The 265,248-nt window shown below is 38.1% G+C and overlaps 8 protein-coding genes and 3 long non-coding RNA genes across 13 annotated transcripts; 10 read left to right on the top strand and 1 right to left on the bottom strand.

Annotated features, from left to right (window-relative positions):
* Window positions 1-8,904: 8,904 nt before the first annotated feature.
* LOC141363073 (uncharacterized) lies at window positions 8,905-13,846 on the top strand. Its single transcript, XM_073865559.1, has 9 exons — window positions 8,905-9,073; window positions 9,352-9,429; window positions 9,741-10,088; window positions 10,162-10,425; window positions 10,508-10,825; window positions 11,005-11,223; window positions 12,385-12,482; window positions 12,590-12,637; window positions 12,725-13,846. The coding sequence occupies exons 2-8, from the start codon at window positions 9,384-9,386 to the stop codon at window positions 12,596-12,598; spliced, it is 1,302 nt and encodes a 433-aa protein (XP_073721660.1). The 5' UTR covers window positions 8,905-9,073; window positions 9,352-9,383; the 3' UTR covers window positions 12,599-12,637; window positions 12,725-13,846.
* Window positions 13,847-27,313: 13,467 nt separating this feature from the next.
* Window positions 27,314-53,466, top strand: LOC141363072 (uncharacterized). Its single transcript, XM_073865558.1, has 9 exons — window positions 27,314-27,895; window positions 49,516-49,593; window positions 49,919-50,266; window positions 50,340-50,573; window positions 50,710-51,033; window positions 51,230-51,439; window positions 51,902-52,022; window positions 52,121-52,184; window positions 53,446-53,466. Exons 2-9 carry the CDS (start codon window positions 49,548-49,550, stop codon window positions 53,464-53,466), a joined length of 1,368 nt encoding a protein of 455 aa, XP_073721659.1. The 5' UTR covers window positions 27,314-27,895; window positions 49,516-49,547.
* Window positions 53,467-62,182: 8,716 nt separating this feature from the next.
* On the top strand, window positions 62,183-94,673 carry LOC141363083 (uncharacterized). Its single transcript, XM_073865612.1, has 6 exons — window positions 62,183-62,378; window positions 92,446-92,523; window positions 93,109-93,456; window positions 93,530-93,739; window positions 93,876-94,205; window positions 94,388-94,673. The coding sequence occupies exons 2-6, from the start codon at window positions 92,478-92,480 to the stop codon at window positions 94,642-94,644; spliced, it is 1,191 nt and encodes a 396-aa protein (XP_073721713.1). The 5' UTR covers window positions 62,183-62,378; window positions 92,446-92,477; the 3' UTR covers window positions 94,645-94,673.
* On the top strand, window positions 65,625-78,384 carry LOC141363086 (uncharacterized). The gene is made up of 5 exons (XM_073865624.1): window positions 65,625-65,827; window positions 65,964-66,293; window positions 66,485-66,694; window positions 76,971-77,070; window positions 77,326-78,384. Coding segments are annotated over exons 1-5 (831 nt in total). The 5' UTR covers window positions 65,625-65,637; the 3' UTR covers window positions 77,327-78,384.
* Window positions 94,674-97,651: 2,978 nt separating the features above from the next.
* LOC129453664 (uncharacterized) lies at window positions 97,652-102,792 on the bottom strand. Its single transcript, XR_012368591.1, has 2 exons — window positions 101,000-102,792; window positions 97,652-100,930 (listed from the first exon to the last, which is right to left on the bottom strand). It is a non-coding gene; the product is annotated as an uncharacterized lncRNA (long non-coding RNA).
* A 12,553-nt stretch (window positions 102,793-115,345) lies between these two features.
* Window positions 115,346-224,558, top strand: LOC141363084 (sialoadhesin-like). Of its 2 annotated transcripts, none has more exons than XM_073865620.1 (7): window positions 115,346-115,494; window positions 116,413-116,490; window positions 116,822-117,169; window positions 117,243-117,452; window positions 117,589-117,906; window positions 118,097-118,306; window positions 224,248-224,558. In XM_073865620.1, exons 2-7 carry the CDS (start codon window positions 116,445-116,447, stop codon window positions 224,271-224,273), a joined length of 1,158 nt encoding a protein of 385 aa, XP_073721721.1. In that variant the 5' UTR covers window positions 115,346-115,494; window positions 116,413-116,444; the 3' UTR covers window positions 224,274-224,558. The 2 variants fall into 2 exon arrangements, with proteins under 2 accessions (XP_073721721.1, XP_073721720.1); XM_073865619.1 differs by lacking the exon at window positions 224,248-224,558 and adding an exon at window positions 119,948-120,474.
* On the top strand, window positions 152,613-153,996 carry LOC129452646 (uncharacterized). The gene is made up of 4 exons (XR_012368597.1): window positions 152,613-152,960; window positions 153,056-153,199; window positions 153,274-153,396; window positions 153,524-153,996. It is a non-coding gene; the product is annotated as an uncharacterized lncRNA (long non-coding RNA).
* Window positions 158,037-161,358, top strand: LOC129451037 (uncharacterized). The gene is made up of 3 exons (XR_012368592.1): window positions 158,037-158,582; window positions 160,955-161,105; window positions 161,215-161,358. It is a non-coding gene; the product is annotated as an uncharacterized lncRNA (long non-coding RNA).
* On the top strand, window positions 194,045-197,363 carry LOC141363088 (uncharacterized). The gene has a single exon (XM_073865626.1). The coding sequence runs from the start codon at window positions 194,286-194,288 to the stop codon at window positions 195,060-195,062; it is 777 nt and encodes a 258-aa protein (XP_073721727.1). The 5' UTR covers window positions 194,045-194,285; the 3' UTR covers window positions 195,063-197,363.
* A 3,326-nt stretch (window positions 224,559-227,884) lies between the features above and the next one.
* LOC129446150 (uncharacterized) lies at window positions 227,885-232,881 on the top strand. Its single transcript, XM_073865584.1, has 3 exons — window positions 227,885-231,670; window positions 231,809-231,924; window positions 232,050-232,881. Exon 1 carries the CDS (start codon window positions 227,893-227,895, stop codon window positions 229,300-229,302), a length of 1,410 nt encoding a protein of 469 aa, XP_073721685.1. The 5' UTR covers window positions 227,885-227,892; the 3' UTR covers window positions 229,303-231,670; window positions 231,809-231,924; window positions 232,050-232,881.
* Window positions 232,882-234,665: 1,784 nt separating this feature from the next.
* On the top strand, window positions 234,666-259,804 carry LOC141363078 (uncharacterized). Of its 2 annotated transcripts, XM_073865586.1 has the most exons (8): window positions 234,666-235,504; window positions 249,503-249,850; window positions 249,924-250,035; window positions 251,379-251,518; window positions 251,655-251,975; window positions 257,108-257,317; window positions 258,796-258,938; window positions 259,122-259,804. In XM_073865586.1, the coding sequence occupies exons 1-8, from the start codon at window positions 235,459-235,461 to the stop codon at window positions 259,140-259,142; spliced, it is 1,341 nt and encodes a 446-aa protein (XP_073721687.1). In that variant the 5' UTR covers window positions 234,666-235,458; the 3' UTR covers window positions 259,143-259,804. The 2 variants fall into 2 exon arrangements, with proteins under 2 accessions (XP_073721687.1, XP_073721686.1); XM_073865585.1 differs by lacking the exon at window positions 234,666-235,504 and having other exon boundaries at window positions 249,079-249,850.
* The last annotated feature ends 5,444 nt before the right edge of the window (window positions 259,805-265,248 follow it).

Here is a 265,248-nt window from a genome sequence, read left to right as displayed (position 1 = left end):
ATGATATCTATGGTTCTGATGGCTGTCTGCGAGATCTTGCGTATCACACGAGGAAGCTTCGGAGAAAGAAGAGGTAAGGAAATATAAAGTCAATAGGTCAATGTTTAAAACGCATAACGTTATTTTATTCACAAAGTGTTATGACAAAAAGCACGATGCCAATTCGTTTTTTTTTTTTTGTTAGTTGGGAATGTATCCTTTATAGTGGTTAATTTGCTAGTCCACGGGATGCCCCCGAAATTGGACTTCGTTAATATGAATATTAATCAAGTGATATGATATCTGTTGTTATCAACTTAACCACTTGGTTGTTTTTACTTTAGAAAAGCAACTAGTTATAAATGTAAGTGCTTTTTGGGCTACTTCGGTGGAAAAAGTGTTAATATCGTAGTTCAGTCAGTGTATACTGTATATCCGAGGGTCTTACAGGCGCCACAGACACCTATCAGCCTTTTGTAAGGAGGAGCAGCTCGATGAGTGCAGTCAGTTAATGCTGCTTGCTCTCTCTTAAATTCATGTTACTGATTAAGTGTTCAAACTTAGATGAGATGTTGGTGTTTTATGGCTCACGAATTCGCAATAACGGATACATTTAGCAATTCGTGTTAATGACATTAATCTGAACTTATTGATTACGTTATACAATGGGGGTCGAATCCGACATTAATCATGCGGAGGTTTTCACGACGGGGTAATGTGTATAAATGCAGTTATAAAGTTTAAAGGGACTACTAGATAGTCGACGTGACCTTAGTGTTTCCATGGCAATCGGTTAATCACATGTTACATTACGTTTATGCTCGAACCTGCGGTCCCTCGCGCTGTATCCATGATTTAAAGCGGTATGAAACACTTCCCTACTAAAAAATCCAGCAAAGACCAGCATAAGCTGGTAGCTGGTTTTAGCTGGTTTAAGGTGCAGGAGCTGGTTTAAGATGGTCCTCCTAGCCTGGAAAAGTGTTTAAGCTGGTGGGTCAGCTGGTCGTCCATCTGACCAGCTAAGTCCAGCTAGACCAGCTTAAAATGGGACCAAAACACAGCTAGACCAGCTTGCGACACCAGCAATACCAACTAAAACCATGCTGGGAGACCAGCTAAAACCAGTTCACCAGCTTATGCTGGTGTTAGCTGGATTTTTCAGTAGGGTTAACTCCTTTGTATGAAAAGGTGAAGTCGTGTAAGTTGGCATGTTCTATTCGAATTGAAATGAACTGTAATGGTGTAATTCTGCTCACTTCTCTTGTTGAATAATTAGCACGTTTTAATGGAAATGCTCTTGTTTTCAGTATATTTTATAACTCTTTTGTAATGTTTTTGTTATCAGAAACCTTCAATTTAGAAAAGTGATGGTGATCTTGTCAATGCTGAGATTTTCATGCATCAACAGCCACTACATAGTTCAGGTAATGTTGTGTTAACTCTGCTATTTTCCAGTAATTACTTAAATGCAGTATGCAAGTGTATGCATTCATGTTCTGATAAAGGTCATTTATAGAATTCATTTCCAATATTGCACTAATTTTACTAATTTTATATATTGTCAGGATTGAACAAGAAACAGACAGCAAGGGTTGTCAGGTCAGAAACAGAATGACACACAAACACAAGAAACTTCACAGGTGAGAAGTGAGAGTGGCTTTATAAAAACACCTGCTACTTGTTTCTCAGGACTGGTTTATCATTGTCATTAGGAAAATAATTTAGGATACAATGGTTACTTTTCAGCACAGCAATTAATTTCTTTTGTATGCCACTATACCTATTACAATATGTAGGCCTACATATTTCAAACCCTTTGTTTTCAGTATACAGAGACAAAAGTTAAAGGTGCTCTAAGCGAATTCACGCGTTTTAGACCATACATTTTTTTTGTTACATACAGCAAACATCTCCTCACTATCTGCTTGCTGCCTGTCCACCGCGATCTCTGTAGACAGCCCAGGCTCCACAAACTGCAATATAAACACAGTGGCCAAACCTACACCACAAAACAAAACAAAGTGTTCCAGCCAATAAACGACAAAAAGGATTTGGGGGTAGGGGTTGGGCGCGTTCATGAAAGCACGAAAGGGAGGGGGAGGAGTTAGCTATGCTCACATTCAAACATCAACAAAAAATAACGTCTCGCAGATTCGCTTAGAACGGCATTAATTCATAGTTCATAGTGGATGTTGATGCAAGTTTTAAAGAGGCTTCATCTTGACAGAAAAAAATGGGTCTTTGTGGTGGTGTACATAACAGCATTTATTTTTTCCTATCTTTATGTATTATGGCTTTAATCATAATTTTTTTTATTATTGCTATGTCCATGAGCTACCACCACCCTTGTAATGCACCACCAAGCTACCATTTAGTAATAAAAATCAGTAATTTACCATTTCTTTTTGTGAAGCGCCTCCCATAAAACCTTACAATGCATTTAATATTTGTTTTGTAATCGAATCAAATTCTACTAATCCTAATAATTAAGATACAGTGTATTGTATTTCACAATTTATTTTTTCTTTTTTAAAGGAGCTATGACTTGTTTTTTATTTTATTATGTGTTTTTAATTGTAGGCAGATCACCATTCAATTTGAAGAAGTGTGATAAAATGCACAGTGTGATAAAGTCGTGTGTCTTTCCAGATGCCCAAATTATTCCCCCTTAAAAGGTAATGAAGTAATAGTGTCATGACAAAAATGGAAACATTCTTAATTTCTTTAAAAGTTGTACTTTGGCCACAGTTTTCTTCTAACCAAAACATTACATTTATGTTTCTGTACTTATGAAATATGTTTTTCTTTTTCTGAACTTTATCAAATGCAATGGTCGCTAAGATGAGCCTGAAGAGGAGATTTGGGAAGATGATGTTTCATAAGTCTTTGTTTTGGCAGATCACCAGTGGTAAGTTTGTAAAACTTATATTAAAAATAGGATTAGAACATCTAATCAAGTTTTTGATCAGGTAGGGATGTCTGCTAACAAGATGCCTTGCTGGTTTGGGCGAGTTTGAAGTCCCACACAGACAGTCCAGAGGTTCTGAAGTGCACGTAGGAGTTTTCCTTTACTCAAAACATGTTCTGAGGGCAGAAAGAATATGATTGGTTCACAAAAACGACCGATCAAAATGCTCGTTACTGGTTTAAGCCCTCAGCGGAGCCTTCAAGGCAGCTTCTGCAGTGAAGCAGTTCGAGCTCACCGTTGGTAAGATGAGTAGCGCAGATATGGTAGTAATGAGAATGTTTCGAGCATTTAAGTGACGTGTTTTCACGTGTCCGTGGCACGACTTTCTTTTTCGTGCCAGTTTCACGTATTGGTTATTCAATTGTTTTTCCTATTTTCTTACCATTGTCGCTTGGGATTGGGGTTAGAACAACTTTCTGTTTCATAAAATGACATCCTCACCCTAACCCAACTCTAACCCCAAGCAAGAACAGTTTAAATTTCTGACAAATAAACGTATAAACCAACTTTATCCTAGCGCGAAAACAGTTTAAAAATCTGACGAAAACCACAAATCTAACCCCAATACGTGAAACTGGCACGAAAAAGAAAGTTGTGCCACGGACATGTGAAAACACGGAAACACATCACTTAAATGCTCGAAACATTTCAAGCTGATTTCAAAAACAGTCTCATTTCTATCTCACCATATCTGCGCTACTCATCTGACCAACGGTGAGCTCGAACTGCTTCACTGCAGAAGCTGCCTTGAAGGCTACGGTACTTCTGGCATCCATCTAAGCTTTCATTGTTAAGGGACTGCACAAGAGACTGTTAGATCTACACACAAAGCAACCAGTCAATATTTTTTGTTTTGTTATGCATCTCATTTGGGGGTGTTGAAAATATAAGGTCGATATCACTTAAGCATTCAGTATTGGATTCATTTGTAACCAAACGATCAGAAGCACCATTCACTTCCATAGTATTCTTTTATGTAAGTCAATGGTGCTTCTGGTCAGTTTGGTTACAGACATTCCTCAAAAAATCTTCGTGTTCATCAGGACCCTTTAATGTGTAGAAACATCTCAGCAACCATCAAGAAAAAATGGAGGCAACGGAGCTAAATTGCAGATGTTGTTGCAAAGGGTCTGAATATGTATAATGTAAATATGATATTTCAGTTTTTCTTTTTTCATACATTAGCAAAAGTTTCTAAAATTCAGTTTTTACTGAATTATTATTAATGTCTAAACAATTACAGTATCACGCAACAACATAAAAATAAAAAGTGAAAGGGGTCTGAATAATTTCTGAATGCACTGTAGATGATCGTGATTGAACCTCATTGTCATCTATGTAAACACAACAGCTTTCTTCCTTCATCAGATGGCTATGCAATGTTTCAAGTCAGACCATTAAAGAACACGGATCTTGCCCTGATGTGCATTAACAAAAAAAAGTGTACATGGGCTAAAATGCAGCATTTTTTAAAAATTTAATAACTTGTTTTTTTACCTCTTTAGATGCTGTCATCATATTTTAAGTACATCATGAGCCAGAATGGATGGATGGTGGTGGCCATAAAAAGACAACTACACCAACAACAAAATTCATATTTGCAGATTCAGATGAATAAAATGACTTTTAAACATGATTTTGTTTTTATTGGAAACCATTAGGAATTTCTGTAATGGTTTTATTGTTTTTTTCAGCAGGGTTGAAGGGCAATTTCCTATGCAGTAGCCTTGTAAAAATAGGCTATGCATTATATTATATGCCACGAGACAGCTTTCTGTAGGCTATGTCTTGACATAAGCTATATATGGTGATGCATATAGGGGCGGTTTCCCGGACAGGGATTAGACAAGTCCTAGACTAAGAGCTGTCCAAACTGAAAACAACTTGCACTGACATGTCTTACAATACATCAGTGCACTTTGTTTAGCCTCAAAATGCACACAAGTAATGTTTTTAGTAAGGCATGCTTGTTAAAACTAGTTATATTTCCTAATTAAACTAAGGCCAAGGCCTGGATTAAGCTAATCCCTGTCCGGGAAACCACTCCATAAAGTTTAAAAATCTATTTATGTGGAGAAATATAACCGCAATAGAAAGGTTTGTTTCTGTTGCTGTCAACGTTGTCTTTTGGACGTTTCATTAAAAAAAAATCAGTAAACTCAAAATCTGACGAGGGTTTGAAAGGACATGATGCTTCTGCGCAGCAACAGTACCATGGGATCTTATAATAATCATTACTTCATTTTCAGTCTATCGTCTGCTTTTCTTAGCAGCTCAGTCACGCGTCACCTCGCCATGATTTGGATCACCTGCATGGCGTTATGCGTGTCTCGCTGTGTTTGCACGATCACCCTTTGTTCGATTTAATCCCGCTCAGCTGATTCCACTTGATGACTTGTGATTAAGAGGCGCATTAAGCATTCAAATTGTCACATGTTGTGCATTGCAAAATTAGCAAACGCCAATGTAAAGTGTTTGCAGCCCCGTTTCAAACGAGGCATTGATCAATATTCTTGCGTGTGCTGGTTTCTCTCCGCGTTCTGTGCTGCTGGTGGGCGAGCCTCAAACTCTGATCAGCCCCCATCCAGGGCATTAAATGTTATTAATAGTGCATAATTTCACGCGTTTCCATATTAAAGTGTCCACTTCCAAGGGTCTGTCATCAGATCTGTTGATAACGTGCATTTTGATAATGATGTGTGCCAATACATTTTAGAAATCATGACCGGATGGCGATTTACTGGGTACAGTGCGTATGCTATGTATAGTGACCCTATATATACACAGTTATGGTGACACAAAATGATTTAAAACTTGAAATAAGGTTTTGGATATTGCACATCTCCAAGTCATTCACTCCATGTGCAACTTCATTCGCTTTGTCACACCACTAGGTGTCACTGTGGCCTCAAAGCTTCAGCACTGGCACTCAGAGATCGATTGCTAAGTCTGAGGTAAAACACGCCCCCCTCATTAGCATACAGACGAATAAAAGAAGAAATAAATAAATGTATAAATAAATAAATGTGGAAATAAATATATATAGAAATATATAAATGTATAAATAAATACGTGTAGACATAAATACATTTATACATAAATAAATGTGAAAATAAATAAAAGTAAAAATAAATAAATGTATAAATAAATGAATAAATAAATAAATAAATAATAGTGTGAAAAAAATACAATTATACATAAATAAAGAAATACAGGTATAAATACTCATTTATTTTTGCTTTTTTACATTTCCATGTATATATATTTCTTTATTTATTTCTGTATTTTTGTTTTTTTACATTTCCTTGTATATTTATTTATGTATTTATTTATTTATGAATATGGCAGAATTGGCTCTCCATAGTGGGCGCCATGTTTAGAGGCACCGACGACCGCTATGCCATTTAATTCTGGCCATGTTAAGCTAAAACTAGGTAAATTTGAAGAAAAACGGAAGATATCGAGAAGTTGAAAGAACAAGAGAAGGGACCCTATCGGGAGAAACTAAATGCTACTGCCAAAAAACTTTATTTGGACAAATAAACAACATAGATCCATATGATTTAGCAGCCCAAGACTGGATTACGGACCTCCGCTTACATATCTGGTCAATTACCTTGTTTTTGCAGGACTTTATTTACACTTTGCAGGAGTTTAAGAGCTATAAATCCCTTCAAGCTTATAGTAAAGTGACACTTCTTCTTTTGGAGTCTTATGGTTGGCAAACCAGCTATTTACTGACAATGTGTTAATACCTACGTACCTTAATGATTCTATAAAATAATTTCTCCGTTGTATTCTGCGCGATGAATCAACACATGTTCAAAAGATGGCACTTCTGTTTTGGCCAAGTTATTAAAACAAACAAAATGCTAAATATTTAGCTTATGTTGTTATTTAAAGAGTCACAAGCAGTGGGTTTGAGCAGTTGCATTTAATAAAAAATATGTGTTACAATCGTCAAAATTGTCTAAATATTTATTTTTATAACTCATGTGTTTAGGGTGATTAGAAATGAATGAATGAATCAATCAATAACTTACATTTGCAAGTTAGTTTGACAGTGTTAGCATAAAAACAAGACAATTTAAGTGGTTCTGCTTTTATTAATCACAAATTACTGAATGACTGAAAATGCAGCGAACACTCTCGCTGATGTAGGGATTTTTTTTGAAAAGTAAACGTTTTTCTCCTGATTACAGCATGCAAACCACGCGATCCGGCGTCTTTTCGTCAGCTCCTGCACCGGCTTCCTTTGTTTTTTCCACGAATAAAAGCTGGAAAAACGTATTCCGTTGTTCAGTTTCCTCCCTGAACGATCGCGTGACTTGCTTGATCGAGCAGTACTGACCAAACATATCGAAGTTTATTAAAATCTCGACAGAAAATACAAAAACAACCTCCAATACATTAACTCAAATACAGCGGGATAGGACGCGTGCCTGCAAAGATGGCGGATTACACATAATCCAACACAGCGTGACGTCAACTCCACATTCCCTATTCCCTACTATATGGGGAGGCTGCAGACCTGGAGCCGGTAGATCTACGCCCCTGGCAGTTTTGCGCCCCTGGCAGTTTTGCGCCCCTGTTGCTTCTCATGCGTTCAGTAGGGGGAGAGGGAAATACAACTACGATACTAGCCTATTTAAACAACCGTTTATGAGAACTATTGATTAATTTTACACATTTACACGAAAATTGTATAAACTTACAGTGTACACTGCAGCCTGCACACTACGGAAAAATCCATATAGTCCAGGTCTGGTCATCTTGGTTTTTATTATTGGAGATAAAAATAAGGATCATGGTTTAAATAATTTTGCATCATGATACGAGTCTATAGCGTGTTTTCCTGTGGCATTTGAAATCGATTGAACCCGGAAGCGGCGCATGATGACGTCACACTTAACTATTTATATTTATTTATAAACTGTTTTTATATACAAGAGACTGGCTGATATGATGTTGTGATTTTATATTAAGTTACATTTAGATATTAACCATATTTAGGCCATTAGACATAAAGTACTGTAATCATATGGATCCTAAATGCTGTACAATTCACAATAGGTCGTCATACAGCTACAAAACATGTCCTACATAGCATTTTATGAAGACAAACACAATGTAACTTTTCTAAAATTCCAAGGGTCATTTAAAAGAAAGAGACAATATTGTGGTTCACAAATTTTTTTATTAACACCATGACTTGGTTATTTCTTAATTACTCCTGTAGATGACTCTCCTATGGTTTGCCACTCTTTGAATGTTTTTTTATCCTGCTATCAAAGTGCTCTCGCTCACTAATAAAAATAAATAAAGCAAAGGTTGAATAGTGTTAGAAACAATGGTTACTTATAATTAATGGCAGTATATCGCATCAATCGTTTATAAATAATAAATGTATCATTATAATACAATCAACAACAATAACTTTAGCAGATTATTTAACATACCTCAATTCGTTTCGCTTCAAGAAGGTCTGCTGCTATCATACGGTCTGCTGTTTTGATATATGATACTAATATACAGCCTCCCCCTACTGGACGCACGAGGAACAACAGGGGCGTAAAACTGTCAGGGGCGTAGATCTACCGGCTCCAGGTCTGCAGCCTCCCCCTACTCATTCCCTACATTAGTTTATAAAATGAGTAAGTGTTTATATGCACAACATTTTGTCAATCCGACGAAATTTAATACAATTAAAGGTTACGACGATACAGTTTACATGCACCCTAAACATTGCAATCTGATTTAAATGTTCGTTTACATGTAATTATTTAGAATCCGAACCGAAAGTCTGCGCAAGCGCACAGCCAGGGTTGCCAGAGTCACGTTTCAAAACCATCCGACTGCACGTTCAAAACTAGCCCAAAAGCATCACAATGACTATTCACAGCCCAAATACCAATAACTTATCAACGAAATAATTTCATCTTTAACCCGCAGAAAATAACAACTGGTGGAAACAGTTTAAACAGTATCCCAAATCTAAACTCGAAAAAAAGCAGAGGACTTGGCAACGCTACGCTTGCGACAGCATCTCTCGTTGGAGTTCACGCTTTACTCTGTATAAAAGTCAAAACTGAGTTGGAATTGTTCTTAAGAAGTTTTCCGATATAGGTAATGAAAACACACTTTTCAAAAGGCACAACGCTATTTTATTGCTTTAAGTAGCCTAATGTTTTAAAATTATAAACAAACGCTGCAGAATTTAGTACAGCGTGTGACTCCATTAATGCGTTGTTGACGAGATTCATAAATATAATACGTGAACTTGGAGCGCAAATGTTCTGCCCATGTGCACAACGTATTTTTGCATCCGATTGAGAAAGTCACAGTCAAACTAACATTGTGTTTTTTATCAGCATTAAGAAAAGTTCTTCTTTAATGTTTTGTAGCTGGTATATGTGAGTTTCTACAAAGAGAAATCATGAACTTCAGACTGTCATCACTGATCCTGCTGTTACACATTCAAGGTATGAAACACAGTTTTGTGTTATGCTGAAATGCTTTAATTTATTATGTGTCAGATTTTAAACTAGTTTAGTCTAATTTAATTTACATTGCTGTACGCCAAAGGATGGATTCTCCGTTTGGATCACTTAAACACTTAAAGTGAGTTTGTATATTTAAAACTGAACTTAGAGATTTGTGTTTGAGAATAAAATTGATGAATGAGGGTTCATATCCTTACAGGACTGTCTGAATCTCTCATCTCGCTCTGTCATTTTAATGAAGTTAAATACAGATAAGCTAGAAATATTAATATGACGGTTTTGTTCTTCAGGGTTACTAACATTGGACAACTTTAATGTAACCTGTAATGAACTGAATATTTGTGCTGCGAGGGGAGAACTGGTAACAGTGTGGTGCGTTTACTCAAACATCAACATCAAAACTGGGTTCTGGTTCAGTCAGAAACAGAGAACAAACTGGAGAAACAAAGATGAACCTGAAGATTTGACTTTAGATTCAGATTACTCAGGACGAGTGAATCAGAGGATCATTAAAGATCGTTCGTATGTCATGATAACAGATGTGATAGAGAGAGACAGTGGAGAATATCAGCTCATGATCATTATGAAGGATGGAGTTAAACATCTCAGCTCAGTCACAGTCAATCTAACAGTCACAGGTACATTTACATTCTCATCAGTCCAGTTAAACTCTTTTTATTTCTCATCTAATGTAAGATTTTAATGATTTAGGTTTACAGGTGAAGATGAATCCTGAATCTACAGGACAGCGAGTAAAACTGAGCTGTGATTCTTCCTGCCCTTTAACATCTAAATATATTTACCACTGGTACAAGAATGGAGAACATTTAACATATAACCAAACCATATTTGTGTCATCCAGTGGAAACACTGACAGTTATTACTGCTCTGTGTCTTCTTCATCACCTTCTTCATCTGTGCGTGAGTCTGACATTTATAAAATATTTAAATTAAAATGGAAGATCAAACTTTGCAGTTTTCTTGTTGAATCATATACAGTATGAGTGTGTTTGTAATTGATTGTGAATGTTACAGCAGTATTTTGTGACTCTTTCAGGTCTTTCTAACAGTAGCTGTTGGGTTGTGACTTACACCTCTAGAAGAGTTTGTGCTTTAGTGGGATCAACAGTAGATATTCACTCTTCATACAAACATCCCACTGGATATACAGTAGAGGAAACATACTGGGAATTTCAAAACAGACACTTGGCTCTACATGAGGATCATCAGTTTTCTGGTCGTGTGGAGTATTTGGGAAACACACTGAGAATCAAAGACGTCAACATGAGTGACACTGGAGATTATCAGTTCAGGTTCATCACTAACACATCAGATGTAGTTTCTGGTTATCCTGGAGTCCTTCTTACTGTTAGAGGTAACTGCTCATAATAAACTCTCTGTGCAGCACTCATTATACTGAAGCATTATAGCTCGTGTAGGAGTCTGATATCAATACAACTGTGATAAGAGGTTTAGGTCATGCTTTACCAATTGAGCTATATCAAAAATATGAGGCCCAGCTTTGAAAATTCGTTTATGTGAACTCTGTTTTAGAAATTTCAGATACACAAGTGATAAGCAGTCCAGACCCTGTGATAGATGGAGAAAAAGTGATATTAAGCTGTTCAACCGGATGCACTCTGGATAACAAACATACTTACATCTGGTATAAGAATGGACAACAGGTAACAGATGGATTGACATTATTAAACAAGCTGTACCTGGACTCAATCAACAGTGAGGAGCTATATGAGTATTCCTGTACTGTAAGAGGTAACACAACATCTCATCATACATCTGACTTTACTGTTACACTGTAAAAAGTAAACAGTTGGATCAACTTAAAAATAACTTCAGTTGGTAACACCTAAAAAGATAAGTTGTTTCTTATTGTGAAATTCAAGTGAAATTTCAAGTTGAACAAAACTTGTTCAATCTACATTACTGAGCTGTGATTCCTCCTGCCCTTTGACATCTGAATATTAAAGGGAACAGATTGAGACACAGGGTATGACCTGAAGACAGGACCATGACAATGTATTGATCAACGCAACATGTTGCGTAAAGTTAAATATGTTTTACTGTGTAAACTTGACGTGAGAGCACTGCTGAGCTTAATATTGCAATACTCATGATGAATATCCATGTTTTAATGATCTAAAAATATTTTAATGATCTAATTCATGATTAATAATCTTGCCAAAAGCGTGTCATTGTTGCGGTTAAATAAAGTTTAAATAAAGATACGTGTGCTTGTGTTATGATTATTTAACATGTTCTTATGCACTGCGTCCTGTGAAGGACAACTCGCAGGTATCACACACCGGATGAATGTGCACATTAAATAGCGCAAGCTTAGTCAGACAGAGTCTACTTCAAAATGCTACATTTGCCAACGTCAGCCACGCACTGCCTCTTTGGCTATATCTAACAATTGTGCAATTAAAAGGGAGCACAAACACATGGATGAGGAGAGAAGGTAAAAAAGCCCTGGCCACAGACGCAGCGAGATGCTACAAAATTACAGAAATGTTCAAGCGAGCAGGTCTGTCAAAATTACAAGTACAAGCACACATCTTGGTTAGTTATTGCCTAATAAGTCAAATAAGTCACTGGCGCAGCTTCTGCAGGTTTCAAAGTCAGGTGCCGGTGTGCCGTGTTGTTTTGTGTACTATCATTACTGGGGAAACCCCTAAAAAAGAAGATGAGGAAACACAATCAAGGTGAAATTTGATTGTGGCACTGAACGACATAACGCATCACTCAGAACTTTTGTGTTATTTTGAAAATATGCACACAGCTGTCATGATGGTTATTTGCTGAGTAGCGCTGTGATAACGGCTGCAGTGAGACTGAAATCTGAGAATCACAGAAAAGTCAAATTCTGAATGTTCTGCCTTTTATTAATATAACTGAGTTTGTGTCTTTTTTTAGATGCAATAGACAAAACAAATGAAGCAGTGGACAGCTCAGTGTTTCTCTCTCTGTTGGTGTTTCTGCCTCAGTTTCTCATCATTGAAGCTCTGTATGTGGTAAGTAGACATAAGTAAAACTCAAAATTGCATAACATAGAGTGAATATTCTGATATGAATTCAGATTTCAAGAGTATGAATCTTAATACCATGGCTTTTTCATCAGCATGAATAAATTGAAATCATCTAAAAACAAGATGACTAACAAATAGAGGTGAGAAAATCTGTATATCTGTATGTTATATAAACTAATGGTCAGATTTTATAACATTATCTCTTTCTGTGTGTTTGTCATTGTTAGATGTTGCAGGTCTGTGAGTAGATCAGCTGTCTGTCCATCAGAACTACTGGAGTGATGTCACAACTCTCTTTATGACATCATCACCTAGCAACAGTCTCTCAGCAGTGACATCAGTGATGCAGTGATGTCATATACAGTGATATATTAATGACAGCTCAGTGTAAATAATCTAATGTTCAAATAGATGAATTATTCATTGAAGTATTGAGTTTATCATTCAACAGTCTTGTGTCAGTGTCAGATCAACTGTAACATCACAATACATAAATCCTGTAAAAACTTTGCTATAGTGCATCTTTATGTAGATGATACTGTGATCTACTTTCATCTTCACTATAAGTCAGGCTGTTATTGAACTCAATGCTGTTTTTAGTTAGGTTAGGATTTTATTACAGGGCTGTGCTTTAATCTTGTAGTTAAGAAAGCATTTGTTAAGTTTATTTTAAAAATGTTTTGGACTATAATGGCATTATTTACATGCATGTTGCTTTCACTGCATTTCACAGTTTAGACACTGACTGTGTATCATAGCTCTTTATGTTTTATAATTCATTGTCATTGTTGTATATTTTATAATACAGTCTTTGGTTTCATTAACTTTGAGGAGACTGCAGCATTGATTTATTTCTTTAAGCCGTATTGAGTTAACTTCTTTTTTGGGTAACCTACTTTCACTTACAAATAGTTGCTATGATTTTGTCTCTTCTAGATGTCGACTCTTCAGTGTATTTTGGTTTTATTCAGGACTCAGTAGAAAATGTTTTGTTTATTCTGCACTCTGGTCATGAATTAATCTTCAGAATATAACAACAGCTTGGTCATTTTTTTTATCATGGGAAAGTTTAAAGCACTTATATGATTTATGCTTAAAAATAAGTTTATCTTGTTTTAGGGTGTTTTATTGCTATTCTCAAGCTGGATTTTGTATAAATACATTTGCATGACATTTCAGTATTTACAAATAATATTAAAAGTCCTTTATATGAGTGAATTTTAACTTTTTTTCTCTATTTTTATTGTTTTTAATTTCATCTTCATGTAATAATGTGTATTCTGTGTAATGTTTCACGCAAAAAGAGTTGGGAGACTTTGTTAAATAAAGATTAAATAAAAGTACATATAAAAAGTTGATTTTGATTGGTCATTTACTGTTTTAACAAGATAGTCTTCTATACATTTGTTTCTGACAGTGTATGGATTATATTATTTCTGGGAAACATGAAGACATGATGCACTGCTGTAAATCTACCACATAAAGACTTCAAGTTTATTCCAGGAGAGGGCGACACACAACAGAGTCTAATGTACTACAACACACAAAACAATGGGTATACGGAAATCCTTCACTTTTCTAGTGGGTATATTTTTAAATTAAGTAGCAAAATAAATGTACCATATAATAATTTGCAAGGTAACACGTTAAGAAGGCATAGTGCCGAGTACAATATTTGTGTGTTCCTCTTTAAGAGCGTTCAGTCTGCCTCTGTGTCCCGCCCACTTCTGTGATTGACAGCCTACATGCTGCTGCTACTGCAGTTTCACTACAGATACAGCTTCTCAAACTGTCTTTTTAAACACATTGTGTATTTATTTATGTCAAACAATCTTGCAGGCACAATGTTAACCACTAAAGGAAGCTCTTTCTGTTGTCAAGGTTCATCTGTCCATGCAAGTGGGTATTTTTTCCAAGGCTATTTGATCAAAGAGAATGAAAAAATATTTTCTTTGTAATTTAAAGAAAACATGAATTCAAAACTAACTTCATATGCTGGCTATAACCTCTATTAAAGTAAACATGAAGATAAATGTAGTTACAATCTGTTGTTGCATCTTCTGCTATTCTAAAAATGTTTGTCAGTGTTTTAAACTGTATTAAGAAATGTCTAGGGCGGTGTCTGAAATAACTCCATACCTTCATTCACTATTCCCTACATTAGTTTATAAAATGAGTAAGTGTTTACATGCACAACATTTTGTCAATCCGACTAAATTTAATACGATTAAAGGTTACGACGATACAGTTTACATGCACCCTAAACATTGCAATCTGATTTAAATGTTCGTTTACATGTACATTATTTAGAATCCGAGCCGAAAGTCTGCGCAAGCGCACAGCCAGGGTTGCCAGAGTCACGTATCAAAACCATCGACTGGACGTTCAAAACTAGCCCAAAAGCATCACAATGACTATTCACAGCCCAAATACGTATAAACGAAATAATGTAATCTTTAACCCGCAGAAAATAACAACTGGTGGAAACAGTTTAAACAAATCCCAAATCTAAACTCGAAAAAAGCAGAGGACTTGGCAACGCTACGCTTGCGACAGCATCTCTCGTTGGAGTTCACGCTTTGTATACAAGTCAAAAAACTGAGTTGGAGTTGTTCTTAAGAAGTTTTCCGATATAGGTAATGAAAACACACTTTTCAAAAGTCACAACGCTATTTATTGCTTTAAGTAGCCTAATGTTTTAAAAGTATAAACAAAGGCTGCAGAATTTAGTACAGCGTGTGACTCCATTAATGCTGTTGTTGTTGCGTGTTTCTGTGACGAGATTCATAACTTACGTGAACTTGGAGCGCAAATGTTCTGCGCATGTGCACAGGGGCGCTGTAAAGGGGGGAAAAGTTAGGACGATTCTAAGGGCCCATGAATTTTTTGGGGCCCCAGCCAAGGACAGTGCCGCAAACGCAACCCCCCCTTTAAACTGAGCCCTCTTAGCTCCGCCCCGTCTTTACTCTGCGTTTTAGCGCCTTCTTTAATCCATGGACTCACAGTGTGGAGTGAACTTCACAAGAGAGCAAGGTGTGTGTATTTACTGCTATTTGCTATGATATCTGCATATGTGCGCTTCCTTACTATAAATGCAGTTTACACAATGTGACGCTGGAGCAATACAATGCAGTTTTCTTTCCACTGTAAAGTCTTCGCTCTGTTCACCTCAGTTTAAAAAAACACAAGGTGATTTACGTTCCCTGTTTTGTGTTATGATTCTAACGCGAAGTCAGCCCTTATGAGCTGTTTTAATTAACGTAGCCCGTATAAGCTAATTAACATAAACTAGAAATGCGATCGGTTACACACTTCAATGTTTTGTAACGCAATATGCCAAGGAAGGATTTTTATGCAGTCGAGAAACGAGTTGATTGTGATAAAACTGAAATGCAATGAAGGCTAAACTAGTCCAGCTAACTGTTATGTATATTAAAGCTTCTCACCTTGCAACAGCTTTAAGAAATCAATGGAAATCTATGTTGTAATCTGCTATAGTTGTCATTCATTTCATTTTAGAGTCCCATTGATTAATAAACAGTCTGAAGACTAATTTAAGAGCATAGCTGTTTCCTCGGTTTCAATGATCTGTTGTTATTTTTGCTTTAGTGTAGCTGCTGGTGTGTGAAACCTGTTACTTATCTTATAAATAATGCTAATAATTATAATACAAGTTTTGTTCAAGCGTTTTTGACCCAGTCTTATTTGAGGCATAGGGTAACTGTATAGAAAAGATGCATTGTTGTTGTTCGCCATTTTTAAATGTTACAATGTCATTGGTGTGTGTAACAGCTCAAGTATGTCACTGAGACTGCATGTGAAAATCAGACTAAAGCCTCAAATCTTATTGTGAGATAAAAAGCATCACAGTTTGATTTCAAGCATTAATTTCACTATGATTTCAATCGCTGACATGACATTACTCAGTCAATATTAAAGATATCAAGTTTATATTTTCACAAAATGTTCTTTACATTATGTAGGATGATTTTATGTGGAAAACAGTAAACCACAAATAACCAATTATCTTATTAATTGGATCACAATTATCTTTAATCTATGTTTAATAATGTTGCATTTTCTCTGATTATTTGATTACTGTATTTTTCAATTAAATTTACATTGCACATAATTATCTTAGCTGCAGACATTGTAAGTCTCTATAAATATTGTTAATTGTGGTCAAAACAATAGCAAAATAAATAGTTCTGTATTATTAAATTGCATGTTGTATGTTTGGTGCGAAATGGTGGGGGGCACTGGGGGCCGACCACCTATTCTTTCATAGGGCCCAAAATTGCTAACGGCGCCCCTGCATGTGCACAACGTATTTTTGCATCCGATTGAGAAAGTCACAGTCAAACTAACATTGTGTTTTTTATCAGCAATAAGAAAAGTTCTTCTTTAATGTTTTGTAGCTGGTATATGTGAGTTTCTACAAAGAGAAATCATGAACTTCAGACTCTCATCACTGATCCTGCTGTTACACATTCAAGGTATGAAACACAGTTTTGTTGTTGTACTGAAATACTTCAATTCATTATATATTTTTTAAAAGTATGTCAGATTTTAAACTAGTTTAATTTACCAAAGGCTGGATTCTCCATTTGGATCAGTCTCTAAAATGTTTAAAGTGAGTTTGTATATTTAAAACTGAACTTAGAGATTTGTGTTTGAGAACAAAATTGATGAATCTGAGTTCATATCCTTACAGGACTGTCTGAATCTCTCATCTCGCTCTGTAATTTTAATGAAGTTAAATACAGATAATCTACAAATATTATTAATGTTACGGTACGGTTTCTTCTTCAGGGTCCCTAACATTGGATAACTTTAATGTAACCTGTGATAAACTGAATATTTGTGGTGCGAGGGGAGAACTGGTGACAGTGAGGTGCGATTACTCAAACATCAACATCAAAACTGGGTTCTGGTTCAGTCAGAAACAGAGAACAAACTGGAGAAACAAAGATGAACCTGAAGATTTGACTTTAGATTCAGATTACTCAGGACGAGTGGATCAGATGATCACTTACCGCTACTCACGACTAACAATAAGAGATCTGAGAGAGAGAGACAGTGGAGAATATCAGCTCATGTTCATTATGAAGGATGGAGTTAAACATTTCAGCACAGTCACAGTCAATCTAACAGTTTCAGGTACATTTACATTCTCATCAGTCCAGTTAAACTCTTTTCATTTCTCATCTAATGTAAGATTTTGATTATTTAGTTTTACAGGTGAAGATGAATCCTGAATCTACAGGACAGCGAGTAAACCTGAGCTGTGATTCCTCCTGCCCTTTAACATCTGAATATGATTACCACTGGTACAAGAATGGAGAACATGTATCATTTGACCAAACCATATTTGTGTCATCCAATGAAAACACTGACAGTTATTACTGCACTGAGTCTGTTTCAGTTCCCTCTTCATCTGTGTGTGAGTCTGACATTTATAAAATATTTAAATTAAAATGGAAGAACAAACTTTGCAGTTTTCTTGTTGATTCATATACAGTATGAGTGTGTTTGTAATTGATTGTGAATGTTACAGCAGTATTTTGTGACTCTTTCAGGTCTTTCTAACAGTAGCTGTTGGGGTGTGACTTACACCTCTTCAAGAGTTTGTGCTTTAGTGGGATCAACAGTAGATATTAACTCTTCATACTCACATCCCACTGGATATACAGTAAATAAAACATACTGGAATTACTATCATTATCTTCGTTGGGAACTCAGTGATCTGCGTGAGGATCATCAGTTTGCTGGTCGTGTGGAGTATCTGGGAAACACACTGAGAATCAAAGACGTCAACACGAGTGATTCTGGATATTATTACTTCAACATCATCACTAACACATCAGATAAAGTTTCTGGTTTTCCTGGAGTCTATCTTACTGTTACAGGTAACTGCTCATAATAAACTCTCTGTAAAGCTGCTTTCACTGATCAGATTTGATGAATATATTTATGCTACTGTTTTAGGGTCCTTACAATTTTTTTATCTTTTGTTAAACGATGAGTAGATTACATTTTAAATATTCAAATATCAATGCTATCAATCATTTTAGTAAATCATCTGAAATGTCATCTCGTCTAAACGCTGTATGATGTTAATGTTGTGAATGTTACACTTGTTTTTGAGGTTGTCCATGTTGAAAATAATATAATGTGTTTTGTACTGCATATATGATGCTGCTGTATCTGAATGGCTTCATTAGTTGGACTATCCAGTTTACCAGCTTGCAAGAATGGTTGATCGGATGCTGGTAAATAGTGTAAATATGTTGGTCAAGCAGCCAGGCAAGCAGCAAACCAGCACTTACCAGTCTAATCCAGTATTAAAACTGAAGCTGGTATAAACTGGTTTTATGAGTTGTTACACGTTCTCTCTAAGTGTGCGATTTATGACAAACTTGCAAAGTTGATTAAGACTTTATGTTGATGTTGAGGACACTCATCACAGAAGTCTTCAGATTTAAAACAAATACACTAATCAACATTTGGCGTTGATCAAAAAAGTTAATCAAAGTTGTTTTTAGACAAAAAGGTTTTGATCCACTTCAAATGTTGACTGTATATTTATGTTGCACTCGTGTGTTTGACAGATGATTTTATTCAAAGCATTTTGAACTGCGTTCACATTATATATTTTATCTGTATGTGTGTGTTTGACTGCATTATCTTGCCATTGTTCACATCATACTGAATTGAGTGGAATCAAACATTTCAGGCCTAACTTTAAAAAGTAGTTTATGTGAACTCTGTCATATGAAATCTCAGGTACACAGGTGAGAAACAGTCCAGACCCTGTGATAGATGGAGAAAAAGTGATATTAAGCTGTTCAACTGAATGCACTCTGGATAACAAACATACTTACATCTGGTATAAGAATGGACAACAGGTAACAGATGGATTGACATTATTAAACAAGCTGTACCTGGACTCAATCAACAGTGAGGAGCTACAAGAGTATTCCTGTACTGTAAGAGGTAACACAACATCTCATCATACATCTGATGAAATTATATAAGAGAGAGTTTCAGTCCTTGATGCTGATTGGTTTATTCTCAGCTATGACATCATCACTGAGCTACTTTCACTGTGCAGCACTCATAGCTGATCATTAATATTGTAGCAGTTATAGTTTATATGTCAAACACTTCAGTATATCTCATAATGAAAGAAACATTTGTGTCATTATTATTTTCAATTTTTAAAAAATTTGTTTTATTAAAAGATTTTATTCATTTGTCTCTGTGACAGTCTGTAAGTCATGGGTTAAAGGTCATTGCTCTCTTCAGTTGTGATGATATTTATAATGTAGCACAGCCTCTCATACCTGCATTCAGGTGATCTACCTGATAGATTTACTGTATTGATTTTAACATCATGAGTCTTTGTAATGAAGATGAAGAGTAAAGATATGTTCTGAAGTTTCTGAGGTTTGTCTTTCTTCAGATTCAATGGACAGAAACAATGAAACAACTGACCGAAACAATGAAGAAATGGACAAAGCCACTGAAGCAGTAGTGTACAGTTCAGTGTTTGTCCCTCTGTTGGTGTTTCTGCCTCAGTTTCTCATTATAGGAGCTGTATGGATCTGGTAAGTAAAAATATCAAGTAAAACTTAAAACTGCATAACATACAGTGAATATTCTGATATGAATTCAGATTGTAAGAGTGAATTTTGACCCTACAGGTTTTTCATCAGAATGAATAAATTGAACTCATCTAAAAACAAAACTGATGACAAAGAAATAGAGGTGAGAAAATCTGTATATCTGTATGTTAAATAAACTAATGGTCAGATTTTATAACATGATCTCTTTCTGTGTGTTTGTCATTGTTAGATGTTGAAGGTCTGTGAGTAGATCAGCTGTCTGTCCATCAGAACTACTGGAGTGATGTCACAACTCTCTTTATGACATCATCACCTAGCAACAGTCTCTCAGCAGTGACATCAGTGATGCAGTGATGTCATATACAGTGACATATTAATGACAGTTCAGTGTAAATAATATAATGCTCAAATAGATGAATTATTCATTGAAGTATTGAGTTTATCATTCAACAGTCTTGTGTCATTGTCAGATCAACTGTAACATCATAATGCATAAATCCTGTAAAAACTTTGCTATAGTGCATCTTTATGTAGATGATACTGTGATCTACTTTCATCTTCACTATAAGTCAGGCTGTTATTGAACTCAATGCTGTTTTTAGTTAGGTTAGGATTTTATTACAGGGCTGGCTTTAATCTTGCAGTTAGGAAAGCATTTGTTTTTAAGGGTATTTTTTAGGTTATTAAGGCTTTTTTAGATAATCTTCTTTCACTTACAAATAGTTGCTATGATTTTGTCTCTTCTAGATGTCGACTCTTCAGTGTATTTAGGTTTCATTCAGGACTCAGTAGAAAATCTTTTGTTTATTCTGCACTCTGATCATGAATTCCTCTTCAGAATATAACAACAGCTTGATCTTTTTATTATCATGGGAAAGTTTAAAGGAATAGTCTACTCATTTTCAATATTAAAATATGTTATTACCTTAACTAAGAATTGTTGATACATCCCTCTATCATCTGTGTGTACTTCGACTCGCCTTTGTCGGACACTTTTTGGTACAAGCATACAACCTATCCAGTATTAATATTTAACCCCTCAACATGTGTTCTAGCCAGGTTGTCAGCTTAGTAAATGTTTTTTTGACCATTTTAACATTATATTCTTAAAAGTGGTAAAATCGGATCCCCCCCAAAGTGCTTCCATTTTCTATGTCCTACTGTAATTTTGGGCAAATGTGCAATATAATCCAATTTATGTGCAAGCATGATCATTAAAAAATAATAATCAATAAATACCACAAGAGTACCACACCACATTGGGCACTGTTGTGTCAGCCTAGCTGTGATTTGGCATGAGGCAGCAGATCCAGAGAAGATGATCACAGCAGAGTCAACAGTCTGAACCAAACTTTCTAATCATGATGGTAAATGGTAAATGGACTGCATTTATATAGCGCTTTTAACAGACCTATGGCCATCCAAAGCGCTTTACAATTAGCCTCACATTCACCCATTCACTCACACATTCATACACCGACGGCGGTGTCAGCCATGCAAGGCACCAGCCAGCTTGTCGGGAGCAGCTGGGGTTAGGTGTCTTGCTCAAGGACACCTCGACACTTGGTCCAGTGGAGCCGGGGATTGAACCACCAACCTTCCGGTTTGTAGACAACCTACATGAACCACTAGGCCACTGTCGCCCGATGATGATGAAAAAGTGGCAACGGCAGCTGGGATTGATGATTAATGTTGCCCACATACGGGCTGCACATGAAGAACAGTTTGTCTGCAAACCAGGGCTTTGAACAGGTTTTTTCCCAATTGGTTCGTTCTGAACAGAAGCAGTATTTTAACGTTTCCGGTTTTCGGTTCTACCCTAAAACTGACGTTCCTGAACCGGTTAGAGCAAAAAAAATGAAGTTCCCGAACAGGTTAATAACGTTCCATGTCAGCTGTGGGACATACAAATAAGTATGCTGATCATTAGGACATTAACCCTCTGGGGTCCGACCATTTTGGGACACTGTCAGAGGTTCTGACATGCTCTTACATTTGGTCTTTTTTCAGTTGCTTTAAACATATTAATGGCAAGTGTCTCATACCACTGCGTTCAGCACAAACTGGGCTAAAATATTATATGAGCTACATGTATGTACATGTTTGTATTTTTGAGAGAAAAATGTTTATGCGTGGTTTTTAAAAAAGCAAAATTTTTAAGTCACTGATATAAGTCCACAAAACCCATACTAAACATGTTTTAACAAGACTTTTCTAAACAGAATCTAATCGTCAAGAGTTTTCTCATTAAAATGATGTAAAAATCATTCTGCTTACTCATTCACATAAACCAGTATATTGATTTAGAAATTGTAAGACAGTTTTTGTTTAGAGGGGCCGTATGCGAGAAAGGATTGATTTACAGCTAGCAAACAAAGGCTCGCATAATGAGCTGCATAATGAGGCAGGAATGTTGGGAACTACAGTAAAGAATGTGAGGACAAATGTATACATGTTTGTTTGAGATTTATTAAGAAGTTAACAATATAATAAAAATAGAGATGAAGGTCAGTAGGACATTTTCAGTTTATTTAGAAACAAACTCAATTCAAAAACTTAACTTGTATAAGAAACTGATAAACAACAGAGCTGGTCATGTGGCTAATGTTACCATATAACTTTATGTCCAAAAAGTGTTTTTCCACTTCATAGTTTCCGTACTGATGAGAGGGATGCAGACCTGTAAGAGAGTTATGGACAGCTGTTAGCATAAATTGTCCACAGAAATATCCTTACATATATAACTGATGGGTAAATATCACTGATAGTACATTCATATAAACTATCATGTACACAAACTAAATTCAGAACATCTCAGATAAACATCTGCAGTGATTAGTTATATAAAAAGCTGTTTTCAGATGCCCATCCCCTTATCGTCTAGCTTCTGTTTTAAACGTGTTTCTGTAAGCGCGTATGAACTTTAAAAACACATCGCATGTGCGCGAGCTCGCGTCTCCGTGTAACGCAGCGCTCATAAAAACGGTGTCGCGTGTAAAGCGCAATGTATGGAATTACCTTGCATGTAAACAATATGGAATCATTTTACAGCAAATCCCGCAGTGCAGCATTACTCAAAGTTGCCATGAAGGATACGAAAGTGAATAACTGTGTCTAACACTGTACAACATGTAACAGATATCCGCCATTACGGGAGGTCACGCGTACTCGTTTGTAAATAAGCATGTAAACATGGAATCATATTACAGCACACACTTAAAAGATACAGCAGTTCAGGCTTACTGAAAGTTGCCATGAAGGATATAAGTGAATAACTGTGTTTAACACTGTGCAGCATGCAACAGTGAAATCCACCTTTACGTGAGATTGCGTCCTCGTTTGTAAATAAGCATGCAAACATGGAATCATATTACATCACACACTTAAAAGATACAGCAGTGCAGGCTTACTGAAAGTTGCCATGAAGGACATAAGTGAATAACTGTGTTTAACATTGTACAGCATACAACAGTGAAATCCGCCATTACGTGAGATCGCTTCCTCGTTTGTAAACAATGCAAAACTTTTTCAATCCGAAGCGTGCCGTCTGCTGATGCTTACTGTGCGTAGGCTGAACTGCACAAGCCATGAGCATATTACATGATAGCAAATATAAATAGTATAAATTAACTGTTACTTACTTCCAATATCCTCCTCCAGTGCGTCCTCCATTGTTCTTCTTAGGTAACGATAAAGATAAATGCTTCCTCAATGTCCAGACATAAATGAAGATCTTCCTCACGTGTGTATGTATAAAGTTTAAAATCCAGACAACTAGTTACTAACCCCTAACCCCAAAGAAGTGAGAGAACAGTTATGTTAGGATAGAATTATTAACTATAGTGATATGTCAATTAAATATAGTATGTGTTACAACCTGGTTCATTAATGAAGTCAAATAGCACCATAGACCACCATCTACAGTTCTACATTTCGGCTTGACATTAAAGTTGTATAACTTGTGCATCATTGCACTGTCTCTCCCTACAAGCTTTAAACTTGGCTTGACTCATTCCCATAGATAGGGGTACTGATAAATAGAACTTTTGGGATACTATGTTATGTTTCCAAGCTGATATTCACTTTGAAAACTGGTTCTCTTTAGGCGGAGATAGTTTTTTTCATGTTCTAGTTCTGTTTTCTCTTACATTGTACAATAAATGTTCATTCTGACACTTCAGCAGACATCCCATGAGTGTTTGCTTTCATTTGATACCATTTTTATGTATATGGGCCTTGTGGTTGTGGAGATTTTAACATTTATTGTTGGATTGTCGAGTTGAGCTGGAAACCAAAAAAATTGTCCTGAAATCGCTTGCACAAGTAAAAAAAATAATAATTCAGCTTGACAACCACCCTAATCTCTTACCTATAGGTGTCTTCTAACATAGGGTGACAGCTTGTACCAAAACATGTCCGCAAAAGTCTTAACGGAAGCCCTTTTCAGAATTGGCCCCCTGACTAAATGGGAGAGGGAGGGTGTTACTGCGCCGAGTCGAAGTACTCCCAAAAGTGCTATTACGCCATAAAATATAGTTCCTCTTTTAAATCCGCTTAGAAAAGCGCTACGTTTTATTTTGTACCACCAAACTTGCTCGTATAACTACTCGTCTTAAATAGGAAAAACGTTGATGTGTTTGGTCACTTCTAACTTTATCTCTAAATGGTACCATTGAATGAATGGGGCTAAGCTAAATGCTATCGAAGCGTCGCAGCGCGCTCCAGCGCTTACGTGCACGCACACAGATGATAGAGGGATGTATCAACAATTCTTAGTTAAGGTAATAACATAGTTTAATATTGAGAATGAGTAGACTATTCCTTTAAAGCACTTATTAAAAGTTTTAAGCTTATAAAGACGTTTATCTGTTATAAGAGTGTGTTATTGCTATTCTCAGGCTGGATTTTATATAACGTATTTAGTACAACCCAGTGCGGGTGTGAAAAAACACTTTAGTTAACTGAAATAAAAATTAAACATTTGTAAGAGAATTGGTGACCTGTAACTTTAGATTAAGACAAGTGCACTCATTTTATATGTAGTTTAGGATAGCAGGTAGAGTATTTATTTATAAGTTTCTATTATTTAATTCACATTTTAGTTTTGTAACATTATTTATAGCCCTTCTTGCTTTGTGGAAGCTCAACCAGCAGAGGTCACTCTATGCCCTTCTGTTTGAAGGGTGTGCAGAACTTCACCTGCCTTCCAGCTCCTCTTTCTATGACACTATAGCTGCTAAAAACTTTCAGTTTTTTTATTCTATTACATTGACTACGCCAAAAGATAAGATATTAGATACACAAATTACAAGATTCACTGTTTAGAGTTACGTGAAGTGCAGCATTGAGGACATCTGCTGTTACCCGCTGTGTAAATGCATCAAGAACAGCATATTTACGCATTCAATGACATTTAAACAAAAGTTTTTATTACAGGAAATATGTAATACATACACGCGTGAGATAATATGCATAAAGTTATAGTAAATGTAGCCTATATAGTTATAATGTGAACGTGCCTAAGACTTTTCTTAGTAAGAACTGAGAAACAAAATAGAAAAATGTAGCCAATTCCTAGTTTTCTTTTTTCATTTTATAAATGGAAATGATAAATGAAAATACAACTGGTTGATCGTTTTCCGTTTTTTCATTTTAAAACGGATATGGAATGGATGGGAGATACCCAGGGGCACGTTCAAGCTCACACAGGTGCGCAACGTTTTGCTGCGTTTTCCAGGTTGAACAACATGTTTCCTAGAAACGGTGTGCAACGGCGTGCAACAGGTTTTAGAAGCGTTTTCTCTTGTTTGGTGGGTGTGTCAGTGTTGAGATCTATAAATTGTATGCTCTCATTTGTATTTGTATATGTATTTGTATTTTTGTTTATTTTCTCTGTTTGGGACAGGCAACCCAGTCACACTGCGAGATGTCATGTGACCTAATTAATGACTGAGTGAAATCAGGTGTTTCTTTTGTTTTAATAAAAATGCGCCAGTCAGAACGACTGCATGGCTGATAGTGAAACGTATCTTCTTGTCTTATTTGAACGTATCTGTTAACAGGTTATGGGCCCAGAGCGGAGTTAAAGTAGAAACGTTTGAGTGTTAAGACGCCGGGTGAAAGTCGCGACGGATAGCGTGTACCTGATTCTTTTAACATGAAAAGAAGAGAAAAAGAAACCGCGACGAGCCGCTGGTCTCGATTAGTCTTTGACGGAGATGAGAAAAACTACGAGCTACGGGAGACAAAGTTTTTGGGTCATCTTTATTTACAAGGACTGAAAGAGACTATTTTAAGCGAGTCTTTTGAGGAAGACGAGGAAGATACGGCGAAAAACGCCGAAGCCTATGCAGAGCTAATACAGTTCCTGGATGACAAAAGTTTGTCGCTGGTTATGAGGGAAGCAGCAGACGATGGAAGAGCAGCATTGAAGATTCTTCGGGAATATTATGCTGGCAAAGGAAAGCCCAGAGTGATTAGCTTATACACAGAGCTAACGTCATTGCAAAAGTCGCCCAGTGAGTGTGTTACTGATTATGTCATCAGGGCTGAGACCGCAATCACCGCTTTGAGGAACGCAGGTGAGAATCTGAGTGATGGACTTTTAATAGCAATGGTTCTGAAAGGACTTCCAGAGACATTTAAGCCATTTGCCATTCATGTTAGCCAGAGAGATGATTAATTGAGTTTTGCAGAATTTAAGACGAGGCTTCGAAGTTATGAAGACATGGAAAATATGCGGACAACCGTATCCGAGGACAATGTTATGTAAGCTGGTGCGCAGCCTGGAAGAAAAACCGATTTTGTGGGTACAGCTGTTTGTGGTGCTGGTACAAACATTGTTTGTTTCAAGTGTGGTACAAGAGGCCACAAAGCAAGAACATGTCAGCTTAAACAGTGGTGCAGTCAGTGTAAAAGTAACAGTCACCGCGACGCAACGTGCAGACGGGGAAGGCAGCGGGACAATGCACAAAAAGTTTCCGCAGAGCCAAGTGACAAGGAGTATGCTTTTCGGGCTAGCGATGCTGAGATGCGGGTACAAACTACCAAGAGGAAAGGCCTAATGGTGGATGCAGGTGCAACTTCCCACATCATCACGGACATCGAGAAGTTTCAGAGGTTTGACAGAGGAGCAGTGTTCAAGCCAACACACATTGCTTGGAATTGGCTGACGGCACTCGGTGTAACGGGGTCGCAAAGCAAAGAGGAGACGCGGAGGTATATTTGATTGACTACACGGGACGACGCGTCAAAGCGATGCTGAGAAACGCGCTGTACATCCCAGCATATCCACAGGACATTTTCTCTGTTTGGGACAGGCAACCCAGTCACACTGCGAGATGTCATGTGACTTAATTAATGACTGAGTGAAATCATTACTAATGTCGGCCCAATCAGCGGCAAGATGTATAAAACCACGCCGTAGTAAAGAGACAGATCGCTCAATGGGTTCAAGTTGGAATGTTGTCTTTCATTCTGGACGGTAAGGTCAGTGACTGTAACATTGAGGGTATTTTACAGTATTAAACACACATTTAATGATTTCATCAGGCTTCAGATTTTAAAAAGAACACAAAGAATGGCCTCTCAGCTACCGTAGTTGCAACTCTTGCGTCATCACAACAGGGTGTTCACAGTTCAACACATCATCTGTTTCTGTTTAATAAACGTTGTGCAACGGGGATGAACCCAGCTCAGATTTTCCACTGACCCTGCAGGCACCATCTCGTGATCATCCACCATCTAGACTTTTGTTAAAGAGTTACTAAGGTAAAATTAAAACAGCTTTTATAATGTTTAGTTTGACAATTAAGCTGAAGTTGACAATTAAAATTTTCCTAAAGGTTTAGCTCACTGACCATTTACTGATAACTAGATATATTTGGGGAGGTTGCTAGTGCTAGATATTTTTTTTCACAATGGCTATGTTAACATGCACAAAAATTTGTAAATCTGACTAAATCTGTCGCATCGCTCAGCATTTGCATAAAATAGCCTGCTTGTCTATTTTGGCCCCGCCTTGCTCGCTCAGCGGCGAGCTCGTCGCTTGTCGCTGGCAAACGGCCACTTCCATTGAAAATGAATGGTAGCCTGTCGCTCTGTCTCTGTCGCTTGTAACTAATGTGACTGGGGGGTTACTCTGTATAAAAGTCAAAACTGAGTTGGAGTTGTTTTTAGGAAGTTTTCCGATATAGGTGATAAAAACACACTTTTCAAAAGTCACAACGCTATTTTATTGCTTTAAGTAGCCTAATGTTTTAAAAGTATAAACAAACGCTGCAGAATTTAGTACAGCGTGTGACTCCATTAATGCTGTTGTTGTTGCGTGTTTCTGTGACGAGATTCATAAATATAATACATCAACTTGGAGCGCAAATGTTCTGCGCATGTGCACAACGTATTTTTGCATCCGAGTGAAAAAGTCACAGTCAAACTAACATTGTGTTTTTATCAGCAATAAGAAAAGTTCTTGTTTAATGTTTTGTAGCTGGTATATGTGAGTTTCTACAAAGAGAAATCATGAACTTCAGACTCTCATCACTGATCCTGCTGTTACACAAGGTATGAAACACAGTTTTGTGTTATACTGAAATACTTCAATTTATTATATATTTGTTAAAAGTATGTCAGATTTTAAGCTAGTTCCCAGGGGCGGAGCGGGGGGGGGGGGGGGGTGTATTATGGGGCTCAAGCCCCGAATGTTTTGTCAAAAGCCCCGAATCTTTTCAGATCTGTAAAATGAATTCATCCAGGACGCTAGGTGGCGGCACTCAGCTTTAATTCTCCGGTCCCCCACTCAACTGAAAATGAATAAAAGATGCGTGTTGAAGGCAAAATAATATGCTGAATCTCCCCACAGTTAACGCATTTTCAAAGTGTCTTTATTATTACAGGGCCTTCTTTATTACTGTAAGTGTATATTTATAGTTATGTGATGTAAATACTGTTAAATAGTGTCAACTGATATATTATCTGCAAGGCTAACGTCTAACTTACTGTGGTGCTCTGGTCTAGTCTGCCTCATTGGTCATTTGTAAGGTTGTATTTAAAGTACATTTAATAACTTTAAAACATATACATTGTCGCATATATACTTTTTTATAGATGGATATACGATTTATATTTTTAAAGACGTCAGAAAAGAAGGTGAGAAAGTATATAGTTAGTTAGGTAGCTTATGTTTTGTCCATATGCATTTGAAATTCGCAATGATTTTACCTCAGAAATACATTGATAGACCGTTATAAAATGTGAATCCCCAATCTCTTACATTAAAATATCCTTATGTGTGATAACTGTCAGTGCAAATAGGAAGAGAGGAGGGTGGAAAGAGATCACAGACAGACAGATAGACAGAAAGAGAGAGAGAAACGCTTTCATAAGCTGGTGAGAAATTGTTCTGTCAATGAAGTCAAACATTGTTATTCTTATGTAGTTTTATAGTTACTGGATTAGCCTTCAGCAAACATGTTTGCCTATTTTTGGATAAGAGAAGTTAAAGTATCATTGTCAAAATTTGTTATGTTGCAGTTTCAAAATGACAATACCAGTGTTGGGTAAGTTACTCAAAAAAGTAATTAATTACTAGTTACTAATTACATCTTCAATCATGTAATTAAATTACTTTACAAATTACTCCAAAAAGTATTTAATTATTACTAATTACTTTCTAAATCCTATTTAGTACATGATACAACAACACATCCTCACTCCCAACTCGTAACATATTGACGCTTGGTCAGGAGCCCTTTGCGTCAATACTATACGCACAGGGTACCCCTTTAGCGTTATTTTTTGACGTCCTGGGTTTCCCAATGACTTCTATAGGAACGCCTGCGGCGTTGACATTTGACGTGTTAAGCACGGGTAAAATGAGAACAAAAATAGGAATAAAATAAGCATAAAAATAAAGAATTTGCTACAATAAATTAGTTATGGCAGGGATTGTCATACTGTTTTTAATGTGCTGCGATTATGTTTGGTTATTCAATGATTAATCATTGCAAACGCAATGCAATGCAATTAACATTTTACATTATATTTATTTAATTGTTTGTTTGTTTATTTATTTATTGGTTGGTTGGTTGGTTGGTTGGTTGGTTAGTTTATTGATAGATTTTTATTTTATTTTTTTTATTAATAAATCCAACAATTACTACCGCTGACGTCACTGTAAGGCGCGATCCATTGCGATTTTACACTTGGTAAGTAGAACAGACATCAATATAGACGGGAACAATCCTTAAATTTGCGTAGTAATAATCGTTCAATCACGGTAAAATTTTGTGTTTAGAACCTTTAGAAGTGTCTCACGGCATTTCGTGATTTGGTCACGAAATTTAATCTATTTATTCGTGGCAGGAACACGTTTATTTCGTTATTTTCGTAATTCCAGCACGTTTTTTAAACTAATGTATTTCAATTGGATGGATCTTTCGTGCATATAGCACGATTTTTTCTGCCAGTCGGGCTGCAGTAGGGAAGCTAAACATTTATTCACAAGATCTTATCAAGACTGCAATATATAAGAATAAATAGGAATCGGCAACAATTAACGATCTATGCCAGCGCAAGTCAATATTTATCTGGTCATTTTCAACTGGTTTTTAATGTTAAAAGTCCCTCGCAGTCAACAGCTGTTTCCGGTGAGTTCTCAACTGCAGGATCAATAGCATTCAGCAGTGAGTTTAACAACGCTCAAATGTGGGTAAAATAACATTCAGAGAGGAGTTTTATTAAAACAGCGTTCAACTGCATGTAAGACAACCTTTTAGAGGTGAGTTTAACAACGCTTCACGGCGCGTGAGATTAAGTATTTTAAGCGTTTTCTGATCATGTATTGCTTATTAGACGTGATGCATGCTGGGTGTTAAATAATTTTTATCAAATGATCGTTGATGTTAATAAATATAGATCTAAATATACATTTTACTTGTGTTCGATTAATTAATAAGTTGTTTAATTATTAATTTGTTTATTTAAAGTCCTGTAATAACTGTGACGTCATCGAATGAGACGAAGGTCCATGGCTGTTTCAACTCGGAAGTTGAGATGAAGGTAATTCTTACATTTACAGAGCAAAAAAATTTTAATCGTATCAATAAGTTGTGTTTGGAACATTATAATGTATACGGTAGCAATCTTAGGATGGTAAATAATAGAAGTCATTAAAAATAACTTCGTTGCACCACATATGCAGTAGGCTAATAGCAAAATAGCTATAATTCATTCTGTCGCAAATAAGGTAACTAATCATGCAAGATTCAGGGAAATGCAAGATTTCAGTAGTGATATGTTACCTATATTACACTAGCTCGCAACTATTAAGCCAATTTTAGCCAACATGATCAGACGAAGAACAGTGTTGCCAGATTGGTTTGTTTTCCAGCCCAGTAATTATTTAAAATCCACACAAAATTATACAATAAACGGTCAGATATGATCTATAATTAAACAATACAACTTAATTCATAACAGCACCTATTGTGGCTCATCATGTTTTAATATGAAATAATTAAAGCCAATTTTAGCCAACACGATCAGTATACATTATACAAGTTTAACTGTTTAAAATCAATGTCACATAGATTTGAGCTTAATTTTCAATTTTCCCACACAGATGAAAAGAATACTGATGTAAAATGTATGTGCACACACACGCACACACTTACATTTTACGTCTGTGTCTGTCTTGTTAAACTGTACTTGTCAGTCTTTCTGTAGTGCTCTCTGTCTTGAGTGTTTCTATATGTTTGTGTTTCTGCTCATCACCATGTCCATCCATTCAGAACTCCAAGAACATCTCTTGATCTTGGATAAGTTGGTTGATGGTCAAGAACTAAAGGATGAGCTCCAAAGTCTTGATGACTTTCTTGGTGAACTGCAAGAAAGGCAGCAGCACCAATAAAGACACCTGAGCCGAGGGTGCATTGGAGAAAAAGAGACATTGATGGAAATATTGTCTATGCAAGGCCAAGGTCAAGCAGGAATCAACAAAAGAAAGGTAAGCATTGTTTATATTTTAAATATATATTTTTATATATATATTCATATATTATATGTTATTTACATGTGAAACATAAACACACTGAATGTTATATTGCACACTGTAAACACAATCAAAGCTTCAAAACACAGTAAAAACAAGACATTTAAACAAAGAGCTTGCACCATTTCAGACTGGTAACTAGACTGTGCCGCTAGCCTTGGGACAAGTTGGAATTTTGTATGTATGTATACTTTATTGTATATTACAGATAAATGTTGCTTTGTGATGTTTTTATCCTCTAAAGCTGATCACATTCGGAACAATGATCCTCCCCATGCTCCTGACACTCATTGTGAGGTGGCCTTTGCTCCAGAGACTGTTGTTGTGTACTTCAATGTGTTTAAATTACAGAATATGACAGTGGGTTATAAGGTAAATACGTTTCTTTTCTTAAATTTGATAGAATGCTGGACCTTTTACACTCAAAGCCATTCCATGAAGTACAATTAAATGCTGTAAATATATGAACATAAAGGAAAATATAAAAGTATTGTTTTTGTATACTCTATACTATTTTAACAGAGTGTATTCACTGAACGATTTCTCAAGTAATGACGCATCACCTCCTGGAACCCCAAGAGATCCTCTTCAGGCTTCCTCAAACTGGAGCACACACAAATTCTCTTTTTAGAGAGGTGGAGGGCAGAGAGACCCTGTCTGCTGAACACGGCTGTGGCACAAGAAAATGTGGCAGCACATTTGCCAGAGTGTGGGAGAAGCCCAAGCTGTTATCCAGTGTTGTGACTGACGACCTCGTCCCTTCTTCTGTGCTGAATTTGACGTCATCATGTCCTCCATAGCAGAGATGCCATGACTGCTGGATTCTTCCAGCCATTGCCTCCAACAACTGCTGTGGTGGATAAGGCTCTTTCCCATTGTGGTAAGTTTTGTGTATGTACATATTGTTGTATATACAACATATATCATTTTCAGAATAGTTAAACTACAGTAAAATGCTACTATTTCAATTGTACCTTTTTGTCTCATTGTTTGGTGTTGAATTTATGTGGATACTCCGTTTCACTCAGCATTTTAAGCATATCTCATGTACTTTTTCAGCAATGTGCTACACCACCATTACAATCTTATATTACTCAGTAAAAAAAAAATGATCTTAATTGTCCTCCACTGATGTTTTTCAATGCGGCTTGTACCTGTGAAAATGTCTGACAAAATCTGTGGTTGTTCACCAGAGTCATTAAGTGTTGTGGTCACAATTAATGGTAAGAATCTGAAGAACTTTGTTTTGTTCTGTTATAGTAGAATCTTAAAAATCTTTTTATAATTGATTTTAACATTTTAGTAATGTATGAAGAGTAGAAAGTAATGTATAAATGGTAAAAAATACCTAAACAGAAATGGCTACTGGCCGGCAACCCTTCATTTTGCCACAATTTATGCAATAGATATCTTGTTTTCATTTGAAGAAATGAAGATGGCGGCACCAGGACTGTCCTGTCAAGCATTTTTAAGAATGCTGGATCAGCGAACTGTCTGCTTTGGTTGTGTGAGTATTTATCCTACAGTATTGATAATATATTAAAATTGTAGGTTGAAAAGCTGCTTGGTGCTAATGTATTTATTGCACATTATTAGCTGTTGATTTCCTTATTTTTAATAGACTGGCAAGATCTCAGCAGACAGTTTTCAGAAACGTTTTTTGGCTTTGCGATTCAAGGTGGACAATATATTCAAGTAAGAGACTTCATTTGCATGCACCGCAGATATGCTTGTTGTTTCAGTAGATGGAAACCACAAGTAATATAGTTTAAAGAATGCTGTTAGCTACTCCAAACTTTGTAACACAGTGTTTGTATTAAGAAGTAAATAGTAACACTTTACAATTATGTTGTATTAGTAAACATTAGTAAATGCATTAACTAACATAAACAAACAATTAACAGTATCGTTTTTCATCATGTATTAATTGTTAATAAAATTATTGTTAATGTTAGTTTATGTCAGTACAGTTATTAATGTTTGTTCATGGTGCATTAATTCATGTTAACAGTTACCTTTAATTTTATAAATGTATTGTAAATGCAGATATTAACATGAACAAAGATTAATAAATGCTGTAGAAGGATTGTTCATTGTTAGTTCATGTTAGCTAATGCATTAACTAATTGTTAACAAATACAATCTTACTGTATATAGTTACCTTACTTAGCTTTTTAATGTGCATCAAGTAAACCTAGACAATAAGTTATCATAAATTGTTTTGCCCCTTTTTTTTTAGATCTGAGGAACCGGACATCTTTGAAGGCATCTTCATAGCTAAGGATGAGGATATTACCAAACTTGTAAAATTGTAGATGATAATTACACTATAGGACTACAATATCCTCTTATTGAATAGTTTGTGTAGGAAAGTCTTATTTTCACCATTTTCCATATTGTAGGTCAGTGGAAGAGGTGTTTGTGGAGGGGAGTGGTCAGCAGCCAGAGAGACCTCCCAAAAACTGCAAGCAAGTTAGACGAGGAGGGATTGGAGTTGTGGTATGTTGGCACGGAGTGCTGCTCTGTGCTTTAAATATGTACAGGGTGGAGATTTTTGCCCATCCCCTATACCTGCAAGAAAAGATTGCCAGAAGACATATGACTTTTTTATGGATGTAACCTGCAAATATTGGCCCTACCTTCAAAGAGTTGCAAAAAACTGTTCAGAGCTCCAGCACTTTTTGAAAGGAACACACAGACTTTTTGGGATTTTAGCTTATTCATTGTATCCCCCAGAGTTAGATAAGTCCATACATACCCTTTTCATTTCTGTGCATGCTGTAACTCTGTCTGACGCACCCACCGCTAGCTTAGCTTAGCACAAAGACTGGAAGGAAATGGCTCCAGCTAGCATACTGCTCCCAATAAGTGACAAAATATCGCCAACGTTTTCCTATTTATATGTTGTGATATGTATAGTTACAGCGTGTACAAATAACAAGGTCATATGAGACACAGCGTTCTTTTAACCATATTCATACTGGGAACTATATTCTCAGAAGACGAAGCACTGCCGCATGGGCAGAGTGATTAGCTCAATCTGACTTTACATTCACACAGGGCGTAAGCGTTAACGCTTCCCATTCACTTTTAATGGGTGACGATGCTCACTGTAGAAGTTGAACATTTCTCAACTTTTCAAGCGGCAAAGTGTGCGTCAGCCAATCAGATTGTCTTATGCAAATATCCTAGGCAGAGCCAGCCAATTAAGTTTATGGTAGACCGGAGCATGTGTTGCGGCCACGGTGATTGTCTTGGCCACGTTTCAAACAAGCTTTTCGTCAAGTGTTAACGCTTCTGTCTCGTGTGAATGTATGGTGAGCGAACTCGCTGCTCCTCACCATGGGGCTTCTCAGGTGCTGCGAGCAATCACACCCCCCAAGTTCCTTTAACATGAAGTATTTCATGCCAAAGCCCATGATTTTAAATGTGAGGTAAGAAAACGTTGCTATGCAATAGAAAACTAATTGAACATCGGCAAACATCTGGATCTTTTTATTTATTTTAACCAGGTGAAATGGAGTATGGCATATCAGGATGGTTGTGGATTAACACTAGGAGAGGAGGTGGAACAGTGCAATGCCTTCCTCTCTAGGATTCCAGTGACCACAAAACACATTTCAAAAGCAGGTAAAACAACTGCACTAGCAGGTGTAATACTCCACTAGTTATATAATAAATAGCGGGAATATGTTGACATCATATTTTCTGTTTGCAGGACGCGCAGACATGCTGACTCTCATGGCCATGCACTGACATCAGCAAACGTTTAACAATTTAGCCATCTCAAATACTCGCCGATATCAGAAGGTAATGACGTCAGTAGAGTTTGTTTTAGATGTTTTAAATTGTGTGTTAGCAGTGTTTGAAGCTGTGCATTAAACATTTGTTTTTTGTTTCTTGCTATCTGTGATTGTCTAATTGATGACAAACAATGACTCTTCTGACCAGCAAACATTTTGTTGTCTTATAGGGGCAGCCCTAATAAATATACTGTACACAACAATGATGTCTGTTTATTAAGTTTCTGATTAAAGTTATTGTGTTCCTCTTTTAAGATTCGCCAAGCAAGAGACTGTTACCTACAAGTTTTGTCGGGAGCCGAGAACATCAACTTCTTGTACAGTGCTTCAGCTGATGAGTACGACAGTGACTTTGACTTTCTGGTGATGGTCTGTAATCCACAAGACTGTGATACCTTCCATTATTCTGGACAAAGATTTCTAACTGTCAATATAAAGCAATTAATAAAATCTACTTTTCATAACCTTATGTAGCCTCTTTATTCACATAATAGACATGTACTGTATACATGTACAATATGCTTCTACAACTAGTCAGTGGTGGAAATTAAGTGCAACAATTAAAGTGAGCGGGGCACAAACAAACATGGGATTGATTGTAACACAGTTACATATTTTTATACAGGGCCAGACAATCTGTGCTTCTGGTCTTTTTCTAACAGAACATGAATTTGTTTAATATATTGAACACAGAGTGTTTTGGAGGCATGGAAGTAAGTGTTTTATGGTTTTTCAATTTCTGAGTTGGGTGTGTAAGTCACCAAATCCAACCTTATATTATTTGAATCACTAAAACATTTTAGCAACTCCTAGTAACTGATAGCTGGGATTGAAAACATTTTTACACAGCGGGGTTAGTTGTAACAAAGTCAGGTATACAATGATAATTAAATGAAAACAATGTAAATACTATTAATCAAAGTGATAACTGTTAATACAATATCAGGGGAAATAACTCACAATTATAATTTTTGTCTTAATTGTGCGGCCCTTTTAAAAAAAATCTATTTGCATTGATGCATAATACAATTATGGTTAGATGAAGGATCATGGATGGATAGATATCCACACATTCATCTATTATAGGCATATATATAAACAACATCCACCTTTAGTATATAGACAGAATTGTATTTTATTATTTGTTTAAACTATTTTAGCAGGTGTTACATCAAACCCTCTGTTTGATAAAATAAACACCACCTATGGGGTAACAAGAGATGTGTGTGTTAAATGTGCAAAGAAATGATTAATCTAACTTTTAATATCTTTTAAATGATAAAGCCAAAAGTGCTTGGATGTCCCCAACTCTCAACCACTGTATTACATTAGAGATTTTAGGTATTTCTTCTCATCCGACTTTCTATTAATATTCCACTGCCATTAAGATTGGGAAAAACTTCACATGCGAAAGCTTATAAAATATTGATATAAACAAAATGCCTCGGAAGAAACTATTTGATTGGGAGAAATAAAGGAATTGACTAATTTGCTGATAATTTAAGTCATCTGCATGCAAAGTCATGTTCAAACATTTATTTTTTTTATAAATAAATATTTATAAAAGAGTTTTCAACTGTTCACAGCTTTTATCAAGGTATATATTTTTGGGTTGTGTGTTTGGGTTGAACTGTATGCTGTATAAAAATTTCATCCTGAAAATCATTATGATATGGACTCATTATTTTCAAAATTAGAATTAAATTTGCTTTCTGTATTATTTATTAAATGTATCTTTGTCACATGATGTTACAACAATTCCTATGTTAATGACATTATCAGCAAAAGTTAACACAATCAAGATATGAATTTGGAAAATGTGGGAAATAAAAATATTGTTCAGATAAAAATGTTACTCAGCACAGATTGTTATCCATGATGAAGAGGGTAGATCTGTGTAGGTTTTACTGTCCTCCCTCTCCCAGGGGCCCAGTAACAGCCCATGGAAATGTAAAAATAATGCAAATTTCAAATGGCTGTAAAGCAAAGTCTGATTAGTTTATTAAAGAGAAAAGTTGTTAGGACAACTTTTTTTGATATGTTTACTAAATAATGTTGAACAGAGATTCCTGACATGCACGGAAAGCTGTTAAAAAAGCATTTTAAAAAGTAATCACAATAAAATACCAAATTTCATTCTAACTCTTAAATATGCCATAGGGGTTTGTATGATGAACACATTTACATGCCATTTTGTTCATTAAAGATTGTATTTATTTAGTTTCATTACTAAACGTGTTTAAACTACATTGCCCATAAGCCATTGTCATTCTATCGATGGGACGGGGAAACATGGCGCTGTTAATTGTAGTTCATAGAAGGGTGTAGTACACTATAGGGTTAGGGTTGGGATCTCGATAAACGGGTAATCTCTTTTAACATAGCAATACCTAACAACAACTGACAGTATAACTAACGTCATAACCACAGCAAAACAAAGTTTGCAAAACGGATCACTTATTAATTTTGAATTATAGTTAGTCCAATCACAGCGTGTACTGCTAACGCCAATGAAACGTCACACATGTCTATATATGGTAATCACGTGCACGTCCTTCCTGGATGTAATGATCAGCACGGCTGTAAATCACTGTAGGTACGATTATGAATGTGTATATTTATTATACACGCACAAACACACACAACAAAAAGTTTTCTCAGTAATCTAAGCAAATAATTGGTTTCATTGATATAAACCTGAAGGTAAATAATATGATATAATTGTTGCAGATCTATATACTGTATATGAAATAAATAATACAATATTTCAAAATGTTTCACGTTTGTTTAGAAAATAAAATTAAGTTATTGTAGCATGCAGGCTGATATAAAAAAGATGCTTTTTGTATAGCCAAATATAAAATATGTTTGAATATGACTAAATTTTATTATTTTACTCTGAATAAATGTAAGTAAATAACAAATTTTTAATAACAATTATAAATGTTAAAGTTACTCTTATCTAATATTGTAATTGGACATTTCAATCAGGACTACAAAATTTAAGGGGGATTTAAATAGCTTTTTAAAATAGTTTTTGTGGTACTTATTCCTGGCTGGCATATCATAGTTCAAGTAGACTTACCTTTACTAAAACTGCACTCCAAAACTCTTTAAATATAAAGCCTTTGGGAATTTCATTATGACAAACAGCACTAACTCTCTACCTTATGATCTTGCATGGGACACCTCTTGTCTGCTGTGTAGTTCATGACAAATACAGAGTTTTTAAAATACAAAATTCAAAACATAAAAACAAAAAACACTAAAAGAGACTGAGTACTGTGCAAAAACTTTAATAAAGAACAGCAAGCAAAGACAATCAAAAACAATTGAAAGGTGCTTGATAATAAAAAGGTGTAGGCTGTCATGCTGAAAGCTGGTTGGGATGTGGGACTTGTGTTGGAATTCGCTGGCGGTCTCCCATGTGTCATCCCAGGTTTTGCCACTGTAATATCAAAGTGCAGATAATGTCATAAGAACACATAGTACAAATGTGAGGTACTTGTACTTAACTGGCATATTTTTCTCCACATTTTCTGGTGTCTGTTGTTAAAGTAGTAGTTACTTTTAATTAAAATATCCATACAGTTCTTTTATATTGAAAGCCATCACTGCTGAAAAAAAAACAGCATAGACAAGCATCATTTCCATGCTGGTCTATGCTGGTGGTCACCAGCAAACCAGCACCAAAACAAAACATATGTGGGTCTTGCTGGGATGCACCTCCAAATGTAGTGATGACTCCAAAAATGTGGTTGATAACTGAATTATTAAGTTGTCATTAGTGAGTTAAGGATATTATCCTATTTGTTAAGGTAACTAAGCTATTTTATATAAGTGGAGTAAGTTAAACAATTACTGCATGTTTTCATGTGTTCCAGATCTGGCAGTTCGGGATAGTGTCTGCATTTTGATCCTATTAATCACTCCTACTATTGTAATGCATTGGGTGGATGTCCTGCTAGGTTAATAAATAACAAAATGTATGATCAGAATAAATTGTAGTCAGCTGAGGCTTGGACCTGAAAAATGTTATTCCTTACGTCACAAGTTAACAAGCGAAGTACATTTTCATGAATGGAAACTGAAATTTAAAGCAACAAACAAAAATCTCTGATATTCCATGACTGACTTTCAATGTCTGTAAAAGACCTATAAAATTACATAATATTCCAGAAATTCCATGAACCGTGAGAACCCTGAGTGTATCCACTTCAATCACAAATTCCAAGATGTTAAAAGAATATTCTAAATAGATATAAGGTAGATCAATCTCTCATTTATCTACAAAATTCTGGAATAGTCTTTCAAGCATTCCACATTCCACACTAATCTGCATTGCAATGGAATAAACGTAACAAGATAATAAAACATAACTTACCACACAGAGCACGGTCACCAGTGAACTTCCAATTCAGCTTTCCCCTACACACACACACACACACACACACACACACACACACACACACACACACACACACACACACACACACACACACAGATTATTTTAACTCTTTAAGCAATTACTGGACATTATCTTTGAAAGGTCAGAATCAGTCACTGAGACAAGCAGCACTCAGCTTAATAAATAATATTTTACCTTATTTATCAACTGCCCAGTTATTTTATCGACAACCTGAAATGATGAAGAGAAAAAGTACATTTTAATAAGACATGAATGCCATGCTTTGTAACAATCACATGAGTCCCTATTTATGTCAAGTGATATACAGTTCTTTCCAGTAGTGTCAAATGAATTTGTGCTTGTTTTTGTCAATCAACCAAAATGTATTGGGTTGGTATTCCCAAAGACCTCCTAGCCTAAGTCAGGAATTTATATTGACCACAGCCCTTGGACAACGGCCTCTAAAACACTGTGAACTGGCTAACAATTACCTGGTTAGGTAAATGAATTCAATATACATGAAGATAGATTTGACTAGGAGCAAATTGTGGAGTAAGATGTAATAGGAAAAAAGTTACCCTTTATTCCAGGGTTCCCAAAATCTTACCCTGGAGGGCCGGAGCACTACAGAGTTTAGGTCCAGCCCTAATAAATTTTACCCACCTGTGATTTTCTAGTGATCATGAAGACCTTGATCAGGTGTGTTTGATCAGGGTTGGAGCTAAACTCTGCAGTGCTCCGGCCCTCCAGGGTTAGATTTGGGGAACCCTTTATGGTATAGTTTGAAGCCATGGTATAGTTTGAAAAGGCAAAGACGTGATAGTGAGCATGTCAGAGGAGGTGGGAAAGAAAGTGGAGGAAAATAGTTGTAAAAGTAATAGGAGCAAGAGAGGTTGGAGAGAGTCTAGAGGACAGAGGAACAAGATTTAATGCAAATACAGCCTCAGACTCCTTGTTGAGATTCTCCGGCCGTTCCATGACGATGCTCTCTGGCAGCTCCACGGCGAGGCTCTCCGGCAGGTCCTTTTTATCCCGTTTCCCAGTAAATACAATTGACTTGTATCCGACAGCCTCAAGTTTCCGCACCTGAAATGAAAAAGTAAATGAGCTGTAACCATAAAAGATTCTTTTATAAAACATATGACTTTTGAACTGTAACCTTATTTTCGAAGTTGTTTTTGAACAATTATTGTGTTTATTGTTCACTAGCACTATGAAAGGTTTTACTGGATGGATGTGTGGATAAAGATCATGAGTGCACGTGTGCCACATACATACACAACATATTATGTTTTGTAGAGATTTACTGTGTTTGTATCAGCTATTATGGCAACCCCTAACTGTAAAAATTATACCGGTCTTCCTGAATTTCATAATAAACATTAAAGTCAAAACAGCACACTCGTGTCCCTTGCAATACGATACCATAAAGATGGCGGCACAAACATTTACATCAAAAATAAGGTGGATACAATCAATGGTTAATTCCAGACTCATTCTCCCATTGACATTATAACTTTCTTAATACTTGACAGCGAACACAACTTATTGATACTCTTCAACACAATTTAGCTAAATATGGATTCTTCCATGTATGAAATAAGCCTATGTTTGTAAAAGCCAGACCATATTGGTTAGGGATGCACCGATACCAATACTGGTATCGGCCTCAATACCACATTTTCTAAAGTACTCGTTAAAAGTCCCCCCATACCATGGATCGATACCACGGTCTGAGAAATGTCTATGTTTGAGCAGCGTGTAAGGGGTTAATGCCTCTTGTGTTGTCCAAAGAGGCAGAGTTTACAACAAACTGTAAAACTAGTCCCTTGTTTTTTTGTTAAAGTATATGACTAAAGCTGTTACCTGTAAATTTAAATCATGTTTTTTTTTATTATTATTATTAAGTACTCGGTATCGGTATCAGCAAGTACTAAAATGCAAATACTCGTACTCATATTCCTAAAAAGTGGTATCGGTGCATCCCTAGTGCTAGTCTTATATTATGTGAAAAACATGCGCACTTCATTTGAAATATGAACACTTTCACTTACTGCAATACAGGCAGAATTAATTATACGCCCAGCATTTCTGCTTTTAAGGACAGATTTCCCCCACTGGCTATCCAGTGACCTGACTTTTTTTGGTGGACAAGCTTGCAAAGCAGACATGGAAAGTTTTCCTGCTTACCAGATATGGGCCTTGTCATGACTAAATATGCACAAATACAAACAGATAGACAAAGATGACCAGACAAAACAAATACAAAGGTAAACATACTAAAAGGACCTGATGAGAGAGAAAAAAACTTTTTAGATTAATACATATTACATTTTCACCAGTATTCTTCATCAGTCTGGTAAAACGGGAAGTTTTGCACCCATTTGGTTGGTTTTGGGTTGTAGGCTACTATGTGCAATAAAAAGGGTTTGGGCAGGTGGAATTTTTAAATTATTAGGGAGAGGACAGAAATGGAAAATAATTTTACAGTTGCAATGTAAATTGTAGGCTCCTATGTAATCTCTGAAAGAGCAATTAAATTATTCATAATTTCATATTAAAACATGATTCCCAATTGGTGCTGTTATGAATTAAGTTGTATTGTTTTATTATAGATCATATCTGACCGTTTATTGTATAATTTTGTGTGGATTTTAAATAATTACTGGGCTGGAAAACAAACCAATCTGGCAACACTGTTCTTCGTCTGATTATGTTGACTAAAATTGGCTTAATAGTTGCGATCTAGTGTAATATAGGTAACATATCACTACTGAAATCTTGCATTTCCCTGAATCTTGCATGATTAGTTACCTTATTTGCGACAGAATGAATTATAGCTATTTTGCTATTAGCCTACTGCATATGTGGTGCAACGAAGTTATTTTTAATGACTTCTATTATTTACCATCCTAAGATTGCTACCGTATACATTATAATGTTCCAAACACAACTTATTGTTACGATTAAAATTTTTTGCTCTGTAAATGTAAGAATTACCTTCATCTCAACTTCCGAGTTGAAACAGCCATGGACCTTCGTCTCATTCGATGACGTCACAGTTATTACAGGACTTTAAATAAACAAATTAATAATTAAACAACTTATTAATTAATCGAACACAAGTAAAATGTATATTTAGATCTATATTTATTAACATCAACGATCATTTGATAAAAATTATTTAACACCCAGCATGCATCACGTCTAATAAGCAATACATGATCAGAAAACGCTTAAAATACTTAATCTCACGCGCCGTGGAGCGTTGTTAAACTCACCTCTAAAAGGTTGTCTTACATGCAGTTGAACGCTGTTTTAATAAAACTCCTCTCTGAATGTTATTTTACCCACATTTGAGCGTTGTTAAACTCACTGCTGAATGCTATTGATCCTGCAGTTGAGAACTCACCGGAAACAGCTGTTGACTGCGAGGGACTTTTAACATTAAAAACCAGTTGAAAATGACCAGATAAATATTGACTTGCGCTGGCATAGATCGTTAATTGTTGACGATTCCTATTTATTCTTATATATTGCAGTCTTGATAAGATCTTGTGAATAAATGTTTAGCTTCCCTACTGCAGCCCGACTGGCAGAAAAAATCGTGCTATATGCACGAAAGATCCATCCAATTGAAATACATTAGTTTAAAAAACGTGCTGGAATTACGAAAATAACGAAATAAACGTGTTCCTGCCACGAATAAATAGATTAAATTTCGTGACCAAATCACGAAATGCCGTGAGACACTTCTAAAGGTTCTAAACACAAAATTTTACCGTGATTGAACGATTATTACTACGCAAATTTAAGGACTGTTCCCGTCTATATTGATGTCTGTTCTACTTACCAAGTGTAAAATCGCAATGGATCGCGCCTTACAGTGACGTCAGCGGTAGTAATTGTTGGATTTATTAATAAAAAAAATAAAATAAAAATCTATCAATAAACCAACCAACCAACCAATAAATAAATAAACAAACAAACAATTAAATAAATATAATGTAAAAATGTGTAAAATGTTAATTGCATTGCATTGCGTTTGCAATGATTAATCGAATAACCAAACATAATCGCAGCACATTAAAAACAGTATGACAATCCCTGCCATAACTAATTTATTGTAGCAAATTCTTTATTTTTATGCTTATTTTATTCCTATTTTTGTTCTCATTTTACCCGTGCTTAACACGTCAAATGTCAACGCCGCAGGCGTTCCTATAGAAGTCATTGGGAAACCCAGGACGTCAAAAAATAACGCTAAAGGGGTACCCTGTGCGTATAGTATTGACGCAAAGGGCTCCTGACCAAGCGTCAATATGTTACGAGTTGGGAGTGAGGATGTGTTGTCTAAAACATTAGGTAGTACATTTGCGACCCATTAAAAATTAGGGTCGCAACGGCAGTTCAAAAGGTCGCATATGCGACCATTTTGGTCGCAGTGTAGCTCCCTGCCTTGCATAGACAATATTTCCCATCAATGTCTCTTTTCTCTAATGCACCCTCGGCTCAGGTGTCTTCACTGGCGCTGCTGCTTCCTCTTCTTGCAGCTCACCAAGAGTGTCATCAGGACTTTGGAGCTCATCCTTCAGTTCTTGACCATCAACCAAGTTATCCAAGATCATGAGATGATATTGGAGCTCTGAATGGATGGACATGTTGATGGGCAGAAACACAAACAGACAGAAAGACTCACAACAAAGAGAACAACAGATAAAACAAATATAAATGTAAACAGAGAGTGCTACAGTGAGACTGACAAGTACAGTTTAACAAAACACATGTGACTATTAAAAGTGCCTTTGTTTTTGGTTTGTTTGTGGTGGTGGGGGTATAAAGAGTTTGAAGCTTGCAAATTTGAAGGACATAAACAGAAAATAAATAAATAACTAATAATACACACACGCACTCACACACACAAGTCAACATAATAACTTAGTTGCGAGCTAGTGTAATAAAGGTATATCACTACTGAAAATCTTGCATTTCCCTGTATCTTGCTGCAGGATTAACTTTTACACGACACAATTTATTGAATTAAGTTATCTAATTTTGATATTCCCTACCGGAAAAGCCAGCTAAGACCAGCATAAGCTGGTAGCTGGTTTAAGGTGGTTCAAGCTGGTCCTCCCAGCCTGGCAAACCTACAAGCTGGTGGATCAGCTGGTCAAGGTGACCAAAACACAGCTTGCTACACCAGCAATACCAGCTAAAACTAAGCTGGGAGACCAGCTAAAACCAGCTTATGCTGGTCTTAGTAGTTTTTAGCAGTAGAGTAGACATCAGACTGCCCCTTAACTTTCATACTCAAAGGTCAACTACGATAAAAAAAATGACGTTCGATGACGTCAGAGTTATTAAATTACAGGATTTTAAATAAACAAATTAATAATCATATAACACATAAATTAATCAAACACAATCGAAGTATAGTAAAATGTATATTTATATCTATATTTGTTAACATCAACGAGCCTCTGATAAAAATTATTTACCATCCAGCATGGTAATCAAAGCTAACAGTTAGATGAGCAGAAAACGCTTAAAATGCTACTCTCACGCGCCGTGGAGCGTTGTTAAAGTCACTTCTGAGTGTTGTTTTACCTGCAGATGATCGCTGTTTTAATAAAACTCCTCTCTGAATGTTGTTTTACCCGCATTTGAGCGTAAACTCACCGCTGAATGTTACTGAACCTGCAGCGTTCTTTAACTCACCGCAGACCGCGCTAGCTGATTTGAGATCAGACTGCGAGGGAATATTAACATTTAAAACCCAGTTGAATGGCCAGATAAATATGATCCGGGTCATAAAAGAACAGATCAATTGAGATTATGGGGGTCAATAAAATATATTTTTTGTACCAGGGTAATTGAAGCCGGGTGTCCACTGCTCACTAACTTGCTGTACGTTTCACCGAGTACATAAAACAATCACATGACTGAAACGTACATATCGTTACGTTCTGGCAAAACTTTATTATCTTTTGATATTATCTATTCGGATTAACAGTTACAACTCATAGCCTACTCGAGTCTCTGTACAAAAAACGAAAACATACAAATGCATTTTTATTATAAATTGTTCCGTTTGCGAGGCAATACCATAAGCCGGGTGTCCACTGCTCACTAACTTGCTGTACGTTTCACCCAAGCGTGCCGCACAAGCCCTGAAAAGTGAAGCCAAAACGTCTCGATCGCCCCCCAGTGACCGGTCCCAGTATAGGTCATAAAGCCCGCCTCCCCATGTTATTCAATGGGACTTGAGACCAACTAAAAAAATTAATTACACTTCAATTATCTTTTTTCCGAAGCTGGTTTCTGTCATTTACTGTAGTTTTTATCACGCTGTTGTAAATCCAAATGTTTGTTTTTAAAATAGGTTTGTGTTTAGTTAGTTATTTAATGATATAAAAACGGTGGTGTCACGTCATGATTGACAGCTGTGATATCGTGTGATATGCGCATTCTACGAGAGCGAGGGAGGGGTTTTGACTTCGTGCCTTCCCTTCCTGCTCACTACTGCGCATGACTGGTCCCGAAATCGCTATTGCGCAGACTCAAGACCCAAGATGTCAGCGCCATATCGGGCAACTGGCGGCTTCACTTTTCACCAATGGAAGAGAGCGAACAGGCGTCGTCCATCTTTTTTACAGTCTATGGTTTCACCGAGTACATAAAACAATCACCTGACTGAAACGTACATATCGTTACGTTCTGGCAAAACTTTATTATCTTTTGATATTATCTATTCGGATTAACAGTTACAACTCATAGCCTACTCGAGGCTCTGTACAAAAAACGAAAACATACAAATGCATTTTTATTATAAATTGTTCCGTTTGCGAGGCAATACCATAAGCCGGGTGTCCACTGCTCACTAACTTGCTGTACGTTTCACCGAGTACATAAAACAATCACCTGACTGAAACGTACATATCGTTACGTTCTGGCAAAACTTTATTATCTTTTGATATTATCTATTCGGATTAACAGTTACAACTCATAGCCTACTCGAGGCTCGGTAGTGAGACACGTAGACCCATGTAAAATATTTGGTCTGGCTGTTCAAGAATAGTTTGCCATATAACGTTAGTTTTGTGCGGTTTGGTACGTATTACGAAATCAACGCGATATCATTATTGTGCGATTCCCTGCCGTTTAATTTCATCAAAACACACAAAACGAAAACATACAAATGCATTTTTATTATAAATTGTTCCGTTTGCGAGGCAATACCATAGACTGTAAAAAAGATGGACGACGCCTGTTCGCTATCTTCCATTGGTGAAAAGTGAAGCCGCCAGTTGCCCGATATGGCGCTGACATCTTGGGTCTTGAGTCTGCGCAATAGCGATTTCGGGACCAGTCATGCGCAGTAGTGAGCAGGAAGTGAAGGCGCGAAGTCAAAACCCCGCCCTCGCTCTCGTAGAATGCGCATATCACACGATATCGCAGCTGTCAATCATGACGTGACACCACCGTTTTTATATCATTAAATAACTAACTAAACACAAACCTATTTTAAAAACAAACATTTGAATTTACATCAGCGTGATAAAAACTACAGTAAATGACCGAAACCAGCTTCGGAAACAAGATAATTGAAGTGTAATTAATTTTTTTGGTTGGTCTCAAGTCCCATTGAATAACATGGGGAGGCGGGCTTTATGACCTATACTGGGACCGGTCACTGGGGGGCGATCGAGACGTTTTGGCTTCACTTTTCAGGGCTTGTGCGGCACGCTTGGGCAATACCATACTCTTTCGGTAACTTACTTCGAGTAAGTGCGATGACCTCGAGGAAGTGCGATCCAGAAGATATGTGCTCTTGGCACCTCAAAAACATGGAAATAATTACTAATTGATGTCAAAATGAGTGTATGCTGACAAGTCTGAACATCCTTTATTAATATTGTCCCTTTTATAAACGTTAATAAACATGCATCTGATACGGGCCAAGTATGACTCGCTGTATACCACATAGCGCCTCTAGTGGACGTTTCACAGGGAAATGTACTTTCAGCTACGTATTTAAGGTTTTGCAAAAATGTAGGCAGAGTAACGTATTTCCAATGAGCCTGGGTTGCCACTAAAGGAAGCTCTTTGTGTTGTAAAGGTTCATCTGTCCATGCAAGTGGGTATTTTTTCCAAGGCTATTTGATTATAGAGAATGAAAATAATATTTTCTTTGTAATTTAAAGAAAACATGAATTCAAAACTAACTTCATAAGCTGGCTATAACCTCTACTACGGTAAACATGAAGGTAAATGTAGTCATCTGTTGTTGCATCTTCTGCTATTCTAAAAATGTCTGTCTGTGTTTTAAACTGTATTACGAAATGTTTAGGGCGGTGTCTGAAATAACTCCATACCTTCATTCCATATTCCCTACATTAGTTTATAAAATGAGTAAGTGTTTACATGCACAAAAGGTTACGACGATACAGTTTACATGCACCCTAAACATTGCAATCTTATTTAAATGTTCGTTTACATGTACATTATAGAATCCGAACCGAAAGTATGCGCAAGCGCACAGCTAGCGTTGCCAGACTCACGTTTCAAAACCATCCGACTGGACTTCCAAAACTAGCCCAAAAGCATCCCAATGAATATTCACAGCCCAAATACCAATAACTTATCAACTAAATCATTTAATCTTTAACCCGCAGAAAAAAAACAACTGGTGGAAATAGTTTAAACATTATCCCAAATCTAAACTCGAAAAAAGCAGAGGACTTGGCAACGCAACGCTCGCGACAGCATCTCTCGTTGGAGTTCACGCTTTACTCTGTATAAAAGTCAAAACTGAGTTGGAGTTGTTCTTAAGAAGTTTTCCGATATAGGTAATGAAAACACACTTTTCAAAAGTCACAACGCTATTTTATTGCAAGTAGTCTAATGTTTTAAAAGTAAACACAAACGCGGCAGAATTTAGTACAGCGCGTGACTCCATTAATGCTGTTGTTGTTGCGCGTTTCTGTGACGAGATTCATAAATATAATACGTGAACTTGGAGCGCAAATGTTCTGCGCATGTGCACAACGTATTTTTGAGAAAGTCACAGTCAAACTAACATTGTGTTTTTTATCAGCAATAAGAAAAGTTCTTGTTTAATGTTTTGTAGCTGGTATATGTGAGTTTCTACAAAGAGAAATCATGAACTTCAGACTCTCATCACTGATCCTGCTGTTACACATTCAAGGTATGAAACACAGTTTTGTTGTTGTACTGAAATACTTCAATTCATTATATATTTGTTAAAAGTATGTCAGATTTTAAACTAGTTTAGTCTAATTTAATTTACATCGCTGTACTCCAAAGACTGGATACTGTTTGGATCAGTCTCTAAAATGTGTAAAGTGAGTTTGTGTATTTAAAACCGAACTTAGAGATTTGTGTTTGAGAACAAAATTGATGAATCTGAGTTAATATCCTTACAGGACTGTCTGAATCTCTCATCTCACTCTGTAATTTTAATGAAGTTACATACAGTAAACTACATTTTAATGTTACGGTTTCTTCTTCAGGGTTCCTAACATTGGATAACTTTAATGTAAACTGTGATAAACTGAATATTTGTGCTGTGAGGGGGACACTGATGAGTGTGAGGTGCTTTTACTCAAACATCAACATCAAAACTGTGTTCTGGTTCAGTCAGAAACAGAGAACAAACTGGAGAAACAAAGATGAACCTGAAGATTTTACTTTAGATTCAGATTACTCAGGACGAGTTATTCAAGAGATCACTAAAGATTACTCAGAGCTCACAATAATAGATGTGAGAGAGAGAGACAGTGGACAATATCAGCTCATGTTCATTACGAAGGATGGAGTTAAACATCTCAGCTCAGTCACAGTCAGTCTAACAGTCACAGGTACATTTACATTCTCATCAGTCCAGTTAAACTCTTTTCATTTCTCATCTAATGTAAGATTTTGATTATTTAGTTTTACAGCTGAAGATGAATCCTGAATCTACAGGACAGCGAGTACAACTGAGATGTTATTCCTCCTGCCCTCCTGAATATGGTTACCGCTGGTACAAGAATGGAGAATATCTAACAAAATTGTTCAATAATCTAAAATATGTAATACAAGACCAAAGCATATTTGTGTCATCCAGAGAAAACACTGGCAATTATTACTGCTCTCAGCATTTTTCTGATCTCTCTCCATCTGTGTGTGAGTCTGACATTTATAAAATATTTAAATTAAAATGGAAGAATAAAATTGGTAATTTTCTTGTTGATTCATATACAGTATGAGTGTGTTTGTAATTGATTGTAAATGTTACAGCAGTATTTTGTGACTCTTTCAGGTCTTTCTAACAGTAGCTGTTGGGTTGTGACTTACAGCTCTAGAAGAGTTTGTGCTTTAGTGGGATCAACAGTAGATATTCACTCTTCATACTCACATCCCACTGGATATACAGTAGACAAAACATACTGGGATTACCATAAACTTGGTGAACTCAGAGATCTGCGTGAGGATCATAAGTTTTCTGGTCGTGTGGAGTATCTGGGAAACACACTGAGAATCAAACACGTCAACGTGAGTGACACTGGATATTATCAGTTCCGGATCATCACTAACACATCAGATGAAGTTATTGGTAATCCTGGAGTCACTCTTACTGTTACAGGTAACTGCTCATAATAAACTCTCTGTAGTGCAGCACTCATTATACTGAAGCATTATAGCTCGAGTAAGAGTTTGATATCAACACGTCTGTGATTAGGCCATAGATTTAGGCCATGCTTTACCAATCGAGCTAAATCAAAATACGAGGCCTAACTTTGAAAAGTAGTTGACATGAACTCTTTTATATGAAATCTCAGATACACGAGTGAGAAGCAGTCCAGACCCTGTGATAGATGGAGAAAAAGTGATATTAAGCTGTTCAACCAGATGCCCTCTTGATAGCAAACATACTTACATCTGGTATAAGAATGGACAACAGGTAACAGATGGATTGACATTATTAAACAAGCTGTACCTGGACTCAATCAACAGTGAGGAGCTACAAGAGTATTCATGTACTGTAAGAGGTAACACAACATCTCATCATACATCTGATGAAATTATATAAGAGAGAGTTTCAGTCCTTGATGCTGATTGGTTTATTCACAGCTATGACATCATCACTGAGCTACTTTCACTGTGCAGCACTCATAGCTGATCATTAATATTGTGTCAGTTATAGTTTATATGTCAAACACTTCAGTATATCTCATAATGAAAGAAACATTTGTGTCATTATTATTTTCATTTTATAGAAATTTGTTTTATTAAAAGATTTTATTCATTTGTCTCTGTGTCAGTCTGTAAGTCACGGGTTAAAGGTCATTGCTCTTCAGTTGTGATGATATTCATAATGTAGTACAGCCTCTCATACCTGCATTTAGGTGATCTATCTGATAGATTTATTGTATTGATTTTAACATCATGAGTCTTTGTAAGATAAAGAGTAAAGTTATGTTCTGAAGTTTCTGAGGTTTGTCTTTCTTCAGATTCAATGGACAAAACCACTAAAACAACTGACAGAAACAATGAAGAAATGTACAGTTCAGTGTTTGTCCTTCTGTTGGTATTTCTGCCTCAGTTTCTCATTATAGGAGCTGTATGGATCTGGTAAGTAAAAATATCAAGTAAAACTCAAAACTGCATAACATACAGTGAATATTCTGATATGAATTCAGATTGTAAGAGTGTGAATTTTGACCCTACAGGTTTTTCATCAGAATGAATAAATTGAACTCATCTAAAAACAAAACTGATGACAAACAAATAGAGGTGAGAAATCTGTATATCTGTATGTTAAATAAACTAATGCTCAGATTTTATAACATTATCTCTTTCTGTGTGTTTGTCATTGTTAGATGTTGCAGGTCTGTGAGTAGATCAGCTGTCTGTCCATCAGAACTACTGGAGTGATGTCACAACTCTCTTTATGACATCATCACCTAGCAACAGTCTCTCAGCAGTGACATCAGTGATGCAGTGATGTCATATACAGTGACATATTAATGACAGCTCAGTGTAAATAATCTAATGCTCAAATAGATGAATTATTCATTGAAGTATTGAGTTTATCATTCAACAGTCTTGTGTCAGTGTCAGATCAACTGTAACATCACAATACATAAATCCTGTAAAAACTTTGCTATAGTGCATCTTTATGTAGATGATACTGTGATCTACTTTCATCTTCACTATAAGTCAGGCTGTTATTCAACTCAATGCTGTTTTTAGTTAGGTTAGGATTTTATTACAGGGCTGTGCTTTAATCTTGCAGTTAGGAAGCATTTGTTCAGTTTATTTTGAAATGTTTTGTACTATGGGGACATTTTTTACATGCATGTTGCTTGTCTCTTCTAGATGTTGACTCTTCAGTGTATTTAGGTTTCATTCAGGACTCAGTAGAAAATCTTTTGCTTATTCTGCATTCTGGTCATGAATTAACCTTCAGAATATAACAACAGCTTGATCATTTTATTACCATGGGAAAGTTTAAAGCGCTTGTATATGATTTATGCTTATAAAGAAGTGTATCTGTTATAAGAATGTTATTACTATAGGCTTGACTTTGTGTACATACATTTACATGACATTTTAGTATTTACAAATAATATTAAGAGTCCTTTTTTTAGTGCATCTAAATTTTGTTCACTGTTGTTTTTTTTTATTGTACTTTTAATTTTGTCTTTATGAAAGGTATGGCTTCGCTGCTTGGTCTCTCACAGGTCGGGGACACACCTAATGATTTTTCACACAGATTATGAATGTAATTTGATCATAACGACTAATCATGCAAGTGTTTCCCGAGCGTTATGGGCATTCTTGGTTAAATAAAGATTAAATAAAATAGATATAAAAAAATCCTTGATTCTGATTGGTCAGTAACTGTTTTATAAATAAAAACATTTGACATTGTGCCATATTATTATTATATATGAATATAGTCACAGGTTGCAGCCCAACATCATCATCAACAGCACTCTTCAGCTGTGACTCTATTAACAGTGACACCTCTCATATATGTGTCTGTGTTCAGGTGATCTGTCTGATAGATTGACAGTATTGGATTCCTGATGATGTCTCCTAGAGGTAACATATTTAACGAGAACAGGATAGGACCTAGAACTGATCCATGCAGGATGCCGTATTTAACCGGGGCGTGATATGACTCTCCCTTATTTACATAAAACAAAGTTATAACTTACACTGAAAAAAATGATTCATTGAATTTAATCAATTTTTTTAAGGTAAGTGGTTGCAATCAATTTATTTAAGCTACATTTAAACAAAAAAGATTAGTAAAGTAAAATAAAATATAAAACTTTTGTTTAAATGTAGCTTAAATGAATTGATTGCAACCACTTACCTTAAAAAAATTGATTAAATTCAATGAATCATTTTTTTCAGTGTATAGCAGTTAGTTAGATACGATCTAGTCTCGCATAGCCAGACCTTCAATACTGAAGGTCTGGTGTTTTTTGCTGCTTTTTCTGGACAAAGCCCGCCCACGAGCTGTTTGACCAACATGTCAAACAACCAATCACAGTTTGTTTCATCTAGTGTCACGTTTCGGACTCCTCACAATAACGAGCCGGCTGGCAACAAGTCAGTTATTGAAATAACCAGCCGCAACCAAATAGTATCTAAATAAACAACATTACTCACCATAGGACAACGTTGAGCACTTCATCAACAGCCACACCAATGAGACGATCCTGTTAAACGTCTGTTTGAAGCATATCTCTCCACTTTTAAACACATACAAGCAATTCAGGAGAACCAAACTTTTAAACTCCACTAACTGCCTTAAAGAAAACTCTTGGACGTCTTTTAGAGAGTCTATGCTGCGAACTTTGCATATTTTTGAGAATCCAATGTTTAGCTGATCATGATAACTGCTCATTATTATCCACGTGAACACGACTGATTCTCTTCCTCAATGGAACGTCAGAGCTTTGTTTTCCAGGGACCGAAACTAATCGCGACACTCGCGTCTCCTGGAAATCCGTTTTTTTCCAACCAATCAAAGACGACTTTAACATTTTCACAGGGTTTCCAGAAAAGTGTACGAAAAACATCAGACGTTCAGCCAACAGTTTGTGGGCGTGACGTCTGAGGCTGAGACTAGATACGATCTAAACCATGCTAACGCCTGACCACTGATGCCAACATAGTTTTATAGTCTATTGAGTAAGATTGTCAAAGGCTGCACTAAGGTCTAGTAATATAAGAATTGAGATTTCACCACGATGGGATGTTAATAGGAGGTCATTTGAAACTAAGCAGTGCTGTCTCTGTGCTATAGTGGGGCCTGAATCCTGAATTTTTAATGCGTACTATTATTCACGTATTCTCATGCGTATTCTTATTATTCACTAAGAATACGCATAACTGGCATGCCACTACTTTTTTTTAACATTTCGAAAGAAAAGGTAGATTTGAGAATGGTCTAAAACTATTAAGATCTCCCTGGTCGAGGTGCATTTTTTTAATTAGCGGTCTAATAACTGCCAGTTTGAAAGCTGTTGGAACGTATCCTAGTTCTGGCGATGAGTTACAAATATTTAGTACTGGGTCTGACACTACAGGGAATACTATTTTATTAATTTTCTGGGAACAAGTTCTAATATACACGATGATGATTTTGATGATTTTATTAATTTTGACAGCTCTTCTTTCCATAATTTGTTAGTGAAGAAGTTAATGAATTTGTGACTATTATGTTGGAGTTTAATATCGGTTTCTGTTTGTTCTTTGTTTCTAGTCAATTACGCAAACTGTGCTAAAGAGGAAACGATATTATGAATTTCTTCAATAAGCTTGCTGAGATAGGCAGATCTGGTGTTTTTTATAGCCTGTCTGAAGTGTTGAACTCTAACTTTGTGCTTCTCCAATTTGGCTCCATTTTTCTAGCTACCTTTTTAACTCTTTCCTTGCCATTGACAACTTATCTCGTCAATCTGCAATACCGCTACTTATAAAACCCGAAAGTATCGCCCTAGGGAAAACAGCTGTATGTCCATCTTAGTTTCGAGGATTGCCCTGCATCTGATCTCTATTAAAAGTCCTTTAAAAAATGTAATAATGTCAGCTTTTTGCTCAAAATTTTGTGTTTTTGAAGAAACCTAACCATATTTGAGAGGTGATAAAAGAATGTTTTTTAAAGCAGAGGGTCTGTTCTTTCATTTAATATATTGTATGTTTATATATTTAAAGGACAAGTTCGGTATTTTACACTTAAAGCTTTGTTTTCAGATTGTTTATGATGAAATAGAATGGTTTTGACTGAAATTTGGACATTGACATTGACCCATAAAGTCTCACAATGGTTTGGTTATAAAAGTCCTTAATGTAATAAAGAACAAGAACAATGAAAAACATCATCATTTATACTGAAGAGTTTTTCCTCTGTGAGCAAACAAACACAAAATGTCTTGGTATTGCCAATAATGGTTGAACATCTCTTTTATTTCTTTCTATGTAGTCTAACATCATAATATTCAGATATTAAATTAATAATATAAAAGTTAATTTAAATGATGAGATCAGTATTTTAGGTGGTTCCAGAGTCCAAACAGCAAGTCCCGTTATACAAAACAGTATTAGTTTCACACATATTATTCATATTTAGGTCACTTACTAGCGCAGGAGAATTAACCACAGCCAGATTATAACCATAAAGCAGAGAGCTTCCCAATGACGAGAGCAACGCTACTGCCAACAGGGACAAGGTAAGATGCTGTTAAAAAAGTGACAAATAATCATTCAAACACTTAAAATAACATTCATTAAAGAGATTTTATCTAACAATTAAAAATATATTTTATTATCACCACACTAATCACTCCTATAGGGCTTTCTTTCTTGTACTAAACCAAATCTTTTTTTTTTGTGAACTGTGCCTTTATCTTCTTAAACTTTGAGAGGACATAAAGATTTCTGAATGAAAACTAAAAGGTTTGATGAAAAACATGACATATTCCTTTATATTTCTTATATTTAATATAACATGAAACAGTCTATTGCTGTTTAAAAGTCAAACCTCTCAAGAGAAAAGTATACATTAAACCTAAATTAAAGCTACATACCCTTGTACATGTCCTGTTAGGATCTTTCAAAACCTCCTCTGCCATTTGTAGGACTGAATGTACAAATAAAACTAAAACAGCAAGCGGGTGTTGTGTATTACATTAAACGTTTAGCTAGAAAAATCCCATTCCTGATTATTTGGGGAAGAAGGTGCGCTGTCTATGGTGGAGCTTTGCCCATTTAACACTGATGAGAGAGAGATCCTGACTTATGAAGAGTTTAAAATATTAAACGCACTGTCACATGCTAACACTCGCATGATTTAACACTTTATTCACATTATATCCACTTGAACGAATGCTTGAGTACTATTCAAGATATGAGTATTTGTTTGACGTTTAATTGATATAACATTTGGACAAGAATAAAGTAATATAATAAAATAATCAAGATTAAGGAAAAGTGAGTATCATTTATGAAACGAGAAAAAAAACTATTTTAATATTATTTTTAAGAGCTGCAAGTACCAGATGACTTTAATGTCCTAATATATAAAACCATGATGTACTTTCTGTTTCACATGACTGTAAGTCACATTCTGTATGTTAACATAATGAAAAAATGATCAATGCTGTATATACTGTATAGAGATGATAGAAATAAAGAACAAATGACTGATTTATATCATTGATTTAAACTCATGTGGGAGAAGATAAATGAACACTAATGTTTCTGTTTTCACATTTATTGTTTTATGACTGCAAACTCTTTTAAATCACTAAACCATTAGTTATGTGTATAACAGAACAATAAGTGCTCTTTATTCTGTCATCTTTGCATCATGATCAGGGAGATACTTTTAAATCGGTTCATGTTATGAGTAGAAATTAAGTAGAAATTAAGGGCAATAAATAGTCATATTCATTTTCAATGTACAAACATCAGTATTTAGAAAAAAGGGTCTTGAATATCACAGATGCATGTTTATACATTAATCTCAATGTGCATCAAGTACACTAAATAAACTGTTAGCATGTCATGTATGATTTGTTTTGTTTTATATTTGAAGAAAGTGATTTTAATAGAGAAAGACTGGAGTGAGTTGTGTCCATGTGCTGTTTTTAGGTTAAATAGTTTAGTTCATATGACTCTCAGTGTTGAGTAATGTCTGTAAAATCAGGCAGCTTTTGTAAAGAATCAATTGCTGTCTCACATGCTGGATTATTCATGCTAACAGAGTTCTTCTTTTAATTCAGTGGTTCTTAAACTTTTTCAGCGTGCGGCCCCCCTTGATTACGGCAAATTCCTTTGCGCCCCCCCAAAGAAAATTTATGACAAAAAAACAGTTCTAAAACTTAACATTTTAAATAAACAAAACATATTAAATTATACAAAGAAGTGCTGTTGGTTAGTAGCCTTATTTTTTAGATTTAATTACACAGAATTCAAGATAAAGTAATGTATTTTATAAAATGTCATAAAACTGGGGCCCCCCTGGCACCATCTTGCGGCCCCCCTGGGGGCCCCGGCCCCCAGTTTGAGAACCACTGCTTTAAATTACTTGCTTCACATTAAAGATGCTATTGGAAAATGCTATAAATGCATAAATTATGTGAGATTTGTTTGCCCCAAGCCTATTTTCAGCCCAACAGATAATAACAGAGTGATATAACACAAGTAAAAACGAAACAGAAATAGATATGCAGTAATCAGTATATTAAATCATTAATTTATTAAATCTCTCGAGGTAAAATTAAAGAGCCACACAGATCCAAAATCGAAACTAACCTTTATTGCAGTGTGTCGTGTAGCTGTCCATCAATGTAAACAACGTGTAAAGTAGTTGAACCAAAAAGTGCACGATTAATAAAGTTATTGGCTTCTAAAGCAGGGAGTCGACTCTGAATCGCTGAAACGAGTCGTTATAGGGAGCGAGTTTTCTTCCTGATATTATCCACGTCACACGAACTTATCCACGTCACATGAGATACTAATCTCCGCCTACAGCCTTGCCTGCGGGAGAAACGAAAACTATGACCCGCCCACAGCTAGTGTGTGTAAACATCAGCTCACGCTGTTTTCAGCTTTTGTTGTTTTCACTACCAAAGGAGACTTTTTCAAGGAGGGATATTCTAAACATGTCTGGCTGTGAAGAATCAGTGGTTAAAATTAATTTTTAACGGAGGGATTTAGACGTTTGGCAAGATGGTTCAGTACCCACTTTATTTGGAACAACATGCGTCTCCTAACCACAACCTGTAAGTATGATTATAGCTACATTCTTGCTTAAATGAGTGTAAAATGTCTATAGTCGTTTTTATTGCTTGGATTAATGATGAATGATATCGTTGTTTAAACTCTAACTTATATATTGTCAGAGCCACGATAGCAAGCAGTTTTGCTATGACCCGGTTAGTTTAGATAAATGCTTAAATGAGTGTAAAATGTTAGTTTCAATCGTCGTTTTTATTGTTTGGATTAATGATGAATGATGTGTATTGATGTTGACAATGTCTTCTCAGTAAATCATGTTAGCACGAGGTCAATAAATGTTGCACTGTTGTTGGTCTGTGCCACCGATCTGTGGTCTGTGAGACTGATCTGTGATCTGTGCATTGTGTGCAAAGACACTCTGTCAGTTCACCAATCAGAGCAGAGTAGGCTACTGAAAGGTGGGGTTTAGGCAGGCTGAGTCGTTGAATGGCTTCACACGAATCGTTTGGGGATCTCTGAGAAATGGGGTAATTTTAAATTTATATTTTGAGAAAATTACAGTGTTTTTTGACCTTGCATGCATTTAAACCTGTTGTCCGGGACTTATAAATAGTGATAGGATGCTTAAAATTGTTATGTTACTGGCACTTTAACTCCACTGAATGCTAGTTATTCCTTATTAAACAAAGAATGAAGAGAGTCTTTGAACTTCAGTCAATTCGTTTTTTCGTTTATAAACCAAAAACAGAAGTCACGTGGTCTATTCCTTTTGTGAAAGCGAAAATAAAATCGGTAACACTTTCAAAATAAAAGTCACTATAGTTAGGTGATTGTAGACTAAAACTGAACTATATATAATGTATTTAGTACAACTAAAGTAGCACTGGGTGTAAAAAAAACACTTTAGTTAACTGAAATAAAAATTAAACATTTGTAAGAGAATTGGTGACCTGTAACTTCAGATTAAGACAAGTGCACTCATTTTATATGTAGTTTAGGATAGCAGGTAGCCTATTTATTAATAAGTTTCTATTATTTAATTCACATTTTAGTTTTGTAACATTAGCCCTTCTTGCTATGTGGAAGCTGAACCAGCAGAGGTCACTCTATCCCCTTCTGTTTGAAGGGTGTGCAGAACTTCACCTGCCTTCCAGCTCCAGCACTATAGCTGCTAAAAACTCTCAGTTTTTTTATTCTATTACATTGACTACGCCAAAAGATAAGATATTAGATACACAAATTACTAGATTCACTGTTTAGAGTTACGTGAAGTGCAGCATTGAGGACATCTGCTGTTACCCGCTGTGTAAATACATCAAGAACAGCATATTTACACATTCAATGACATTTAAACAAAAGTTTTTATTACAGGAAATATGTAATATGACATTGAAGTAAATGATTGCGTGAGTACCGCACGCGTGAGATAATTAGCATAAAGTTATAGTAAATGTAGCCTATATAGTTATAATGTGAACGTGCCTAAAGACTTTTCTCAGTAAGAACTGAGAAACAAAATAGAAAAATGTAGCCAATTCCTAGTTTTCTTTTTTCATTTTATAAATGGAAATGATAAATGAAAATACAACTGGTTGATCGTTTTCCGTTTTTTCATTTTAAAACGGATATGGAATGGATGGGAGATACCCAGGGGCACGTTCAAGCTCACACAGGTGCGCAACGTTTTGCTGCGTTTTCCAGGTTGAACAACATGTTTCCTAGAAACGGTGTGCAACGGCGTGCAACAGGTTTTAGAAGCGTTTTCTCTTGTTTGGTGGGTGTGTCCGTGTTGAGATCTATAAATTGTATGCTCTCATTTGTATTTGTATTTTTGTTTATTTTCTCTGTTTGGGACAGGCAACCCAGTCACACTGCGAGATGTCATGTGACCTAATTAATGACTGAGTGAAATCAGGTGTTTCTTTTGTTTTAATAAAAATGCGCCAGTCAGAACGACTGCGTGGCTGATAGTGAAACGTAGGCTATCTTCTTGTCTTATTTGAACGTATCTGTTAACAGGTTATGGGCCCAGAGCGGAGTTAAAGTAGAAACGTTTGAGTGTTAAGACGCCGGGTAAAAGTCGCGACGGATAGCGTGTACCTGATTCTTTTAACATGAAAAGAAGAGAAAAAGAAACCGCGACGAGCCGCTGGTCTCGATTAGTCTTTGACGGAGATGAGAAAAACTACGAGCTATGGGAGACAAAGTTTTTGGGTCATCTTTATTTACAAGGACTGAAAGAGACTATTTTAAGCGAGTCTTTTGAGGAAGACGAGGAAGATACGGCGAAAAACGCCGAAGCCTATGCAGAGCTAATACAGTTCCTGGATGACAAAAGTTTGTCGCTGGTTATGAGGGAAGCAGCAGACGATGGAAGAGCAGCATTGAAGATTCTTCGGGAATATTATGCTGGCAAAGGAAAGCCCAGAGTGATTAGCTTATACACAGAGCTAACGTCATTGCAAAAGTCGCCCAGTGAGTGTGTTACTGATTATGTCATCAGGGCTGAGACCGCAATCACCGCTTTGAGGAACGCAGGTGTGAATCTGAGTGATGGACTTTTAATAGCAATGGTTCTGAAAGGACTTCCAGAGACATTTAAGCCATTTGCCATTCATGTTACCCAGAGAGATGATTAATTGAGTTTTGCAGAATTTAAGACGAGGCTTCGAAGTTATGAAGACATGGAAAATATGCGGACAACCGTATCCGAGGACAATGTTATGAAAGCTGGTGCGCAGCCTGGAAGAAAAAACGATTTTGTGGGTACAGCTGTTTGTGGTGCTGGTACAAACATTGTTTGTTACAAGTGTGGTACAAGAGGCCACAAAGCAAGAACATGTCAGCTTAAACAGTGGTGCAGTCAGTGTAAAAGTAACAGTCACCGCGACGCAACGTGCAGACGGGGAAGGCAGCGGGACAATGCACAAAAAGTTTCCGCAGAGCCAAGTGACAAGGAGTATGCTTTTCGGGCAAGCGACGCTGAGATGCGGGTACAAACTACCAAGAGGAAAGGCCTAATGGTGGATGCAGGTGCAACTTCCCACATCATCACGGACATCGAGAAGTTTCAGAGGTTTGACAGAGGAGCAGTTTTCAGGCCAACACACATTGCTTGGAATTGGCTGACGGCACTCGGTGTAACGGGGTCGCAAAGCAAAGAGGAGACGCGGAGGTATATTTGATTGACTACACGGGACGACGCGTCAAAGCGATGCTGAGAAACGCGCTGTACATCCCAGCATATGCACAGGACATTTTCTCTGTTTGGGACAGGCAACCCAGTCACACTGCGAGATGTCATGTGACTTAATTAATGACTGAGTGAAATCATTACTAATGTCGGCCCAATCAGTGGCAAGATGTATAAAACCACGCCGTAGTAAAGAGACAGATCGCTCAATGGGTTCAAGTTGGAATGTTGTCTTTCATTCTGGACGGTAAAGTCAGTGACTGTAACATTGAGGGTATTTTACAGTATTAAACACACATTTAATGATTTCATCAGGCTTCATATTTTAAAAAGAAGACAAAGAATGGCCTCTCAGCTACCGTAGTTGCAACTCTTGCGTCATCACAACAGGGTGTTCACAGTTCAACACATCATCTGTTTCTGTTTAATAAACGTTGTGCAACGGGGATGAACCCAGCTCAGATTTTCCACTGACCCTGCAGGCACCATCTCGTGATCATCCACCATCTAGACTTTTGTTAAAAGTTACTAAGGTAAAATTAAAACAGCTTTTATAATGTTTAGTTTGACAATTAAGCTGAAGTTGACAATTAAAATTTTCCTAAAGGTTTAGCTCACTGACCATTTACTGATAACTAGATATATTTGGGGAGGTTGCTAGTGCTAGATATTTTTTTTCACAATGGCTATGTTAACATGCACAAAAATTTGTAAATCTGACTAAATCTGTCGCATCGCTCAGCATTTGCATAAAATAGCCTGCTTGTCTATTTTGGCCCCGCCTTGCTCGCTCAGCGGCGAGCTCGTCGCTTGTCGCTGGCAAACGGCCACTTCCATTGAAAATGAATGGTAGCCTGTCGCTCTGTCTCTGTCGCTTGTAACTAATGTGACTGGGGGGTTACTCTGTATAAAAGTCAAAACTGAGTTGGAGTTGTTTTTAAGAAGTTTTCCGATATAGGTGATAAAAACACACTTTTCAAAAGTCACAACGCTATTTTATTGCTTTAAGCAGCCTAATGTTTTAAAATTATAAACAAACGCTGCAGAATTTAGTACAGCGCGTGACCCCATTAATGCTGTTGTTGTTGCGTGTTTCTGTGACGAGATTCATAAATATAATACATGAACTTGGAGCGCAAATGTTCTGCGCATGTGCACAACGTATTTTTGCATCCGATTGAGGAAGTCACAGTCAAACTAACATTGTGTTTTTTATCAATAAGAAAAGTTCTTGTTTAATGTTTTGTAGCTGATATATGTGAGTTTCTACAAAGAGAAATCATGAACTTCAGACTCTCATCACTGATCCTGCTGTTACACATTCAAGGTATGAAACACAGTTTTGTTATTATACTGAAATACTTCAATTTATTATATATTTGTTAAAAGTATGTCAGATTTTAAACTAGTTCCCAGGGGCGGAGCGGGGGGGTGGCTTATGGGGCTCAAGCCCCGAATGTTTTGTCAAAAGCCCCGAATCTTTTCAGATCTGTAAAATTAATTCATCCAGGACGCTAGGTGGCGGCACTCAGCTTTAATTCTCCGGTCCCCCACTTAACTGAAAATGAATAAAAGATGCGTGTTGAAGGCAAAATAATATGCTGAATCTCCCCACAGTTAACGCATTTTCAAAGTGTCTTTATTATTACAGTGCCTTCTTTATTACTGTAAGTGTATATTTATAGTTATGTGATGTAAATACTGTTAAATAGTGTCAACTGATATATTATCTGCAAGGCTAACGTCTAACTTACTGTGGTGCTCTGGTCTAGTCTGCCTCATTGGTCATTGGTAAGGTTGTATTTAAAGTACATTTAATAACTTTAAAAAACTTGCTCATTGTTGCATATATACTTTTTTATAGATGGATATACGATTTATATTTTTAAAGACGTCAGAAAAGAAGGTGAGAAAGTATATAGTTAGTTAGGTAGCTTATGTTTTGTCCATATGCATTTGAAATTCGCAATGATTTTACCTCAGAAATACATTGATAGACCGTTATAAAATGTGAATCCCCAATCTCTTAAATTAAAATATCCTTATGTGTGATAACTGTCAGTGCAAATAGGAAGAGAGGAGGGTGGAGAGAGATCACAGACAGACAGATAGACAGAAAGAGAGAGAAATGCTTTCATAAGCTGGTGAGAAATTGTTCTGTCAATGAAGTCAATTTTTTTATTCTTATGTAGCTTTATAGTTACTGGATTAGCCTTCAGCAAACATGTTTGCCTATTTTTGGATGAGAGAAGTTAAAGTATCATTGTCAAAATTTGTTATGTTGCAGTTTCAAAATGACAATACCAGTGTTGGGTAAGTTACTCAAAAAGTAATTAATTACTAGTAACTAATTACATCTTCAATCATGTAATTAAATTACTTTACAAATTACTCCAAAAAGTATGTAATTATTACTAATTACTTTCTAAATTCTATTTAGTACATGATACAAGGATACTGTAGGCTTGAAATGGCTTGAAGAAACAATATATAAAAGTACATCAATTATTCTGGTCCCACTTTAGGGTTCATTTCTCTCTATTAATTAACTATTAACTACTTTTGTCTCAATATACTCCAACTACTGCTTATTAATACTAAAGTAGTTGTTTATTTTAAGTATTTGTATAAATGGGGAGGGTTAAGGATGTAGAATAAGGTTTTGCAGAATCAGGCATTAATATGTGTTATTTAAGTAGGCCTACTAAAAAACAGTCAACATCTCAGTAATATTAATGCTAATAATCAACCAGTTAATAGTGAGAATTGTAAACTAAAACCATGTTTAATCCACTATTTATTATAGTATACATAATTGTTCTACAGTCCAAAGACAGTATTTAGTTACATCAGAAGTAACTGTTATTCGATTACAAGAAAAATAAGAGTAATCCCTTACATTACTTTTTCAAGTAATTAAATTACAGTAACAAATTACTTAGTAACTAGTTACACCCAACACTGGACAATACAGAGAACACTTAGATTAAAAAATAGTTTATAAAGCTGCCGTAAATGGAGAAAAAATATCAACAGGGGACCAAGCTTTGAAACCCCTAGATTTGGGCTAAGCCCCCAATGTCTACAATGTCTGGCTCTGCCCCTGGTTTAGTCTAATTTAATTTACATCGCTGTGCTCCAAAGGCTGGATTCTCCATTTGGATCAGTCTCTAAAATGTTTAAAGTGAGTTTGTATATTTAAAACTGAACTTAGAGATTTGTGTTTGAGAACAAAACTGATGAATCTGAGTTCATATCCTTACAGGACTGTCTGAATCTCTCATCTCACTCTGTCATTTTAATGACGTTACATACAGTAAACTACAAATATTAATAATGTTATGGTTTCTTTTCAGGGTTCCTAACATTGGATAACTTTAATGTAACCTGTGATGAACTGAATATTTGTGCTGTTAGGGGGACACTAATGAGTGTGAACTGCGATTACTCAAACATCAACATCAAAACTGTGTTCTGGTTCAGTCAGAAACAGAGAACAAACTGGAGAAACAAAGATGAACCTGAAGATTTGACTTTAGATTCAGATTACTCAGGATGAATTGGTCAGTGGATAACTGAAGATTACTCACGACTCTCAATAGATGATCTGAGAGAGAGAGACAGTGGAGAATATCAGCTCATGTTCATTATGAAGGATGGAGTTAAACATCTCAGCTCAGTCACAGTCAATCTAACAGTTTCAGGTACATTTACATTCTCATCAGTCCAGTTAAACTCTTTTTCATTTCTCATCTAATGTAAGGTTTTGATTATTTAGTTTTACAGGTAAAGATGAATCCTGAAGGACAGCGAGTAAAACTGAGCTGTGATTCCTCCTGCCCAAAAACATCAGAATATAATTACCTCTGGTACAAGAATGGACAACATTTAACAAATAACCAAAACATATTTGTATCATCCAGTGAAAACACTGACAGTTATTACTGCACTAATTATAAAATGGAGCCCTCTTCATCTGTGTGTGAGTCTGACATTTATAAAATATTTAAATAAAAATGGAAGAACAAACGTTGCAGTTTTCTTGTTGATTCATATACAGTATGAGTGTGTTTGTAATTGATTGTGAATGTTACAGCAGTATTTTGTGACTCTTTCAGGTCTTTCTAACAGTGGATGTTGGGGTGTGACTTACACCTCTACAGAAGTTTGTGCTTTAGTGGGATCAACAGTAGATATTCACTCTTCATACTCACATCCCACTGGATATACAGTAGACAAAACATACTGGGATTATCATAATTTTCTTCGTGGGGATTTCAGAGATCTGCGTGAGGCTGATAAGTTTGCTGGTCGTGTGGAGTTTGTGGGAAACACACTGAAAATCAAAGACGTCAACCCAAGTGACACTGGATTATATCAGTTCAGGTTCATCACTAACACATCAGATGAAGTTTCTTGTTCTTCTGGAGTCTATCTTATTGTTACAGGTAACTGCTCATAATAAACTCTCTGTGCAGCACTCATTATACTGAAGCATTATAGCTGATATCGCTGGAGTCTGATATCAACACGACTGTGATAAGAGGTTTAGGTAATGCTTTACCAAATGAGCTGAATCAAAAATATGAGGCCCAACTTTGAAAGTAATTGACGTGAACTCTGTTTTATGAAATCTCAGATACACGAGTGATAAGCAGCCCAGACCCTGTGATAGATGGAGAAAAAGTGATATTAAGCTGTTTAACCAAATGCACTCTGGATAACAAACATACTTACATCTGGTATAAGAATGGACAACAGGTAACAGATGGATTGACATTATTAAACAAGCTGTACCTGGACTCAATCAACAGTGAGGAGCTACAAGAGTATTCCTGTACTGTAAGAGGTAACACAACATCTCATCATACATCTGATGAAATTATATAAGATACAGTTTCAGTCCTTGATGCTGATTAGTTTATTTTCAGCTATTACATCATCACTGACAGGCCCGGTACTAGGCTTGCTGGACTGGGGGGGGGCAGTCAGGATTTTTGGGTGGGCAGCCATTTCTCGACTAAAATGATTCATACGCTAAAATTATGGATGTTTCAATCCAATATTACTTTGCATGTCTTATAATAAAAGGCAATTTATATGTAATTTTGCACGTTTAAATTTTAAAAGTAGATGCAATTAGATTAATGATTTATAATGTTATAATGATTACACTAGTTTGACACATTTAGTCACAGTTAATGAAATCAGACAAGCAGGTGATATAAATATAAAGCTGTACATATAGCTATATTTTATTAATGTTTACACTGCATTTAATCTATTATTTCACTTATAGATAAATTAAAGCCATTCTTATACCTGTGGTGTGATCAAGAATAATGTTGTATGCCTGTACACTAGGGGGCAGTAGAGGAGCTTCCTAGGACTATAGATCGGGTTGGTGTGTAATAAAGAAAGTGTGTATGCCATGTCATTGTGCGCTGCTGCTTCTTTATAAGATATACAAAGAACCCAAACACGACAATACCTACCCTACCCAACATATACCTTTATTCTAAATAAACACTTGTTAGGAACTTTATTTCCACTTCTCAAACATTTTCTTCATTTAAAATAATGTATTTTCAATGTGATATATGTGATAAGCTGTATTGTCATTAATTCCTGACCCTATTATACATGCTTCTGCAGCAACCTCAAATATCACAACAAAGCACAATGCTTAAAATAATATATTGTTGCATCATGTAAGCAATTTGACATGCATGAAGGTTATCCTGTTTGCCTATAACAGCACCAGACAAAAGCACAAGGCCTAAAATACTGTAAGTGTGATTTGCGACGAGACCCAAGATAAATCACACTGCTTTGTTCATAACACAGCAAATTAGATATTATAATACAACGCAACATTATAAAATACAACGTTTTACCTTACGATGACCTTGCGGAGTGAAAGCTCCTCCTGAACATAAATGTCTGTATATTAAAAAAAAAAGTCTGTAGATTTTTGCGTGTGAATTTTTTCTCAAACGCGAGCTGAATGAGCTGATGAATGACGATGACAAAACCGCTAAAATTTGTTTTTTAAAACTGCACGCGATGCATGGCAGGGGCGTCCTCTTCCCTGAGGCAGGCCTAAACCTGGCCGCATACCACATGGCTTTGCTGCAGGGTCTTCAGCTGGGGACCACCACTCATTAACGTTTCACCCCTTGACCCAGTATGTCTCCTGGTGGCGGGGCGGTGACCAGGGACGTCTCCCTGACACCCCCTGCAGCAAAGCCTAATTGACTCCCCAAGCCTTGTCTCATCGTCTCAGTCAGAGCCAGTGGCTTGCTTTCTCTGCTTCCTCAGAGAGCTCCTTAGTGGATCTACTCAGTATGGTTCCTCGTTGTCCCAGGTCCCTGAGCAGGCATGATGTTGATCTGCCCACAAAGCCTCTGACTCCCACTTCCACCGGGTACAACCTCACACTCCATCCGCTTTCTCTACACTCCGCGACCAAGTCTGTGTACTTTGCCTTCTTTCTCTCATATACAGCTTCCAGTCCCTCCTCCCATGGCACTGTCAGCTCGATCAGTATCACTGACTTTACAGCTACAGACCACAGCACCACATCTGGTCTTAATTTGGTGCTGCATATCTCCTGTGGCAAATGGAGATGCCTTCCCAGATCTACTTCCATCTTCCACTCCGCTGGTATGCCTTGCGGATTCACCCTGCCTGAGGAAGTGGATCCTGGATCGGCTCTGTGTTGGACTTTGCTGGTTTGCCTCCTGCCAACATTTCTCCAGCACCTCTGCCAACTTCCTGAGCACTTGGTTGTGCCGCCATCTAAGCCGACCTTGTATCAGCGCTGTTTTACAGCCTGATAGAACATGCTGGAGTGAGGCGTTGATAGTCCCACAGAGATCGCAGGATTGTTCTGTTCCAAGCCATTGATGGAGGTTTTTTGGGCACGGGAGGGTGTTGTATGTTGCCCTGATGAGGAAACTGAGCCGAGCCTGTGGCAGTTTCCAGAACTCTGCCCAGCTGATTGCTCGGCTCGCGATGCCCTCCCACGTTGTCCATCGCCCCTGCTGCCCCTTCCTCTCCTTCCTACTTGCCTTGGACCATAGAATTGGTGGCTCGCTCCATCCAAGGCCTGCTTGCCCTGTCTGGACCATGCCCACAATTTGCTGATGTTGTAATCTTCCAATCACCTTCTGCACCTCCTCCTTCGCCCTCCATTTCCTTCCAGTCTCAACTCTGGCATTTGCATCAGCCACTGTCCTGTCGGTGGAGTCCCTTAATTCCATCACCAGCCTTGCCTTCTCCTGCCTATAGCCCAAGGTAATGGATTTTAAGGGTAACTGAAGTGCATTACATCCATACAGACCAGCAGCCGAAAAGCATTGTGGTAGGCCGAGCCATTTGCGGATGAAGGAATTGGCTTTTGCCTCCATCCGGCTTACTGCTGATGAGGTAACTTCACACAGCTTCAGAGGCCACATCACTCTTGGGTACAGGGTGAAGTGATAACACCACACCTTGTACTTTCCAAGTAACTGGCTAGCGTCGATCCTAGACAGGCCTTCAAGCAGCTGCTGAAGGATGATTTTCCCCATATCTTTGTCCCCATATCTTTGTCTGTAATATCACTACGCCTGCTGCAGCCATGTTAAAGCAGCAAATTTCTTGATTATTACTCCAGAATGAGAGTATAGTCCTAGCCATATCTGCCTAGAAAATCACAACTTTTAATTTAACTACAGAAGAGTCAAGTTTTAAATAGGAAAAATATTGAAAGTCTTTGGATATTTTTGTCTAAATTATGCTAAAAGTGGTCCTGCCGGACCCGGAGATTAGCTGAATGGTTTCCAAGAGGTAAAAATCAAATGTTTAACTCTAAAGTGGAGTGTTCCATTAAGTCTGAGAGGTTTTGCATGTTGTTGATGAGTCGCTTAAACAGCAACATCACAGGATATTAAGTGAACAGTGTCTCAATGTCAAGTGAGCTTGAGCCCTTATACCAGTTCCCGAACTTGCATACACGATATACTGATTCACGATCTCAGGAGCTAGGGAACAGATTGAGACCCAGGGTATGACCCGAAGACAGGACCATGACAATGCATTGACCAACACAATAGGTTGCTTAAAGTTAAATATGTTTTACTGTGCAAACTTGATGTGAGAGCACTGCTGAGCTTAAAGGAATAGTCTACTCATTTTCAATATTAAAATATGTTATTACCTTAACTAAGAATTGTTGATACATCCCTCTATCAAAGGAACTATATTTTATGGCGTAATAGCACTTTTGGGAGTACTTCGACTCGCCTGAAAAGTCCGCTCCCCTTCTCCCTCTCATAATGGGAGAGGGAGGGTGTTACTGCGCCGAGTCGAAATACTCCCAAAAGTGCTATTACGCCATAAAATGTAGCTCCTCTTTTAAATCTGCTTAGAAAAGCGCTACGTTTTTTTTTACCACCAAACTTGCTCGTATAACTACCCGTCTTAAATAGGAAAAACGTTGATGTGTTTGGTCACTTCTAACTTTATCTCTAAATGGTACCATTGAATGAATGGGGCTATCGAAGCGTCGCAGCGCGCTCCAGCGCTTACGTGCACGCACACAGATGATAGAGGGATGTATCAACAATTCTTAGTTAAGGTAATAATATATTTTAATATTAAAAATGAGTAGACTATTCCTTTAATATTGCAATAGTCATAATGAATATCCAGGGCTCTATTTTAATGATCTAAAAATATTTTAATGATCTAATTCATAGATATGTAAAAACGCTTTATTGTCTCGCCCACGCTGCTGGTCAATTGAGTGGAACGTCCGCATTTGGCGGCCATCTTACTACAGGCAGCTCGCTCACTCGTAGCATTGAGTTTTAATGGTGCAGGTACTTTTAAAAGACCATAACTTGCTCAATCTTCTACCGATTTTCAAATGGTTTGGTTTGTTATAAACGTCAAAGGTGTACCTCTGCATACTTATAAAAAAAAAACATGAAACATGTTAAAGCATCCAGAATTATAGCCATGTTAATAACGTTTGAAAGAAACCAAACCGTTTGAAAATTGGCAGAGAATTGAGCAAGTTATGGTCTTTTAAAAGTACCTGCACCATTAAAACAAATGCTACAAGCGAGCTCCCCGTGGTAAGATGATGACATTAGAGACTCCGCCGTAACTAGGGATGCACCGATACCACTTTTTCCATCTCCGATCCGATTCCGATACCCGAATTCTGAGTATCGGCCGATTCCGATACCTGCCGATCCGATACTACTGTATTTTTCTTGAGCAATTTAAATTACACACAGACACACACAGACACACACACACACACACACTATATAAATGTGTATAGTGCTTTCTGCTAAATCTAGCATAATATAATTATATTATATATAATTATAATTTTAAAGTAAAAAACAATAATTTAAAATGATTTACAAGTTACAAGAACATTAGTAATTATATTTACCATGGCAGTGTTTAGGAGAAAATAAAATAGGCACGTTTGATCAAATAAGTATGCTAAATATATTTTCCTTAATTGCGCAAAAAAAAGTCACAGTAAAAAAGTTTTAGTGTGCAGATGGTTATTTTGGGAATTATGCACTTAACCGGACCTTTTATGCACATTTCGGGTGCAGAATTGATGCGCCTGAATCATATTGAGTGCGCATTTTGCGCAATACTGTGCTTCCTGGGTGCAGCATTGATGCTCTAGAAGCGTCCTCACACTCACATGGGAATCCTCGGCTCGCACCGCAATGGAAAGTTAACATTCATAACTATTAAAACAAAGAGATTAGAGGCATCGTGTGCTCAGCACTTAATGAATTGCATCCATCCAACAGCTTACTGAGAATTTATAAAATCAGATCTTTAAAACAGACTACAGTTATTGAGTGTTCGTGTGTTGAATGACGCGTTTCATCCGTCCGCTTCACCTGTGAATCCTCAGCACATAGTGAATTGCATCCATCCAACAGCTTACTGAGACTTTATAAAATCAGATCTTTAATAAAGCCTAACGTTGCAGTTATCTTGTGTGTGTGTGTGTGTGTGTGTTGAATGACGCGTTTTCATCCATCCGCTTCTCATCAGTGGATTAACTCAGTTTGCATGCAAGTTATAGTGTTTCTGTGAACATTAATATCTTTAAATGTGCGTTTGTTCCTTCACATGAAGCTATTGAGTGTAAGATGACTTTGATTATAGTACATAAAAACGTTTATGGTGCTTTTATAAAACTTTGTCGTTTTAATCGCTTGTCAGTGACAACCATGCGTAACGCGCAGTATCGGAACTGGATCGGTCCTGTTAGTCCGATATCCGATCCAGCAAAAAAGGCCGGATCGGCCCCGATACCGATCCAGAATATCGGATCGGTGCATCCCTAGCCGTAACACATCTAGCCTTTATACATATAGGCTAGATGTGTTACGGAAAGTAGGGACACAAGTCGGATCTGGGCCATTTTGAGGTATTCTTAAGTTATTCTTCTGAAAGTGCAGTTTCTAAGCTTTCCAACGATGTGTAACACATGGAAATCTGATACGATTTGGAGAAGTTGTGGCCATTTGAACATAGGAACTCAAAAACACTCAAACCGAGAAAATCGAGACGAAAGGGACTCTACTTTCCAGCTAAGCCATGCCCCCTGTAAAGCCGTTTTGAGATACAGATTTTCTAGCATCATATGTAGTATTTTGTGACAGAAGTCTGGATGACAACATCCAAAAATAAGCAGGACTTTTTACCTTTGTGTAGATCACAAGTGAAATCCAATCGGTTTCAGATGTGTGAATCATCCAATGAACATTTTGTCCACAAATGGGTATAATCCGTGAAATATAGATTTATATAGTCTATTGTTTACATCAGATTTCACATGAACGTCTGGTAATACAATATAATATACAATCTGACGACTGTTTACATCGTAACATGTAAGGGTATATGAGTTTACATTCCGGTAATTTACGTTCCGTTAAACACATGAACCCGCCTTCAAAGTTTGTATTTAAAATAGGGAGGTAGTATAATAGATAATCCAAACAGCGCCGTTGAAACCGTGAAGTCCTTTAGGGATGTAACCAATCGCTCACTCGTTCCTCCATCAGCCAATGACTTCATGGAAAAAATTGATAGACAAAACATGTAGCCAATTATATAATGAATTCAACGATCTCTGTGCAACTTGTGTGTTTGACTTCATGCTGCGCTGCAAGAACTGACAGAGAGATGACGTCAAAGTACCGCGAGAGCGAGTCGAAATTAAACTACTTTGTAAGATTTCTTGAAGAGCTCTCGCGGTATTTTGACGTCATCCGACTGCGGCCCCGCATAAAGTCAGGCTGACGAATGACGCGGCTGTCTGTTATTTGTTCCGTCCCAGCTTCTTTTATTTTTGTTTTGTGCGCCTGAGCTTCGTTTACAGTCTGGGGAGATGCACGCTATAAGTTTGAAAAAAAAAAACTTGGCAAACATGTCTGAGGAACAGGGCAGCTGCGTCACTGGCCCTGTCCCAAATGGCGCACTTCATGTGGACTTTCGGTCTCGTGGCCTTAAATTGCGCGTTCTCGCTTAGTCCACGAGTCCGTAGGGTGTCCCATCTGTCATTTTTACGCTTTGAAGTGTGCTCATCAGCGCCTCCTTTGCCCCCTTGATGCGGTCTTCAGCGAAGCCCGCACTGCAGCAGGCTTCGCGCACTTTACCAACCCAGAAGTCCTTGCGAAAGAGCAATCAGACCAATCAGACGACAGAAGGGAGGAGCTCACACTGACGGGCACTGACTACCTATTTCCGGTGTGACGCTCGAGTCTGTCCCAAAATAGACTCCGTTGCACCCATGTGGACTCGCATTAAGGGTCCCTAAAGTCTGGACTACGTGATGTCATCAAAGTGTGGACTCTTAGGAGGACCACAAGTCCGGAGTGTGCCATTTGGGACAGGACCACTACAGTAACGTGACTTCACGCTCGAGCCGGAAGAGACATGACGATGCTGAATAAAGTCGTAATTCTTTCTATTTTTGGACCAAAATGTATGTTCGATGCTTCAACACATTCAAGCTGACCCACCGATGACACATGGACTACTTTGATGATGTTTTTATTACCTTTCTGGACATTGAAAACGTACATAGATTTTCAATGGAGGAGACATAAAGCTCTCGGACTAAATCTAACGTTAAAACATCTTAAACTTTGTTAGGAAGATGAACGAAGGTCTTCCGAGTTTAGAACGACATGTGGGTGAGTCATTAATAGGCTTGCCGCGATAGTCGGTGAAACGGTGATAACCGGTGCTTCAGCCTCTCACCGGTTAGATCACTTGCCCACCGAGACACCGTCTTTCACCGTCGTTTTGATATTTTCGTGTAATTTAATCATTTAGTTTCTTTAGAGAGAGCAAACTGAATGTGTCTGGTGCCTGAATTCAGCGGAGCTGAACGCGCGTCACGTCACAGACCAGCAGGTGTCAGATTTCATTTATTCCTGTCAGAGTTCGCGAGGCGAGCTGACTGACCAGACGAAGGCAGAAGCCGCGTGCTTACTCGTTTTTGTTATAATATACATATATGATGTTTAATATAAGCGAGATCGTTTTGTTGTTGTGTTTATCATCAATAAAAATAATAAACCCATCATTCAAGCAGCGCTTTATGGAGAAGTAGCTGGTTGCTCTGCTTGGGACTGGCTGGTTCTTTGAGAATTACCAGCGCACCTTGACTCAAGCACTTAAATAAACCAACTGTTGCACTCGCGTTGCATGCAAATTCATAAGCAATTTAACGCAGCGTACGCAAGCACTGCATTTAAACAGTTGCGTACTTCAAAAGTGAAAATGTGCACATCTGCATGCGCATTTATAAGCCCCTCCCACACGGTGACACCGGTATCACCGGGTTTGTGACGCGCTGATTAACCGGTGGGAAAATTACGTCACCGCGGCAACCCTAGTCATTAATTACATTATTTTCATTTTTGGGCGAACTATCCTTATTTAGTAGTCACGCTGTTCCCTTTGGGGGCGGAGGCGAGAACACAAGCTTATACAGTATGTATATACACACAGACAATGACGCCCCCCGCTGCACGCTAAAATCTCCGTAAAAAAAGCCAATTTCAACCGCAAAATGTGTAAGTGGCCACTAGAGGTCACTAAGTTTATTTTTCCATTGAATGTCAATCACATTACCGGGTTGAGACTGTGAACCCCGGAATCTGAAAAGCTTGTGTTTTTCTTGCCCGTCTCTTGGGGAATTAGGATATGTCCTTTGATTATAAAGTAAGTCAGCGATTGTTGCAAGCAGCATTATACTCAAGATTTGCAGTTGCACCCCTTGGTGAGCGGAATGAGCTAGGTGTGTAGTTTGTGTTATGTTTATGAAACTTTATCTTTGTTTGTGTCGTTGTCTGTTTGCAAGCTGTTCGCGTGGTCTGAAGCGCTTCATGTGTTAACACAATGTTTATATTTTGTGCCTTTTTATTTCTATGTCTTAAATGTAATTTAAAATACTGTGATAAACTTATAAGTATAAAAATCAATGTTAACAGATCTCAACTAACAGAATCGGCAATAAAATGAAAATCACAAATTTTGAAAAAAAAACACGTTTCTCGTTTTCTCGAAACTTGTGCTGCCGACTTGTGTTACTGGTTTCTGTGACGGGTCACATATTTTAATGAACTTATTATTGATTAATGATCTTGCCTTAAGCGCACAGTCTAAAAGGCGTCTCCAAATCCAATTTTGCTAATTTCACGACTGGAAAAATGGTTTATGCACCAAGCACACAGTATAAAAGGGTTGTTCCTATTCCGGTAATGAGTAATGGGTGTGTTTTAGGCGTAACGTGCAATAAACCAGTGAGAGTCTCAGCTCTCATCCCCTTTAAAAGCCAGTTGCGCTGGCGCCATGCCGATTTCCTATTTTGATGACGGAATTATAAACTGAAAAACTAAAAGGCAGAAGAAGACCACCAGTTTAACATTGATGTAAAAAATTGTGTTGTTTTTATTTGTATTGAATTTATATTTTTGGTATTAAAACCTTTAAAAGACATTTACTTTCATGTGTTTAACATGTCGTGTATAAATGCGATCCATTCATTCATTCATCAATAAACAGCTTTCCCATCATTGTTGCTGTTAAATAAATGTTATAATAAAGATACGGTGCGCATGTGTTATGATTATTTAACATGTTCTTATGCACCACGTCCGTGTAGAACAACTCGCAGGTATCACACACCAGATGTGCACGTTAAATAGCGCAAGCTTAGTCAGACAGAGTCTACTTAAAAATGCTATATTTCCAAACGACAGCCACGCACTGCCTCTTTGGCTATATCTAACAATTTTGCAATTAAAATGGAGCAGAGATGAGAAGAGAATGGATAAAATAGCCCTGGCCACAAATGCAGCAAGATGCTACAAAATTACAGAAATGTTCAAGCAAGCAGGTCTGTCAAAATTACAAGTACAAGAACACATCTTGGTTAGTTATTGCCTAATAAGTCAAATAAGTCACTGGCGCAGCTTCTGCAGGTTTCAAAGTCAGGTGTCGGTGTGCCGTGTTGTTTTGTGTACCATCATTACTGGGGAAGAAAAGGAAACACAATCAGGTGGAATTATTATTTTTGAACGCAAACTGTACTTTATGGGGCGGTTTCCCAGACCAGAATTAGCTTAATCCAGGACTAGGCCTTAGTTTAATTAGGAAATATAACTAGTTTTAACAAACATGCCTTACTAAAAACATTACCTGTGTGCATTTTGAGGTAAAACAAAGGGCACTGATGTATTTTAAGATATGTAAGTGATGAAAGTTGTTTTCAATTTGGAGAGCTCTTAAAAGTGTTTAAGTCTAGGACTAGTCTAATCCCTGTCTGGGAAACTGCCCCTAAATGTATTAACACAACCAAAAGTGAAAGTGTTTTAGCGCTGCCAGTGGCACTGAACAGCATAGCGAATCACTCAGAACTTTTGTGTTATTTTGAAAATATGTACACAGCTGTCATGATGGTTATTTACTGAGTAGCGCTGTGATAACGGCTGCAGTGAGACTGAAATCTGAGAATCACAGAAAAGTCAAATTCTGAATGTTCTGCCTTTTCTGAATATAACTGATTTTTTCAGATCCAATGGACAAAACAAATGAAGCAGTGGACAGCTCAGTGTTTCTCTCTCTGTTGGTGTTTCTGCCTCAGTTTCTCATCATTGAAGCTCTGTGGATGTGGTAAGAAAACATATCAAGTAAAACTCAAAACTGCATAACATACAGTGAATATTCTGATATGAATTCAGATTTCAAGTGTATGAATGTTGATACCACAGCTTTTTCATCAGCATGAGTAAACTGAGTTCATCTAAAAACAAAACTGATGAAAAAAACCAAAAAGAGATGTGAAATACTTTATAATTTTCTGTAATACAATAAACTAACGGTCAGATTTTATAACATGATCTCTTTCTGTGTGTTTGTCATTGTTAGATGTTGCAGGTCTGTGAGTAGATCAGCTGTCTGTCCATCAGAACTACTGGAGTGATGTCACAACTCTCTTTATGACATCATCACCTAGCAACAGTCTCTCAGCAGTGACATCAGTGATGCAGTGATGTCATATACAGTGACATATTAATGACAGTTCAGTGTAAATAATCTAATGCTGAAATAGATGAATTATTCATTGAAGTATTGAGTTTATCATTCAACAGTCTTGTGTCAGTGTCAGATCAACTGTAACATCACAATGAATAAATCCTGTAAAAACTTTGCTATAGTGCATCTTTATGTAGATGATACTTTGATCTACTTTCATCTTCACTATAAGTCAGGCTGTTATTAAACTCAATTATGTTTTTAGTTAGGTTAGGATTTTTTACAGGGATATTACATAATGGGAAAGTTTAAAGCACTTATACTTAAAAAGAAGTTTATCTGTTTTTAGGGTGTTTTATTGCTATTCTCAAGCTGGATTTTGTATAAATACATTTACATAACATTTCAGTGTTTACAAATAGTTTTGAAAGTCGTTTATATTAGTGAACTTTGTTCTCTATTTTTATTGTTTTATGTAATTTCATCTTTGTGTAATAATGTGTCTTCTCTGCAAGGTCTCCCTCAAAAAGAGTTGAGAGACTTAGTTAAATAAAGATGAAATAAAAGTACACATAAAACGTTAATTTTGATTGGTCATTTACTGTTTTAACAGGAGAGTTTATTTAATCATAAAAGTGCTGTCATCATTTCCTCACCCTCATGTTGATCTAAACCTTCTTTATTCTGTTGAACACATGAGGGTTTTTAATGATAAAACCACACAGTTGACAGCAGAGGTGGACAATAACTTATTGGTGGACAGAAACATAAATTTATTTGAGTCTGTACACAAGAGAAAAAAGTCACTGAGTAAAAAAGTAGTAATGTGAGTAAGATATTTTTTTTTCTTTTCTATAACGTGATTGTTTTTTAGCAGGAGACAAACAGTCTATCAGTAATATTCTTGTAGGGTCATGTGTCATGAAGTTTTGATTTTTTTTAACCAACTGACTTCATTCACAACAAAATGGATGAAGGTCGATCCTGAGTGCAGTGATCGCATCCATGGCCGTACTCAGAGATGGGCATAAATACATTGAAATGTATTTCAAATACAAATACAAAATACTGTGTCGAAAAATGTATTTAAATACAAATACAAAATACTGTGAGGAAAAATGTATTTAAATACAAATACAGTATTTTGTATTTTGAAAATACACAAAATACATGTGAAATTGGCGATTCAGTGCAAGTATCCCTATTAGGCTAAAATCTATCTGGGTCTATTTCTGAATGCCAAAAAGCATTTAGATGTGTGCAATTGCTTAGAAACTTTCATTTTATTTTACGTACCTCTTGCTTTCTCCTGCCCTGTAGGAAATAAAAAACTAGAAAAAAAACTGGTAACACTTTACTTGAAGGGGTGTGCATAAGACTGACATGACAGCTTCATAATCATAACATGACACGTGTCATGAACATGAAGATGATTTTATGCACATTTATGACAACTGCCATTAAGTGTCATTTACTCAATTATGTATTTTTTAATGCAAAGATGACATTGTTTAAAATATCTTTGTTATGACAACTTGACACATAAACCAATACAACACAACTTGTTATAAATCATAAACAATAATTATCAAACTTAAGAAACTACCTTTGTGGGTTAACATTACATTAAACTGGGATTTAAATGTCATTAAGTGTTAATACTATGTCAAATAAACATTATGAACTGAAGAATATTCATGATGCTGTTATAAAACTATTTAACAGAGTATTAACACTTAATGACATTTTAATGACAAATTAAATTTGTATCACTGGTAAAAAGTGGTCAGTTATGTTGTCTTGGTTAATGTCAAGTTGTCATGACAAGTTATGATGTATGGTTTAATGTCAAGTTGTCATAACAAAGACATCTCAAACAATGTCATCTTTGCAATAAAAATGACATAATTGAACAAATGACACTTAATGACAGTCATAAACGTCCATAAAATCTCCTTCATATTCATGACACGTGTCATGTCATGATTATGAATGTGTCATGTCAGCCTTATGAACACACCTTCAAGTAAAGTGATGTTTTATAAAAACTTCATAAAAACTTTTTCATGTGTCGTCGACCCACAACCTAAACAGTTTATATGTGAAGAAATCCACAAATTTACTTCTCACGAGACGAGTGTTTGACAAATTATTCGGCAAACTACTTCCTCTCATCGCTGCTTTTTGATGGTTTTGAGAACAATTACTCACGAGTCGCCCTCTGTCATTTACAGAATTATACAACGGAGAGCACGTCAAGCATAAAAGTCTTGTAGGTTTACTGAGGAACCTGCAGGTTCAGCAGGTTCATGCCATAGAGTAGAGCCATGCAAATTGCAAAAGTGTAAACAAGACTTCAACTGCACAAAGCTAAAAAGAAATCAGCAACTGTGTGCTGATTCCACCACTTGCCACGTCACGTGTGAAAGGGCCTCTATAGTAAAGCACCACCGTTTATCAATATTTTACTATGTTCTTACCTCAACTTAGATGAATGAATACATGCCTATCTTTTTTCAATATGTGCACTTAATCTTTGCACAGCGTGTCATGAATGTGTAAGCATTTAGCCTAGTCCCATTTATTCCTTAGGATCCAAACAGTGATGAATTTAGAAGCCACCAAACACTTCCATGTTTTCCCCATTCAAAGACTGTTACATGAGTAGTTACACGAGTAAGTATGGTGGCACAAAATAAAGTGTGATTTTTTAAAGGCGGAGTCCACGATGTTTGAAAGCCAATGTTGATATTTGAAATCACCTAAACAAACACGCCCCTACCCCAATAGAATCTGGACCTTCTGTTGATAGACCCGCCCCACACACATACGCAACCCGGCAAGGATGTCGGTTAGTAGACACACTTCTTACTGCTGATTGGCTACAAGTGTGTTTTGGTAGTCGGCCCGTCTCCTTTTCCAAAGCGTTTTTCAAACATCGTGGACTCCGTCTTTAAGTGAATAAAAAATGAGAACTATATTGTATGGCGGAAGAGCACTTAGTTTGCAGCACTTCAACCTCTGGCGCAGTAACATCATTACTCCTGTGAAGATGTTACTGTGCACTGAGGTCGAAATGCTGCAAACTAAGTGCTCTTCCTCCATGCATTGAAAATAGATAGTTATGTTTTAATTTGTCTAAGTTGAGGTAAGAACATAGTAAAATATTGAAAAATGGTGGTTTTCCTTTAAGTGTAGGCCTATTTGTCAGTGTTCCACACTCTGTCTAAGTCGTGCAACGTGCAAGTGCAAGTGCAACTGCAACTGCAACGTGCAACTGAATGCCAACATGCAAGTGTGAATTTGAATTTCCTTTCGCGACAGTTATAATAACACAAATCACATCACACCCAATAATTCAATCGCCCTTGCTTTTTTCCAACTCCAACATTTCAATTATTGCCCACTAAAAGCTGCACAGATATATTTGCTTACCTGAACACTGGTGTCTGGTCTGAACTAGTTGATGCATGAAAACAGCACCCTGACTGGTTGACTGGCTCAAAGTATTTTGAGTATTTTAAAAATACAAAAATACTCATCTTAAATGTATTTAAATAAAAATTACATTTCATTTTTTTCAAAGGCTTTAAAATACAAAATTCAAAATACTATTTTGTATTTCAAATACGTATTTTAAATACATGTATTTGAAATACTGCCCATCCCTGGCCGTACTTAAAGAGTATGAAGTATGAATAATGGTCAAGTGAATGATTTTTGTATGTATTTGCTCACCTATTTCAGGCAAAATCAACATCAATAAGCAGAGGATTCACACATTACAATAAAGAAAATATTAAGATGCAGTAATTTTTTGAAACATCACAGTAACCGTGTGCATTGCTGCGTCCGAAACAGCCTACTACTTACTATATAGTACGCGAAAAGCAGTAGGCGAGGCGAGTAGTATGTCCGAATACATAGTATTCGAAAAACAGTATGCGAAAAGTACCCGGATGACCTACTACTTCCGGCTAGATTTTGCAGTGTGCATACGATGGACGCTTCACTATCCCATGATGCCCCGGGAGAGGAGTTATCCAACGAAGAAGACGAGGCATGCGGTTGTTTTCGCGCTGAAATGACATGACGTGATGACGACGTATATCACGTGATGTAGCAACATGGCGGATGTAGTACGTCCGAATCTCATTCATACTACCAGGATTCATACTATACAGTACCTACTGTTTTAACGCTAAGTAAGTAGGTACTTCATCTAATTCAGTACCTACTATACAGTATGCGGTTTCGGACGCAGCCCATGTCTGTGTTTAGTTGACTTCTTCATTTAGGTTAGATGTAATCAGTTCACCCAATACAGCCGAGTCAACTGCCTCTAGTGGACAAAAACAACACTGCACCAAATATACAAGAGTCTCTCTGTGGTGTACAGATCAAAATGATTTCCAAAGTGAATTCACTAAATAACACAAAAGAAAGTCATGTTTAATTTAAAGGGGCCACATCAACTTGAAAATTCTGTCTACATTGTTGAACTTTCACAGTTTATTAAAATAATGTTCCCAAAACTCAAAAGTTTTTAAAGACCCCATTTAGGTACAGATATGTGGTGTCAGTATGAACCTCGAGGTATTAATATGAACTCTTTATGTGCACAGGTGTACTTTTTAAAAGGGTACCGCCCCAGTGACATCTAGAGATCATTTATGTAGCCGGGTTAAGAGTACCTTTGTTTAAAATAAAGGAAAACAAAACAGTGGCTTAACATTAAACTGGGGTCCTTTTATTCCTGACCACACTCAAAAGGAGTGCAGCATTAAAGGGATAGTTCACCCAAAATTGAAAATTCTGTCATCATTTACTCACCCTCATGTTGTTACAAACCTGTAAAATTTACTTTGTTCTGATGAGTACAAAGGAAGATATTTTGAGAAATGTTTGTAACCAAACCGTTCGTGGACCCCATTCACTTACATTGTAGGAAAAATAATACTATGGAAGTAAATGGGGTTCACAAACGGTTTGGTTACAAACATTTCTCAAAATATCTTCCTTTGTTTATAAGAAAAATGAAATTGATACAGGTTTGTAACAACATGAGGGTGAGTAAATGATGACAGAATTTTAAATTTTGGGTGAACTATCCCTTTAAGTATTTTCTTGCTTTCTTTTAGTGTTGGTTTTGACAATTTTTAAAGTGGACAAAAAACATATAACACTGAAATAACACAGGTTACTTCAATTGGCATAACACAGAAATAAAATAAAATAAAACATTAAATTGTTTCTTTGGCTGTAATACTCCGTAATGCACACAAGCCCCTTAGTTACACAAGAAAACACTACTTTTCACTTAAGCAAACAACGGTAGTGGCCCAATTGTGCTCTGAAAGATAATACAAATACAAAAAGATACATATAGGGCCAATTAGAATTCACTTATCACTCACATTACATAATAACACAAGCAGCATTTAGTATTTTAACCCCAATCAAACAAAAGCACAATTATCACATGAATAGCAAGTATAAACACATTCAACACGCATCCATTACATTTTAAGAAATCAAAGACACATCAGCAAAGAAAATAATAAACAAAACTTACTTTGCAACAGTCTCCTTTAGCTCACGTGACATACAGGTTTGCGTTTGAACTCACATTTAACCTCTCCCCTCTAATACAACAAAGAGAGAGAGTTTCCAAACCCTTAGTACAACACTTTATTAAACATTAGCTGCATTAGAAATTACAAATGTATCACAGTATCATAATACAGCACTTACGCTCAATATGAGAAATCTCCAACCAGCACAAACAACGTGACGAAAACCGCTCGCTCGAGGAGATCAAAACACAGCACAAACCAACAACACGAAGCCATCCACTGATCAATCTTTAAAAGATGCAATCATTACACACTCACAAGTTGATATTTTATGTTTTGTCCTCAGTTTATAAACTTTATCAACGCTTTCTCACCGCATGGAGCTTTGTTTACTTTCTAGTCTCTCGCGCTCTGCGCTCAAGCTCACGTGCTCATCGTATATTCGTGCTACAACACTTTTTTTATTAAAACACATTACTGGTCATTATTTATTTACACAAGCAAGAACGCTGTTTTAAGTGCATTAAATTAATGGTTTATCACATGCTTTGTTTTATTTAAGTGCAATTAAATTATTTTACCCGGTTATACTTATAACATTTGTTTCTGACAGTGTATGGATTATATTATTACTGGGAAACATGAAGACATGATGCACTGCTGTAAATCTACCACATAAAGACTTCAAGTTTATTCCAGGAGAGGGCGACACACAACAGAGTCTAATGTACTACAACATACACAAAACAATGAGTCCTCAGAAACAGAGAAAGACTCTTAGAGTTTAGATTGACAGAAATTGTGAAAGAAGGAAACTAACTTGAAATTTAATTGTAAGTTATGTCAATATTAATTGACATTCTTGTAAATTTTACACCTATTTACTGTATATCACTCAGTATAATACTGCAAAATATTTATAAAGTAAATAACTGTAATTCACATTGCATTATGGGAATTTTCTGTGACATCAAACATCATATACAGTAATTTAAATGACCAAGCCAGCTATAACAATCACATCATGATAGATCTGCAGGAGAATGAGATTACATTTTTAGACAAGTGCAGGATGATAAACATCAATGTTTGGTTTGCAGGTTCATTTGGCTCTACACAGACCGCTTAGTGATGTCAAATTACAAAAGTGATTCAAAGGAAACTTCTCCGTGTGATTTCTTGAATCGCTTTACATCTAATGTCACAAAACGGTGTTACGCATCCTCACTCTTTTTAAAGTGGGTATGTGTCTCCAGTGCGCTCCCTTGCATTCATTTCTAAAGAGGAATAATCATAACTCCTCTAATTTTTACCGGATTTTCACACGGTTTGAGTTGTTATAAGCGGCAGAGATTTAGTTATGATACAGGACGCTGTCACACATACTTTGTATTATGCTCTTTAAGTATGGCATATTGACAGAGGCAGACACTACTTAAGTGTTTTACTTTCTAGGTAAAAGTATTTTCAAGTATCTGTATTTTATCAGTGTTTTTCTTTGGAAAACTTATATTCCAAAGCATATTATCATAATTTTTACTACACTACATTTCATAATTTCAAGTTTTGGTTTATATTTAAGTACATTAAACATCTACTTTTTAACTTTTACTTAAAAAGTACTTTAGAACACAATTTTAATGTAATTTTTACGTAATTATGTATGTTATGTATTAGGTATTAAATTAATTTTAATATGAATGAATTGAGAATGAATTGGCTGTGAGAATTTTCAATCCAAATAGCGGCCGCGCTACTGAAGCGCCATCTAGTGGCTGTTGCTAAAAACGAATCAGAGTTTCCCCTTTTGTTCCTTCTATACTCTTTGCAGAGCTTTGACGACTCTGTCACAACAAAACCCTCCCGTTTTATAGCAACTTCCCATTACCTCCTCATGCCTGTATCACTGGGAAACCTTCAAATGTCAAGAAAAAACAGCGAGAGATCATGAGAGAGAGTACCAGTTCCTGCTGAACATTGACATAATATTATAAATAATAACGTAAAATAACCAAAATGATTGTTCAATCTTACTTGTGAAATGTAATCCCATGTGATCTGGAATCAATATTGCGCCGGTTATTGCAACTGTAAACTACAAAAAATACGGCCATAGTATGGCTTTCTTTCCGTTAACTCCCATTGACTCTGGTGCTAGCGTACAGTGAGGAGACCCATCCAATATGGCGCCGACGCTTGATGCGTTCCAGCTTGTCTTCTTCTTCTTCTTCCTCCTTTGAATTTACGGCAGCATAGACGCATCACCGGCGTATTACTGCCCTCCTCAGGTCATTAAGGGACTCGGTTAAGCCTTTAAATCCTTGCGTACAGTCCAGTCTTGCGCAGAAACTTTATAAAAATCTTTATGGACTCATAATCCTTTGGGTTAAGAATAGTCTGTACAGATATATTAGAGATTCCACACTCCAATAACTCTGAAATCATGTGACGTCTTGCTGTATAATGGATGGAACACTCCATTATTACATGATTTACAGTTTCTTCTTGTCCACATCTACATCTGCCATCTGGATGTTTCCCAACCCTTGCTAACCCAAAGTTTAATGTACAATGGCCCAACCTTAATCTAGTCAAAATGACACTATCTTTCCTTTCTAATGTTCTACTTACATTACATCCTACTATTGGCTGAACAGAATAATAATGTCTGCCTTTATATCCCTCATTCCATTCTTTTTGCCATAATTTTATTGTTCTTTCTTGGATAATACTTTTACATTCTACCCTACCGAACATAACCTCCAACTCCACTTCACTTCTATTTACTGCACTTCTTGCCATTTCATCTGCCTCTTCATTTCCCTTAACCCCAATGTGAGCAGGTACTCCCCATTTTATTAACTCTATTAAGTGTTACTAAGATTTCTACAACTAGATCTGCCCTGACTTCACTTTTTCTTCCCTTTAATGCCATTAAAGCAGCACTTGAGTCTGAACAAATTATTCTTTTCCCCGATCCATTTTCCTCCACCCACTCCAAGGCCAATAAAATAGCCACCAACTCTGCAGTAATGGCTGACATATTATCTGTTAGCCTCTTTCCATTCATTACTTTCAGCTGAGGGATACTTATTCCTATTGCTGTTCTCTTACTTCTTAAATTCATTGAACCATCCGTAAATATCTGCACATACTCGGGCCAGCTCTCCTTTAAATGCTTAAATCCACAGGGTTACCTTCATATTCCTTTATTTGCTCTAAAATACTTAGGTCCACTTTAGGAACTGGCAGTAACCATGGAGGTACTGGAGGCCAAATAATTACTGGTGCGATCATGATATCGTTCACTCCTGCATTCTGAGCTTCCTTACCTATTGACGTCTTCCTACTCTCCTTTTTTATTTCCATCCCTTTCCTGAAGTTCCCAGTGCTCCTCTAATAAAATCCTAGCTGGGTTAACACAATTATAACTTCTTAACTTTGTCCAATAAAACAGGAATAATTTATTCCGTCGGAGCTCTAGTGTAGTCTCCCCCATTTCAATTAACAAAGCATTAAGTGGCGTAGATCTCATTGCTCCTCCACAAATTCTCAGTGCTTTTGCTTGTACTACATCCAATTTCTTTAAAACAGATTCTGATGCTGATCTATATACCATACACCCATAATCAATATTAGCTCTAATTATTCCCCTAAAAATCATCATTAAACACTCTCTACTTGCACCCCAGTCCATTCCCACTAAACATCTTAAGGTATTAATAACCCTCTCACACTTTTTCACTGTATTATTTATGTGCTCTTTCCAAGTCATTCTTTCCTCAAACCAAACACCTAAGAACTTAAATGATTTAACTTTTTCTATTGGATTATTATAAATACTTAAAGTCTTATCTAAAATTTTCCTCTTTAGACCAAACACAACATATTTTGATTTTGATACTGAAATTCTAAAACCCCATTCATCTGCCCATGCCTCTACTTTATTAATTGCTTGCTGCATTTGTTTATAATTCAAATTCCGCCCTCTTTTCCAAACAGCTGCATCGTCAGCAAATAATGCCATTCCAAAACCTCTATTTAACTTACTAAAAATATCGTTAATCATTACATTAAATAACACTGGGCTAATAACACTTCCCTGAGGGGTTCCATTTTCCACACTTTCCTTTCTGGACATAGACCCGTCTACTTTCACCTGAATGGTACGCTCCTTCAGAAAATCTTTAATCCAATTTAACATCCTACCTCTTACCCCAGCATCATATAACTTTATCATTAAGCCCTCTTTCCATACTGTATCATAGGCTTTTTCAATGTCTAAAAACACACTCATGACAACTTCCTTATTCGCCATAGCTCTTCTAATATCTAAGTCCAACACTAATACAGAGTCCATAATAGACCTTCCCGCTCTAAAACCACTTTGGTACGGAACAAAGAATTCCTGTTTCTCATACTAACCGATCTGTAACCATACGTTCCATAATCTTGCATAAAACAGCTGTAAGAGCAATTGGGCGATATGATTTAGGATCATCTACCTTTTTCCACGGTTTTAATATTGGAACAATCGTTGCATGTTTCCATTCCCTCGGCAAAATACTACATTCCCATACTACATTAACTAATTCCAACACTTCCTCTAACACGACATCATCCAAATGAAGAAATATTTGATATCCTATTCTATCTCTACCAGGCGTTGTATTTTTCCCCCTAGCGATTGCTTGTTTTAATTCTTCCAATGAAAAATATGCATTCACCACCCTCATGTTATCTTTATTATATTCAAGTTTATACTTCTCATTTTTTAATTTCTTTTCTCTTTCCTTTTTACTAATTGGGGTAATGCTTTCTGAACTATGCACCTCCTTAAAAGACTTAACTAACAGATCAGCTTTCTCCTTATTTTTAACTGCTTCCTGTCCCTCAAATTTTAACACCGGAATTTTATTAGTCCGATACTCTCCTGTCATCCTATGCACCAGTGCCCATAACCTCCTACTATTTGTTTCAGGTCCTAAAGTACCAGAAAAACTTACGCCAGCTTTCCCTCTTTGCCTCTTTTATAACTCTTCTAGCCTTAGCCCTTAATCTCTTATAATCTATTGCGTATTCTTCCATTGGACACTTCCTTACCTTTCGATATGCCTTATTTCGAGCTAACACTGCTTGAGTACATTTCTCATTCCACCAAGGCACAATTTGCCGTTCTTTTGGACAATCATACTTTGGAATAAACTCTTCTGCTACCTGAATCAACAGAATCATTCCACTTGTCTATATCATCTTTAACCACATTATTAATCTCTTCCTGAGCTCTTATATTAAATTCTTCCCATCTAGCCTTAGAATAATTATATTTTTCTGACCTGTATTCCTGCTCTTTTACCAATTTCCTCCCAAATCTACTTAAAACTGGGACATGATCACTCCCAATCGTATATCGGTCCATTATATCCCACTCTGCTCTCATGGCTAACTCTGGAGAAGCAAACGTTAAATCTAAACAGGAACTACCCCCTTGATTAACCTGAAATCTAGTAGGTCTACCATCATTTAACACCACCAACCCATGTTTATCCAAAAATTCTTCTAAAATTACCCCATTTCTATCCCGAAATCTACTGCCCCATAAATCACTGTGCGCGTTAAAATCTCCCACCCATATTACTGGTAGCTCAACCTTATCCATTATTCCTTCTAATTTTTCCTCCTCTAACATTAAGCCTGGATTGTAATAATTAATTACAGTGATTTTCCCCCGATCTGACCAAATTACACCCACTACACATTCAAGTTCAGAATTTATCTCAATTCTTCTATGTTGTAAATCTAATTTTATAAAAGTAGCACACCCACCTCCTGCTCGATTACCTCTGTCAGCTCTTAAAATTTCATAACCTGGAATAACAAAATCCAGGTTTGGTCTAAGCCATGTCTCCTGTACACATATCACATCTGGTCGCTCTACAAAAGCATCAACAAATCTCTTAAATTCCTGCCCATTGGCTACTAAACTCCTAGCATTCCATTGCAATATATAAAACATATTTAATACTTAACCCATTTCGTCCTCTGATGACTCACGTCTTTCCCCAGATTTACCTTTCTCTCGAATGAAAGGAGCTTGCTGGCTTCCTGTTAATCCTCCATGCATATACTTATACAGCGTTTCTGGATGTATATCTTTGATCCCAAGAAATCTATCCGCCACCGCAACTACTTCCCTTGCAACATCTGATTTATTCTTAGCTCTCTCTATAATCCTCCACACAGCTTCTGAAAAAAAAGCTAAAAATTCTGTCTTTCCGATAACGATGTCATCATCGGGCGTTTTCTCCCACATCTGTTGTTGTTTTTCCGGGCCTACTTCATGACCAGCACTTGTTCTCTCAATTCTTTTTAACGCTTCTGCATATGACAACTTATTCTCGTCCCCCATCTTCTGTACTGCTTCAGCTTTTGCATGGACTGGGCATCCCCTAAATGCAGCTACATGACAACCCCCACAATTACAGCATTTGATCTGACTTTTACATTCTTTAAAATCATGATCTTCGCTACATTTCCCACACCTACGTTTACCCTTGCAAGCCACTGCTACGTGCCCGAATCTCTGGCAGTTAAAGCATCTTAATGGTGGTCTTTCATACTTCTTAACTCTAAAGCATAAGTAGCCTAACATAACTTTCTCTGGTAGTGTTTCTTCCATGAATGTCAACATTACTGCAGAGCTTTCCCGCCCATGATCTCTTTGTTTTTTCCCCAACCGTCTTGCTTTGATCACTTTCCCTCCTTTTAAGTTACTTTTTAGATCTTCCTCAGAAATTTCATATGAGACATTAAAAATAACTCCTATTGACTCATTATTTCCAGGAATAAATCCTTCTACACCCTTTCCATTTAGGTTCTTTACTTTACAGGCTTTCTTTTGCTGCTCAGAAGATTTACAAATGATCATTAACATTCCGTTTGCCATTGTCTTAGCATGTCTGATATCACCTATCTCTTGATTTATAGCGCTAGATAACTTCAAAGGGCTAATCGATCCAAAACTCCCTTTTCCATCTCTTACTTTAAAAATCACTTTAAATTCTTCATCTCCTTGAATGTTCTCCATCTTCCTACTCTTAACTTGTCTATCTATATCACTATCTGTAGAATTTCCGACTTCCTGAGGGATTTTACGATCTCTTTTCCCTTTTTTACCCTTCATTTTCATCCATTCCCCTCCAACTTTCTCAACCCCCCCCCCAGATCCATCCAACATAGGCTGAATGTCAGATTATTCACCCGAAAGTGAAATATAGTTCATTCAGTTTCAATCAAAAACCTGCTGTTCTGGCGGAAAACAAACTGCTTCTCAGATGCGAGAGTCACTTCCGCATTTACGTCTGTCGTCTTAGAACACGCCGTTCCAGCACGTCATGAGGTGTCTACGTATATAATGTCTATGGCTGCTACTACTACTGCAGCTTCACTACAGATACAGCTTCTCAAACTGTCTTTTTAAGCACATTGTGTATTTATTTATGTCAAACAATCTTGTAGGCACAACATTAACCACTAAAGGAAGATATTTGTGTTGTCAAGGTTCATCTGTCCATGCAAGTGGGTATTTTTTTCCAAGGCTATTTGATTATAGAATGAAAATAATATTTTCTCTGTAATTTACAGAAAACATAAATTTAAAACTAACTTCATAAGCTGGCTATAACCTCTACTAACGTAAACATGAAGGTAAATGTAGTCACAATCTGTTGTTGCATCTGCTATTCTAAAAAGTTTGATGTTTGTCTGTGTTTTAAACTGTATTAAGAAATGTCTAGGGCGGTGTATGAAATAACTCCCTATACAATTCATTCACTATTCCCTACATTAGTTTATAAAATGAGTGTTTACAAAATTTTGTCAATCCGACGACGTTTAACACGATTAAAGGTTACGACGATACAGTGTACATGCACCCTAAACATTGCAATCTGATTTAAATGTTCGTTTACATTATTTAAAATCCGAACGGAAAGTCTGCGCAAGCGCACAGCCAGGGTTGCCAGACTCACGTTTCAAAGCGATCCGACTGGACGTTCGAAACTAGCCCAAAAGCATCCCAATGACTATTCACAGCCCAAAAACCAATAACTTATCAACGAAATCATTAAATCTTTAACCCGCAGAAAAACAACAACTGGTGGAAACAGTTTAAACAGTATCCCAAATCTAAACTCGAAAAAAGCAGAGGACTTGGCAACGCTACGCTCGCGACAGCATCCAGTGTTGCCAACTTGGCGACTTTGTCGCTAGATTTAGCGACTTTTCAGACCCCTTTAGCGACTTATTTTTAAAAAAGCGACTAGCGACAAATCTAGCGACTTTTTCTGGCGTTGTTGGAGACTTTTTACGTGACATTCACTCTTCTCAATGAGCAGCTACCGCTGCTTCGGTCGGCTCCACCCCCGACCCAAAGCATTCACAGGCGGTCTAGTCCTCGCGCAGCAGATCAGAGTCTCTCCCAGTTGCAGTCAGGGCAGGAGAAGTGGTTATCTATCCGCGTCGAGACGGCATAATCGTGCATGCGGGGAGCAGGCGGATCCCGCGATGGCTTACATTAATGGCGAGATGTAAATGTAAAATGGTCTTTGAATAAAATGAATCACTGTACATAAAATAAATGTACTTGAGGGAGCTGAGCAGCAGCACATTTAGAACAAACTATACGGAGCTGATGCGTTAATGGGCTATTTAGCTACAAAACAACGTTTCCATCATTTATCAGTGTATGTTTTGAAACTGGACTGTTTGGCCATATAAACATGAACATACACACATTTCGTTTTATGAGAACATAAGCAGATAAACAAACGAGAAAACATTTTCAAGCATTCATGTGTATTAAAATAACATTTTTGACAGTTCAGAGAGAAAGAGAAACGTGAAATAATGTAGTAAGCCAATGTAGTAAGAATGCAAATGCGACGTGATGACGTCACTGTTATGCAAATGACGCAATTACGTAATCTAGCGACATTTAGCGACTTTCCAAGCAAGCTTTAGCTACTTTCCATTGAAAATAGTTGGCAACACTGACAGCATCTCTCGTTGGAGTTCACGCTTTTATACTCTGTATAAAAGTCAAAACTGAGTTGGAATTGTTCTTAAGAAGTTTTCCGATATAGGTAATGAAAACACACTTTTCAAAAGTCACAACGCTATTTTATTGCTTTAAGTAGCCTAATGTTTTAAAATTATAAACAAACGCTGCAGAATTTAGTACAGCGTGTGACTCCATTAATGCTGTTGTTGTTGCGTGTTTCTGTGACGAGATTCATAAATATAATACGTGAACTTGGAGCGCAAATGTTTTGCGCATGTGCACGACGTATTTTTGCATCCGATTGAGAAAGTCACAGTCGAACTAACATTGTGTTTTTATCAGCAATAAGAAAAGTTCTTCTTTAATGTTTTGTAGCTGGTATATGTGAGTTTCTACAAAGAGAAATCATGAACTTCAGACTCTCATCACTGATCCTGCTCTTACACATTCAAGGTATGAAACACAGTTTTGTTATTATACTGAAATACTTCAATTCATTATATATTTGTTAAAAGTATGTCAGATTTTAAACTAGTTTAGTCTCATTTAATTTACATCGCTGTACTCCAAAGGCTGGATTCTCCATTTGGATCAGTCTCTAAAATGTTTAAAGTGAGTTTGTGTATTTAAAACTGAACTTAGAGATTTGTGTTTGAGAACAAAATTGATGAATCTGAGTTAATATCCTTACAGGACTGTCTGAATCTCTCATCTTGCTTTGTAATTTTAATGAAGTTAAATACAGATAATCTACAAATGAAGAGTTTCGTTGCAAAACGAGATAAATCCATTTTTTTACAAAAACATGTTTATTATTATGTTATCATGTTATTATTTTGTTTTATGGTGCTACTTAGCTGTATTTTTTAAGTCATGAAGGTTTAAATCCAAACAAACCAGCTGCAGTTGAATTGAAATTAATTGGAATGCACAACCAAAAAACGAGATTTCTGAACAATTAAAAAAACGGTGGTTATCTCATTTTGCAACAAAACTCTTCAAATATTATTAATGTTACGGTTACGGTTACTTCTTCAGGGTCCCTAACATTGGATAACTTTAATGTAACCTGTGATAAACTATATATTTGTGATGCGAGGCGGACATGGATGAGTGTGAGGTGCTTTTACTCAAACATCAACATCAAAACTGGGTTCTGGTTCAGTCAGAAACAGAGAACAAACTGGAGAAACAAAGATGAACCTGAAGATTTGACTTTAGATTCAGATTACTCAGGACGAGTGGATCAGATGATCACTGAAGATCACTCATATCTCACAATAAGAGATCTGAGAGAGAGAGACAGTGGAGAATATCAGCTCATGTTCATTATGAAGGATGGAGTTAAACATCTCAGCTCAGTCACAGTCAATCTAACAGTAACAGGTACATTTACATTCTCATCAGTCCAGTTAAACTCTTTTCATTTCTCATCTAATGTAAGGTTTTGATTATTTAGGTGTACAGGTAAAGATGACTCCTGAATCTACAGGACAGCGAGTAAAACTGAGCTGTGATTCCTCCTGCCCAAAAACATCTGAAAATGATTACTTCTGGTACAAGAATGGACAACATTCAACATATAACCAAAACATATTTGTGTCATCCAGTGGAAACACTAACAGTTATTTCTGCTCTGTGTCTTTTTCATCACCCTCTTCATCTGTGTGTGAGTTTGACATTTATAAAATATTTAAATTAAAATGGAAGAACAAATTTAGCAGTTTTCTTGTTGATTCATATACAGTATGAGTGTGTTTGTAATTGATTGTGAATGTTACAGCAGTATTTTGTGACTCTTTCAGGTCTTTCTAACAGTAGCTGTTGGGGTGTGACTTACACCTCTAGAACAGTTTGTGCTTTAGTGGGATCAACAGTAAATATTCACTCTTCATACTCACATCCCACTGGATATACAGTAGAGAAAACATACTGGCATTATTATAATTTTCTTCATGGGGAACTTGGAGATCTGCGTGAGGTTCATCAGTTTGCTGGTCGTGTGAAGTTTGTGGGAAACACACTGAGAATCAAAGACGTCAACACGAGTGATTCTGGAGATTATCAGTTCAGGTTCATCACTAACACATCAGATGTAGTTTCTGGTTCTCCTGGAGTCACTCTTACTGTTACAGGTAACTGCTCATAATAAACTCTCTGTAGTGCAGCACTCATTATACTGAAGCATTATAGCTCGTGTAGGAGTCTGATATCAACACGACTGTGATTAGAGGTTTTTTTGAATTAAGCAAAATCAAAAATATGAGGCCCAGCTTTGAAAATTAGTTTATGTGAACTCTGTTATATGAAATTTCAGATACACAAGTGAGAAGCAGCCCAGACCCTGTGATAGATGGAGAAAAAGTGATATTAGGCTGTTCAACTTATTGCACTCTGGATAACAAACATACTTACATCTGGTATAAGAATGGACAACAGGTAACAGATGGATTGAGATTATTAAACAAGCTGTACCTGGACTCAATCAACAGTGAGGAGCTACAAGAGTATTCCTGTACTGTAAGAGGTAACACAACATCTCATCATACATCTGACTTTACTGTTACAATGTAAAAAGTAAACAGTTGAATCAACTTAAAAATAACTTCAGTTGGTAACACCTAAAAAGATAAGTTGTTTCTTATTGTGAAATTCAAGTGAAATTTCAAGTTGAACAAAACTTGTTCAATCTACATTACTGAGCTGTGATTCCTCCTGCCCTTTGACATCTGAATATTAAAGGGAACAGATTGAGACACAGGGTATCATCACCTGAAGACAGGACCATGACAATGTATTGATCAACGCAACATGTTGCGTAAAGTTAAATATGTTTTACTGTGTAAACTTGACGTGAGAGCACTGCTGAGCTTAATATTGCAATACTCATGATGAATATCCATGTTTTAATGATCTAAAAATATTTTAATGATCTAATTAATGATTAATGATCTTGCCTAAAGCATATAGTCTAAAAGGCGTGTCATTGTCGCGGTTAAATAAAGGTTAAAATAAAGATACGTGTGCTTGTATTATGATTATTTAACATGTTCTTATGCACTGCGTCCTGTGAAGGACAACTCGCAGGTATCACACACCGGATGCATGTGCACATTAAATAGCGCAAGCTTAGTCAGACAGAGTCTACTTCAAAATGCTACATTTCAAAAGTCAGCCACGCACTGCCTCTTTGGTTATATCTAACAATTGTGCAATTAAAAGGGAGCACAAACACATGAATGAGGAGAGAAGGTAAAAAAGCCCTGGCCACAAACGCAGCGAGATGCTACAAAATTACAGAAATGTTCAAGCGAGCAGGTCTGTCAAAATTACAAGTACAAGCACACATCTTGGTTAGTTATTGCCTAATAAGTCAAATAAGTCACTGGCGCAGCTTCTGCAGGTTTCAAAGTCAGGTGCCGGTGTGCCGTGTTGTTTTGTGTACCATCATTACTGGGGAATAAAAGGAAACACAATCAAGGTGAAATTTGATTGTGGCACTGAACGGCATAGCGCATCACTCAGAACTTTTGTGTTATTTTGAAAATATGTACACAGCTGTCATGATGGTTATTTGCTGAGTAGCGCTGTGATAACGGCTGCAGTGAGACTGAAATCTGAGAATCACAGAAAAGTCAAATTCTGAATGTTCTGCCTTTTCTGAATATAACTGAGTTTGTGTCTTTTTTTAGATACAATAGACAAAACAAATGAAGCAGTGGACAGCTCAGTGTTTCTCTCTCTGTTGGTGTTTCTGCCTCAGTTTCTCATCATTGAAGCTCTGTGGATGTGGTAAGAAAAAATAACAACTAAAACTCAATTAAGCAATACACTGCAAAAAATGTCTTTCTTACTTAGTAGTTTTGTCTTGTTTTCAGTAGAAATATCTAAAAATTCTTAAATCAAGATGTATTTTCTTAATGAGCAAAATGACCTAAGAAAATAATACTAGTTTTTAGACAAAAAAAATATACAATTTAAGTGAATTTGTGCTTAAAACAAGCAAAATTATCTGCCAATGGGGTGAGAAAACTTTACTTGAATTAATTGTTTAAGAACAAAGAAATCTTATTTCACAATTTTTTTTCTCACTCCATTGGCAGTTAATTTTGCTTGTTTAAAGGACAATTTCACTTAAATTGTATATTATTTGTCTTAAAACTAGACTTATTTACTTAGGTCATTTTGCTCATCAAGATAAAGCATCTTAATTTAAGAATTTTTAGATATTTCTACTGAAAACAAGACAAAAATACTAAGTAAGAAAGTCATTTTTTGCAGTGTATCGCTCTCGGAGTCGTCTGATATAGCTCTATATCATCACGGCTGTGATTAGGCCAGAGGCACGAGGCCGTAGGCTTTTATACAACAGTTCGACGGCACACATTTGAAAAAAGAAAACTAGAAAACAACAATGGAGTTATTTTAAAAGCCTCTTTGTTTGGGAACTACTTTCTTCTGCCACGGATTTGAGGGCGGCCAGAATGACAGGTAACACTTTCGGCTGCTTTGAATCTCATAATAACTCAATGGACGGAGTAGCCATTTCTTTATATTACCGTTTCTTGGTCACAATGTCACGACAGGGTAGGGAAGTAGGACGCATAATTTAAGTTATGCAATGTTTAAACATTTATCAGAAGAAGTTTTAAATGTAATTCTTAAGCTGTTTAATAGGATATGGGATGAAGGGATAATTCCAAGTTCATGGAAGCAGGCAATAGTAATGCCGATCGTGAAGCCAGGGAAAGATCCAAGTTCACCTGGAAGTTACCGTCCTATTGCTTTGACATCAAATTTATGTAAATTGATGGAAAAGATGATAGTCAAACGTTTGTCATATGATTTAGAAAAGAAAGGGAAATATAGTATATATCAGTGTGGGTTCAGGAGGGGAAGATCTACAATGGATGCCTTAATTAAAGTAATTAATGAAATAGAGAAAGCCATCAGTATGAAAGAAGTTATGACAGTAGTATATTTTGATAAGGGTTGGGTACCGTTCACATTTTTACCGGTACCGGTTCCGATACCGGTACCTGGAATTCGATACCGGTACCCAGCGGTACCTTTTTCGGTACTTTACTCTGACTTAAAGGTGCAGTGTGTAAATTTTAGCGGCATCTAGTGGTGAGGTTGCAAACTGCAACCAACGGCTTAGTCCATGTCTCACCCCTCGCTTTTGAAACGCATAAAAAAGCTACGGTAGCCGCCACCGGACAAACATTTCATTGTTGGAGACAACTTAGTAAAAGAAATTGTCCTTTTAGGGCTTCTGTAGAAAAATGGCAGCATAAAATGGTGACTTCCATGCAAGGGGACCCTCAGAATATGTAGATAAAAAGGTCTCGTTTTAAGGTAATAGACACATAACGGTTCATTATGTAAGGTCTTTATACACCCCTGTGTGGCATGACGAGGGGGTGAAAGTTTAGCTTTAAGACGAAAGCAAAGATTTTACATAAAATTCCGACTACGCCACCCTGGGACTTACACCCAGGGAAATATTCCTTACACCCAGAAAGGCGGTAAGGCACACAGGTTCGTTCCTCTTAAAAGTGAAGCGAGCAGAAAACGTGGGTATAGTACAAAAAATATAATTTTTATTCCACAATATTCTGTGTTCATGTCAATGAGCTAGATGTAAAACAAACAGAAGACAACATTATTCAAAACAAATCTGTCTCACTGCAGTAAATACATAAAACAAATGACATAAAACATCACAATCACAAAGTTACACAAAAATACAAAACAATTGAAGGTTTAATGGTCCTCACTGCTACAATGCAGTGCGTGGAAAGGAAAACAAATAATAAACTAATTAAAACAATACACAAACCTACAGAGCTGAGGTTACCCACTTAAGGGATCACTGGCACAAGTTGTCCAAAAGCACACTTTCGCACACCACACCGTGAACTCAATGTACACACACATATACACTTCAAATGTGTAACACGGGAACCGTTGAGCGGTACCACCACCACCACAAGATCCCTCACCCGTGGGGACCCCAGCTCCTGAAAGGATATTAAGCAAAATACATATTCAAAACAATAATATACAAATTTTACAATAAAACAAAAACAACCAAACAAAGAAAACTGGCAGCTGAAGCTACACGAAAGTCATGGCGCAAACACCAAAGTCCATACGCCGGCTCCAATGCGCTAATCCTCCACTTCAAGATAATACACACTCAAGTCAGAAACCAGACAGTGGACGGTCCGGTTTACAACAGTGACAATAATGTAATGTTACAGCGGTGCGATAAAACAGCACGAGACTCAAACAGGCAGCAACCAGAGGAAACCACGTAGAACAAAAGGGAGAACCCTAAAGTAAACAAACATAATATTAAAAATCTAAACATCATACACTAACATTACAATTTGTGGTTGGACACTTACCGCACAGTGGCATCACCCCAGACACATTAACGTCTTTTTACAGCACTGTTTAACCTACAACAGGTCAACCACAGCCAACTGAGGGTGCACAGTCATTTAAGCCACCAACAGCACAAGGGCACCAGTACGCTGGACAAACACGCTAAAACCAACACAAAGTTTTAAATAACATACAGATTAAAACTACGAACAGCACATTAACAATTCTCACCTGTCGCTATTGCTACAAACACCCGGGGGAAACACAGGACATGACGCATTCCGAGCAGCAGCCAATCAGTGCTTAAAAAGGGACTGCCCCTTCCTGATAGGTGACAGTAGCTGTCAATCACAGCTCACCTAATCCTGCTACAATCCACCCCAAGTTTCTGCAACGTCGCCCCGACGGTGAACTAAACAAAACCCACCTCAGGGTGCTCAGCCCCAAGGTCGGGAAAAGGCACAAATCTACAATCCACTCTGCAGACACATCCGCTGTGCCCGCCAATTACAAGAAGTGGTATCAATTGGAGAACTAACCTGACGTAATCTCCAATGACAAATAACTAAAACAAGAGCTTCCCGATAAAATAAAAGTCTCAGATGGTTTCACCCCAAACTCTGAGGGACACCATCTGAAAAATGACTGACCTGGGGGATACAGCTCCTGCACTATAAAATTCATCAGATGGTTTCACCCCAAACTCTGAGGGACCCCATCTGAAAATGACTCACCTGGGGGGTACATCTCCTACCAATAAACCTTACTGGATGGTTCCACCTCAGACTCAGAGGGACACCATCCAATAACTAATGACATGGGACCGATAGTACCTCCTAACCCCACCATAAAATCAAAGTTAAAGGCAAATACTACATCAGTAATACCCCAACTTCAGGCACTATAGAAGTGTACAGATCATACAGAACGAATGACGACAACCAGTTTTAGTGGTGCCTTTAATGATACGCCATGCCCGACATCCCCACTTTCACAGCCTTGCCCAAAAACCCAGCTGGCCCTCCACTTACCAATACATTCAGATTCTCCCTTTTGTTCTTAACCCAATAACACATTTTACCTCTACGGAGTCTCTAAAATTGCTTAACCTGTGCGATTCGTCCTCTATTCCTAGACCCATGAACCACTTACCGCAACCGATTGAACCGCGCAAGTCCAGCCACAAATTGTGCTGGGATTCCGACGCGAAAACTGCCGCTGTCTGGTTCCTACAAGACATAAACAAAATCCCACATACATAAAAACAATACCCACGTTTCTTCACTCCAAATTTGAGGATCCTGCCGACTACGCCAAATGTGGCATGACGAGGGGGTGAAAGTTTAGCTTTAAGACGAAAGCAAAGATTTTACATAAAATTCCGACTACGCCACCCTGGGACTTACACCCAGGGAAATATTCCTTACACCCAGAAAGGCGGTAAGGCACACAGGTTCGTTCCTCTTAAAAGTGAAGCGAGCAGAAAACGTGGGAATAGTACAAAAAATATAATTTTTATTCCACAATATTCTGTGTTCATGTCAATGAGCTAGATGTAAAACAAACAGAAGACAACATTATTCAAAACAAATCTGTCTCACTGCAGTAAATACATAAAACAAATGACATAAAACATCACAATCACAAAGTTACACAAAAATACAAAACAATTGAAGGTTTAATGGTCCTCACTGCTACAATGCAGTGCATGGAAAGGAAAACAAATAATAAACTAATTAAAACAATACACAAACCTACAGAGCTGAGGTTACCCACTTAAGGGATCACTGGCACAAGTTGTCCAAAAGCACACTTTCGCACACCACACCGTGAACTCAATGTACACTTACATATACACTTCAAATGTGTAACACGGGAACCGTTGAGCGGTACCACCACCACCACAAGATCCCTCACCCGTGGGGACCCCAGCTCCTGAAAGGATATTAAGCAAAATACATATTCAAAACAATAATATACAAATTTTACAATAAAACAAAAACAACCAAACAAAGAAAACTGGCAGCTGAAGCTACACGAAAGTCATGGCGCAAACACCAAAGTCCATACGCCGGCTCCAATGCGCTAATCCTCCACTTCAAGATAATACACACTCAAGTCAGAAACCAGACAGTGGACGGTCCGGTTTACAACAGTGACAATAATGTAATGTTACAGCGGTGCGATAAAACAGCACGAGACTCAAACAGGCAGCAACCAGAGGAAACCACGTAGAACAAAAGGGAGAACCCTAAAGTAAACAAACATAATATTAAAAATCTAAACATCATACACTAACATTACAATTTGTGGTTGGACACTTACCGCACAGTGGCATCACCCCAGACACATTAACGTCTTTTTACAGCACTGTTTAACCTACAACAGGTCAACCACAGCCAACTGAGGGTGCACAGTCATTTAAGCCACCAACAGCACAAGGGCACCAGTACGCTGGACAAACACGCTAAAACCAACACAAAGTTTTAAATAACATACAGATTAAAACTACGAACAGCACATTAACAATTCTCACCTGTCGCTATTGCTACAAACACCCGGGGGAAACACAGGACATGACGCATTCCGAGCAGCAGCCAATCAGTGCTTAAAAAGGGACTGCCCCTTCCTGATAGGTGACAGTAGCTGTCAATCACAGCTCACCTAATCCTGCTACACCTGATTACATAGTTTTGTATATTATTTTGCATTTCTGTAAAAAAATTCCTTCTAAAAATTACTCACTGCACCTTTAAGTGACTTTCGGTGGACATAATAAGCCCAAACCTCTCATTTTCAACATTTTGTTATTTATTTCAAAATGTTTAATAATACACACAATCTTTACAAAAAAAACCCTATAACATCCAGGGCATATGTCTTACATATAAATAAATAAATAAAACATATAAGTAAGACAAATGATCAATGAACATAAACGTCATAAAAGCAACACAAAAGTAAACTTTTATGTAGAAAACAATACAGAGCGAGTGTTCTCTACAGCAAGGGACACAGTGAGGATGTAGAAGAGGACTGGACACAGATACTTTTTTGCCAAGCTAGCCAGCATTGGCATTTGGTCCGCATGTGGTTTTGTGTTCGAACAGCCACACAGACCGCCTTCTCTCCGTCCATTTATCTAATCTGAGGTATTGAGCACAAAGTTTTACGTCATTTCTGACTTTTAGCGTGAACACACAGTCTTTGGGCTTTCATTGATAAAACTAAAAGCGGCTGATCTCCGCAGTTTCATTTTGCGAACGCATGAAAGTTGCGCGATCTTATTTCATTAATTGCGCTGAAAAATCTGAGAGAGCGCCAACATATTCATGTACAAAACACTGTGCAGCATGTTTACTTAAAACACAAGCAGCACCATTAGTTCGCGTCCATTTAAATAGTCAGCTCCAGCTCGCGTTAAAACGAAAGCAGAGGGACTTCCCCGCAGTCTCCACGAACCACCACTCAAAGTAATCAGGACAGAAGCGGTCGAAAGTGGACAAACGAGACGGACTGGTGTTGATAAATACCAGGTGTTTACAGAATTTGTCTCTCGTCCACTTGTGATCCGATCGACAAAAACGCATCTTAATAAGCCCTCTTGTGCTTTTAAATACACATTGTGTAAGTGCTTCCTCAGGTTGGATGTATTACTGCCTGCCTTGCACTTACTGTTACAAATATTGCAGGTAGCATTGTCTGCATCATCCTTTGTGAAATTTAACCACACGTTAGATCGCTTTTTGTTAGCCATTTAGCAAGTTGCAAAGGGGTGTCACCAAGTTCTCACACGGTCTCTCTCTCTCTCTCGCGCGACATGTTCTCTCAGGTACCGAAATTGAGCACCGATTGATTTTATGTGAATCGATACTGGGTAGTACCGACGCAATTCGGTCGGTGCCTATAAAAGTACCGAGTTCGGTGCCCATCCCTAATTTTGATATAGAAAAAGCTTATGATACAGTATGGAGAGAAGGTTTGTTAATTAAAGCAGCTAAAATGGGAATAAATGGGAAAGTATACAATTGGTTATTGCAATTTTTATTTGAAAGAACTTTTACAGTTCAAGTGGGAGCAAGTCGGTCATCTAAATTTCATGCAGAAAATGGTATACCTCAAGGAAGTGTAATTAGTCCTTTGCTATTTAATGTTATGATTAATGATATTTTTGATAATGTAGGGATGGGTATAGGTTGTGCGTTATATGCAGATGATGGTGCAATATGGAAGAGGGGAAAGAATATATCACATGTGGTATCTAGTATTCAGAAGTCTATTAAAAAGGTTGAGGAATGGTCAATAAAATGGAGATTTAAAATGTCAATAAGTAAATCATGTTGTATGTTGTATACTAGGAAAAGGAAATTCTCAGAAAAATATGAGTTGAGACTATATGATAAAGAGTTAGTTCAGGTTAATACATTTAAGTATCTAGGAGTATGGTTTGATAATAGATATAATTGGAAAAAGCATATAGATGAAATTGAGAAAAAGTGTAGGAAGACTTTAAATGCAATGAGGGCAATAGCTAGTAAAGAGTGGGGAGCAGAGAGAGTAGCATTGCTGTCATTATATCAAGCTTTAATTAGATCAGTGCTAGATTATGGTTGCATGATTTATGGTGCGGCATCAAGGACGCTTTTAAATCGTCTGGACAAGATACAGTATAGGGCGCTCAGAATTTGTTTAGGAGCTGTAAAGTCAACTCCTATTAATGCTCTGTTGGTTGAAGCAAATGAAATACCTTTAGAATTGAGAAGAATTAAATTATCTTTAATTTATTGGAAATACATTAAGAGTTTTGTGGGAAATCATATTGCTACGGATGTTTTAAGTAATTGCTGGGAATATGTTAATAATAAAGGGAAAGGATTTGGTTGGGGTATAAACTCTGTTGCAGATAAATTCCAGATTGTGGAGATTGAAAGTAATTTGTCACCAGTATTGGGTAAGATTCCGACCTGGATTTTTCCAGAGGTAGTAATAGATTTGGAAATGTTAGAAGAAGTAAGAGATTGGGAGGAAGCAGGAATGGTGGCAGTTAACGTTAGAAAGCATTTACATCAAAAACATTATGAAAGTCTTCAAATTTTTACTGATGGGTCAAAAGATCCTACCTCAGGAATAACAGGAATAGGGATATATATTCCAATGTTTAATGTTAAAATTTCAAGAAGAATAACTGATGATCTATCAGTATATTCTGCAGAGATGTGCGCTATCATCATAGGATTATCATGGGTGGATGAGATAGGTCCTGATAGAGTAGTGATGTGTTCTGATTCAGTATCTGCATTAAGTTCAATAGATTCACAGGAATCAGTTCGAGTAGATTTAGTAAATGAGATTTATATGATTTTATATCAAGTGAGAAGGAAAGGAGGGATAGTTGGATTTTGTTGGGTTCCAGCACATAAAGGAGTTAAAGGAAATGAAGTTGCTGATAAGTTAGCAAAAAAGGCGTTGGAAAGAGATTCAATTGATGTGAATGTTCCACTAGGTAAAGGAGAAGTTAAGTCTATTATTAAGAAAAATATTAAAAGGAAATGGCAGGAAATATGGGATAATGACATGAAGGGTAGACATTTGTATAAAATTAGGAAATATGTAGAGACTAATAAAAACATAAGGGGAAGAAATAGGAAGGAAGAGGTTATGTTAACTAGATTAAGACTTGGTCATTCAGGATTAAATGATACATTAGCTTTAGTAGGAGTATATGAGAGTGGTTTATGTGAGTTTTGTAAGGAAAAAGAAACCGTAGAACATGTAATATGTCATTGTAGGAAATATATTCAGGAGAGAACAAAATTAATGGAGTATCTTAATAATAATGGACAAAAGGATTTAGATTTGGGGTATATTTTAGGTGTGGAATTTAATAGAGATAGCTTAGGGTATAGGGTGCTAATGGAATTTATATATAGTATAGGATTAAATTATAGGATTTAAAATTGTTTAAGGGCAGTTTGATTTGACAGGGTTTTGTGTATGGGCTGGAGGAGCTGGAGACGCAGCGTCAGCTTATACCGGAATTCTGTTTTTTTTTTTTTTTTTCATAATGCATAAGAAATGAGGAAATGGAAATACGGAACAGTAGGTGGCGGTATGTGCTTAGTTCACCAGTCCGCCAGAAAACGAAAGAAGAAGAAGAAGAAGAAGGAAGTAAAATAAGAGTTAGTTCAGAGAATGTTATGCTGGTGAATATTGGTTTGTACATTAAAGTTTGAGCACAAGCTCATTGTGGATTAAAAAACAAGTCTCATTTTTAAGACAAATAACACACCTTCTATACAGTAAGTAGGTGAAAAGCAGTAGGCGAGGCTAGTATGGCTGAATTCATAGTCTGTGTCTGTAATCTCTAAAATTATGCTTTCGGAGGACGCATTTAAAGGCATCAAGGCACAGCCGAATCCAGTGTTTGTTTAATTGCTGTCTCCTGAGATACTTTCCTCGTCTTGTCCTGGATGTGGATGGGAAATGTGATGTTCAAAAAATAAAATGGCTGCCAAGAAAGCATCTGGAGCACAAATTTAGTTTAAAGTATTTTTTTAACTTTTTATACCTTACCTTTTAATTGCATTTCTATTAAGAAATTAGTATTGTACTTTTTAAATATGGGATTAGTTATCATAAAGGCGCTCTGTTTTATTACAAACAGAATTACATTACGCTGCCAATAAAGTCTGTCTGAATGCGTTTCCTGGAGCTGCCTTCACGCCGCCGAAATCATTGCCTCATGAGGTCAGCTAGCTACCACAGATTTCAAATGCATTTGTCACAGGTGACGTTTTGTGAGGGGGAACCAAAAGTGTGGAAGACGGGTTCCGCCCGTCGATGGTTCCGCCCGGACGCTTCACTTAGAACACCGGGATTTCCGGGGTTTCCCCGAAACCAAAATTTAGCCTGATTATGTTCAGGTGGGAATAATTTACACAGCGGTTACTGATAGGCTGACGAGGAGAAGAGTCAGGGTATAAAAAGACCTTTGAAGACATCAAACGGGGTGCTTGTGGTGTACTTTGTATACGCTGTGTTGCTGCTTTGCAGACGGACCACGCTGGCTGGATCACTCTCCTGGGGAAGAGAGAAAGGGACAGTCAGTTGCCGAAGGAATATTGAGGGGTTTCATTAGAGAAAGAGCGGACACAGAGCCATCAAGAGTGCAGCTAATAGCAGTTGTTGACAACGAAGCGTGAGTAACAGCTGTGGTACTTATCTGTGCAATACTTGTACGAAGAGTTGTTTGGTGTGTTCCTTTGTGTTTTTGAGGTCCCTGGCCCCACTGGAGAGGAAAGCGTGGGCGAGCCGCGGGTTGACCGGAAGCACGGACGAAGCAATTGGTAGGAAACACCGTTCACCAGTAGAACAGTGGCCCTGTGGGAAAAAGGAAGCGCAGGTGAGCCAGAGGAGTGATAAACAACACGCCGGGCCTGGGAATAACACACATCTCACTCTCATTGGTGGTCCAGCTATCGCCCAACTATCCTCTCGAGGTAGTCGTAGCCAGGTGGCAAGGGCGATCTAAAAACCACGTGAAGTTGTATAAGAGTGCTGTGGGTGAGTTTCACTGATTGATGGTGTTTACGCTTTACTTGCTGTGTGTATGCTGTGCTTGTAGCGTTCAAACTGCCTAGCCTCAGACGAGTCGCGAGACGACGACATCCGTTGTGGCCTGGGTCCTAAGGAGAGCGAGAAAATTGAGCCCTGTGCCCGGGGTGTGTCAACGAGAGCTTCGTTCGTCCCTAGAGCAGACAGTGGTGAAACCCAGTGAGTATTACCAAGAGTGTACCGTGCGGACTGTGGGTTGTAGCGGTGTGTGTACTGACCTCTCCAACAGAAGCTCGTGGTGAGCGGAGCCTCGGCGAAAGTTCGCACCAACTCGTGACCCCGGTCGTGGAAGAAGGAGGGGGAGTTTGGGAAGCGTTCGGCTCCGTGCCATCGGACCCACCAGTCCCTACGACGCCCGGACAGCTTGAATGGATGGGCGAAGGAATACGGTGCACCAACACTGTAGCGAAAATCCACTGTCTGCACGTGAAGCTCTGTGTGAACGAAGATCCCCAGTGCTGTGAGTAACATAACTTGTGAAGTGAAACTGTTCTGTGCTTATAGCAATTACCTACCTGTGCAAGTGAAGCTCTGTGTGAACGAAGACCCCCAGTGCTGTGAGTAACATAACCTGTGAAATGAAACTGTTCTGTGCTTGTAGCAATTACCTACCTGTGCAAGTGAAGCTCTGTGTGAACGAAGATCCCCAGTGCTGTGAGTAACATAACCTGTGAAGTGAAACTGTTCTGTGCTTATAGCAATTACCTACCTGTGCAAGTGAAGCTCTGTGTGAACGAAGATCCCCAGTGCTGTGAGTAACATAACCTGTGAAGTGAAACTGTTCTGTGCTTATAGCAATTACCTACCTGTGCAAGTGAAGCTCTGTGTGAACGAAGACCCCCAGTGCTGTGAGTAACATAACCTGTGAAGTGAAACTGTTCTGTGCTTATAGCAATTACCTACCTGTGCAAGTGAAGCTCTGTGTGAACGAAGACCCCCAGTGCTGTGAGTAACATAACCTGTGAAGTGAAACTGTTCTGTGCTTGTAGCAATTACCTACCTGTGCAAGTAAAGCTCTGTGTGAACGAAGACCCCCAGTGCTGTGAGTAACATAACCTGTGAAATGAAACTGTTCTGTGGTTGTAGCAATTACCTACCTGTGCAAGTAAAGCTCTGTGTGAACGAAGATCCCCAGTGCTGGGAGTAACATAACCTGTGCAGTGAAACTGTTCTGTGTTTATAGCAATCACCTACCTGTGCAAGTGAAGCTCTGTGTGAACGAAGATCCCCAGTGCTGTGAGTAACATAACCTGTGCAGTGAAACTGTTCTGTGTTTATAGCAATCACCTACCTGTGCAAGTGAAGCTCTGTGTGAGCGAAGATCCCCAGTGCTGCGAGTAACATAACCTGTGGAGTGAAACTGTTCTGTGGTAATAGCAAGTACTTACCTGTGCAAGTGGAGTTCTGGGTGAACGAAGATCCTCCAGTACCGTGAGTAACGTATCCTGTGGAGTGAACTTGACCTGTGTCATAACCATCACTTACCTGGTCGGTTGAGGGTCCCGGGTGAACGAACAGCGCTAGACGACAAAGTACCTTACCTCTGTCTGACCTTTATTTTGATTCTGCCTCCAGGAGAAGCGGAGCGCGCCACGGATTTGTGGACCAGAGCCCCAAAGGAGCCCCTGTCCCCAGTCTTTCCCCCAAGTGGCCCTGGAGGCGAAGAAGAGACACTTTAGTTTTAAATTGCCCTTTCCCCTTTCCCCTTTCCTTTTAAATATTTAATAAAGTTCATTTTAACTGAAGTTTACTCGTCTGTCTGGTCATTGGGGTGGTCTTGGGAAACTCCTCGAGGTGGAAAAGTTGAGAGGGGCGTGACCTTTGGTTTATTCGGGTCCGCCCCCGGCCGTGACACTACATACTTGCTTAAATGAGTGTAAAATGTCTATAGTCGTTTTTATTGCTTGGATTAATGATGAATGATATCGTTGTTTAAACTCTAACTTATATATTGTCAGAGCCACGATAGCAAGCAGTTCTGCTATGACCCGGTTAGTTTACATAAATGCTTAAATTAGTGTAAAATTGTTAGTTTCAATCGTCGTTTGTATTGTTTGGATTAATGATGAATGATGTTGTGTGTTTAAACTGTTAATTTACTGTCAGAGAGTCACGTTAGCAAACGGCTAACGCATGCTTATTTACGGTTTTGCTATGACCCGGTTAGTTTAGATAAATGCTTAAATGAGTGTAAAATGTTAGTTTCAATCGTCGTTTTTATTGCTTGGATTAATGATGAATGATGTGTATTGATGTTGACAATGTCTTCTCAGTAAATCATGTTAGCACGAGGTCAATACATGTTGCACTGTTGTTGGTCTACTCTGTGCCACCGGTCTGTGAGACTGATCTGTGATCTGTGCATTGTGTGCAAAGACACTCTGTCAGTTGACCAATCAGAGCAGAGTAGGCTACTGAAAGGTGGGGTTTAGGCAGGCTGAGTCGTTGAATGGCTTCACACGAATCGTTTGGGGATCTCTGAGAAATGGGGTAATTTTACATTTATATTTTGAGAAAGTTACAGTGTTTTTTGAACTTGCATGCATTTAAACCTGTTGTCCGGGACTTATAAATAGTGATAGGATGCTTAAAATTGTCATCTTACTGGCACTTTAACTCCACTGAATGCTAGTTATTCCTTATTAAACAAAGAATGAAGAGAGTCTTTGAACTTCAGTCAATTCGTTTTTTCGTTTATAAACCAAAAACAGAAGTCACGTGGTCTATTCCTTTTGTGAAAGCGAAAATAAAATCGGTAACACTTTCAAAATAAAAGTCACTATAGTTAGGTGATTGTAGACTAAAACTGAACTATATATAACGTATTTGGTACAACTAAAGTAGCACTGGGTGTAAAAAAACACTTTAGTTAACTGAAATAAAAATTAAACATTTGTAAGAGAATTGGTGACTTCAGATTAAGTGCACTCATTTTATATGTAGTTTAGGATAGCAGGTAGCCTATTTATTTATACGTTTCTATTATTTAATTAGGGGTCAAGCCCAGAATGGGCGAAGACCCCTATTGTATCTGTTAGTTTTCTTATTATTAGGGGTCAAGCCCAGAATGGGCGAAGACCCCTATTGTATTTGTTAGTTTTCTTATTATTATTATTAGTTATTCTTCTTCTTCCGCCATTGCGGTCTATGGCAGCCCATAGAACCGTACGTAGGAAAGTTATGAAATTTGGCACACTGATAAAGGACAGTCCAATGTGTCCCCATAGCAAATTTGGAGTCTCTATGTCTAACCCGCTAGCGCCACCAACAGTCCAAAGTTGCACTTACGTTTTTGCTTATAACCTCTGACCCGTACGTCCTAGAAATTAAATTCTTGTTTCCTCTGATTCCTTGGCTCAAGACAATTCGACTGGACCCTATGACGTCATTTTCCGTCATGAAAATTTTTCCGCCATTTTGAGTTATTCGTAAAACCTACTTTTGCGAACTCGTCCTAGAGCTTTTGCCCGATTTCCACGAAAATCGGTATGTAGCATCTACAGACCCTCACGGCAAAAAGTTATGGAATTCATGTCAATTCGTCAATCCGTTTCCGTAAACCGCGTCAACGAATTTTACGTAGAGCGCAAAAAAACGGATTTGAGGCTGTATCTTCGGCAAACTTAAGCCTATTGACACTATACTTGGTACTTGTGATGCCAGTCAGGAACTACGGGTGCCTGCAGAGTTTCGTCACAGCGCCACCTAGTGGTCAGACTTATGCTTTACACGCCTATAACTTTGGCTCAGATTGACGTATTTTCACTGGACTTATTTCTTTGGAGTTCTGAATAGTTGCCGAGTCCAACGATACCAAACATGCCAGAATTCGCCTTACGGTTAACCCTGCGCAGCAAAATAGCGCTTAAAAAACACGCGTGAATATCTCCGCGAGCGTTTTTCCGATCGACTCGAAAACACCATAGGAAGAAACTAACCTTACCTTCTGAACAAAAAGTTCTATTGACGTTATATTAAAATTTTTATCAGAAATGGCTGAAAATTGCAAAAAACGAAAAATTACCTTCAAATTTTGTGTTTTTTACACATAAATGGTTGTAACTTTGTAACGAAAAGAGATTTTTTCACCAGATTTGATACGCTGATGCATGAGCACATTCTGAGGCCACACAAAAAAAAATTGTATGCTTGCACCACTAGATGGCCTTATAATTGAACAAAACCTTTGATAACAAGCCAGCCTTATGGTCATACAACTGTTTCTTAACTAAACTTAAGTGTATAGTCATAAAACTAGCTAGATGTAACACAATCATGACCTGATGTTGCATGCACAATTTTGTCTTTGCGCCACCTACTGGTTTTGAGATAGAATATGGTATTTTTGCCTAAAACTACTGCAACAACACATCTAAAACCATGAGTCATCATGGATTATTCATTTCATGGCTTTGACAATAATCACTGGATGTTGCCAATTAACTCCCTAGCAACCATTGAGAATACCTTATCAACCGTTTTTGCAAAAGCAATATCTCTGCATCAGAACATCGTAGAGACACGGGGATGGTCTCTTTTGACTAATTAAACTTGTTATAACATGATGTGACCCATGTTTTGCCACTGCAAACACCACTCACATGTCATTCAGTGCCCTAATGTTCCATGATTGTCAATAACAGAAGGACGATTGCAGTAGACAAGAACTTAGATTATTTTTGTTGATAACTTTTTTGTTTTTTCATCTAAAATTATTAGATTTACTTAGGTTCTTCAATCTGCTTATCCGATCTCAATTTTACATCCTTCTGTGCCCTTTTCGGCTTGACCCCGGCATTGCTGCTTGCAGCTATATTTAGGGGTCAAGCCCAGAATGGGCGAAGACCCCTATTGTATCTGTTAGTTTTCTTATTATAATAATTATTATTCTGCTTCTTCTTCTTCTTCTTCTTCTTCTTCCGCCATTGCGGTCTATGGCAGCCCATAGAACTGTACGTAGGAAAGTTATGAAATTTGGCACACTGATAAAGGACAGTCCAATGTGTCCCCATAGCAAATTTGGAGTCTCTATGTCTAACCAGCTAGCGCCACCAACAGTCCAAAGTTGCACTTACGTTTTTGCTTATAACTTCTGACCCGTACGTCCTAGAAATTAAATTCTTGTTTCCTCTGATTCCTTGGCTCAAGACGATTCGACTGGACCCTATGACGTCATTTTCCGTCATGAAAATTTTTCCGCCATTTTGAATTATTCGTAAAACCTACTTTTGCGAACTCGTCCTAGAGCTTTTGCCCGATTTCCACGAAAATCGGTATGTTGCATCTAAAGACCCTCACGGCAAAAAGTTATGGAATTCATGTCAATTCGTCAATCCGTTTCCGTAAACCGCGTCAACGAATTTTACGTTGAGCGCAAAAAAACGGATTTGAGGCTGTATCTTCGGCAAACTTAAGCCTATTGACACTATACTTGGTAATTGGGATGCCAGTCAGGAACTACGGGTGAATGCAGAGTTTCGTCACAGCGCCACCTAGTGGTCAGACTTACGATTTACACGCCTATAACTTTGGCTCCGATTGACGTATTTTCACGGGACTTATTTCTTTGGAGTTCTGAATAGTTGCCGAGTCCAACGATACCAAACATGCCAGAATTCGCCTTACGGTTAACCCTGCGTAGCAAAATAGCGCTTAAAAAACACGTGTGAATATCTCCGCGAGCGTTTTTCCGATCGACTCGAAAACACCATAGGAAGAAACTAACCTTACCTTCTGAACAAAAAGTTCTATTGACGTTATATTAAAATTTTCATCAGAAATGGCCGAAAATTTCAAAAAATGAAAAATTACTTTCAAATTTTGTGTTTTTTACACATAAATGGTTGTAACTTTGTAACGAAAAGAGATTGTTTCACCAGATTTGATACGCTGATGCATGAACACATTCTGAGGCTACACAAAAAAAATTGTATGCTTGCACCACTAGATGGCCTTATAATTGAACAAAACCTTTGATAACAAGCCAGCCTTATGGTCATACAACTGTTTCTTAACTAAACTAAAGTGTATAGTCATAAAACTAGCTAGATGTAACACAATCATGACCTGATGTTGCATGCACAATTTTGTCTTTGCGCCACCTACTGGTTTTGAGATAGAATATGGTATTTTTGCCTAAAACTACTGCAACAACACATCTAAAACCATGAGTCATCATGGATTATTCATTTCATGGCTTTGACTATAATCACTGGATGTTGCCAATTAACTCCCTAGCAACCATTGAGAATACCTTATCAACCGTTTTTGCAAAAGCAATATCTCTGCATCAGAACATCGTAGAGACACGGGGATGGTCTCTTTTGACTAATTAAACTTGTTATAACATGATGTGACCCATGTTTTGCCACTGCAAACACCACTCACATGTCATTCAGTGCTCTAATGTTCCATGATTGTCAATAACAGAAAGACGATTGCAGTAGACAAGAACTTAGATTATTTTTGTTGATAACTTTTTTGTTTTTTCATCTAAAATTATTAGGTTTACCTAGGTTCTTCAATCTGCTTATCCGATCTCAATTTTACATCCTTCTGTGCCCTTTTCGGCTTGACCCCGGCATTGCTGCTTGCAGCTATATTTATTATTAGTTATTCTTCTTCTTCCGCCATTGCGGTCTATGGCAGCCCATAGAACCGTACGTAGGAAAGTTATGAAATTTGGCACACTGATAAAGGACAGTCCAATGTGTCCCCATAGCAAATTTGGAGTCTCTATGTCTAACCCGCTAGCGCCACCAACAGTCCAAAGTTGCACTTACGTTTTTGCTTATAACTTCTGACCCATACGTCCTAGAAATTAAATTCTTGTTTCATCTGATTCCTTGGCTCAAGACGATTCGACTGGACCCTATGACGTCATTTTCCGTCATGAAAATTTTTCCGCCATTTTGAATTATTCGTAAAACCTACTTTTGCGAACTCGTCCTAGAGCTTTAGCCCGATTTCCACGAAAATGGGTATGTAGCATCTACAGACCCTCACGGCAAAAAGTTATGGAATTCATGTCAATTCGTCGATCCGTTTCTGTAAACCGCATCAACGAATTTTACGTAGAGCGCAAAAAAACGGATTTGAGGCTGTATCTTCGGCAAACTTAAGCCTATTGACACGATACTTGGTACTTGTGATGCCAGTCAGGAACTACGGGTGCATGCAGAGTTTCGTCACAGCGCCACCTAGTGGTCAGACTTATGCTTTACACGCCTATAACTTTGGCTCCGATTGACGTATTTTCACGGGACTTGTTTCTTTGGAGTTCTGAATAGTTGCTGAGTCCAACGATACCAAACATGCCAGAATTCGCCTTACGGTTAACCCTGCGCAGCAAAATAGCGCTTAAAAAACACGCGTGAATATCTCCGCGAGCGTTTTTCCGATCGACTCGAAAACACCATAGGAAGAAACTAACCTTAACTTCTGAACAAAAAGTTCTATTGGCGTTATATTAAAATTTCCATCAGAAATGGCAGAAAATTGCAAAAAACGAAAAATTACCTTTAAATTTGGTGTTTTTTACACATAAATGGTTATAACTCTGCAACAAAATGAGATTTTTACACCAGATTTGATACGCTGATGCATGAGCACATTCTGAGACCACACAAAAAAAATTGTATGCTTGCACCACTAGATGGCCTTATAATTGAACAAAACCTTTGATAACAAGCCAGCCTTATGGTCATACAACTGTTTCTTAACTAAACTAAAGTGTATAGTCATAAAACTAGCTAGATGTAACACAATCATGACCTGATGTTGCATGCAAAATTTTTTCATTGCGCCACCTACTGGTTTTGAGATAGAATATGGTATTTTTGCCTAAAACTACTGCAACAACACATCTAAAACCATGAGTCATCATGGGTTATTCCTTTCATGGCTTTGACTATAATCACTGGTGGTTGCCAATTCACTCCCTAGCAACCATTGAGAATACCTTATCAACCGTTTTTGCAAAAGCTATATCTCTGAATCAGAACATCGTAGAGACACGGGGATGGTCTCTTTTGACTAATTAAACTTGTTATAACATGACGTGACCCATGTTTTGCCACTGCAAACACCACTCGCATGTCCTTCAGTGCTCTAATGTTCCCTGATTGTCAATAACAGAAGGACGATTGCAGTAGACAAGAACTTAGATTATTTTTGTTAATAACTTTTTTGTTTTTTCATCTAAAATTATTAGGTTTACCTAGGGTCTTCAATTTGCTTATCCAATCTCAATTTTACATCCTTTTGTGCCCTTTTTGGCTTGACCCCGGCATTGCTGCTTGCAGCTATATTTCACATTTTAGTTTTGTAACATTATTTATAGCCCTTCTTGCTTTGTGGAAGCTGAACCAGCAGAGGTCACTCTATCCCCTTCTGTTTGAAGGGTGTGCAGAACTTCACCTGCCTTCCAGCTCCAGCACTATAGCTGCTAAAAACTCTCAGTTTTTTTATTCTATTACATTGACTACGCCAAAAGATAAGATATTAGATACACAAATGACTAGATTCACTGTTTAGAGTTACGTGAAGTGCAGCATTGAGGACATCTGCTGTTACCCGCTGTGTAAATGCATCAAGAACAGCATATTTACACATTCAATGACATTTAAACAAAAGTTTTTATTACAGGAAATATGTAATATGACATTGAAGTAAGTGATTGCGTGAGTACCGCACGCGTGAGAGAATTAGCATAAAGTTATAGTAAATGTAGCTAGTTATAATGTGAACGTGCCTAAGACTTTTCTCAGTAAGAACTGAGAAACAAAATAGAAAAATGTAGCCTATCAATTACTAGTTTTCTTTTTTCATTTTATAAATGGAAACGATAAATGAAAATACAACTGGTTGATCGTTTTCCGTTTTTGTTTTTAAAACGGATATGGAATGGACGGAAGATACCCAGGGGCACGTTCAAGCTCACACAGGTGCGCAACGTTTTGCTAAGGTTTCCGGGTTGAACCACATGTTTCCTGGAAACAGTGTGCAACAGGTTTTAGATGCGTTTTCTCTTGTTTGGTGTGTGTCAGAAATGTCGGCCCAATCAGCGGCAAGATGTATAAAACCACGCGGTAGTAAAGAGACAGATCACTCAATGGGTTCAAGTTGGAATGTTGCCTTTCATTCTGGACGGTAAGGTCAGTGACTGTAACATCGAGGGTATTTTACAGTATTTAACACACATTTAATGATTTCATCAGATTTTAAAAAGAACACAAAGAATGGCCTCTCAGCTACCGTAGTTGCAACTCTTGCGTCATCACAACAGAGTGTTCAACACATCACTGTTTCTGTTAAATAAACGTTGTGCAACGTTTTGTCGGGGCAGATTTTCCCCTGACCCTGCAGGCACCATCTCGTGATCATCCACCATCTAGACTTTTGTAAAGAGTTACTAAGGTAAAATTAAAACAGCTTTTATAATGTTTAGTTTGACAATTAAGCTGAAGATGACAATTAAAAATTTCCTAAAGGGTTAGCTCACTGACCATTTAATACCTAGATATAGATACACTTTTCTGGGGAGGTTGCTAGCTAGTAATATCTTTTCACAATGGCTATGTTTACATGCACAAAATTTGTCAATCCGACTAAATTTAATACGATTGAAGGTTACGACAATACAGTTTGCATGCACCCTAAACATTGCAATCTGATTTAAATGTTCGTTTACATGTACATTATAGAATCCGAACCGAACGTCTGCGCAAGCAAAGGCAGGGTTGCCAGACTCACGTTTCAAAACCATCCGACTGGACGTTCAAAACTAGCTCAAAACCATCACAATGACTATTCACAGCCTAAATACCAATAACTTATCAACGAAATCATTTAATCTTTAACCCGCAGAAGAAAAAAACAACTGGTGGAAATAGTTTAAACATTATCCCAAATCCAAACTCGAAAAAAGCAAAGGACTTGGCAACGCTACGCTTGCGACAGCATCTCTCGTTGGAGTTCACGCTTTACTCTGTATAAAAGTCAAAACTGAGTTGGAGTTGTTCTTAAGAAGTTTTCCGATATAGGTAATGAAAACACACTTTTCAAAAGTCAGAACACTATTTTATTGCTTTAAGCAGCCTAATGTTTTAAAATTATAAACAAACGCTGCAGAATTTAGTGCGCGTGACCCCATTAATGCTGTTGTTGTTGCGTGTTTCTGTGACGAGATTCATAAATATAATACGTGAACTTGGAGCGCAAATGTTCTGCGCATGTGCACAACGTATTTTTGCATCCGATTGAAAAAAGTCACAGTCAAACTAACATTGTGTTTTTTATCAGCAATAAGAAAAGTTCTTGTTTAATGTTTTGTAGCTGATATATGTGAGTTTCTACAGAGAGAAATCATGAACTTCAGACTCTCATCACTGATCCTGCTGTTACACATTCAAGGTATGAAACACAGTTTTGTTGTTGTACTGAAATACTTCAATTCATTATATATTTGTTAAAAGTATGTCAGATTTTAAACTAGTTTAGTCTAATTTAATTTACATCGCTGTATTCCAAAGGCTGGATTCTCCTTTTGGATCAGTCTCTAAAATGTTTAAAGTGAGTTTGTATATTTAAAACTGAACATAGATTTGTGTTTGAGAACAAAATTGATGAATCTGAGTTAATATCCTTATATGACTGTCTGAATCTCTCATCTCACTCTGTAATTTTAATGAAGTTAAATACAGATAAGCTAGAAATATTATTTACGTTACGGTTTCTTCTTCAGGGTTCCTAACATTGGATAAGTTTACTGTAACCTGTGATGAACAGAATATTTGTGCTGTGAAGGGAGGACTGGTGTCAGTGAGGTGCGATTACTCAAACATCAACATCACAACTGGGTTCTGGTTCAGTCAGAAACAGAGAACAAACTGGAGAAACAAAGATGAACCTGAAGATTTGACTTTAGATTCAGATTACTCAGGACGAGTGAGTCAAGAGATCACTAAAGATTACTCGTATGTCATGATAACAGATCTGATAGAGAGAGACAGTGGAGAATATCAGCTCATGTTCATTATGAAGGATGGAGTTAAACATCTCAGCTCAGTCACAGTCAATCTAACAGTTTCAGGTACATTTACATTCTCATCAGTCCAGTTCAACTCTTTTCATTTCTCATCTAATGTAAGGTTTTCATTATTTAGTTTTACAGGTGAAGATGAATCCTGGACCTAGAGGACTGCGAGTAAAACTGAGCTGTGATTCCTCCTGCCCTTTAATATCTGAAAACAGATACCGCTGGTTCAAGAATGGACAATATTTAAAAATTGGCCAAAGCATATTTGTGTCATCCAGAGGAAACACCGACAGTTATTTCTGCTCTGTGTCTTTTTCATCACCCTCTTCATCTTTGTGTGAGTCTGACATTTATAAAATATTTAAATTAAAATGGAAGAACAAACTTTGCAGTTTTCTTGTTGATTCATATACAGTATGAGTGTGTTTGTAATTGATTGTGAATGTTACAGCAGTATTTTGTGACTCTTTCAGGTCTTTCTAACAGTAGCTGTTGGGGTGTGACTTACACCTCTACAGAAGTTTGTGCTTTAGTGGGATCAACAGTAGATATTCACTCTTCATACTCACATCCCACTGGATATACAGTAGAGAAAACATACTGGCATTTGGAAGACAGTCATTTGGATCTGCTTGAGGATCCTCAGTTTTCTGGTCGTGTGGAGTATCTGGGAAACACACTGAGAATAAAAAATGCCAGCATGAGTGACACTGGAAGATATCAGTTCAGGGTCATCACTAACACATCAGATGTAGTTTCTGGTTCTCCTGGAGTCTATCTTACTGTTACAGGTAACTGCTCATAATAAACTCTCTGTAGTGCAGCACTCATTATACTGAAGCATTATAGCTCGAGTAGGAGTCTGAAATTAACATGACTGATTTGAGGTTTAGTTAATTCTTTATCAATTGAGCTTAATCAAAAATATGAGGCCCAACTTGGAAAATTAGTTGATGTGAACTCTGTCATATGAAATCTCAGGTACACGAGTGATAAGCAGTCCAGACCCTGTGATAGATGGAGAAAAAGTGATATTAAGCTGTTCAACCAAATGCCCTCTGGATAGGAAATATACTTACATCTGGTATAAGAATGGACAACAGGTAACAGATGGATTGACATTATTAAACAAGCTGTACTTGGACTCAATCAACAGTGAGGAGCTACAAGAGTATTCCTGTACTGTAAGAGGTAACACAACATCTCATCATACATCTGACTTTACTGTTACACTGTAAAAAGTAAACAGCTGGATCAACTTAAAAAATAACTTCTGTTGGTAATACCTAAAACATGAAGTTGTTTCTTATTGTGAAGTTCAAGTGAAATTTTAAGTAGTTTTAGTTACCAACTGAAGTAACTCTTTAAAGCTTCAGTCGGCAACTCTGGAGGATTGAGATGATTTTGAATGTTTTCAATTTTTATGCCCCTTCCACACTACCACTGAGCAACATCATATCAAGCTCGTCCTCATCAGTGCGTGTTTAAGCATACTTAGATTACTTACATAACACTCAGAAATACAATAAATGGTTGATAAAGCACAATTACCTGTCAAGAAGAAATATGGCAAGCTCTGCCTTTTAAAGCTCATAGATCCCTCCACCTTTCAACTGCTGGTCCGATATTGATCCTAGTTTTATTACAGACACAGTCGCTTTCTATCTTCGTTTCCTTCTTTTCCTTTGTTGTTTTCTTTTCATTGGTTGTTCTCCTAGCTCTGGTTGTTAGCCAAGGAATCGGAAGTTTGTTAGTGAATGTTCTCTCCGCCATCACGCTGCGTTCAATCCAACACACATGTGAACTTCAGGCATATTCATGTGATATTAGACTTGTTCAATTTCAAGCAGCGCCACAAGAACCGACAGCCAGATGACGTCAAAGTACCACGAGAGCAAGACGAAATTAGACTGTATGATTTCTCTCATCGTTTTCGTGGTACTTTCGCGTCATCTGGCTGTCGGTTCTTGTGGCGCTTCATGAAGTCAAACAAGCCTAATGTAACACATGCAAGGGGGGAGGGGGGATCTGTGGCGTGTGCAGGAACCGTGATTGACAGGCAGATTTTACACAGCCCTGCACTGATTGGACCAGATGAAGAGCTGTGGATTTTTGCCAACCAAATAACAGGCTCTAGGTGGAGGTAGAAGCGTGGTTTTTTTTAATGAATATGAATATGATCAAAAAAATCTTGCCGACTGCAGCTTTAAGTTGATCTCACTTTTCACTTGTCACAGTGTAAATGATAAAATAGATAGTTTCAGTCCTTGATGCGGATTGTTTTATTCTCAGCTATGACATCATCGCTGAGCTACTTTCAGTCTCACTGTGCAGCACTCATAGCTGATCATTAATATTGAAGTGAGATGCTACAAAATTACAGAAATGTTCAAGTACAAACACAAATCTTGGTTAGTTATTGCCTAATAAGTCAAATAAGTCACTGGCGCAGCTTCTGCAGGTTTCAAAGTCAGGTGCAGATATGCCGCGTTGTTTTGTGTACCATCATTACTGGAGAAACCCCTAAAAAAGAAGATAAAGAAACCCAATCAAGGTGGAATTACTATTTTCTAACGCAATCTGTACTTTAAATGTACTAACACAACCAAAAGTGAAAGTGTTTTAGCGCTGCCAGTGGCACTGAACGACATAGCGCATCACTCAGAACTTTTGTGTTATTTGAAAATATGCACACAGCTGTCATGATGGTTATTTGCTGAGTAGCGCTGTGATAACGGCTGCAGTGAGACTGAAATCTGAGAATCACAGAAAAGTCAAATTCTGAATGTTCTGTCTTTTCTGAATATAACTGAGTTTGTGTCTTTTTTTCAGATACGATGGACAAAACAAATGCTTAAATACGTAAAACTGTATGATACTGATTAAAACAAGGCTTGGCTTTCTGAAGGTTTGCTACTATAATGTTTTAATAAAGCTTTTTGGTACCTGCCTTTTTGAGATATTTATCCACATATTATATTTGTATTAAGACATTCATAATAGTCAGATAAATGTTATCTTTTGAATATATTTCTCTGTTTTCTGTTTTGACTGCAGTATGTGGTAACACTTTCTATGAAGTCTGTGTTTATAATGCATTATTGCAGGTATATTCCCTTATAATAAACATTATTATACTGTATGTTGTATTCGCTAATAAATAATCAGTATAAAAGTTTCAATACATTATTTGTGGTTGTACCATTTATGAGTATGATGATTTATAACACATGACGAACTCCATATTGTTATCTTGTAATATAAGTACACGTTGTCATGTATTTTAAATTTCATATATTTACATTGTATAATTGTCACTTGACCTAAAGCAGTAAATAAACCATAAGTCTTCTCATAAACATCCACAATGCTTTACACACAAATAACTGAAACAATCAGAAAGCTACAGATTGGGCTTTAATGTTCTTTAAAGTGAAAACGTGTCAGAAATCTCCAACATGTTTGTTACCAGCCTTACTCCACTATAGTGGGTCAATATTTATACCCAATCATTATAATACTGGCAAAGGCTTTAGTGGAGCTTTTGTAGAGCATCAATGATCAGTGTACTGGCGATGTCTTGTAAACTCAACTATATCTTTAGTCAAACCTGTCCAGAAAAAAATGTTTACTAATTCCGTGACACATTTTGAGTCGTCCCAGATGAGCTGCCCAAAGTTTAGTTTGTCCCATTTTTAAACCTGTCCTCCATACACTATAAGAAAGAACTATTTGCTGATTTCGATACAGAAGATTATTATGACAAAAAGTATCTAAAATAAAAGCCTATAATATTAATGTATACTCTTCTATAAATTATATAAAATTTTATAAATGATATAAATTATAGACTATAATACAATACACTAATGGTCAGATTTCATTTTTTATCTCTTTTTGTGTGTTTGTCACTGTAAGACTCTATTGCTGCAAATGTTTGTGTGCAGATCAGCAGAATTGCTGGAGTGATGTCACAACTCTCTTTATGACATCATCACCTAGCAACAGTCTCTCAGCAGTGACATCAGTGATGCAGTGATGTCATATACAGTGATATATTAATGACAGCTCAGTGTAAATAATCTAATGTTCAAATAGATGAATTATTCATTGAAGTATTGAGTTTATTATTCAACAGTCTTGTGTCAGTGTCAGATCAACTGTAACATCACAATACATAAATCCTGTAAAAACTTTGCTATAGTGCATCTTTATGTAGATGATACTGTGATCTACTTTCATCTTCACTATAAGTCAGGCTGTTATTGAACTCAATGCTGTTTTAGTTAGGTTAGGATTTTATTACAGGGCTGTGCTTTAATCTTGCAGTTAGGAAAGCATTTTTTCAGTTTATTTTAAATGTTTTGGCTGCAGCAGTGTGGACTTCGGAGCGTAAAAATGACAGATGGGACACCCTACAGACTCATAGACTGAGCGAGCGTGCACAATTTAAGGCCACGAGACCGAAAGCCCACATAAGGTGCGCTATTAGGGACAGGACCTTACTGGACTAATGTTGAAGTTTTATGTGTTGTAGCTGTTGGGGTGTGACTTACACCTCTGAAGTTTGTGCTTTAGTGGGATCAACAGTAGATATTCACTCTTCATACTCTTCATACTTTGCTGGTCGTATGGAGTATGAAACATATGCAGATTATTGGCTCAGTTAATAAGGAACTAAAGGAACAGGTTTATAAAAATATAAAACATAATCTGTCATGTGAATGGAGTTGAGACTGTTGCTCAAGAATAAGAGCACTAGCAGTAAAAAGATGAAGATTAATGATTAGATTTTTTTCTGCTGGAGACATAAAAGATGAAGTAAAGATAAGATCTTTTACAGGCAGTGGCGTCTATATGCTTGTTGTATCTCACAGTAAGTTTGTTTCTGCAATATGAAAATGAGAGTTATGTGATTCCCATTACAAATCCAGACAATAACCAACTTACAACGTTCACTGCTTGTGTTTGTCTGAATCGTAATCTAACCTTTTTTTCTTATTTAATTTTTTTAGTAAGATCACAGACTGAATTTGCAGTAGTGTATAAATTACATTGTTTTAAATCCATCCTGTCAGGACTCTGCCATAAGAGTCTTGTTATATATTTATGTTTTATCGTGATGGCAGGGTTCTGACAGTCTCTTGTTCCATGTGGAGGCTCATGGCCTTGTATATTGGGTCATGTTCCTCTGGTGTCTTGTCCTAGTCCCCGCCCCCTTGTTCTCCTTGTTAATTATTCATTATCAGTTCATCCCATTCACCTGTGTTGCCCTCTTTAGTTTGTTTAGTTTTCCCCTATTTAATCTCCTCTTGTCTCTTATCTTGTGCTGGTTCATTGTGTACAGATGTGTTGTACTTTGTTGAGTTCATGTTTGATTTCAGTCTTGTTTTATATCAAAGTCTAGTCGGTATGTCATGTTAGTATTTTGTATATCATGTTTAGTGTTGAGTTGCCCCCTCGTGGGTTTTTGTTTTCTGTGTTTCATGTTAATAAATGTTCACTTTCCCCGACATCGTCTGCGCTTGGGTTCTCTTGTTCATTGTCAAATCCTCACACATCCTATAAGGAATTTGCAAGCAAAGGATAGATCTGAGAGGGGCTTGAAAATATTTTTCTGTACAAAGGGAGGCCGGTGGAACAAGTTTTTTTGTCTTATACCATGTTATGTTAAGCAGTTCAAAATAAAATAAATCATTTTTTATATGTCCAACTTAATTCTACATACTTAATATTACTGTCATGCAATTCAAATGAAAACCTTTCAGGCAATGTTGGGGCATGTGGGGCTCCAGTTTCTTGGACTTTCTTTAGGGCCCCCAAAATGGTAAACATGTCACTGTTTACAGGACTCTCCAACAAATAACAGCTACACGTAAAGATAAGAATAGTTGTCAGATTATGTAAAATTCAAGCATGTTATAAAATTATTTCCTTCTTCTTATGCTATGAAAAGTGTCAAAAAGTGAAGGAGAGTCTTTCTTTAACATCCGCTTGAGTACGATAATCAGATCATTAAATGATCTACCACAACTTCAGATATTGACACAACTTTACAAACCGGTTGAAGTCAGAGATCTCCACGAGCACGTATGTATACACATGTATATGTATTAAATCTTTGAAATATTACGAAAAACAAGCATGTTAGTTTTATTTTACTGTAATAACTGTCTGATGAATTGAGCGTCACAATGATGTTTTGTTTTTTTCTCAGGAATAAGAAAAGAGTTTTGGGTCTTATGTGACTTTCTACAAAACTACATCATGAACTTCAGACTCTCATCATTGATCCTGCTGTTACACATTCAAGGTATGAACACTATTGAGTAAACATCAGTTTTGTGCTTGTTGGACATTTGGGAAAAGCATCAGTGTTGTTTACTGCATTAAAACAGTGATATAAGTCAATAGTCAGTCCAACCCTTAATTATTCAAAAAAGAAAATGTAGAAGCTGTCACACGGGTGATACCCTTTCAAAAGTAAACTCTATCTCTACATAAACAGTGCGTATCTCAAAGGTACATATTGATACATCTGATGTATGTAAATAGTTCATATTAGGACATGATGTTTTATAAACAAGGTTTGGGAGGAGCTGATCAGTCAATGAACACAGCTGGCTCTCGATCATTGAGCAATGAACACGGCTGGTTATCAATCACTTATCAACACAACAACTTAGTACCAGCTCTATAAATAATCAAGACCCCTCATTTATTTCGCGCTTGTCCGGGTAAAGACAAAGAGAACAACAACTCGCTGGCTGTTGTTAATGTTGGCGAAGTAGTGCAGGCTGGACCCTCAAACGTTGATCCACCTATGGCGGATGATAGTGTAGCGGAGGAAAGAGCAGTAGAAAACCTGCCCGTGAATGAAAGTGTGGTGATTCGGATAAGTAAGAGCGTAACTAATGAAAGTTGCTCGAATATCGAAGCCTCCAAAACTATTAACTGGTGTTAATACAGATACAGTGATAGTGACTTTACTGTTTCACAGCCTAATTTGCATTGGAATAACCCTGAAATGGTGACAGAGACGGAACAAACTATGTTTAAAGTTCCTTCTAAAAGGAAAAAATCTGGAGATTCCCAAAATGTCAGAGCTAAAAAAGCGGATGTATAGGATGTGTTTGATGAAGATGAAATGGAAAGTGGCAATGAATCTTCTGATTCTAGCATCAGTTTGTCTCAGATTAGTTTTTCTAACTACACTTATGAAGTTGATGAGATCAAACTCTTTCTTAGGGCTACCAATAACAAGAGTGGGGTGTGTGTAAAGCAGTTTTTCCTGACTTAAAGCAGTTGTGGATAAGACACTTTATGTCAGAAAGGTTGTTTACAAACAGAGAGATTTATAGACTCAAGAAAATAGTGACGAAGCTCACTTCTGACAATGTTAATGAAGGTAGTGATAAAGCCTAATAGAGCATTTTTAGATGTGATGTTTGTGTAAAGAGTGTTGCTTTTTTCTTCTTGTTTTTTTCTTTTTCTTTAAATATCGGGGAAGTAAATATTGCAACAGTAAATGTTAATGGAGCAAGGGAAATGGAAAAGAGGGCAGAACTGTTTCAAGTGATTAAGCAAAGAAAAATGTATGTTGCCATGTTGCAAGAGACACACAGTGATTCAAGTCACAACACCTAACTTAGTGGAGGAGGAGCTATTCTTTTTACTAAGAGTTTTACTCCACACTCATATCAGATTTATGAGATAATCAAGGGTAGGCTTTTAAATGTAAGAGCAACTTTTGGAAATAATTTTTACCCAAACTTAATATTGGGTGGTGATTTTAACTGCACAATGTCAGATTTGGGTAGAAATCATGTCGAACGGTTTTATGTTCAATGAGTGCATACTGGCAACTTAATACTAATACTTGTTGGGTGATTAATATTTTCCAGGACACCTCAGGAAACCTCTGCCGCCATCCTGCTCAAGAGTTTTGCACAGCTCCCCAAGCATAACAAAAATGTATTTAAATGTTAGGTTTTCTGTTACTAGCCGTTTTACATGCTTTTTGTGATTTTGCCTTTCATTTCCCTTTTTAAGGAAATGTTTAACCTTCAATGGTTATTTTCTGAATCCTTTGCTCCTCCTGTCAGCCACTGCTTACTGAAAAATAAAAGACTTTATTCTTTAAAAGAGTTTCAGACTTTATATAAATACATTATACTGAAGAGACTGCTAGCAAGTGCCATATATGTGCATTTAGAAAAAGGAAGCAACTGAGATTATGGGATCATCTATCAAGAGTTAAAACTGACAGACATTAACAAACCACTGCTGTATGGACAGATATCTGCACAATAGTATTTTACCAACAAAGCCTCATATGTCACAAATAATAATAAATTACTTTCATTACATTAATGCTAAAAGGTTTTGAAATATGGACACAATTTCTTAAAGCCATAGATATCTAATGGTTTATAGGTTGTCATGATTTTTGTGAATTTATAATAGGATATTATTGTTATGAATATATAAATATTAATATGCATTATTACGGGTTCAGTGACAAAATTACTGTCACTACATCATTTCTACAATCAGATGGCCTTGAAATATGATAACTGAGCTTACCAACAATATATAGTTTGTTAAGATGTTTTTTTTTAAAAAAGGATATTTGCTATTTGCTGACATCTGCTGGTCAAACACGTGTTAACACTTCCATGACATAATGTTATGAAAATAACCATCATATTATATATACAGTACTTTATGTAGCAAACTTACATTGATTTCAGCACTGTGTTTTATTTCTTACCTGACAGAGCTCTCATTTGCGTGTTAAATGTTTATTGATATTCATATTTGCCATGTAGGCCTATTTGTTCTTGACATTTCAGTTAAATTTTCATGTTAATCTGTTTTATCTTGTATAAAGTGTACACTGAAATTACTTAAGTTAAATGATGTGTTATCAGTCTTGGAACAAGACTTTCTGTAAATATGACTAAAGTACTACCGCATGTGAATTTGCACATTTATTTCTTCACAATGGAGGATGACGGCTCCACTGAGGCCCTTTCCCAAATGGCACACCCTGGACTTGTGGACTTCCTCAGAGTGCACACTTTGATGACATCATGTAGTGCAGACTTTAGGGACCCTTGTAAACAACGGTGCACTAGAGTCGTATTTCGGGACAGACTCGAGCATCACGTTGAAAATAAGAAGAGAAGTTGCCCATCACTCCTCCCATCCGTCGTCTGATTGGTCTGATTGCTCTTTCGCAAGGACTTCTGGGTAGGTAAAGTGTGTGAAGCCTGCAGCAGTGTGGACTTTGGAGCATACAATTGACAGATGGTACACCCGACGGATTCGTAGACTATAAGGGAGCATGCACAATTTAAGGCCACGAGACCGAAAGTCCACAAGAAGTGCGTTATTTGGGACAGGACCTTACTGGAGTAATATTAAAGTTTTATGTCTTGTAGCTGTTGGGGTGTGAATTACACCTCTACAGAAGTTTGTGCTTTAGTGAGATCAACAGTAAATATTCACTCTTCATACTCACATCCCACTGGATATACAGTAGAGAAAACATACTGGGATTTGTCAAACATTAATGCTTGGAAATTAAAGAATCTGCATGAGGTTCATCAGTTTGCTGGTCGTGTGGAGTATAAAACATATGCAGATTATTAGCTCAGTTTATTAGTAATGAAAGGAACAGGTTTATAAAAATATAAAACATAATCTGTCCTGTGAATCGAGTTGAGACTGTTACTCAAGAATAAGAGCACTAGCAGTAAAAAGATGAAGATTAATGATTAGATTTATTTCTGCTGAAAACATAAAAGATGAAGTAAAGATAAGAGACATCTTTTACAGGACTCAGCAATAATTAACAGCTATAAATTAACTTTTAATATAATAGTATGTAATAGTTGTCAAAATATGTAAAGTTCAAGCATGTTATGAAATGCTTTCCTTCTTCTTATGCTATAAAAACTGTCAAAAAGAGTTTCTTTAACATCCGCTTGAGTACGAGAAAATGAGATAATATCATTAAATGATCTACTACAACTTCAGACACAACTTTACAAACCGCTTAAAGTCAGACATCTCCACAAGCACACATATTCACATTTATATGCATTTTATCTTTTATTTGAAATGTTAGTTGAGGAAAAAAAGTTTAACGTTTTTAAACATGTGATATTAAGTATCTCAAAGGTACATATTAATACATCTGAAGTATGTAAATAGTTCATATTAGGACACAATTTTTCTGACAGTGTAAATAAAGACAAGCTGGAGAGACCAGAATGTAACCACAAAGTTGTCTTCTCACAGACGCTTTACATGTAATTTACTGCTAACAACAACGCCCTGAATCTGTTTAGGAGCTTCTTACTAATTAGTGCCAGATTATTCATAGACGGATTGGGCAATAGGGGGGCACCAAGAGCTCCAGACTGCGACCAATGGCTGTTTCTCAATTCCAAGAACGCAAAGAACGGACTTGCGTCCTCGTGGAGATCGGTCTTGCCAGGCAACCTTGGAAGAACGAACTCGGAAGTTTAGCCGCAATGACTTCTGGGGCGTTAAGTGATTTCAGCAAGTCTGCACTCGATGCATCCTCGATATCAAGAACACATCCAGGTATTTTCATGCGTCCTCTGTCCTTGCGTTCTTGAGAATTGGAATGAACTTCGACCGTTAAGGATGACGTAGAGCGAGGACACGAGGACGCAAGATCGCTGAAGAACGCATATTGAGAAACAGCCAATCTTTTTGGGTATCTTCTGACTAGAATTAGTTGAGGCGGTTTTATGATTCTGTGGTTCACAACTTCCTGAACGTTTCATTAAATGTGCATTATGTGCAATAAATGCATAGAGAGTTATATTTATTATCAAAGTATTTGTTAGTAATACAGTTATTTTGGGTAAAATGTGAATAATTGCATTGCAGGCTGATTTAAGCTGCGGTCACACTTTGGTCAGACGTTGCTGTGTGGAGCAGCTCATCAGTTTGATCTTTAGCTTCATTTATTTGTACTTTTCAGTAGAGAGAAAGGTCACACAGTGATGTACCAGTTTTGTACTGATCACAATGCTCCACATGATATGAATTCACAGAACTTTGACTTGAACTTTGCTATGCAGCGACTTGTGAAATATCGTCACACAAGTTTGCGTTTTCGGTCTGACGCATTCGCTTGAGTATGAATAGAAGTCAATGGAATGAAAAGTGTAGTGTGACCGGCCCTTTAAGCAGCGCAGCATCTTCTTCTCTTCTTACTAAATCACAAATTTAAACTGATCATTACTGCCATCTATTGTTCTGTCACTCGTCTTTGTGAAGATTGTCTGGAGAAAAGTCGACACATCTATCCAGTTATAATGCCCGTGATGGAGCAAGACATGACGACAGAATCTGAAGATGTAGAAATGAATTGCACATGGCCGTATTTGTCCAAGTTCATGTCTCTTAAAGAAACAAACAATAAAGTTTACACGTTCGTATGTAATCTAAGCAAACTTTAAATAAATAAATCTCACTGAAATAAAATTGAAGAAAATAAATAAATTTAAATAAAATACCTAAAAAATGTCATTTCAGAGTGTAAGAACAATAAGGTCAGCTGCTCTGCACAGGTTGAGTTTCATTGAGGTTGAATTTATTAACATGTAAAGAAAACAGACTGACATTACATTCAGTGATGCTATTGATCATAAGAGCCTTTTCCATTTTTGTTTTATTTATCTTTTATTAAACAATAATTAAATAACATTATGAAATGTCATGAACTGATGTTTATGTTGTGAATTTTACACTTGTTTTTGAGGTTGTCTCTGATATGATGTGTTTTGCTTACCAGTCTAATCTAGTATTAAACTGAAGCTGGTATAAACTGGTTTTCTGGGCAGAGATGTCTATCACACAGTCTCATCCTGTTTAAGTAGGTGGTTTGTGGCAAAGCCGATCAAGTTTTTATGCTGCTTCAAGAACACGACACTCATTTTTAATCTGTCTTTAGAATTAAAATATATATTTTTTTGTATAATGTATCCATTGTCTGATTGGTCTGACTGCTCTTTCGCAAGGGCTTCTGGGTTGGTAAAGTGTGTAAAGCCTGCAGCAGACAGCATCAAGGGGGCGCTGATGAGCACACTTCGAAGCGTAAAAATTAAAGATGTGACACCCTACGAACTCGTAGACTAAGTGAGCGCACACGTTTGCTAAATATGTTACTATCAGCTCCATTTAACAATTTTGTTAACAAGTTTTACAATTTCAGAGAAACAATTACATTCAGTTTCCCCAAAAGTTAAATGTAAATATAAAAATGTGCAGATTATTTCTGTCTCAGTTTATTAGTAATGAAAGGAACAGGTTTATAAAAATATAAAACATAATCTGTCCTGTGAATCGAGTTGAGACTGTTACTCAAGAATAAGAGCACTAGCAGTAAAAAGATGAAGATTAATGATTAGATTTTTTTCTGCTGGAGACATAAAAGATGAAGTAAAGATAAGAGACATCTTTTACAGGCAGTGGCGTCTATATTCTTGTTGTGTCTCACAGTAAGTTTGTTTCTGTAATATGAAAATGAGAGTTATGTGATTCTCATTATAAATCCAGACAATAACCAACTTACAACATTCATTGCTGGTGTTTGTTAGTTCAGTTTATTAGATCAGTCTGAATCGTAATCTAATGCTTCACCTTTTTTTCTTATTAAGTTTCTTTAGTAAGATCACAGACTGAAGTTGCAGTAGTGTATAAATTACATTGTTTTAAATACATCCTATAAGGAATTTGCAAGCAAAGGATGATCTGAGAGGGTCTTGAAAATATTTTTCTGTACAAAAGGAGGCCGGTGGAAAAAGTTTGGGAACTGCTAGCTTAAGGTTAAACCAAGACCTTTATTTTTTAAAGAGAATAATTCTGTATCATGTTGAAAAGGACAATGGGCACTATTTCTATTTTTTATAACAAGATTTTTTGTCTTATACCATGTTATGTTAAGCAGTTCAAAATAAAATAAATCTGTTTTTATATGTCTAACTTAATTCTATATACTCAATATTACTGTCGTGCAATTTAAATGAAAACCCTTCAGGCAATGTTGGGGCATGTGGGGCTCCAGTTTCTTGGACTTTCTTTAGGGCCCCCAAAATGGTAAACATGTCACTGTTTACAGGACTCTACAACAAATAACAGCTACACGTAAAGTATGAATAGTTGTCTGATTATGTAAAATTCAAGCATGTTATGAAATACTTTCCTTCTTCTTATGCTATGAAAAGTGTTTAAAAGTGAAGGAGAGTCTTTCTTTAACATCCGCTTGAGTACGATAATCAGATCATTAAATGATCTACCACAACTTCAGATATTGACACAACTTTACAAACCGGTTAAAGTCAAAGATCTCCACAAGCACGTATGTATACACATGTATATGTATTGAATCTTTGAAATATTACGAAAAACAAGCATTTTATTTTTATTTTACTGTAATAACTGTCTGATGAATTGAGCGTCATAATTTTTTTTCAGGAATAAGAAAAGTGTTTTGGGTCTTATGTGACTTTCTACAAAACTACATCATGAACTTCAGACTCTCATCATTGATCCTGCTGTTACACATTCAAGGTATGAACACTTTTGAGTAGATGACAGTTTTGTGGTTGTTGGACATTTGGTAAAAGCATCAGTGTTGTTTACTGCATTAAGACAGTGATATAAGACAAGAGTCAGTACAAACTTTAATTATTCAAACAAGAAAATGTACAGCTGTCACCGGGGCAGTGCCCTTTCAAAAGTAAACTTTATTTCTACCTAAACAGTGCATATAAGTATCTAAAAGGTACATATTAATACATCTGAGGTATGTAAATACTTATTAGGACATTATATTTCTGACAGTGTAAGTAAAGACAAGCTGGAGATAACAACACTGAAATAAAACTTGAATTGGTTAAACTATAAATGCATGAAATGGTAAATAATACAATTAACTGTTTCAAATGTGTATGAGATATTACCTGATAGTATAGAGAACAGAGAAAGAAAGAGAGACACCACTAGATACGTCCATTTGTAAACGTATTGAAAAGCCTTCATGTAGTTGGAGCTGATGGTGTATTGGGCAGCGCTCCAACATGTGGTGCTTTTGCACTTTTGGCGACCCGAGTTCGATTCCCGGCTCGTGGTCATTTGCTGATCTCATACCCTTCTCTCCTCCCTGTACTTTCCTGTCCTTCCCTAAAAACACTATTGAATTAAAGGCACACCAGGCAAGTCTGAGTATTATTTCTCTACTAGCTCCCCCTAGTGTCTGGGAGTAAATGCTTTCTATATATGAGACTTTACGAGACTGAAGGACACCGGGTCGGATACAGCGAACTTGCAAGTGGGGTATTCTTCCTACAGACGGTAGGGGCGGGCGAGAGGGTCTTCATTCGTCATGTAATGAGTCATTTAACCATATACCGACTTACGAAGATGATTTATTAACATTAAAATGCTGCCTTGTGTCCCTTTAAGACAAAACTGGCCAAAAAATATAACAAAAAAGCCTTCATGTAAACACCTAAATCAATATGATTGAGGTTGATCGGATGCAAATTTGTATCGTATTGAAGGGGTTGATGTTCTTACTCATGTGTACTCGGCTAGTCTATTAAGTTATAGTCAAGTTTACTGTTAAACATTCATGTAGTTCCTGTCATAGTTTTGTGTAGTCTTATTCTGTTCATCATCTGTCTTTGTTGGTGCCTTTAGGTGTTTTAGGCACCAATTGGATTTTCTTTTGTACGCAATAAACCTTGTATGTGTACATCCAAAGCCTGCATCTGAGTTCTCTCTCTCTCTCTCTCTCTCTCAGAGTAATACATTCCTATATTTTCTCTTCTATCAGGGATTCCTGGTTGTGATTTATATCAGCAACTCATTTGGAGAGTAATGTAATGACTTAATGCTGTTGGGTCAGTTTCCCAGACAGGGTTTAGATTAATCCAGGACTAGGCTTTAGTTATATTAAGACGTTTAAGTATCTTTTACAAACATACCTTACACAAAAATACTGGTGTGCATCTTGAGATAAAACATTGGCACTGATAAGTTTAGATGATTGGTAACATTTTACAATAAAGATGAATTTGTTAATATTATTAATACATCAGCTAACTTCAGTAGGTCAGATTAAAAAGAAAAACTCATAAATAAACTAATTTATTCAAATTAATTTACATCATTGATCTCTAGTGCAAGATTTTACATTACATTTACATTTACATTATACAGTGTTTTGAATGTCAATAATATTTTATATTTATTTTCAGGGTCCCTAACATTGAATAACTTTAATGTAACCTGTAATGAACTGAATATTTGTGGTGTGAGGGGGACATGGATGAGTGTGAGGTGCTCTTACTCAAACATCAACATCACAACTGGGTTCTGGTTCAGTCATAAACAGAGAACAAACTGGAGAAACAAAGATGAACCTGAAGATTTGACTTTAGATTCAGATTACTCAGGACGAGTGGATCAAGAGATCACTGAAGATAAATCAGAGCTCACAATATATGATCTGTTAGAGAGACAGTGGAGAATATCAGCTCATGATCATTATGAAGGATGGAGTTAAACATCTCAGCTCAGTCACAGTCAATCTAACAGTTTCAGGTACATTTACATTCTCATCAGTCCAGTTAAACTCTTTTCATTTCTCATCTAATGTAAGGTTTTGATTATTTAGTTTTACAGGTGAAGATGAATCCTGAATCTACAGGACAGCGAGTAAAACTGAGCTGTGATGCCTCCTGCCCTTTAACATCTGAATATAAGTACCGCTGGTACAAGAATGGACAACATTTAACAAGAAACCAAAACATATTTGTGTCATCCAGTGAAAACACTGACAGTTATTACTGCTCTCAGTATTTATCCGTGCCCTTTTCATCTGTGTGTGAGTCTGACATTTACACAATAATTAAAATAAAATGGAAGAACAAAGTTTGCAGTTTTCTTGTTGATTCATATACAGTATGAGTGTGTTTGTAATTGATTGTGAATGTTACAGCAGTATTTTGTGACTCTTTCAGGTCTTTCTAACAGTAGCTGTTGGGGTGTGACTTACACCTCTAGAAGAGTTTGTGCTTTAGTGGGATCAACAGTAAATATTCACTCTTCATACTCACATCCCACTGGATATACAGTAAATAAAACATACTGGAATTACTGTTATAGTAATTTCAGTGATCTGCGTGAGGTTCAGTTTTCTGGTCGTGTGGAGTTTGTTGGAAACACACTGAGAATCAAAGACGTCAACACAATTGACACTGGAAGATATCTATTCAGCATCATCACTAACACATCAGATGTAGTTTCTGGTTATCCTGGAGTCTATCTTACTGTTACAGGTAACTGCTCATAATAAACTCTCTGTAAAGCTGCTTTCACTGATCAGATTTGTGAATATATTTATGCTACAGATTTAGGGTCCTTACATTTTTTGTAATGTTTTGTTAAACGATGAGTAGATTACATTTTAAATATTAAAATATCAATGCTATCAATCATTTGAGTTAATCATCTGAACTTTCATCTCGTCTGAACGCTGTATGATGTTTATGTTGTGAATTTTACACTTGTTTTTGAGGTTGTCCATTGTGAAAATAATATAATGTGTTTTGTACTGCATATATGATGCTGCTGTATCTGAATGGCTTCATTAGTTGGACTATGCAGTTTACCAGCTTGCAAGAATGGTTGATCGGATGCTGGTAAATAGTGTAAATATGTTGGTCAAGCAGCCAGGCCGGCAGCAAACCAGCACTTACCAGTCTAATCCAGTATTAAAACTGAAGCTGGTATAAACTGGTTTTATGAGTTGTAACACATTCTGTCTAAGTGTGCGATTTATGACAAACTTGCAAAGTTGATCAAGACTTTATGTTGATGTTGAGGACACTCATCACAGAAGTCTTCAGATTAAAAAAAAAAAAAAAACACTAATCAACATTTGACATTGATCAAAAAAGTTAATCAAAGTTGTTTTTAGACGTCAGAGCCGATGGTGTAGTGGACAGTGCTCTGACCTATGGTGCAAACGCACTTCTGGCGACCCAAGTTTGAATCCCGGCTTGAGGTCCTTTGCCAATCCCATACCCCTCTCTTCACCCTGTACTTTCCTGTCGCCTCTACATTACTTACTATCAATAAAAAAAGGCCCCAAAAAATTATATAAAAAAAGTTGTTTTTAGACAAAAAGGTTTTGATCCACTTCAAATGTTGACTGTATATTTATGTTGCACTCGTGTGTTTGACCGATGATTTTATTTAAAGCAATTTAAGCTGCGTTCACATTATATATTTTATCTGTGTTTGACTGCATGAACTTGCCATTGTTCACATCATACTGAATTGAGCCGAATCAAACATTTCAGGCATAATTTTAAAAAAAGAAGTTGATGTGAACTCTGTTATATGAAATTTCAGATACACAGGTGAGAAGCAGCCCAGACCCTGTGATAGATGGAGAAAAAGTGATATTAAGCTGTTCAACTGAATGCCCTCTGGATAACAAACATACTTACATCTGGTATAAGAATGGACAACAGGTAACAGATGGATTGACATTATTAAACAAGCTGTACCTGGACTCAATCAACAGTGAGGAGCTACAAGAGTATTCCTGTACTGTAAGAGGTAACACAACATCTCATCATACATCTGAAAAAAATTATATAAGAGAGAGTTTCAGTCCTTGATGCTGATTGGTTTATTCACAGCTATGACATCATCACTGAGCTACTTTCACTGTGCAGCACTCATAGCTGATCATTAATATTGTAGCAGTTTTAGTTTATATGTTAAACACTTAAGCAATATCGCTCGAGTAGGAGTGTGATATAGCTCTATATCATCACGGCTGTGATTAGGCCAGAGGCACGAGGCCGAGTGCCGGACTCCGAGAGCGATATTGCTTTAATACAACAGTTCGACGGCACACGTTTGAAAAACGAAAACTAGAAAACAACAACGGAGTTATTTTAAAAGCCTCTTTGTTTGAGAACTACTTCTTCCGCCACGGATTTGAGGGCGGCCAGAATGACAGGTAAAACTTTCGGCTGCTTTGAAGCTCATAACAACTCAATGGACGGAAAAGCTGTTTCTTTATATTACCGTTTCTTGGTCACAAAGTGTAGTTTCAAGATTAGTTCAGTCGAGAATGTATATGATTATATTTAAATCTGCAGTCGATTAGTAAAGATAGCGCCTGTTTGAACGTTTGCTTAGTGAGATTCGGTACGAATGAGAACCAAAGCATGAGCGGACATCAGTGTTCACTCGCCCCGCTGACCACCGCCCTCTCTGGGCTACATCTCTGACAGGGATTCCCTGGCTCTCATGTTGGCCTTGTTTGTTTATGATCGTCAAAATGAGATCAAATCAGCAGTATTTGGTGTCATGATCAAACTATTACTTGTTTTTTTATTCATATTTAGTGTCTTTTGTGTTGTTATTGTTTTGGCGCGAAGTAAAAGTTAATAAAACTATACTTGTATAACGTTACTATTGCTTTCCCATTTACTCTTAACGCGATACGAGCACTCGATTATTATTAAACTTTGTTCTTGTCAGTACTATATAAAACGTTTTTTTATAAGTGTCAGAAAGATGTTTTTACATGCTGCTTTTAAATATATCAGTGGCGATATCTCATAACATGTTTTAATAGTCACGTCACGATAAAGTAAATGATCAATGTCCACATTTAAAAGCTGCGGTGCTTACCTGCAGTTCCACGGTGTTTTCGCGTTCTGATAAGAGATATAGCTCCAGAAAAAAATGAGTGTTTATATTACTCTTTCCAAGTGTTAATCGTCCACACGATGTGACAAGACATAACTCCCATTAACTTTAACGTAACATCCAAGAGCGCTGATCTTTGACGGAATAATAACTTCTGATTCACAGACTGATTTACGAGCTAGTGAACTAATCAGACACACGGAGAGTGATTCAAAACAGCGCGTTTGTGTGTGTCCGTGTGTCTGCAGTTTTTCCATTCAGAGATGAGCCTGTTTAGGACCTCCATTCACTAGGTGGCGGAATGATACGAAAGGTGAAGCGGTTACTGTGCCGTTATCAGTAGAATATTGCACGCCTCTAAGCCAATCAGATTCGAGAACCAGAAAGAACTGTTGTATAATTCAGACTATCTCATAATGAAAGAAACATTTGTGTCATTATTATTTTCATTTTATAGAAACTGTTTTATTAAAAGATTTCACTCATTTGTCTCTGTGTCAGTCTGTAAGTCACGGGTTAAAGGTCATTGCTCTTCAGTTGTGATGATATTCATAATGTAGCACAGCCTCTCATACCTGCATTCAGATGATCTATCTCTGTTGATTTTAACATTGTGAGTCTTTGTAATGAAGAGAGTAAAGTTATGTTCTGAATTTTCTGGGGTTTGTCTTTCTTCAGATACAATGGACGAAATCAATGAAACAATTGACAGAAACAATAAGTTCAGTTCAGTGTTTGTCTCTCTGTTGGTGTTTCTGCCTCAGTTTCTCATTATAGGAGTTGTATGGATCTGGTAAGTAAAAATATCAAGTAAAACTCAAAACTGCATAACATACAGTGAATATTCTGATATGAATTCAGATTGTAAGAGTGTGAATTTTGACCCTACAGGTATTTCATCAGAATGAATAAATTGAACTCATCTAAAAACAAAACTGATGACAAAGAAATAGAGGTGAGAAAATCTGTATATCTGTATGTTAAATAAACTAATGGTCCGATTTTATAACATTATCTCTTTCTATAGGCCAGTTTAGACTGATCCAACAACAAACTCCAACATTATAAAGTCTCATTTATTGATCCAACAACTGCCAACACAGGTTTCACACTGACCCAACAAACACATTTGTTGGTGTTTGTTGGATGAGTGTGAATTGGCCTTTAGTAATTTGTCATTGTCAGACTCCAGTGATGTGCATGTCTGTGTGTAGATCAGCTGTCTGTCCATTAGAACTGCTGGAGTGATGTCACAACTCTCTTTATGACATCATCATCTAGCAACAGTCTCTCAGCAGTGACATCATTGATGTTATATAGAGTGACATATTAAAAATAATTGAATAATTGAATGCTCAAATTAAGGCTGGTAATTTAATGCGTTAAAGGTGGGGTGCATGATCTCTGAAAGCCAATGTTGACATTTGAAATCACCTAAACAAACACGCTCCTACACCAATAAAATCTGGACCTTATAGACCCGCCCACACCTACGCAACCCAGGCAATGATGTTGGTTAGTAGACACGCCCCTTACTGCTGATTGGCTACAAGTGTGTCCCTTTTCCAAAGTGTTTTTCAAAAATCATGCAACACGCCTTTAATAAGATTTATTATTATGGGGGAAAATAAAGTGTTTTAACGCACCCAATCATGTCAGCATAGTCACAAAAGTTGATCATTTCATATGCTTTAAAAACATGTTTATATAACCTCAAATCACATAATTTTTTACAGTGTATGCAGGATTATTTTACATTTTGATTAATTAATTTAATTTCTGTATACTTTAAATTACAGTCTCCATGTACATACCAATATTTATGTGTGATTAATTAGATTAATTAATCAGCATGTAATTAATTATACATTAAAAAAATTATCGTTTGACAGCTCTAGCTTTAATACATGAATTATTCATTAAACAATTTAATTTCTCATAACAGTCTTGTGTCAGTGTAGGTTAAACTGTAACAAAGTCTAAATCTTACAAAATCATTGTAATAGATCTATAAAACAATGAGATGATTGATAGATCAGAGTAGAAAAATGTGTGTTTTATTTTTATTATTTTTCACATTATTCAATTTATTAATTCAATTATATATACTAACTCTTACTTATTTTTATTATATATTCATTCATTTATTTTATCATTCAGTTTTCTTCTTTTTATTACATATTCAGATACATGGCTTCATTGATTATAATACCATCAGATAAAAAAGTAAAAACCTGACTTGCTCTGCTAGAAATCTTATAATGGGTCAAAACAAACATCAAAATCAACAAAAAAATGGGTCTGGAAAAATTCTGTATAGAGGAATAAGCTATAATCACTTTCCATGAATTATTCAACTTCATCAAACATTATAATACAAGACTCAGAGCTGTTATCATCACAAATGGAGGTGTCAATATTTGAGTCCAGTGTGTAATAGAAAAAAATAATTTATCACTTTAAATTGTTTTATTTTAATGAAACATTATATCTTTGTGATTTTTTTATACATTCATTTATTCATTTAATTCTGTTCTTCATTACTTTTCTTAATGTTGTTTAATCTTTTGTTGGCGCTTTTAGTGTGAGTCTCCAATGACCTCCATCTCAAAGTTTTTCCTAATGTTATGAGACAATATTTTACATGATATAATGATGAATCTGTCTCTAGTCAGAGGAAGACTGAGCATTGAAGCACAACTGAGATTATTTAATAAATGATTTTTCATTTTATTCAACAATACTTCGTCTCCTGCCTGCTGTTTTTTTCTCCTTCATCTCTTTGTCTGCCTCGTGATTTATTTGAAGTATTAACTCACAAACAGAGTTGATATTTCAGCACAGATTTAGAGAGATCTAGTGAACTGAACTTTGTATCTATAAGATCTGTAAGAAATAGTTTAATCGAGCTTTAACTTTATGAATGTTTGAATTCCTCATTTAACTGTAGATGTATAAGCACTTAAAGAAAAAAATCATGGATTAATGTAGATGTGTCATTAGATGAAAATGCAGTCTTTTTTTGAGTAAAATTGTATATTCTGAAGGCAGACACAAATGTACACAAATACATATTTTACTGGCACTGACACTGTATTCCCCCTTTGTGCATGAGGCATAGCCCCCCATATGTATAGTACTTTTTTCAATTTAAGCTACAGCTTTGGACAAATGATATTCACATTACCCCAGGGACCAAACACCTGACAGCCTGTGATAAAAGAAACAGAGGAACTTGTAGTTACTGTATATAAAATACATATTATTACAGTACACAGTCAGTGAGTTATCATTGAGCTTAAAGGCATAATATGCAACATTCACCACTAGAGGCCACTAAACAACAACAACAACGGCCACAGTTTAAATAACGCTGTGAAAGAGTGTGGAATGATAAGAGTTGAGGTCTTCACCTTCACTGTTGATATAAATCAATCTGACCATACTCACAAATCATGTCCATGGATAAGAACAATAGTGTTAGTTTAGGGACAACACAATAAATTCTCTGTATTCAAATAGTTTTGGATATACTGTATTGTTTTTGTAAATTTTAAAGTAAAAATCTTATATATTCAGCCTTTAAGTGTCTTAAACAAGAGAGGGCACAGTGGTGAAATGTCATAAATTGCTCTTTTGGGGTTTCTGTTATAAGCCCACATGTGCAACCATTAAACCACTGGCAGTATATAAATAGACATAACAAAAACACATTTTATACACCTGAGAAAATGTAAAGCTGTATATAGTGATCTATGATTGAAGATTGAGGTGGGTCAAAGGTCGCTGGGCCTCCATGAGGGCATTCAGGAGACCTCTGAGTCCTGCTGACAGATCAAAAGACACAAGGAAAACAATAAAAGACACAACTTACATCACATCCAGCTAGACAACTCCATTTGATATAAGATGTGCTGGAAAAGTGTAAGTGTAAGCTCGACTGCGTTTACGTGTCTCCTGCTGAATCTACAAGTTGGGTCAATCTGGTCCAAGCTCCTTAATCCTTTTATTCTTCAACTGAACGGCTTGTAAAAGTGTGATTTTGTAAGGATTTTCCATATTTTCTTTCATCTCAAGATATTTTGCTGTAACAATCAGTTAAATGACTATCTGCTAAACCAGTGCTTCCTAATCCTGGCCCTCGAGGACCCCCTCTCAAAACGTTTTAGATGTCTCCTTATTTAACACACCTGATTTAACTCATCAGCTTGTTAGGGAGACATGTTTACCATTTTGGAAGAAAGCTGACATCAAAAACTTTTTGGAAGGGGGTCCTTGAGGACCAGGATTGGGAAGCACTGTGTTAAGCAGTTCAGAGACTCACTGAGAACGGTCCAATCACATGCGATCAAAAACATAAAAAAACAACATTGATTTGCTTACAAAAAAAAGTGGGACAATTGGAAACGAGCCAATTAGTACTCAGCCTCAAATCACATGCTTTTAAACAGGTTACTAATACATACACACCCATTAGGCCGGCGCCCCAAACACACACATAATAAATGGAAAACAACGTTTTTATTTTTCTAATAAATGATAATATGACTAACAGTGAAAAAGTAAGACTAAATTATTTTATTCTGTATTACTTTTTGCTAACAAGTACCTTTCTTCTCTGACTAACTTTAAGGGGGCACTGCCACAATGCCATCCACCACTGACAGTACATTTTGGCCGTTATGTTTTGCTAAGATGTGTTAATTCATTCCCTGTGACTTTTACTCGATAATGCCCACAATAGTGTTGGACGTCACAACAAAATGTCCAGACTGATCTCACGGAAAGTCGTGTTATAGTCACACAATATTTTATTAATTTATTCATGTCCATGGCACAAATTCAGCTTTTTTCATGCCTTGAGCACAAATGTCTTTTTTGTGACACGAATTTCTATAAATAGTTTCTCGTGTAAGTGCGCTTTCTTTTTTTCTTATCATTTTATGTATTGTTTTTTCCTATTTCTCACAATTGTCGCTTGGGGTTGGGATTAGAATAACTTTCAGTTACATCTTAACCCAAACCCCAAATCTAACCCCAAGCGACATAGACACGAATAAATTAATAAAATTTTGCAAGACTATAAAACGACTGAGATCATGTTGAAATGTCTAAAAACGGTTTCAGAAGTAACAACATAAACAAGCGGCTTTCGTGGAACACACATAATTTCCGGTAAACTCGCTAAGTATCAATTACAACAAAGTCATTTTAAAGTAGTTTATTTATTTAACAAGCAAAATAAACAATACTTAGATTACATAGGAAACCAAAACATTTGTTATTTGCGACATGGTATTTGTTTAAGAGTTCAGTTTAGCAACTAGTCAGATCATTAAAAAGACAGAAACCTGAAGTAAAGTTCGGACCAGACACGTAATCACGTCACCGCACGTGCGTCAGATGAAAGCGTCTATGTGTGTAAGGGACTACTTCAGACACAGCCCTACTTTATTTGACTAATACAGTAAACTTGAAGAAGTAAATAAAAACAAGTGGGTAAATTAGGACGTTAGGAAGTTAAGCTTCAGGAATTAATTTGCGGTGAACCTCACAGTAGATGGGTAGTGGCTATAGCTGTGGGTGTACATCAGATGCACATTTGTTATTGTGGTACATCACATGATTAAATTAGTGCGCTCAAAATTTTCCACTACGATTTCAAACACTGCAATGTGGCTATGCCTTTAAATAGTCCACTATATGATCATAAAAAAACTGAGCTTGACTATATGCACACCGCAGATGTATGTGACACACAGTTTCTAATCTATGACTTTAAGGTGCTTCCTGTAACTGTTGATATAAGTGAGACTTTTCAAGCTCATTCACACAGCTAGGGGATCTCAAACCTGCACAATTTTGTTTTTTAGATGAATAGTGACAATATTAGTAGTGTGTTTTCTCAACAAACAAAAAAAAGGCTACATGATTTTGTTTTGCATTTATTGCTTGACATGATTAAATTGATTATACAAATGCTTTGTGAATGTGAGCGTATAATTTGGTCAGAAAAAAACTGACTTCCTTGACATTACACGGACAGTCTTTGAGTCTTTCAGACGTCTGCAGCAGTTCATCTTAAATGTTGTGTGAAAGAAGCGGTTTGCATATTCAATCTGTTTGAGCCAAACATCAACATGAGGATTATTCAGCTGCAGCTTTGTGAGTTTATTACAGGTTATGAATTTATTTTAATGTTTTTGTAATCTAAAGGTATTTAATTTAGTTTTTCTGTGTTTTTATCTTATAGGTGTGTTAATTTTGTGTCACACTGCAGTGTCTTTAGATCAACTTACAGATTTGGGACAAAATGTGACTATAAACTGTGATCTAGACTCAAATGATGTTTTTTGGATTTTATTGAAACAATCAGATTCTCATACAGTGATACTGCGCTCATTCTCAAACTTACCATTACCTTTTTATTTAAATAAAACATTTAAAAATAAATATTCAGTAGAGTCTAAACATGGTCTGGTAATATATAATATTACTGTAGATGAGTTAGGAGTTTATTACTGCATGAACACATGCACAGCAGGATCTCTAAAACTCAGTAACAGCACAAGACTGCACATCATTGGTAAGTAAATGAGCTCATTTATTGATTTAAACATATTAATACATGTGATTATTAGCGATTCACTTCTTTAGTTTTTAAATGACTTATAACAGGCATAACTGAGGTTCTTATTGAATGATATTGTACTCAAATCTTAAAAAAAAACTTTTTACAGAGCCAACTCAACCAACTGAGTTAACTGAATGTAACAATCTCACACATGTCCCAGTGACCGAGCAAAACTGTACAGAATGGAAGACGTTCAGCCTTATATCTGCTCTGATAATTTGTGTTTTGATCATTATAGTCATAGGTGAGTACTTATACAGTAATGTCATTTCTATAAACTCTTCTCAGTAGGCAGATAAGGTTGTTGTAATTTATTAAAACTAAAAGCATTTATTTACACTATGCTTTTGGCTATTTGATTTTGGGGCGGTTTCCTGGACAGGGCTTATCTTAGTCCAGACTAAAATACATCTTTGAGCTGCCTTAATTTAATAACAGCTTGCACAAACATATCTTAACATATATCAGTGCTATTGTTTTGTCTCAAAATGCAAACCAGTATTTGTAAGCCATGTTTGTAAAACCTGCTTAAATGTCCTAATATAAGGCTAGTCATGGGTTAATCTAAACCCTGTCTGGGAAACCGCCCCATTGTGTATTTATCTTTTTATAAATGCATTTACATATATATAAATAATTTGATTTAAGAAAGGATAATAATCTTAAACTGGTATGGTATTCTCCATGTAAAAAGGTTTTGAGCAGCCTTTTGGATTTTTTACGTTGTTGTTTATGGATGTCATATTTAATGAGAGCCTACAGTACCTTGAAGTTTTATACTTTCAACCATTCAACAATCCATTGTAAAATAACTAGTCAAGGAAATGAAAAAACAATTAAACATGAATACATTTTTCTTCACATAAAATCCAAGATATTAAATTCCTGCATATGTTATGGTTTTACAGCAATATACTTAAAAGTTCTCTGTATCATTCTTAGGAATAAAAGTTTGTTTTACTGAAAATGGATTTTGGATCGGATCTGAAAATAGTTTAGGACAATTTCATAACACCGATCAACAGCAGACACAAGTTACAGTACAGGTAAAAGCATTAATATCAATACAGAAATTCATTAATAATTATTGTTAAACTATTGGGTCACAAACCCATAATACACTGTGGCATGGATTACTATATGAAATAACGAATGAATAAGTACATCTACTGCTGAATTTTAGTAATAATTTCTTGTTGATCTTTTAGTATGAGGCAGTGGACTTGTCCAAGCCAAGCAAAGACAACAGACGAAGCAAACAGACTTAACAACAGACTTAGTGGACTTAACAAAGACAACAGCACGTATGTGTCATGATCCTGTCAGCCCTGTATGTCTTTTTGCCTTGTTTCATGTGACAGGATCATGGCAGCCCTTATTGTTGTCTTGTTTGCATGACAGCATTCTGCTCTAAAGATCAAGAACACAAAAATATTAATGATTTCATATTCATCTTGTACAGTCAAGATTATAAATAGTTATGTTATTGTATAAACTTATTTTAATATATCTTTTGGATTTCAATTCATTTAAAGTATTGACATTTTTAAATTAACATTTTATATCTTCAGTTGCTGACTAGACAACAGCAAAAACAAGCAAAATTTCATCAAATAACAGAATTTGATTTATGAAGTAGCCTATTACTCACAAAAATGCATTGACTTTTACTTGAATTTAATGTTACTGTTGAAGCCATCTGTTAAAGCATGAAAAATAAATGTACTTTGAATCTGCAAATTTGAGTAAATGTGGGTTTATTATCAGTAATGAACTAATGAAGGTAATCATTCACACACACACACACACACACACACACACACACACACACACACACACACACACACACACACACACACACACACACACACACGCACACACACATTCTGGTTTCCATGTTTTGTGGGGACATTCCATAGACGTAATGCATTTTATACCGTACAAACTGTATATTCTATTCCCCTAACCTACCCCATTCCCTAACCCCAACCATCACAGAAACCCTTCTGCTACTTCAGATTTTCAAAATACATTATTTTGTTTGATTTATAAGCTTGTTTCCTCATGGGGACATCAAAATGTCCCCACAAGGTCACAAAAACACTGGTATTCCTATCTTTGGTCCCCACAACGTGATAATTACCAGGTACACACACACACACACACACACACACACACACACACACACACACACACAGTAAAGTTTACCTTTACTCTCGCTCTCATTATGTCCACGCAAAACCAGCTCAAATGCGGCACAAAATTCACAAAAACAGCAAACAGTGAAAACAATAAAAGGCATGACTTACATAGCATCCAGCTTACGTTAGCCAACTCCGTTTGTCACAAGTGCTGAAAAAACAAGCTCGACCGGGATCATTTGACTCCTGCTGGTTGATCTGGTCCAAGCTCCTTAAAGTGATTTTGTAAGGATAAAATCCTATTTTTCTTCATCTCAAGATATCCACACACACACACACACACACAAACACACACACAAGAAACTCAGTTTTTTTTGTAATAAATAATAACATGACTAACAGTAAAATAGTATAACTAAATCTATTTTAGTAAACTTTTTTGTATTAATTGCACTATATATTTAGCTTTTTAGCATGTTTAAATAGCTTTCCTCTCTAGCCAACTTTAAGGGGCGGCTCATGTTGAATGTTTTATTCTTATTGTCTGATAAATGTTCTATGGGTGTTGATTATTTTTCTGTAAACCGAACACCTAACCTGTCAAATGTCTTAAAAATAGGCACCAAAGCAATGTTTTTGGTAACTGTGGTATAAGCGGAATAATTGATTCCAGTCCTTTGAATTATTAGGAAATAATGCACACCCAAGGTGGTTATGCGGCATGACTTTTTAACATCTACAGTAGTACCAAACGAAAATTATAAACCAGTAAATTATGTCAAAACATTATTGTTTTATTGTAGAAATTGTGTCAAAATGCAGTTCAGTATTCATCCAGCAACTTTAATCAAATGTTTTAATATTGTTATTACGCTTATACGTGTATTCTCATTTGCTATTTCACTATGCAGAAGTGGACTTTTCAAAACTGTGTAAAAGGTTACAGCTGTATAAATAGCAAGATTACCTGAAACATATCTCACACATCCAGTTGCAGTAAACAGCTTTTTTTTCATGATGTTAGCACCTCATCGTGCGAGCACTGACCACAATGTAACTTCTGTTATGAGCTGTTGCTCCTAATTGTATCTTAAACTCCACAGATAGTGAGATATTTGCATAGGTTATAACAACAAAGTTATAAATTATGATATTTATTTACATACATATAAATTCATTAGAATTTTTTTATATTGAAATAAACCATGCAAGAGTTTTTTATTACTGGCTATATTAGTGATAACTGCATTGATCATAACAATATTTCAATTCATCCGAATAAAATATATGTGGTGTTGAAATGGTCTTTTGAATTATTGTTTTTCTTATAGGACTGAACATTTCATCTCATGGGCTATTTTTAGTGGTGTTTGCATTTATGCACATTTTTATTAACGTAAAGGTGCTTTGGAACAATAAAACAATTGTAAAAAGCGCTATGTAAATTTTATTTAATTGCATCACTATTGTTATTGTTAATCCTTATTAGTGGTGCTTGTATTTAACCCAACTTGTGAGTAGAGACACACACACGCTATAAGTCATGAACACAAACACACCCAGAGCAGTTTACAGGAGCTTCCTGCCAGCAATGACAACCTTTGAAATACAAGTCTGCCTTTTTAACCAATATAGGCCATATGCCGACCAAACCCACCTTGGCTTGATCGGATAATCTAAAGTGATTTGGTTTGTTTTTAAACATGTTTCATCTTATTTTGTATTTCTTTCTTTTTAGGTGTCTGAAGAAATATCTCTGAAGAGGGTTTTTAAATTGTCTTGCCGTAAACCTGTCAGGGTTTTGGTTCTGTTTAGTTCATTGTTATCATTATTCATCATTGCTCTTTGTGTTAGTTACCTTTAATGAGTCTCACCTGTGTTTGTTAATTATCATCATTAGTTACAGCTGTTTGTCATTATCACTCACCCTTTATAGTTTGCCCTCATGTGCCTGTCCATTGTCTGATCTCGTCTGAATGTACCCTTGTCATCGTGTTTTGCTGTCTATCGTCATTAAAGTCCTGTAAGTTTCTGTAATCCCTGCCTTTGTCATCTTTTAGTTTAGAGAACTGTGACTAGTGATGGCCAAACGAGGCTTCCTGAACCAATGAGGCTTTCCAGCCCATTGGTTCGCCAAAAGGTTCATTTACCCGAAGCCTCATGAAACACTGTGCTCTCCAGTGACACCTGCTGTGCAAAGCAATGTATCGCACATGCACACAAATCTTTTCATTTTGAGCAACCAAATTGTCATGGTGTGGGCTTTTGAATAAAGTATATTAAAGAAAGTATTTTACTCTGCTTGTGTTAACCTATGTACACACAACTCACACATACACAACTTTGTGTTCAACTATACAGTTCTTGAGTTAGTGATAACAGTGAATGCACAAAATAAAGAAATGAAGAGTTTCGTTGCAAAACGAGATAAATCCATTTTTTAACATTTTTGTCAAAACTTGTTTATTATTACGTTATCATGTTATTATTTTGTTTTATGGTGCTACTTAGCTGTATTTTTTAAGTTATGAAGGTTTAAATCAAAACAAACCAACTGCAGTTGCATTGAAATTAATTGGAATGCACAACCAAAAAAAAACAAGATTTCTGAACAATTAAAAAACGGTGGTTATCTCGTTTTGCAACGAAACTCTTCAAATTATTGTGAGTGCAGTGCTTATTGAACTGGGGCTGCAATAGTGCAATGCTTATGGGACTGGAAGTGTGGAACAGCAAACTGCAACATGAAAAGGGGTTTACTGGTTTTTATTTAGAAACAAAAGTTTTTTAACAGTATTTGGATTGAGGCGGTTTCTGTTTTTAGAAAACACCCTATCACAGGGCACTGATGATGCTGGACAACATAAGAAGATCAGTGCCAGCTTATATAAATTGGGATATTGGACCTTCTGTTTGTTCCAATATCCCAATGGATCCTCAGTCCTTCTAGGTTATCCCTAATACAGTCTAGTCTTATAATAATAATAACAGCAGAAATAATATATAATAATAAATATAGGCTATATAATATAATTACGTATTATTAGAACTAGACATATGCTAATTTACTCTAATGATCTACTGAACTAGGCTATGTATAATTTACTCTAATAATCTACTAAACAAAGTGTAATATAATATATAATACAGGCTATGATATATAATGATAACTATACTAGAAACTCACTACAACCTCGCCACTACTCGCTACAACCAACACTTTAACATCAACGCAAACGTACTGCAAAACCCACAAGAGGCGCGAGTTTCGAACCGTAAGCGAAACTCAGAATGAAGCAATGACGTATTCAACAGAAAACGAGGCCTCGTTTGTCATCGTCACGTGATTTTCACGGAAACGATACAAGCCTCGAATCGGGGCTTCATCTGGAACGCCCCTTTTTGCTCGACACAAGCTCCGGAGCCTCGCTTCAGATGTCCCATCACTAACTGTGACAGAAGATCAGACCAAATGTTTGTGGCGTGTTAGTGTTCCCCTCCGTGTTTCAAGTTAGTTTTTTTTGTTTTCCGAAAAATCAGTTTCGTTTTTAGTTTATTTATGGATTTTTCGTTGAACACATCACTCGGTTTGGAGCAGGGAGACCGTCCGATCACTTCGGACGGTCCAACGGACCATCGCCATCCCCAGAGACCAGACGGATCTTACCCTACCCGGAACTCCTGCCCCCGCAGGTGGAGAACCCGGTTGTGCGACCTGCGAGCCAGAGCTTCCCTCAGAGCCCAGCGTCGCCGAAACCCCGGATGTTCCCCCTGACCAGGTTGCGTGACCAGAGTTTCCGGGGTGCCACCGCGGGAGCTGCAAATGACGTCAGGGAGGACGTCCATCTCCCCGGCGCTGAGGGTGAGCCAATAACGGTCCCTGGGGTTTATAACATCTGCTCGGATTGTGCTTTGGACATTTCCCACCCCTCATCGTCACCACTGGTTCCGTCCAGCCCGCCCCTCGTAAGTCGCTGTTGGTCAGCGCTGCCGGTCCCGTCCGGTTTCTCTTTTGGATTTCCCGCACCAGCCAATCCGAAGCTACATCAGCGGACACAGCGTCACACCTCAGCTCATCCTCAGCGCGTCATCGGCGCTGGTTCGTCGGAGCCGAGGTGTGCCTCTCTGCCCACTATCTCGGGGGTTTCTCCAGTTCTCCTCCCCCGCTCCCTGAGACCTAGAGGTTGCCTCGGCTCGTCGGACCAGCGGCCTCGCTTCGGGTCTCTCCTCCCTCCTCTCCGTCAGCTCCCGTCCCCACTACGACGTCACCAGGCTTCGGTCACCCCTCTGGTTCCGCCCCTGGTCAGTCGTCGTCCTGCCCTCACCTCCGGGTTTTCCTCGTTCCCCTGTGTATCCCTCACTCCACCCTTCCGGCTCGCTGGGCTCCTCCTTCCCGAAGACGTCACCACGGGACTCCCTAGCTCTGGCTCTGCCTCGTGGCTCCGGAATCCTCCTGCGTCTCGGTCGGGAGATCCACCAGCTCCGCCCCGTCCCTCCGGATCCTCGGCTTCTCCGCTCGCGTGGCCCCGCCCTGGATCCTCCCTCCAGTGTCTACGCCGTCGTCTGTCCCCAGGGTGGGACTAAAAGACTTCCATCACCCTGGCGCCCTCCGCCAGCGTCTCCACCCTGGGGCTTCGTCTCGTCTGGTCTTTGGGTCCTGCTCTAGACCTTCCCTCACCTTTCATCACAGTTTTTTGGACACTTTCATTTTTGTTTGTTGCTCCCTCCCATTCGCCTTTATTGTTGTTTCATCTACGGCGCGAGGTCGCGCCTACCGGGAGGGGGCGTACTGTCAGGGTTTTGGTTCTGTTTAGTTCATTGTTATCATTATTCATCATTGCTCTTTGTGTTAGTTACCTTTAATTAGTCTCACCTGTGTTTGTTAATTATCATCATTAGTTACAGCTGTTCGTCATTATCACTCACCCTTTATAGTTTGCCCTGATGTGCCTGTCCATTGTCTGATCTCGTCTGAATGTACCCTTGTCATCGTGTTTTGCTGTCTATCGTCATTAAAGTCCTGTAAGTTTCTGTAATCCCTGCCTTTGTCATCTTTTAGTTTAGAGAACTGTGACAGAACCTCTGTTTTATGGAAATTTTTATTTTTTTAAATATTACATTATTATTATTTTCATTTTCAAGGTGATAATGCATCTTTCCTGCCAAATTGAAAAATAAAATGCAGTTGATGATTTAAAATTTAATTTTCAATACAATCTCGAGCCAAGACAGCCAACATTAAAATTAAAAAGACAAACTTGAAAAGGAATCTTTAAATATATTTTTAAAAATCCTTTTTATTCATGCTCAAGCAATAATAGTGTCAAAATTAAAATGCAAAGTTCAGTTTTACTTTGTTCTCTTTTATTTATTGGTTTTCTTTTACATTTTGTTTTCATTTTCAACTTGTAGACAAATTATATGTTAATCAGTGGGCGTGGTTTACTTGCTCAAAAAATGGGGATTGGCTGAAGCAGTGTTGCCAGCTTAGCGACTTTATTGCTACATTAAGTGACCCATTCAGACAAACCTAGCAACTGTTTGGATGAATCTTAGCTTCACATCTGTACAGATAGGCTACTGTGTCGCTTGTACTGCCCCATGAGCGCTGGGTCTTGCTGTCCCGGTGAAATGTGCGTCTCTCTCACCGTCTACACTACACTGTGCGTGGAGCTGAGCAGTGAGAATATTTAAACCGTACGAGCTGATGCATCAAAATGAGATTTGCATGCATTGTTTACATTATAAAGGAGGAACCAACTGTCGCTGTGTATGTCTGCAGCATGTTTGACTGACGCCTCACCAGATCAGATGTGTAAAATTACGCACATACATAACAGCGGACAAGCCACTTGTGTTAGTTATCTCCTCCTTCTTCACCACGTCCTCTTCCTTTACCTAGTCGTCATCATCTCTGGTGTAAGCACTGAGAAATGTAGTATGTAGAGTTTTGCAGTAACAGTTCACCAAATCTGACTCGTGTGTTAAAGCAGGGGAATAGTATTTATAGTTTGGTTTTGAAATTTTAGTTCAAAGCCTGGTTATAGTGTTTTAGCAATAAAAAAACTGTAATTTTCAAATTTTATTAATTTATATATTTTTTTAAATTGGCAGAAATAACCTTCCATACTGTGTTATATGTATGTATTAGGGTTGCAAAGGGGCAGAAACTTTCCATTATAACTTAATCTGGATTCTTTTGGGAATTGATGGGGATTATTTGGAAATATATAGGAAATATCTATATACTATATCATATACCAACATAAATAAACATTTTGTTTGGTCATAAACAGACATGCATGCAAGGTAATACGTTTTTAATGACTTCTTGACTGATTTAATTGTAAGTAAACTTTAATTGAATCTTTCATTGAGTACCACAAAATCATAATAATCATTATTATAGTGCTAGCCTACATTTAAATATCTGATTTACTGGCTAGCTAGCTAGACATGAGACTCAAACTCTATAAGCTCGACTCTCTAACAACAGCCCCACAAAATGTGCATGATGATCTGAGTTTGTGAATTTACTGATTGTCCAGTAATTAAGCAAAATGACTGCTCTCACATACAACTTAAAAACAGTGCACAGCTCAGATTGTTAAAATAAGGCCCCAAGTGCATTTTGTCAAACAAGAATCAAAACATTGTTACCTCTAGTGGTTATCAAAGAAAGTTCTGCTTTACAAAAAGTTCATTCATGATACATTGTGTTATAAGCAACATTAAATGTTATTATATTAAACGTTTTGAGAGATGAAGCAGGTCAAAAGCAGGAGTTCAGTTGATGTAAGTGTGTCTAGACTTTTTAAACAGCTCTTCATAATCATTTCATAAGCTCTTAAGTATAAAACACCTTCATATGTACATTCAATGAGTGCGTTTAGCTGCTCCTGCAGTCTGCTGTTATGAGGGCATCGAGTCACCATAACTATTTCACCTATACTACATGATGGTTAGTCCCAGGCATTCTTCTCTTCTCTGTCTACCTCGGTTAGGGGATCACAGTTTGGTACAGATATGGTATAATAGAAAAAATCTACAAATACCTAATGCTACAGGTAATTTACATTTATTTTCAGGATTTCCACGGGTCATGGAAGTTTTAAAAGTCTATTCCGGAAATTGTTTTTATAAATGTTGTTATAGGGTGCAAAAGGTACGGCTTATTTTTGTATAAGCCAAAAGTGCAGGACACTCACTCTTAAAAAAAAAAAGGAGCTTTAAAGGTTCTTCACAGTAATCCCATATACAATTGTCAAATACAAAGACCGCTGCACATTTAAGTCTGGCATGTGCAATGATAAAAGTTTTTTGATCTTGGCCCACTTTCATTCATAAGTCCCACCAAGCACTGCAGACGCGCTGCTCCATAAACATCGAGTGACCTGCGAGTCTAGCACGAAACAGCTGACAAAAAGAAAGCAGGGCGTTCATGTCAGGTGTTACTGTGTTTAATGTCATACAATAAAACATGAAAATACATTGGGGTTATGTTAACCAAAGATCTTGAGTTTCAGCAAAAACCCAATAAATGAAAACTATGAAGTCGGTAGTGTTGAAATGCTGAAGTAACTCAAAACTATTTTTTTTAAGATGAACCAACAAATCTTTTTTTACAGTGAATTAAATATATAGTAAAAGGCATCAATACAATTTTTCTTAAATTATTTAAAGTGTTGATGGTCATATAAGGTAATTGAGAGTATTAAACTGTTTGTACAATGTGGTCAAAGCAAGCTCACTTCCTTTACTTGATGTGGGTTAGATTTTTCCTTCGCTCATAAACAGACAGCAGTAAAGTTTATTTGTGTTTCATTAAGACAACATCATGAGAATCACACAGCTTCAAATCTGTGAGTTTTTTTTACATTAGATGAATATCTTTTCATTTGATTTGTGTTTCATTTATTTATATATCTTAATTTTAATGACTTTGTTTTTCCTCATCTCACAGATCTGTTCATATTGTGTCAAGCTGTAGAGACTTTGGATCAACTCACAGATTTGGGACAAAATGTGACTATAAACTGTGATCTGGATGAAGAAGAGATTTATTGGTTATTACTGAAAACACCAGATCCTCCTGTGATGATATTACGCACTTTATCATCAACAGCTTTATTCTTCAACAAAACATTAAGAAACAAATATTCACTTCAATCTAAAAATCATCTGTTTATAAATAACATCACTAGTGATGAATTAGGAGTTTATTACTGTATGAAGACAGATACACATCCAAAATTCAGCAGTGGCACCAGACTACATGTAAATGGTAAGTGCTCATGCTGAAATCAATTTAAATTCAGTCTTGTCTTTAATATGTTGTAATAAAATAGATTGTACACAGATTGTACTGTTTCTTTGCAGAGCCAACAGAAAGCCCAAACCGAGTAACTTACATACAGCCGAATCATACAGAAGTGAAAAACATTCAACAGACTCAGACATCATGTCAGATTCTTACCATCATACTTGGTCTGCTTAATGGTGTTTTGTTCATTGTGGTCATAGGTGAGTAAATAAGTTCAGGCTCTAAATATAAATGTAAGGTTAAATCTGATTTGTTTTTGTTTTTTTTCTAAAAGGACTATTAAAGGTTTTCATTGTTGGAAGTAAAAGATTTAAAGATTGTTCACAACAACTTCATGACACTGAACTACAACAGGTGACCTACAGATGTTTATCAGCAAGTCACAAACCAGTTACAGGTTAATCATTTTAAATCACTAAATATATCATATTACTAAGCTTAAGTTGTAATTTTTTTTTTAGTACTTTTAGTATTGTTTGGATTACATTCACATTGCTTATACTAGTATCCGTTATCTCTTTCAGTATACAGAAGTGAACTTTTTAAAGCTGCATAAAAGTCTCTGCAAAACAAATCCAGTATAACGTCTGTGTTGATCTAATGCTGCCATCTCACAGTTTACACTAGCTGTTATTGATACTTTATTATATCACACCACTGATTTACTATGTCTCTTAAGAGTGTTAAGTGAGCAAAAAAGGTTGTAGATTTGATATCATTAACAGACACTGAAAAATGTAAATGCACTTGCATGGACTGTAAAGCGTCTGTGCAAAATGTCTATAAGTGATCAGACTGAAGGACTTTACATGTACTGTAGTATAGATTATAGTTTCATATATGAAAGTCTTCTTGGTTAACAATTGTTTTTATTTGATTCTTATGATTTTGGCACAGAAAAGCCATAATGTAGCTGATAGTTTTAGTTTCCAATTTAGCCTTAACATCCACTCAGATGATGGAAAATGAAGATTTTAATATTTTAATAATGTACTGTAATGTAATGTACTGGATCTGTGCACTTTATTGTCTAGATTTAAACATTTAGGGGTGGATTCCCAGAAAAATGACTTAAATGTCCTAATATATCTAAGGCTACTTAGTTATACTGTATTCTACTGAATTTAATAATGCATTTATGATGCAAATGTTTCTTATTTATCTGTTATAATTCATAACCTATCATTATAAATGCACCATGCTTTAAAGAGAAGCATTTCACTTATCTTCACTACACACAAATGTAAACAAACTGCAAGTAAATAAATACATCAGAATTATAAACCAGTTTTTTTTCTTTAAAAGTAAATTTAATATTTCACAATAGTGAGCCCCATTGAAAAGATAAAATAATGGCATTTTAATACTGAAGTAAAGAAGTAATATAGATCTGGGACAACCTAGGGTGAGTAAATTATGAGAGAATTTTCATATTAAAAGTCCACCATAAGTACCTTTAAGATGTCATAAAAGTGCTGAAAAACCAAATGTATGTCTGTATATATTTCATGTATTTTGTTGTTAACAAAAAGTTAGGCTACACAGTGTGGTTAAACCAAAACCAGAGATGTTTTTCCACTGGTTTGGTTTCTTCACCTAGTGTCACCTTTAACTAGACCCGTGGTTTAACCTTGCACCGAGTTAAGTTGTTTATTCAGAGCATTAAATCCACTCTGAATTTAGATAAAGAAAAAAAATTTTCTGAGCAAAATCTTTCTTTTCACCACCCCAGTGCTGTTGCACTATTATTACTTGTCAAATAAATTCAGAGGAGCTGTTATATACATATGTTTTGTGTATAAGATGTTATAGATTGCTTGTTTTACTTGTATTACTTAATTCATTTTGTAATCATTGAAAAATCTTTTACACAGCTTTTGACCGAACAACAGCTCATGCCATGTCGCATAAAACCACCTTGCGTGTGCATTATTTTCAAATTATTTAATGGCCCGTCGACAATTATTTCTTAAATATCCACACATGAATTTTATTTAGATTAGCATAAACACCCATAAAGTCTGGACATTGATTCGTGAGTCTAACCATCAAGCTCTTGTTGTCAATCAACATTCAGAAACAAAAGACATTGTGACCTCTAGTGGTTGCAACAGGAAGTCAATAAAGACTTTATACAATTATGTATTTTTATTTGATTAATTACATGAAAGACAAAACTTCAGCTGACATGACTGTATTCAGATTCTTCACAGTGTGGATAAACCTACAGCAATATACTGAAGACAGAAAAACAAGAGAAACATAAAATCATGAGTGCACTTTGCATTCAAATTATGATTCATGGCATTTTTACAACATTTCTACAAATCAAACAATCAGACAGTTTAACATTATTTCAACTCTTCCGTTTGTTTTAGATACATACATTTATTCTTCTGTAAATCTGTATCATGTTTTAAACTTTCTCAAGAGAATAAGCTTTGTCAGGTGAGGTGCCTTCATCCTCCACCAGAGGGCACTCCTTCTTAAACATATCTATCATATAGTGAACTACATCCCCCATAATGCTTTGCTCAGACTCGTGATTAGTTCAGATTACATTCACATGTGTCTTGTTAAACCTCAACAGGCAGCCTATTTATACTTGTGCAGCGGATTTTCGAAACAGTTATGATGTAATGAAGCCTCGTTTGCTAAAATCACGTGACTTTGGCCAGTTTGAAACAAGCTCCGAACCACTGAATCGAAACAAAAGATTCGTAAATGTTTCGAAGCTTCATGAAGCAGTGCTTCGAAAACGACCATCACTATGTAATCTCTAAAATTATGCTTTCGGAGGACGCATTTGAAGGCATCAAGGCACAGCCGAATCCAGTGTTTATTTACCTGCTGTCTCCTGAGATACTTTCCTCGTCTTGTCCTGGATGTGGATGGGAAATGTGATGTTCAAAAAATTAAATGGCTGCCAAGAAAGCATCTGGAGCACAAATTTAGTTTGAAGTAATTTTTTACTTTTTATACATTTTAATTGCATTTCTATCAAGAAATTAGTATTGTAGTTTTTGAATATGGGATTAGTTATCACAAAGGCGCTCTGTTTCATTTAAAACAGAATTACATTATGCTGCCTATGAAATCTGTCTAAATGCGTTTCCTGGAGCTGCCTTCACGCCGCCGCAGTCATTGCCTCATGAGGTCAGCTAGCTACCACAGATTTCGAATGCATTGATGGTGTTTTAATTCTTGCTTTCTGTCACGCGATTGCTCACCTGACAGGCAGACCCAATATAATTTAAAGACATACACACAAAACAAATAAGAGGAATACAATGGTTAGATAACATGTAAAACCATTACATTCATTTTTATCCAAAGCAACTTTCAATGCATAACAAGGAATATATTTTCAACGTGTGTTTCCTGGGTTCAAATCCATGACCTTTTGAGCTACTACACAATTCTTTACCACTGAGCTATACAGAAGCACCATTAAAACTCAAACATATATAAAACCATTATAACATACAGTAATCTGAGAGGTGAAACATGAGCCCTGTATGACAGTGAATGCAGTAATATTTGAGCTGTCTGTACTTTTACTCAAGTATGGAGTTTGTTCACCTCTGTTAAGCACACAGTTGATGGTAAACATTGAGATTCATAGTTACATAAATAAATACTATGGAAGCCAATTGGTAATGCCAACTGTTTGCGTACCATCATTTATTTATCAAAATATTGTCTTTTGTGTTTAACAGAATAAAGAAACTCATAGAGGTTTAAAACAACAAGAATTTATGTTTTGGGTGAACTATCCCTTAGTCCCATCATCTCACTTAGCCTAGTTACAAGAAAAGAAATCGCTTTAACAAGTTCTGTGCAGGTATTTATATCACCTAATTTGAGGAAGAAACTAAAATCAACAGCTTGTCTACTATCAGCTTCTTAAACTGAGATCTTTAGAAACCACTGCTGCAACTTAAAGTCAGACAACAGCACAGTATGTATATATTATATTATAGTACTGTAAAATGTTTAATCTTCTCATTATGATTGTTGTCATTTCAGTTGTGTGTTACTGTAATTATGATTTTACTGTAATGAGGCAGATCTGAACTACTTTATAATAACCATAAAAACGAAATGGATTTTCTCTTTCTTTTCTCTCTGGAATAATAAAAGAGTTTTGGGTCTTACATTGTGAGTTTTTACAAAGTGTCTCAAATCATGAACTCCAGACTCTCATCATTGATCCTGCTCTTACACATTCAAGGTATGAACACTACTTAGTTAACAACAGTTTACTTGGGGTCATTTAATAAGGATTTTTCGTGATTGTGTGTGTGGTGTGTGTGGTTCTGCAGCTCTTATAACACGTTGTCACTCTTCATTTGCTTCAGTGGACAGAATATTTTGAAACAGAATAATTTTTTATCCCCTATATAGTGCACTATGCCATTTATGAAGTGTATAATAAGGAAATAATCATGAAATAGGAAAATAATTGCATGCACTGCAAAAAATCACTTTCTTACTTAGTATTTTTGTCTTGTTTTCAGTAAAAATATCTGAAAATTCTTAAATTAAGATGTATTTTCTTGATGAGCAAAATGACCTAAGAAAATAAGAAAAAAATATAAAATTTAAGCCAATTTGTGCTTAAAACAAGCAACAACAAAAAAATCTGCCAATGGAATAAGAAAAATTTAGAAATAAGAAAATTGTTTATGAAAAAAGTAAACTTATTTCAAGAAAATCTTTCTTATTCCATTGGCATTGCATGGGTAGTCCGTCCCGTGCCTATTGATTTTTGACCCACATCTGCACCGCAATGACGCATTAGTATTATCCCACTTGTTACATCTGTCCAAGCGGACAATGAGCTTTGCACGTACAAAACGGTGTTTTAAGATTTCAAAACAAAAGCGTAACCAACAATACACAGATAAGTGACTGGTAATTGGATACGCTGTTATTATGTAAGTAACTCACGCTTCAGCTCTGTAAGGTCTGAAAGAGAGAGAGAAGAACGGAGCTGATGTGTGAAGGAATACAAAACAGTTTTACCAAGGACCACCCAGATAGCAGTCAGTTCTGGGCCGATTCTGGCTTTTTTCCGCCAGTGTCGGCTGAAAGCCGGACAGATTTTTAGTGTATGCGCCAGAACTGGCCCAGATGAGGAAATAGTATACCAGTAGTAAACACTATTTATAGCTGTTGGCCCGAGTGTAAGCATACTCAGCTGAAGTCCGGGTCTACTAAAGTAGCGTCTCAGTGTAATCGGGCCAAATCTGGCATTGTGTAGTCGGACCGACTACGTTGCATTGTGCCTGGACCGATTATGGTTTGATATGATACTGCCAAGATGTGTATGATGTCAGAAATTCAGTATGTGGCCCGATGCCAGTGGAACTGACACATGCCGGTTGTAACGCTGTTTGGCGGCAATTTAAAAATGTTTATGCTTCAGACGGACAGTATACAGTACACGGCCCGATTCCGTGATGCGGCAATCAGCCCTCTAGCTGTTGAACGGCAACATCACCACTGCTGTTATGATTTGAATCAAGCAGAGCACAAAGCTGAGCTCCCGTTCGACACAGACACCATCATCAATAACTGGTAAGTCACTGATTTAGTTTTTATATGTTAAAAATGCATGATAACAATGAAAAGGAATTGTTTGCTACATATTCAAAACCGTGAATTTTCCTGCATGTTTAGCCAGCTATCACGTTAGCTTAAATATTGTTGTTAGTAAGCTGAATCCATTTAGAAAGATGTAAATAACTAGTCGTCGTCCTCGTGCAGGTTAACAGGTTTTTAATAATCAAGCAGAGAATTCAGACACACGTTCGTATCTTCATAAAAAGGAGCAGTACACACAACCTTATTTGAGCTAAAGTAGTTAAGAAGTTAAAGAGCACCCTGCTGAAAAATCCAGCATCAAACCAGCATGGGAATTATGATGGTCTTTGCTGGTGGTCACCAGCATAACAGCACCAAAACACAACATATGCTGTGGCTTGCTGGTATGACCAGCATGGGATGCTGGTGCTAATGCTGGTTTGGTGATGGTCCTGGTTTGAGGCTGTTTAGCTGGTGTTCACTAGCAAACCAGCACCAAAACACAACATATGCTGGTCTTGCTGGTATGCTGTTTTTTTCAGAAGGGCACATTTTTCAGATTCACGAATTTACACACCCTTTGATGTGTAAGTGTTAAAGACATGTGAACGATGTGCAAATGTACAAAACCCTACACTGTAAAAAATTTGCTGTAATTATGCAGCTGGTTGCCAGTAACTTACTGTAGAAGTTAAAGACTGAAAATGTTTCATGTTAAAGGATAATTCCGGTATTTAACACTTTGAGTCTCATTTCTGGTTTGTTTTGGATGAACTACAGTGATGGACACAGAAATTTTGACAATGGGTCGTGTCTTGACTTTTCGACTGATTTAGAAGCGTCTCTTGACTGCTTCAGAATGGAAGTCAATGGCCATGCACAAACATGTCATTAAAACAACACTTAACGTTCATTTTCAAAACTGTACTACTCACCGAGTGGTTCGTGGTGTTCGTTGATGATTAAAAACAAATATATTGGCGCAATGTATGATTTCAATCCGTGTTGTTTGCTATAGTGGAACTATTTTTTCAGATACCTCACAACCGCGTATATACTTCCGCTCTATATTTGAGTCTGAAGCATGAATGAACGTAGTCCACAAACTGTAATAAAACGGTAGTATACTTTCAAAATCAAGTTTATTTATAACACTTACACCATCGAATATGTTTTTCATCAGCAAAACAATAAAGAAAATATTTTGCAGAAACCCCAGTGCTCCGTCATGCAAGTCAACAGATCCGCACACTTTAAGAGCTAAAGCATATATATCCAATACAACAGTAATCCCCCATAACTCCGTGTGACATATTGACGTCTTGTGAAGCAAATCAATCAGTTTTTGCAAGAAACTGAACGTTATTTACAACACTATTAGCGTGAATGCCAAAGCAGGAAGCGTGCTTTCCGTTTGAGGTGATCTCTTCCACTAGTGCTGTTGGCTCTGGATGTTGGTCTCTCTGCGCCACCTATAGAGCGGGAGCGTGAAGCGCACTTCCTGCTTGGCAAAAGCTCTGCATTGACGCTGTAAAAAATATATATATATTCGAATCTCAAAACTGAAAATCGAATGTCAACCCACGAATCGAATGTCAGCCCTACAAATATGGGAAAAATTTCTTCTGAGAGTAAACAGCCCCTTTTCTGTTTCCCGGCGGCGGTGTGATATATCAGCGAGCATTGCGTCTTCCTAGAGAAGTCAATGGAATTTTACAAAATGCCAAATAAAACACGACAGAAACTGTATTTCGCTACACAACTTGTTTTTAATTATCAACGAACACCACGAACCACTCGGTGAGTAGCACAGTTTTGAAAATGAACGTTAAGTGTTGTTTTAATGACATGTTTGTGCATGGCCATTGACTTCCATTCTGAAGCAGTCAAGAGACGCTTCTAAATGAGTCAAAAACTCAAGACACGACCTATTGTCAAAATTTCAGTGTCCATCACTGTAGTTCATCCAAAACAAACCAGAAATGAGACTCAAAGTGTTAAATACCGGAATTATCCTTTAATTTAACTTTGAACAAACTGTTGCCAGTAAATAACATAAATGTAAAATCTACAGTAAGTTACTGGCAGCTAGTTGGCAGTAACACCCAGTAATACTGTAATTTCTACAGAAATTTTTTACAGTGTAAGTAAACAATGACGCCAGTTATCTTCTTCAACTTAAATCTCTTTTCTTGGACTACAACAAACACACAACAGTTTACTTCTATGGATTGCACACAACTTTTCTTAAATTAGCACACAAAAAATAGCATGCATCACCTCTTTGATATAAGCAATCAACTACTGTATGACCTGTGTCCTGTATGAAACTATGACCAACTATTAAGACTATAAATCTGTTTCAGGTTAACTGGTTGGGGCTTATTGGCGGGACAGATGTACGAGACTGCACATGGCATATATTGAAGAGGGCGACCGACAACTCCCTGGCTTAAAACCTCAACTGGATGGATAAGACTTTATTTGCCACCCTCTAACTCAGAGAGGTAGTGATTGGTAAATATATCTGTTAATTATTTGTTAATAAAAATTAGACATTTCTTTTTAATATGCTCATTAAATGTTAAAGATTTCACAATGACAATATGGATTACTTATTTTAAAGATGCAGTTCGGAGAAGGTCCCTTACAGTTGTGGAGGGGACAATGAAGAGGTGGCTCGATCGAGAGGGTGGGTGCAAGAGACAACTTTAGCAAAAGAAAAGCAGTTAGTGTTAGCGCCTGTGTTTGAGTCTGCAAAGGAGAATGTTTTGTGCTCTAAAAAGAGTGGTGGTGTTTTGGTTAAATGTGTTTAACTTGTTTTAATTACTTGGCTTGTGTGTGAGAGGTGTGTGTGCGTGTGGGTTGGTATATGTGGTTTATGGGGAATAGTGTATAATGACATGTTTAATATGCTATAAACATGCTTTACAGGGACACAATACTAAGTGGTACTTTTTCAGATTAAAGACTTCCAACAGATTTTTGTTATGGTTGGGCTTAGGGACTGGAGTAAGTTAAGGCAATAGAATATACAGTTTGTACAGTATAAAATGCATTGTGTCTATGGAATTGTCCCGGTAAACCACATATGCCAATGTGTGTGTGTGGTGTGTGTGTGAGAGAGAATTTTTTTTTTTAAATGTTAATTAATTTGTTTTACATGTTGTCTCGCTGTAATTGCTTAAGGGGATAATTCACCCCAAAATTGCAATTTTATCATAAATCACTTCCCCTCTGTCGTTCTAAACCAACAAGTGCTTAGATTGTCTTTAGAACACGTTTTTAGATATTTTTGATGAAAACTGGGAGGCTTCTGTCCGTCTCATTGATTTCAGTAAGTTTTACAATCCATTTAACACAAAAGAATGAAAGACATTGCCAAAAAGTTCAGTGTTCCATCAGTATTTCAATGAAAAAAAATTTCAACAGTTTGTTCTTCTCCTTGGTCGTTCAAAGCCTGTTAACGACCAGACTACGGCGCATCCTGCTGACGTCACCTGCTGCTGACGTCACCTGCTGACGTAGTTCCCAGCGTACAGACAGAATAGGCTGCCAAGTAATTTGTACATTTATTTGGGCTGTTTAAGTATTGTTACAATGTTTGCATTATGCTTTAAAAAAAGCGTAGAAAAACAAAAAAAAAACATTGGTAACCACATCAGCAAGTGACGTGAGCTGCAGGTGATGTCAGCAGCATCGCTGTAGTCTGGTCTTGAATACACTTTCACAACTAAGGAGGAGAACAAATTGTTGAAATCGTTCGTTTTATTTTCTTTGTGCACAAAGTGTTCTTGTCACTTCATAATATTATTATTAAACTACTAATGGAAAATGGACCTTTTTGGCAATGTCTTTCATTCTTTTCTGGGAAACGGATTGTGAGACTAACTTAAGTCAATGGGACAGACAAAAGCCTCCCGGTTTTCATAAAAAAATTCTAAAAATGTATTCTGAAGACAATCAGAGCACTTGGTGGTTTAGAACGACACAGGGGTAAGTGATTTATGAGAAAATTATAATTTTAGGGGTGAACTATCCCTTTAAAAATGTTTATAAAGTGGGTTATGTGCTTGTAAAATGTGTTGTGTAAGAGATATATGTCTGTTTGTATTTGTTGGGTTTTTGTAAAGTGTACTGAATTTGTTAAGAATTAATATGTTCAAAATTACGGTTAATTGTTGGTACATGTTAAAACATGTTCATATTTATGTATTTGTTAACTGTTAATTCACATTAATGTGATGTGTGTATTTTTTTAATAAAAGGCTCTTAATCTTCTTAAATGGGTGTATTTTTCTTGAAAAATAAAAAATATACAATATTTACCAGTTTCTGGGCCACATCTGGCCCAGGGACCATGCAGATGTTGTCAGCCACATAAAACAAAGGGTCTGGGCCAGACCTGGGCCAAATAAGCAATTTAAGTCACTTTACAGTGTGCTAGCCAGACCTGGGCCAAATAAACAATTTAGGTCACTTTACAGTGTGCTGACCAAATCTGGGCCAAGTCAGTATGTAAGATCTATTTTACTGGGTGTGGGCCACAACTGGCCCAGATTTAATAGTTTGATCCAATTTTTAGTGTGTGGGCCAGTTTTGGGCCGGGGACCCAGCCAGAACTGGGCCAGAACTCAAGCAAATATGTGGCCCAGTGGTGGGCCAGCCAGATTTTGCTATCTGGGCAGTGACTTATCTGTGTATTGTTTGTTCCTTCTTCAAAATATTAACAATTCTTAAACAAAATGCTGTTTTGTACATTTTGTACATGCAAAGCTCATGCACGCGTCAGCTCTTTATAGTGTGAACTAAATGCTGCTTAGCTTAGTGTGAGTATCACGAGAGAGACACATATTTCATACAGATGTAAAGTAAGGTTCATCCAAACAGTTGGTTGATTTGATGTTAGTCTCTAAAAGAATCTAAAAGTTGCTAATGCTGGGTACACACCAGAAGATTTTTTACATCTTATAAGATTTTAAAAATGTGATGGACCACAAACTTGAGGATAAAAAATCCTAGATTTATCCGTTTTGCTCCTATAGTGTGTGGTGTGCCATTATGTGTTAAAGACAGCACACCACACACAAACAGATTTTTAATCAGAGTCTCGACTGTGAACACAGGAAATCCCACAAAATCTCGCAAGACTTCAAAACAAGCATGGCGGACGATATGCAGGAAGACATTTCAATGATAGTGCTTGGAATAATTTTTACAAGACATGTTGTATAAACATTCGTGCTGTTGCCACAAATCAACAAGCTGATCCTCCATCTCTACTGTCCACATCAACTTCACTTTGGCCGTTTCTCAATCTGAAGGCTGTAGCCTGCTGAGGTCGCATATGCAGACTGCATACGTCATGAAACCTGGTTTATTCAAGTTAACTGAGCATTACATTCACAAGTCATAAGTTTATTAAAACAATATAGAATGAACAACGAATAACAGCCAATTTTATATATTCTACAATAAGACAGTCTTGATGACGTATATACAGCCTGGAAATGCGACCTACGGATTGAGAAGCGGCCTTTGTGCTGCACTATGACTGCTTCTGTCTTCCCTCATCTCACTTTCTGATTGGATATGGTTTCGTTTCACGTGATAATCTCAATAGCGTGCTCGCGTTTGTCCTCGGGATTCCCCACACACATCAGGATTTCTGATTCGCGATCGGCGAGGCTCCGACGTTCTTCCGAGCAGGTTTGGACACTCTTAACACACCTCACATGAAGGGACAATCTGATAAGATAATCTGTGAAACCTTCGCGATACTCGGGACATAGCTAGGATTGTCGGAAGGGGGGAAATCGGCCCAAAATCAGCCCGATTATCTTTTGGTGTGTACCCGGCTTAACACTGCCTCAGACAGTCTGAGGTGAAGAAGTGAACCCCACCCACTGATTAACATAGAATTTGCATACAAGTTGAAAATTAAAACCTTGAAATAAAAGAGAACATATAATTAAATCTGAATTTTACATTTTAATTTGAATTGATCGTTTTCATTTTCATTCTCGTTTCATTTTCAACTCGTATGCAAATGTTATGTTAATTAGTGGGTGGGGTTTACTTGTTCACAGAATGGAGATTGTCTGAAGCAGAGTTGCCAACATAACCACTTTATTGCTACATTTAGTGATTTTTAGATCCATTTAGACAAACCTAGCAACTGATTGAATGAATCTTAGCTTCACATCTCTAGGCTACTGTGTCACTTGTACCGCCCCAGCAGTGCCAGGTCTTGCTGTCCCAGTGAAATGCGCATCTCTTTCAGCATTTACACACTGCATTGAGATGAGCAACATTCAGATCATACGAGATGACGTGTGGATGAACTTTGCACGCACAAAATGTGTTTTGTTTAAGAGTAGATTGCATTTCAAAAGAGGAACCAAAACAAAGTGGCTGGGCCTCTGTTATTTATGTGTGTATAGCTATTTACACACATCAGCTTTGGCAACCAGTCACTTACTGTTTAACTTATCTCTGTACACAATCGATGTTGCTTTTGCATTGGCACAGTGAGCTGAGAAGAGCAGCACATTTCAGTTCCAGACTCATGCACAAGTAATTAATAAAACACCTGACCCGACAGCAGCATTAGTTTAATTCTGTACCCGACACATTTGACATAAAGAATGTGTTTGTAATCACCAAATTTTGGAATCTAGGCTCATATTCTTATTGCACTCTCTAAAGAGGGAATCTCTCTTCTGTCTACAGTGATGTCATCTTTACTGTATTGTAGGCTACATGTTACAAATGCCAATAATGTTTCTTCTTCAGGGTATCTAACTTTGGATAAGTTTACTGTAACCTGTGATAAACAGAATATTTGTGCTGTGAGAGGGGAAGACGTGACAGTGAGGTGCTTTTTCTCCAACATCAACATCATAACTGGATTCTGGTTTAGTCAGAAACAAAGAACAAACTGGAGAAACAAAGATAAACCTGAATGTTTGACTTTAGATTCAGATTACTCAGGACGAGTGAATAAGCAGATCAGTAACTGCTACTCACGACTCACAATATCAGATGTGATAGAGAGAGAGACAGTGGAGAATATCAGCTCATGATCATTATGAAGGATGGAGTTAAACATCTCAGCTCAGTCACAGTCAATCTAACAGTTTCAGGTACATTTACATTCTCATCAGTCCAGTTAAACTCTTTTCATTTCTCATCTAATGTAAGATTTTCATTATTTAGTTTTACAGGTGAAGATAAATCCTGAATCTACAGGACAGCGAGTAAAACTGAGCTGTGATTCCTCCTGCCCTTTAACATATAAATATAGGAACAGCTGGTTCAAGAATGGACAATATTTAACATTTGACCAAAGCATATTTGTGTCATCCAGTGGAAACACTGACAGATATTCCTGCTCTGTTTATCCAAACTACTTTGAAATCAGTCCAAACTCCATCAGTCCCTCTGTGTGTAAGTGTGATAGTTATAAAATGTAATATTATATTTATTTTACTTTAGGCAACAGCATTAATGAAGTATTGTTGTTCTCTTGTTAAATTGTATGCAAGTATATTATTTGTGCAGATGTTTTAAGTAATTGTGAATGTTACAGCAGTATTTTGTGACTCTTTCAGGTCTTTCTAACAGTAGCTGTTGGGGTGTCACTTACACCTCTAGAAGTGTTTGTGCTTTAGTGGGATCAACAGTAAATATTCAGTCTTCATACTCACATCCCACTGGATATACAGTAGAGAAAACATACTGGGATTACATTAGTTCTTAAGAAACTTATCTTTGGAGGCACCGAGTGCAAGTATATCGCTCATTGAAATTTAATTTTCTGGATTTACAAGATCTACGTGAGGTTCAACAGTTTGCTGGTCGAGTGGAGTTTGTGGGAAACACATTAAGAATTAAAGATGTCAAGATGGGTGATTCTGGACAAGTTCTAATCAGGATCACTGACATGTTCGGCGGTGAATTTACCGGTTCTCCTGGAGTCTATCTTACTGTGACGGGTAACTTCTCATTATAAACTCTCTGTAAAGCTGCTGTCACTGATCAGATTTATATTAATTTATTTATACAACTGATGAATGGTACAAGTAGCAAATAAGCCGTATAGAGATTTGTTTTTCAAGTTTTCAACAGCGTGTATTCTGTTTTTGTTTTGGTTACAGTTACACCAGTAAAATTACACCATAATTTACTCATCCTCATGTCAGAGCAATTGTTCTTCAGTTGAACACATGCAGTCACAGTAACATTAAATAATTTTCTGGCTCTTCCAAGCTTTATAACGGCATTAATGGTGCTAGGTTTGAAGCTCCAAAAAGTAACTAACTAACATGAACAATTGTATTGGCATTAACTAACATTAACAAAAAATGTTTACAAATAAAGTGCTACATGGTCATTATATGTTTGCTTAAGATAAATTATATGTTAGTGAGGGAAAAAAATCATATTTTGAGCTTATTTAGTGAACGATATGTCGCATTTGAATCACATGTCTCATGACTAGTCTCCATTTGCGTTGCATGAGTGCAAGTAAATCATGGGGTAATTTTAAGTTTTTGCATGAACTATTCGAAGTTGAAATTGTTTAACTTAATTTGTTAAGTTAAAGTTACAAAAATGTAGGTTGATTTGACAAAAATGCTGAATTTTTTTTTACAGCGTAGCAGAATTATGCCAGACCAGAACAATGTCAACACTATTTTAGGGTCTTTACCTGCCTGTGTGGACACTTGACAGAATACAAAGAAAAATCAATAGACTTTGTTCATTATAGATATAGATTGTTATACAGCAGAGCAGCTAATCCAGAAATATGTATCAGATCCAGTAATAGTTCATGTCGTTTCTGTTTTCAGATACACAGGTGAGAAGCAGTCCAGTCCCTGTGATAGATGGAGAAAAAGTGATATTAAGCTGTTCAACTAAATGCACTCTGGATAACAAACATACTTACATCTGGTATAAGAATGGACAACAGGTAACAGATGGATTGACATTATTAAACAAGCTGTACCTGGACTCAATCAACAGTGAGGAGCTACAAGAGTATTCATGTACTGTAAGAGGTAACACAACATCTCATCATACATCTGATGAAATTATATAAGAGAGAGTTTTAGTCCTTGATGCTGATTGGTTTATTTGCAGCTATGACATCATCACTGGGCTACTTTAGGTCTCATTGTGCAGCTGATCATCAATATTGTAGCAGTTATAGTTTATCTGTTAAACACTTCAGTATATCTCATAATGAAAGAAACATTTGTGTGATTATTATTTTCATTTTATAGAAACTGGTTTATTAAAAGATTTCACACATTTTTCTCTGTGTCAGTCTGTAAGTCACGGGTTAAAGGTCATTGCTCTTAAGTTGTGATGATATTCATAATGTAGAACAGCCTCTCATACCTGCATTTAGGTGATCTATCTGATAGATTTATTGTATTGATTTTAACATCATGAGTCTTTGTAATGAAGAGAGTGAAGTTATGTTCTGAATATTCTGGGGTTTGTCTTTCTTCAGAATCAATGGACAAAACCAATAAAACAACTGACAGAAACAATGAAGAAATGTACAGTTCAGTGTTTGTCTCTCTGTTGGTGTTTCTGCCTCAGTTTCTCATTATAGGAGCTGTATGGATCTGGTAAGTAAAAATATCAAGTAAAACTCAAAACTGCATAACATAAAGTGAATATTCTGATATGAATTCAGATTGTAAGAGTGTGAATTTTGACTCTTCAGGTTTTTCATCAGCATGAATAAATTGAACTAATCTAAAAACAAAACTGATGACAAACAAATAGAGATGAGAAATCTGTAAAGAGAATCTTCTGTAATACAATAGACTAATGGTCAGATTTTATAACATTATCTCTTTCTATAGGCCAGTTTACACTGATCAAACTGACAAAACTTCCTGCTTTGCTACTGTTCGGACGCTTTTATTTGCGCTCTGTGCTTTGCGCTTTTGCTTTTTCGCTTTTATCTTTTGATTCAACTACCAGCAGTTCAGCACAGTGCTCAAACTAAACAATTGGGCACTCACACTAAAACTACAAATTCCTGGAACTATATTGATATTTGGAATATTCAACAACTTGGGGTTTCTATCATAGCGGTCTACCAGTCTGCTATTGCCGGCAGCTGACAATCCTAAAACAGGACAACACAGCTGCCCACACTCAAACAGAAGAAAAGAAGAAAAAATGCCTTCTTTTGGATCTCAATCCACCTGCTGCTCAAACTGCCACAGACTTTTACAAAAGATTGCAGTTCTCGAAACAAAGTTACTTGTGGCACTGCCGACCCTGCCAGAACATACAGCGGAGCTTCATCGAGGTGCTTCACAACATAAAGCTGGTGAGTACTGTGAACCTAATGCTTTTAACCCTCTGGGGTCCGACCATTTTGGGACACTCTCAGAGGTTCTGACATGCTCTTACATTTGGTCTTTTTTCAGTTGCTTTACAACATAATAATGGGAAGTGTCTCATACCACTGCGTTCAGCACAAACTGGGCTAAAATATTATATGAGCTACATGTATGTACATGTTTGTATTTTTGAGAGAAAAATGTTTATGCGTGGTTTTTAAAAAAGCAAAATTTTTAAGTCACTGATATAAGTCCACAAAACCCATACTAAACATGTTTTAACAAGACTTTCCTAAACATAATCTAGTAGTCTAGAGTTTTTTCTTTAAAATGATGTGACAATCACCATGCCTACTTATTCACATAAAACAATGTATTGATTTAGAAATTGTAAGACACTTTTTGTTTAGACGGGCTGTATGCGAGAAGGATTGATTGACAGCAAGCAAACAAAGGCTCGCATAATGAGCTGCATAATGAGGCAGGAATGTGAGAATGAACTACAGTGAAGAATGTGAGGACAAATGTATACATGTTTATTTGAGGTTTATTAAGTTAACAATATAATCAAAATAGAAATGATGGTTAGTAGGACATTTTAAGTTTATTTGGAAAGAAACCCTATTCAAAAACTTTGTATAAACTAAGAAACTGATACACAACAGAGCTGTAAACTTCATGTGGCTCATGTTACCATATAACTTTATGTTCAAAAAGTGTTTTTCCACTTCATAGTTTTGTACTGATGAGAGAGATGCAGACCTCTACGAGAGTTATAAACAGCTGTTAGCATAAATTGTCCACAGAAATACCCTTACTTATATAACTGATGGGTAAATATCACTGATACTACATTCATATAAACTATCTTGTACATAAACTTAATGTCAGATAAACATCTGCAGCAATTAATATAAAAAGCTGTTTTCAGATGACTGTTTTCAGATGCCCATCCCCTTATCGTTTAGCTTCTGTTTAAAACGTGTTTCTGTAAGCGCGTATGAACTTTAAAAACACATCGCATGTGCGCGAGCTCGCGTCTCCGTGTAACGCAGCGCTCATAAAAATGGTGTCGCGTGTAAAGCGCAATGTATGGAATTACCTTGCATGTAAACAATATGGAATCATTTTACAGCAAATCCCGCAGTGCAGCATTTACTCAAAGTTGCCATGACAGATACAAAAGTGAATAACTGTGTCTTAACACTGTACAACATGTAACAGATATCCGCCATTATGGGAGGTCACGCGTACTCGTTTGTAAATAAGCATGTAAACATGGAATCATATTACAGCACACACTTAAAAGATACAGCAGTTCAGGCTTACTGAAAGTTTCCATGAAGGATATAAGTGAATAACTGTGTTTAACACTGTTACAGCATGCAACAGTGAAATCCGCCATTACGTGAGATCGCGTCCGTTTGTAAACAATACGAAGCGTGTAGTCTGCTAAGGTTGCTTAACGTTACTGTATGTAGGCTGAACTGCACAAGCCATGAGCATATTAGGTTACATGATAGCAAATATAAATGGTATAAATTAACTGTTAACGTTACTTACTTCTAATCCAGCAGTGCGTTCTCCATTGTTCTTCTTAAGTAACGTTAAAGATAAATGCTTCTCTTCCTCAATGTCCAGACATAAATGAAGATATTCCTCACGTGTGTGAATAAAGTTTATAATCCAAACATGCGGTAAAAAGTCTTTAAATCTGATCAAACTTTACGCTTTGCTTGTTATGGTTGAACAGCTCGTGTCTTCATTACCATGTCAACAGCTGTGGGCGTGACCAAATTAAAGATAATGAAGTCAGCCAGGAAAAACGGTACTCTCTTTACTTCAATGCAGATTACATAAACTGGCAATATTTGTTTTCGATTATATTTAGCTTGTTTAAAAGTAGACATTTCAGGCTTTCTTTGGATGTGTGTATCATGCTTGTGTGACGAGTAATCGCGGAGTTTCAATTGATTTTTGTAACGTGTTTTGAGAGACAGCTGGCGGAGACAGAAATGTCTGGATGGACACCCTGTTTATTTTCTTTATTTGACAAAAACACAAAGATCTGTTGTTATTGTGAATGAACACATATTAAAGAAGACCCTTTACCGTTTCAAATGATGTCAAACACGTAAGTGTATGATTATTAATGATGGAGTATTTTAAGTTGATTCTGCCATGATAAGGAAAAAACGCGTCAAAACGCGGCCCCGCGTTTTTGGACCCCAGGGGGTTAAAATGTTCTAATGTAACTAAGGTCTAGTCCTGGATTAATCTAATCTCTGCCTGGGAAACCAAACCATAATGTTTAGTTTGACAAGCTGAAAGTGAAATGGTTACTTGAAGGGGTGTGCAGAAGACTGACATAACACCTTCATAATCATGACATGACATGTGCTATGAACATAAGGTAGATTTAATGCACGTTTATTACAACTCAACGGCTCCTAGTGTCTTTCTACCGCTGCTATATCCTTACATATTGCATGCTGGTGTGTTATGGTAGGTGATAAGAAGGCTCTTCAAAAAGCTCCACAGATCATCACAAAGCAACAGCTGCCTGCCCTGGACGACATCTTCTCCTCACCTTGTCTACAGAAAACACACACAATATTCTAGATGACGTTTATCATCCAGCACATAATCTATTTCAACTTTTGCCATCCAGCAAACAATAAAGGTCCATTAAAATACGTGCCACAAGATTCATTAGTTTTTATCCAAAAGCAATAACCATGTTGAACACTGAATGAAACTGAACTGAAAACACATTCTTGGCTATATTGAATATTACACTGAAAGTACTTAACATTAAAGAAAGACCGGTCATACACATTGAGCACTTTACTCAATTGAATCACAGTGTTTTTTATAATTATAATTATTTTTATCTAATTATAATTCTTATTTACATTTATTAGCTGAATATTTCAGAAAACATTAATTCATTGGATGCATGTTCAATGAGAATAAAATAATTCTGAATTCACTCAATTATGTAATTTTTAATGCAAAGATGACATTGTTTGAGATGTCTTTGTTATGACAACTTGACATTACCAAGATAACATAACTTGTCTTGTCATAATTATAAAGGTGTCATGTAGGTCTCATCCTGTCAGCCACTGCTTACTGAAAAAGAAATGACTTCATTCTTTAAAAGAGTTTCAGACTCTATATAAAGACATTATTCTGGAGAAGCTGAAAGCAAGTGTCAGATATGTGCATGATCTTATCTACACATCAACTTCATTTAGGAAAAGGAAGCAAATGAGATCATCAGATCATCTATCAGGAGCTAAAACTGACACAAATGTACAAACCACTGCTGCATGGACAGATAACTGCACAACAACTGCACTGTGTAAAGTATTCATGATTAATCTTTTAATTATATGCAATTTAAACAAAATATTACAATCTTAATGATTTTAGTTGTAATAACAGTTGTGTGTTACTGTCATGATGATTTTACTGTAAAGAGTCAGATCTGAACAATAATTACAGATAAATGAATTGAGGGTAACAATGAAACTAAATGTGTGTTTTTATTTCAGGAATAATAAAACTCTTCTTAGTTTTGTAGCTGGTATATGTGAGTTTCTACAAAGAGAAATCATGAACTTCAGACATTCATCACTGATCCTGCTGTTACACATTCAAGGTATGAATGTATTAAATGTGTTATATATATGTACTGAATCAATTTCTCTTCACTTATTCATAAAGAAAATTACGTCCAGGTTTGATTGTGTATCGTTGTGAAATTATTGTTCAAAAGTTGATCCTTTATATGCAGCAACATATTTTTTTCTTTCGCTGTTAATTGTCACAATATTGTTTCTATGTGAAAGTTTATATGAATTGAGATGCAACACAAATTACTATTTGATTATGCAATTAAGTTATCATAATTTTATATTATTAATTTATATTTCTTATATCCTTTTTATATCACTTCTAAAAATGCTGGATTATTTTAACCCAATTACCCAATGCTGGGTTGTTTCAACTCAATGCTGGATTGTTTAAACCGAAATGCTGGGTTATTTTAACACATGGTTGGGTAACAACAATCCAGTATTGGGTAACTTTTGACCCATCAGTGTGTTCTGTCCAATGCTGGGTTAAAAATAATTCTTAATATAAATCTCTCATCTGTCTCTATGGTCATTTTAATGAAGTTAAATTTACAGCAGGGCTTTGAACAATATTTTTTCCCAATTGGTTCGTTCCGTACAGAAACAGTATTTTAACGTTTCCAGTTTTCGGTTCAACCCTAAAATTGATGTTCCTGAACTGGTTAGAACAAAAAAATTAAGTTCCCGAACCGGTTAATAATGTTTCATGTCAGCTGTGGGACATACAAATAAATAGGCTGATCATTAGGACATTAAACTTAAATTATTAGTCTAGATAATTTTCCTTAAGTCTCTATCTTGTCATCAAACATTAAAAAGGCTTCATTATGTAAGCGGCATAACTGTATTTCTGACATGCCATCATTTGTTGAGTGCACTTAAACACGCACACACACATAGACAGAGGTCGAATTTCAAACGGCGCTTCAGGAAGAAGATGCAGCATAAACAGCCGCTCCACATAAAGTGAAAATTACGTTGTTTTTCAGTGCTTTATTCGCCAAATGTATTTTAATCAGTCCCTCCAGAAAAACGCGATTGTGCGATCGCACGATATATTGCATAGTCAGCTAAAGTCCGCATATTTCGCCGCATTAATTACATATTTCCGCGCACAAAATATGCGGGGCTTACATGATTTCATAATCTCCGCATTTTCGTAGCAAAAAGTCACATATATATTAGCAGAAAGTTGAAAAATGTTGCATTTACTTCCCAAAAGCGCAGCCGTGTCCTCTATTGACATGGGAACGTTATGAAGTGAAGAGTTTATGTGACGTGAACATCATTGCAGCTTTTGCAAGTTTCTGCAGTTTTTGCAAGTTCCGCAATTTTCGCAAATTCCCGCAATTCCATCGCATAAATTGCATAAATATCCCACATATTCCATCGCATTTTTTAAGAAAACGTGCCGCAAAATCAAGGATTTTTGCCCGCAACAATCACAAAAAATCCGGTTTAATGGACTACAGTATGAGACACAGAAGCGCAACTCTTTCTCAAGTTTATACATCAAGAGTTCTAATATTTGAAGGGCATAGGGATAATCACGTTTAATTGGAGTTGTACCGGACACATTCAACCGCATGTGCATCTGTGCGTACAGAAAATTGCTTACTTTAGCGCCTTTTAGTGGTTAAATTGTTTAAAATCACTTCAGTGTTAACATTTGCAAGCCTTTGAAACACGTGCAAATTATCAACTTTCACCCTGTCAGCATCCTACCTCCTGTTGTTCGCCTCCTTGCCTCTAGAGGTCCCCCTAGTTGGATCTAACCCTTTCTTGGCTATACAGACATAATCCCATAATTGACTGGCCCACTGGCACCATTCTTAGTTGCGGTTCTACTTGCCAACTTCCCTGTCTACCTCAGAGTCTCCTTACCACCTCACTGCACTTATGACTGTGCTATTGATCTTCTCCCTGGTTCCTGCCCTCCTCTTTATCTCATCTCAAGCGCTCAGCAATGAATGTCTAAATTAAGGAGTCCTTGGCAGCCGGCATCATCCGGACTTCCACTTCTCCAGCTGGGATGGGTTTCTTCTTTGTTGAGAAGAAAGCTGGAGGTCTTAGGCCTTGTATTGATTACCAGGGCCTCATCAAGATCACAGTTTATAATCCATACCCCCTAGCTCTCATGGCCACTGCTTTTGAGCTGCTTCAAGGAGCTTCTATATTCACTAAGATAGATCTCCGTAATGCTTACCATCTCATGCGGATCTGGCAAGAGGATGAATGGAAGACAGCCTTCAACACTCCCACAGGCCACTATGAGTATCTTGTGGTGCCATTCAGGCTTACCAATGCCCCAGCTGTGTTTCAGGCACTAATTAATGACATTCTTCGGTACCTGCTTAATAAATTTGTCTTTGTATATCTTGACGATATACTCATTTTCTTGAGGTCACTGCAGGAGCTTGAGGGGCATGTTAGCAGGGTTCTCCAGAGACTCCTTGACAATCACCTCTACGTAAAACCAGAGAAGTGTGAATTTCATGTAACCCAGGCCCAATTTCTCGGATTTATCATCACTTCTTGCCACCTGGAGTTAGACCCCAAGAAGTCAAAGCAGTCCACAACTGGCCCATTCCTGCCACAGTCAAGGAGGTTCAATGTTTCATTGGCTTTTCGAACTTCTACAGGAAGTTCATTAAGAATTTCAGTTCTGTTGTGGCCCCCTTGACAGCACTTAACAAGGGAGGAGGAACCAAGATTTACTGGGGTCTGGAAGCAGCAGGGGCCTTTGAAGATCTCAAGTGTCGATTCACTTCTGCTCCTATTCTTTTTTTCCCTGACCCAAAGAGACCCTTTGTGGTGGAGGTGGACACCTCAGAGGTGGGGCTAGGAGCCATCCTGTCACAAAGGGCTGAAGATGGAAAATTACACCCTTGCGCCTTCATGTCTCGCGGCCTGTCGGATGCTGAGCGCAACTACCATGTGGGGGATTGTGAGTTGCTTGCAGTAAAACTTGCTTTGGAGGAGTGGCGCCACTGGCTTGAGGGGGGCTCAGCATCCTTTCCAGGTTCTTACAGACCACAAGAATCTGGAATATCTCCAACAGGCTAAGAGGTTGAACCCTCCGCAAGCTCCATCGGCAAGATTCCAGTTTCTCCTATCTTACAGAATTGGCACCAAAAGTGGCAAGCCGAATGCCCTGTCCCGAGCATACTCTTCTGAGACACAAGAGAAGCCTTTGGCATAGATTATTCCTAGGTCTAGGATCATTGCATGCCTTCAATGGGAACTGGAGAGACCTGATCCAGGTGGTGGTCCCACTGGACGCCTTTACGTTCCTAAATTTGCCCGGGCCTGCGTCCTGCAATGAGGTCATGAGTCTCCCTTGACATGCCATCCAGTAAGTGCTTGCACACTTGACTTCCTCCAGTGGCGGTTTTGGTGGCCGTCAATCAAGAAGGATGATAAGGTGTATGTAGATTCCTGCATCAGGTGCAACCAGGGAAAATCTACACATCAGCGATCTCAGGGATTGCTTCATCCCTTACCTGTTCCCCGCAGACCATGGTTGCACCTTTCTCTAGACTTTGTGACAGGACTACCACCATCCCAAGGCAACACAGTCATCCTGGTGGTTGTAGACCGGTTCTCTAAGGCTGTCCAGTTCATTCCCCTGCCCAAGCTACCTTCTTATTGCACAGAAATCTTGTCAAAGAATGAAATAATAATGGTATTAACCGGTGACCATTATTTGAAATAAACAGTTCTGTTCCGGAACATATATTTTTTGAAAGTTTCTGGTTTTGTTTCTGTTCCTTGCAAAACATCAAAAGTTTCTGGTTTTCGTTTTCATTCCATGAACCGGTTCAAAGCCTTGATTTACAGTAAGCTGCAAATATTAATTATGTTACCGTTTCTTCTTAAGGGTCCCTAACATTGGATAACTTTAATGTAACCTGTGATAAACTGAATATTTGTGCTGTGAGAGGGGACCAGGTAACAGTGAAGTGCGATTACTCAAACATCAACATCACAACTGTGTTCTGGTTCAGTCAGAAACAGAGAACAAACTGGAGAAACAAAGATGAACCTGAAGATTTGACTTTAGATTCAGATTACTCAGGACAAGTGAAGCAGAGGATCACTAAAGATTACTCAGTGCTCACATTAAAAGATGTGAGAGAGAGAGACAGTGGAGAATATCAGCTCATGATCATTATGAAGGATGGAGTTAAACATCTCAGCTCAGTCACAGTCAATCTAACAGTCACAGGTACATTTACATTCTCATCAGTCCAGTTAAACTCTTTTCATTTCTCATCTAATGTAAGGTTTTGATTATTTAGTTTTACAGGTGAAGATGAATCCTGAATCTACAGGACAGCGAGTAAAACTGAGCTGTGATTCCTCCTGCCCTTTAACATCTGAATATGATTACTACTGGTTCAAAAATGGACAACATTTTACAAATAACCAAAGCATATTTGTGTCATCCAGTGGAAACACTGACAGTTATTTCTGCTCTAAGGAGTATTATCCAGTACCCTCTTCATCTGTATGTGAGTCTGACATTTAAAAAAAATATTTAAATTAAAATTGAAGAACAAACTTTTTCTTTTGAACGGCAGTCAATTATATTGCGACCAGGTGATTGCTATTGGACTAATTGACTGCCGTTCAAATGAACTTGTGTTTGCATGTGTTTGTTACACCCTGACGAAGGCTTGTTAGCCGCAAAGCGTAGGTGTATTTGTCACCCGTTTTTAAAGATTAAGCCATGTGAAATAAAGGCTTTTTTACACCATTCGAGTGCCTTGGATATTTCTTGTATATTGATTAGAATTATCCCTTGCATCCAAAGAAAACCGAGAAGAGCATTTTACACCCCATGCAGCACTTCGTTTGCATTTTTTTGCTTTGCAGTTTTCTTGTTGATTCATATACAGTATGAGTGTGTTTGTAATTGATTGTGAATGTTACAGCAGTATTTTGTGACTCTTTCAGGTCTTTCTAACAGTAGCTGTTGGGGTGTGACTTACACCTCTACAGAAGTTTGTGCTTTATTGGGATCAACAGCAGATATTAACTCTTCATACTCACATCCCACTGGATATACAGTAGAGAAAACATACTGGGATTACCTTTATCATGGGAAATTCAGAGATCTGCGTGAGGATTATCAGTTTGCTGGTCGTGTGGAGTTTGTAGGAAACACACTGAGAATCAAAGACGTCAACATGAGTGACACTGGATTATATCAGTTCAGGATCATCACTAACACATCAGATGAAGTTTCTGGTTATCCTGGAGTCGCTCTTACTGTTACAGGTAACTGCTCATAATAAACTCTCTGTAAAGCTGCTTTCACTGATCAGATTTGAGGGATATATTTATGCTACTGTTTTAGAGTCCTTCTAATTTTTGTTTCATTTATGTTTTTTAAACAAAAAGTAGATTATGTTTTAAATATTAAAATGCCCAATTGTGTCAATCATTTTAGATATTCATCTAAAATGTCATCTTTTAGATAATGATGTGATGATAAAATTAGATTATGTGTTATGGTTCCTGCATATGTGATGCTGCTGTATCTCAATGGGTTCATTGCTGTGGAATTTTAACTCACTTAACCAGCAATACCAGTTAGACCATGCAGTTTACCATCTTGTAAACATGGTTGACCAAATTTTGCTGGTGAGTGTGAATATGTAAACCAGTATTTACCAGTCTAATCCAATATTAAAACTGAAGCTGGTATAAACTGGTTTCATGAGTTGTCACCCGGTCTCTTCCTGTTTAAGTGGGCAATTTGTGGAAAACTTGCAAAGTTGATCAAGACTTTATGTTGATGTTGAGGACACTCATCAGAGAGGTCTTCAGAATTAAAACAAATACACTAATCAACATTTGACATTGATCAAAAAAGTTAATCAAAGTTTCTCTTAGACAAAAAGTATTGTATTGTTCAAAACACAAAAATAACTTTTATGAAAGGTTTTGATCGACTTCAAATGTTGACTGTATATTTATGTTGCACTCCAGCATTTGCCAGATGCTTTTATTTAAAGCAATTTATGTTCACATATATATAATTTTATATATTTTATCTGTATGTGTGTGTTTGACTGCATGACCCATTGTTCACATCATACTGAATTGAGCTGAATCAAACATTTCAGACCTAACTTTAAAAAGAAGTGGATGTGAACTCTGTTATATGAAATCTCAGATACACAGGTGAGAAGCAGTCCAAACCCTGTGATAGATGGAGAAAAAGTGATATTAAGCTGTTCAACTGAATGTACTCTGGATAACAAACATACTTACATCTGGTATAAGAATGGACAACAGGTAACAGATGGATTGACATTATTAAACAAGCTGTACCTGGACTCAATCAACAGTGAGGAGCTACAAGAGTATTCCTGTACTGTAAGAGGTAACACAACATCTCATCATACATCTACGGTGGCCGTGAGGTGCAATTTTATTTACAAGATTTAAAACAAATTTACAAGTTTTTTAACAAATTTACAAGTTTTTTAAAAAAAATTACAAGTTTTTTAAACAAATTTACAATTTTTTAAATAAATTTACAAGTTTTTCAACAAATTTACAATGAGTGAACACATTTACAAGTTTAACAAATTTACAAGTGTTTAAACAAATTTACAATGAGTGAATAAATTTACAAGTTTTTTAACAAATTTACAATGAGCAAACAAAATTACAAGTTTTTTTTAACATATTTACAATAAGTAAACAAATGTACAAGTCTTTTTTAACAAATTTACAAGTGTTTAAACAAATTTACAATGAGGGAACAAAATTACAAGTTGTAAAACAAATTTACATTTATTACGGATGTAAGGAATGCTCAGGAATACTGGGATCCATTTTGCCGTGTTTATTTAAAACAAACCAATCAGGCAAACAAACTAAAACGTCAGGCATAAGAGTAGTCAGAGTTCAGGCAGGCAGATCAAAACACAGATAGGCAGTCCAATCCAGGCAAACAAAACAAAGGGCAAATCCAAAGGCAGATAAACAGATATAACAGGCAGATGGTCACAACAATAGGCAGTCAGAATAACACTCAGAAAACGCTTGGTATGCAGGTAAACTGGCAATACTTCGCGCTAGCCCTAGGCTAGCTTGAAACTTAAATAGGGACAAACAGGAAACAGTCAGAGAAGCAGAGGGCGGCGCCATGTCAGTACTCCGGCGAGGGCTCCCTCTGGCGGCGTGGCGGTATGGACGTTACAGAATCCCCCCCTCTAGGAGCGCCTCCTGGCGCTCTACGGGGCCTTCCTCTAGGGCGTGGTGCAGGACGGTCAGGTCTGGCTCGGTGGAACTCCTCGATGAGGTTGGGATCCAGAATGTCGTCCGAGGCTACCCAGGACCTTTCCTCAGGGCCATAGCCCTCCCAATCGACCAAATACTGGAGACGACCCCCGCGCCACCTCGAGTCCAACAACTCTCTCACGGCGTATGCCGGTTCCCTGGCAACGTCGAGAGGAGGAGGTGGCTCAGGAGGCTCTGCGTTGGGGTTGTACTCAGCATGGTAAGGTTTTAGCAGGGAAACATGGAAAGAGGGAGAAATACGATAATTAACAGGCAGCTCTAACTGGTATGTAACATCATTGATTTGTCTAATTATTCGGAAAGGTCCTACGTACCTCGGACTTAGTTTCTTAGACGGGAGCTGGAGTTTCAGCCAGACCCTCTGACCAGGCTGGTACGGGGGATGAGGACGTCTGTGACGGTTGGCGTGGAACTCTTGGTTGCGGATCGCCCTCTGGAGTCTAACATGAGCGCTTTCCCAAACTTCTCCACTCCTCCTCATCCAGTTATCAACGGCCGGAACATCCGAAGGCTCTCCTGACCAAGGGAACATGGGGGGTTGATAGCCGAGTACGCACTGGAAGGGGGTGAGATTGGTGGAGGAGTGTCTCAACGAGTTCGGGTTCTCGGGTACAATAGGACCTCAGGTAGCGCCCAATCTCTTGGTATAATCTTTCCACTTGGCCGTTTGACTGGGGATGATAACCAGATGTTAAGCTTACATTTATGTCCAGATTATTACAAAACGCTTTCCAAACCTGTGAGGTGAACTGGGTTCCACGGTCAGAGACGATGTCTTCGGGTATTCCATAGTTTCTGAACACATGGTGAAACATAGCTTCGGCGGTTTCCATGGCAGTGGGTAAGCCTTTGAGGGGTATAAGTTGGCAGGATTTAGAAAATCTATCAATAATGACTAAGATGGCTGTATAATTATTAGAGCGGGGCAGATCAGTGATGAAGTCAATACTGAGATGGGACCAGGGACGTTGAGGTATGGGTAAGGGTTTAAGAAGACCGGAGGGTAATTCTTTAGGAGTTTTGGATTGGGCACACACTCTACAAGATTTCACAAATTGGGCTACATCATGATTCAGGGTGGGCCACCTGAAGGAGGTCTGGACTAAAGCTGTGGTGCGGGTAATACCTGGGTGTCCTAAGCTGAGTGAGGTGTGCACCCATTGCATAATTCGGGGCCGCAGCGTTAGGGGAATGTAAGTTCTCTCAGGTGGACATTCAGGTGGAACAGGGTCATTCAGGTGTTCTTGAGTGATCTCTTGCATGATATCCCACGCTATTGGAGCAATGATAAGAGAAGGTGGTATGATAGGGACAGGCGAACGGTCAACAGGAGTGGGCTCGTGGTATCTGGACAGAGCATCAGCTTTACCATTCTTGTGTCCGGGTCTGTAGGTGATTGAAAAATTGAAACGGGTGAAGAAAAGGGACCATCTTGCCTGGCGTGCATTCAATCTCTGAGCTCCCTTCACGTACTCAAGGTTTTTATGATCCGTCAGGATGACAATATGATGTTTCGCACCCTCAAGCCAATGCCTCCATTCCTCCAGGGCTGCCTTTATAGAAAGAAGTTCCTTGTTGCCTATATCATAGTTTCTCTCTGCCTGGGTGAGTTTCCTGGAATAGTAAGCACAAGGGTATACCTTATTTTCTGGACCGTGACGTTGTGACAGAACAGCTCCTACTCCAGTATCTGATGTGTCAACCTCTACGATGAACTGTTTTTCAGGGTCAGGATGTTTCAGGATCGGGGCGGTGGTGAAACAGGTTTTAAGTTTCTGAAAAGCTTGCTCGGCTTGTGAGTTCCAGAGGAGTTTCTTGGGTTTACCTTTCAGTAGGGATGTCAGGGGAGCTGCTACAGTACTGTAGTTGCGGATGAATCGACGGTAGAAGTTTGCAAATCCTAAGAAACGCTGCAAATCCTTAACGGTGCGGGGTGGAGGCCATTCGGTGACTGCCTTGACTTTGGTGGTGTCCATCTCAACACCCTGGGAACTAATGTTATAGCCCAGGAAGTTAGTTTTCATGACATGAAATTCACATTTTTCTGCTTTGACGTATAACTTGTTCTGTAGGAGGCGAGACAGGACTTCCTTAACATGACAGACATGGTCTTCCATATTACTGGAATAAATCAAGATATCATCAATGTAAGCAATAACATACTGGTTCAGGAGGTCCCGGAACACTTCATTGATGAATGACTGGAAGACGGCGGGAGAGTTAGATAGACCATACGGCATCACAAGGTATTCATAGTGCCCTCTAGTGGTGTGGAATGCAGTCTTCCATTCATCACCTTCACGGATACGAACCAGATTGTAGGCACTACGTAAGTCCAATTTGGTATAGATTTTAGCTTCCCTCAGTTGTTCTAGAGCAGAAGGTACAAGAGGTAAAGGGTAGGGAAATTTAACAGTGATATTGTTCAAACCTCTATAGTCGATGCAAGGTCTTAGGCCACCATCCTTCTGCTCTACGAAAAAGAAACCAGCTGCAGCAGGAGATGTGGAGGTCCGAATAAAGCCGTTTTGTAGTGCTTCAGTTATGTAATCCTCCATGGCTCGGGTTTCAGGTTGAGACAGGGGATAAATCTTACATTTAGGAGGCATAGCATTAGGTAGTAGTTCGATAGCACAATCCCAAGGTCTATGTGGGGGTAATTCGGTTGCTTTGACTTTGCTAAACACTTCAGCATATTCAGAGTAGACATCAGGAATCAGAACATTCTTACCAGTAGGGCTTTCTACATTGGTAGACAGACAGGGTTTGGGCTTCAGATGGTTAATACAGGTTTCCATACAACGAGATGACCACTGTAGAATCTCTCCTGTTCTCCGGTTTATTTTAGGGTCGTGTGCGACCAGCCAGGGGTGCCCCAATATGATGTCATAACGGGGTGAAGAGATCACATACAAGGTAACAGTTTCAAGGTGAAGGAGGCCAACTTGGAGAGCGAGGGGAACAGTCTGGTGAGTAATACCTTTGCCGATGGGTACATTGTTGACGGCAGAAATGCTTAATGGAGGTTGGCATGGGATGACAGGAATGATAAATTTACTGACAACATCTTCATGAATGAAGTTTAGTGCAGAGCCTGAGTCAATTAATGCTGTGAATGACATGGTTACATTATTGTGGATGATTGTTACTGGTTGTGAGCACATATCATAACAAGAAGGGAGATTAAAGAATTGGTTTACCGTGCTGGTGTCGCGAGGTTTCTTGGCTGGACAGTTATTGCTGCGATGTCCAGGTTTCCCGGAATAGAAACATAAGTTGTGCTCACGACGTCGCTGTCGTTCTGCCATGGTCAGAGGAGCGAACCCCATCTGCATCGGTTCTACAATGTCGTTAGTGTTTACAGCGGTATGGAACACTTTACTGGTGGTATATACAGGCCTATTGGAAGTTTTCAGTTTCGTTCTTGCAGGGACATTTCTCATCAGGTTATCAATGTGTACTGCCAAAGTCACGAATTCAGAGAATGAGAGGTTCTCACCTTTACATGCCAGTTCTGCTTGAAGGTCAACATCCAGACTGTTCTGAAAAATATCCTTTAGCGATTTATCATTCCACCCGCTTTGTGCCGCAAGCGTGCGAAATTCAATGGCGTACTCTGCAACAGGACGATGGTTCTGGGACATATTAATGATCTGCGATGAAGCACTTCTTCCCCCAGCTGGATATTCAAACACCTCTTAAATTTGTTGTACAAAATACGAATAAGAAGTGCGGATACGGGGATCGGTGTCCCAAACCGCGGATGCCCACTCGATCGCTTTTCCAGACAACAAAGAGAAAACTTTAGAACACATGGAAGCATCAGATAATTTCTCACTCACGTGATCTTGAAAATAAATATCCAGTTGTCGTAGGAAGCCTCTCACGTGTTCTGCTGTACCATCAAACTTATCTGGTTCAGACACGCAAACTCGTTTAACAGATGTGGATGGTAGTGCTTGAATGTAGCCGGTGAGGTGTTCGTTGACGGCTTGGAGACGCGTGAGCTGTTCCTGATAGCCTTGCAGGAGAGTGCTTTGTCGCTCATAAGCAGCCATCAGATTGGTTACTTCCGCTGGATCGATAGGAGGCGAAGTATTCTGTAAGGAATGCTCAGGAATACTGGGATCCATTTTGCAGTGTTTATTTAAAACAAACCAATCAGGCAAACAAACTAAAACGTCAGGCAGAAGAGTAGTCAGAGTTCAGGCAAGCAGATCAAAACACAGATAGGCAGTCCAATCCAGGCAAACAAAACAAAGGGCAAATCCAAAGGCAGATAAACAGATATAACAGGCAGATGGTCACAACAATAGGCAGTCAGAATAACACTCATAAAACGCTTGGTATGCAGGTAAACTGGCAATACTTCGCGCTAGCCCTAGGCTAGCTTGAAACTTAAATAGGGACAAGCAGGAAACAGTCAGAGAAGCAGAGGGCGGCACCATGTCAGTACTCCGGCGAGGGCTCCCTCTGGCGGCGTGGCGGTATGGACGTTTCAACGGAAAGGGTAGGTACAATACGCTGACGTCACGCATCCGAGGCTCCGGTCACGTGGGAAGAAACCCGGAAGTATCGCCGTGAATCACATGAGAGTTGCAAATGCGATGTTGTGTATTAGGCTGTACATCCTATTAACGTAAAGAGAGTGATAATATATATCCTTTCATCTATTCCCGGGTGACTCAAAGGGATATTGGACCTTATTTTCAGGTAAGTGAAATAGCTTTAGTTAGCTAACGCTAGCTTTCCAAGTTGCACACGTTTCGGGTGGCAGTTATCAAAATAATATACTGACTTTCTCATTAGATTAAGACAACACGAGAGGGTGCTCCAAACTTTTTAATCAGGACTGCATTGTTTGTTCGCTCCCGGGGTTACATAGACTGAAACGGGGAAGTGTGATGAGTTTGTTTACATGGTGCTGTAAACTCCAACCCTGGAGGACACTTCAGAGGAATCACAGGGATAACATGGTGTGATTTTTTTTTTGTCAAAACCAGAATTGACTTCCGAATCCACCTGGATTCCACATTTACTTTGATGGAGAGAAATGGAAGTAAGTAAAAATTAAGTTGGACTCGTTTTATTTAACTAATGGCTGCCCAACACATGCTTATAAAGCCAGGAATAGCACACACACACACACACACACATTCTAACAAACATGTAATGCACACATTAGAGACGTGTTATTATACGTGAATTATTTTGATAACTGCCATCCGAAACTTGGAAAGCTAGCGGTAGCTAACTAAAGCTATTTCACTTACCTGAAAATAAGGTCCAATATCCCTTTGAGTCACTCGGGAATAGATGAAAGGATATATATTATCACTCTCTTTACGTTAATAGGATGTACAGCCTAATACACAACATCGCATTTGCAACTCTCATGTGATTCACGGCGATACTTCCGGGTTTCTTCCCACGTGACCGGAGTCTCGGATGCGTGACGTCAGCGTATTGTACCTACCCTTTCCGTAATAAACGTAAATTTGTTTTACAACTTGTAATTTTGTTCCCTCATTGTAAATTTGTTTAAACACTTGTAAATTTGTTAAAAACTTGTACATTTGTTTACTTATTGTAAATATGTTAAAAAAAACTTGTAATTTTGTTTGCTCATTGTAAATTTGTTAAAAAAACTTGTAAATGTATTCACTCATTGTAAATTTGTTAAAAAACTTGTAAATGTGTTCACTCATTGTAAATTTGTTGAAAAACTTGTAAATTTGTTAAAAAAAAACGTGTAAATTTGTTTTAAATCTTGTAAATAAAATTGCACTTCACGGCCACCGTATACATCTGATGAAATTATAAAAGAGAGAGTTTCAGTCCTTGATGCTGATTGGTTTATTCACAGTTATGACATCATCACTGAGCTACTTTCAGTCTCATTGTGCAGCACTCATAGCTGATTTATTAAAAGATTTCACACATTTGTCTCTGTGTCAGTCTGTAAGTCACGGGTTAAAGCTCGTTTCTCTTCAGGGGATCTGTCTGATAGATTTACTGTAATGATTTTAACATCATGAGTCTTTGTCATTTAAGATGAAGAGTAAAGTTATGTTCTGAAATTTCTGGGGTTTGTCTTTCTTCAGATTCAATGGACAAAACCAATGAAGTAGTGGACAGTTCAGTGTTTGTCCCTCTGTTGGTATTTCTGCATCAGTTTCTCATTATAGGAGCTGTATGGATCTGGTAAGTTAACATATCAAGTAAAGCTCAAAACTGCATAACATACAGTGAATATTCTGATATGAATTCAGATTATAAGAGTGTGAATTTTGACCATACAGGTTTTTTATCAGCATGAATAAATTGAACTCATCTAAAAACAAAACTGATGACAAACAAATAGAGGTGAGAAAATCTGTATATCTGTATGTTAAATAAACTAATGCTCAGATTTTATAACATTATCTCTTTCTGTGTGTTTGTCATTGTTAGATGTTGCAGGTCTGTGAGTAGATCAGCTGTCTGTCCATCAGAACTACTGGAGTGATGTCACAACTCTCTTTATGACATCATCACCTAGCAACAGTCTCTCAGCAGTGACATCAGTGATGCAGTGATGTCATATACAGTGACATATTAATGACAGTTCAGTGTAAATAATCTAATGTTCAAATAGATGAATTATTCATTGAAGTATTGAGTTTATCATTCAACAGTCTTGTGTCAGTATCAGATCACTTATAATTGTGTTCTTGCTATAGATTTTGTATTAATACATTTACATTGCATTTCAGAATTTACAAATAGTATTTAAAGTCCTTCATATTAGTGAATCTTAATTTGTTTTTCTATGTTTATTGTTTTTAATGTTGTCATTATGTAATATTGTGTCTTCTCATCCAAGTCTTCATCAAAAAGAGCTGGGGACTTTTTGGTTAAATAAAGATAAAAAAATAAATAAAAAATACATATAAACAGTTGATTCTGATTGGTCAGTAATTGTTTTAAAAACTGGTTTAAATGTTAAAATCAATTAAAAACAAACAAAAATAGTTTTTTGTGACACTTTTAGGCCTGTTTGAATTTTTCATTGTTGTAAAAGCTTTATATAAACACTGTCCCTTCTGTTCTCCCAACAAACCAATCATTGGTGAGGCCAGACTGAGAGGACCTTACTGAACTAGGGTGGATCTTAATAGCTGCTCTCAAATTACATAATTTTACAAAGGTTAAACGGATAACATTACGCTTTTTGAGTCATGGATTAAATAATTTTTGGATCAGCAAAAAAGGGAAATAAGGAAATTAAAATAAATCAAGAAATTGAAAACATATCTCCATCTCTTCTGTGGGAAACAGGGAAAGCAGTACTAAGAGGAAAAATTATTTCATTCTCCGTTTACAAAAAAAGGAAAGAAAAGGCTCAACAAACAGAACTGGAACAAAAAATCAAACTGCTAGAAGACATAAACATAAATAATCCAACAGAAGAAACACAGGATTCACTAAGAAAATATAAACTCAAATTGAATGAATTAATAAATAAACATACACAATTCATAATTCATAGATTAAGACAGGAAAACTTCCACCATAGTAATAAATCCGGTAAATATTTGGCAAATCAAACAAAATACAGAAAAAGCAACAATCCCAGTGATTGTGGATGCAGCAGGGAAACCTACCAACTCACCAGAAGAAATAAATCAAATCTTTCAAAATTTTTACAGTAAATTATACTCCTCTGAAAAAGACCCAGATCAAAAAGACATTGACTCATTTCTTAACCATATCAACTTGCCTCAACTCAGTAACCATCAAATAAATTCTCTTGAATTACCTTTAACAGAACAAGAACTTTCTAATGCCCTCAAACTCATGCCAAACAATAAAGCACCAGGCCCCGATGGATTCCCTGCTGAGTTCTACAAACACTTTTGGTCCATTTTATCACCACTCTTCATCCGTATGATTACTGAATCAAAAAAAAAATCAAAACTCCCAGATAGAATGAACACAGCCACAATTTCACTCCTTCTTAAACCAAATAAAGACCCAACATTACCGTCAAGCTACCGTCCAATTTCACTAATCAATGTGGACATTAAAATCATTGCGAAAGCACTTGCACATAGAATAGAAAAAGTCACACCATCAATAATACATCCAGATCAAACCGGTTTTATCAAAGGCAGACTTTCATCGAACAACACACGCAGACTTTTTAACCTAATGCATTATTCATCAACACAAAAAAACAAAACAATCATAGTTACTCTCGATGCAGAAAAAACTTTCGTTAGGGTCAACTGGAAATTCCTGTTTTCCACATTAGAGAGATTTGGTTTGGAGAGTCATTCATTAATTGGATTAAAATTCTATATACATCACCTTCAGCCACTGTCATCACCAATGGACTAACATCACATATCTTCACACTGCATCGTGGGACCAGACAAGGATGCCCACTCTCCCCCTCATTATTTACCATTTTCATTGAGCCATTAGCAACAGCTATCCGTCAAAACAGCTACATCTAAGGTATTCAAACACTAAATATGCATCATAAAATTAGTCTTTACGCTGATGATATATTACTATATTTACAAGACCCGTCATCCTCATTACAAGAAACGATTAAAGTCATCGACACATTTTCAAATATCTCTGAATACTCGATCAACTGGAGCAAATCTTCAATACTTTCATTACATCCCAACAGCTTGGATGTTACATCCCAAACACCACCAATTCATTTGTGCTCCAATCACATCACATACTTAGGCATTAGGGATGCACCGAATCCAGGATTCGGATTCGGCCGAATACTGGGCTTTTTGACGGGGTTCGGGTTCGGCCGAATCCTAGATTTTTTTTCCACCGAACCGAACCCTAGGCTTGCGCTACGCTGGTCGACGTCACGCGGCCGTTGATTACACACATTGGGTGCTGACGTGGAGATGAGCTTTTTCTTTCGGTGAGCCTTAGGGGCTAGACACACCAAAACTTTTAAACACGGCTGAAAACGCCTTGAGGACGCCAAATGCCAGCTGTTTTTCAGCCGAGCGCTTGGTAGGTGTGACGCTTCAGCTGTGAGCCGGTTGGTTGCTGTGGTAATGTCCCGCCCCTCCTCCACTGTAATTGGACAGCCGTGTGAAAACTGACATTGACGAGCGGAGCTTCTCACTCAAAGTTGAATATGGTTTAGCGCGGAGCTGCTTGCTTATTGGAAATGACGAGCGTGTCGCAACGCATCGCTTTCATTATGCATAGGCTTATGGTAATTGTCAGAATAGTTTTTCCAACTTGTCATCCTGGCATAATGTACAGTTAAAATTAAATAAAATGAAAAATACACTGCTGTGGACGTTGTTTACTTTATTAATGTGCTTTACTGTGTTAATGGAATAAGGATGCAAGTAGGATTCGGTATTCGGTTTCGGATTCGGCCGAATCTTAAACGGTGGATTCGGGATTCGGCCGAACCTAAAAAATCTCGGTGCATCCCTATTAGGCATTAATGTTTCCCCCAGACTGTCAGAGCTGTTTGGACTTAACTTTACTCAATTACTTAAAACAATAAATGATGACCTTCAGCGTTGGATGAACTTACCTCTATCTATTATGGGCAGAATATCAGTAATTAAAATGACAATACTCCCTAAATTAAACTATTTATTCACAATGACTCCAACAATACCCACCCTCACCTGGTTTAAATCTTTAGATTCAATCATCACTAAATTCTACTGGGAAAATAAGACCCCACGAATCAAATTGACTACCCTACAAAAACCAAAAACACAAGGAGGACTAGAAGCACCAAATTTCTACCACTACTTTTTGGCTAATCAGCTCCAAATTATATATAAATGGTTTCATCCTAACCCATCAGAAAGCACGTGGCAAGATATTGAACAGTCAATCTGTAACGACATTAACATTTCAGAATTACCCTTCTTTAATCAAACAATTAAAAAGCATCACTGTTTTAAAACACCAACAATAGCCGCAGCTCTGACAGCCTGGTGGAAATTTCACCAAATCACAAACACTCCTCTTGCACCATCTAAATACACCCCGATTTGGAATAACCCAGACTTTACAGTTAACAGGAAGCCACTCAATTTACAAACATGGGTAGATAAGGGCGTCACACAACTTCAGCACATCTTTCTTAATAACAAACTGGCACCATTCTCACACTTGGTCCAGAAATATGGCATTGGAAGTAATTGTTTTTTAGAATATTTACAAGTCAAATCATCTATTCAATCAAAAATCGACACTCAGACAATTAATTTAGACCTTTCCCCTCCAATCTTTGAGTTAATTAATATATCCTCCCCCAAAAAGCTACTTTCCAAATTGTATAAATTAATATCCAAATCAGACAACACATTAAGCCTACCCAATACTAAATGGGAATCAGATTTATCTATTGCTCCCAATGCCAATTTCTGGACACAAATCTGCAAAAATATATACTCCATGACAAAAAATGCCAACTTACAACTCATACAGTATAAAGTACTTCATAGGTATCATCTAACTGGACGGAAATTATTTAAAATGGGCTTCACTTCGGAAACATGCTCACATTGCACACAAAACACCCCAGACACTTATTTACACGCTATTTGGCATTGCACCTCAGTTAAACATTTTTGGGAAAACATTACTGACTCACTATCCAACCTTTTGGGATGTCACATCCCGCTGTCTCCATCCCTCTGTATATTAGGTGACATATCTTTAATTAATCTAAACAATATAAACACTCAATTACTCCTAGTGGCCCTAACTATCGCCAAGAAAACTATCCTCATGAACTGGAAATCAAGGAACACCATACACATTACAACTTGGAAAAATTTATTAATAGAGTACATCGCCATGGAAAACTTGTCTATCTCAACACAAAACAATACATCAGAATTACACCCCTCTTGGTCATCTCTCCTTAACTTCCAACCGTCTTAAATCGACTGACCTTCTTTGTCTGAAGCCATCGCCAATGACACACTATCAATAGTCATACATGATTGAGGGGAGGGGGTCAGGAAGAGATAGAAACTTATATACTTAAATCTCTCTCTCTCACTCACTCTCTCTTTCTCACCCAATATTGGCTATGGCATATCAATCCATGCACTGTGCGAACGTCATTATTTGTAGGTGGGTGTGTTGTGGGGCCGGGGACCCTGGGCTTTCGCGCCATAGCTTGTCCTCTCGACCGGCATTGCTTGTCTCCGGCCGATGCATCACATGTCTCGCGGTTTTAATGCATCACATTAGACAAGGTGCGCACACACACACACACATTCATTTGAAGCTTTAAAAATAATAAAAATTAAGCACACACGAAAAAAAAAATATATAAAAAATACTAATAAATGAATTAAAGTACAACACATATAGGGTAAGTGAGGCTTGGGCGTGGCGGCCTCGGATTTGCACCGGGTTGGTTCCATGCTGCACGCCTTGCTTTTTTAATGCATCGCACTCTAGTTGACACAAACAAATGCTTGAACATAATGATGAAAGGGAAAAAAAAACATAGACAGGGGAGACGGGGCATGTGTATGGGTCGGCCTGGGGATGGATTTTGGGGCCTTGGCCCCGCAACACCTCACCTTGATAGCTCGTTGTAACATGACAGTGGTGGGGATCTAACCTATGCCATAGCCATGAGGGGGGTCAGAGGCAGTTTTATAACACCTTATTATTAATATCTGTATCAATATTATCATTAATATATCATTATTAATATCCTTATCAAATATTATCATTATTTCTATTATTAATATTATTATTACTATCATCATATATTATAAGTACTATTATCATTACTACTATTTGATGTATCAATATTACTATTATTTTGATTATTCATTTTTTTTTTAGTATTATTATTGTTATTATCTCTACTATTATTTATAATCCTCTTCCTGATCCTCCCTCTAAGTCCAGATGAATTTTGTATATTTATTAATTAATTTGTTTATTATTACTATTACTACTATCTGCCATTTCATATTAATAGATTTTTCATTATTATTAATATTGATACTATTATTATTATTGTTATTATTATTGCTATTATCACTTTCCTTATCCATTTTGTTTATTTATTTATTTATTTACTCCTAATTATGTCTGTTATACTTCTGCTCCTTTATTCAACAATTTCAACTGTCATATCTATTATAGTTACACACACACACACACACACACACACACACACACACACACACACACACACACACACACACACACACACACACACACACACACACACACACACACACACACACACACACACACACACACACACACACACACACTACTGGCTGTTATGTTATGTGTTTTGTTGGTCTTTGTAATTGTATTTTTTTTTCTCATCTGTAAATATTGTATTTTTCTGTTTGCAAAAAAATAAAAAAAAAAATAAAATAAAAAAATAAATAAATAAAAATGATACCCCAAACTATAATTTCATACCCTAAGTTTCACCTCTGGCCAGTAGAGGCGCTAATTTAGTAAACAGCTTTGTTGGGCGTACTTGAGGGAATGGACAAACGACCAAAAACGTTGTGTGGGATGGCGGATACGTTGTTAAAAACATACTTTATTCTTTTATTTTCTCTGAGACACATTAAACTTGCAACACTGTATTCACGTCCAGCGGTAGACTGAACAAAGGCATAAAATTCCCACAATGTCTCATTTAGAAGAGAAGCAGAGTAGATCTTTACAATTGTTCTGTCTTTGGCGCAAAAAGTCACTGAAAGTGTTAACTGCCCATTTAGTTGTCTTTGTCCCATTGACTTTATCTTTGTCGTACTCTTTAAAGAAGAGACGCACACAGGTAACTAGCGCATGCATCGCACACTAGAACTAACCAGCCGTAACTTAAGAAAATAACCGTCATTTTTACCCGTCTGTTAAAAAAGACACTGTAAACATCAGTTACAGCTTTAACTTGTTTTTAACTTGGCAAATAACCGTGTTATAAGCGGGATAATCCACAGCTAGCCATGCATTAAAGGATTTACATAATTTACCGCTAGTTGTTGTTTTAGTTTGGAGCTTAAATTTCTGTACGCTGAGATTTCAGTTTAGTTTTGGTGCACACAGCACAGCATGCATTGCATTATTATATTATATATATTTTAGATCAACGCGCCAGCAGCTGAGCACTTGTCTAATTTGACGATCCCATTTTTTAATTGAAAGTTTGAGGTTGTGACTTAATTTCGATCGATTTCGATTTAAAATCTAAATCGTGACACCCTTAGTACTGAGTAATAATCATATTGGCCTACATCTTTTTTGTAATATCTTAAATCAAAAATAAGTTATTAAGGAATAATTGACGACGGGCTGTTGAATTATAAGAAAATAATGCACACCCAAGGTGATTATACGTGCTGTGCCGTTACACTGCGGGCGTGCATTATTTTCAAATAATTCAATTGAGTCAATTATTCATCTTATACCACTGTTACCAAAAATATTGCTCTGGTGCCTAGTTTTAAAACATTTTAAAGGTTAGGCATGCTGTTATTCGAAAATAATCAACACCCACGGAACATTTCTCAGCCAATCAGAATACAGCATTCAGTAGGTCCGTGGTATAATAATATTTAATCAGCACTGTCTCACCGTCACACTGTCTACTACAGGGCCACAGAAGGAGAGATGTCACGATTGAATGGGTTTATTCCCATTAATTCTCATATATTCCTGTTAATTCCCATGGAAAGATTCCAGCCTTGAAAATTCCTGGAATTTTGCAACGCTATTCACAGATAGTGCTATTTTCACTAAGATATTCAGATGCATTAAAACCAGTCCTAACTGAAAGAAAACAAGTTGACAAAAAGATAGAATCCAATGTTTGGTGATATTGGAAACACCACCAGTGTTATAAACAAAACTACAAGAGCAGACATTGACAATAGAAATGACATAATGTACTTTCCATTAAAAATAACATGAATGCATGACAATCTCAAATGTGTTTTGTCATTCTGATTTATCAATATGAACTATTTACTGTCTTTATTTTAGATATGATGGAAGTGAAAGAGGAGAGTCAAGCTGAAGTGGATGAGAAACATTAGATTGTAAAAATAAACCATAATGTTTCACAGAAAGAAACTCTGAAGACAGAAGATATAAAGTGTGAAAATAGTTTCAGTGAAGATGAACGACCTGCAGATCACAAGAGGACTTACAGTGAGGAGAAACCTTTCACATGTCAACAGTGTGGAAAGAGTTTCAGAGATAAAAGTAAACTTGAGACTCATGTGAGAAGTCACATTAAAGAAAAACCACACGCGTGCCATGAGTGTGAAAGGAGTTTTATATCTGCAACTTACCTTAAGATACACATGAGGTCTCACACTGGAGAGAAACCTTATGTATGTCAAGAGTGTGGAAAGAGTTTCAGAACAAAATGGCAGCTTAACGAACATGTGAGAATTCACACTGGAGAGAAACCACATCTGTGTCATCACTGTGGAAAGAGTTTTACAACTGCAAGTGAACTTAAGAAACATTCAAGAGTTCACACCGGAGAGAAACCGCACATGTGCCATCACTGTGAAAAGAGTTTTACAACTAAAGGTAATCTTAAGACACACATAACACTTCACACTGGAGAGAACACATTCATTTGTCATCACTGTGGAAAGGGTTTTACGATGAAATGTGACCTTAATAGACACGTGATAATTCACACTGGAGAGAAACCATACTTGTGTCAACACTGTGGAAAGAGTTTCAGAACAAAACCTAACCTTAACCTACACATGAGGATTCACACCGGACAGAAACCACACGTGTGCCATCACTGTGAAAAGAGTTTTGCAACTAAAGGTAATCTTAAGACACACATGACACTTCACACTGGAGAAAAACCGTTCACATGTCATTTGTGTGGAAAGAGTTTTACAATGAAATATGACCTTAATAGACATGTGAGAATTCACACTGGAGAGAAACCATACGTGTGTCAACCCTGTGGAAAGAGTTTCAGGACAAAATCAAACCTTAATGTACATTTGAGCACTCACACTGAAGAGAAACCCTTCACATGCCATGAGTGTAAAAAGACTTTCAAAACAAAAGCTACACTTAACAAACACATGAGAATCCACACTCGATAGAAACCATTCATGTGTCAACAGTGTGGATATGGCAACAGAGTTTATAAAGATCTTGTTAATAAAACTGTCTGGAGGATCTTTACTAAAAGTCTACATGCGCCCAAAAGCCCAAGATGTCTGTACTTGTGTTCTTGTGGACTTGTGAAACGTCATCAGTCGTGGCCCAAGTACTGTTCCAATTCCAAGTTCACATCAAGTCAAGTTCACATAACATCTCAGGATGTGTTCTTGATCCGCTCATTGTATCGAGGAGGCATCAGAAGGTGACTTTTGTGGACTTACGAAAGACAAGTTAGAATGCATTTCACGTCAAGGGCAATGGAGCTTAAATTCTGCACAATATTTGAAATATTACTCTTTTGTGTCGTAAAATGTAGCTTTTTAGTTGAAAATATTGATAAATAAACTAGTGTAACGAGACCAAGACAGGCCGAGACCAAGTCAAGACCAAGACCCCAGTGCAAGTCACTGCATTAAAACACTTATGATAAAATGTGGAATATGCATATGATTAGGCACTTCTTGTGCGTGTGCGTGTCGTCAGAGAAGTTGAGAAAACAATCAAAGGCATTGCAGATATGTGGGAATTTATCTTTGTCTATAAGCAACTAAAAGTGAACAAACACTAAAGAGCTGAAATCAACTTAACCATTTAATCTGAACTGTCTTTCCATGGCTTGCCATCCACTTAACACAATGCAAGTGTTTTTAGTAATAAAATTTGAAAAATTGTCAATGGGAGAAACTTTAACAATGCTTAAACAATGCCAACATCATATGCCAAACCTGAATAAACTGCATAAAATTAATGGTAAAAAATAAATTTGTGATGTGCCATCAGTTGTGGTCTTGACCGGTCTTGAAATAAAATTCAGAGTTCTCTTTGTCTGAGACCGAGACGAGACCGAGTAAAAATGCGGTCGATTCCAAGACGAGACCAAGACCGAGAACTACAACACTAGAATAAACTTTAGTTCTTTGGTTAGTTATTAAAGATAGCGCATATATTATAATTTTCTCTGATGATTTGGATATGTGAGTTCAAGGTGATCAGCAGGCCGTCAGCACTGTGTACACACCACTGAGGGCAGTATCCTCTCGGCAAGTCCTTCTGAAATTTGCCGTTGGCTCAGTGTAGCTGCTTTGCCCTTCAATGTCTGATCGTTAAACATGAAATATTCCCTTTGGATATACACTATATTGTCCAAAGTTTTGGGACACCCCTCCAAATCATTGAATTCAGGTGTTCAAGTCACATCAACTGAAAGGAACTCTTAATGCTTCATCATACCAAGACATTTTGGATATTTTCATGCTCCAACTTTGTGGGAACAGTTTATGGATGGCTCCTTCCAGTTCCAACATGACTGTGCACAAAGCAAAGAGTGTGCAGAAACTTGACTGTCCTACACAGAGTACTGACCTCAACTCAATCAAACATCTTTTGGATGAATTAGAGCGGAGACTACGAGCGAGGCCTTCTCGTCCAACATCAGTGTCTTACAAATGTGCTTTTAGAAGAATAGTCAAAAATTCCCATAAATGCACTCTTAAACCTTGTAGAAAGTCTTCCAAGAAGAGTTAAAGCTATTATAGCTGCAAAGGGTGGCCAAAACTCCATATTAAACCATATGGATTAAGAATATAAAGGCAGGTGTCCCAAAACATTTGTCAATATAGTGCATCTAACTGGCATTTGGTCTCATCAATTTATTTCTCTTTATTATTCACCTGAAGTCTGTTATTTGTTGTTATCGTTTTAACTGATGTTAAAGTTTAAGTGTCATAACTTAAATCACATATATATTTTCTATAGAATCTTAACACTGAATCACTGCCTTTGTACTTTAACTAGATTTTTTGTGTTTACTTCATGTCGTACAAAAGTTTTGTACATTTAATGAATGGTTTTATATCATATTTCATTTAGTAATAAATGCATTGAAGCTAATCAGGGGTCCATGTACTTTTGCATCTGTTTTTTTTCCTTTTTAACCAATGTTGTTGAGGTCCGAGAACTCTTAATCCCTTCAATAACACTCCCAACATCTGCTGGGCTGTCTTCGATGTCTGAACCATACATTTTTACAACAAGCGCTCCCATCACCATCTTCTGGATCGCCTCCTGGGTACTGGGTGCATCTGTATCCTGCAGGTGAGAATGACAATGATAAAATTATTTTATGTTTATTAATAAGCTAAGAAAAATCTCATTTATCATTTAATGTTATTCAAAACCAACACATCACTTGATTCTGTAAAACTGAAGTATTTTAAGAACGGTCTCATATTCCATAATGTACAACAGCCAAAAAGTCAAAGAGGGCAAGTATTGTTTGCTTACCAACATTATTTAAAATATCTTGTTTTCTGCATTAGAAAGAAACTCCTAGGTTTGAAATACCATGGAGTTGAGATAAAATAAAAAGTTATCCCAGGTGAAAAATTTTGTGGATCAACTGTTCTGTGCATGCTGTAGCGTTCTGCCATTTTCTGGATTATCTGCAATGTTTCTGCCTCAACATCTGACGTGTTTACGTTTTACGTGACGCAACAGCATGACATAACCGAAAAGCTACACAAATGCGATTAGAGCGGTCAGACTGACTTGGATTTCCAGAAATGCGATTTGAAAAGGATTTTAAACCACTCATGGATGTAGCCCGAAACAGATTTCATGTGGTTTTTGGCCGTTCACACGTTCTAAATGTGACTGAATTGGAATCGATGGATTCGAATATGCACCAAAATCATATTTAGACTGACAGTGTGAACAAGGTATAATTGTACTTCCCTGTTCTATTTTTGAGACACCATGAATAGGAACTACAATGTGCTAAAAATATATTTAAAAAATGTATTTAGGTACCACTCGTAGTAAACTTGAACCCATCTTTGTATGAAAGTTGGGTTCAAGTTTACACGTTTTAACTAAATACATTTTTAATACAGAGATAGTATATTCAAAGCACATTTTAGTTCATAATCATGTTGACTCAAAACAGCACAAATAAGTACACTTAGATAATCTTAAAAACATCTTAAAAGTACTAAAGAATACATTTTAGTATGCCAAGTATAAATTAGTTTAAAAATAGAGCACTGTAAGTACAATATGGAAGTGTACTACTTTTTCACCTGGTATACCACAACATTTCAATTCCTTGATAATACAGCAAAGTATATATATATATGCAGATATACTTACCAAGTACTCTTTAATTAGCCTGGTCGGGTCTTCATTCAGGTAGACAAAGAAAGATCGGAGTCTGATCAATGTTGTCAGTCTAAATATGTAAATATCAAAATTGTATTAGTTGTAGCATTCACAATATCAGGTAAACATTTACCTTTATTTTTAGATTATTATGCAAAATACAGCATGTAAGTGGAAAACAACAACAAAAAGGGACACCTTAAACTGTACCTATGTTTCTTTTTTTTACAAGTTCCAGAAACTTTCTAGTTCCAATTTCACCAGTTTTTAATTCTCTGTCCATTGACGACGACTCGTTTTGCATAGATCCTTATAAGCTTTGCAGAATATTCATTAATCTTTGCCAAGTATGTAGACACCAATGGGGCTGTTGCGATTTCTTTTAAACTCTGCACAAATCTACAAAACACAATAAATTATTGTTACCACAAAACCAATAAAGTTAAACATAAATGACTCAAAAACTTTTCACTCACCTCTTCCCTCTAGCAGCCCAACTAGTTTTGAAATCTGCTATTGAAGGCGATTCCTTGACAACCTCATGTCTCCTGATAGAAAAGGTCTTGTCCATCAGCATTCATAATGTTTTCTCATTGTTCTTTTTAATTTCAGATAGAAGTATTACACTGACTACTTCCAGTGTTTTGGATGTCTCCATTTGTGGATGGTAAGGGCAGTAGTTCACCTCAGCGTTGCATGTTTTTTTTATATATGGTAAGCAGCACTGGAAATTCCACCTGGTTTGGGCTTGAATAAATTTAATTTCACTTCAGTACAGCCAATTTTTCTCACTTTTGTTATATATTTGGCAAGACACACTTTTGAAACACAGTCAGAGCTTAATGAAGTAGATGGGGTTGACAAAATGACTGTGTCACAGGATGAAAGTGAAAGAGCTGGTGATGAGCAGGTACTCCTTTGAGAACTGTTCAGTTGTGGTGGGGGCGAGTTGTAAAAATCACTCGGTGTTGTCAGAAATACCACCTTTAGTGTACATTTGTCTTGAATTTCAGATGTGTACATGAGATAAGTCAGAATCCATGAACTGCAGCCTTAAATGTCCTTGTAGATTACATTGTTTTTCTTTCCTTTGACAGGTCACTCACTGAAGAAGGAATGGCATACTGAAGGATCACCTTTTGTAACTTTTAGCCAGACTGGAGAAGTCTTTGTGGTATGACTGTGGAAAACAAGTAAAATTTAGTTATTTTTTTTAAATCAATTGTAAGTATGGTTTAAAAAAACATTAACTTATGAAATGTCTATTTAGCAAAATAAAAGCATATTTTACAACATATGCGTGGACTTGTCTTTTCAAAGTCACCAAACAAAGCACCAACCATATAACTCAAGCAATGGATAATCAATCATCAGCTAACTAAAATAGGCACTGACAGACTTTAACATACAATGCAGTTTTCCTAAAAAAAGTGTGATATGCTCTAGTTTAAATAATCTGTTTCAGTAAAACACATCTGGCTTCAGTCATGAACAAAAGCATCACTTGCCTCATCACCATAAAAACTTTTGACCTCCTGTAATACTTCAGCAATGGAAACTACACCAGGCTTAAAATCACTCAGTGAATGCTGGTTGTGTTTTCTGTTTTTGTGTGATATAGAAGTCCCATTGACATTTGATTGGAAATCACAACCTGATAACATGCAAAATACCGTTTTACTCTTCTTTAAGTGACTGTTTATGTCAGCAAAGTATTATTTTTCTGATGACAGTGCACTGTATGCCATGCACACAAACTACAAGTGAAAGTGGGCCTTTGTCGTCATGCAATATTACATCTGTAGCATAATTCCTACTTAAATGAACAAGTAGAGCATACCATGTCTTGAATATATCAATAAGAATATGTACAATGATATCTATGATAACCCCCACAATGCACGTGCAGCAGTCTTTAATGTTTTAGTAATTTAGATCACAAATTTTACATTTCAACATAACTTACTTTAAGTATTCATTCAGAGTAACAACAAAAAATAAACTTTAAGAACCCCTTGAGGAAATGCTCTGATTAAACACAAGACAATACGTTTCAAAAGCACTATTATCAAAAGTAAAACAAGTTCAATGGCTAACGTTAACACCGGAACACGACGGAAAATCGAAGTTCAACTCACCACGAACACGTTAAGCAATCTATTCACCTTGAAACGCACAAATCACACAGTTTACAGAACACTGCTGCTATCATAAAACACTAATAATGGCCCGAAATTGAACAACACGTTTAATACTGTTTAAACACGTCACACGACAGATCGCGTGAAACACTCCATTACATTTGAAACGCACAAATCACACACTTTACCTCACCGCTGCACAAATCACGTGAAACCATCACCATAAAACACAAACACCATCGACTTCATCATAAAATAAAGTTGCCTCAACAATGTTTTAAGATGGATTGAAGGAAAAAACATATTTAGTTTACTTACCGGAAACACCATCACCTGCGCGCCGTCTTCGTGGAAGTCGTAAAAATGACAACACATCCGGTAGTTTGAATCGCAAAAGTAAACCAATTACTTTAGTTTAAAGATAGGTAGTTAGGTAAACCAGAGTGAATAACAAATTGATTTAGCATAACACATTACACTTGTATTTTGTCTTAAAAATAAATGTGTATGTGTTTATGTAACTAAATATATTTGTGTATAATGAACAGTGCTACAAAACCCATTTTTTAAGGTATACATTCATTCACTATTCCCTACATTAGTTTATAAAATGAGTAAATGAATTCAAACTAAGAGGCCGAAGCGCTGAAGACACCATCTTGTGATCAAACACCATCTAAATTTTTGTTACGGTTGCAAAAGTTGCTATATGGTAAAATGAAAACAGCTTTATAATGTTTTGTCACGACCCGGTCTTTCCATTTCTTGTCTTATCCGAGTTTGAGAGATTAGCTTGTGACAGTACGTGTCTGCCCTGAGAGAGTTGTGTGACATGCCCTTCCGCTGTCCACGTTTCTCTCAGGGTTCGTGAATAGTTTCCCGCTCCCTTATGTTTGATTAGCTCCAGGTGTTTGTTGTTAGATTTCCCTATTTAATATCATTCTGTCCTGTCCTCCGTGCGTTGGTATTATTCTCTGTTTCCTTTAAGATCCTCGTGTTTAATCCTGTTCCTTGTCTCATGTTTAAGTTTATGTAGTTTAGTGTTTCCATGTGTTGATATCAGTTAGTTTAGTTCTTGTGTTCTGTTATTGTAATGTTTTACCCCCTCGTGGGTGTTTTGGTTCTGTGTTTTTGCGTGTATTAAAGTATTCTTTAAGTCTGCATTTTTGTTTTTTTTTCATCGTCTTCCCCGTGTTCCGATCGTGACATGTTCCGTTTGACAAGCTGAAGTCAACAATTAAAGTTTCCTGAAGGTTTAACTCACTGACATTTACTGATACAGAACTAGATATAGATAAACAATTCTGGGAAGGGTGTTAGCTAGTGCTAGATATTTTTCATCACATAGAAAAAAGGAAGGAACTGAGCTCAACAGATCATCTACAAGGTGTTAAAACTGACAGCTACCGAGAACTGAACAACAACGTGTTTGTATGCATGTCTAATTAGTTAGGAACAGTTGTGTGTTACTGATTTTATTGTAAAAAGAAAGATCTGAACTGTAATAAAAGATTAATGAATTTAGTGTCACAGTTAAACTAAAAGTTAGTTTTTTATCAGCAATAAGAAAAGTTCTTGTTTAATGTTTTGTAGCTGGTATATGTGAGTTTCTACGAAGAGAAATCATGAACTTCAGACTCTCATCACTGATACTGCAGTTACACATTCAAGGTATGAAACACAGTTTTTTTTTGTTGTTGTACTGAAACTATTTTCCTTCAGAAAGTGAATTATGTCTGATAGTGACTGTGTATCATTATGAAAAGATTGTTCAAGTTGATCCTCTATATATAGGTTGTATTTCAGTGAAGCTTTTAATTCTCACAATACTGTTCCTTTGTGAAAGATACATGAATTCAGATGAAACACAAATTAGTATTATTCATGCAATCACGTGATCCTTATTTTATATTATTAATTTGTTTTTAATGTGTAATTCATCATTTTTTTTTAAACTGTCAGATGTAGAAAAAAATCCCTACAGTTTAGTTTAGTCTAATTTAATGAACCTCACTTTACTCCAAAGACAGGATTTTGCATTTTATCATTACAATGCTTAAAGTGAGTTTGTAAATATAAAACTAAATAAATCGAAAGGTTTGTGTTTCAGAACAAAATTGATGAATCTGGGTTCATATCCTTATAGGACTGTCTTATCATATGGTAATTTTAATATAGTAACATTAAGCTAGAAATATTAATAATGTTACTGTTTCTTCTTCAGGGTCCCTAACATTGGATAACTTTAATGTAACCTGTAATGAACAGAATATTTGTGAAGTGAGGGGGGATGAGGTAACAGTGCAGTGCTTTTACTCAAACATCAACATCAAAACTGGGTTCTGGTTCAGTCAGAAACAGAGAACAAACTGGAGAAACAAAGATGAACCTGAAGATTTGACTTTAGATTCAGATTACTCAGGACGAGTGAAGCAGTGGATCACTGAAGATCACTCGTATCTCCAAATAGAAGATCTGATAGAGAGAGACAGTGGAGAATATCAGCTCATGATCATTATGAAGGATGGAGTTAAACATCTCAGCTCAGTCACAGTCAATCTAACAGTAACAGGTACATTTACATTCTCATCAGTCCAGTTAAACTCTTTTCATTTCTCATCTAATGTAAAGTTTTGATTATTTAGTTTTACAGGTGAAGATGAATCCTGAATCTACAGGACAGCGAGTAAAACTGAGCTGTGATAACTCCTGCCCTTTAACATCTGAATATGGTTACCGCTGGTACAAGAATGGACAACATTTAACATATAACCAAAACATATTTGTATCATCCAGTGAAAACACTGACAGTTATTCCTGCTCTACCTCTTCATCTTTGTGTGAGTCTGACATTTATAAAACATTTAGATTAAAATGGAAGAACAAACTTTGCAGTTTTCTTGTTGATTCATATACAGTATGAGTGTGTTTGTAATTGATTGTGAATGTTACAGCAGTATTTTGTGACTCTTTCAGGTCTTTCTAACAGTAGCTGTTGGGGTGTGACTTACACCTCTAGAAGAGTTTGTGCTTTAGTGGGATCAACAGTAGATATTCACTCTTCATACTCACATCCCACTGGATATACAGTAGAGAAAACATACTGGGATTACTATTATAATGGGGAATTCAGAGATCTGCGTGAGCATCATCAGTTTTCTGGTCGTGTGGAGTTTGTGGGAAACACACTGAGAATCAAACACGTCAGCATGAGTGACACTAGATTATATCAGTTCAGGTTCATTACTAACACATCAGATGAAGTTTCTGGTTCACATGGAGTCTATCTTATTGTTACAGGTAACTGCTCATAATAAACTCTCTGTAAAGCTGCTTTCACTGATCAGATTTGATGAATATATTTATGCTACAGATTTAGGGTACTTACAATTTTTTAATCTTTTGCTAAACGATGAGTAGATTACATTTTAAATATTAAAATATCAATGCTATCAATCATTTGAGTTAATCATCTGAAATGTCATCTCTGAACACTGTATGATGTTTGTGTTGTGAATTTTACACTTTTTTAAGTTGTCCATTGTGAAAATAATATAATGTGTTTTGATTATTGCATATATGATGCTGTTGTATCTGAATGGTTCATTAGTTGGACTATGCAGTTTACCAGCTTGCAAGCATGGTTGACCGGATGCTGGTAAATAGTGTAAATATGTTGGTCAAGCAGCCAGACCAGCAGCAAACCATCACTTAACAGTCTAATCCAGTATTAAAACTGAAGCTAGTATAAACTGGTTTTATGAGTTGTTACACATTCTGTCTAAATGTGCGATTTATGACAAACTTGCAAAGTTGATTAAGACTTTATGTTGATGTTGAGGACACTCATCACAGAAGTCTTCAGATTTAAAACAAATACGCTAATGAACATTTGACGTTGATCAAAAAAGTTAATCAAAGTTGTTTTTAGACAAAAAAGGTTTTGATCCACTTCAAATGTTGACTGTATATTAAAGTTGCACTTGACAGATGCTTTTATTTAAAGCAATTTAAGCTGCGTATACATTATATATAATTTATCTGTATGTGTGTGTTTGACTGCATTATCTTGCCATTGTTCACATCATACTGAATTGAGCTGAATCAAACATTTCAGGCCTAACTTTAAAAAGTAGTTTATGTGAACTCTGTTATATGAAATCTCAGGTACACGAGTGAGTAGCAGTCCAGACCCTGTGATAGATGGAGAAAAAGTGATATTAAGCTGTTCAACTAAATGCACTCTGGATAACAAATATACTTACATCTGGTATAAGAATGGACAACAGGTAACAGATGGATTGAGATTATTAAACAAGCTGTACCTGGACTCAATCAACAGTGAGGAGCTACAAGAGTATTCCTGTACTGTAAGAGGTAACACAACATCTCATCATACATCTGATGAAATTATATAAGAGATAGTTTCAGTCCTTGATGCTGATTGGTTTATACTCAGCTATGACATCATCACTGAGGTACTTTCACTGTGCAGCACTCATACGGGCTTTTTACACCTGGTCACTTCATGCGTTTTCTCTGATCGGATAGCTATCTGATCGTAAAAAGACCAGGTGTAAATGCCCTCTGAAACGATTTCGAGACGGATTTAAATCCGATCGCTCAAACCACTTCAGGAGGTGGTCTGGGACGCATTTCAGAGAAGTGTAAATGCATCTGGTTGATGAAACCACATACGTCGCGCTTTACTCCTCCCAAACGTAAACACGTCACTCGCAAGTAAGCTGGAAGAGCGCCAAACAAACAAAGATGACACGCCTATTGCTTTATGGAGCGATGACAGCGGGTAAAAAAGCTTCCTAGAATCAATAAAAGAGTCTAATGACAAACTCAAATGATATTTAACAAAGAAATATAACTTTAAGAGAGAGTTTTGTGAATGCTTTTCCCGACGTGGACCTGCATTAAATTATCGCGCTGTCACTCTCCTGCTGTGCTGTACTGCGTGCTTCAGCTCATGCTGAGCAAGGAGAGACGCGCGTCCCCTGCCCAACATACAGTACAACATGCTACATATTGTTGCGTAAACGTCATCTTAAGTTTTTTAAGGCGGAGTAATAAATAGTGTATTTGCATTTTGGGCGGGGGTAAAAGATCGGATTCATATTCGTTTTGCCAAGACGCATTTATGTGGCCAAATGTAAATGGAACAGTTTTAACAAGTCAAATAGCTATCCGATCAGAGAAAACACATGAAGTGACCAGGTGTAAAAAGGCCCATAGATGATCATTAATATTGTAGCAGTTATAGTTTATATGTCAAACAATTCAGTATATCTCATAATGAAAGAAACATTTGTGTCATTATTATTTTCATTTTATAGAAATTTGATTTATTAAAAGATTTCACTCATTTGTCTCTGTGTCAGTTTGTAAGTCACGGGTTAAAGGTCATTGCTCTTCAGTTGTGATGATATTCATAATGTAGCACAGCCTCTCATACCTGAATTCAGATGATCTATCTGATAGATTTACTGTATTGATTTTAACATCATGAGTCTTTGTCATTTAAGATGAAGAGTAAAGTTATGTTCTGAATTTTCTGGGCTTTGTCTTTGTTCAGATTCAATGGATAAAATCAATGAAACAACTGACAGAAACAATGAAGAAATGGACAGTTCTGTGTTTGTCCGTCTGTTGGTGTTTCTGCCTCAGTTTCTCATTATAGGAGCTGTATGGATCTGGTAAGTAAAAATATCAAGTAAAACTCAAAACTGCATAACATACAGTGAATATTCTGATATGAATTCAGATTGTAAGAGTGTGAATTTTGACCCTACAGGTTTTTCATCAGCATGAATAAATTGAACTCATCTAAAAACAAAACTAATGACAAACAAATAGAGGTGAGAAAATCTGTATATCTGTATGTTAAATAAACTAATGGTCAGATTTTATAACATTATCTCTTTCTGTGTGTTTGTCATTGTTAGATGTTGCAGGTCTGTGAGTAGATCAGCTGTCTGTCCATCAGAACTACTGGAGTGATGTCACAACTCTCTTTATGACATCATCACCTAGCAACAGTCAAAACTTCACATTATGTACTCTGGTGACAGCAAAGATTTATTTGACATCTTAACAAAGTGTTGTGAAACATCCCTTTTAATGACAAGCTCAGTGTAAATAATATAATGCTCAAATACATGTTTTTTTTAGTTATGTTAGGATTTTTTACAGGGCTGTGCCTTAAACTTGCAGTTATGAAAGCATTTGTTCAGTTTACATTTTACATTTAAAAATTTTAAGCTTATAAAGATGTTTATCTGTGTGTGTGTTATTGTTATTTTTAGGCTGGGTTTTATATAAATAATTTACATGACATTTCAGTATTTAAAAATAGTATTAAAAGTCCTTTATATTAGTGAACCTTAATTTTGTTCTGAATTTGTTTTATTTTTATTTTGTCTATGTAATTGTGTGTCTTTTTCATCCAAGTCTCCCTCAAAAGGAAAAGGGGACTTCTTAGTTAAATAAAGATTTATTAAAATAAAAATAACATACAATTCTAATTGATCAGTAACTGTTTTAAAGGGACAATTCACCCAAAGATGAAACTCTGTCATTTCCTCAGTTGACACTGACAGTATTCAATGACTTTCATATTTGTTGTTTCTACTATGTGAAATATCTTCATTTTGTGTTCAACAGAATAAATGCAGGAAATTCATGTAAGTAGTTTAGTAATTGTCTTCATTTCTCTATCATAACATATACAAGTAAAACATAGTAAAAAAGGTGGACGTCCGTGACATCACCCATAGGAGCATTTTTGAAGCCAATAGTAGGCTGTGCCTGCCGTCACTTGCAGCGAAAATGGGTAAAGAGGCGGGACGTGGGTGAAGTTAAGCTGGCTGGTTGCTGAAACCACGCCCACCTAACTCAACTCTTGTGACGGCAGTGACTGTTCACCCATCACTCAAGTGGCCACGCCCCTAATTATGCAGCACTTTAAGGTTTAATATCATTTAAACAGATGAGTTACAAAAAACTCACCCCCTCACAGTTGTCAGGGCAAAAACTATTTTTTAAAACATTTTTTTTTAAACATTTTTTCTGCTCTATAGATGGGCATTTTAACATTGTGGTTTATGGGAATTGCGTCCGGTTGATGAATTGCAGTTTAAATCACTTCTGTATTGGATTCATCAGAGAGATTAGAAGGTTACCCCTTTTTTCTTACTATGGAAGTCAATCAATCAGTTGTGTGCTTAACATCATTTATCAAAATATTTTCTTTTGTGTTAATCAGAAAAAAATAATTTATACAGATTTAGAACAACATACGGATGAGAAAATAATGACAGAATTTTCATTTTATTGTGAACTATCCCTTTAATATCTTACCCATTGCAAGAAAAGATCCAGGTTAGTTCATTTTAGGACATATTTTTTACTTCTTAATACAACACAATTTAATCCATAACACATTTAAAAACGGAAAATGCATATGCAGTGAACAGTACATTAAATCATTAATTTATTAAAAGGGAAAATTGGTCTCGTACACACTGCAAACTTTCGGGAGTGACAACCGCATTAAAATGCGGGAGTGAATCCCCTAAATGTCCGTTTCATGTCTGTACGAAACAAGACTCACTCCCGAAAATGTGATGATTGACACAGAAATAACCATAGCAACGTTCTGCCGTCTCGCGTGCTTATCACTGACAGCTTTGACCAAAATAATAACAGCATTGTGTTTTGCAATAAACCTCCGCCTTGGCGTTGTGTATTTTTACGCTTTTGTGAGGCTGCTTCACAGCGCGGAGCGTGCGGTCTTGCAGTGTTGAGAGGTCCACGTCTTTTTTGTACGTAAATACCATTTTGCCGCTTAACCGTTTATGGATTTTGGCTCATGAAGCGATCAAGTTTTTGGTGTTAATAAAGTGTGAGGGTGCCGGTCCAAATAGTTTGATCTTTGAGGTAAAGCATTTAGATTTATTTCGGTTTATTATTGATTTTTTCTTGTTTGCTGTTTTTTTTTTGTGCAAGATCTGGCAACACTAGTCAGCAAACGCTTGTGCCTCATTTTCTGAACCGCGCATACAGAAGACTTTTTCCTCTTCTTAGCATTTATTTTTTTCAGAAGAGAGACCTGTCCTTTTTATGATGAACGTTTAAACACTTGATTAGTTGTTCAGTTCGGTAATGTACACACTGTGCAGAGTTGTCAATACCTGCATTTTGCAGGAGTTAATTCGGTTGTAGAATGCGGTTGTGAGTCCGGTACTGAACTGTGTGTGTACAGAACAGGATTAAGCATTAAAAGGTGAAGTGACAACCGAATTAATATGCAGTGTGTACGGGACCATTAAAGGCGGAGTGCACAATGTTTGAAAGCCAATGTTGATATTTGAAATCACCTAAACAAACACGCCCCTACCCCAATAGAATCTGGACCTTCTTTTAAAAGACCCGCCCCACACATACACAACCCTGCAAGGATGTCAGTTAGTAGACGCGCTCCTTACTGCTGATTGGCTATAAGTGTGTTTTGGTAGCCGGCCCGTCTCCTTTTCCAAAGCGTTTTTCAAACATTGTGCACTCCGCCTTTAAACCACCGAAGGCTGCACGCGCCAGGTGATGTTCTTAAAATGACCGCTTGAGGGCGCTTAGGTTGCTATTATACAAACCTCCGTGGTTCTTTATTATAAATATCAGATTTTGCAGATAATTTTTTTTAATCAAATGTCTATTCATATTGTATGGAAGGTATTTTTGGACTTTTTAAAATTAATTAATTAAATGATAAAATAAAAATAAAATCGCAAAATATGTCCCAAATTTGAAAATTAAATGATAAAATAAAAATTAAAACATTATATTAAATGATTTCATTTTTAATGTGATAAAGCATCGGCCAAATTGAAAAATAAAATTAAATTGATGATTTGAGATTTCATTTTCCATATAATCTTGAGGCACGACTGACACAAAATAAAAAGTAAAGTAGCACTGGGTGTGAAAAAAACACTTTAGTTAAAGGGGGGGTTTAATGGTATTTCAAGCATTCTGACTTATTAACACAGTTATAGAGTTGTTTCCTCAGGAAAGTGTAAAAAATGCAGTTGGGCGTGTTTCAGAGTATTTCTGTGCCGAATGCACTTCGCCAGGGTTCGTACAAGTTTCGGCTAATTTTTTTCGATTACGGTTCTAACTGACGTTTCAGGGGTTTTCGATACGTATCACTTCTTTATATGGGCTTCCGCCGGAAAACTTCCCCCGGAAAACCCCGCCCAGCCGTCAGTCAGCGGGAGACGCTAGAGCTTGCTAACAGCTTATCACGCCACTCAGCTTTGTTTAATTTCAAAAGTCAACAATGGCACAAGAAGAAGTGTGTTTTTGGATGTAAGGAGAAGACATCCAGCCTTATGGAAACAATGGATATAGTTTATTATCCGGATTAGCAGCGGAGTTTTGCGTGTGTGTTTGATGCGGTGGATTTTCAGAACCGGGTCATGACGAGTTACACGTGGTAAGTAAGACTTCTGTCTTATGTTGGAAATAGGCGCGTGTATATTATATAAATGACACGAACATGTAGTGAATCATACGTTATAAGTGTTGTATAGTGTTGCATGACTCGTACTCGCTCCTCCCATGTTATAACTCCTCCTTCTTCATTTTTTCGTACGTTATCGGAAAGATTCGTTAAAGCTAATCTTTCTTTTATAAATCTGATTAAACTAAAGACTCTTCAGAGATATAAAGGATGTCATACTACTCTATAGGTACTCCAGATTAATATCAGAAATGCAGAAACAGCGTGTGTTACGTGAGCTTTAACTGAAATAAAAATTTAAACTAATAAAATAACAACTCTGGCTGTTAGGGAGAATTAAACATTTGTAAGAGAATTGGTGACCTGTAACTTCATATTAAGACAAGTGAACTCATTTTATATGTATCTTAGGATAGCAGGTAGAGTATTTATTTATAAGTTTCTATTATTTAATTCACATTTTAGTTTTGTAACATATTTATAGCCCTTCTTGCTTTGTGGAAGCTCAACCAGCAGAGGTCACTCTATCCCCTTCTGTTTGAAGGGTGTGCAGAACTTCACCTGCCTTCCAGCTCCTCTTTCTATGACACTATAGCTGCTAAAAACTCTCAGCATCCACCATCTACTGTTACCACTTCTGTGTCGAAACAAAACTCTTCCAAAACAAATCTATAAAGTTGTATACTTTTTATTTCCTTTGCATTTTTCTCCAGTGTAATATACTTATTATGGAAGTAAAGTAGATGAAATATTTTTAGGCAGCTTGTAGTTCTCATTAGTTATGTAGACCTGTGTGTGAAACCTAGTCTTACTCAGTCAAAAATGATCTCTAGCTCTGGGACTTTCAGAACTTTTTTGAGTTTAATAATTGATGAACCACCAGGGAAAGACAGTGCTCTGTACTCTTGGTATTTGTGTAAAGTAAAATAAAAGTGAAGTTAAATAATTAAGTTTTTTCTCCCTGGTACTCGTGTCAGAGCCTCCCAGAGTTTCCCCGATACCTGGAGGATGTGAGCGGGTGCACTGTGTGCAGAGTTTAAGGACTAGACTGGACCCAGTCACCTAAAATCACTCTCTCTTCAAATAAATGCTGCACTGGAAGGACAAAGCAGCACACCACTCCTTCCTCCAGCACCATAAAAGGGCCTTGTTGTCCCTTTTTAGAAATGTGCATCAGTTATAGGATAATTAATCATGCTAATGATTGGAAGTCTTCGCTTCCCTTGCCTCAATAAAGGGCCGTTCACATGATAAATAACCATAAAAATATAGTAAAAAAAAGTAAAAAAAAAAATCGTTTCATATTAAAGAGAAGAGTTCACACCACAACTAAAGATAAAGTTACAATAAACGATATCGTTGGGATCACTTTCTGAGCAATTTTTTCCAACTGGTTAACGATAAATCATTGACAGCAAATCAAATCTATTACTTCAAGTGCATGCGCATTTGAATGACAGATGACACTATATGGAGAAGCTGAGTTCCATTACATAAAATTACCAGGTACACAGTGATGATGCAGTTGCTGTGAAATTTACTATTTTATTCTATTACATTGACTACGCCAAAAGATAAGATATTAGATACACAAATTACTAGATTCACTGTTTAGAGTTACGTGAAGTGTAGCGTTGACATCTGCTGTTACTCGCTGTGTAAATGCAACAAGAACATCATATTTACACATTCAATGACATTTAAACAATTGCAAAAGTTTTTATTACAGGAAATATGTAATATGGCATTGAAGTAAGTGATTGCGTGAGAGAATTAGCATAAAGTTATAGTAAATGTAGCTAGTTATAATGTGAACGTGCCTAAGACTTTTCCCAGTAAGAACTGAGAAACAAAATAGAAAAATGTAGCCTATAGTTTTCTAGTTTTCTTTTTTCATTTTGTAAATGGAAACGATAAATGAAAATACAACTGGTTGATCGTTTTCCGTTTTTGTTTTTAAAACGGATATGGAATGGACGGAAGATACCCAGGGGCACGTTCAAGCTCACACAGGTGCGCAATGTTTTGCTATGTTTTCCGGGTTGAACAACATGTTTCCTGGAAACGGTGTGCAACAGGTTTTAGATGCGTTTTCTCTTTTTTGGTGGGTGTGTCAAAAATGTCGGCCCAATCAGCGGCAAGATGTATAAAACCACGCGGTAGTAAAGAGACAGCTCGCTCAATGGGTTCAAGTTGGAATGTTGCCTTTCATTCTGGACGGTAAGGTCAGTGACTGTAACATCGAGGGTATTTTACAGTATTAAACACACATTTATAATGATTTCATCAGGCTTCAGATTTTAAAAAGAACACAAAGAATGGCCTCTCAGCTACCGTAGTTGCAACTCTTGCATCATCACAACAGGGTGTTCAACGCATCACTGTTTCTGTTTAATAAACGTTGTGCAACGTTTTGTCGGGGCAGATTTTCCCCTGACCCTGCAGGCACCATTTCGTGATCATCCACCATCTAGACTTTTGTAAAGAGTTACTAAGGTAAAATTAAAACAGCTTTTATAATGTTTAGTTTGACAATTAAGCTGAAGTTGACAATTAAAATTTTCCTAAAAGTTTATCTCACTGACCATTTACTGATAACTAGATACACTTTTCTGGGGAGGTTGCAAGCTAGTTCTAGATCTTTGTTTTCACAATGGCTATGTTTACATGCACAAAATTTGTCAATCCGACTAAATTTAATAGGATTGAAATCGTTTTGATTATGCCTGCACTTCATGGTTCCTAAAATTTTCAAACAGAAGTTGCAGACATCACAAAACAAATAAGTCAGGCTTATTTTAAAACTACAACCGCACACACACCTCAACCCAGCTCATTTTAGTAGCCTTAAGTGGCTTAAACTAGAAGAAAGAGTAACATATATATAAATGTGTATGGTACATAGAATAGTTAAAAATCAAATACCTACATATCTTTGTAACTATTTTTCTAAGGTTAATGCTGTACACAGCTATTCAACAAGGGGTAGTACCACTGATTTTGTTTTATGCAGATTTAAAAGTTGTAAGGGCAAGGGATCTTTTATGTATTCAGCAGCAGTCATATGGAATGCGTTACCAGCAGCCTTAAAGTTAACAGACAATACTAATCATTTTAAGTCAACCCTAAAGCACTGGCTGAGTAGTAGACAGTAGTAGTTTTATTGTATGTACTGTATTTTCCATTTTTGTTTTATGTGGTACGTTTCTGGGGATGTTTTGTCCACGTTTTATGGTTTTATTTTTTTGTTTTAATCATCCGCATATTCAAAATATATAATAACATTTAACTTAGGATATGCTTAACCCATATCCCTACATTTTTAAACATTTACACGCATCTTGTAGAGCACACATTTTGGAGGACCCCAATGGAAATAAGCCTAATGGCTTTATTGTGTCTATCCTTTTGACTGATAATTGTACAAAGTCATTTTATGTATTTATTTATTCATTCTTTGTACAATATATATTATGTCAATAAAGATCACTCACTCACGACGATACAGTTTGCATGCACCCTAAACATTGCAATCTGATTTAAATACTGTTTACATGTACATTATATAGAATACGAACCGAAAGTCTGCGCAAGCAAAGCCAGGGTTGCCAGACTCACGTTTCAAAACCATCCGACTGGACGTTCAAAACTAGCCCAAAAGCATCACAATGACTATTCACAGACCAAATACCAATAACTTATCAACGGAATTATTTAATCTTCTACCCGCAGAAAAAAACAACTAGTGGAAACAGTTTAAACAGTATCCCAAATCTAAACTCGAAAAAAGCAGAGGACTTGGCAACGCTACGCTTGCGACAGCATCTCTCGTTGGAGTTCACGCTTTACTCTGTATACAAGTCAAAACTGAGTTGGAGTTGTTCTTAAGAAGTTTTCCGATATAGGTAATGAAAACACACTTTTCAAAAGTCACAACGCTATTTTATTGCTTTAAGCAGCCTAATGTTTTAAAAGTATAAACAAACGCTGCAGAATTTAGTACAGCACGTGACCGCATTAATGCTGTTGTTGTTGCGTGTTTCTGTGACGAGATTCATAAATATAATATGTGAACTTGGAGCGCAAATGTTCTGCGCATGTGCACAACGTATCTTTGCATCCGATTGAGAAAGTCACAGTCAAACTAACATTGTGTTTTTTATCAGCTATAAGAAAAGTTCTTGTTTAATGTTTTGTAGCTGGTATATGTGAGTTTCTACAAAGAGAAATCATGAACTTCAGACTCTCATCACTGATCCTGCTGTTACACATTCAAGGTATGAAACACAGTTTTGTTGTTGTACTGAAATACTTCAATTCATTATATATTTGTTAAAAGTATGTCAGATTTTAAACTAGTTTAGTCTCATTTAATTTACATCGCTGTACTCCAAAGACTGGATACTGTTTGGATCAGTCTCTAAAATGTTTAAAGTGAGTTTGTGTATTTAAAACTGAACTGAGAGATTTGTATTTGAGAACAAAATTGATGAATCTGAGTTCATATCCTTATAGGACTGTCTGAATCTCTCATCTCACTCTGTAATTTTAATGAAGTTACATACAGTAAACGTCTCGGTTACGGATGTAACCCTCATTCCCTGAAGGAGGGAACGGAGACGTCACGTCGTGACCGACGAATTGGGAACTCGCTTAGAGAGACCAATCTGCTTCGAATACTACTAAAACGCCAATGAACTTGGCATTGAGATATTTGCATAATGCTGGCGCCGCCCCGCCAGGTGCGTATATAAGGCGCACGTGCAAATAGGGAAATCAGCTTCTGTTCGCTGAGAAAGCCGGAAGGTGACCGGCCTAAACAGCAGGTGGCAGCACCTGTGGCGACGGGACGTGACGTCTCCGTTCCCTCCTTCAGGGAACGAGGGTTACATCCGTAACCGAGACGATCCCTTTCAGTCGGTCACTACGACGTCACGTCGTGACCGACGAATTGGGAATCCCTACCAAAACGCCACTAGGGGCTGACCTCTTCCAGTGTCTGCAAAGCCCTCCAAGTTCCCTCGGGAAATGGAGAATAAGGCAGAAGGCCGGGCACTAGATGTTCCTTTAACCCCACAGTAGTGCCAGCGACTGGGAAGCGCCCTATCTGAGCGGTATAGGGACGCTGCGGAAGCCACAGCCCCGTTAAGGGCTATTGGTGGGCGAAAGTCAACCGTAGTTGAGGTATAAATGACAGCCGTGGCTGTGTAAGCAAAGCAGTGCTCTGCTAAGGGAAACGTGGGCTGGTAGGATTAACCCCACGGAATAATACTCACAAAGGAACCCGTTGGGACACAATGTGGGGCCCTGGCCAAACACGTAGGTTCGTAGGAATACAGCTAGTGAAAGGCTGACAGCCAATGCTCCGCAACAAAGGCTGTCAAGGCAGTGGAGAGAGCAAATCAAACCATTACGCATTTTTGCTCTGTTAGCCTTCCATACTGAAACTCAATTTGGAGCCTCAGTCGGAGGCTGCAAGCCGACTTGCGAGTCTGCTCTCCGTGCCCTCCCTGGTGAGGAAAGAACACGAGAGGATACAGGCTCGATACGAACATTGTAAAATCTAATGAACGTATTAGGTGTCGCCCAACCAGCAGCTCTACAGATGTCTGTTAGCGAGGAACCACGAGCTAATGCCCAAGATGAGGCAACACTCCGAGTGGAGTGCGCTCTCAAATTAAAGGGGCAAGGAATGCCCTGCAAATTGTAAGCTAGGGCGATAGTATCAACTATCCAATGAGACATCCTCTGCTTAGTGACAGCTTTCCCTTTCTGCTGGCCACCATAACAAACAAAGAGCTGGTCCGAGGTCCTGAAGCTTTGCGTGCGGTCCACGTAGAATCGCAGTGCGCGTACGGGGCACAACAAAGCCTCGGTTGGGTTTGCCTGCTCCAAAGGCAATGCTTGCAAGCTCACCACTTGATCTCTAAAGGGAGTAGTGGGAACTTTGGGCACGTAGCCTGGTCTGGGTCTCAAAGTCACGCTCGAGACAGCAGGACCAAACTGAAGGCACGACTCGTCAACAGAGAATGCATGTAAATCTCCTATTCTCTTCACAGAGGCCAATGCTAGTAGGGTCAGAGCTTTCATTGATAAAAGCTTCAGACTCGCAGACTGCAAAGGCTCGAACGGAGGACTCTGCAGCGCTTTCAGCACCATGGACAAGTCCCAGGGAGGAATAGAAGGGGGGCGCGAGGGGTTTAGCCTACGAGCGCCTCTCAGGAATCTAATAACCAAATCATGCTGGCCCACTGATCTGCCGTTAATAAGTGAGTGATGCGCAGATATAGCGGCGATATCAACTTTAATAGTGGACGGTGACAGCCTACCATCTAGTCTATGTTGAAGATATAAAAGCACGATGTTAATAGGGCATTCTCTGGGGTCCTCGCGTTGCGAAGAGCACCAGGTGACGAAAAGGTTCCATTTTAACGCGTAAGCCCGTCTCGTAGACGGAGCTCGTGCCGCGTCAATAGTGTTAGATACCGCCTGGAGCAAATCACTTAAACCTTGCGCGCGCTCAACGACCAAACGTGGAGATTCCACAGGTCGGGGCGCGGGTGCCATAATGTGCCCCCTCCTTGAGAAAGAAGGTCCTTCCTCAGGGGAATCCGCCAGGGAGGGGCTGTCGCGAGGAGCATTAGTTCCGGAAACCAATTCCTGGTCGTCCAATACGGGGCGATCATTAAAAGGCTCTCCTCGTCCTGCCTGACTTTGCACAGTGTCTGTGCTATTAAACTCACTGGGGGGAACGCATATTTGCGCATGCCCCGCGGCCAGCTGTGTGCCAACGCATCCACGCCGAGGCTGCCCTCGGTTAGTGAATAAAACAGGCGACAATGGGTATCGTCCGGTGACGCAAATAGGTCTATCTGCGCACGTCCGAACTTCCTCCAAATCAGCTGGACCGTCTGGGGGTGGAGTCGCCATTCGCCGGGGCGCGCCGCTCGGGAAAGCGCGTCTGCCGCTGTATTGAGCGAGCCCGGGATGTAAATGGCACGAAGGGACCTCAGATGCTTCTGACTCCAAAGGAGGAGATGACGAGCGAGATGCGACAGGTGACGAGAGCGCAAACCGCCTTGACGGTTGATATACGCTACAGTCGCAGTGTTGTCTGAGCGCACTAGTACATCCTTCCCTCGCAGCTCCGGAGCGAAGCGTACGAGTCCCAGATATACTGCCCATAACTCGCGGCAATTGATATGCCAATGCAACTGGGGTGCTGTCCACACCCCCGAAGCCGTGAGCTCGTCGTACGTGGCTCCCCAGCCCGTGTCGGAGGCATCTGTGTGGACAACAGCATGCCGGGAGACCTGTCTCATGGACACGCCGGCCCTGAGAAACGCGGGGTCTGACCACGGGGGGAATGTTAGGCGACACGCAGGTGTAATGGTTACACGATGGATGCTGGCGCACCACGCTCTCCTCGGGACTCGATCGTGAAGCCAACGCTGAAGTGGTCTCATATGGAGCAGCCCGAGTGGTGTCACGGCCGCTGCTGCTGCCATACGCCCCAGGAGTCTCTGAAATTGTTTCAGAGGGACCGCATTCTTCCCTCGGAATGAACCGAGGCAAGTCAGAATTGATTGGACGCGCTCTTCTGTTAAACGCGCCGATAAATCGATCGAGTCCAGTTCCATACCGAGAAAAGAGATCCTCTGCGTGGGGCAGAGTTTGCTCTTTTCCCAGTTGACCCGAAGACCCAGACGGCGAGATGTTGAAGTGTTAGATCTCTGTGTTCGCACAGCGTCCGCCGAGAATGCGCTATTATAAGCCAATCGTCGAGGTAAGCCAGAATGCGAACACCGCTCTCTCTGAGGGGCTTTAGCGCCGCCTCTACTACTTTCGTGAACACACGGGGAGAGAGAGACAGCCCGAACGGTAAAACTTTGTACTGATATGCCCGTCCCTCGAACGCAAACCGGAGAAACGGTCTGTGACGAGGGAGAATGGACACATGAAAGTACGCGTCTTTCAGGTCTATCGCTGCAAACCAATCTTGGGGGCGTATTGCACTGAAAATTTGTTTCGGTGTAATCATCCTGAAAGACCTCTTCTGAAGAGATTTGTTCAGGACACGCAAATCCAAAATCGGTCGTAACCCGCCGCCTTTCTTGGGTACTATGAAATACGGGCTGTAAAAACCCGATCTCATCTCGGTAAGAGGGATCGGCTCGATCGCGTCCTTCGCCAGCAGGACTTCGACCTCTGCACGCAGTACATGTGCAACGGACGCTTTCACCGTAGTGAAACGTACGCCCGCAAATTTGGGAGTGTGCCGATTGAATTGAATTTCGTAACCGAGGCGGATCGTGCGTAAAACCCAACGAGACGGACTGGGAAGCTGAAGCCAAGCCCCCAGGGACCGTACGAGAGGAATTAACGGCACTACCGGTGTACCCGCGGCGGGGCAGCGAGGCGGGACAGGCGGGACTGCCGGTGCGTCTGCCGTGACAGCATAAGCATCTACAGTATGTGTGTGTGTGACACTGACCTGAGCCCGCTGAGGGAAACGGTCGTCCGGTCTCCTCAGCTGAGGACGCAGACTCCGAAGGGGTTGCTGGTGGTCCGGTCTCCGTAGCGGAGAGCTCGAACTTCTCAGAACACCCACTGGCGATAGAGGAGAGGGAGGAAGAGCATCTGACTGCCCGCTCACCTCTCTCTCGATCCTCTGGAGACCTGGAGAAGGAATAGGAATGCACTCTTTTTGTGGTTTTGTGGGTGCCGGCTGAGAAGCCGGCGGAACAGAAACAAAACGAAACCAAAGATTTTCCACCCGGCCCTCTACCGGTGGAAGGAGCGGTGCCATCACCGTCTCCCGCTGAGTGATCCCATCCAACTCCAGGTCGCCCGTCTCAGGGCCGCTTCGATTTCCGTTTGCCACGGGAAGCGGGTGGTGCGGGCGGGGCGGGCTGCCGACGGCTGTTCCCTCTCCGTGGTCTAGAAGACGTTCTAGCGGGGGGGCGGAGGCAGCCGCCGGAGGGCGCCCTCGGCGAGGAGCAGACGGGGCCGCCGGCGCTGGAGGGCGAGATGCAGGTCGCTTGCGCCGGGGCATGATCTGAGCGATCGCTTCCGTCTGCTTCTGGGCGGCGGAGAACTGCTGGGCAAACGACTCCACCGACTCGCCGAACAGGCCTGCCTGGGATACGGGAGCATCCAAGAACTTGTTCTTTTCTGCATCCGTCATGTCGGCCAGACAGAGCCACAGATGGCGTTCCTGGACCACCATCGTGGACATCGCACGACCAATCGCCTGTGCCGTGACCTTCGTAGCACGGAGGGCCAGATCCGTAGCGGCCCGGAGCTCCGAAAGCACAGGCGAGTCGTGTCCTCCCTCGTGCAGATCTCTCAAGGCCTTAGCCTGGTGGACCTGCAGCAACGCCATAGCGTGCAGGGCTGAAGCCGCCTCTCCACATGCCTGATAGGCAGCCCCCGTTAAACCGGAAGACTGTCTGCAAGCACGGGAGGGGAGGGTTGGGCGATCCTTCCAAGTGGGAGCGTTGGCCGGACACAGCTGCATCACGACCGCACGCTCCACGGGGGGGATCCCCGTATAACCCTTAGCGGCTCCATCGGTGAGGCAGTTGAGGGGGGAGGGCTGAAACGGCCGTAAACGGGTAGAATACGGCGACCTCCAGGTCCTGGTCAGCTCCTCGTGCACCTCGGGGAAGAAAGGTACTGGCGGAGAGGGCTGTGAAACCCGGGCAGCTCCAAAGAACCAATCATCCAGGCGGGACGGTTCGGGCTGTGGGGGGTGAACCCACTCCAACCATACGGTCTCCGTTGCTCGAGAGAGCACGGCCACCATCTCTGGATCGAAATCCGGCGTCACGACCCGTCCGGAAGGGGGGAGGACATCCGGATCCTCAGAGGGAGAGGGCCCACCCTCGGATGCTGCGGTCTCCGTGGATCCGGAGGGAGGCACGACAGATCCAACAGACATCGTAGAACACGACTCTGAAGTTTCCATCGGCACATCAACCGGCTGTGGACGAGGAGGCTGAGAGCCGGAGGACGAATCCCCCGACCGGCTCAGCACAGTGATGCGGAGATCGTCCTTCGAGAGCTTCACGGCCGCTCCGTGGCGGCGTTCAGAGCTTGTCGGACGTGGGTTGCGTTTTTCCCGGAGGAAAGACAACCGTCTCCGCAAATCCACAAGGGACATGTTCTCGCAGTGAGAACACTTACCCCCAGCGAACGCCGCCTCTGCGTGCTCGATGCCCAAGCACGAAAGACAACGCTTGTGACCGTCCTTCGGACCCATATACTTCCCGCATCCAAGATTGCACGGACGAAAAGCCATCCTGAAAAGGACGCTAATCTCCGGATATACGAGAGAGTGGCTGCCTTTAACAAGGCACAAAGCTCTCTCGTATCACTCTTTTAGGGAAATTCACTCAGATGCTCAGTTGATGATGCGCACAGGGAAAGGCAACGCACACACTAAACTCAAAACAAAAAGATGTAGAGCCTGTGGAATACTGCGAAGCGTCCGCTGTGGTACTGCCAGTCCAACCAACTTCCGCAATCGATCCCAACAGAGTAAAGTAGCTTCTCAGTAGCAGATACTGCCGGCTTTCGAAGCGATAAAAAGCTGATTTCCCTATTTGCACGTGCGCCTTATATACGCACCTGGCGGGGCGGCGCCAGCATTATGCAAATATCTCAATGCCAAGTTCATTGGCGTTTTAGTAGTATTCGAAGCAGATTGGTCTCTCTAAGCGAGTTCCCAATTCGTCGGTCACGACGTGACGTCGTAGTGACCGACTGAAAGGGAACTACAAATATTAATAATGTTGCCGTTTCTTCTTCAGGGTTCCTTACTTTGGATAACTTTAATGTAACCTGTAATAAACAGAATATTTGTGCTGTGAAGGGAGGAGTGGTGACAGTGAGGTGCGATTACTCAAACATCAACATCACAACTGTGTTCTGGTTCAGTCAGAAACAGAGAACAAACTGGAGAAACAAAGATGAACCTGAAGATTTGACTTTAGATTCAGATTACTCAGGACGAGTGCATCAGAGGATCACTAAAGATTACTCACGACTCACAATACATGATCCGAGAGAGAGAGAGACAGTGGACAATATCAGCTCATGATCATTACGAAGGATGGAGTTAAACATCTCAGCTCAGTCACAGTCAATCTAACAGTCACAGGTACATTTACATTCTCATCAGTCCAGTTAAACTCTTTTCATTTCTCATCTAATTTAAGGTTTCCATTATTTAGTTTTACAGGTGAAGATGAATCCTGGACCTAGAGGACAGCGAGTAAAACTGAGCTGTGATTCCTCCTGCCCAAAAACATCTGAAAATAATTACCGCTGGTCCAAGAATGGACAACCTTTAAAAAATAGTCAAAGCATATTTGTGTCATCCAGTGGAAACACTAACAGTTATTCCTGCTCTGAGCCTTTTTCAGATTTCTCTTCGCCTGTGTGTGAGTCTGACATTTATAAAATATTTTTATTAAAATGGAAGATCAAACTTTGCAGTTTTCTTGTTGATTCATATACAGTATGAGTGTGTTTGTAATTGATTGTAAATGTTACAGCAGTATTTTGTGACTCTTTCAGGTCTTTCTAACAGTGGATGTTGGGGTGTGACTTACACCTCTATGAGTGTTTGTGCTTTAGTGGGATCAACAGTAGATATTCACTCTTCATACTCACATCCCACTGGATATACAGTAGAGAAAACATCCTGGTATTACGGTTATCGTGGGGAATTCAGAGATCTACGTGAGGATCCTCGGTTTTCTGGTCGTGTGGAGTATTTGGGAAACACACTGAGAATAAAAAATGCCAGCATGAGTGACATTGGACAATATCACTTCAACATCATTACTAACACATCAGATCAAGTTTCTAGTTCTCCTGGAGTCTATCTTACTGTTACAGGTAACTGCTCATAATAAACTCTCTGTAGTGCAGCACTCATTATACTGAAGCATTATAGCTCGAGTAAGAGTCTGATATCAACACGACTGTGATTAGAGGTTTCGGTAATGCTTTATCAATTGAGCTAAATCAAAAATATGAGGCCCAACTTTGAAAAGTAATTTTATGTGAAATTTCAGCTACATGGGTGAGAAGCAGCCCAGACCCTGTGATAGATGGAGAAAAAGTGATATTACGCTGTTCAACTTATTGCTCATTGGATAGTAAACATACTTACATCTGGTATAAGAATGGACAACAGGTAACAGATGGATTGACATTATTAAACAAGCTGTACCTGGACTCAATCAACAGTGAGGAGCTACAAGAGTATTCCTGTACTGTAAGAGGTAACACAACATCACATCATACATCTGACTTTACTGTTACACTGTAAAAAGTAAACCGCTGGATCAACTTAAAAAATAACTTATATTTATAAGTTGTTTCTTATTGTGAAATTCAAGTGAAATTTTAAGTTGAACAAAACTAGTTTTAGTTACCAACTGAAGTAACTATTTAAAGCCACACTCGGCAATTCTGGAGGATTGAGATGATTTCAAATGTTTTCAATTTTTTGCCCCTCCCACACTACCACCGAGCAACCTCATATCGAGCTCGTCCTCAGCAGTGCATTTTTAAGCATACTTAGATTACTTACATAACACTCAGAAATACAATAAATGGTTGATAAAGCACAATTACCTGTCAAGAAGAAATGTGTCAAGCTCTGCATCCAGCTTGAACCGCTTAAAAGTAGGGATGCACCGAATCCAGATTTTTTTAGGTTCGGCCGAATCCCGAATCCACCGTTTAAGATTCGGCCGAATCCGAAACCGAATACCGAATCCTACTCGCATCCTTATTCCAACACAGTAAAACACATTAATGAAGTAAACAACGTCCACAGCAGTGTATTTTTCATTTTATTTAATTTTAACTGTACATTATGCCAGTATGACAAGTTGGAAAAACTATTTTGACAATAACCATAAGCCTATGCATAATGAAAGCGATGCGTTGCGACACACTCGTTTTTCCAATAAGCAAGCAGCTCCGCGCTGAAAACCATATTCAACTTTGAGTGAGAAGCTCCGCTCGTCAATGTCAGTTTTCACACGCAGTCCAATTACAGTGGAGGAGGGGCGGGACATTACCACAGCAACCAACCAGCTCACAGCTGAAGCACCACAGCTATCAAGCGCTCGGCTGAAAAACAGCTGGCATTTGGCGTCCGCAAGGCGTTTTCAGCCGTGTTTAAAAGTTTTGGTGTGTCCAGCCCCTAAGGCTCACCGAAAGAAAAGGCTCATCTCCACGTCAGCACCCGATGTGTGTAATCAACGGCCGCGTGACGTCGACCAGCGTAGCGCAAGCCTAGGGTTCGGTTCGGTGGAAAAAAAATCTAGGATTCGGCCGAACCCGAACCCCGTCAAAAAGCCCAGTATTCGGCCGAATCCGAATCCGAATCCTGGATTCGGTGCATCCCTATTTAAAAGCTCATAGATCCCTCCACCTTTCAAATGCTGGTCTGATATTGATCCTAATTTCATTACAGGTCGCTTTCTATCTTCGTTTCCTTCTTTTCCTTGGTTGTTTTCTTTTCATTGGTTGTTTTCCTAGCTCTGGTTGTTAGCCAAGGAATTGAAAGTTTGTTAGTGAATGTTCTCTCCGGCATCAAGCTGCGTTCAATCCAACACACATGTGAACTTCAGGCAGATTCATGTGATATTAGGCTTGTTCGACTTCATGCAGCGCCACTAGAACCGACGGCCGGATGACGTCAAAGTACCACGAGAGCAAGACGAAATTAGACTTTGTATGATTTCTCTAATCATTTTCATTTTTTTCTTAAACTGTCTAATTTATGTTGTTCTATCGGAGCATAGTGTCGGTTTCAGTAAATATGATCAAAAAATCTTGCCGACTGCAGCTTTAAGTTGATCTAACGTTTCACTTGTTACAGTGTAAATGATAAAATAGATAGTTTCAGTCCTTGATGCTGATTTGTTGCGTTGTTTTGTGAATCATCATTACTGGGGAAACCCCTAAAAAAGAAAATGAGGAAACACAATCAAGGTGGATTTATTATTTTCTAACGCAAGCTGTACTTTAAATGTACTAACACAACCAAAAGTGAAAGTGTTTTAGCGCTGTCAGTGGCACTGAACGTCATAGCGCATCACTCAGAACTTTTGTGTTATTTTGAAAATATGCACACAGCTGTCATGATGGTTATTTGCTGAGTAGCGCTGTGATAACGGCTGCAGTGAGACTGAAATCTGAGAATCACAGAAAAGTCAAATTCTGAATGTTCTGCCTTTTCTGAATATAACTGAGTTTGTGTCTTTTTTTCAGATATGATGGACAAAACAAATGCTTAAATACATAAAACTGTATGATACTGATTAAAACAAGGCTTAGCTTTCTGAAGGTTTGCTACTGTAAATGTTTTAATAAAGCTTTATTAATCCTGCATTTCTGAGATATTTTTCCACATATTATATTTGTATTAAGACATTCATAATCGTCAGATAAATGTTATCTTTTGAATATATTTCTCTGTTTTCTGTTTTGACTGCAGTGTGTGGTAACACTTTCTATGAAGTCTGTGTTTATAATGCATTATTGCAGGTATATTCCCTTATAATAAACATTATTATAATGTATGTTGTTGTCTAATCAATAATCATTACAACAGTTTCAATACATTATTTGTGGTTGTACCATTTATGAGTATGATGATTTATAACACATGACGAACTCCATATTGTTATCTTGTAATATAAGTACACGTTGTCATGTATTTTAAATGTCATATATTTACATTATATAATTGTCACTTGACCTAAAGCAGTAAATAAACCATAAGTCTTCTTATAAACATCCACAATGCTTTACATACAAATAACTGAAACAAACAGAAAGCTACAGATTGGGCTTTAATGTTCTTTAAAGTGAAAACGTGTCAGAAATCTCCAACATATGTTTGTTACCAGTCTTACTCCTCTATAGTGGGTCAATATTTATACCCAATCATCATAATACTGGCAAAGGCTTTAGTGGAGCTTTTGTAGAGCATCAATGAACAGTGTACTGGCGATCAGTGTTGGGGGTAACGCATTACAAGTAACTTGAGTTACGTAATAATATTACTTTTCTGAAGTAACGAGTAAAGTAACGCATTACTTTTTAAATGTACACATTAATATTTGAGTTACTTTTTCAAAAAAGTAACTCAAGTTACTTTTTTAGTTTAATTAATTTGATTAAAAATATGTACTGAATTAAACTTAACGTATGCACTCTCTGTGCCTGTGTGGAAACAGTTTGAGTCAGAAACTGAGATGGCAGGCCAGAGCTAAACATTTTTGTGATGAAATATGCAATTTCTGAATGCAGAACTTTTCAGTCATAAAAACACCTGCAAGGCCTGAAAGAGATCAAGCTTTAACCAAGAAAAAGTAACGCAAAAGTAACTAAAAGTAACGTAAGCATTACTTTCCATGAAAAGTAACTAAGTAATGCAATTAGTTACTTTTTTTGGGAGTAACTTAATATTGTAATGCATTACTTTTAAAAGTAACTTTCCCCAACACTGCTGGCGATGTCTTGTAAACTCAACTATATCTTTAGTCAAACCTGGCCAGAAAAAAATGTTTACTAATTCTGTGACACATTTTGAGTCGTCCCAGATGAGCTGCCCAAAGTTTAGTTTGTCCCATTGTTAAACCTGTCCTCCATACATTAAAAGAAAGAACTATTTGCTGATTTCGATACAGAAGATTATTATGACAAAAAGTATCTAAAATAAAAGCCTATAATATTAATGTATACTCTTCTATAAATTATATAAAATTTTATAAATGATATAAATTATAGACTATAATACAATACACTAATGGTCAGATTTCATTTTTTATCTCTTTCTGTGTGTGTAATGGTTTTGTTCTGTGTTTTTCTTGTATTCTGTGTATTTTTGTATTTTGGACTTTTATTTTGACATCCTGTTCTGTTCTGGCTTTTATTTTGATATACATCATGCCATGTCACAGTTCACACTTCCTGTCTGTCTGTATATAAGTCACATCCTGTTCACCTGCTCCTGGCTGATTATTACATCGCCACATCCTGTCTGTTATCTGAATCTGTTATCTGTATCTGTTAATCTGTTTCTGTTATCTGTATCTGCCTGTTTTTGACCTGTGCCTGTTTCTGGATTTTGATTGTTACTCTGCCTGCCCTGAAGCTGAGCCTGTTATTTGGATTACGATTGTTGGATAACCCTTACTGGATTTGTTTGCTGGCCCTTATTGGGATTTTACACAATAAATACCTTTTGCACATGGATTCATCTTCTCATCGCTTTCTTTAAAGCAACCCCGATTACAGAATAATCAGCCATAACCCGGAATCCAGCGAAGGTCAGTAACTTCCCACGAGTAATCTAACGCGTTAATATTTCCAAACCAGTAATCAGATTAAAGTTACTTATCCAAGTCACTGTGCGTTACTATTTTTGAAATTTTCCTTAGTAAAATATATATTTTCTTGTATATTTCTTCTTGCGTCTCGGGAAGTGAAGTCAGGTGTGCAACAAGTCACGTTTTCAGCACGAGGACAATTCAGGTCACGTGTAAGCGACACAAACGTAAACAACGTACAATGGAGAGAGAAGAGAGATGCAGCTACAAAACACTACGTCAATTTAAAAAAAAAAAAAAACATTTTGAGTCGCAGCACGGCGCAGACAGTCAAACTAAGAGCAAGTCCCACCCGGTGATGCGAAGCAGTGAGCAGGAGTTCATCCACTACCCAAACAACAAAAGCTGGACTTCAGTGCAAAACCAGTAAGTGTGGGAGAGTTGAAGAACGAAAGTAACAAAGCGATTTTCTCCGAGCCCTGATAACATCTAAATCTCACTATGACAGCATATTAGCACATAACCTCTGAAAGAGTTGACAAATATCGCGTTATTTACTCACCGATTTCCACGTGTAGATCCAGAACTGTGTTTTCAACCATGATAAGTACATTCCAAAAGCGGTCTTTTTTCTTACAACGCGTTGTTTTCTCGTTTCATGTGTTACAATACTGATAAATCTACAAGGTATATAACATCCTGAAGACTTCTCAGTTTTTCAAAATAAAAGTAAGTCGAGTTTATAGAGTAAGTAGATCCTGTCGGGTCAAAAGTAACACTTGAATTTTTTTTTAGTCTCAGCAATTTAAGTTTGTACTGTTGGTTGCTTTTGAAACATTTGATAAAACTGAAATTTAAAATAAAAATGTAATTTAATTATTTTTTACAAAGATAAATGACAAAATAAGTTTGCAGTTACATATTAAAGAGGTCATAGTAATATATATTTAATAAAAACAAGTGTAACACAAAAATCTATCATGTTTTGTTGTGTTACTTTTGACCCACCTGTGTGTTACTTTCGTCCCTGCTGTCAAGGTCAAAAGTAACAATTCACTACTCTTGTTTAAAGTTAAATTATACAGAAGTCGTTTTACATTTGTTCAAAATTCCAGCTGGTTTTGATAGACCACACTTGTGAGTTATTGACCACAGCAAAAATATATCTCTGTCTAAAACATTAACTTTTAAAATTAAGTTTTTCTGAAAATGGCCCCTGCTCACCCCTATTTATGTTTAGTGAAGTCAAGAAAGACTCATATATATATATTAGTTTTTTAAAACACAACAGTTCAACTTAAAATGTCAGGAGATACATTGTTGACGTTACTGTTAAAAATGCACTTCCAATAAAGTGAGTGTTGGCAAAACCGGTTGTCATTTTTAATGTTGAGGCAGTGGGGGTGTTGGCAGCTACTGGAATGTAACTAACAAAGTAACTTGTAATCTAACTTAGTTACTTTTAAAATCAAGTAATCTGTAAAGTAACTTAGTTACTTTTTAAAGGAGTAATCAGTAATCAGTAATCAGATTACTTTTTCAAAGTAACTGTGGCATCACTGAACTTCCCACCAGCAACATGAAACCTGTTTTTGCACTACTTGCACTCCGTCAGAACCACCGGCCCATTGAGGAATATGTAAGTGACTTTTTGGAATTGTCAAATCCAGTACATTATGATGAGGAAACATTGAAACCGATTTTTTATAATGCTCTTGATGAGTGGTTGCGTCTGTGTATGCCTCATGATATGTCTGCCTGGTCCCTGGAGAGTTATATTGACTTTGCCCTGTTATTGTGTGGCTCACCATTCACTGTGGGTGTTGCAGATACACCTTCAGAGAATATACACAACACAAAAAGCCATGTCATGCCTGTTCTGCCCAAGCCTGTACAAGTCATGCCTGTTAACAAAATGGCCGCCACCATGCTTGCTCCCAAAATGGCCGCCATCCTGCCTGTTTCTACACCTGCACCTGTTCTCGAGAGAGCTACCATCATTCCTGCACCTGTATTTCAGAGGGCCATCGTCACCACCACACCTGCACTGATGAGGGCTATTGTTCACCCTGCACCTATCATCAAGATGGCCGCCCTGCCTGAACCAACCGCCACAGAGGTATGCCTCATTGACTGTGACATTCTTGAATTTGCTATGGCCCTGTGGTGCGTTTGGTCTGCCTTCTGTTTGTTTGTTCCCGAGGTTCCTCAAGACCCTGAATCTGATCGGCCCGTCTCATCTGATCGGCCCGTCTCATCTGATCGGCCCGTCTCATCTGATCGGCCCGTCTCATCTGATCGGCCCGTCTCATCTGATCGGCCCGTCTCATCTGATCGGCCCGACTCATCTGATCGGCCCGACTCATCTGATCTGCCCGACTCATCTGATCTGCCCGACTCATCTGTTTCGTCTGTCCTGCCTGATTCACCGGTCCCGTCCAATTCATCCGATTCACCTGGCTCTAAGGACTCATCTGGTTCACCATCTGGGACATCGCCACCTTGGACAGTGGAAGCTCTCCCAAGTTTTTTTTTGGGGGGGGTAGTACCCGGACACAGGAAGGAGGCAGAGGACACCAAGGCGGAGGCCGAAGTGTGCTCGGACCCTTCCTCTCCTTGTGTTTCAGGTCTATTCCTGCCCCATGACCCAGGTCCAAGCCTGCCCCATGACCCAGGTCCAAGCCTGCCCCATGACCCAGGTCCAAGCCTGCCCCATGACCCAGGTCCTAGCCTGCCCCATGACCCAGGTCCTAGCCGGCCCCATGACCCAGGTCCTAGCCGGCCCCATGACCCAGGTCCTAGCCTGCCCCATGACCCAGGCCCGCATCTGCCCCATGACCCAGGCCCGCATCTGCCCCATGACCCAGGACCTCCCCTGAACTGCCCTGCCTTTGCCAAGAGGTCCTGGCCCGCCCGCCCACCCTCTATTGGACTTAATGATTTGTTTGTTGGGCTCCGGGAGTCGCCCTTTAGAGGGGGGGTTCTGTAATGGTTTTGTTCTGTGTTTTTCTTGTATTCTGTGTATTTTTGTATTTTGGACTTTTATTTTGACATCCTGTTCTGTTCTGGCTTTTATTTTGATATACATCATGCCATGTCACAGTTCACACTTCCTGTCTGTCTGTATATAAGTCACATCCTGTTCACCTGCTCCTGGCTGATTATTACATCGCCACATCCTGTCTGTTATCTGAATCTGTTATCTGTATCTGTTAATCTGTTTCTGTTATCTGTATCTGCCTGTTTTTGACCTGTGCCTGTTTCTGGATTTTGATTGTTACTCTGCCTGCCCTGAAGCTGAGCCTGTTATTTGTATTACGATTGTTGGATAACCCTTACTGGATTTGTTTGCTGGCCCTTATTGGGATTTTACACATAAATACCTTTTGCACATGGATTCATCTTCTCATCGCTTTCTTTAAAGCAACCCCGATTACAGTGTGTTTGTCACTGTAAGACTCTAGTGCTGCAAATGTTTGTGTGCAGATCAGCAGAATTGCTGGAGTGAACTCTCTTTATGACATCATCACCTAGCAACAGACTCTCAGCAGTGACATCAGTGATGCAGTGATGTCATATACAGTGACATATTAATGACAGCTCAGTGTAAATAATCTAATGCTGAAATAGATGAATTATTCATTGAAGTATTGAGTTTATCATTCAACAGTCTTGTGTCAGTGTCAGATCAACTGTAACATCACAATACATAAATCCTGTAAAAACTTTGCTATAGTGCATCTTTATGTAGATGATACTGTGATCTACTTTCATCTTCACTATAAGTCAGACTGTTATTCAACTCAATGCTGTTTTTAGTTAGGTTAAGATTTTATTACAGGTCCGTGCTTTAATCTTGTAGTTAGGAAAGCATTTGTTCAGTTTATTTTAAATGTTTTGGCTGCAGCAGTGTGGACTTCGGAGCGTAAAAATGACAGATGGGACACCCTACGGACTCGTAGACTGAGCGAGCGTGCACAATTTAAGGCCACGAGACCGAAAGCCCACATAAGGTGCGCTATTAGGGACAGGACCTTAGTGGAGTAATGTTGAAGTTTTATGTGTTGTAGCTGTTGGGGTGTGACTTACACCTCTAGAAGAGTTTGTGCTTTAGTGGGATCAACAGTAGATATTCACTCTTCATACTCTTCATACTTTGCTGGTCGTGTGGAGTATAAAATATATGCAGATTATTGGCTCAGTTAATAAGGAACTAAAGGAACAGGTTTATAAAAATATGAAACATAATCTGTCCTGTGAATGGAGTTGAGACTGTTACTCAAGAATAAGAGCACTAGCAGTAAAAAGATGAAGATTAATGATTAGATTTTTTTCTGCTGAAAACATAAAAGATGAAGTAAAGATAAGATACATCTTTTACAGGCAGTGGCGTCTATATGCTTGTTGTATCTCACAGTAAGTTTGTTTCTGCAATATGAAAATGAGAGTTATGTGATTCCCATTACAAATCCAGACAATAACCAACTTACAATGTTCACTGCTTGTGTTTGTCTGAATCGTAATCTAATGCTTCACCTTTTTTTCTTATTTAGTTTTTTTAGTAAGATCACAGACTGAAGTTGCAGTAGTGTATAAATTACATTGTTTTAAATCCATCCTGTCAGCACTATGCCATAAGAGTCTTGTTATATATTTATGTTTTATCGTGATGGCAGGGTTCTGACAGTCTCTTGTTCCATGTGGAGGCTCATGGCCTTGTATATTGGGTCATGTTCCTCTGGTGTCTTGTCCTGCACTCTTAAGAAAAATGGTTCTTCAAAGGTTCTGAAATGATGGTAAAGGTTCTATATAGAACCATAGCTTACTGAAGAACCCTTTTTCCCCGAAATGGTTCTTTGTCTTGACAAAAAGGGTTCTTCAGTTCCCTCCTTTTTTGATTTTAAATTTAGTCAGTTATTTTCAAGCTGCCTCCTGATTATTTTCACGTGTAAAAGCCCTAAATCATCAGTCTTGCTGAATCACCTGCAGACTAACAACACAAACAGGTAAGAGAGGTAAATAATCATCATTTACTGTTAAAAACATTATGAGGTAAACTTTATACTGTAAGCTTCATTCCCTTTATAACAGGTAAGCTTCATACATTAATTTTTAAATGATATATTTAGAGGACTCTGCTTTAAGACTTAGGATAATGATTTGTTAAAGTGTTAAAAAGCGAATACATGTATATTGAACATTACGTTTATTTAACTAATTATGAAAAGAATGTGGTACAACATGTGTTTAGTTTTTTTATTGATATTTCAGAGATTTCATATGTGAGGTAATCTTGCTGGGAGTGAAGGCAAGTGCGTATGACCACTTGATATGAGAAACACATCCTGTTTTTAAAGGTGATTATATGCATGTTTCTTTCAATGCTGACATTAAAAAAAAGTTATTTACTGTTTAAACATTTTGGAGATTGTGTGATCTTGTGGCACATTTACATGTAATATCAGAATTACTTATTATATTTTTGTCTGTTGTAGGTGGATCATGAGTGAAGCTCTGCAGGTCGGCCATTGACTTGATAACAGGGGTTTATTTTTATTCAATTTATGAATAAATCTCTCGCCAACCATTCACCTATTTTCTGACAAAACAGGTATCTTGAGCAAAATCATATTAAAACTTCTGTCAAATCATGTTTTACACACAGTATGTAAGCAAACTCCAGGCTAATATTATCTTGTTTTGTCTCTGTCTTATCCTTTCTCCCATCTCCAACAGATCCAAGTCTTGTTCAGCCTGATGCTCAACCTTGTATGATGATGACCACAGCCAGGTGATGGAGATTTGTGTTAATCACAGCCTGCGTCTTAAGATCAACATGACAATAGCGGCCATCTTTTATCTTACTCTTATCTGACTAAATGTTCAGCATCATTGCCACAAAACAAAGAACATTGGATGGAGTATGTACTGTACAATGACCCAGCAAACAAAATAATATGGACTTTTTTGGCGAGATTCTAACATTGACACAATCCTATTGACTTTAATTTTTACAGTTAGTAATGTATTATTAACATCCCATTCATTTGTATTCTATGCCATCTATCTGTTTGTGCTAAAGTGTTTACATCTGAATGTAATGTCATAATATGTTAAAATTCAGTATTTATTTGCATGTTTTGATGTTGCATTTGTCATGATTTTATTAATTTCATGTTATTGTTGTCTATTTAGAATGATTGTCTTTGCCAAATTTTATTGTTCATTTATTTAATTTTGAAGCTGTTATTTAACATCCATATCTTATTTGAGTAATGATTTGTTATATTTGCTTAATAATTAATATATTTATTTTGATTCTGATTTTAATGCACATATTTATTATTGTATGATATCTCATGTAATGAAAAAGTGAAAATAAAAGTATTTTTCTGATGTCTTGCAGTTCTGTTTTTAAACTGTTAAACCGTGTAAAGTGCTATAAATAAAAAAACAAAACAAAAATATAAACAAAAATAACCCTCCTGACTGCTAATAAATGAAAAGGGTTTTTTATAGCACCACTGAGGTTCTATGTAGCACTTTTCAAGGCAAGGTTATATATAGAACCATCTAAAAAAGGGTTCTATATAGTACCAAAGAGGGTGCTGCTATTGTTACAAGCTAAAGAACCCTTATTTGGTACTATATAGAACCATTTTTCTTAAGAGTGTAGTCCCCGCCCCCTTGTTCTCCTTGTTAATTATTCATTATCAGTTCATCCCATTCACCTGTGTTGCCCTCGTTAGTTTGTTTAGTTTTCCCCTATTTAGGCTATATCCACACGAAGCCGGTGCATTCCCTATCCAATCATTTTTTTCCTTGCTCTAAAAAAATAATCCGTAAACACGAAACCACTGAAACCGACTGAAACCGGTGTAGTATATATGCCGGACCAGTATGGGGCGCTGTAATTCTGCTACAGATATACACTATACACGGAGAAGAAGACTTTGAGCATGCGCATAATCAACGTATGATGTTGTCCATTATCGCTTGTTGGTCACCACAATTGCATAGAAGCAATAGATTTTGCTGTAATAAAGCTAGTAGGCTTTAGTTGCTTCTGTAGCACGAACACAATCACATAGTCCGCCGTTATTGTTGTTGCTGTTACGAGTGACGCTTCCGACACGTGATGTGATGACGTTTTCGCTTCACAAAATATACGGATTGGCTGTACAGACGAAACCGCAAGGGTGTCGGTTTCAGATTTATCCACTTTAGGACCAGGTTTCAAAAAATAGCGGTTTCACTCTCTGAAATCGCCGGATCCGTGTGGATGAAACGCCAATATGATAACAAATTTATGCGTATACAGTGATTCGCGTCTCCGTGTGGACAGCCCCTTAATCTCCTCTTGTCTCTTATCTTGTGCTGGTTCATTGTGTACAGATGTGTTGTACTTTGTTGAGTTCATGTTTGATTTCAGTCTTGTTTTATATCAAAGTCTAGTCGGTATGTCATGTTAGTATTTTGTATATCATGTTTCATTTCATTTATTATACAGGAAAGAATAAAAAGTAACAGCAAGGTACAATTTAAAACGGGCCTGACTCAGTTTAAAAACTGGTTTCCAGCAGGTTCCTGTTCTGCAGAACATAAAACAATAAAACACATACCATATAAAACACACTCATAAACTACACAAATACAAGGACTATAAACATCAATGCAATCAATACAGACAGCTAGGACAATTTAACAACAATCAATGAGTACAAGTGTAACTGTTCAGTAAATAGGATTTGTATGTTTTTTTGAAACATGTGATAGATGGTTGCTTTCTTATGTTATATGGAATATCATTCCAAATTTTGGTATATATGTAAAAGAAAGATTTCTGACCATAGTTGTTTTTATATGAGGGGACTGGTATAAGTTCCTGTGATACTGACCTAGTGTGACGTACTGGTCTAGTATTATCTAATGGATGAATTGCATCAAATATTGGTGTAGTAGCATTTTGAATTTGAAAATAAAATGTAGCAGCATGACTGTTTATATAATGTTGAAAAGTCAGCGCATTTGAGCGTTTCAGTACAGTGCAGTGGTGAGACCATTTTGGGAGATTACTGTGAATTTTAAAAGCACGATTGTATAGTCGTGCTATTGGTTCAGTAATTTCCTTAGTTGTAAGAGACCAGACTGGAAGGCAATAAGACATTGTAGATAACACCACTGCATGTAAGTACATTTCAGAAACAGAGGAGGAAAGATATGATCTGATCTTATTGTATACAAAAAAAAAGTTTCTGATTCAGTTTTTTTGTTAAATCAGAAATGCGATCCCGGTATGTAAGATGTAAGATGTTTAGTGTTGTGTTGCCACCTCGTGGGTTTTTGTTTTCTGTGTTTCATATTAATAAATGTTCACTTTCCCCGACATCGTCTGCGCTTGGGTTCTCTTGTTCATTGTCAAATCCTCACACATCCTATAAGGAATTTGCAAGCAAAGGATAGATCTGAGAGGGGCTTGAAAATATTTTTCTGTACAAAGGGAGGCCGGTGGAACAAGTTTTTTTGTCTTATACCATGTTATGTTAAGCAGTTCAAAATAAAATAAATCTGTTTTTATATGTCCAACTTAATTCTATATACTCAATATTATTGTCGTGCAATTTAAATGAAAACCCTTCAGGCAATGTTGGGGCATGTGGGGCTCCAGTTCCTTGGACTTTCTTTATGGCCCCCAAAATGGTAAACATGCCACTGTTTACAGGAGTCTCCAACAAATACCAGCTACACGTAAAGATAAGCATAGTTGTCAGATTATGTAAAATTCAAGCATGTTATAAAATGATTTCCTTCTTCTTATGCTATGAAAAGTGTCAAAAAGTGAAGGAGAGTCTTTCTTTAACATCCGCTTGAGTATGATAATCAGATCATTAAATGATTTACCACAACTTCAGATATTGACACAACTTTACAAACCGGTTGAAGTCAGAGATCTCCACGAGCACGTATGTATACACATGTATATGTATTGAATCTTTGAAATATTACAAAAAACAAGCATTTTAGTTGTGTTTTATTTTACTGTAATAACTGTCTGATGAATTGAGCGTCACAATGATGTTTTGTTTTTTTCTCAGGAATAAGAAAAGAGTTTTGGGTCTTTTGTGACTTTCTACAAAACTACATCATGAACTTCAGACTCTCATCATTGATCCTGCTGTTACACATTCAAGGTATGAACACTTTTGAGTAGATGACAGTTTTGTGGTTATTGGACATTTGGGAAAAGCATCAGTGTTGTTTACTGCATTAAGACAGTGATATAAGTCAAGGGTCAGGACAAACCTTAATTATTCAAACAAGAAAATGTAGAAGCTGTCACTTGGGCGATACCCTTTCAAAAGTAAACTTTATTTCTACATAAACAGTGCGTATCTCAAAGGTACATATTGAAACATCTGAGGTATGTAAATAGTTCATATTAGGACATGATGTTTTATAAACAAGGTTTGGGAGGAGCTGATCAGTCAATGAACACAGCTGGCTCTCGATTATTGAGCAATGAACACGGCTGGTTATCAATCACTAATCAACACAACAACTTAGTACCAGCTCTATAAATAATCAAGACTCCTTACCCTCATTCTCCGGAATTATCGCAAACCCACCTCCACCCCTTCACCTCACTACGTACATTTAGCTAAGCACCGGGGATAACACGGGTCAGGGCACACCCCAGGCCTGGTGCTCCTTCCCCGGTCAAGGGACGAACGCTCCGAACTCGGGGGGTATTTCCCGAGCTCGGAACCTTCGCCCCGGGACAGCACGCCACACACGCATATTAGCAGTCCCACTTTATTGTCAGTGAGGCAAACTCGTAAAACACTTTTCTGACAGTGTAACTAAAGACAAGCTGGAGAGCCCAGAATGTAACCACAAAGTTGTCTTCCTACAGACGCTTTACATGTAATTTACTGCTTTGTGTTTGTAAGGGTGGATTCACTACAGCGGTTCAGTCTGTATGAACGCTGAAATGACTGAGAAATGTTAACAGCAAGAACTTCTTGTCAATTTTCACCCTTCTGTAATTTATATCGGTGACAGAAATAAGCTCAGTTATGATAGCAAAATATGAGGGAGAGCATTGCTAGAATATAAATATATTGTATTGATATAGAGTTTAAGTATTAGCATTAAATCAAAACTAAATAACAGATTTGTAAATAAAATGCTTTAATAACAGCACTGACTTAAAGTTACAATTTAATCGGTTACACTAAAAGCCTTCATGTAGTCAGAGCCGATGGTGTAGTGGTCAGCGCTCCAACATGTGGTGCTTTCGCACTTTCGTCGACCCGAGTCCGATTCCCGGCTCGTGGTTATTTGCCGATCCCATACCCCTCTCTCCTCCCTGTACTTTCCTGTCCTCCCCTAACCTCACTATTGAAAAACGGCAAAAACTGCCCAAAATATATGTATATAGGTTTCTTCAAGTCTATGTTTTATATGCTTCTACGGAAAAGATGAAATCTTTCAATTGTGGGAAAATAGGACATTTATTTTGCGCTTGTCCGGGTAAAGACAAAGAGAACAACAACTCGCTGGCTGTTGTTAATGTTGGGAAGTGCAGGCTGGACCCTCAAATGTTGATCCACCTATAGCGGATGATAGTGTAGCGGAGGAAAGAGCAGTAGAAAACCTGCCCGTGAATGAAAGTGTGGCGATTCGGATAAGTGAGAGTGTAACTAATGAAAGTTGTTCAAATACCGAATCCTCCAAAACTATTAACAGGTCTTAATACAGATACAGTGAATAATAATGATAGTGACTTTACTGTTTCACAGCCTAATTCGCATTGAAATAACCCTGAAATGGTGACAGAGACGGAACAAACTATGTTTAAAGTTCCTTCTAAAAGGAAAAAATCTGGAGATTCACAAAATGTCAGAGCTAAAAAAGCGGAGGTAGAGGATGTGTTTGATGAAGATGAAATGGAAAGTGGCAATGAATCTTCTGATTCTAGCATCAGTTTGTCTTAGATTGATTTTTCATGAAGTTGATGAGATCAAACTCTTTCTTAGGGCTACCAAAAACAAGAGTGGGGTTTGTGTAAAGCAGTTTTTCCTGACTTAAAGCAGTTGTGGATAAGACACTTTATGTCAGAAAGGTTGTTTACAAACAGAGAGATTTATAGACTCAAGAAAATAGTCACTTCTGACAATGGTAATGGAGGTAGTGATAAAGCCTAATAGAGCATTTTTAGATGTGATGTTTGTGTAAAGAGTGTTGCTTTTTTCTTCTTGTTTTTTTCTTTTTCTTTAACTATTGGGGGAAGTAAATATTGCAACAGTAAATGTTAATGGAGCAAGGGAAATGGAAAAGAGGGCAGAACTGTTTCAAGTGATTAAGCAAAGAAAAATGTATGTTGCCATGTTGCAAGAGACACACAGTGATTCAAGGAATGCTGCTGATTGGACAGGAGAGTGGGAGGGGGTGTCTGTGTTAAGTCACAACACCTCACTTAGTGGAGAAGGAGCTATTCTTTTTACTAAGAGTTTTACTCCACACTCATATCAGATTTATGAGATAATCAAGGGTAGACTTTTAAATGTGAGAGCAACTTTTGGAAAGAATTTTTACCCAAACTTAATATTGGGTGGTGATTTTAACTGCACAATGTCAGATTTGGGTAGAAATCATGTCGAAAGGTTTTATGTTTTTAAACATCACTGTAGTATTATAAAAAAGCATATAATTACTCCATTAAGTTTTTGGGATCAAAGCATGGTACAGTGTGCTGCATTATTAAACTCCATTAAGCCAATGAGTGCATACTGGCAACTTAATTCTAATTTGTTGGGTGATAAATATTTTTCAGGAAACCTCTCTGCTGCCAACCTGCTCAAGAGTTTTGCACAGCTCCCCAAGCATAACAAAAAAAATTATTTAAATGTTAGGTTATTTAAGTGTTATTAGCCATTTCACATGCTTTTTTTGATTTTGCCTTTTATTTCCCCTTTTAAGAAAATGTTCAAGTTGTTTTGGAATGATTTTGTTATGTGGTGTAGGATGAACCCAAGTGCAGACAGAGATGAATGAACACTAAAGACTTTATTAAGAACAAAACAGAAAACAACACCCACGAGGGGGCAAAATAACATAAACAAGATACTTAAACAAAGGGAGAGAACACTAAACAAGACTAGATCTTAACTACACTTAACACTAGACAGGGTGAATCTGAACAATAAAATTGACTAAATACAATAAACACTACTAGACTAGACTTCAAAGACAACATACTCACAGGTTTTAGGAACAATGCACAAGCACAGGACAATGAATACAAGAGGATTAAATAGGGGAGCAAATCAAGAGGGGAACAGGTGATATAAATCAAACAATAATGAGGGGGATGACAAGGGAGCGGGGTAAAAAAGACACAGGGAACACGTGGTCTAGTAAACCAATACCGAGACCACGTGAACCCACACAAAACATGGGTCTGTCATGATTCTGCCACAAGACTAGATTAAACAAAGGACAAGATGGCAGAACCATGACAGAATCCCCCCCTAAAGAAGCGGCTTCCAGACGCTCCCCAGGGGAACACTAGACATGGGACAAGACAGACTGACAGATAGACAGACACCAAGAAAACATGACAAATAACATCAATGGGAGACAAGAATACAATACAAGAGGGTTGGGGTGACATAATAAAAAACACCAAACAAGGGAGGGGGGGCGGAGGCAAAACAGTGTTCACAAAAGGAAGTCCAGGTAGGGTGGAGCTGGGTGGGCAAGGGGTCTTGGGTTCAGGGGTAGTGGAGAGCTTGGGACGAGGAGTCCGGGCAGACTTGGTGGGGAGCTTGGAGGCAACCGGCTTGGTTGGGGATGCAGGCTGGGAAAGGGGAACAAAAGGAGGCAAGGCAGGGTTCCAGGGCGTGGTAGGGGTAGACAGGGGAGCAGATGGGGGCGAGCTAGGACTCACAGGGTAGGAGAGAGAGTCAAGGGAGGACATGGAGACAGTAGCAGGGGACCAGGCAGACGAACAAGATGACAGTGCTGGGGAGGAAGCAACAGAAGGAGCTGGAGAGACAGGGGGCGCTGCATCCGGCAGCAGAGACGAGACAGGAACAGAGACAGGGGCGCTGCGTCCGGCAATTGAAACGAGACAGTGACAGGGGGCACTGCGTCCGGCAGCGGAGACGAGACAGTGACAGGGGGCGCTGCATCCGGCAGCGGAGATGAGACAGTGACAGGGGTCGCTGCATCCTGCAGCGGAGACGAGACAGGGACAGTGACAGGGGTCGCTGCATCCTGCAGCGGAGATGAGACAGGGACAGTGTCAGTGTCAGTGGGCACTGCGTCCGGCAGCGGAGACGAGACAGGGACAGTGTCAGTGACAGGGGGCGCTGCGTCCGGCAGCGGAGACGAGACAGTGACAGTGACAGTTTCAGTGACAGGGGGCGCTGCGTCCGGCAGCGGAGACGAGACAGTGACAGTGTCAGTGACAGGGGGCGCTGCGTCTGGCAGCGGAGACGAGACAGTGACAGTGTCAGGGGGCACTGCGGTTGGCTGTGCAGACGGCAGGGGCTGCAGCGGTGGCTGCGCAGACGACGAAGTCAACCCCCTTTTCCTCCTCTTCTTACTGGGGCGTGGTGCAGACGCCATGGCAGGCGAGGGGAAAACTGTGGTGGGAGCAGCAGGTTCCGAAGAGGACCCCTCGGATGGTGACTCCAACGAAACTCTCCGCTCTCGCTTTCCACGTAGCGACATGGGTGGGGAGGAGCTCTCAGGGGCCAAAGGAGGAAGACTCGGGTCGCCAGACGCCACCACTCCCAAGATACATCCCTCCGGGATAGATGGCAGCGTGGCAGATGGTGATCCCATGGTGGGTACCTGAAGCTCCTCCCGACACAACTTGTCCACCACCTCATGGAACGGGCGGCGGATCAACTCCTCCCGTTCAGGCAAGGGAGGAGGGACGTTGAGCCCCGCGATGAAATAGGAGTTGAGGAGGGTCTCTGGCAACAAAACCCTTCTCGCTTCCACCGCCAGGGCATACCCCTCAGGGACCCCTTTTGCTGGGGAGGAAATGGGGCCTTGCCCATCTTCATGTTGGCGGCAGTCGACTGCCACCAAAGTTCTAGGTCAGCCGACTGCCGCCTGGCGGGATGACACGGGTTGTCTGCTGGGTTCTGTATGGGCTTGTGCATTCTGTTATGTGGTGTAGGATGAACCCAAGTGCAGACAGAGATGAATGAACACTAAAGACTTTATTAAGAACAAAACAGAAAACAAAACCCACTAGGGGGCAAAATAACATAAACAAGATACTTAAACAAAGGGAGAGAACACTAAACAAGACTAGATCTTAACTACACTTAACACTAGACAGGGTGACACTGAACAATAAACTTGACTAAATACAATAAACACTACTAGACTAGACTTCAAAGACAACGTACTCACAGGTTTTAGGAACAATGCACAAGCACAGGACAATGAATACAAGAGGATTAAATAGGGGAGCAAATCAAGAGGCGAACAGGTGATATAAATCAAACAATAATGAGGGGGATGACAAGGGAGCGGGGTAAAAGAGACAAGACACAGGGAACACGTGGTCTAGTAAACCAATACTGAGACCACGAATCAAACAATAATGAGGGGGATGACAAGGGAGCGGGGTAAAAGAGACAAGACACAGGGAACATGTGGTCTAGTAAACCAATACTGAGACCACGTGAACCCACACAAAACATGGGTCTGTCATGATTCTGCCACAAGACTAGATTAAACAAAGGACAAGATGGCAGAACCATGACAGATTTTAGAACCACCAAGAGTTCTTTTAAATCTTTATGACAGTAGTGGGACTTTGCAAAGGTCCAGGGCCCGGTTGCATAAAGCACCTTAAGTGTAATTTTCCCTTAAGTTCACCCTTATGTTTTCCTTAAAATTAAGGGTGTTGCAGAAAAACCCTTACGTTTTTTCTGTTGCGTCTCCATGGCAACAATAGTATTTTATAACAACAAACCGGGGTCGCTGTCATGAAACACTTTACGATAACCTTTACCTAAGAGAACCATTTAAGGGATTATATGCAAAACACTTTAATTATTCTCTTGCAGTAGTTAAGGGGAATTTACCCCTTAAGTGTCATACTTAAGGGAAAAACTTAAGGTGCTTTATGCAACGGGGCCCAAATAAACAGTTTTGTGTGCAGTACACTCAGAATGTCACTAAAGACAACCCTTTGAGCATGAACATTTTGGAGACTGTAATTGTAAAACTTCAGGAATTGGCTAAAACCAGGGACGTCACTAGGATTGGAAGACAGGGGGGGCTCAGCCCACAGAGTATTTGTAACTTGTGTTTGCAAAATTTTTGCACTCACATCTGAGCTACAATTATGTCAACAACCAGTCAAGAAACCAAGATGTTAACAAGTAAAACATGACAGACATATCCTCCTCTTCCATTTCTACTCTGTTAAATAAAAGTTACTGTAATGTTAGCTTTTAGACACATCAAAGCTGCATGGGGGAATTTAGGCCAGACTTTGCTCCTGATTAGTTATTCTATAAGCAATGACTTAAATGCTATCTGTATGCTTTTGTAACTGTATGATAAAGTAATAGCATACTATATCTAATTTCTATATTAAGTTGTCCACACACAGAATGCTATGGTGGATAGGTTCAATCAGAGTGCAATTTTGTTTGACTTGCATACAGTTTAACCCAAGAACTAGAGTTTTAAAGTCATAGTGATATTTGACAACACACAGGTTTGAGCATTTCTCAATTTAAGATGATTTATTCTGCCAAATGAATACAATGTATAATATAAATCAACAACAAAATATCAGGGAAAACTCCGAGTCGAGTCTCATGCGAATGAAGGAAGTTTATTCAGAAAAGGAGAAACAGAAATATAGAAAACACAATGATCCTCAGTCCACTGGAGATGACGAAGACCTCACGCGGCGACCAACGATAATCCTTACTGACGGTAGAAATTCCGATGGAGAGGTAATCCACACAATCAGCACGAAACTCCCCGGAAACCCGGAAAGGCTGGTGTACTGCCTAAAAGCGAGGCAACCCAGCTGCACCGGAGAAGGACAAAGTTCAGGTGAAGAAATCAACACAGTCACACACCGGCTGAGGATTCCGAGCTGATGCTAGCATCCAAATGTCGGCGACAGGATCTGAGATGAGAGCAGAGAAGAGCAACAAAACTACCAAATGACTGACTGGACTGGACGCGTGACTAGGATCAACCTTGACAATGAGCGCGTGACAAGAAACAGAACAGAGGAACATAAATAGAGATAGGAAACGAGACAGAGCTGGCAAATGATTACAGAAACGAGCGGGAGGGGCAAGTGCACATGTGAGGAACCGTCACCAACCGGTAAACAACAAACGCACACATACACACCACAGATCACCCAGGAGTCGTGACAGTACCCCCCCCTCCATGACCGGCACATGACAAAATCAAGGGCTATGTGTGACCAGGGGCGGGAGGGGACGGGCAAAGATCTAAGCAGACCAGCGGGGGGTTGATTGGATGCTTTATTACGAGCACAGACTGAACAGGCTAATACAAACTGTCTGACATCCATGGCTATAGAAGACCACCAAAAACGTTGACGAATGGCAGCCAACGTCCTCCGAATTCCCGGATGGCCGACAAACCTGGATTCATGACCCCACCGGATGACATCGGAACGCAAACACTCAGGAACCCATAGACGACCCGCTGGACACTCCTCCGGCACTTCCCCCTCTCGGCCGGCCTCCCTCACCCGCTGCTCGATTCCCCAGATGAGAGCACCGACCACCCTCCCCCCCGGGAGGATGGTTTCGGTCCGCTCGCACTCGGAGTGATCGAACAGACGAGAGAGGGCATCAGGTTTAGTGTTCTTAGAGCCAGGCCGGTACGAGAGGGAAAAGTTAAAACGGTCAAAGAAAAGTGCCCAGCGAGCCTGTCTAGCTGTTAATCTTCTGGCCGAACGGATATATTCAAGATTCCTATGATCCGTCCAGACCAGAAAGGGTTCCGAGGTTCCCTCCAACCAGTGACGCCACTCACCCAGAGCGAGTCTAACCGCCAGCAGCTCCCTATTACCTATGTCGTAATTACGTTCCGCTGGGTTTAACCGGTGAGAGAAAAAAGCACACGGGTGCACCTTCCCATCAATGGACGACCGCTGAGATAAAACGGTGCCTACTCCGACATCAGAAGCATCTACTTCCACAATAAATTGATTAGCCGGATCAGGAATGGAGAGAACCGGTGCAGAGATAAAACAGGACTTTAACTTATCAAAGGCTTCCTGAGCCTCTCCATCCCATCGGAAATGCAGCTTAGTGGAAGTGAGAGCAGTAAGGGGTTTAGCGATCTGACCAAAGTTCCGGATGAAACGCCGGTAAAAATTGGCGAAACCCAAAAATCGCTGAAGCTCCTTACGAGAGTCGGGTACTGGCCAATCGGCGACCGCTTTAACTTTCGCGGAATCGGGACGAATCTCTCCCTCGGCAATAACAAAACCCAGGAACGAAACCGACTGTTTGTGGAACTCGCACTTCTCCGCCTTAACAAAGAGCTGGTTCTCTAAAAGCCGTTGTAAAACTAGGCGAACATGCTGGGTGTGTATCTTCATGGAGGGAAAAAAGATGAGAATGTCATCAAGATACACAAACACAAACTTATTAATCAATTCTCCCAGCACCTCATTTACCATAGTTTGGAAGACAGCCGGTGCGTTACAAAGCCCAAATGGTAAAACGCAGTATTCCCAGTGTCCTGATGGTGTATTAAAGGCTGTCTTCCACTCATCGCCCTCTTTGATGCGTACCAAATGATAAGCATTGCGCAGATCCAATTTGGTAAACACGCGTGCTCCCTGTAATAGCTCGAAAGCCGAAGACATTAACGGTAAGGGGTACTTATTCTTAACAGTAATGTCATTAAGCCCTCTATAGTCAATGCACGGACGAAGAGACCCGTCTTTCTTCTTAACAAAGAAAAACCCAGCACCCGCTGGAGACGAAGAGCGACGAATGAGACCGGCATTAAGTGCTTCATTTATGTATTTATCCATAGCCTCTCTCTCTGGTTTAGCAAGGGAAAAAATTCGACCCTTAGGCGGAAAAGTACCTGGGAGGAAATCGATGGAACAATCATATGACCGGTGAGGAGGTAGGGATGTGGCCCGAGCCTTACTGAACACTCGATGCAGATCAGAGTACTCCGCCGGGACCCCCGAGAGATCGGCAGCAGGAATCTGAAAAGTAGAACACAAAGAAGCAGAAGGAGCCGGACCAAGACATGAAACATGACACGAAGACTTCCAAGACAAGACAACACTGTTCTGCCAATCAACGTGAGGATTATGTTTGGACAACCAGTCATGCCCTAAAATGACTGGTGATTGGGATGAATCCAACAAATAAAATTCAATTTCCTCACGATGATTGCCAGAAACAAACAAACTCACAGGGGGTGTGCGATGGGTGATCATAGCCATGTGCTGTCCCTTTAACGTCCAGGCAGAGAGAGGGGATGACAAAGAGATAGCAGGAATATCCCAGGATCTAGCCAACCCGGCATCTAGGAAACTGGCCTCCGCCCCGGAATCCAACAAGGCCTGCGACTGGAAGTTAGACTGATTAAAAATCACAATGACAGGTAGAACAGTGCGGCTTACGGGAGGTTTGAGAGATGACACGCCCACCGAAACTCCCGAGCTCATCGGCGGGCGGTACCTTTTACCGGACATGAAGCGGCGATGTGCCCCGCCTTACCGCAGTATAGACACAATCCACTCGACAGGCGACGTTGTTTCTCCGCAGCGGTAAGGCGGAGCTTACCCAGTTGCATAGGTTCCTCTGCATAAAGCGATGGTGATGAAGCCAACTCCTCTGATGAAAAAGCGATTTGGCGAAACGACCGGCGGAGCTCTCGCTGATGGTGTCGTGTTTCGATTCTTAGCGCCAGGTCGATCGCCGCCTCTAGAGATGTAGGAGGGTCCCGTGCAGCGACTTCGTCCTGGATGGAGTGGTTGAGACCCTCGAGGAACTGAGCCCGAAGCGCCGTATCATTCCACCCGCTGGTGATGGCTAGCGTCTTAAATGAAATGGCGTAATCCGTAACGGATGATCTTCGTTGTTGTAGCCTCACCAGCTCGGCTGCCGCCATGTCGCCTCGGAGTGATCGATCAAAAAGGCTCAGCATCTCTCCCTCGAGAGCCTCAAACGAAGCCGTGCACGGGGCCTTGGCCCCCCAAGCAGCCATTCCCCATTCCCTCGCCCTCCCGGTGAGTAAAGTCAAAACAAATGCTACCTTAGACGTAGGGCTGGCAAATCTCCGGGGTTGGAGGGCGAAAACTAGGGAACACTGCTGCAGGAAGGCCCGGCAGGTGTTGGGGTCGCCGTCGAAAGTGGGAGGAGTCGCCGCGTGTGGCTCACGATCAACGTTGGGCGGGGCTCCGCCAGACGTAGGAAGAGATGGCCCTCCGATCGGCTGGGTGATTTGGTCCAATCGGATACTTAACTCCGAAAACCGTTCTGACAAAGTCCGGAAGTCTCTGGCAGCCGCAGTAAGCAGCGATGAGTGCTGAGCGATAACCGCCCCTTGTTGATTAAGAGCAGACTGCACCGGATCTGAATCCTCTGAATTCGCAGACTCCATCTCTGACGTGCTCATTCTATCAGGGAAAACTCAGAGTCGAGTCTCATGCGAATGAAGGAAGTTTATTCAGAAAAGGAGAAACAGAAATATAGAAAACACAATGATCCTCAGTCCACTGGAGATGACGAAGACCTCACGCGGCGACCAACGATAATCCTTACTGACGGTAGAAATTCCGATGGAGAGGTAATCCACACAATCAGCACGAAACTCCCCGGAAACCCGGAAAGGCTGGTGTACTGCCTAAAAGCGAGGCAACCCAGCTGCACCGGAGAAGGACAAAGTTCAGGTGAAGAAATCAACACAGTCACACACCGGCTGAGGATTCCGAGCTGATGCTAGCATCCAAATGTCGGCGACAGGATCTGAGATGAGAGCAGAGAAGAGCAACAAAACTACCAAACGACTGACTGGACTGGACGCGTGACTAGGATCAACCTTGACAATGAGCGCGTGACAAGAAACAGAACAGAGGAACATAAATAGAGATAGGAAACGAGACAGAGCTGGCAAATGATTACAGAAACGAGCGGGAGGGGCAAGTGCACACGTGAGGAACCGTCACCAACCGGTAAACAACAAACGCACACATACACACCACAGATCACCCAGGAGTCGTGACACAAAAAGGCAGTATTTTACCAGGTAAGCTATTGATATGGATCCTTTTTAAATTGGCTACTGTATAAATACAATAACCTGATGGCGGAAGGAATAAAAGATTTGGAGTAATGATTACTGTATAATATGTACTGTATGACTGCTTTCATTTTTGTTTCACATGTGTATCTGTGGAGAGTGTGGGCATTTACTCATCTTTAGCCTACTTTTAGGTAACATCTACCGTACGTATTTAATATTTAATTTATCACATTGGGGCAGTTTCCCGGACCAGGATTAGCTTAATCCAGGACTAGGTCTTAGTTTAATTAGGAAATATAAGTAGTTTTAACAAACATGCCTTACTAAAAACATTACCTGTGTGCATTTTGAGGTAAAACAAAGGGCCCTGATGTATTTGAAGATATGTAAGTGCAAGTTGTTTTCAGTTTGGAGAGCTCTTAAAAGTGTTTAAGTCTAGGACTAGTCTAATCCCTGTCCGCGAAACCGCCCATATATGATTAAAATAGTCTCAGGCCAAGTTAGAATATAGCTAGCATATTAAATATAAGGAAAAAAATGTAGTGTATGCTATGCATAGTGCCTAGACCTGCCAACAAATGCTTATTGTTATAAGAAATTCAAGAAAAGAAAAGAAAAACTATCCTTAGACCTATAGACCATTACTGACCTCAATCACACCGGGTCCGGCTCCCTCAGAATCAACTGGCCTGCCAATCTCCTGCAGCTGCTTCTCTTTCTCTCTCCTAAAATATTTTCTAATATCCATCTCATCTGCTCAATGAATTGAAGGATACAACAGTATTGCATTAACAGGGACCCTATGATGACATTCACTGACAACAACATTCTATGGGGATTGATACTGTTGAATATGCCTCTTTTAGAGATATTTTATTTTAGAGATATTTTATTTTAAAGATTATTAGGCCTATATTGTTGGCAAAGAATAAAGAGTTGTGATTATTGCTGAGTTAACAATTTCTTGTATTTTGCTTGTGCAAGACTAAAGTTTTTCATGACATAGCAAACCAAAATATTCCCATTCCTTTACCTCAAGAAAACGTAGCTAAAGGTAAGCAGCCAGCAGGTAATTAAAAACAACTTACAATTTCACTCCTCCGTATCACGACACTTACCAATCTTTATTTCACCATTAGCGTGCGTACTAGCGTGTGTATTAGTGATGGGCAGTCCGGCTCTTACCATTGATTCGGCTCTTTCGGCTCAAGCGCTGGCTCTACATTTTAGTGATGGCAGTCCGGCTCTTTTCATAGATTCGGCTCTTCTGGCTCGGCTCCCTTAGAAGAGCCGGCTCCCCTGCATGCGTCTGAAGATTCGGCTCTGCTCGTTCGCTACAAAGAATCAGCTCTTAGAGCCGCTCGTTCGCGAACGACCCATCACTAATACTGGCAACCGGAAGCGATCGCCGTTTTCCGGTTTGGTCACTTGACGTTCGACATCCAGCGTATTCTGTCCGACTTGTCAGATGTTTTTTTGTAGCTGGATATATAACATTTGTTGAGTCTAAATATTAATGAGGATACGGTTTTTGATAAATCAAATTTTACTGTTGTTCTTATAATCATTTAGGGGGGCTTAGGAACATTTTGGGGTAGCTTCAGCCCCCCTAAAATAGGCCTAACGACGTCCCTGGCTAAAACAACTGGAGATCAAGGTTATTTAGATTCTTTGTCAAAAAAGAAGTTACAATTGGCTTCAATCTGGAGAGGAAAAATGGCCAGAACAAGGATATTAATGCCCTTCGATCTGAGGCTGGTGGATTGTTAGTAGAACCTGCGGACATTAGAAAGAGAGTACTTTCGTTTTATGAGAATTTTACAAAAATGAACTTGGAGCAGAGTATATGGACGACAGTGAATTTTTTTAAGATTTACCCCAGGTGTCAGAAGAAACCAATACTGGAATTTCAGGTACCTTGAACATCTGAGAGCTGAGTGATGCACTTAAAGCCATGGAGTCTGGAAAAATTCTGGGATTCGATGGCTTGCCAGTGGACTTTTATAAGTCATTCTGGACTGAACTGAGTAATGATCTGCTGGAGGTATCGAACAAAAGCATGGCAGAAGGACAGCTACCTTTGAGTTGCCGTAGAGCTGTATTAACCCTCTTACCTAAGAAAGGCGACCTGACTGACATCAAATGTTGGCAATTGGTTTCATTACTCTGCAGTGACTATAAATTACTCTCTAAGACATTGGCCAATAGGTTGGCTGGGGTGTTGGAGTGTGTTATTCATCATGACCAGTCCAGACCTATTGTGTCCCCGGTAGATCAATATTTGACAATATTTCACTGGTTCACTGTGTATTTGAGGTCTCCAAAATGCTAAATTTTGGCCCATTTTTTGGGAATTTAGCTTATTCACCGTATCCCCCAGAGTTAGATAAGTCCATACATATCGTTCTCATCTCCGTGCATGCTATAACTCTGTCTGATGCAACCCTCGCTAGCTTAGCTTAGCACAAAGTCTGTAAGTGAATGGCTCCAGCTAGCAAACTGCTCCCAATAAGTGACAAAATAACGCAAACATTTTCCTATTTGTGATTTTTATATTCACACCGTGTACAAATAACAAGGTGATATGAGACACACAATCTTTTAACAGTATACATACTGGGAACTATATTCTTAGAAGGCGAAGCACTGCTACATGGGCGGAGTGTTTTGCTCACAGCACCCAAGAAGCCCCCTGATGAGGTTCGGTCAGAGTTGTGCAAATCACTCCGCCCATGTAGCAGTGCTGTGATCAAGTAGGTCAGATTTAAAAGAATGTTCTCTAATGCAGGATTTTACATTTGGATCTCAAAAATATGCTTACATTTGTACATTATACTGTGTTACAAATGTCAATAATATTTCATATTTATTTTCAGGGTCCCTAACATTTGATAACTTTAATGTAACCTGTGATAAACAGAAAATTTGTGCTGTGACGGAGGACGAGATTACAGTGAGTTGCGATTACTCAAACATCAACATCAAAACTGGGTTCTGGTTCAGTCAGAAACAGAGAACAAACTGGAGAAACAAAGATGAACCTGAAGATTTGACTTTAGATTCAGATTACTCAGGACGCGTGAAGCAGTGGATCACTGAGGATAACTCGTATCTCATAATATCAGATCTGAGAGAGAGCGACAGTGGAGAATATCAGGTCATGATCATTATGAAGGATGGAGTTAAACATCTCAGCTCAGTCACAGTCAATCTAACAGTCACAGGTACATTTATATTCTCATCAGTCCAGTTAAACTCTTTTCATTTCTCATCTAATGTAAGGTTTTGATTATTTAGTTTTACAGGTGAAGATAAATCCTGAATCTAGAGGACGGCGAGTAAAACTAAGCTGTGATTACGCCTGTCCTTTTACCAGTGGCGTGTCGTGGGGTTTGAGTCAGGGCCTTCAGTAAGCGTGTAAACCACATACATACTCATCTGTTACAGCTAACGCACCCATATGCAAATAATGCACATATTCGGCTGCACATACAGGCACTCAGCAACATGACAGCTAATCAACAATTAGCCTAAAACAGTATGCTAGGTAAGGGTGGGTTGAACTCAGACTAAATTTCACTGCATGTATCAATAAATGTAATCCCCCTCTGCACACTGTGTACATAGTGTTACATCCACATGCCACAGTAGGCTACTATCAGTGCAACACGAACCACTCAAAAACAATGTGCATAACCCCTTAATAATATTATCAGATACAAACCACAATCTGCATGATACAATACTAATACTACTTTACCAAGTAGTAAAACACTCACCCGTCACTTTTCAGTCACATACCTGAGTACATGAGAGCTGTGCTGTGATACTAAAGTCAGTCGTCTCATTCACCATAAACGCCACAAAATTTGTTTGTTTAATTTCTTCTTTGATGTGATCATTTAACACTTCTGCCATTTATTATATAATTTTTATTTTTCCTGAAGTTCCTGTAAAAACTGTGGCCGTGGCAAGATGATGTCGCAAGTCAGCATCATGCTCCGCTAATAGCGTTAACAATTCCAAGTAATTACCCCTGTTCAGTGAATCTCTGGATTCATCGTGTCCCCTGATAATTCTTGCCGTCCCAAAAAGAGAACACAGCCACTAAGAACCTTCAGAATTTCCCGGTTCTTTCTGACCCTCTCATTGTGGACATTGAACTCCCATTTTCTCTCCGTTAAGTTGCAAATCCACACGACATTCAGCAAACGTTTTTAAATGCACAATTGACATTATGGCGCTCGGAGCCTTTGTGTTTAAGGGCTGCCTTCGTGAAGCTGTTCAGACTGTCAAAGCCAGAATCATTCTATGTCCCTTTACTCGTATTAAAAAGTAAACACGGCCAACAAAATAACTTCTTGTGCTGAGGGCAACAAGATTGCGTATATTTGCAACAGCGGATGTCATTTTCTTTAAAAACTGAATTTCACGCTCACGTTGGAAATTTACGACAGACGTTAGGGGTAGCGCTGGGCACTTCGCTAGACCTAGAGGACGTGCTGTCAATAAACGTCAAAATTTGATTGGTTGATGTTTCTGTCACTAATGATTGTAACAAATCAGATGTGTTGTCTTTCAACACAAGCCTAGCAGTATCTGTAAGCTGATTTTTATGTAAATTTTTGAGGGTACTCCGGTTCAACCTTAACAAAACTAACAAATTTTGCGGACATTACACCAAGGAAAAGAAATAAATAGCATACTAAAGAAAAAAACATTTAACACTTTAAAAAAATATATTTTTTATAGGGCCAGCAGAGAAGGCCCACTACGGACACGTGGTTACAGCTGGTTCAAGAATGGAAAACATTTAACACTTAGCCACAGCATATTTGTGTCATCCATTGGAAACACTAACAGTTATTCCTGCTATCCCTCTTCATCTGTGTGTGAGTCTGACATTTATAAAATATTTAAATTAAAATGGAAGAACAAACTTTGCAGTTTTCTTGTTGATTCATATACAGTATGAGTGTGTTTGTAATTGATTGTGAATGTTACAGCAGTATTTTGTGACTCTTTCAGGTCTTTCTAACAGTAGCTGTTGGGCTGTGACTTACACCTCTACACAAGTTTGTGCTTTAGTGGGATCAACAGTAGATATTCACTCTTCATACTCACATCCCACTGGATATACAGTAGAGAAAACATACTGGGATTACTATGATCAAACAGAACTTAGACTGCGTGAGGATCAACAGTTTTCTAGTCATTTGGATTTTTTGCAAAACACACTGAGAATCAAAGACATCAACATGAGTGACACTGGATTTTATTACTTCAACATCATCACTAACACATTAGAAGAAGTCTCTGCTTATCCTGGAGTCACTCTTACTGTTACAGGTAACTGCTCATAATAAACTCTCTGTAAAGCTGCTTTCACTGATCAGATTTGATGAATATATTTATGATGTTTTGGGTCCTTACATTTTTTGTTTTATTTATCTTTAGTTAAACATGAGTAGATTACATTTTAAATATAAAAATGCCAATGCTATCAATCATTTGAGTTCCCTTTCAATACAGTTCACTTCGCATTGCATCAGTTGCTGACACTATGGGGGAAACTCCTGTTTACTCCGCGATTGAAGCCTATTGGTTAACATCTGTAGAAAATACAGACCAATGGCGTTTGAGCCCCGCGCGGGGCGTGGCCCACGCCCTTATATAAGTTCGGGATAAAGCGTCAAAAGCTCACTATTTTTCTCCTTCAGCGCGAACCTTCTCGCTGCTTCGAAGAAAAAGCCCTTACTCGCGGTCGATCTGAGCACTGGAGCGGACTACTACACACCAGCGCGTTCCCCTGCCGCTTTCCAGTTGAGTATAAAAGAGCGAATTTCATTCTAAAAGAGCAAGAAGCACATTGAGATAATGCCACTTCGGCACTGTGGCTAATGCCGAGCCCCTCTGCGTGTGGGGGACCTCCATAACGAGTGCGTCCTCTGTCTGGGTCCTGCCCACGCCGAGGCCGTGCTTTCCGAGGTGGGCTGCGCCCACTGCGAGCTCCTTCCCATCACGGTGCTGTGCTCCCACCTCGATTCCTTCAAGAGGAAGGCTTCCCATGCTCTCCCACCTAAACAGCAGCGGAGCCGTGAAGTCGAGAGGCGCCTTGAGTCCACGCCAGCTCATCCCCTGCGTGATCCGTCTCCTTGCCGTCGTCCTGTCACCTTTGTCCATGAGGACCAACGCCGAGTGCTAGCGGCATGGTTTCCTTTGGGTCCGGTGACACCGTTAAGCTGATGTCATCCTCAGAGTAGTTAGAGGATTGGGCGTCTCCCACGTCCTTTCCTTAGTGGACGGCGCTGACGACCACGGCTACACCAAGCTGCCGCAGCTCGAGGAGTCTGTCGCTTCCCACCTCTGCCCGTCCTCGGCCGGTGGTTGGAGGGCAAAGATGAATCACCCTTCGAAGCCCTGCCGTCTAATATCAACCTTGGCGTCGAAATCCTACGCTGCCGATGGCCATGCTGCATCTGCTCTCCACACGATGGCAGTGCTGCAAGTCTACCAGGCAAAGCTCCTCCGTGATATGGACGAGGCAGGCCCTGACACATCATCCTTTGAGGACCTGCGCAGCGCGACTGACCTGGCCCTCCGCGCTAACAAAGTCTCCACTCAGGCTGTGGGAAGAGCCATGGCTAGCCTGGTTGTTCTGTAGAGACATCTGTGACTGAACCTGACAGAGATCAAGGACACGGATCGGGTTGCCCTACTTGACTCGCCCGTGTCGCCGTCGGGGCTCTTCGGCTTTGCTGTGGAAGGGTTTACCCAGCGCTTCACTGAGCCACAGAAATCATCGCAAGCTATGCGGCATGTCCTACCTAAACGATCTGCCTCAGCGTTTGAGACCGGGTGCCCAAAACCGCTGCCAGCTCAGCACCCCAAGCCAGCACCAGCACAACCCCAGCAGAGAGCTGAACCGGAGGTTAAGCGCCAACGTCCTTCATGACCGGCTGCTCCACCTCGACGCCGCGGTCCCCGTCCTAGGATGAGCTGAGGTGACAACCAATTTTTACCTTTTCACGAAAAGAGCTAATTTCCTCCTCTGTACACACACACACACGGCTCACCGTCCATAAGCATATCGTTGCTCGTTGTCAAACTTCATGTTTGGCAATCCACCCCCGGTATGCCCAGCTGGATTCTAAACGTGATCCAACATGGTTATTTACTTTAATTCGCTTGGAGACCACCCTGGTTTTGTGCCGTTCTCTACACCGCTGTCCCAGACGATCGCATGCAGATCCTCAGGGAAGAGGTGTGTTCTTTATTACTAAAAGACGCGATAGAGACGGTCCTGGCGGATCAAAGGGAATCAGGCTTTTACAGTCGTTATTTTCTCGTTCCAAAGAAAGACAGCGGCTTCAGGCCGATATTGGATCTACGCGTTTTGAATCACGCTCTTGTCAAACGGCCATTCAAAATGCTTACACCCAGATGAATCATGGCCTTAATTCGACTGGGCGACTGGTTCATATCAGTGGATCTGAAAGACGCTTACTTTCACATTCCGAAAGCTCTCAGACAGAGCGGCATCCGCATATTGAATTACCTCGATGACTGGCTTATTCTAGCCCAGTCGGAGAGGGAAATTATCGCGCACAAGACCGTTGTACTCCAGCATTTGGAGAATTTAGGGTTCAAAATCAACCTCCAGAAGAGTTTGCTCACCCCCACGCAGCGGATCGCGTTCTTAGGCATGACGCTTGACTCGATAAAGACGCGAGCATGGCTAACACCGGAACGCACGCTCATGGTCAGACGCGAGGAAGTGTTGTTCAGAGCGGGTTCACATCTCCCTCTCAAATGATTCCAAAAAATGCTGGGTCTTATGGCGGCAGCATCCCCACTAATACCGTTGGGAATGCTGTTCATGAGACCGCTTCAGTTTTGGTTGAAAGTGAAAGTTCCGCCCTTGCTTGGTTGTCGGGCCGCTTATTAATCAAAATTACGTACAGCTGCGTGAAAGCGGTTTCGATATGGACATCCCCTCACCTTTGGTGACCACGGATGCGTCTGCGATGGGCTGAGGCACGCACTGCGACAGCGAACCCGCCTTCGGTATGTGAAACAACCAATTGTCTCAGCTACATATCAATCACCTCGAGAAGTGGGCGGTAATCCTAGCGCTACGACACTTTCGACCGAAACTCCAACATCAGCACGTTCTAGTACGGTCGGACAGTATGACGGTGGTCTCATTCATAAACCACCAAGGAGGGCTGAAATCTCGCTCCCTGTCCAGGCTTGCGAAACGGCTTTTATTATGGGCTCACGTGATTGTACGTTCGTTGAAAGCGACTCACGTACTGGGTGTAGTCAATACGGGTGCAGGTACATTCTCTCGTGCAACGGTCCGCCGCCAGGAAAATGGAGGCTGCATCCTCAGACGGTCGAGGGAATATGGACCGTCTTCGGCCGAGTGGAGATTGATCTGTTTGCATCAGACGAGAACGCACATTGCCCAATCTTCTTCTCGAGACACCATGATGCCCTGTTGCAAACATGGCCGGCGTGTCTTCTGTACGCTTTTCCTCCGGTGGCCTTTCGAGCCTCTCGAGCAGGTGGACCTGCGAGCTCTCGTTTAAAACCGCTCTCCTCCTGGCGTTGGCATCGGTTAAACGAGGGGGCGATCTGCACACGTTTTCAATTGACCCGTTGTGTCTTGAGTTCGGTCCTAATGATAGCAAAGTGATCCTTAGACCGAGAGCAGGATACATTCCTAAAGTCTTGACCACGGCATTTAGAGTTCAGGTGGTTTCACTTCTCACCCTCCCGCCGGTGGACGGCGAACAAACCCCGAACACGCTCTGCCCCGTCAAAGCGTTAATAATATACAAGGACCGATCTGCCTCATACCACAAGTCAGATCATCTGTTCATTAGCTTCGTGCACCGCTCTTTAGGTATGCCGCTCACTAAACAGAAATGGATCGTCGAAGCCATTGCTTTAGCTTACGCCTCCCTGAATGAACATTGTCCAGTTGGTGTTAAAGCCCACTCTAAGCGGGGTATGGCTTCATCATGGGCTTGGTCTACGGGGATTTCTATCTTTGACATTTGCAATGCGGCTGGCTGGTCCTCGCCGTCTACGTTTGTCAGATTTTATAGCCTGGATGTCCCTGCCTCATAAGCACAGGTCTTCTCGGCTTAACGTTCACGCGACTGCGTTTTTGTATGCCTTCACGGTGCGCTGCGAGCTCACCGTCATGGCTATGTATTACTAAATTATTCACAGCTCGTGGCGCGCTCAGGGAACCCCCCGTCTCGTGCTCTGTTATATGCATCATTGTGCATTCAGAAACTTCACTGTATGCGTATTACTGTCTCATATATGGTGCTTACACTTACGCTCGCTAGAGCTATGTACACGCTGGGTATAGGGCCACATTCAGTGTCTCTCCGGTAAGGGCACCTCAGTCGGTTATGTATGCACGGCGGGATGGGATTATGTTCCCCCATAGCGTCAGCAACTGACGCAATGCAAAGTGAACCGTATTGAAAGGGAACGCTTATGTTACTCAAATAACGGGAAATAACGGGAACGAGGATTGCGTAGCTGACCCTGCTACAAACATCTACGCAGCAAGTGTTATTCGGCTGCACGCTTCAGTCGAAAATATTAGTGAGCTTTTGACGCTTGATCCCGGACTTATATAAGGGCGTGGGTTCAAGCGCCATTGGTCTGTATTTTCTACAGACGTTAACCAATAGGCTTCAATTGCGGAGTAAACAGGAGTTTCCCCCATAGCGTCAGCAACTGACCCAATGCTCGTTCCCGTTATTTCAGGGAACCGGGGTTACGTGAGTAACCTAAGCGTTATTCATCTGAATTTTTATTTAGTCTGAACACTGTATGATGTTTATGTTGTGAATTTTACACTTGTTTTTGAGGTTGTCCATGTTGAAAATAATATTTTGGCTACTGCATATATGATGCTGCTGTATCTCAATGGCTTTATTGCTGTGGAATCTTAACTCACATAACTAGCATTACTAGTTACACTATGCAGTTTACCAGCTTGCAAGCATGGTTGACCGGATGCTGGTGAATATTGTTAATATGTTGGTCAAGCAGCCAGGCCAGCAGCAAACCAGCACTTACCAGTCTAATCCAGTATTAAAATTGAAGCTGGTATAAACTGGTTTCATGAGTTGTCACACAGTCTCTACCTGTTTAAGTAGGCGATTTGTGGCAAACTTGCAAAGTCACTCAAGACTTTATGTTGATGTAGAGGACACTCATCAAAGACGTTTTTATATACAAAAATATTTATGTTGCACTCGTGCATTTGACAGGTGCTTTTATTTAAAGCAATTTAAGTTGTGTTCACATGATATATTTTATCTGTATGTGTGTGTGTTTGACTGCATGAACTTGCTATTGTTCACATCATACTGAATTGAGCTGAATCAAACATTTCAGGCCTAACTTTAAAAAGAAGTTGACGTGAGTTATTTTTTATTAAATTTCAGATACACGTGTGATAAGCAGCCCAAACCCTGTGATAGATGGAGAAAAAGTGATATTAAGCTGTTCAACCAAATGCCCTCTGGATAACAAACATACTTACATCTGGTATAAGAATGGACAACAGGTAACAGATGGATTGACATTATTAAACAAGCTGTACCTGGACTCAATCAACAGTGAGGAGCTACAAGAGTATTCCTGTACTGTAAGAGGTAACACAACATCTCATCATACAGCTGATGAAATTATATAAGAGAGAGTTTCAGTCCTTCATGCTGATTGGTTTATTCTTAGTCATAACATCACCACTGAGCTACTTTAACCCTTATGTGTTGTTGGGGATGTTTTCATCCACTGCAAGTTTTTTTTTACTCTTAATTTGGCCATAACTTTCTCTGTGTTTTATTTTATCAAATTGAATGATTTTTGGTGACAAATCTTATATTTACATATATTTTAAGAAAATGCTTTGAAATTTTTCAAAAACTCAACGATATACCGTGGGCAAATTTACTACCCTTTCGTGTTGTTAGTGGATGAAAACATCCACTAAATTCAACGGCTATAAAAATGTATCAGATGAATATTTTTTCCATTTTGTTTTTCATAAATTTGTTAATCAACTTCAGTACTGATCAAAACTACCAAATCTTCACAAAAATTCCATGATTTTAACTTTAATTGCCAAGTTTGCAGTACTCCATAAAACACAACGTACAAGCCAGAAATTAAGCTTTGTTTTTGCACAGGGCTAATAAAGGGTTAATAGTGCCACATGGTGATCAACAGTAAAAATGACAAATTTGACCTCTTACCAAAAGGAAAAGCCAACATTCAAAAATTGAATGTTGATAAAAAGGTGTCATAGCTCTGCAATTAAAAAATGTGGTTATAATGGAAGTCAATGGGGAAAAACAGCCACTAAATAAGGAAAAAAAAAAATTAAAACTGATGCTACACAAAAACTAAAAATGCTTCAAAGCCAATGTTTTTACCAATCTTTGACATGCCCAAGACTGTGAAAAAGGTTTTAAAAATCCAGGTTACAATCACTTTTATATTGAAAATCTGTCATTTTGTGTGTGTTTTATCCCAAATCAGTGACACCACTTATAAACTTGGCAATTAAAGAGTTAAAATCATGGAATTTTTGTGAAGATTTGGTAGTTTTGATTAGTACTGAGGTTGATTAACAGATTTATGTAAAAAAATTGGAAAAAATATTCATCTGATACATTTTTATAGCCGTTGAATTTAGTGGATGTTTTCATACACTAACAACACGAAAGGATGTAAATTTAAACAAACAATGCACAAGGATTAAGTCTCATTGTGTGCAGCACTCATAGCTGATCATTAATATTGTATAAGTTTTATTTTTTATGTCAAACACTTCAGTATATCTCACAATGAAAGAAACATTTGTGTCATTATTATTTTAATTTATAGAAATTTGTTTTATCAAAAGATTTTATTTATTTGTCTCTGTGTCAGTCTGTAAGTCACGGGTTAAAGGTCATTGCTCTCTTCAGTTGTGATGATATTCATAATGTAGCACAGCCTCTCATACCTGCATTCAGATGATCTATCTGATAGATTTACTGTATTGATTTTAACATCATGAATCTTTGTCATTTAAGATGAAGAGTAAAGTTATGTTCTGAATTTTTTGGGGTTTGTCTTTCTTCAGATTCAATGGACAAAACCAATAAAACAACTGACAGAAACAATAAAGAAATGGACAAAGCCACTGAAGCAGTAGTGGACAGTTCAGTGTTTGTCCGTCTGCTGGTGTTTCTGCCTCAGTTTCTCATTAGGAGCTGGATGGATCTGGTAAGTAAAAATATCAAGTAAAACTTAAAAATGCATAACATACAGCATGAATAAATTGAACTCATCTAAAAACAAAACTGATGACAAACAAATAGAGGTGAGAAATCTGTATATCTGTATGTTAAATAAACTAATGCTCAGATTTTATAACATTATCTCTTTCTGTGTGTTTGTCATTGTTAGATGTTGAAGGTCTGTGAGTAGATCAGCTGTCTGTCCATCAGAACTACTGGAGTGATGTCACAACTCTCTTTATGACATCATCACCTTGCAACAGTCTCTTAGCAGTGACATCAATTACATTATTTACAAATATTTTCTATGATTTTGTCTCTTCTAGATGTCGACTCTTCAGTGTATTTAGGTTTCATTTAGGACTCAGTAGAAAATCTTTTGCTTATTCTGCACTCTGGTCATGAATTAATCTTCAGAATATAACAACAGCTTGATCATTTTATTACCATGGGAAAGTTTAAAGCACTTATATATGAGTTATGCTTATAAAGTAAATTTTTACGTTATAAGAAAGTTATTGCTAGGCTTGATTTTTACATTACATTTTAGTATTTACAAATATTATTAAGAGTCCTTTTAGTGCATCTAAATTTTGTTAAATTTGTTTTTATTGTACTTTTTACTTGAGGTGTGGCTTCTCGGTTGGGTCTCCCACAGGCCGGGGACACACCTAATGATTTTTCGCACTGATTATGAATGTAATTTGATCATAATGACTGATCATGCAAGTGTTTCCCCAGCGTTATGGGCCTTCTTGGTTAAATAAAGATTTAAATAAAATAAATATAAAAATCCTTGATTCTGATTGGTCAGTAACTGTTTTATAAATAGTAATGCATTTGACATTGTGCCATATTATTATTATATCTGAATATAGTCACAGGTTGCAGCCCAACATCAACATCAACATCACTCTTCAGCTGTGACTCTATTAACAGTGACTCCTCTCATACATGTGTCTGTGTTCAGGTGATCTGTCTGATAGATTGACAGTATTGGTTTCCTAATGATGTCCCTAGATGTAACATATATAACAAGAACAGTTTAGGACCTAGAACTGATACCTGCTGTACGCCATATCTAACCGGGGTGTGATATGACTCTTCATTATTTACATAAACAAAGTGGTAGCGATTGGTTAGACACGATCTAAACCATGCTAACACCTGACCACTGATGCCAGCATAGTTTTCTATTCTATGGAGTAAGATTGTTTGATCTATTGTGTCAAAGGCTGCACTAAGGTCTAGTAATAAGAATTGAGTTTTCACTACGATCAGATGTTAAAAGGAGGTGATTTGTAACTCTAAGCAGTGTCTCTGTGCTATGGTGCAGACTGAATCCTGATTGGACATTTTTATACGTACTGTTATTGACTAAGAATGTACATAACTGGCTTGCCACTACTTCTTCTAACATTTTAGAAAGAAAATGGAGATTTGAGATTGTTCTAAAATTATTAAGATCTCCCTGGTTGAGGTGAATTTTTTTAATGAGCGGTCTAATAAGTGCCAGTTTGAAAGCTGTTGGAACGTATCCTAGTTCTAGCGATGAGTTAAAAATATTTAGTACTGGGTCTGTACTGTACTGTTCATGTGGTAATCTAGTGTTCAATGTACTTTTGGTTAAAAAGGTCTCTGCTTGCATAGCTTTGATGTTTTGCCTATAGGGTTGCCGCGGTGACAGAATTTTCCGACCGATTAATCGGCGTGTCACAAACCCGTGTGGGAGGGGCTTATAAATGCGCATGCAGACGTGCACATTTTACTTTCACTTTTGAATTACGCAACTGTTTAAATGCAGTTCTTGCGTACGCTGCGTTAAATCGCGTATGAATTTGCGTGCAATGCGAGTGCAACAGCTGGTTTAATTAAGTGCTTGAGTCAATGTGTGCAGGTAATTCTGACAGAACCCGACAGTCCCAAGCAGAGCAACCGGCTACTTCTCCATAAAGCGCTGCTTGAATGATGGGTTTATTTTTCTTGATGAAAAACACAACAAAAAACGATCTCGCTTATATTAAACATCATATATGTCGGATATGAATCGAATACATGCATTATGCCCACAATGTAAGCTGACAGATCAGATATTCCTATATCAAGATGTGTTGTGAATCATTGAAAATGGACACAAAACGCGGTCACACGATTGCAGCACAATGGAGGATGACGGCTCCACTGAGGCCCTGTCCCAAATGGCACACCCTGGACTTGTGGACTTCCTTAGAGTCCAGACTTTGATGACATCATGTAGTGCAGACTTTAGGGACCCTTGTGCACAATAGTGCACCAGAGTCGTATTTTGGGACAGACTCGAGTGTCACGTCGAAAATAAAAAGAGAAGTTGCCCATCAGTGTGTCTGATGTAAATGAGCTTTTTTATTAAACTGTCACAGCTCCAGATTGTCTGCCAACCTTTAAGCTCATTTGCACCCTGCTTATTTTTAGACCCACATGAGTTGCATCGGAAAGTCTGAAAGGAAGTTTTGCATCAGCTCAATTTAATCCTTTTTGCAGGTTTTAAATTAATTACATTAATTTCTTAACAGTTTATCTAAAGATCAATGTAGAAAATATAAAACATTATGCAGATTATTTGCTCAGTTTATTAATAACCAAAGGAACAGGTTTATAAAAATATAAAACATAATCTGTCGTGTGAATCGAGTTGAGACTGTTTCTCAAGAATAAGAGCACTAGCAGTAAAAAGATGAAGATTAATGATTAGATTTTTTTCTGCTGGAGACATAAAAGATGAAGTAAAGATAAGAGACATCTTTTACAGGACTCAGCAATAATTAACAGCTATAAATGAATGTTTAATATAATAGTATGTAATAGTTGTCAAAATATGAAAAGTCCAAGCATGTTATGAAATGCTTTCCTTCTTCTTATGCTATGAAAAGTGTCAAAAAGAGTTTCTTTAAAATCCGCTTGAGTACGAGAAAATGAGATAAGATCATTAAATGATCTACTACAACTTCAGACACAACTTTACAAACCGCTTAAAGTCAGAGATCTCCACAAGCATGCATGTATACACATGTATATGTATTTAATCTTTTATTTGAAATGTTACTTAAGAAAAACAAGTTTTAAGTTTTTAAGCATGTGATATTAAGTATCTCAAAGGTACATATTAATACATCTGAGGTATGTAAATAGTTCATAATAGGACACAGTTTTTCTGACAGTGTATTTAAAGACAAGCTGGAGAGGCCAGAATGTAACCACAATGTTGTCTTCTCACAGACGCTTTACATGTAATTTACTGCTTACAACAACGCCCTGAATCTGTTTAGGAGCTTCTTACTTTGTGTCAGATTATCAATCGAAGGATTGGGCAATAATGGGGCACCAAGAGCTCCAGACTGAGACCAATCTTTTTGGGATCTTCTGACTAGAATTAGTCGAGGGGGTTTCATGATTCTGTGGTTCACGACTTCCTGAACGTTTCATCAATTGTACATTATGGCATGTGCAATAAATGCATAGAGACCAGTTATTTTGGGGGAAAATGTGAATAATTGCATTGCAGGCTGATTTAAGTCGCGGTCACACTTTGGTCAGACGTTGCTGTGTGGAGCAGCTCATCAGTTTGATCTTTTGCTTCATTTATTTGTACTTTTCAGTAGAGAGAAACGTCACACAGTGATGTACCAGTTTTGTACTGATCACAATACTCCACGTGATATGAATTCACAGAGCTTTGACTTGAACTTTGCTATGCAGCGACCTGTGAAATATCATCACACAAGCTTGCGTTTCCGGTCTGATGCATTCACTTTCCGTATGAATTTAAGTCAATGTAATGAAAAGTGTAGTGTGACCGGCCCTTTAAGCAGCGCAGCATCTTCTTCTCTTCTTACTAGATCACAAATTTAAACTGATCATTACTGCCATCTATTGTTCTGTCACTCGTCTTTGTGAAGATCGTCTGGAGAAAAGTCGACACATCTATCCAGTTATAATGCCCGTGATGGAGCAAGACATGACGACAGAATCTGAAGATGTAGAAATGAATTTCCCATGGCCGTATTTGTTCATGTCTTCTAAAAAAACAAACAGTAAAATGTACACGTTCGTATGTAATCTGAGCAAACTTTAAATAAATAAATATCACTGAAATAAAATTGAAGAAAATAAATAAATTTAAATAAAATATCTAAAAAATGGCACTTCAGAGTGTAAGAACAATAAGGTCAGCTGCTCTGCACAGGTTGAGTTTCAGTGAGGTTGAATTTATTAAAGGGACACAAGGCAGCATTTTAATGTTAATAAATCATCTTCGTAAGTCGGTATATGGTTAAATGACTCATTACATGACGAATGAAGACCCTCTCGCCCGCCCCTACCGTCTGTAGGAAGAATACCCCACTTGCAAGTTCGCTGTATCCGACCCGGTGTCCTTCAGTCTCGTAAAGTCTCATATATAGAAAGCATTTACTCCCAGACACTAGGGGGAGCTAGTAGAGAAATAATACTCAGACTTGCCTGGTGTGCCTTTAACATGTAAAGAAAACAGACTGACATTACATCCAGTGATGCTATTGATCATAAGAGCCTTTTCCATTTTTGTTTTCTTTATCTTTTATTAAACAATAATTAAATAACATTTTGAAATGTCATGAAGTGAAGTTTATGTTGTGAATTTAACACTTGTTTTTGAGGTTGTCTCTGATATGATGTGTTTTGCTTACCAGTCTAATCTAGTATTAAACTGAAGCTGGTATAAACTGTTTTTCTGGGCAGAGATGTCTATCACACAGTCTCATCCTGTTTAAGTAGGTGGTTTGTGGCAAAGCCGATCAAGTTTTTATGCTGATTCAAGAACACGACACTCATTTTTAATCTGTCTTTAGAATAAAAAATATATATATTTGTGTTATGTATTCATCGTCTGATTGGTCTGACTGCTCTTTCGCAAGGGCTTCTGAGTTGGTAAAGTGCGCAAAGCCTGCTGCAGACAGCATTAAGGTGGAAAAGGGGGCGCTGATGAGCACACTTTGAAGCATAAAAATTACAGATGTGAAACCCTACAGACTCGTAGACTAAGCAAGCATGCACAATTTTCTAAATATGTTACTCCATTTAACATTTTTGTTTACAAGTTTTACAATTTCAATAAAACAATTACATTTAGTTTCCCCAAAAGTTCAATGTAAATATAAAAATGTGCAGATTATTTCCGTCTCATTTATTAGTAATGAAAGGAACAGGTTTATAAAAATATAAAACATAATCTGTCCTGTGAATCGAGTTGAGACTGTTTCTCAAGAATAAGAGCACTAGCAGTAAAAAGATGAAGATTAATGATTAGATTTTTTTCTGCTGGAGACATAAAAGATGAAGTAAAGATAAGAGACATCTTTTACAGGCAGTGGCGTCTATATGCTTGTTGTATCTCACAGTAAGTTTGTTTCTGCAATATGAAAATGAGAGTTATGTGATTCCCAATACAAATCCAGACAATAAACAACTTACAACGTCCATTGCTGGTGTTTGTTAGTTCAGTTTGTTAGATCAGTCTGAATCGTAATCTAATGCTTCACCTTTTTTTCTTATTTAGTTTCTTTAGTAAGATCACAGACTGAAGTTGTAGTAGTGTATAAATTACATTGTTTTAAACACATCCTATAAGGAATTTGCAAGCAAAGGATAGACCTGAGAGGGACTTCAAAATATTTTTCTGTACAAAAGGAGGCCGGTGGAACAAGATTTTTGTCTTATACCATGTTGTGTTAAGCAGTTCAAAATAAATCTGTTTTTATATGTCTAACTTAATTCTATATACTTAATATTACTGTCGTGCAATTCAAATGAAAACCCTTCAGGCAATGTTGGGTCATGGGGGGCTCCAGTTTCTTGGACTTTCTTTAGGGCCCCCAAAATGGTAAACACGTCACTGTTTACAGGACTCTACAACAAATAACAGCTACACGTAAAGATAAAAATAGTTGTCAGATTATGCAAAATTTAAGCATGTTATGAAATACTTTCCTTCTTATGCTATGAAAAGTGTTTAAAAGTGAAGGAGAGTCTTTCTTTAACATCCGCTTGAGTACGATAATCAGATCATTAAATGATCTACCACAACTTCAGATATTGACACAACTTTACAAACCGGTTGAAGTCAGAGATCTCCACGAGCACGTATGTATTCACATGTATATGTATTGAATCTTTGAAATGTTACAAAAAACAATCATGTTAGTTGTGTTTTATTTTACTGTAATAACTGTCTGATGAATTGAGCGTCACAATGATGTTTTATTTTCTCTCAGGAATAAGAA

Source organism: Misgurnus anguillicaudatus, unplaced genomic scaffold, assembly GCF_027580225.2.
Source record: "Misgurnus anguillicaudatus unplaced genomic scaffold, ASM2758022v2 HiC_scaffold_32, whole genome shotgun sequence".
NCBI classification, from domain to species: domain Eukaryota; kingdom Metazoa; phylum Chordata; class Actinopteri; order Cypriniformes; family Cobitidae; genus Misgurnus; species Misgurnus anguillicaudatus.
This window is presented reverse-complemented; position numbering and strand designations above follow the sequence as displayed.

Bases quoted from the DNA above. Each gene is read 5' to 3' on its own strand.
- LOC141363073 (XM_073865559.1), top strand. From the start codon at position 9,384: ATGAACTTCAGACTGTCATCACTGATCCTGCTGTTACACATTCAAG. The intron at 10,089-10,161 runs GTACATTTACAT...TTAATGATTTAG, and splicing joins AGTCAATCTAACAGTCACAG to GTTTACAGGTGAAGATGAAT. The intron at 11,224-12,384 runs GTAACACAACAT...GTCTTTTTTTAG, and splicing joins GTATTCCTGTACTGTAAGAG to ATGCAATAGACAAAACAAAT.
- LOC141363072 (XM_073865558.1), top strand. From the start codon at position 49,548: ATGAACTTCAGACTCTCATCACTGATCCTGCTGTTACACATTCAAG. The intron at 51,440-51,901 runs GTAACACAACAT...GTCTTTCTTCAG, and splicing joins GTATTCATGTACTGTAAGAG to ATTCAATGGACAAAACCACT. The intron at 52,023-52,120 runs GTAAGTAAAAAT...TTGACCCTACAG, and splicing joins ATAGGAGCTGTATGGATCTG to GTTTTTCATCAGAATGAATA.
- LOC141363086 (XM_073865624.1), top strand. From the start codon at position 65,638: ATGAATCCTGAAGGACAGCGAGTAAAACTGAGCTGTGATTCCTCCTGC. The intron at 65,828-65,963 runs GTGAGTCTGACA...TGACTCTTTCAG, and splicing joins GGAGCCCTCTTCATCTGTGT to GTCTTTCTAACAGTGGATGT. The intron at 66,695-76,970 runs GTAACACAACAT...TGATTTTTTCAG, and splicing joins GTATTCCTGTACTGTAAGAG to ATCCAATGGACAAAACAAAT.
- LOC141363083 (XM_073865612.1), top strand. From the start codon at position 92,478: ATGAACTTCAGACTCTCATCACTGATCCTGCTCTTACACATTCAAG. The intron at 93,457-93,529 runs GTACATTTACAT...TTGATTATTTAG, and splicing joins AGTCAATCTAACAGTAACAG to GTGTACAGGTAAAGATGACT. The intron at 94,206-94,387 runs GTAACTGCTCAT...ATGAAATTTCAG, and splicing joins AGTCACTCTTACTGTTACAG to ATACACAAGTGAGAAGCAGC.
- LOC141363084 (XM_073865620.1), top strand. From the start codon at position 116,445: ATGAACTTCAGACTCTCATCACTGATCCTGCTGTTACACATTCAAG. The intron at 117,453-117,588 runs GTGAGTCTGACA...TGACTCTTTCAG, and splicing joins ATCACCCTCTTCATCTTTGT to GTCTTTCTAACAGTAGCTGT. The intron at 117,907-118,096 runs GTAACTGCTCAT...ATGAAATCTCAG, and splicing joins AGTCTATCTTACTGTTACAG to GTACACGAGTGATAAGCAGT.
- LOC141363088 (XM_073865626.1), top strand. From the start codon at position 194,286: ATGAGGTCTCACACTGGAGAGAAACCTTATGTATGTCAAGAGTGTGGA.
- LOC129446150 (XM_073865584.1), top strand. From the start codon at position 227,893: ATGAAACCTGTTTTTGCACTACTTGCACTCCGTCAGAACCACCGGCCC.
- LOC141363078 (XM_073865585.1), top strand. From the start codon at position 249,409: ATGCAGGATTTTACATTTGGATCTCAAAAATATGCTTACATTTGTACA. The intron at 250,036-251,378 runs GTAAGCGTGTAA...TATTTTTTATAG, and splicing joins GGTTTGAGTCAGGGCCTTCA to GGCCAGCAGAGAAGGCCCAC. The intron at 257,318-258,795 runs GTAACACAACAT...GTCTTTCTTCAG, and splicing joins GTATTCCTGTACTGTAAGAG to ATTCAATGGACAAAACCAAT.